Source organism: Myxocyprinus asiaticus, chromosome 13, assembly GCF_019703515.2.
Source record: "Myxocyprinus asiaticus isolate MX2 ecotype Aquarium Trade chromosome 13, UBuf_Myxa_2, whole genome shotgun sequence".
NCBI classification, from domain to species: domain Eukaryota; kingdom Metazoa; phylum Chordata; class Actinopteri; order Cypriniformes; family Catostomidae; genus Myxocyprinus; species Myxocyprinus asiaticus.
The window spans coordinates 28928952-29217309 of record NC_059356.1 but is presented as its reverse complement, the minus strand read 5'-3'; the positions used below and the strand labels follow the sequence as shown (position 1 = coordinate 29217309).

General features: G+C 39.3%; 10 protein-coding genes, 1 long non-coding RNA gene and 2 pseudogenes across 25 annotated transcripts; 7 read left to right on the top strand and 6 right to left on the bottom strand.

Moving 5' to 3' along the window:
• Positions 1-2371: 2371 nt before the first annotated feature.
• LOC127450163 (LIM domain-containing protein 2-like) lies at positions 2372-31485 on the bottom strand. Its single transcript, XM_051714014.1, has 4 exons — positions 31274-31485; positions 11658-11702; positions 9776-9912; positions 2372-5947 (listed from the first exon to the last, which is right to left on the bottom strand). Exons 1-4 carry the CDS (start codon positions 31274-31276, stop codon positions 5788-5790), a joined length of 345 nt encoding a protein of 114 aa, XP_051569974.1. The 5' UTR covers positions 31277-31485; the 3' UTR covers positions 2372-5787.
• A 6736-nt stretch (positions 31486-38221) lies between these two features.
• LOC127450961 (zona pellucida sperm-binding protein 3-like) lies at positions 38222-39961 on the bottom strand. The gene is made up of 8 exons (XM_051715452.1): positions 39548-39961; positions 39332-39453; positions 39139-39242; positions 38890-39067; positions 38703-38820; positions 38538-38623; positions 38362-38453; positions 38222-38283 (listed from the first exon to the last, which is right to left on the bottom strand). Exons 1-8 carry the CDS (start codon positions 39959-39961, stop codon positions 38222-38224), a joined length of 1176 nt encoding a protein of 391 aa, XP_051571412.1.
• An 8960-nt stretch (positions 39962-48921) lies between these two features.
• LOC127450960 (zona pellucida sperm-binding protein 3-like) lies at positions 48922-50785 on the bottom strand (annotated as a pseudogene).
• A 490-nt stretch (positions 50786-51275) lies between these two features.
• Positions 51276-65866, bottom strand: LOC127450700 (ATP-dependent RNA helicase DDX42-like). 3 transcript variants are annotated; one of them, XM_051714986.1, is made up of 18 exons: positions 65728-65866; positions 65101-65328; positions 64852-65005; positions 64702-64763; positions 60949-60985; positions 59514-59666; positions 59176-59280; positions 58468-58587; positions 58164-58340; positions 56537-56665; positions 56289-56388; positions 56050-56097; positions 55859-55956; positions 55483-55759; positions 55041-55267; positions 54801-54911; positions 53513-53611; positions 51276-53323 (listed from the first exon to the last, which is right to left on the bottom strand). In XM_051714986.1, exons 2-18 carry the CDS (start codon positions 65316-65318, stop codon positions 52730-52732), a joined length of 2709 nt encoding a protein of 902 aa, XP_051570946.1. In that variant the 5' UTR covers positions 65319-65328; positions 65728-65866; the 3' UTR covers positions 51276-52729. The 3 variants fall into 3 exon arrangements, with proteins under 3 accessions (XP_051570946.1, XP_051570944.1, XP_051570947.1); XM_051714984.1 differs by lacking the exon at positions 65728-65866 and adding an exon at positions 65414-65711; XM_051714987.1 differs by lacking the exons at positions 60949-60985; positions 65101-65328; positions 65728-65866 and having other exon boundaries at positions 64852-64937.
• Positions 65867-66013: 147 nt separating this feature from the next.
• Positions 66014-89633, top strand: LOC127450710 (STE20-related kinase adapter protein alpha-like). Of its 5 annotated transcripts, none has more exons than XM_051715002.1 (13): positions 66014-66132; positions 67295-67380; positions 67965-68022; positions 79014-79042; positions 83435-83537; positions 83624-83745; positions 85381-85489; positions 85590-85713; positions 85929-86100; positions 87065-87169; positions 87271-87524; positions 88179-88221; positions 88337-89633. In XM_051715002.1, exons 2-13 carry the CDS (start codon positions 67369-67371, stop codon positions 88490-88492), a joined length of 1287 nt encoding a protein of 428 aa, XP_051570962.1. In that variant the 5' UTR covers positions 66014-66132; positions 67295-67368; the 3' UTR covers positions 88493-89633. The 5 variants fall into 5 exon arrangements, with proteins under 5 accessions (XP_051570962.1, XP_051570961.1, XP_051570963.1 ...); XM_051715001.1 differs by having other exon boundaries at positions 66033-66238; XM_051715003.1 differs by having other exon boundaries at positions 66036-66062.
• Positions 89634-102988: 13355 nt separating this feature from the next.
• On the top strand, positions 102989-111157 carry LOC127449940 (U1 small nuclear ribonucleoprotein 70 kDa-like). The gene is made up of 10 exons (XM_051713581.1): positions 102989-103158; positions 103627-103780; positions 103982-104044; positions 104323-104377; positions 104467-104531; positions 104637-104699; positions 105127-105208; positions 109347-109448; positions 109632-109731; positions 109819-111157. The coding sequence occupies exons 2-10, from the start codon at positions 103634-103636 to the stop codon at positions 110621-110623; spliced, it is 1482 nt and encodes a 493-aa protein (XP_051569541.1). The 5' UTR covers positions 102989-103158; positions 103627-103633; the 3' UTR covers positions 110624-111157.
• Positions 111158-112169: 1012 nt separating this feature from the next.
• On the top strand, positions 112170-122859 carry LOC127449941 (protein lin-7 homolog B-like). Its single transcript, XM_051713582.1, has 6 exons — positions 112170-112422; positions 119583-119701; positions 120685-120756; positions 120868-121077; positions 121549-121712; positions 122099-122859. Exons 1-6 carry the CDS (start codon positions 112347-112349, stop codon positions 122118-122120), a joined length of 663 nt encoding a protein of 220 aa, XP_051569542.1. The 5' UTR covers positions 112170-112346; the 3' UTR covers positions 122121-122859.
• A 633-nt stretch (positions 122860-123492) lies between these two features.
• Positions 123493-132634, top strand: LOC127450958 (uncharacterized; annotated as a pseudogene).
• Positions 132635-136588: 3954 nt separating this feature from the next.
• On the top strand, positions 136589-236527 carry LOC127449939 (potassium voltage-gated channel subfamily C member 1-like). Of its 6 annotated transcripts, none has more exons than XM_051713577.1 (6): positions 136589-137391; positions 142957-143641; positions 201919-202813; positions 206857-207063; positions 225667-231412; positions 232279-236527. In XM_051713577.1, the coding sequence occupies exons 1-5, from the start codon at positions 137330-137332 to the stop codon at positions 225828-225830; spliced, it is 2013 nt and encodes a 670-aa protein (XP_051569537.1). In that variant the 5' UTR covers positions 136589-137329; the 3' UTR covers positions 225831-231412; positions 232279-236527. The 6 variants fall into 6 exon arrangements, with proteins under 6 accessions (XP_051569537.1, XP_051569538.1, XP_051569535.1 ...); XM_051713578.1 differs by having other exon boundaries at positions 201919-202903; positions 229878-231412; XM_051713575.1 differs by having other exon boundaries at positions 201919-202903.
• Positions 236528-238099: 1572 nt separating this feature from the next.
• LOC127449943 (uncharacterized) lies at positions 238100-241801 on the bottom strand. The gene is made up of 5 exons (XR_007898885.1): positions 241663-241801; positions 241266-241415; positions 241030-241162; positions 240773-240869; positions 238100-240656 (listed from the first exon to the last, which is right to left on the bottom strand). It is a non-coding gene; the product is annotated as an uncharacterized LOC127449943 (long non-coding RNA).
• Positions 241802-244045: 2244 nt separating this feature from the next.
• Positions 244046-254175, bottom strand: baxb (BCL2 associated X, apoptosis regulator b). Its single transcript, XM_051713583.1, has 6 exons — positions 254056-254175; positions 253952-253982; positions 250405-250575; positions 250173-250308; positions 249943-250047; positions 244046-249721 (listed from the first exon to the last, which is right to left on the bottom strand). Exons 1-6 carry the CDS (start codon positions 254075-254077, stop codon positions 249566-249568), a joined length of 621 nt encoding a protein of 206 aa, XP_051569543.1. The 5' UTR covers positions 254078-254175; the 3' UTR covers positions 244046-249565.
• A 3027-nt stretch (positions 254176-257202) lies between these two features.
• On the top strand, positions 257203-279352 carry LOC127449938 (aldehyde dehydrogenase family 16 member A1-like). 3 transcript variants are annotated; one of them, XM_051713572.1, is made up of 17 exons: positions 257203-257352; positions 257855-257934; positions 259826-259925; positions 260021-260147; positions 260275-260432; positions 262755-262832; positions 263868-264214; positions 267194-267352; positions 267482-267638; positions 267800-267875; positions 268034-268139; positions 268617-268747; positions 269942-270109; positions 270617-270821; positions 270913-271098; positions 278068-278193; positions 278586-279352. In XM_051713572.1, the coding sequence occupies exons 1-17, from the start codon at positions 257331-257333 to the stop codon at positions 278757-278759; spliced, it is 2400 nt and encodes a 799-aa protein (XP_051569532.1). In that variant the 5' UTR covers positions 257203-257330; the 3' UTR covers positions 278760-279352. The 3 variants fall into 3 exon arrangements, with proteins under 3 accessions (XP_051569532.1, XP_051569534.1, XP_051569533.1); XM_051713574.1 differs by having other exon boundaries at positions 270913-271036; positions 278586-278734; XM_051713573.1 differs by lacking the exon at positions 257203-257352 and adding an exon at positions 258014-258216 and having other exon boundaries at positions 257635-257934.
• Positions 279353-280258: 906 nt separating this feature from the next.
• LOC127450724 (ferritin, middle subunit-like) lies at positions 280259-284557 on the top strand. 2 transcript variants are annotated; one of them, XM_051715033.1, is made up of 4 exons: positions 280259-280500; positions 280705-280851; positions 281012-281137; positions 284402-284557. In XM_051715033.1, the coding sequence occupies exons 1-4, from the start codon at positions 280399-280401 to the stop codon at positions 284555-284557; spliced, it is 531 nt and encodes a 176-aa protein (XP_051570993.1). In that variant the 5' UTR covers positions 280259-280398. The 2 variants fall into 2 exon arrangements, with proteins under 2 accessions (XP_051570993.1, XP_051570991.1); XM_051715031.1 differs by lacking the exon at positions 284402-284557 and adding an exon at positions 281361-281759.
• Positions 284558-288358: the final 3801 nt, after the last annotated feature.

Below are 288358 nucleotides of genomic sequence, written 5' to 3'. Positions count from 1 at the left end.
TGTTTATTGGATGGATTAAGTTACTTTATAGACACCCGGTAGAGGCGGTACAAACAAAAGGATTAATTTCAGATTACTTTACTCTGGATAGAGGCACCCGTCAGGGTTGCCCTCTTTCCCCATTATTGTTGTGTCTTGCCCTGGAACCATTAGCAGCTGCGAAAAGAAAGGAGGATGATTTTCCAGGGGTGATGGCAGGAGGTGTGGTGCATAAGCTTTTACTGTACGCAGATGATATTTTATTATTCGTCTCCGACCCCACTAGATCTATGCCTTGCCTCCACAGAATTATTAATTCCTTTTCTAAATTCTCGGGATACAGAGTTAATTGGTCTAAATCTGAAGCTTTGGCTCTGACAGAGTACTGCCCGGTAACGGCTTTTCAGCCAGGCACCTTCCAGTGGCCCAAACAGGGCATTAAGTATTTGGGTATTTTATTCCCAGCAAATTTGTGTGATTTAGTTAGAGTTAATTTTGATCCTTTAATAAAAAGGTTTTCGTACGATGTGGGCAGGTGGGCTTCATTACATTTATCTGTGATTGGGAAGATTAATGTTATTAAAATGATTTTTATTCCAAAATTAATCTACCTGCTACAGTCTCTCCCTATAGATGCCCCCCTCTCTTATTTCAAGCAATTTGATAGCATAGCGAAGTCCTTCATTTGGAATGGTAAACGTCCCAGATTATATTTCAGTAAGCTGCATAGGCCGATTGACAAAGGTGGGCTAGGCCTACACAAGATTTTGTTTTATTATTATGCATTTTGTCTCAGACATTTGGCTCATTGGTCACATCCACCTGAGAGGGCCCCTCCCTGGTTTTGTATTGAACAGGAAGTTCTTGCCCCTATTTTGCCATTACAAAGCCTTTCTATCAAACTAACCGGAGAAGTTAAGTTACACCCCGTTATCTCGCATTTGCACTCGGTATGGACAAAAGAGTGTTTAATTCGGACATTTATTTAAGACATGTTGCCTTGAGCATATGGCTGAACCCAAAATTATGTATTAATAAGTCCCCTTTCTGCTGGTCAGAGTGGATTGTGAGGGGGGTTACTACACTCTGTGACCTATATGACAGTGAAGTGTTGAGATCCTTTGAAAATTTGGTTCAACATTTTGGGATTCCCAGTTCTCAAGTTTTTTAGGTATTTACAGCTGCGCCACCTGCTCTATATTATTTTTGGGACTAGCATACACCCACCTAGAGTGGCAGACACTCTGGGAGGGGTGATTACTGCTTTTGGAAAAGGTCATGAGGCATCAGTGTATTACTCCCTGCTAATTCAGAGTCTGGGGGACAGAGCTTTAACTTCTATCAAGAGATTATGGGAGAAAGATTTAAACTTGGTACTGGAGGAGGGAGTGTGGGCTAGGATTCTAAAAAAATGTCAAGTCTGCATCTAGAGATGCAAGGGTGCGCCTTTGCAAGATCAAGATTTTACATTGATTCTATTGGACCCCCTCTTGATTGTATAAGCTTGGTCTTAAAGACACACCCACCTGCTGGCGATGTCAAACAAAGGAAGGAGACACAACCCATGTCTTTTGGTGGTGTGTTAAGATCCAAGAATTTTGGTTGAAGGGTCAGAGTTTTGTGTGTGACGTGTTGGTCACTCGGGTTTCATTTTGCCCCAGATTCTGTATTTTGGGCAATGGGGCGGTCATCGATGTAGAGACCACTGGAATGTTGTTGGGGGCCAGGGTGGGGTTGGGGATTGGGAGGGGTAATAATGGGGGTTAATTGTTGATTCTGTTTATATATGTTTTGTTTTTCTGTGTTTAATATGTGAAACAATAAAAAAAATTGTTAATCAGAAAAAGAAAAAAAAATTTATTAACTCCCTTAAAATTAAATCAACATCAATGATGCAATAGTATGTATAACTAGGTCTATTGAATATATTATGGAAAGGACAATACATTATCATAAAGTAATGTAAGTCAAGCTTCTTCAAGATAAAGTTGAACTTCATGTGTGGTTCCAGTATGTGCCTTTGTTTTTCAAATAAATAAATAAAAACTAAAAACGAATGCAATTTTAGATTTTAAAAATGTATTATGTTAAAATTACTATTAACTAAAATTAATAAAGGTTTAACAAGTATTGTTCATTGTTAGTTCATGTTAACAAATGGAACCTTAATTTAAAGTGTTACCAATGGAGTTACTGGAGGAACAGTTGACAGCCTAGAGTTCTTGCAGGAACTAAGAGTAGGTTTCAAAAGAACTGAAAGGGTGTCTGAAGAATCTCCAGTTGGTTCTGCCATCTGAGGGATGCCAAGGTGCCTCAAATATCTTTTGATTTTTACAGTTCAAACTCAAAGTACCAGCTTTATTGTAAAAGAAAACACTCAAAAAGACAGAAACACCAGCATACCATTTATTCTTTTACTCCAAAAGCATGTAAAAAAATAAAAATAAACAAGGGGAGAAAAGGAGCAGACAAGACTGTGGGGAAATGAAAGGAGACATTGCATTTTATTATAGATTCTTGTAGCAGTTAAACTGGAGGGCTAATAAAAGTACAAAGACAAAAATAAACCAGTAACACTTCCTAATGAGGTTCTTTCTGTTAACATGAGCTAACATGAACTAACAATAACCAAAATTAATAAAGACTGTCAATGTTAAATTCAACATACTAATACATTGTTAAAATCTAAAATAGTATTCGTTACTATTAGTTAATGCACAATGAACAATGAAAATTGTATTTTTATTAACTAACATTAACAAAGATTTATAAATGCTGTAAAAAATATATATGATTTATTGTTTGTTCGTGATACCTAATGCATTATCTAATGTTAATGAATGTAACCTTACTGTAAAGTGTTACCAATAAAACCTGATGGGGATAAAAGAGACAAGAGCCAAGACCTCCTCCTGCTTTTAAGCCTCCTTGCTCTGCTGATCAAGTTTTGTATACAGCATAGAGTACTACACTTTGAGTATATTCATCTCTGCTCACTCAACCCATGTGGACAGTGTCAAGTGCATTTAAAAATAATCTTTTGCAACCTTAAATATCCATACATTTATAAAGACACACTCACACTTATTTTCAGTAACTACAAGTCCCTCAGAACAGAGCAAAGACAAGCATACCCTTTTCTCATTTAATCTATAGATTATAAAAGACAGTGAGCATTAGAAGTTTATTGTGTAATTTGTACCTTGGTGCACTGCGTGCAAACACATCTAAAAACTGGTGTAAACACAGTGATTTGTGTCGGAGGAAAATGTTGTTCCTAAAATAAAAGCACATATGGAACAGAAAAGAAAGCATTGTAAACAAGACCAAATCATTTACTGGTGCAACCGCTTGAAAGTATTGAGAGGGTGAGAAGAGTTTATTATGTAATTTTGAAGAGTTGCAGATTTTGAAACGAGAGAAAACCTCTCGTAGAAAAATAAATTGTGTTCTTATACAGGATTTGGAACAAAAATTAAACGAAAAGTCCAAGGCTTAATATGAAATAGTATTCCAGTTTATGCCAAGAGCTTTTGATAAATGATCTTATAATATATTCACAAAGGGACTTTTGTGGCATTCAAGTTGATTGAAAACATTTGGATGATTCTCAACGGCTTTGCGAGTCTAAATGTAGCATTTCCTCAAACATACAGACAAAAAGGCCATTGCACTGGAAGGCAGACAAGACACTGAAAATACACAAGCCACCAAAACTAATTATCTATACAGACCACTTCCTTATGGCATTTAACAAATACAGACAGGAAAACACCTGGCTTTACCATTTGTTCCACTACAAAACACAAAAAGAAATCGGATTAAAAAACAGGCATCTCATTAATTTCAAGAAACTGCATGAAGATGTCAATGATGTTTTTACACAAATACATGAACCACTGGAGAGGTCACAGCTTATAAAATGGCCACAGTGACAAATCACAAGACTCAAAGTCACAGTTTCACGTCGACATGTAAATGTGCATATCAAACCTGTGATGGAAGTGTTCATCTGAATGTAGATCTACCGAACACCCCTCCCCTTTCTGCTTACTAGCCTTCATAGATGAGCATGACAAAACCCCAACCACTGACTATTTGCCTATTTAAGAGTATGAAAATGATCTGCAATTTAGTGAACAAAGCTCAATTGAACAACAGCTTTTAACAATGAACAATAGGGGTTACATAGCTGGATCATTGAGACTCATCCATATTCCTGAGCAATGCTTAGGAGCCATACTGTTAAGTATGTACTCGCAAAGTCCCAACAATCCCGTCACAGAGAAGCATTGACGTGACACATCATAAATGTAATTTCCTCTGAGACCTAGTTCCCTGTGATTATCTTAATTTATAGTACAAGCATGGTCCCATGCAGCAAGGCGCAAGTACAGTACAGTGCATCACAGTACATTCACTCTACCTTGTGGTACCTATGTACATATGCCTTTGCAAGAAATCATTAAGCAACAATAAAAAAAAAAGTTAAGATGTGCAGTTTGCTGAAGGGCATTAACTAAAAATATGACTAAAACACTAAAATAAGACAACAGAGATACAGAAAGAGACATGTTGAACCCTGATATGATGAGCAAAGATATTATCACTAGATGACATCAATGCCGGATACTTGAGCTAAGAGAACAACATGACTTTAGGCAAAAAAGGATTATCATTCAAAACACTAGAGGGCGTCAGAAAAAGGGAGAGAAAAAAGTATATCACAGTTTTAGAATTCAGTCAAGTGTAAATATTAATTTGGAAAACTAAAAGATGTTAATCTTCAGTAATGGGCATTTGGATATTCAAATGCCTCATTTGAAAAGGAACCTCATGAATAAGACAACAACAGTATTTGATTGGTTTAAATCACAGTCTTACAGGATATGCAAAATGTTTCATCATTGATTATTATGCCAAAAGAAAGTAATGTGTGGAAAGAGCAGGTAAGTAAAAAGGGATGGGTTGAATTAAACTCTAGTGGAGTTATTTACAGTACAGCGTACCCTGTAGATTCACAGATAAAATACCCTGCGCTAACAAAGCAAAACAAAATATAAAGACAGTCTTACTGTTGAAAGGAACACTGGTAGGCCATGTAGTCTGAAAACAGTACTGATTGCTGCAACACAAGCGTGGGAAAAATATTAATCATAAAAACAAACATTAGGTCAACTATGGACATAAAAGATCGCCGATTAATTTTGATGCAATATCCCAAAATTGTTACCTGAGTGTTTAATCTAAGTCTTTATATTCATGCAGGCATTTCATCTTGAGACCACTCTTACGATAGAATAACAACAAAAACAAACCAATACTAGTACTGCCAAACAGGATCATGATGACACTAATAAGAGAATCATCCCGCTTATGAGGGATTCAAAAGATTTTGGTCACTATCAACTAACCTTTTACTGTGGATGAACTCCACAGCACTGGACATCAAATAAGAAATATAAAAATACAGTATAATGAACATAAAATGAGGTATGCTAAAGCTGAATAAATTTTGAAAATTAAAAATAAGAGCAAATGTAAAAAAAAAAAACCTTTAAGGGAAGGTTATCAACCACATCAGAGGTTTTTTTTGTGATTGTGTAATTGTCACATGAAGAGCACTGGCTTAGCCAGTTGTGTGCTAGAAATGAGTGTGTGTGTGTGTGTGTGTGTGTGTGTGTGTGTGTGTTGGGGGGGAGTGGTCACTGAGCAGAGTACAGTAAGGGTCATCATCATTGGTGAGCAAAAGGTAAAGGTTAGCTTTGGAGGGGGAAAAAACCAAACAAAACACAAAATTGCTAACAATTATGATGACTTGGTAATGCTCTCTGCATCCTTGGAGGACCAGAGCTCCTTGTGCTGCTTGCGACCGAAGCCCTCGTCGTAGTTCCCTTTACTCTTGAAGAGCTGCTGGAAGTGTGGCTTGCAGTAGAACTCTCCCTGCAGTGCTGCATAGGAACCCAAACTACAAAGCAGAGAAGACAAGTGAGAACACTAATAGCTAGACATGATCATAGGCAGTCTGATGTACAGTATATTGCACATCAGGCATGTGGCACAGTGGAAATGCCAAGCTAGGCATGCTCAGGGACTGTCTGATGCAGGGGCAGAGCAACCATTATAACTGGGGGGTAAGATCATATTTGACACTGAAATTAAGGAATATTTTTTTATGCTTTGATTCTGTGGTTCTTATGCTTTGAATGTTTGTCAGAATTCATTAAATTATATGATAATTCTTATACATATATATATATATATATGAAAATGTACATTCATACATGGATGCAACATTTTAGTTCTAATTATTTAAGTATCATAAAAAATGCTGATGTTTTTAGAAAGTTCAGTTGATAAGTTCTTTCAAATGATATCACATACTCTTAAAAATAAAACATTAAAAAAAAAAAAAAAAAATCACATATCACATATTCTCAAAAATTATATCAAACTGTTGTATTGTGAAGAGACGAGAGGCTGATGAGATATAGAATGTTTTTATGTTAGATTTTGTTTGACAAAGGCAATCGGAGTAAACACAAAATACAGTTTTTAAATTATAAATGTTACTTACTAAAGCAAAAAAGTTATCCAATACCAACTGGGCCTGTGTGAAAAAGTATATACCCCCTTAGTTACTAAATCCCCAAATCTATGAAACTTCATTCATAATGGGGTTCAGCTGGACTAGACACACACAGGCCTGATTACTGCCTGCCCTGTTCAATCAAATCAACACATAACTAGAACTTTTTCTCAAGAATATCTCACTCAGTAGCACACTATGCCAAGGTCGAAAGAATTTCCAGAAATAAGGAAAAAGGTAATTGAAATACATCAGTCTGGGAAGGTTACTAAGCTATTTCAAAGGCTTTGGGACTCCAAAGAACCATAGTGAGAGCCATTATCTCCAAATGGAGAAAACTTGGCACAGTAGTGAACCTTCCCAGAAGTGGCCGACCTTCCAAAATTCCTCCAAGAGCATAGCAATGACTCATCCAGGAAGTCACAAAAAAGCCAAGGACAACATCCAAGGAACTGTAGGCCTCTCTCGCATCTATAAATGTCACTGTTCATGACTCCACTATCAGAAAGACACTGACCAAAAATGCCATCCATGGAAGAGTGGTGAGGCGAAAACCATTGCTAACCCAGAAGAACATTAAGGCTCGTCCGAATTTTGCTAAAACACACCTTGATTATCATCAAACCATTTGGGAAAATGTTCTGTGGACTGATGAGTCAAAAGTGGAACTGTTTGGAAGACAGGGGTCCCGTTATATCTGGCGTAAATCAAATCAGAATTCCACAAAATGTACATCATACCTACGGTCAAGCATGGTGGTGGTAGTGTGATGGTGTGGGGGATGCTTTGCTGCTTCAGGGCCAGGACGACTTGCAAAAATTGAGGGAAACATGAATTCTGCTCTCTACCAGAAAATCCTAAAGATAAACATCTGGTCATCAGTCCGTGAGTTGAAGCTCAAGCACAACTGGATTATGCAGCAAGACAATGATCCAAAGCATAGGAGTAACTCCACCTCTGAGTGGCTCAAATGAAGCAAATTCAATTTTTGGAGTGGCCTAGTCAAAGTCCTGACTTGAACTTGATTGAGATGCTGTGGCAGAACCTTAAACAGGCAGTTCATGCTCAAAAATCCTCAAATGTGGCTGAACTAAAGCAGTTCTGCAAAGAAGAGTGGGCCCAAATTCCACCACAGCGTTGTGAAAGACTGATCTCCAGTTATCTGAAGCGTTTGGTTGCAGTTGTTGCTGCTAAATGTGGCACAACCAGCTATTAAGTTTAAGGGGGCAGATAGTTTTTTACATGGGTGATACAGGTGTTGGATAACTTTTAACTTTTGCTTCAATAATAAAAAATATATTTTATATATATATATATATATACACACACACACACACACACACACACACACATACATACATGCACACAGTTGAAAACTGCATTTTGTGTTTACTCAGGTTGCCTTTGTTTTATGTTATATCTCTTTTGAAGATCTAAAACAATTTAGTGTGAAAAATACACAAAAATAGAAGAAATCAGGAAGGGGTAAAATACTTTTTTCACAGAACTCTATATATACATCCATCCCGAGATCCCAAGCATTTATAATAAAAATAAAAATAAATGTTTTACACTTTGCATAATAACAGTTTGAATGAATGCACAGATAAATACAGATTCACTTTCATAGCATACTCTTAAATAATTGTATACTGTGCATCATATCAAGCATTCTTCCCTATCAGAAAATTTTAATTCTTACCTGCTCATCTGAAATGCCTGCCTGGCAGCTGTCCTCACCCTGTCCCTCTTTGTGATATATCCACATAAGCCAGACAAAAACAACTAATCATTTCTATTGCTAGCTTTAACATCTCCATCGAACATGTGACCTGTTACACATACTATATATATATATATATATATATATATATATATATATACACACACACACTACTATACACATAATATATAGACATAGTATATTTATTGTAAAGCCAGAGGAGGACGGACACCACAGCGTCTGGAGTCTGGTTCCTCTCAAGGTTTATTCTCTCCATTAACTACATCTTAGGGTTTTTTTTTTGCCCTTGCCACAGTTGATTTGGCTTGCTCACTGGGGGCTTAAAGACATCTAGGCATGATTTTCTATAAAACTGTTCACTGAGGGCTTTTAAATGCTGGTGAATTAAACACTGGCCACAATAGAGTTCCTATTAGAGAACTCGGAGGCATGCAGGTGTTTAAGGTTTTTGATGATTTCTTATTAAGTAGTGGACTTATGCAAGGTTTCTGAAATAGTAAATAATAAAAAATAATCAGCAACTGAATTATTGAAGTATCTCCATTGTATCCCATATTAAATGCAGAAAACATCACATAACACAGATTTCACTAAAGTAAACAGTTCTCTCATCTGACTGAAAGTTATCATTTAACCATTTCTCTTAGAATAGCCAAACAATTTACACTGTCTATCACAGCATGCTCAGATTCACAAACAAATATCAACACAAGCTTAATTAACATGATGAATTATTACATACATTCAAAGCATTAATAAAATCAAACAATGTAATCTATACCCCTGTTAAAATGGCAAGAGCCGACTGACATCACCAGTCATTCCAATCTAACTGGCTGGCTGCACTGCTTTAAATCAGTCTACTGGGAAACAAAATTGTGTGGGAAAGGCACAAAGCTATGAGCACTTTAGATGAAAAACTACACATTGGAAATTCCAGTTTGTGAGGTTTAGAGCATCAAATATATGTAAAAAGAGAACATGATATCTTTGAACACTGTATATTTGGCTTTGTTTTCAGTTATGCCAACAACATAATCGGTTCTTATTACTTTTGGACAGACAGAAATTCTGACCCTAAAGATCTACAAGTGTTCCACTAATTTCTTCTGTGTTGTCTTTTACCACCCATCATGGAGACTGCTGTGGCATTACTTGAATGCGCTACCAATTTCTTGCATGACGATCTATTGTTGTGTTATCATCAGTGTCATTTCAGATTTACCTATCCTCTAAACATAATTAAAAAAAAGGTTCTTCATTCTGGCTGGTTTGTGGTCTGAATCATCAGTATTGTATGCTGATAGTGAAAGTTCTGGCCATTTGAGTCTAGACTAGGTTTGATTGACAAACACAACACTCACAGATGAATGATCAGTCTAATAGTATGTATGCAACACACACATTTAACTGCTTGTGTTTGCTATACATTCCCAGCATGTGCTGGTGAGGAAGTGTCTAACCTGAGTTTGGTGTTGCAGTGCTTGCAGCAGAAGCATGTGGTGTGGAAGATGAGGTTGTTGGCCACAAGTCTCTCCATCGGATACACTGTCTTTTCACATGATGCACACGTCTCTTTCTCGGTCTTGAAACTGAAAGACTGGTACAAAACAGAAGGCACACACCAATTTACTTTCAGTCATTTAAGATGCTCCAAGAGTAATTCAACAGTAAGCTGACTAATACTGTTCGAATTAACAATGATGAAAAAATAAACGCTTAAACTATTGGAGAACGATTCTACTCAAAGTGCATTATGGGAGTGAGCGGTCACTGTAGAGCTAATTTGCAACAGTTAACACAGATTGATGGCTTCAATAGAAGCATAAACCATCGATTAAAAAGTTCAGAGCTAACGGTTGGTCTGTCTTTAAAGGTTTTTAAGTTATTGTTAAAATGTAACAATTTGTCTATGGAGAAAATTAATGGGATTTTTACATCCGGAACCCAACTTTTGCACTCTAAAATTCACAGCAAAAACCACTGTGGTTGGCAAAAACCTTCTAGTTGAAGGTGGACATGCATTTAAAGGTGCTGTAAGCAATTTTCACATGACTGAGCCATTGACTTAGCCGCACCCCCTCATTCCAAAACCCCGCCTTCCAAATTTAATTCAGAGACCAAATTCGAGCAAAAGAGCAGCATTGTTTGTTCCTGTGGCTGTCAAATTAAACAGTCGCGCAATAGCGCCCTCAACTGACAAACATTATGAATCTTAGCCTAAATGATCCACTTCAAATGAGAACGAGCAAAATGATTGACAGGTGAAAAGCGTAAATGTCCACTGACACTTTTGTTTACTGTTTACGAAGTCTACAGCTGTCACAGAGATGGTGAGATATATCTCAGGACAATTATTTCATTAATATCTTTAAGGGTGTAGTAAAGTTTTTTGCTTTTCCATGAAAAAAAAAAACATTTGCTTACAGCACCTTTAATGTAGTAGTACTTTTATCTTGCAGCCTGTCAATAACTATGTTCCCATCCAAGGATTTTTTGCGAAAAAAATTCTCTTTCAAGCATACATTTCGGTGTCTCACTATGGGATATGCCCCTTCCGTGTATTCCTAGAAACCCTATTACATTACATCACATCATTCAAAAACCTTTTCTTGCTTCACTTCAGAAGCCTGGATTGCCATTAAGATATAGTCATCAACTGGCCTCCACACTGGTTGTTTTTTGTGTCAATTTACAGGCCACCACGCCGTTTTTCAGTATATTACTACATTCTACACACCAGCTCATACAGGAATTTCTTAGCACTCCAGCTAAATGGCTGCAGCAATGCAGAGTACCTTGGCTAGCGTGGGGGACTCTTCGCGACTTTGCTCTTGCGGAAATAAGATCTCATGCAAAGACACACACCAGGTCTGCACTGCATGTCTTGTGTTGAAACATGCTCAAGTGGCGATCGACAAACCCGAATCGTGTGAGCACTCTGCATGCTTCACCATCAAGAGCCTTCAGCGCAGGCTAGCACGCCAAACTAGTCTGTCGGGCCAGGATCCCCTCGTGTCAGTTAGCCCTGCTTTGGCGGTCACCCCACAGGTATCCATTCCTGTAGAGCTGCCCGCCGCGGCAGCGTTGTCCTGGGATGAACAGCTCGATGCATGCATCTCTTTAACATTCGATTGGACGCACGGCCTTTGCCGTTAAAAACAAAATATATGGAGAGCTTTCTGTCCTCCCTTTTAAAAGTTTATAATGCTTTAATTTCAGTTTGTATTGCAGACCTACGGTTAATTTAAAGCACAATATGAAAAACCTAGAGACGGGGGCAGCATTAAATACGGTTTAACAGATGGAGAAGAGAGAAGGATGTGTAAAGAAATAAAAATGTACCTTAGAGCGCTGAACGGGCTTGTCATCAGACATGTTCCTGTTGTCCTAGAAACAAACAGGGAGAAAGAAAAAAAAAATTAAGCCAATGGTCCTAAGACAGGTTACCCGTGGCAACCCTATTTCAGGCATTGCCTTGAATACCAGAACATCATCAGTCCATCATTGCTATAGTTTGTTAGCAGAACAGCCCTCCTAAAGCTTCCCACTGTCCTTTTCCACAACGTATATTGTCACTCCTTTGTCCCTCCATCTGGTCATATCATTTTACAAGCATATTCTGTCTGCTCCCCTCAACCATACACACACACACCATGCTTTCAGTTGAAGCCTGTAACATGACATTTATTATACAAGCTTATGTCCTAAGGTCAGCTCTGTACTAAATATTCTGTAGCACTTCAGCATTTAAAAAATGTCAAAGCCAAGTGTGTAAACAGCTGCCAACCTTTATTAAACATCAAGATAATGTGTAAGGAAGAACGGGAACTTAAGAACCAAGAATTTAAGAAGGCCTTCAGTTCAGACAAAAGCCTAATCACCAGGTCCAGGTTTGAGCCCTGAGAGACAAACCTGCAAGATGACACTAAATAGGCGACAAAAGGCCATGACACAGAAAACAGACCCACTGCCAGTCCATAAAATGTTAAAGCAATGCCGTACATGAATCCTCTGCTTAATAGAGTTACTCTAAAGCACACACACACACACATAAAATGCTAAACTGACAGGTTTTTATATAAGCACTGCTCAAGTCAGTCAGAAAGCCAAGAGAAGCTATCCACCTCGACTACAGCATTTCTTTTTTTTTTTTCCTTTAATATAAAACGAGTTTGAATCTCAAAATGATCTGCTGGTGTAATAGCTCACACATGCAGACTGTTGATTTACCTCTGAGAAGAGTTTATTTGCTCACCTCAGCAAGAGTGTGTAGGTATCAGCGATGGCCATCACATGAAACCAAACATCCAACAACACATTTCATAGCCATTGAGAGCAATTTCACGCTCTCTCTCTCGCTCATATATACTGATCAGCCACAACAATAAAATCACTGACAGGTGAAGTGAATAACATGTATTATCTCATTACAATGGCACCTGTCAAGGGTGGGATATATTAGGCAGCAAGTGAACAGTCAGTTCTTGAATTTCATGTGTTGGAAGCAGGAAAAAAATCAGCAAGCGTAAGGATCTGAGTGACTTTGACAAGAGCCAAATGTGTAATGGCTAGACGACTGGGTCACATCATCTCCAAAACGACAGGTCTTGTAGGGTGTTCCTGGTATGCAGTGGTTAGTACCTACCAAAAGTGGTCCAAGGAAGGACAACCGGTGAACCGGCGACAGGGTCATGGGCGCCAAAGGCTCACTGTTGCACGTGGGGAGCGAAGGCTAGCTCGTCTGGTCCCATCCTACAGAAGAGCTCTTGTAGCACAAATTGATGAAAACGTAATACTGGCCATGAAAGAAAGGTGTCAGAACACACAGTGCATCGCAGCTTGCTGCGTATGGGGCTGCATAGCCGCAGACCAGTCAGAGTGCCCATGCTGACCCCAGTCCACCGCCGAAAGCGCCTACAATGGGCACGTGAGCATCAGAACTGGACCATGGAGCAAAGGAAGAAGGTGGCATGGTCTGATGAATCACATTTTCTTTTAGATCATGTAGATGGCCGGGTGCGTGTGCGTCGTTTACATGGGAAAGAGATGGCAGCAGGATGCACCATGGGAAGAAGGCAGGCCGGCGGAGGCAGTGTGATGCTCTGGGCAATGTTCTGCTGGGAAACCTTGGGTACTGGCATTCATGTGGATGTTACTTTCACACGTACCACCTTGCTAAAGATTGTTGCAGACCACAAACACCCCTTCATGGCAACAGTATTTCCTGATAGCAGTGGCCTCTTTCAGCAGGATGATGCGCTCTGCCACACTGCAAAAATTGTTCAGGAATAGTTTGAGGAACGTGACAGAGTTCAAGGTGTTGACCTGGCCTCTAAATTCCCCAGATCTCAATCCGATTGAGCATCTATGGGATGTGCTGGATCAACAAGTCCGATCCATGGTGGCCCCACCTCGCAACTTATGGGACATAAAGGATCTGCTCCTAACGTCTTGGTGCCAGATACCACAGGACACCTTCAGAGGTCTTGTGGAGTCCATGCCTTGACAGGTCAGAGCTGTTTTGGCCGCACGAGGGGGACCTACACAATATTAGGCAGGTGGTTTTAATGTTGTGGCTGATCGGTGTACACATACAACACATTCACAATCTTCCACCAATTATATATAATAAGCTGTAAATGTGTAAGGTCATGTAAACGTCTTAAACAATGTTCTTTAATAGGGGTATACAGTTCAAGTCAGAAGTTTACATACACTTAGGTTGAAGTCATTGAAACTCATTTTTTAACCACTCCACAGATTTCATATTAGCAAACTATAGTTTTAGCAAGTTGTTTAGGACATCTACTTTGTGCATACCACAAATAATGTTTCCAACAATTGTTTACAGAGAGACTGTTTCACTTTTAACTGACGATCACAATTCCAGTGGGTCAGAAGTTTACATATACTAACTGTGCCTTTAAGCAGCTTGGAAAATTCCAAAAAATGATGTCAAGCCTAATTTAGCTTCTGATTCGCTAATTGGAGTCAATTGGAGGTGTACCTGTAGAAGTATTTTAAGGCCTAACTTCAAACTCAGTGCATCTTTGCTTGACATCATGTGAAAATCTAAAGAAATAAGCCAAGAATCAGAATAAAATATAATTGTGGACCTCCACAAGTCTGGTTCATCCCTGGGATTTTCAAGTGCCTGAATGCACCACGTTCATCTGTACAAATAACAGTACGCGAGTATAAACACAATGGGACCACGCAGCCATCATACCACTCAGGAAGGAGACACGTTCTGTCTCCTAGAGATGAATGTAGTTTGGTGTGAAAAGTGCAAATCAATCCCAGAAAAATAGCAAAGGACCTTGTGAAGATGCTGGAGAAAACAGGTAGACAAGTATCTATATCCACAGTACAACGAGTCCAATATCAACATAACCTGAAAGGCTGCTCAGCAAGGAAGAAGCCACTGCTCCTAAACTGCCATAAAAAAGCCAGACTACAGTTTGCAAGTGCACATGGGGACAAAGATCTTACTTTCTGGAGAAATGTCCTCTGGTCTAATGAAACAAAAATCGATCTGTTTGGCCATAATGAACATCGTTATGTTTGGAGAAAAAAGGGTGAGGCTTGCAAGCTGAAGAACACCATCCCAACCGTGAAGCATGGGGGTGGCAGCATGTTGTGGGGGTGTTTTGCTGCAGGAGGGACTGGTGCACTTCACAAAATAGATGGCATCATGAGGAAGGAAAATCATGTGGATATTGAAACAACATCTCAAGACATCTCAGTCGCAAAGCTCAGTCGCAAATGGGTCTTCCAAAATGGACAATGACCCCAATCATACCTCCAAAGTTGTGGCAAAATGGCTTAAGGACAACAAAGTCAAGGTATTGGAGTGGCTATTACAAAGCTCTGACCTCAATCCAATAGAAAAATTGTGGGCAGAATTGAAACAGCTTGTGTGAGCAAGAAGGCCTACAATCCTGACTCAGTTACACCAGTTCTGTCTGGAGGAATGGGCCAAAATTCCAGCAACTTATTGTGAGAAGCTTGTGGAAGGCTACCCAAAACTCAAAATTTAAAGGCAATGCTTCCAAATACTAACAAAGTGGATGTAAACTACTCACCCACTGGGAATGTGACAAAAGAAATAAAAGCTAAAATAAATCATTCTCTACTATTATTCTGACATTTCACATTTTTTAATTTTTTTTATTATTTATCTATTTTTATCCCTTTTTCTCACAATTTGGAATGCCCAATTCCCAGTACTTAGTATGTCTTCGTGGTGGTGTGGTTACTCACCTCAATCCAGGTGGCGGAGGACAAGTCTCAGTTGCGTCCGCTTCGGAGACCATCAATCCACGCACCGTGGCTCATTGTACATGATACCGTGGAGACTCCGCATGTGGAGGCTCATGCTACTCTCCGCGATCCAAGCACACATTACCATGTACCCCACTGAGAGCAAGTACCACTAATCACGACCACAAGGAGGTTACCCCATGTGACTCTACCCTCCCTAGCAACCAGGCCAATTGGTTGCTTAGGAGACCTGGCTGGAGTCACTCAGCACACCCTGGATTTGAACTCGCGACTCCAGGGGTGGTAGTCAGCGTCAATAATCGCTGATCTACCCAGGCCCCCGACATTTCACATTCTTTTTTTTATTTATTTATCTATTTTTTATCCCCTTTTCTCCCAATTTGGAATGCCCAATTCCCAGTACTTAGTATGTCTTTGTGGTGGCGTGGTTACTCACCTCAATCCAGGTGGCGGAGGACAAGTCTCAGTTGCCTACTCTTCCGAGACCGTCAATCTGTGCATCTTATCACGTGGCTCGCTGTGCATGACACCGCGGAGACTCACAGCATGTGGAGGCTCATGCTACTCTCCACGCACAATTTACCATGTGCCCCATTGAGGAGCGAGAACCGCTTAATCGAGACCACGAGGAGGTTACCCCATGTGACTCTACCCTCCCTAGCAACCAGACCAATTTGGTTGCTTAGGAGTCCTGGCTGGATTCACTCAGTACGCCCTGGATTCGAACTCACGACTCCAGCGTCAATACTCGCTGAGCTACCAAGGGCCCCTCTGGCAATTATTTTTAATGATGACAAGTTGTAACATTACCGGAAAAGTTCCATTTTGATGCTATGTGTAAACAAAGTCGTAAGATTAAAAGTTTGAGCATGTACAAAGTCAGGGTGCGCTGGCGTAAGAAGCCTACTATGGGCCATTCACAAAGTTCTGATTAGGCACTGCAAAAATCACAATTCTTTAGGAAACACTGCACTAAGTGTAAACATGGGCAAAAATGGGTAATGTGTATTTAAGCCTGAAATTATGAATGTAATAACTTTACTCAATTTCTAGGAATATTATATTTTTATAATAATAATAATAATAATAATAATAATGTTAATTTTTTTCACCTCGTGTGGTCTTCCTATATGACACAATGATCCATTTACTATGTATTAGCCAATGTTCCAACGAAAAAATGAGAACCCAACCATGATTACACTTTATCTGATAAAGGCACAACACACCCCAGTGCAAGACAAACCTCAACCCACTTCCTGTTTCACAGAGTTTGAGTAGCACGGGTGTTTCAGTACCATTGCCACAGTCATTTACATGTACTTGATAAACACACACAAATACTGTATATCAAAACATAATTTCCATATAAAAGGAAGTCACTTTCCAAGATGGAAAACAGCACTGCAACAGGGAGTGATGACTAAACCAGTACATCACAGGAACCCACAAACAAACAAATCTACTACAAAAAACACCAACTAGGGCCATATGATTTCCGCAATGTGTGAAGTGCACAGAATTGTGAAAGAGATTTTGTGAATACATTTACTATTTGCATATGTGGAGCGCTTCAATGTGGATGTGGGAAGCCACTCGTGCACTGAAAACACTCACCAAGAGCATCAAGCCTAATTGAAGCATGCACCACATGTAGACTATATATTTATATAAATAAATTGCAGCCTTTTGCGGTTTAACAAGCACATTAGGCCATATAGAACGGTTGAACTGGCGGTGTGAAGCTGTCATCAAAATATGCAAAACTAAAAGGGCTTTTACCAGCCAAAAAAAAAAAAAGAAAAAAAAAAAAAAGATATAACTAAATGTGAAATTAAAGAAAATGCAGCAGAAAAATAACTACTTTAGTCAAATTTAACATTCAATGCAATAAAGATATCAATAATATGAACATTATATTTAAGTATAAGCAGTGCTGTTGAACTGAATAAAAGTTTATCAATGGATTAATACTGTGAAGCTCTGTTGTGCAGCATTGTATTTCACAAAATTTTTTAATTAATTATATTAATAACTCTAATGTTCTATTTCGGATTGTGCTGAGAGGATTTATTTAGAAGCACTTCATTTGATAAAAATAATACATGTTGGAAAGTAGACTGACTGTTACGTTAAAAAGTTTTATGAATTCAATTGAATAGACAGCCTTTTGATGATAACATTTAATTAAACTATTACACAGAATTTAGAACAAATAAAACCTTAAATATTACATTTGGGAAAAAAGTCAAATGGAATTTGAAAAAAATAAAATGGATTTCATAGGGTCCTACAAAACAAATTTGACTATATGGGAGAAATTACTTGAACAAGCTTCTTTGGGCATTTTCTGTGGTCTGTTTAACTGATGTGCCATAAAAACGATGCACAAACTATTTGAACCCAAAACAAAGATGCTCTATCGGTCACAGTTTAAACGGTGGCAAAAACGGGATTAGAAATGTGTGCATGTGTTAATACACACAATTCACGCACACATGAGTGAAGCACACGAAGCAATCGAGGAGGGCTCGATCTCAGCTGGTGCCATCTGTCCCTTTTTGCCTTATTTGTACATAAGATGGAGAAAAACATGCGCTCTAACCACACATAGACATGCACACTCATGCAGATAGCACTGCTGCCCAACCTTCTGCGCTGTGGCAGGAAGGACTGATGACACATCTACTTCCTGTGCTCTGCTCTGATGCACTTTATGATGCTGGGGTCCCAATCTGCCCTCCCTAGAGACCTTCAAAATCAGCCATCAGCTGACCTACACACTGAATCACGGTCTAAATGCTAGATGTAGGCTACACCATATGTAGAGGTAAGACCCTAATGTGTGCAGCCTGAGGAACAACAAAGAATTACAGATCAGATAACCAGCTTCTCTGTGTTTCTCGTAGCCCTTATCCACCGACATGGTTCGGGTGCATGTTCCTGGGCAGGTGCGAATTCTCGAACTGTTCCATGCATTTCCACCACAGAAAAGGCTGTTCCATGGTCGAAAAGCTGGTTCAACTCCGGGCCCAAAAGCTTGCTGGTTTTTACGATTACGTCAGGGGACGGCGGGCGGGATAATATTTCATCACCATGGTAAAGTTTTCCCAAACAACAACAGTAGCTCCCATCTGAAGTAAGGAGTATTTCTTCACTCTAAAACAATGATAAAAGACAAAATTATCAGACATCAAAAGCGTTCAGGTAACACGACAAAACGAGTGCTCTATTTGTGATATGGTATTAACGAAGATCCCAGATAAACTAGAGAGAGATCGCAAAGGAAAACAGTTTACAGAACTTAGCAAGTTAAGCCATAGTTCATATAATATAATGTAATTACATTACCTTTCGTCTTTAGCGTAGATGTTGTCTCTGGCAATCTTGTTGAGCAATGTAATAATGATGGATTGCATTAAACCGTATGTTTAAATATGTCCTCAAAAACAAGAGTAAAAGCTGTATACAACACACTGTGACGCGCCATGTTTGTTTATGTTTGAGGTAGTCACGTGAAACTACCATGTAGACATTAACCCGTTGTCACCGTTCAGCTCTCAGGTCAGTGGAAAAGCATGGTTGGTTTACGATAAGCTCCAGACTGCCCCGGCCGTGAACGAGCGGAGCACAGGTTTAACACGAGAACTAAAGTTTTGGTGGAAAAGGGCTAACATTGACACTCTTACAAAAACACCAAGTTCCCTAAATAATTTCAACTTCAAGCTTATATCCTTCCCTTAGCATGTGTAAAAAGCCATCTACAAGAGATGTAACCAGGCCATTACAGTGTGGAATTGAACATGCAGTCTGATATCACAATGTTTTAACAGTTTTTATTTCAGGTACTGTTTGGATTCCAAAAGGCAGATTGAGTTAATAATTTAAAGCAACATGTCTCAATAGAATCACACTGTAAATGAGTGCACAAGTCGTTACTAAAGCAATAAGCCAGGAGATGCTGTGCGTCACAGTGATTTTCCCAAAAGTGAGGTGTTTTTTAGGCACAACCTGAAGCAATATGTTAAAAGACATAGCCTAATAATAATTGCAATAATTCTCCCACCAAATAATACAGTTCATTAGCTTAATTGCACACTGTTTATGGTTGCCAAGCAATGTAGCAATTTGGTGCATTACTATAAATTGTATGAGCAGAAACATACTTTAAGCAAGGACGTGTACGCAGATGTGAGTGCTTGGCCAACGTATTACCAATGCACGGCCTGGTTAAACACGCTTTCCTGTGCGTTCCTGCATTACTGTGGCAGTAACAAACCTCTACTCAAGGAGGCGATAGAGTTACTTCAAATGTGTGCCATAAAACCGGATGTTAATTAGGTAGGTTGATATACAGGAATTATATCGACTTTAACTTACTTGCTCACCAGTATTCAATTTAAAACTGTAGAAGTGGACAGTTTTCACTAATGTTCGCTATATCGCTACTTCGGCAAAGCTGAGAATGCAATGGGTACTTGCGTTGTGTTACAAATTGCAGTCTGAAACATCAACGCACAAAATCAAGCTTGCACAGCTAGCAGTGTCTGCGTTCATGTATTTTCTTAAGAGTATGTTTCGGCCTTATAAATCACAGGTGTACGTTTATCTGCATTTTACAATAGCTTTGAACACGGCTCATCCAATCAGAATAAGAATCAGGTAGCCTTGTATCCATTTCAGATTTCCATGCTCCGACTACTGAACACTGACCGAAACAAACTGAGGTAGAGTCAGTCTGTATACAGTATATGAGAACAAGCCAAATATCTTACCCAAATTTTAAATGATAGCCATCCAAAATGGCTGTGGGCCACACTCTGACCCAAGGCAGTGTTTATACATATTTGAAACCTTGAACCCCCTCAGACACTGACTGACCAGTATGATGTGTTATGCCCTGCTGTTAGCAGAGGTCATGATATTACTCTCCCACAGTCAAACAGGCCACACCCCCCAATCACTCTCCATTACTCTTCCTCTCTGGTTGTAGACTACAGACACTCTTTTAATCTCATTAGCTGGACAGATCCCATCAGCTGCTCCCCATGGGTTCAGACAGCCAGGGCAATAAACAGGAAGGAGTTCAGTGGAGTAAGAGAAGTTGTGGTGTGGCAACTCTCTTGTGGCCACAGTCCACCCACACAGGCCCCAAGTCCACCTGCATGAACATCCTTCTTGGGTGATCTGATCACAAGTGGACAACACCAAATACAAGTATAAAAGGGGTCCACTGCACCTTGTAACTGGATCACTTCAACCATTTTAAGATTTAGTCAGAAATGCATTTGACTACATTACATTTGTAGTGTAAACACTAATGCATCCTGATGCTTCCCAAACATCAAAGGACCACCACCTCTAATAATATGCAATCATTGCAGCAAAACAAGGGGTTTAAACATTGCAGACTAGGTAGGTTTTTTAAAGAATCAGCTAAAAGAAAAATGGGTAAAGCCAAAGACTTCACGGAACATTTTGGTATGCCTGATGTTAAAATGCAGTAACACAGACATTGTAAGTGATAGTATACTTTGGCTTTCCGCTACGTCTCACACACCAAATTTTGTCATCAGCATAGTATGCACGGACTGTCCGCACACAGCCCAGTTTTTCCTAGACAAGTGGACAGTCCACATCTTAGTGCATCATCTATACATGCGTCTGCCAATGACTACACTAAAGCAACAGCAAGCACGTCCGCAAGCTCCCAGTCAAATTAGTACACTTGAAAAGTTGCGTGCGAGACAGAATGGCACACCAAAAAAAACGAAGTATACCCTAGCCTTTGGTATACATACAAAGTATGTGGTCAAAAAATAAATAAATAAATAAATAAAAAAGACCCTCAGAGAGCCTTCTAAACAATTATTAAGAGGACAAAACTTGCATACGTTTATAACGCACACAGATCATTATATAGCCAACAACACTGTGCTTTATATAACACACTGTTTGGGTTGGCATTACTTTTGCCACCATTTGCCAAGCCAATAATTCTTAATTAAAATAAACTACTACAAATCTCTACAAATGCCAGATTTAGAGGAGAAAAATCAATTGTACAAATTCCTTATAACACATATTATACATGAGGGAGTCTGGCTGGGCTCAAAACATAAGATAAATGTTTGGCAAGACGCTGGAGGAGCCATTTTTGCAAAAGTCAAGTTATGATTGATCTCCCTGTAAACTGGAAAAACAAAATGAGTCTTTGGGGCACCAAAAACTCAGGAGACATTAATCTAGCAAGTGATACATTAGGGATGGCCTGCCTCCACTGGTGCCGATCGGTAAACTGAGTCTATAGGATAATGCAACATTTGAGGAACATTCAGCCCTTTTTATTGCAACATCCATTGCAACACAGTGCTTTAAGTGCTCCAGCAGCTTTCAGCATAAAGTAGTAAACTTGAGACATTACAGACTACAGAGCACACAATACTCTTAACTTTTTGGCTGCAAATTACTCTTATTTGAAGCAGGCAAATTTTAGAGGAGTCTGACTGGTTTACATGTATGAATGGTTCAGGACATTAGCAAACAGCTTCTAATCCTGTAATATTCAAATTTCTATCTCAAATTGTGTTCCATAATATTTTCTTTGTGTTAACAACTTGCCAACCCATTACAGTGCTCATTTTCATACACGGGCAGCCAAAAGTTTTAAATAAATGTACAGATTTTGCTCTTATGAAAAGATATTGATACATTTATTCACCAAAGTGACATTCAGCTGATCACAATGTATAGTCAGGACATTAATAACTTGAAAAATTAATATTTCAATTTGAAAAAATCTACTTCAAAGAGTTCTCATCAAAAAATCCTCCACGTGCAGCAGTGACAGCTTTGCAGATCCTTGGCATTCTAGTTGTCAGTTTGTCAAGATACTCTGGTGACATTTCACCCCACCCTTCCTGTAGCACTTGCCATAGATGTGGCTGTCTTGTCGGGCACTTCTCACGCACCTTACAGTCTAGCTGATCCCACAAAAGCTCAATGGGTTAAGATCCATAACACTCTTTTCCAATTATCTGTTGTCCAATGTCTGTGTTTCTTTGCCCGCTCTAACCTTTTCTTTTTGTTTTTCTGTTACAAAAGTGGCTTTTTCTTTGCAATTCTTCCCATAAGGCCTGCACCCCTGAGTCTTCTCTTTACTGTTGTACATGAAACTGGTGTTGAGCGGGTAGAATTCAATGAAGCTGTCAGCTGAGGACATGTGAGGCGTCTATTTCTCAAACTAGAGACTCTGATGTACTTATCCTCTTGTTTAGTTGTACATCTGGCCTTCCACATCTCTTTCCGTCCTTGTTAGAGCCAGTTGTCCTTTGTCTTTGAAGACTGTAGTGTACACCTTTGTATGAAATCTTCAGGTTTTTGTCAATTTCAAGCATTGTATAGCCTTCATTTCTCAAAACAATGATTAACTGATGAGTTTCTAGAGAAAGCCGTTTCTTTTTTTTGCTGCCATTTTTGACCTAATATTGACCTTAAGATATGCCAGTCTATTGCATACTGTGGCAACTCAAACACAAGGACAATGTTAAGCTTCATTTAACAAACCAAATAGCTTTCAACTGTGTTTGAAATAATGGCAAGTGATTTTCTAGTACCAAATTAGCAATTTAGCATGATTACTCAAGGATAAGGTGTTGATGGCTGCTGGAAATGGGGCCGGTCTAGATTTGATCAAAAATGACTTTTCAAATAGTGATGGTGCTGTTTTTTACATCAGTAATGTCCTGACTATATTTTGTGATCAGCTGAATGTCACTTTGGTGAATTAAAGTACCAATTTCCTTCTGAAACAGCTAAATCTGTACATTATTCCAAACTTTGGCCGCCAGTATAAGCCAGATCTAATTTAACGTTAAAGAAAGTCTCTGTACCGAAGTGAAGGAGGAAGTGGTTGTGTGAAAGTAGTCAGGGGAAACTCATGTTACCAGCAGACTGATCTCACAATGAAATCGGAAACAGTAGGTTGACTTTTATCTAACATTAGGGCTGCAACAAACAATTATTTTGATAATCGATTAATCTTCGATTATTTCTACAATAATCGATTAATCTGATAAGTGTCATTTTATTTCCTGTATTTTATTAAAATATGATTTTTCAAAAACTGAAATGATAAAGGGCATAAGGATTTGGTTTGATTTACATGACTGAATTAACGATTCTTTACTCTCACAAAACTTTGAACAAAGCCTGAATCATAAAAAGTTACGTTTAAATGTATTATTATTATTACTTTCAGGACATATGCGAAACAGTTGCTTAACTTGTAAAACGTAACAAAAAAATGCTGATCATTAAAGAGTAAAATTATCCATAGGGCATCTAGTGGGACAAAAGATCAGCCCAGCAGAAGGCAATAGTGACACCAGAATAGAAATATTAATAATTCTACCCAACTGAAAAATACATAATTATGTTAGATACATACAGTATGCTTGTACACTGTCACTGATTATATACATTTAAGTATTTTAATATTAGTTTTTAAAACAGTATTTTCATGTTGTTATACAGTATGGATAATAGTATGTTATCCAGCAAAATAATGTTTGCCATAGTATAAATTTACTAGTGAAATCAGACATTACATGTGGCATTATCAGGAGGACTTTCAAATATCAGGACCCTTAGCATTATTATACATTATATTCAGCATTACAAACAAAGTACATTCATCTGTAAACCCTGTGCAAATTCACTCTCTCGCTGAAAAGACTCATCCCGGTGCTCACTGTATTACATGCCTTACATGGGCAGGAGAAAACACTTTAGAAACCAGCACACCTTGACTGCCAAGACTTCTGTCTGATATCCATGAAATCTGCACAATTGATTACACTGAAAGTGAACTCGTGGTATGATGTTGGACAGTTTAAATCAAAATGATTGCGCTCCCTTTCTCCATTGTGATCGGTTTGACGCGGATGCGCGCGCTCGCTTGCTCGTTAGAGTTTAACAGAGATTTGCTTGTGGTAAGAACAAACAGTTTAGGGAAATACGCGGCTGATTTTGAATTCATAAGATGTTTACATCATAAAACAGACAACAGCAGTAAAATGTAAGTGATGTGCTGGAGAAAAACAACTCTTGCGCTTCAAACAGCACAAGCACTCTGTAAACGCACCTGACGCAGCAACCGGTCCACATTAAACTGTATGCTTATTATGATCTTCTTGAAGTGTTTATTAAGTGCTCTCGTGCACTGGACAACTAGGGTCATGTTTTTCCGCTACAACTTGTCTCCGTTGTTTTTCAAACGAGTTTCATCATGCAACCCATTTTTCACTTGGCTGTGAAGTGATGTCACTGACGGGGCTAATATCCTACTAACTGATAATGAAATTCGTTGTTGATGATTTCCATTTTCGATAATTATCGATTAGTTGTTGCAGCCCTATAACATTGATTTGTGCATACCAAAATTCGAAACACAAAGCGGTAAGTGTTAAGCACGTGTGAGCTCCATTTGTAGGGTATAATGTCAACAGAGGGGCGCCAAAAGCCAGTTGTTTCCAGCTGTACAGGCTGTAATACAGTCAAGAGGAATGCTTATTTTATAAACTGTACCCCCAATCCAAACCCTAAACTGAAACCTAACCATCAGTGGAGTTAAAAAGGAAACCTCTGAATTGTGACTGTCACTGAACACAATTGCTTTACAGTTTCAAAATGGGATCCAAACCCGGGTCTTCCACGCTACTGATGTATCGCGCCATAATGTGGCCAATGCTGGAACTCTCCGAAAAAAACATGCTGACTTCCTGTGTGATCACGTTGTTGCCAGCAAGGTTCAAAGTTTGACAGAAGAATTTGAAAGTCTTTGCCACAACCATTAAGCCGCAGACAGAAGCTGACACTGGGGTGTGCACACAGATGTGAAACTTGAAATGTGTTGAATCTGAAAAAAGTGAAGATGTCTTTACAGTGTAAGAGAGAAGGGTTAAGGCCATGGGTGATGAGGAACAGTCTAATGTTTCATTTGACTCCAGAGTGTGTCTTTGACCAAGATAAATTGCATGGTGTAAAATTTCACCATCCACTGCTAAACAGAACATTCTCCAGGACTGTCTGTTGTCCTACAACTGCAGTTGTATACTCAGTTTACACTTTAAACTAGCATTCTACTGGTCAGAAAACTCAAACGAAAAAGAATAAAATTAATAGTTAAAAGTGGAATTCTAAAACCTTCTTTGCCATATTTTGCAAAGCAGACCAATGCTTTTGGGGTTTGTACATTACAAGAGCAGGAAAACTGTGAATAGATACTTAGAACGGTGAAGCCTGTACACATCCCTTTTTGAAGGCTTTTAAACATGTTCATACAGTTCGAAACTTGATGTAGACACTTTATGGTTGTTCACAAAACACAGCCGTAAGCATCTTTCTTATCACATGGAAGGGAGTGTGTTTTGCAATCAGAGATCATGAAACATAACCAACAGAATTTTTCCCTTTTGCCAAGATAAATTGCTCCTTTTAATGGAATTTGACAAACAATGACGAAACAGAGCCAAACTCTTCTCTTTTGCCCGTTAACATGACAGTACTCTACACACACTATCACACAGGAAAGCTCTGTTATATTCATTGCGCTCTATTTTTTTATTTATTTATTTTTAATGCAAAAGCTTGTTTTGGGTGAATGACAGATTACAGTACGTTCAAGGTATACATTTTTGTTGTATATGAAAATGCGGTATGACACTGTTTTGCTCGTCAAAAAACTAAACATCTACAGTACTCTACAGATCCTCTATACCAATTTCACTGATACCTGAAAGTGTCCAAGGTTGGGTTGTGTTTGATAGGAGGCAAGCTAAAATTGTATGCATGTATTGTATTGATTTGAAATTCTGTTTGTAGAATTTCAAACCAGATACTCAAACAAGCCCATCTGGCACCAACAATCATGCCACGGTCAAAATCACTGAGATCACATTTTTTCCCCATTCTGATGATTGATGTGAGCATTAACTGAAGCTCCTGACCCGTATCTGCATGATTATATGCACTGCAGCCACGCAACTGACTGATTAGAGAATCGCTTGGATGATTTTTGGTGCCAGATGGGCTGGTTTGAGTATTCCTGTAACTGCTGATCTCCTGGGATTTTCACACACAACAGTCTCTAGAATTTACTCTGAATGGTGTCAAAAACAAAAAACATCCAGTGAGTGGTAGTTCTGTGGACAGAAACTCCTTGTTGATGAGAGAGGTCAACAGAGAATGGCCAGACTGGTTCAAACTGACAAAGTCTACGGTAACGCATATAATCGCTCTGTACAATTGTGGTGAGAAGAATAGCATCTCAGAATGCTATTCTTAGATGTGGGTTGGTGCTGTTTTGGTGGCACGAGGGGGACCTACACAATATTAGGCAGGTGGTATTAATGTTGTGGCTGATCGGTGTACACTGACCAGCCACAACATTAAATCCACTGACAGGTGAAGTGAATAACATTTATTATCTCGTTTCAGTGGTACCTGTCAAGGGGTGGGATATATTAGGCAGCAAGTGAACAGTCAGTTTTTGAATTTCATGCGTTAATGAATTTCAGGACAAATGGGCAAGCGTAAGGATCTGAGCGACTTCGACAAGGGCCAAATTGTGATGGCTCGATGACTGGGTCAGAGCATCTCCAAAATGGCAGGTTTTGTGGGGTGTTCCCTGTATGCAGTGGTTAGTACCTACCAAAAGTGGTTCAAGGAAGGACAACCGGTGAACCGGTGACAAAGTCATGGGCGACCAAGGCTCATTGATGTGCATGGAAAGCGAAGGCTAGCCCGTCTGGTCCAATCCTACAGAAGAGCTACTGTAGCACAAATTGTTGAAAAATGTAATGATGGCCATGATAGAAAGGTGTCAGAACACACAGTGCATCGCAGCATGCTGCGTATGGGGCCGGTCAGAGTGCCCATGCTGACCCCTGTTCACCGCCGAAAGCGCCTACAATAGGTACATGAGCATCAGAATTGGACCATGGAGCAATGGAAGAAGGTGGCCTGGTCTGATGAATCATGTTTTCTTTTAGATCATGTGGATGGTCAGGTGTGTCATTTACCTGGGGAAGTGATGGCAGCAGGATGTACCATGTGAAGAATGCAGGCTGCCGTAGGCAGTGTGATGCTCTGGGCAATGTTCTGCTGGGAAACCTTGGGTCCTGGCATTCATGTGGATGTTACTTAAACATGCACCACCTACCTAAAGATTGTTGCAGACCACGTACACCCCTTCATGGCAACGGTATTCCCTGATGGCAGTGGCTTCTTTCAGCAGGGTAATGCGCTCTGCCACACTGCAAAAATTGTTCAGGAATGATTTGAGGAAAATGACAAAGAGTTCAAGATGTTGACTTGGCCTCCATATTCCCCAGATCTCAATCCGACTGAGCATCTATGGGACGTGCTGGACCAACAAGTCAGATCCATGAAGGCCCCACCTCTCAACTTACAGGACTTAAAGGATCTGCTGCTAATGTCTTGGTGTCAGATACCACAGGACACCTTCAGAGGTCTTGTGGAGTCCATGTCTCGATGGGTCAGAGCTGTTTTGGAGGGGACCTACACGATATTAGGCAGGTGGTTTTAATGTTGTCGCTGCTCAGTGTATATCCCTAAGAAATACGTCCAGTAACATGTTCAACTGTGATATGCTATGACTTTTTTTGCCTCAGTGCTGTTGCATCATAAGAAAATTGGCAAATAATCATTAAACCAGTTAACCACGATTTTTTTCTCAGATGGTAATCTAACTGTCAAAAACTCAACACTGCGGCATCCCTACAATACAGTACATATAATACAACATACAGCCTAAATGTATCGGTCTATATTCAACTTAAAAATCCTCAAGTCAAGGATGGGACACAACAGACAACTACCGCAAGTTGCAGCACTTACAGCTTGCCACTTGGTAGAAAGTGCTATATAGGCCTAGGAACTAAGATTAATTTCTTCTCTTCCTCCATATAAGGGCAATTTTTTGTAAAGAAAGAAAAGGTTCCATTATCACTCTGCACAGGCTGTCCCAGAGTCCTTGTTGGCATAATTTCTTTAGTATGGAGCTCTAAGAATAGTCAAGAGACATAGTAGACCATGCACTAGAACCTCTGTGTGTGACATTCACCTAACCACTCAAACTGGATCATCACAACTGCACAGCCTGTTAAAAAAAAAAAAACAACTCTGCTCAGGGGCAGTCTTGAACAGTCTGCTCTTAGTTAATCTGCATTATTTCTTACAACTTTAGGAAAATATGGAAAAGTAATCAGTAATATGCTGCTGAATAAATGAATGAACAAGTCTAGATGCTCATCATTTTAAAATATTTATCTGACATGCCTCTGATTGCCTGAACGAATGAGAACTTGAAAAGATATCTATTGGTAATGCATATCTAGAAGGGCATTACTCACTATAGACAGGTCTTTTAGAGTAAGAGTGTGCAGAGTTGGCTATGGATGTTTCCTGGGGGCCTCTCACAAAGACCTTCCTCATATTTTCACTTCCAACCAGTTCCAACATTCTGTAGGAACACCTGGATCAATGTGCCCCTTCATTCACTTCTGACAACTTGACAGTTGATGCCGCAGGCTGTCGTCTCCACATGAATAATCTGTGTACACAATCTTCAAGGCATAGTTTGAATGGAAAACACTGAAGACCTGACTCTGCTGTCTGCTCTTTGCTTCTCAGTACAGCAAAGACTGACACTACCAAAAGAAAAAAGCTCATTATACAAAAAGAAACATTTGTTGCTGGAATAACTTGCAAACTGAATGAGATTACATGCATGTTTGTTACCTCTGTGCATTTGCACCATTTCCCTGTGTGTGCAGCCATGCAAATCTACACATATTCACAATCTCTCAAGCACATCATTTGCAGAAACAGGCCTTTTCCTCATGCTGAAGATTACCCAATGGAGCCAATTTAACTCAAAAAGTACATATGTTTGATCAGACAATCCACTGCCAGATGGCCAGCCCTAACTGCCACAACAAAGAGCCACCTTCATTAGGAACAGAAATGAGCCAACTGGAAGAGATGGATCTGGAAGCTTATAAAACAAAAGTTTAACACAATTAAGAATAATTGTTTGTTTATTTGCTAAAAATTAATCATTAATCAAAATGGTTGATCTTACAATACTACATCTATGGTTGAGACACGTCTGTTCCCATGATTGGGAAGCTTATACTGGACAGGCGTTAAACAAACATGTTGCCATGACAACCTTAGGCTGAGATTCAGAGGTGTACATGTCAAAAACATTTACATAAATTTCCACATAAAAAGCTCAGCTTACGCCTTGTTGCAGTTTTTCCATGATACATTACTTTCCATTATTTCCATTCAAATTCTATGACAAAAAGAAAGGTTGTTTGTGAGGGGTCTATGAAGAGTCTATAGTTTAAATGTCATACCAATGTTTCAGTTTACAGTGTCATACCGCATTTTCATATACAACAAAAATGTATACCTTGAACGTACTGTAATGGGTCATTCACCCAAAACAAGCTTTTGCATTAAAAATAAATAAATAAAAAAATAGAGCGCAATGAATATAACAGAACGCAGGTTTCTCGAGATGTGTTTTTAAAAGTGTTAAATGTCTGCATAGGAAAACGACTGAAAAACAGCACGGACAGAAGCAAAAATGCGTTCGGTGTGAATGGCCCCAAGGTCGCTTCCCATACAAAAATCAAGAGTTCTTGTCACAAATTTGCCACTCGTTATTTTCACATGTAAATGATCTTGCGATTTGCCACAAATGTTTGCCAGAAGTTTGCAGCTAACACTTCTATGGCAAAACTGTGGCAACAATGAAGACTTTGCTGCAAGACTCATTTGAATGTGAAAATGAGTGCGGCAAGGTTGCCACAGGGGTTTGCCAAAACTCTTGATTTGTTTTTGTCATAAAAGTGACCATCAAATGAAAAGAGAGAGAAAGGAGACATGAGAGACTGGTCTATATAATTGTATGTAATCAGGCAGCTGTCAGGACCCTGTGTTACGCTGTATGAACCCGTATAAATACATTATATCACGGCAGAAAAGCACGACAGGAGCCCCAACACTGAAAGAGCACCGCCACAATCTGCTGCTAGCCTTACTTACAAGCATTTCTTACAAACACAGCGTCGGTGATGCTCAACAACAGTGAGAGGAAGTACAAAAGTGAGCTATTCGTCGCTCGAGCTGATGGTTTCGAATAAACCCGGTGTAAGTTTAAGCACTGCTTCAGCATGGCTGCAACTCTCCACCTTGCCCTGAGCTTAATTGGGTCGGCGGACGCTCTGCCCATGAGACGCAATGTGTCAAAACCTGAACGCTTTTTCAAGAGGGTTATGTCTTTTCTGTCTTCATTAAAATGAACAATGTATATCTCAAAAGGAAGATACATGACGGTCATTCATACACCCTATATTCCCACACTACAAAACTAGCTCTGACTGTACATGGGTTTCCACAAATGCATCTCTACTTCGAGAAAAGCATCTGATATGCAACAACACCATTGAGTTTTAGACCAGCATCCCACAGTAAGCTTTTGATAACACACAGGCTAGCATACTGCACCTCACCACCACAATAGAGGGGGTCGTTGGGTTCACTGGCGGCTGCTGCTGAATCAAAGCGTAGAAACTCACCATTTGCGTATCCTTTTCAGCCTGCTGAAGAGAAAGAGGATGAGAGATCTACTGTCCGGTCCGGTCTCTTTGCTCGAGTCAGTTAAAATCTCATTCGTTTCTCACCCTCCCCTAAATGATTAAATGCTCCGGTTCAGCTAAATGTTCCAGCACAGACTGTGAACATCCAAGCCGTCTAGAGCGCTTGACCTGCTTTCCCGCCCCCCACCTTTCTCTTTTCAACGGGCGTTTTTTTTCTTCATCACGCCTTTTTTTTTTTTTTTTTTTCCAGCAGGATGTCGCACGCGATTGGATGATGCTCGTGCCGCGTCCTCGCGCTCTCCTCCCACCTCAGATTTTCAAGATCTTTTCGGAAGAGGACACTTTTGCAAGAAATAGGCGTATATTGCCTCATTCCTCACTGTTTCTTTTTTTTTTCTCGTTCCCTTAGTATTTAAAGGTGCGCTCATTAATTTCTTTTTTTTTTCTCTTTAAAAATGTCTTACTTCTAAAAATTATAATTTGGAAACAAATGTATATAATCATGATGACCACTCACATGAGATCAAGACTTCACTTCAGTCATATCAGTAACCTTATAACAGCTTTTTTATTCTACATGGAGAGGGTCCCCTCCTGGGGGCTGCCATATTGGGATCACATGACCAGACAAATACTACTCACTTTCACTCATGGATTGAATTTATCGTGGCTCTCTGTGAATAGTGAATTTCTACAATGGCATCAGTAGCTGAAAACTATTGTGTCCCTAGATGTCAAAGTCCAAGACAACATATGCAAAAACTAATGAGTGTACCTTTATTTAATCATGAATTACTCATTTACGAGGTAAGTAAAGGGAAGTTTACAGAGAATAGTTTATTTTCTTTTATAATCGTAATTTAGCTACAAAAATGTATTTAGCTTTGACCGGTAGTTGCTCTAATGGGGGATAGGCCTAAACGTTAAAGGGATGATTTACCCAAAAATTAAAATTATGTTATCATTTACTCACCCTCATGTTGTTCCAAATCTGGAATATGACTTTATGGGTGTTTCTCACTGCAAAGAATGCAGAGAACAGACTTACGCTCTTATGAAGAGAAGTCTTGCCAAGCTACCTGACGGGGGGAAACTCTTGAGGGAAAACACAATGATAAATGTCCTTCTTCTGCCACCATAGTGCCAGGTTCTTGCCCACAAGAATCCATCCAATGCATCCTCAATATTCAGACTGATCAAGAACATCTGGGTCATTTTATGCATACTCGGTACTTGTGTTCTATGGGAAGATTATGATCTCAAAATAACATTCATAATAGATTCATAAATAAATAGAATGGCATCCACAAATATACAGTATGTAAGGAGCTTCACAAAAATAAAATGAATTCACAAATAAATACAATGAGATTTGCAAATAAAAAAAAAAAAATACAAATATGTTTTTAACTGTCTAAACAGAAGTCCAAGGAATTGTCTGTAGACCTCCGAGACAGGATTGTATCGAGGCACAGATCTGGGGAAGGGTACAGATACATTTCTGCAGCATTGAAGGTCCCAATGAGCACTGTGGCCTCCATCATCCGTAAATGGAAGAAGTTTGGAACCACCAGGACTCTTCCTAGAGCTGGAAGCCTGACCAAACTGAGCGATCGGGGGAGAAGGGCCTTAGTCAGTGAGGTGACCAAGAACCCGATGGTCACTCTGACAGAGCTCCAGCATTTCTCTGTGGAGAGAGGAGAACCTTCCAGAAGAACAACCATCTCTGCAGCACTCCACCAATCAGGCCTGTATGGTAGAGTGGCCAGACGGAAGCCACTCCTCAGTAAAAGGCACATGACAGCCCGCCTGGTGTTTGCAAAAAGGCACCTGAAGGACTGTCAGACCATGAGAAACAAAGATTGAACTCTTTGGCCTGAATGGCAAGCGTCATGTCTGGAGGAAACCAGGCACTGCTCATCACCTGGCCAATACCGTCCCTACAGTGAAGCATGGTGGTGGCAGCATCATGCTGTGGGGATGTTTTTCAGCGGCAGGAACTTGGAGACAAGTCAGGATCGAGGGAAAGATGAATGCAGCAATGTACAGAGACATCCTTGATGAAAACCTGCTCCAGAGCGCTCTGGACCTCAGACTGGGGTGAAGGTTCATCTTCCAACAGCACAACGACCCTAAGCACACAGCCAAGATAACAAAGGAGTGGCTACGGGACAACTCTGTGAATGTCCTTGAGTGGCCCAGCCAGAGCCCAGACTTTAACCCGATTTCATCTCTCTCAAGAGATGTTCAAATGGCTGTGCACCGACGCTCCCCATCCAACCTGATGGAGCCTCAGGTCCTGCAAAGAAGAATGGGAGAAACTGCCCAAAAATGGGTGTGCCAAGCTTGTAGCATCATACTCAAATAGACTTGAGGCTGTAATTGGTGCCAAAGGTGCTTCAACAAAGTATTGCGCAAAGGCTGTGAATACTTATGTACTTTTTTTTTTTTATTTGATAAATTTGCAAATATTTCAAACAAACTTCTTTCATGTTGTCGTTATGGGGTATTGTTTGTAGAAGTTTGAGGAAAATAATGAATTTAATCCATTTGAATAAGGCTGTAACATAACAAAATGTGGAAAAAGTGAAGCGCTGTGAATACTTTCCGGATGCACCGTATATAGGAATAATGATTAAATGGCAGTTTAGTGCATAATGTAGTGAACTTGTGTGTGTCGTGTGGTGTGCAATGCAATACATAGTGCAGTGTATTTACATGCAATGAAAGGAAAATGAAATCAATTTCTACTCTTGATCATATTCTAATTTTTATGTTGCATAAATCACTTTCACATTCAGTCACCTACTGGTTGGGGCTGGTCAAAGGTGGAGATTGATAGTAAAAAAGGACTTGAATATTAATCTGTTTCTCACCCACACTTATATCACTTCTGAAGATATGGATTTAACCACTGGAGTCGTATGGATTACTTATGCTGCCTTTATGTGCTTTTTGGATCTTTGTCACTTGCTTTGTATGGACCTAAAGAGCTGAGATATTCTTCTAAAAAACTTCATTTGTGTTCTGCAGAAGAAAGTCACACACATCTGGGATGGCATGAGGGTGAGTAAATGATGAGAAAATTTTAGATTTGATGTGAAAAATCCCTTCAAATACCTCAACCCTGTAACAGTCCCAAGTCCAATCCTGACTATCCCTCACTGAATTACAAGCAAATCCACAATTTTTCCAGCAGCCCAGGCAGTTTAAGCAGCAAATCCTTAGTAGACTGGCAAGACAAGTAAAAACAATCAACTATTAATAAAGAATTTGCTTAAGTCCACTAACCCATTTTAAAACCTTGGTACACATGCTACAGTCCACTACAAATGACACTATGCTAAAGCAATGTACTTTTCCAATATCCTAATCCACAGTCAAGGAGAGACAGTTAGGATAAATTTATTTAATATGCAGATATGTTATCACCTTACAGGGGCATCTGTGACTCTTTATTTCTGCTGGAGCACAATCAGTCACTTTCCTAACCTACCATGATGGCATGCACAGACGTCTGTAGTCATTTCAAATCAAGCAAAAAAGCACTGAAAACACATCCACATTGATTAGCCTAAAGCAGTTATTATCTCACAACTCATGAACAGAAGTATAACAGAACTAATCACAAACTAAACACACTGAACATTGTGCAATTTATTTTCAACTTTGCAAGGGCACTTGTTTAAAGAAAATAATTTTGAATAGAATAAAACTCTGCTTTTATCATGTGAAAGTAATGTTTAACAAACAGAAAAATTACACTGCATAAGTTGCACTCATTAACTTTTTGCTTGTCATCTTGGACTTACAATGACACCTAGTAGTGTGGATGCAGCATCATTCAAAATCAATAGTTTTCAGTGATTGATGCCATTGTAGAAAATCACTATTCACAATCAGCCATGATTAATTAAATCCAAGAGTGAAAGTGTCCAATAAAAAGATGGTTACTGAGATTCAGCTAATCATGCAAGTCTAAAATGGCAGCTCCCATGAGGGCACCCCTGCCCTATGTAGAATAAAACAGCTTTTATAAAGTGACTGATATGACTAGAGCCCTCATCTCAAGCGGTCATGATTTTATACATTTGTTTCAAAATTACAATTCATTTCTTTAGAAGTAAAACTTAAGGGGGAAAAAAAAAAAAATTACTGAGTGAACCTTTAAAATGAAAATGCAATCCATTTTGCACCACAGTGTCTATGTAGAGAGAGAGAGAGAGAGATCGCTGCTGCAGTAACATTGGTCTCCATAATGAAGATTTAACTATTTTTAGATTCCATATACATTCCATGAATCTCATTGCATTTTTCAGTTCCTCCCTAGTTACAAGAGAAAATTAACAGATCTTATGTTTATAAGGAGAATAGGGCTGAATTACAGGTACCTTTAGAGGAATAGGACGAAAAATGTCCATGGCACTCTTTAGTGACCACCATAAGCTGTCAGTCTCATTGGAAACATATGTTCAGGAGTCACCTTTCATTGAAAATGGAGGTGGTATGTAGATGTTTTAGTGTAGCACACACAATATTGCTCATAGTGTTTGTTTCTTAAGCTCTTGTTTACTATGTTTGTGTAGTGTGCCTTGTTTTGTCTGTAATTGTGCACTGTAGCCCTGGTAAATCGCCATTTCGTTCCACTGTATACTTGTATATTGGCTATAATGACAATAAAACTTTAAATCTGAACACAAGTAATGTGATGGATGGGAAAGAGCCAAGCATCCACCATCTGGTGGGAACATAGCAGAATTGCATCTAGGTAATCAAAAAAAGTTTTAGGTAAACACATGACACTTATCACTGTAAAAGGTAGCTTTAGATGGCTAAATAGATGTAAAGAAAGAAAAGACCAATCAAAATTCAGTATGCAAATTAATGCTTTAAGAACAATCGCAATTCGTTGTGCAAACAGTAAAACGTTGTCACTGCTGTTTGATTTCAAATAGTAAAGATTACATACATCAAATGCAAGATTAGCAAATTTTACTATTACATTTAAGTGCCTTCCATAGTCTTTTCCAAACTTCAGGAAAAACAATGACTTAGGATTTATTCACTTACCTCTCACACTGAAAGCAAGAAACATTCCTTAAGACTACATTTCATAATCGGAAAGGGAGAGGAAGTCTAAGGCTATACTATGTCACTTCAACTAGCGGTTGTAGAATAAAACTCCAAGTTACTTGGGAGGAACATTATTTTGGTAATTATGCGAGTTGGGTTTCGGCTCTGCTCTTCTGTGCGGATGAATCTGATGGTTCGAGGAGTACCAGTGTAACCATGGTTACAGGTGATCAACTTTTCAGAGCGAAAGTCACTAACAAAACTCACCCCTCCCCTCAAAATAAAAAGACATATCTTTAAAAAAAAAAAAAAAAAAAACACGCTTTGCGTCGTCGCAAAAATGTGCATCATAATGAAAGACTTCTGCTAGCTCTCCTATGTGTATTCCAGCATTATTCCAGCTTTTGAGATCGAGAAAGCCAGTGCAATAAAAGTGAAGCCCAAAAGACAATATTTAGTAATGCACAAATCATAATCTTCAATTTATGAAGTGAAAAAGACCAGTTAAAGTTACATTAAATGCGAGTGGTCTAATTGAAATGTGGCACACATTTGAATCGCATATTGTGATGGGGTTTCCCCTCTCCATTAAAAGAGAAAAAAGTGGTGACTGAAGGTTTTGGGCTTTAAAATAACTGCAATTCAGAACTCTTAAATCATTCGTGTTTGGAACAACCCTTTAGTTTAGCCACCATAATTGTTCTCCCTGTGGAGGCATCATTTATACAGTTTGGTAGGTCAGTAATGACCGACTCACAATTGTCACCATCTGCTGGCACATGATAAATGGCCACAAACAAAATAGTTGAGCATATGATATTCAAAATCACACTAGGCCTGCGGTTTGGTAAAATATGCTACATTAAATTAGTTTGTAGCATTTTTAAATGAACTTTTTGCATATGCCAGATTTATGACATAATGATGCAATACTGAAAAAGGAGTTACTATCTTTCACTCTTTACATGTGTACAAGATAAGTTTAACAAAGTCAGCACCAGCAATCTAAATTTCCTCAAATGCAATAGCCTGCGGAGCATTCAGGCACGGGAATGCATATAGGAGAGCACAAGTTTCACGAGAATGTGAAGACTTGCTAAAGGCAAAAACACTTTTCCCACCACCTTGGCTTTTTAAGGCCTCTGTACATATCTTCCGTTGTTTTGACTCAGTTTAACAATTGTTTCAAACAAGTAAAGCAACAATGACATAACGATTGCTAGTCATTTCGGAATCCTGCAAAAGCCACCCTGACAGCTCTAAACTTCCAGGCTTACTGTAGCAAATCAGGGAAAAACATGGTTGAAACCAAGTGTTGTGTACTTGATCATGGAATTATGCAGTTCTATGAATTTTTTTTTATTGCATAGTGTAGCTTTAAGACTAAAAGTCACCCCTGCAATTAATATTCCTTAATCAAATACTCTAATTGCTCCTGAAAAGCACATTGCAAGTTTCACTGTGTGAAAGTGTAGGTTTATAGACCTTGGGGACTATTAAATAGGCCTACCCCTGACAAAAGACTAAAAGAATCCTGGGTCATGTCTATCTTTGATAGGTCTTCACTACCAGCAGCAATGAAGTTGGACAACCAAAAACATGGAGGGCCCCCCCCCTGCCCAACCCTTGTATCCTATAAACATGACAGAATGTTGTGCATGGCATAAGTGTGCCATGGAGCATCTTGTAGGGGAGACACTGAAGCTCTTTGCAGGACTCAAAACAACCTTATACTACACTCTAGCATCTAAACCACACACACACACCACAGCCAGTAAGTTACAGGTAGAAACCAGTTCAACATACAATTTCAGCAAATGTTTATTTTGCAGTTATGTATCCAACAAGTTACAGTCAGCCAAAAGCATGATCCTTGACTCGGACTGGCCCAACAAATGTACTCTTCCACTGTATATCTGTGGAACAGAGAGTGATAAATGGAACCCTTGACCATAAACAGCTTATGCACACACAAAAGAAAATAAATATCATACCTTTAAGTACCACTTGATCACTTCCTGTCCGGATGCCACAGTTCGCATCACAGCAGCTGCACACCTGGTCGGATTCATCTGAAGACACCCACCTGCCAGGCAAAAAAAAAAAAAAAAAAAAAAAAATCCTTGCACACCCTTATTTATACTAGTGCACTAGTTCAGTGACAACATACCCATTAGCAGAAAACGAACAAGCTTTCCGCTCATCATTAGTAGGGGTGGATGCTGCAGCCACCTTCAGAACACAAGTAATGTAGACCTACAAAAGACATGCATACATATACAGTATGTAAAATCTGCAAACCTTGTCCACCAAAACTGCTAAGCCATGTACTTACATATTCACTGATCTCTTGCTGGAACCTGAAAGCCTCCAATTGAACCTGCAGCTTGTCAGCTTGAACTCGGGGCATGAAGTGAGATCTAGAACCAGTGATCTTGGCATCAACCATGCATCTGAAAAGAGATGCTAGTTAGATCTTATACTTTACCACATATTTGGATGGTACAGGAACTTCTTCTCACCCATTATTCTCAATAAAGGAATATCTGGGGACAGCATTGATGTCAGGAACTGCAGTAGCCACGCAGTGGTCCACAAACACACGAAAATGTACATGGTTGTATGAACTCACAGAGGCTTCAATGTTAATGATATCACCAAGGAAGTACTGGTTAGAAGGCCTCTCAAATCTCCAGTCATCTGCAAAGAAAGGATATTAGTCCAGATTTACAGAGACTGGCATGCTAGTAATAAGTGCATCTTGTACCAACCAGTCATGAGCCTGAGAGAGAAGACCAAAAGTTCCTCCGCAACCACAGTAGAAGCAAATGGCAGCCAAGTGGGCATCAGAGGATTGCTGCTCACATTTTGCATTCTGTAGATAGTTGATAAAAGGCAGTCAAAGCTCTCACTGCAGATATTATGGTACTAGCACATCCAACAATCATTAAATTCAATCCTCACCTTGGATAGTGACACTCAATACCAACCACCGCACCACTACTCCTGACAATAGGTCCACCACCTAAATAGTCTCGTGGAGTATAGATTAGAGAGAATGTATAGACAAGCTCATTTTCAGTCACCTAAATGGGAGATTAGCAGAGGTTACTCACAAGAATGGTCCAGAGAGAGAGAGAGAGAAAAAAAAGAACCACACATACAAAATAAAAGCCTTACTGTTGGTATGCTGCCACATCCATGCAGCTCAGACTCAAAGATAAGCACTTGAGCAGTATTGTCCTCCCCTACTGCAGTACATCCTCCCAGAGTAAAAGCAGAGGGCATTAGCAGCTGCCCTGTCCCAAAGAAGTCCTCCTTCACTTCCACATATATTGAATTCTCTCCACACTGAGCTGCTACACTGTTGGCAGGGACAGGGTAATGCAACTCAAAGGGAACAACTGGTTGTTCTGGTTCCTGTGGTGGTGTTGGAAAGGTCCATGTCAGTTTTGCAACTGGACCTTGTAACAGCTGTTTGGACTGAACACCCAAAGGTTCTTGAACAGGTGACTGCACAGGAATCTGAAAAGGAAGTCTCTGTGGTGTGAATACAGAATTACTGGACTCATATCTTTGGGGAACCGGAGACATCCTGGATTCACTCTGCTTAGGAGCTTGCAGTAGTGTCAGAGGCCTTAACATATCTGATTCCCAATTATGTGTTGATCTTCCTTGCCATTGTGCTACAGACAATTCAAACACAAGCGTAAACACCAGCCCAAATCCAGCTTGCCACAACCCCATTGTCAGAAACTCTTTGACCCTTGCTACCAAAGCTCCACTTTTTCTTTTTGTACTGCAGTTGGATCAGGATAGCTCCACCTCTCTAGCATTAAGCATAATGCTTCCCTGGACTTGTTAGCTCACTAACGCATCATGTCACAGCTGAAAATCATTGACTCTTCATCAATTTGAGGAAAATGTGGGAATGTTTTGTGCTCGAAATACAATTTATAAATTACTTGGATTAATTCAATGATATCAATAAGTCAAAAACTTCCGAAAGACTTTACCTACCTGAATTTTTTTTGGGGTTCTTTTGTGTTCTATGCAGTCATTCATTTACTTGATAAAAGCTGTTATTTAATTTATTGCCATCTTTCTACATGTACACACCATCAAAAACATTAATACAAACTTGACAAACCATCATGACAGAGATTAATAAGCAGGCAAGGAGAGTACACATTAAAATGCAGCAAAAGCATTATTCTTGCCTTTTATATTAGTTTGATCCCCACAAGGGGTGATTGTTTATTGGTTAAAGTAACTTACATTTTTATCCTTCTGGGGAGGATAACTTGGCAAAAAGAATGCTTTATTTTTTTTTATTGTGTAGTATGAGCTTTAACTATTTTCACTCTCCTTCCCTGCTTTGTCTGTCTTCTTTTACAAAAAATCTAAACTTGCCACTTATTATTTTCACATGCAAATGAGCTTGTGATTCGCCGTAAATGTTTGGCAGAAGTTTGCAGCTCTTCACCAGTGGTGGTGAACCTCCGGCAAACCTTTGGTAACAATGGACTGTTTGCCACAAAGCTCATTTGCACTTGAAAATTATCTGTGGCGAATTTGCAGTAAACTACATTTTTGTATGAGTTACTATAATGTATTGACTGGTTAATCATATGATAATGTGAAATTAAAAATATATGTATTCACCGTCTTGTTATAATGCCAGCCTAAAATTTGTTTTAAATGCTGAAATATTCTAAAACAGTGGTATCAGGCACAAATTCAAACAGTTCCCCATTAATAAATATATATATATATATATATATATATATACACACACACACGCACACACACATATATATATATATATATAAATAAAATAAAAACAAGGCTTAAACCTGCCTAAGTTGGTTTATTAACCGGCTTTAGAGGGACTTGTCAGTTGTCAGACTTAGACCAGTTTAAACTTCTTTTTCAGCGTGGGGGGGTACAAAGTGGTGTCCGGAGAATAGCATAGGATTTATAGACAATTGGAAAAGTTTTTGGGGTAGACCTGACTGGCTAAAGAGAGATGGACTCCATCCCTCCAGGGAAGGTGCCGCTTTCCTCTCTAGTAATTTGGCTCATAGTCCTAATAATGATAGTATCTGACTAACTGGGGCCCAGGTCAGGAAACAGACAAACTGGTTAATCTGAACGTATGCTAGCTGCCTTGAGATGTCATACAGGTCACATAAACACATAGAGACTGTATCACCTACAGTTGCAATCTAAATTATTCAGCCCCCCTGTCCAGCAATACATTCTGGTGATGTGAATTAAAACACATCAACTAAAACCTCAGTAAACAGTCAAAGTAAGTTTTCAATACACATTTGAGTGATTTTGAGAACAAAGAGTTCAGTTTACCCAAATCTTAAAATAAAAAATAACTAATTCTCTCCACAAATGTCATGTCAAAAATATTCAACCCCCAAAGTCAATCATTTGTGGAGCATCCTTTATCTTTAATAACAGCAAATAAATGTTTTAGGTAAGTGTTCTCAGGCTTCAGACACCTCTCTATTAAAATTTGTACACATTTCTCATGAGCAAAAGCTTCCAGCTCATTGACATTCTTTGGTTTCTGTGCTGCCACTGCTTCCTTGAAATCCAAACAAATGTTTGCAATGGGATTTTAATGATGGACTGAAAGGGCCATTTAAGGACATTCCATGACCTATCCCTGAACCAGATTTTGGACAACTTGGATGTATCCTTGGTGTTATTGTCTTGCTGGAAAGTCCAGTGATCACCGAGATTCAATTTACATACTGAAAGCATCACATTTTTCATGCCAAAATGGCCTGATACCTGAAAGAATCCATGGTGTCAGTCACATATTCAGGATAGCCGTTTCCTGCAGCCGCAGAACACCCCCATAACAGGACTGACTCACCTCCATGCTTGACTGTGGGGATGGTGTCATTCTTGTCATCTTATTCCAGACGTACTGCTGACAACATTTTCCTTGGTGAAGTTTTGCTTTCTTCCACACCCCAAGAAGGTTGCTGTTGTACCATATTTAAAAAATGTATGAATGGTGCTGCCAGCTATGTCTATTGGAAATTGAAGTGCCTAGGAAATGTACTTTTAGCCATGACCTTTCTTGTGTAATGAAATAATCTCCTATATTAGCTTTTGAGACAGCTTTTTTTTTATTGCATTTTTTGCATAGAAATACATTTTTGCTTACAACGCTAAACTTAAATTTTAAAACTTAAATAAGTGCCACTGCAGATTGATGACTTAATTTTGTTTTAAAACAATTACTTGTGTAGCCTTACATATTTAAGAAACAGCTACATGCAATAGGGGTTGGATAATTATAACATGGCTGTATTTTTAAAAACTCCTGCTATTTACAAATATTAGGTTATATATTCACACTATGACTTTGAATGTGTCACTCAACTGATATAGATGTAAAGTTTAAAAATTCTGGGTCATCAGAAAAGCTTACCTTTGTAAATCCTTAAGGGGGGGGGGTAATTTCGATTACAACTGTAGATATCTCAGAGACTGTGTCTGTTCCCCAAACTACCAAACACAAAACTCTCACTAAATCATTTAGAAAAAATTTGATGAAGGTCAAACTTGAAAAAACAATTTTTTTTAAAATAAACATCATATGAAGGTAGGGATACTAAACATTAGGATACTAAACATTAGATCTCTTTCTACCAAAGCACTAATTGTAAATTAAATTATTACAGATCGTAGTTTGGATGCGCTCTGTTTGACCGAAACCTGGCTTAAACCGGATGAATATATTAGTTTAAATGAATCTACTCCCTCAGGTTATTGTTATAAACATGAGCCTCATCTGAAGGGTCGAGGAGAAGATGTTGCTACAATTTACAATTAAGTTCTAGGTGTTACTCAGAGTACAGGATATATGTTTAAGTCTTTTGAACGAATAATGCTTAATGTGACACCGTCAGATATAAATAAAAAAAACTTGTCTTTTACCCTTGCTACAGTATATAGATCACCCGGGCATTATTCTGATTTCCTTGGTGAATTTGCTAATTTTTTTTATCAGATCTTGTAGTTACTGCAGATAGAGCTTTAATTGTTGGTGACTTCAACATTCTCATAGATAATGTAAATGAAACATTGGGATTAGCATTTATCGATATTCTCAACTCTCTTGGAGTCAGACAAAATGTGACAGGACCAACTCATCGCCATAATCATATGCTAGATTTAATTCTGTCATATGGAGCTGATGTTGATACTATAGAAATTCTTCCGCAGAGCAATGTGATCTCAGATCATTACATCGTCTCTTGTATGCTTCGATCAGCTAATGTTACTCTACACCAATCTACACCACGCTATCATTCAGGTAGAACAACTCTTTCGACCACTAAAGACAGCTTCATTAATAATCTTCCAGATCTATCTCATACACTCAATAAGCCCTAAAGTCTAGAAGAACTTAATGAAATAACAGAAAATATAAATAGTCTTCTCTAGCACACTTAGACAGTGTAGCCCCCCTTCGATTAAAGAAAATTAAAGAAAAAAGCCCCGCACCATGGTACAATGATCACACTCATGCTCTCAAGAGAGCAGCTCGGAAAATGGAGCTCAAGTGGAAGAATAAAAAAATTAGAGGTATTTCGCGGTGCATGGAAGGATAGTGTCTGTAGCTACAGACAGGCACTAAAAGCTGCCAGGTCAGCATATTTTAGCAAACTCATAGAAAATAACCATAACAATCCTAGATGTTTGTTCAGTACTGTGGCTAAATTGGTTAGGATTAAAGCCACATCTGAACCAGATATTCTGTCGCAGCACAATAGTAATGACTTCATGAATTTCTTTACTGATAAAATTGAAATAATCAGAAATAAAATTGGAATTTTGCAATCATCTGTCACAGTACCTCAGAAAACATTCTCATAATTTTCCTCACACGTGCAACTTCAATCCTTTGCTGTCATAGGTCATGAAGAGCAAACTAAATTATTGAAACATCAAAAGCCACAACATGTATGTTAGATCCAATACCAACTAAGCTCTTAAAAGAGGTATTCCTTGTAATCTCAGAACCTCTTCTTAATATAATAAACTCCTCACTATCCTTAGGACATGTCCCAAGAAACTTTAAAATGGCAGTTATCAAATCGCTTATTAAGAAGCCACAACTTGATCCTGGAAAACTGGCCAGTTATAGACTGATTTCAAATCTCCCATTTATGTAGAAAATACTAGAAAAGGTAGTGTCCTCCCAACTATGTTCATTTCTACAGAGAAATAGTATATATGAACAATTTTGGTTAGGATTTAGGCCCCATCACAGTACAGAGACTGCACTTAACAGAGTTACAAATGACTTGCTCTTATCATCTGATTGTGGCTGCATTTCTCTTCTAGTGCTTTTAGATCTTAGTGCTGCCTTTGACGCGATAGATCACGACATTCTCTTGAATAGGCTTGAGAATTATGTTGGCATTTGTGGACTTGCATTAGCATGGTTAGGTCCTATTTAGCAGACTGCTACCACTTTGTCTATGTAAATGAGGAATTGTCAAACCAAACAAAAGTATGGCGTGCCACAGGGATCAGTTTTAGGGCCTCTGCTTTTCTCCTTGTATATGCTTCCCCTGGGAGATATTATCAGGAATCGTGGAATTAATTTCCACTGTTATGCCAATGATACCAACTTTATATTTCTTCAAAACCTGATGAAATTTCACAATTCTCCAAATTAACAGTGTATCAATGAAATCAAAGATTGGATGGCCAGAAATTTCCTTCTACTCAATTCCGACAAAACAGAGGTACTAATTATTGGACCAAAAACCCTAATACAAGCTGCTAAAATATAATTTGACTCTCGAAAGATGTACTGTTACATCATCATCAACAACGAAGAACTTAGGTGTTATATTAGCCCCATTTTGTCATTGTTACATTGGCTACCTGTTAAATTTCATATTCTTTTTAAAATACTGTTAAATACGTACAAAGCTTTGAATGATCTAGCTCTGCAGTACTTAAGTGACCTTCTACCACACTATATTCCATCACATTCATTACGATCGCAAAATTCTGGCCTGTTAATAGTTCCTAGAATATCAAAATCCACAAAAGGAGGTAGATCCTTTTCATATTTGGCTCCTAAATTATGGAATAGTCTCCCTTACATTGTTCGGTATGCAGACACACTCACTGAGTTTAAGTCTAGACTAATGACTCCTCTATTTAGCCAGGTATACACCTAATTTATCCTTCAACTCACAATTAGGCTGCTTTAGTTAGGTCTGCCAGAACCAGAAACACTGATCATGATCTCATATAACTCTGCAATAAATTGAATGGCATCTATGCTAATATTATTCTATTTGTATCCCTGTCTTAACCTCAGTACTCCTATCCTGAGGTCACCAGAACCGGCTGGATCCAGCTCCATTCCTGCTTCGTGTTGGACTACACTGATATGCGTCTCTGAGTGATGACAACTAATGCAGCCGGTGCCAGCCAAACATCACTTCGATCTATTACGATGGACTTCAGAGGGTGAACTGATGCCGACTCCAACCATAAGAAATGGTATACATCATATGCCATTGCCTGAACCTTGGACTTAGGATAAACCTCACCGAAATTACTGGCCGGTTGAACTGCGATGCACCTCACTGATCTCTGCCTACATCATCTTGGTCTAATGATGGACTACACTCTTATAATGGAATACACAGACTATCAATTAATTGCCAACAAAACACCTCATCAGCCAACTAACAAAGGACAATGCATCTATGTGAACTTCTGCAGTTATTCCAGGATGAACTTCAAAGACATTAGTCATTAATCTTACAGTTCTTAAATCTTTAAGCACTGACCCTTAAAACTTTCATAATTTTAAACCATGACTTGCACTATATAGGTGCTGGTCATATAATTAGAATATCATCAAAAAGTTGATTTATTTCACTAATTCCATTCAAAAAGTGAAACTTGTATATTATATTCATTCATTACACACAGACTGATATATTTCAAATGAGTATTTCTTTTCATTTTGATGATTATAACTGACAACTAAGGAAAATCCCAAATTCAGTATCTCAGAAAATTAGAATATTACTCAAGACCAATACAAAGAAAGGATGTTTATAAATCTTGGCCAACTGAAAAGTATGAACATGAAAAGTATGAGCATGTACAGCACTCAATACTTAGTTGGGGCTCCTTTTGCCTGAATTACTGCAGCAATGCGGCGTGGCATGGAGTCAATCAGTCTGTGGCACTGCTCAGGTGTTATGAGAGCCCAGGTTGCTCTGATAGTGGCCTTCAGCTCTTCTGCATTGTTGGGTCTGGCATATCGCATCTTCCTGTTCACAATACCCCATAGATTTTCTATGGGGGTTAAGGTCAGGCGAGTTTGCTGGCCAATTAAGAACAGGGATACCATGGTCCTTAAACCAGATACTGGTTGCTTTGGCACTGTGTGCAGGTGCCAAGTCCTGTTGGAAAATGAAATCTGCATCTCCATAAAGTTGGTCAGCAGCAGGAAGCATGAAGTGCTCTAAAACTTCCTGGTATACGGCTGCGTTGACCTTGGACCTCAAAACACAGTGGACCAACACCAGCAGATGACATGGCACCCCAAACCATCACTGACTGTGGAAACTTTACACTGGACCTCAAGCAACGTGGATTGTGTGCCTCTCCTCTCTTCCTCCAGACTCTGGGACCCTGATTTCCAAAGGAAATGCAAAATTTACTTTCATCAGAGAACATAACTTTGGACCACTCAGCAGCAGTCCAGTCCTTTTTGTCTTTAGCCCAGGCGAGACGCTTCAGATGCTGTCTGTTGTTCAAGAGTGGCTTGACACAAGGAATGCGACAGCTGAAACCCATGTCTTGCATACGTCTGTGCGTAGTGGTTCTCCCCCACATTTTTGAATGTGTTTTGTTTCACAGTCCTCTCCAGGGTGCGGTTATCCCTATTGCTTGTACACTTTTTTTCTACCACATCTTTTCCTTCCCTTCGCCTCTCTATTAATGTGCTTGGACACAGAGCTCTGTGAACAGCCAGCCTCTTTTGCAATGACCTTTTGTGTCTTGCCCTCCTTGTACAACGTGTCAATGGTCATCTTTTGGACAACTGTCAAGTCAGCAGTCTTCCCCATGATTGTGTAGCATACAGAACTAGACTGAGAGAGCATTTAAAGGCCTTTGCAGGTGCTTTGAGTTAATTAGCTGATTAGAGTGTGGCACCAGGTGTCTTCAATATTGAACTTTTTCACAATATTCTAATTTTCTGAGATACTGAATTTGGGATTTTCCTTAGTTGTCAGTTATAATCATCAAAATGAAAAGAAATAAACATTTGAAATATATCAGTCTGTGTGTAATGAATGAATATAATATACAAGTTTCACTTTTTGAATGGAATTAGTGAAATAAATCAACTTTTTGATGATATTCTAATTATATGACCAGCACCTGTACATAATACTGGCATTATATTCATGATGTTAGCCAGAGGGGAACTGGCCCCACAGTGAGCCTGGTTTCTCCCAAGGTTATTTCTCCATTAACAAACATCTTATGGAGTAGTGCTCCTTGTCACAGTCGCCTTGCTCCCGGTTTCTAAATACGATTTGATTACTTATTTTTAAACAATTCACAATCATATTTTATCAAACTGCACAATGATCAATGACTTTGTTACAGTTTCATTTTCAGTTAATGCAGGATTTTCTGTAAAGCTGCTTTGCAATGATGTGTGTTGTGAAAGTTGCTATACAAATAAAAATTGACTGATATAATGTGGGCTGAAATAGATACGATGCCCACACACTGCCAGTCTCTGCAAACCTGGTAATACCGGCTCTCAACTGTTCTAGCGGATTGGGGAGAACCCACTTTCAGCCAACTGTGGGTTAACACTTCCGAATGACATGCACGATGTACAAAATTGTGCCAAGGTCGGACCTTCCGGTGGGCTAGTCACATCAAGCTGTCACACACTCAACACATGCATGCATGGTCAAAACACTTCATTGTTTTGCAATGAAACCATTTCCATAATGCACATTTTTAATTCATGCAAAACTCCTGAAAAACGCACCTCCAAGTGCATTAAATTAAGCAAATTTAGTTGCATAAAGCATTTCCATTCAGGATTTTTTCGGCACAACTTCAAAAAGTTGAAAGTTGTATGGAAACCTACCTATTGTCAATACTTTGAAATATACTGCACAGTCTTCTGCAACCATCAGAGAGAGATAATTCACAGTGACAAAGCATAAATACAGTTTAATGCAGATCCCAGTGGATCTTCTGCAACTGCAGTAGTTTGTGCTAGTACACAAGTTTAGATGACATCAGAACGATCAATATCAAGTGATCATTTAGCAGTTAAGTCACTTGGTTCTTATTGGAGCCAATAACTTCCTAGTTTTGTGGCTTTTTGTCTGGACCCCAGCAAGGGGAGACAATTTGATTCTGAATAAATCAGTTTGTGTAAAGGTAGATCATTTGGAAGCAAACCAAAGGTCATTAAGAAACTTTATTCTCACAGCTTCACAAAGTTACATTTGGCCAAAACCATCATTTTGAACATTGACGGGCCCAACAGATGCTCTCTGCCACTGTAGATCTGTGGAACAGACAAGTAGTGAGAACAAAGCACAGTGTACAAGAGCGCAAATGACCATTTGTCGAGTTGGTCCATACCTTGAAAAGACTGATCACTTCCAGTCCTGACGCTACAGTTCAGATCACAGCAACCACACACCTGGTCAGATTCATCTGCAGACACCCACCTGCAACCAAACAAAGCTAAAATTACAAAACATCCACATTTACCAGTGCATTTTAATCCAGGGACAACATACCCATTAGCAGAAAATGAACAAGCCTTCTGCTCAGGATTTGTTGGGTTAGATGCTGCAGCCACCTTCAAAACGCATGTGATATAGACCTGCAAAAACAGTCGTTTACACATTGTGTAGGGCGATTGCTATGGTGTACCTTAGCCATACAACGGTCTACACACCAAACCACTGTTCAGTTGCTGGAACCGAGAAGCCTCCAATTGAAACGGCAGCTTGTCACCTTGCATCCGGGGCATGAGATGAGAGCTGGAACCGGTGATCTTGGCATCAACCAGGCATCTAGGGGCAGAACACGGTTACGTCACACCCCGTAACAATTTTGGGAAGGTGGAGCGGGAACATTAACGACCCTTCACCCATTCAACGCACCCATTATTCTCAATAAAGGAGTATCTGGGGGTGGAGATCATGTCAGGGGCTACAGTAGCTAGACAGCGGTCCACAAACACACGCACAGGAACGTGGTTGTACGACCTCACGGAGGCTTCAATATTTATAAAACCACCCAGGAAATACTGGTTAGAAGGCCTCTCGAATCTCCAGTCATCTGCAGGGACAGGATGTTAGCCAAGGTTCAGAGAGAAAGTGAAATGCCAGGGATTTATTTGTATTATACAAACCAGTCATGAGCATGTGAGATGATCATAAGATCCTCTGCAAACTTAGTAGAGGCATATGGCATCCAGCTGGGCATCAGTGTATTGCTGCTCACATTTTGCATTCTGTAGAGGACATAGACATCACTACAAACTGATAATGAACACCTTTTACCATGCATATGGTCTCCGCACATAAAAGGAATGAATTCAACCCTCACCTTGGATAGTGGCACTCAATCAACCGTTGCACCACTACTCTTAACAGGAGAACCATATGAAGCCTCTGGAGGGGTGTAGATTAGCAAAAACGTATATACACAAGCGCATTTTCAGTCACCTAAATGGGAGATTAGAGGTTACTCACAGGAACGGTCCAGAAAACAAACAAAAGCCTTACTGTTGGTATGCTGCCACATCCATGCAGCTCAGACTCAAAGATAAGCACTTGAGCAGTATTGTCCTCCCCTACTGCAGTAGATCCTCCCAGAGTAAAAGCAGAGGGCATTAGTAGCTGCTCTGTCCCAAAGAAGTCCTGCTTCACTTCCACATATTGAATTCTCTCCACACTGAGCTGCTACACTGTTGGCAGGGACAGGGTAATGCAACTCAAAGGGAACAACTGGTTGTTCTGGTTCCTGTGGTGGTGTTGGAAAGGTCCATGTCAGTTTTGCAACTGGACCTTGTAACAGCTGTTTGGACTGAACACCCAAAGGTTCTTGAATGGGTGACTGCACAGGAATCTGAAAAGGAAATCTCTGTGGTCTGAATACAGGGTTGTTAAACTCATATCTTTGGGGAACCGGAGACATCCTGGATTCACTCTGCTTAGGAGCTTGCAGTAGTGTCTGAGATCTTAACACATCTGATTTCTGATTATATGATCTTCCTTTCCACTGTGCTTCAGACAAGACAAGTACAAGAACACACACCAATCCAAATTCAATGTGCCACAACCCCATTATTGCTAGATTCACCAAAACATTAAGGACCCACCATTCAAATTTATTCAGTTGTAAAGCGGGGATGGCTCCACCTCTCTAGCGACAAGCATAATGCTTCTCTGGACTTGCATATTCACTCACAATGTCACAGGCGAAAGTCGCTGATTCTTTATTGGTCCAAAAAAAAAAAAAAAAAATTTTAAATGAGGAAGTAACGTATAAAGGCATTTTGTATCGGAGGATAAATGAAACTATTTTGACTGACAAAATGTCACCAATCAATTCATAAAACACAACCTCTAAGCCTTTTTGAAGAAATATCTACACTTGTTTTTGAGTCTCATCCAGTACTTTCTTTTATTATTAGTAGTAATTCAGAAACATGGCCACTGACAAAATTAAACACTAAAGAAAATCCAAAAGAATAAAGGTTTATATAGTGTTCCTAAAGCCAGGTTTTGATAGTAAAAATGGTAACTATGGAAAAAAATAGGAATGTAAGATCATAGCATATTACATTGATTTTATTGCAGACTCATGGATATGTTCTCACCGCATTCAAATTCTTACTGTGATCAGAATGTGTGTGGATCTACGCTTAATGTAATTTTACATATAAGGCAACACAGAAAGATATAAATCCCAAATAATGGATAGTTTGCATCTTTTATGACAGACAGTTGATGAAAGCTTATACTGAACAATGTCAACCTACTGGTAAATGTTTGAATTGAAAATATAAAAAGGGTATGAACAAAATAAAAATCGGACAAGCTCGCTGCTGGACATTTAAGGAATGTTCCGGGTTCAATACAAGTTACGCTCAATTGATAGCATTTGTAACAATGTTGATTACCACAAAAATCTATTTCGACTAGTCCCTTTTCTTTAAAAAAAGAAGCCAAAATCGAGGTTAAAGTGAGGCACTTACAATGGAAGTGAATGTGGCCAATTTTTAGAGGGTTTCAAGGCAGAAACGTGAAACTTATAATTTCATAAAAGCACTTACATTAATTCTTCTGATAAAACTCATGTATTATTTGAGCTGTAAAGTTGTTTAAATCTTCATTTTAGGATTTGTTTACATCATCATAGTAACTAAGTTGTAAAATTGGTTATAACTTTACACCGAAAAGATTAGTAAGTGATTTTAGCAGACTAAAATCATGTTTACACGCATATTGTCTGTCTTGTGACTAAATTTTTGAAATAGTATTTTAGCCTTCAAAAATTGGCCACATTCACTTCCATTGTAAGTGCCTCACTGTAACTTTTTTTTTTTATTTTATTTTTTTTAAAGGAGGGATGAGTCAAAGTAAACTTTTGTGGCAATCAATATTATGCCACAAATGTTGTTGACTGAGCTTAACTTGTACTGAACCCAGAATATTCCTTTAAGAACTTAGAAAACAGGTGGTGTTTGAAACATGTTATAGGATGCATTTAAAATACACTGGATAACGTTGAAATCATAAAATAGATCATTCACAAATAGTTTATGAAATGGAGCACACATCAATCAAATAAAATCTGCAATTCTGAAGTTTTGAAATCTAAATCTGCATTTTCTTGTTACACAGTGTTAAACATTTTTCTCATCCTATTAATAAAAATTAAAAAAAAAAAAAAAAAATGTACAAAATAAAAATCACTGGTGTGCCACTAAACAGGTACATCTACATTTTAAGACAATGCTTGAATGGTTGGCTGTTGTTTCAAAATGCATTCTATTATATTTTGTCAATTCACAGACATATCTAAAGCAGCCTGCCTTAGATGCATTTATTAAATGACAAGGATGACGTTGTGACTGAGTGCCCAATGCACCCTTAATACAGCTTCACCTCACATATAGACAAAAAGACAAGCTGACAAGTAAAGACACTGCTGGGGAGACTGGTTCAGCTATGTATTCTTATCAAAGAACACTTGTCTGCTTCTATCCTGTACACTTAATTGGCCTTAATTGTCCCATCTGCTTTTCTTACGTTTGGGGGGATCAGGTACAGCAAAGCTGTCTTTATGAGTCCCTGACCGCTCCCCCCCATCTCTTTCTGACCATCCCTCTCTGTCCTTGTGACTTCCTTCACCGTTTCGGCTATCGCTATGACGATCTCGGTCACTACGGCGGTCTTTGTCTCCATGACGGTCCCTTTCTCCGTAGCGATCCCGGTCTCCCCCACTGTGCCTGTCACCATGACGATAATGATGATCTCCATGGCGACCCCTATCATCAGCATTCCTATCGCTACGGGAGCCCTCTTTTGAGGAAGAGCTGGAGTAAGAGTCTGATATAGAGCTCAGGGAGCCTGCGCTACTAAAGCCACTCATTTTAGTGCCAGAGCTGAGGGCAGGAGGCGGCATCATGGAAGAAAAGGAGGAAGAGGATGATGATGATGATGAGAAGGGCAGGTGGGGTCTGTCAGGCCCTTCAGGTGCTCCTGAGGGCAGAGAACTCAGACTCCCTGCACTGGTCCACCCAGAGGAGCTGCTGGACTTTGTGGTGAGTTTGGGGGCAACACCAGATGCTACCACAAAGTGGTTTTTATACTGAGCCTGAGGGAAAGCAAGAGAATGTTCAGTCCATAGACAGGTACGTTCACCTATCTATAGTGATTTAGGACTTGAGAGAGGAAAGCTAAGGGATACTTGAGAGGAACAGAGCCTGAGGAAAAAAGATGGTTAAAATGTAGGGAACAAAGTTAAGTAAAAATAGAGGGCAAGTTTTTCTTTTTTGACATTTACCTGAAAAGCTTGCTTTAGGGCAGACATGCGATCTCCCATGGCTCCAGTGGGAGGTTTGAAGGCTTCATAGTTACCAAGAGCACTACTACCACCGCGCTCCTGTTTGAAGAGTGAAATAATAAATGCCTTAGAATTAGCCTTGATCCCTGTCTACAATAACTACAAAGACTGGAACATCTGCTCACAGATGCTCAACGGGAAAAAGTATTAAATTGTGACCAAAATGAATTGTGATAAACTTTTACAAAATGTATAAATAATTTCGAGCTGGTATCAATACATATTTCCCAATTTTATTCCATTTTGATTTACAAGCTCACAATTTCATTCGATTCTGAATAATTTCGAGTATATTCCAGTTTTAGAAATTCTCTTTTGGCTAATGCCGTAAATTATAAAGGGAATCGTCTAACTTCGTACATTACGAAAATTTCCAAAACTATGCAGGTCAATTGTTCTTCATTTAACATATACATTATAATACATCAACACAACCAAAACTTGAAGGAATAGTTCATCCAAAAATAAAAGATTTCTCATCATTTACTCACCCTCATGCCATCCCAGATGAATGACTGACTTACTTCTGTTGAACACAAAAGATTTTTAAAAGAATATTTCAGCTCTGTAGGTCCATACAATAACAGTGAAGGTGGCCAGAACTTTGAAGCTCCAAAAAGCACATAAACGAAGCATAGATAATGCAGTGATTTAATCCATGTATTCTGAAGTGATCTAATCAGTTTTGGATGACAACAGACCAAAAAGTAACCCCTTTTTCCACTATAAATCTTGACATCAGCAGTCTCCTTGGCGATTATTATATTAAGCTCGATTACACTTCCTATAGCACCATCTAGCGCTCTACGCATGCGTCAAGCACTAGGAAGAGTAATCGAGCTTGAAATCATTATCATGTCTAGAGACTGCAATGGCAAGATGTACAGTGAAAATGGAGTTATATTTTGGCCTGTTCTCACCAAAAACCAACTAAATCACTTCACTTGCATTGTATGAACCTACAGAGCTGAGATATTCTTCTAAAAATCTTAATTTGTGTTCTGCAGAAGAAAGAAAGTCATACACATCTGGGATGGTATGAGGGTGAGTCAATGATGAGCAAATTTTCCTTTTTGGGTGAACTATCCCTTTAAGTAAACTTCAAAGTAAAAGTTCTTTGGATTTTAAGAATCGACTACAAGATCATTCAAATGAAAATTGTGATTAATTTGAAAATCAATATTTTTACCCAGCCCTAAATCAAATACAAAAACTATATCAAACTAACAGTGGTTTCAGATCCAAGACCAGGTCTCTCTCTGTAACCCAGGCCTCCACCTCCGATATTCAGCTTCTTCCCTTTCCCTGCTTTAAAGCGTGATTTCCTGAACCAGGGATTCTAGAAAACAGTTCATGGATAGCAGTTAGTACAGTATTCATACACTGATCATTCAAAAGAAAATCAATGAAACATGTTGTACTGTACACAGGAAGGCGCCAATTAGGAGTATATTTTTATGAGTTATACCTGCATTGCCAGATCCATCAGCTCCTTTGAAACACTCTGATTGGCCCCCTCTAGATTGCGAACCAGGTCACCAGCAAATGAAGTGTCTTTATTGGTGAGCAGAGTGTAAGCAACGCCCTTCTCTCCTGCACGACCTGTTCTACCAATTCGATGTGTATGTGTGTCGATGTCCCGTGCTACATCGTAGTTTACAACTGTACGGATAGATGGAATATCCAATCCACGAGCTGAGAAGTGCAAGAGAAAAAGAAAATGTGTTAAAGCAGGTTAAAAAGACTTCATTCAAATAAATTAAAAAGTGTAAAAACACAATAAAGTGACAGTGTCATTAAGAATAAGGAAGTGACACTAAAAAGAGAAGTGAGGCATGCAAACAATTCACCATACCATGAACAACATTTGTACACATGTAACTGAACAAACATAAGAAAGTCCCACTAACCAGCTACATCAGTAGCTACCAATACGGGCAGGTTCTTTTTCTTGAAGTCAGCAATGACCTTGTTCCTCTCGCTCTGATCCATGTCTCCATGGAGCAGCCCCAGGCTATAACCTTCCTGAGTCAAATTTGTAGCCAGCTCCTCACAGTTGGCCTTCTTAGTGACAAAAATCAGCACAGAGCCAGCTGAGGTGAACTCCACCAGCCTGCGTGTCAGCCAACCCCACTTCTCCTGCCCAACCGGCAACACCTCCACGATTTGTGTCACATCTTCATTAGCCTGGGAGGGGAGGATGAGAGAGAAATGAGGTTTACACACTATAAGGCAAGATTTTTCAAGACCTTGTAAATGCTTCCATTAAAGAAATAAGGGCTGCACCTCTCCTATGTCTCCCTGCACAACGCGGATTGGGTCGACCAAAATATCCCGTGCCAACTTTTCGATTTTCTTCCGAAATGTTGCACTGAATAGCAGAGCTGTAAAAGATCAGAGAACATATAGAGCTTACAAGAATTAAATATGTAGCCAGGTGGATGCAGTCAAGCTCTACGAATGCACAATATGCTTACTCTGTCTATCAGGTCTGACGTGGCTGGCAATGGACCTCACTTGGTACTCTATAAGACACAGATCAAGTTTAAATGTGAGACAAGAGCATCACAATTGTATTTGTTTCTCAATAACTGTGATCAAACATCAACTGGAAAATAAACTAGTAAATTGATCGATAGGACTAAAAAAGAAAAATGAGACACAGAAGTGAACCCATAAATTATTAGTTAAAAAAACAAAAAACATTTACACATACCAAAGCCCATGTCAAACATGCGATCAGCCTCGTCAAATATCAGGTAGGTCACTCGCTGCAGAGATGTAGCCTTCTTCTTCACGTGATCAATTAGACGACCCTATGAGGGCGAGTAGGAGGGTGTGTGAGAACAGCACAGATAAATGTAAAACCGATTTACATTCAGTCCCTTAATTGCACAAAATATTCTCTTCAAAAGAAAAAAAGCAACCAAGTTTGATGGGTATTAAAAGATAGGATGTTCTTACCGGGGTGCAGACAACTATTTCAGCTCCTTCTTGTAGAGCTTTGGCTTGTTCCCACATGCTGCCTCCTCCATAGACTGCCACCGAGCGTAGGCCATACACCTTCCCAAAGCGCTTGCACTCAGCATGGATCTACACCACAAAGAAAACCACTCAAAAGCTATTTAAAATCCAAGAGTAATGCATTGTGTTTCTTTATTCACTACAACTGTCTTCTCATCCTAAAACTACTTCAAATGCAGCAGCCACATTAATACATTTTACCTGTAATACTACCCATATTTTCCAGAAATAAATTTGCACCTGAATATAGGTCGCATCTGGTCAAAATCATGTTGTTGAAAAAAAAAAAACAGAGATAAGTCGCATCTCTGCGTACGTCGCACCAACTGAGTTTGCATGCGGCAGGCAACAGGACCTGAGGGCAGCCACCTGACTTTTCTTTAGCCGCTCAGTGGCATGTCAAGTAGCTCTGTGAAGATTACCTCAGGATCTACGCATCGTATCGCCAATATTTGGGCTTGTTTTAATCGGGAGCATTTGCTTTAAGTAACCGTGTGTAACAGTTTTTCATTTTCTGTTGATGTTTAATGAAAAAAATTTGACATTAGCCACATCTGTTTGTGACATGTGTAACTCTATGCTATGTATATACAAATAAACAGCTTTTAGTCTGTAAGAAAACAATATGCCGGTTGTATTCTATTAATTCATTAACGTTAGCAACTGGATATTTCTGATATTTGCAACCCTCTTTGTCATACACTACTTATCCTGTTCACTGACTGTATGTTTTTACTACAAGTGTAATGAAATGTCATTCTGTGGGCATGTGAGGAGCTATGTTTGACAGCGGACTAAAGTTTGTTAGAAACATTATGGAACAGAATATTTCAACTTTGCCAGTTTGCTTAATATTGTTGTTTGCTTTAAGTACTTTGTAAAGGCAAATTACTTTGAATAGACAACTTTAAAAAACTTCTACCATCTCTATGACAGATGTATGTTTTTTTTATTCCTCCCCCTTTTCTCCTCAATTTGGTGCCCAATTCCCAATGCGCTCTAAGTCCTCATGGTGGCGTAATGACTCACCTCAATCCGGGTGGCGGAGGATGAATCTCAGTTGCCTCCAGTCTGAGACTGTCAATCCGTACATCTTATCACGTGGCTATTCTCCTCTCTCCACGCGCAACTTACCACGCGCCCCACTAATTGCAACCACGGGGAGGTTACCCCATGTGACTCTACCGTCCCTAGCAACCGGGCCAATTTGGTTGCTTAGGAGACCTGGCTGGAGTCACTCAGCATGCCCTGGATTCGAATTGCGACTCCAGGGGTGGTAGTCAGTGTCTTTACTCGCTGAGATACCCAGGCCCCTATGACTGATGTTTTTATATATTTGTGTGTAAGAATAAGTGTTTGGGTGTGTAGTGTGTTTGACCATCTGAAATCAATAAAGTATAAATTACGTAAATAATATCTTTGGACTATAATTCGCAGGACCTTTCAGATGATGAAAAAAAAAACCATTATATTCTGGAAAATACAGTATTTAACCCCTTTAAATGATTCTGACCCCTATCACATTCTCTAACATGAGGTGGCAAAGCCCCTCCTCTAACTCTCTGACCTGTTGACAGAGCTCTCTGGTGGGGCAGACAATCACAGCAATGGGTCCCTCTCCCTGCTCCAGCTCCTTCTGGTCCATGATGTGCACCAGTATTGGCCAAATGAAAGCTGCAGTCTTTCCACTGCCAGTCTTGGCAATGCCAATCATGTCTCGGCCACTCAAAGCTATGGGAACACCCTGGTAAACAAACATAGCATTTATATAAAACAATCCAATACCTATAAATCCATAATATTCTGTATGCAAAGTAGGCAAATATTGTACTGTGTAGCCTGCACAGGTGTTGGAGGGCGTGGTGGCTCACCTGGCACTGGATGGGTGTGGGTTGAGTGTACTCTGATTTACGGATCTGGTGCATAAGCTGCTCATCAAAACCAAAGTGGGCAAAACTGGTGGCTGGTTTAGGAGGGGCTGCACCTGATACCTGTAAATCAGGAATATGGGACAACAGGAATATGAATCAAACATAGCGAGGTTCACATCAGTTAGGTGCATAAGCTTAAGAACAATCAAATTAAGGTTAGAAGAGAGCTTAAACACAATTGCCGCATTCCAGATGAAGTCAGAAGTGGGAATACCAAAGGTGAAATTCCCCACTTCCGACCTCAAAGTGTTCCAGTCAATCATACGGCACAGTTAAAAGTACACACTACGAAATGCCACCATGACTCAAATATATTGCGTGTTCCCATGCCAATTATGGCAAAAACATGCTTGTGTTTGCTTTAAAAATAGTCAATGGAAAGTAAAAAAATAAATATAACATATTACATTATACTTAAAATTGCATAAGCCGCCACCATATTGGAAATGACTTCAAATGACTCTTCTCACTTAAGATCTGATCAATCTGCCATAATGTCATAAGCCAGTTATCAAACTTTGAGGGTCGTTCCAATGGTTATTTTCAACTAGGAGGTAGATTCTACGTTGTCTGGAACACACCATATCGAGTGTGAGCTCTCTTCTTCCCTTTATTTATCTCAAAAGGAGAATGATCATTTGCACTGACTTTCAGGTTGAGTTTCTGCCTCAGTTCCACCACTTGTATACCAGTCAAGCTGCTGAGTTCTTCATGCTCTATATAAAAGTTCTTCTCAAAGGGAGGATAGTCAATCTACAGACAGGGGAGAGGTAAAGAGATGCTGTTATATTTGTGAAATGTCTTGCCAATACATGTGTATCTAACAATTCTACAGTTAATCATCATAAATCTAAAGATAAAATGTATTAATGCACCAGTAATCCCCTTGTTTTTATGTATATCCAGGGTTGCTGTAATATGACCAATAATTAATGACCTATGATGTACTTGCTCATCAGTTTATGAGGATGAGATGGCAACAGTACCTCAGAGTGATCTATGGGGGGTAGGGGCATGATGATCTTTTTGGAAGTGGGAGCAATGGGGTTCCCATCACTGTCATAGTCCACTTCTTCCTCCTCTTCCTCTTGGGTCAGCCCAGCTGTTGGGTTCTCTGCCATGTACCGAAAATATGCTTCCTGCAAAGAACACAAACCCTTGCTTTACACCAAGCCAAAAAGCGAGTAAGCATAATGGCAGCTATACACAAAGTGCAAGTTCTACCAATCATTTAGAGCAGCAGGTCTTTATATCAGAACATCGAATGGAGGATACAACATCATTGGGGAAGTGCAAAGAGATAACTAATCATCATTAGTAGCTCTTAAGCTGACTTTTTAAACATAACAAATTCTAAACTAACTTGTATGACAGCACAGGGGCATTGACTACAACATTACAGGGATAGTTCACCCAAAAATGAAAATTATCTCATCATTTACTCACCCTCATGCCATTCCAGATGTGTATGGCTTTCTTCTGCAGAACACAAATTAAGATTTTTAAAAGAATATCTCAGCCCTGTAGGTCCATGCAAGTGAATGGTGACCAGAATTTTGAAGCATCAAACAGCACATGAAGGCAGCATAAAAGTATTCTATAAGACTCCACTGGTTTAATCCTTGTCTTAAGCGATCTAATCAGTTTTGGGTGACCAGACACTTTTTCACTATAAATCTCAACATCAACAGTCTCCCAGGTGATCATAATTTCAAGCTCAATTAAAGCACTAGTAAGTGTAATTGAGACAGCAATGTCAAGATGTACAATGAAAAAGGAGTTACATTTTGGCCTGTTCTCAACCAGAATTGATTAGATCACTTCAGAAGACATGGATTACACCACAGGAGTCTTATGGATTACTTTTATGCTGCCTCTGTGTGCTTTTTGGAACTTCAGAGATCTGGCCAACATTTCCCTGCATTGTATGGACCTATAGAGCTGAAATATTCTTCTAAAAATCTTTGCGTTCTGCAGAAGAAAGTAAGTCATGGCATGAGTGTGTGTAAATAATGAGAGATTTATTTTTATTTATTTTTGGGTGAACTATTCCTTTAAATAACAATCTTACTTTATCACTGATATTTTAACAGATAGCACAGACTCAGATCACATGTTTTAACCATTATGCATTACTCTACTTGTAAACATGTGAGAAAAATTTATAAATATAAGGACTGAGGTCCTTCAGATCTGTTGAGAAAACAAATCTGAATTTCAAGCCATTTATAAGGCAAAATGCAGACTCTCGATTGCACATCCTCCATCTCCAAAAGCTCATTTGAATGGCTCAGTGTGTTAATGCAACTGAATTAGAGCTATATACAAAGAGGATAAGAAAGAAAGGAAGAAAGAAAGTACAGTGGCACAGTTATTTCTGTGGCTTATGATGACAGTAGTAACTTCAGGAGGGTCACTCACTTGGTCATCTTCCTCTTCAATGTCATCCCGTATACCCCTGGAAAAAACAAGCGGAGAAAAACAACTTCCCTGCGACTCGCTCAATCACCCATGGAAACCCATACTGCACCCATAAACCCCCTCTATTTCCATCCTCTCACCTATAAATATTATCTGGATGAACTGTCTTAAAGGAGTTCACCCAAAAATCAAAAATTCTCTCATTATTTACTCATTCTCGTGTCATCCCAGATGTGTATGACTTTCTTTCTACTGCAGAACACAAAGATATTTAGTGAATGGTGACCAGAACTTTGAAGGTCCAAAAGGGACATAAAGGCAGCATAAAGGTATTCACACAACTCCAGTGGTTAAATCCATATCTTCAGAAGCGATATAAAAGGTGTGGGTCAGAAACAGATCAATATATACATCCTTTTTTAATTAAAATCTACACTTACACTTTCATATTCTGGTGTGGAAGTGACTTTTACATTCAGCCACCTACTGGTTGGGGCTGATCAAAGGTGGAGATTGACAGAACAACCCCAATTCCAAAAAAGTTGGGACAGTATGAAAAATGCAAATAAAAACAAAAATGAGTGATTTGTAAAATATATTCACCCTTTGCTATATTGAAAACACTCCAACTACACATTATATGATGTTTTACCTTGTGAATTTCATTTTTTTTAATGTACAGTAATTTCAGGTCAGATGATTGCAACACAATCCAAAAAAGTTGAGACAGTCGAGTGTTTACCAATGTGAAACATCACCATTTCTTCTAATAACACTTAAGAATTTAGGCACTGAAGACACAAGTTTATTAAGTTTAAAAAGTGGAATTTTCCCCCATTCATCCATTATGTACATGAGGTCTTTAGCTGCACTATTGTGCGGGGTCTTCATTGCCGTATGGTTTGCTTCATAATGCACCACACATTCTCAATTGGAGACAGGTCAGGACTGCAGACTAGGGCTGGGAGTGTGACAATGTAATCAATATCGACGATGTCTTACAAAGATCCTGATGCCGATTGCGAACAGATGATGATCGACAATATCAGAAAATGGCAAAACCATGGATCTGGGAAGTCGCCAAATATATTAAACAGTGGCCAAGGGGGCCTGGGTAGCTCAGCGAGTAATGACGCTGACTACCACCCCTGGAGTTGCGAGTTCGAATACAGGGTGTGCTGAGTGACTCCAGCCAGGTCTCCTAAGCAACCAAATTGGCCCGGTTGCTAGGGAGGTTAGAGTCACATGGGGTAACCTCCTCGTGGTTACGATTAGTGGTTCTCACTCTCAATGGAGCGCGTGGTAATTATGTGTGGATAGCGGAGAATAGCATGAGCCTCCACATGCTGTGAGTCTTCGTGGTATCATGCGCTGTGAGTCTCAGAAGCGGAGGCAACTGAGACTTGTCCTCCGCCACCCGGATTGAGGCGAGTAACCACGCCACCACGAGGACCTACTAAGTAGTGGGAATTGGGCATGCCAAATTGGGAAAAATGGGGATTAAAATTTTTTTTTTAAATGCTCCTCATCCAAAAGTATTTCATGCGTGGGTAATTTTGCTCATCTACCCGCAACAGGCGGGCGACCTGTCTTGAAGTGACCCATGACAAGAAATGCTGTTAGTCACAAAGACATGCGCTTGAAGAAACACCCTTTATTAAATTTTAAGAACAGACAAAAGAAAAGCCATCAATGCTCGAGTCTGATTCACTGTTTGTACAGAGGCGTGCAGCACGAGCCCGTCTCGTGGAACAAGTGCATGTAAAGAGTTTCACTGTTTAATTCCTCTGAAAACTGTTTGCAAGAATAATGTCATCTGTGAGAAAAATTTTGTATAAAAGTGATTAAGACGAAAGTGATTAAATCAAAGAAATGCAAGATGTTCACCTTGAACCTAAAATTGAGTTTTATTTTCATTAGGCAGCATTAATTGTATTACCAAAATGCAATACAAACACATTCGATAAGAACACATTTGGCAGCATTATTTTGGGAACACAAGGGAATTTATTAGGCTTATTTATTTTGATTATTATTGTCTTTACATTTATAATTGTCTTAGTTCTTAATCTGTAGGCTATTAGTAATTTTCCCTCTGTGTTGACGGATGTTTGCGTGATGGCAAATGGAGCCGTTGGAGACGGTAAATGTTTAAATAAGATGGTTAAATAAGATTTTTTTGCTCACTTTGTTATTTTAATGCATTTTTTGTTTAGTTTAAAGTGCAATTTTAATTTATAATTTTTTTTGTTTATGTTTTTCATGATTCAATTAATTAATTACATTTTTAAACCAAAATCAATAAAGCTAAAAAATTCACCAACCCTCGGCAGGGGGGTTCACGATGTAATCGGATATCATGATATTTTTTAAGGCAATTATCGCAAAAATATATTTTACATATTGCCCATCCCTACTGCAGGCAGGCCAATCTAGCACCTGCACTCTCTGCTTACACAGCCATGCACTTGAAATCGGGGCAGTATGTGGTTTGAAGTTGTCCTTCTGGAAAATTCCGAGACGTCCCTGGAAAAGACGGTGCTGGATGGCAGTATATGCTGCTCCAACATTTTTACATATCTGTCTGCTTTCATGGTGTTCTCGCAGATGTGCGAGTTACCCATGCCATGGGCACTGACACACCCCTGGCCCATACAGACACTGGCTTTTGGACCTGACGCTGATAACAGCTTGGATGGTCCTTTTCCTCTTTGGCCCTGAGAACACGATGGCTTTGTTTTTAAAAACTTTTTTAAATGTGGACTCATCTGACCAAAAAACACAGTTCCACTGTTCTACTTTCCATCTAAGATGAGACCGAGCCCAGAGAAGTCGGCAGTGCTTCTGGACAGTGTTGATGTAGGGCTTCTGCTTTGCATAGTAAAGTCTTAACTTGCATCTGTGGATGCAGCGGCGAGTGGTGTTGACTAACAAAGGTTTACTAAAGTAATCCCAAACCCATGTTCATGATATCCATTACAGATGAATAATGTTTTTTAAGACAGTGATGTCTGAGGGATCAGAGATTACGCGCATTCAGAAGTGGTTGTCGTCTTGCCCTTTACGCACTGAGATTTGACCAGATTCCTTGAATCTTTTAACTGTATTGTACACTGTAGAGGGTGAAATGCCCAAAATCCTTCCAATTGGTCTTTGGGGAACATTGTTCTCAAAGTGCTGGATTATTTGCTGAAGCATCTGTTGGCAAATGGACAAGTCTCGAATGATCCCTGCTCTTGAAGGACTAGGCTGTTTTTGGAGGCTCCTTATATACTATGACACGATTGCCTCACCTGTTTAACATCTCCTGTTTCACATTACCAAATTGTTATTAGTCTTAAATTGCCCGTCTCAACTTTTTTGGAGCGTGTTGCAGTCATCCGATTTGAAATTGCTGTACATTAAAAAAAACAAACAATGAAATTCACAAGGAAAAACATCACATAATGTTTAGTTGTAGTGCTTTCAATTTAGCAAAGGGTAAATATAATTTACAAATCACTACTTTTTGTTTTTATTATCATTTTTCACACTGTCCCAACTTTTTCGGAATTGGGGTTGTAAAAAAGGCCTTAAATATTGATTCTCACCCACCCACTCAATTATTGTTTGTGTTCAGCAGAAGAGAGACAGTCATACACATCTGGGATGGCATGAGGGCAGGTAATTGATGAGAGAATTTTCATTTTTGGATGAACTACTTCTTTTAAAATGCTGAGCTATGTGTGGTTTTTTCTAAAGACAGAATCTTACTTGGCCAACTTTTTCTCTTTTTCCTTCTCCTCCAGTTTCTTCATGTCCTTTGCTGCTTGGTCCTGAATTAAGCCAAATACATTAATTCAGTTTAAAGCGAGTCAATATTTGCTGCAGGCTCTAATGTAGATGATCATTTCAGGATCTCACCTCCACCTCAGCCATAAATGCATCAAGCGGGTCATCCTCACTGTCTGAGCCTCCTCCTCCGCCAGACTTGAACTGCTGCCTTGTAGGAGAGTTCTCAGCAGGTATATAAGGCAGATCTGTACTGCTAGACTCCTCTTCATCATCCTCAAAATACCTATGGGAAAGAAATCCATCATACATTAAATGCATTCACTCTTTCATACCAAAAACGCCCGCTGAGCTTTACAATGGCGCTGTTTAAGTACTTACGCGTTTTCCTCGTCGAAGTTGGCGCGCTTTGTTCCAATTTTGTAAAATGACGAAAGCTGCTGATTCTTGCCATATCCACCCGATGATCCCGACGCTCCAAATGCGGAGTGGGCCTTCTGAGCTGGTTGAGGTTCCTCTTTCTTCCCACTCGAAGAAAGGGAGAACCCTCCAAATCCAAAGCCTCGCTTGCCACCCGAGCCCCCCTTGTTCCAGTTCATTGCTGTTAAACTGCAAAAAAAAAAAATAAATAAATAAATAAAAAAGCATAATATATAACACCAAATTAGGCTATAAATAGAGTTTTTAGTCTCACTGAACGTTAGCAGCTGTGGGACATTGTTGTTGTCATGGGCCGTTCTGTTGCATTCGTTGCGCCAGTCTAGCTTTTCAGGACAAGAACGCGTTCGGTCTGAACAGCCTCTAACTTATTCATTTTCAGTTTTGGCTTATTTAAAAGTCACCTCAATATTTCCATAGTCAAGCACCAAGCAAGCGGAATATTGCTGCTTTGATGAGTGAAAGGCCCCTGAAAGGCCCTAAGTGTTTAAACGTTTTGTGCTTCGATTTCTTCCACAATGCACGCGCCAAAGATAAACAGATCGATTTAGTTGCTTTCTGATTGTTTACCTGTCACTTGTAACGTGAAGAGCGCGATCGTCTAAATTAGGTGGACACCTTATTTATCCACGGCGTATTTCCCACTTCAGGCTATCTTGCACACTCCTCAGAGATTGAGTCTTACGTCACTGACAATGGACTATTTTTGTGTTGCGTAATATTTATGCGACGCGTTTGGTGTAGAACGCTTGTTTTATTTGTGCAAATTTTTTAGACCAATAGATGGACACCTGTGCAACCTTTGGTCCAATAGGAAAATGAGAACGCCAAGGCGTCAAAGACACGCGTCCAATCACTGAACGTTTCATAAGGCGACCCAGCCCATTACGAGCCGAAGAAATACGGTAGAATCTTTAATGTTGTTGATAACTAAAAACTGGGTTGAGTTGAGCTAACGCTATCTGTTATTAGAGGGTGAGTTAAACGATTATACTGTATTATTTAGACAAGCAAACTGGATCTTTGAGTTCGTTTTAGCATCACTGAAATATATTCTTGCAGCTGCTTGGCTAACTGAAAGGTACTTCTCAGCACGCTTGCATGCCACAATTGCCTATGAATAAATTTATACTTTCTTATTTAAAATATTTTATCAGTGCATGCAGATCACGTCGACTTCACAACAATTGAGAACACACAAATTCTTGTCTTTTTTCTTAAAGGAATATTCCGGGTTCAAGACAAATTAAGCTCAGTTGACAGCATTTGTAGCATAATGTTGATTACCACAAAAAACAATTAATATATGTTCCTCCTTTTCTTTAAAAAATAAATAAATAAATAATAATAATAATAATAATAATAATAATAATTGAGGTAACAGTGAGGCACTTACAATGGAAGTGAATGTGGCCAATATTTGGAGGGTTTAAAGGCACAAACGTGAAGCTTATAATTTTATAAAAGCACTTAAATAATAATAATAAAAAAATTCTGTGTAGTATTTAAGCTGTAACGTTGTTAAAAATGTTATTTTTACGGTTGTTTCAAGAGTTACGTCGTCATGGCAACGAAGTTTTAAAATTGGATATTACTTTACACAGAAAAGAATAGTAAGCGATTTTATCACACTAAAATCATGTTTACACACTTTGTTTTTTTTGCTACACTTTTGAAACAGTAAGTATTTTAATGTTCACGGATTGGACCCCATTCACTTCCATTGTACATACTGTATGTGCCAATTTGTAACCCAGATTTTTGCTTCTTTCTTTTTTTGTTTTTTAAAGAAAAGGTGCGACAGTTCAAAATATTTTTTTATTGTAATCAACATTATGCACAACATGCTGTCAATTGAGCTTAACTTGATTGAACCTGGACTATTCCTTTAAGTAGCCGATGCATTAATTGTGACAATAAATCCTGTTTGTTTTATTGGATTTGCTTAGATTTGTTTCTTAGCAGCTGTATTAGAATAAAGGTGTATTTTCTGAAGTGAAGGAGATCTGTTAATGTCAAAATACGGGAATAAGCTAAATCATAATTCAGAAATTTTCAGAGAAATAAATTATCTATTTGTCATGTTGTGTGGCAACTTTTGCAGTCGTGAATCTGAACAGTTTTTTGCAATTTCCAGTCCACCATCTTTCAGATTTGTACTGTTACTGTGATTCTGAAAGTATTGCTGGTCTGTCATCATCTTCAGGATCCATGTCTTTTTTGGTGAGTAAACTTATGTCTATGTTAAATACTTGGTTATCATAGTACTTAATGTAATCATTACATTAAACATGACTGAATTCAATTGTGTATAAAGTAGCCTGGACCAACTTTGACAGGTTTGACCTAAACTTTGTGTGTAAATACTTAAATACTTTAACACTTACTTAGTTTACTAATTTTAAACCACGACTTGCACTGCACACAAATAACTAATATTGGTATTATATTCCTGTTGTTTAGCCAGAGAACTGGCCACCACAGTGAGCCTGGTTTTTCCCAAGGTTATTATTCTCCATTAACCAACATCTTATGGAGTTTTGTGTTCCTTGCCACTGTCGCCTTCGGCTTGCTCACTGGGTTTCTAAATACAATTATAATTTAATTATTTAATTTCTGTACACAATTTACAATCATATTTAATCAAACGCCACAATGATCACTCTAAGACTTGATACATATTACAGTTTCATTTTCTGTTAATGCATGATTTTCTGTAACGCTGCTTTGAAACGATATGTGTTGTGAAAAGAGCTATACAAATAAAAATGACTTGACTGACATTCAACATACAATCTCTCTCTTAGCGTTGGGTGTCAGAGAAACTCAGTGTGGAAAGCCTGAGGGATCTGGAATTATTTGGAGGTGAGTTTAATCCAGCATCTCATGGCACTATGCTTCTTGTAGCTCTTTCAGCAAACCGCACCTGCCTGAGCTTAATTCACTAGGGTGAGTGTGAAGGGGAGACCTAAAACACATGTTTTCAAACAAACGTTTGGGACAAACATTTCGTTTCTTTAATACACTCATATTTCAAGACATGTCTGCACCATTCTGAGGGTAAATTGGTCAATCTTATCTAGAGGAGTAACAGATATTTTTGGACATGAATCCCCCTCATAGTCAGCTGTGAAGGTTCATAGCAAAAGAGAACCTCTATGCAGATTACAACCACTCAGACTCAGTTCATTTGCAGAAGCAATTATATGGCTTGCAGTAAAACTGCTTACTGTTTGTTTTGCTTAATTGCTTTATCAAAATAATTTGTGTTATAAACGTGTTATAACACAAACAATGTGGTGCAACAGCTCTTCGTGTAATGGAAGTGCAGTGTATCTGTCGTTATGACTAGTGTTGTCATGGTACCAACATTTCAGTAGTTGTTCTCGATACCAATTTTGGTACCAGAGCATAAATATGCTAATATGACAATGTGCTACTGAACACCTGTTTAGCCAATTTAAAAAGTTACATTTCAATGTAAATAATAAATGAAAAGAAATGCATGTTGTGTTTCTCAATCAAGGATGCATTGTTTAAGTGTTTTTAAGTAGTGCCCTAGTGACATCTTTTTTATTCTTTACCAAATCCTGTTTTCCTTTTTGTTATTATTATTATTATTATGTAAGGGAGTCACACAGTATGAGGGAAGGAGGACACTGGGATGGGATGTTTCAGGTCTCAGGTGAGCTTTTAATCACAAACTTCGGGGTAACACAGTCAGAACTGGCACAGTAACTTCTTCAGCTTCACAAACTCTTTAGCGTCATAAACTCAGTAGCTTCACCGTGAGACTCTCGTGCCAGCCTCTCTCTCTCCCTCTGCTGGTGGTGTGGCCACTTATATTCCGCTCTCCCCATGCTCACTGGAATTAGAGACAGGTTTTAGACATAATCTAGCTCAGGTGTAAGCGCCCTTACCGCTCTCTCTCTATCTGGACGGACGCTCGACCACGCCCCCGCTGCCACATATCCCCACCGCGCGACTCAGGCCTTGGAGCCATCCGGCCTGTCTACCACAACCCCCCACCCCCCATTTCTGGAAAGGAAGTCGGTGACAGCCATCTGCGCCCCCGGTCTGTGGACCACCTTGAATTTAAAGGGCTAGAGAGCCAGATTCCACCGGGTGATCCACGCGTTGGTATCCTTCATGCGGTGGAGCCATTGGAGTGGGGTGTGATCTGAGCAGAGGGTGAAGGCCCGCCCCAGCAGGTAGTAACGGAGAGTGAGGACCGCCCACTTGATGGCCAGACACCCCTTTTCCACGGTGCTATACTTTGTTTCCCTCAAGGAGAGCTTGCGGCTAATGTACAGCACCGGGCGCTCCTCCCCCTCCACCACCTGCGAGAGCATGGCCCCCAGCCCCCTGTCTGAAGCGTCCGTCTGCAATACAAAAGGGAGAAATTAGGTGCATGTAAAAGCAGCCCCCCGCAAAGTATGGCTTTAACCTGCGTAAACGCCTGTTGGCACTGCTCCGTCCACTGTACTGGGTTTGGAGCTCCCTTTTTAGTGAGTTCAGTCGGCGGGCTGGTGACGTCCGAATAGTTAGGAACAAATCTCCTATAATAGCCAGCCAGCCCCAAGAACTGTCTCACCACCTTTTTGGTCTTGGGCCTCCAGTGATTCTTTGGTCAATCACCGCTGTCTTGTCACTTTGGGGATGCACCTGCCCATGGCCCAAGTGGAACCCCAGATACTGTACCTCCACCTTCCCAATCGTGCACTTCTTTGGATTTGCTGTGAGCCCCGCCCGTCGCAGCGACTTCAGAACTGCCCTCAGATGCTGCATATGCTGCTGCCAATCATGATGATGCCATCCAAATAGGCAGCGGCGTAAGCCGAATGCGGTCTGAGGATTCGGTCCATGAGGCACTGAAACGTGGCCGGAGCCCCAAACAAACCGAACGGAGTGTCACAAATTGGTGTAATCCGAACGGTGTGGAGAAGGCCGTTTTTTCACGGGAAACTGGTGTCAAGGGGATCTGCCAATAACCCTTTGTCAAATTCAGTGTCAAGTAAAATCGAGCAATGCCTAACCAATTGAGCAACTCATCAATACAAGGCATTGGGTAGGCATCAAATTTAGACACCGCATTGACTTTTCTATAATTCACACAGATCCATACAGTCCCGTCGCTCTTAGGAACCAGAACAACTGGGCTGGACCAGTCGCTGTGGGATTCCTCTATTACTCCCATATCGAGCATTGCATCCAGTTCTTCCTGGACTATTTTTTTTTATGTTCGGGCAATCGGTAGGGACGGCAATGTACCACCACCCCTGGCTCGGTCTCGATGTGGTGCTGGATGAGGTTTGTGTGACCCGGTAGAGGGGAAAACACATCTGCGAATTCTTGTTGTAGTTTGGCAACCTCTGCGAGTTGGTACGATGAGATGTGGTCTCCGCAAGTGACCGGGGTGACGCGATTGTTTCGTATTTACCTCCAGCCTGAGCTCCGCCCTCTCTGGAACTACTGTAGCCAGCGTCACAGGGGCCGCCTCCCTCCACAATTTCAGGAGGTGCCCCCTCTATCGGTTCGCTTTACCTCATAATCAAGTTCCCCCACTCGTCGTGTGACCTCAAAGATTCCTTGCCACTTGGCAAGTAATTTGGAGCTCGATGAGGAGAGTATACGAGTGCCTTATCTCCTGGTGCAAATTCCCGCAGCCAAGTTCCCCTGTTATACAGTTGGCTCTGTCGTTCTTGAGCTTGGAGCAAATTCTTCTGTGTTAGTTGCCCCAAGGTGTGGAGTTTTGCTCTAAGATCAAGAAAGTTTTTGAAGTTCATTCTTACTGGCTGAAGGCCCCTCCTCCCAAGCTTCGCGTATGACATCAAGCACGCTGCGTGGGCGCTGCCCATACAGCAGCTTGAATGGGGAAAACCCCGTTGAGGCTTGCGGGACCTCTCGTACTGTGAATAACAGGGGATCGAGCCATTTGTCCCAATTTCTAGCATCCTCATGCACGAACTTACAAATCATATTTTTAAGGGTTTCATTAAATCGCTCCACCAGGCCATCTGTTTGTGGATGGTAAACGCTGATGTGAATTAATGCCCAATAATTCGTAAAGCTCGCGTAGTGTCCGTGACATAAAGGTTGTGCCCTGATCGGTGAGGATTTCTTTTGGAATCCAATGCCCGGCCAATAAAAATGGGCTATTAGTCGGTTCAGTGTTTTTCTTTCCCCTAGATGACCCATCATGGGATTATGATGAGCCGCCTGGAACACCATTTCCCGATGGCTCCGTGGTATTAATAGCTGGGTTGTATCTTCCTTTGTTTGAGCGTCCTGCGTCACTCTATACAACCAGTTGTTTATAATTGCAAAATAGGAATATGAAAGTGCGACAGTCGGCTGGAGTTGTTGACCATCGATCACTCTCACTTGGTCGAAGGCGTGCTTGAGGGATTCGTCTCGCGACTGCTCCAAAGGGAAATCCCCTGAGGATGGGAGGGGCTGCAGCCTCTCCCCCATCACGTCATCCTGACGTGGAGCTGAAGAAGACGGCCCCGGCACTGCCTCCCCTGCCAGAGCATCACACATTTCACATCTCGTCACTTTTGTGCAGGACCCATCCGCACGTATTCCCTTTAATACATTTCGGAATTCAGGCCAATTAGTCCCCAAAATCAGCGGATGGGTGAGGCAGGAACTAATGCTTTGTCCCCCGGAATTTAATTACGAGGGTCACCACGGGGTAGTTGTGAATATCCCCATGCACACACTTCACCCTCACCGTTTTAGTTGTACCCAAAGCCCCATGTTGAACCAGGCATTGGTGGATAGTGGTTTGATTACAACCCGTGTCCACCAATGCTTGGTGAGTACCCCCCTTGACACTTACCGGTATCCGGTACGCTCCGGCCTGGTCGGGGGCAGCCTGCGGAGTGTTGGGGACTGGACCACCATCCCCAGCTCCATCACAGGGCATTGATCCCGGAAGTGTCCCGGATCTCCGCGGCTCCAGCAGGTTGGCCCAGGCGCTACCCCCACACCTGCGTCGGCGGGTGCCTTTACCTGATGGGGAGAGCGGCGGGCACCGTAGATGCTGGGGGGGTACCAACCCCCGCGCATGGGGAACTGGCCTCGGTGGCGGGACTCCTCGCCTCCGCGGGGCAGGAACGGGCTCTGGGGAGAGAGCAGAGTGAGAGGGAAGAGGGGAGGGGAAAGACATAGGATGGGGGGAGAGAGTAGAAGGGCTCTTCTGCCCTCTGGGACGCTGCCATATGGTCCTCCACCAATTGGACAGCCTCCTCCAGCGATGCTGGGCATTGGCACTGGACCCATTCTGCCATTCCTCGCGGTAGCCGATGGACTAGCTGTTCCAGTACCACCTGATCAATCACTCCCTCGATGTCGCGATCCCCCGCCAGCAGCCATCACCGGCAGGTGTCTCGGAGCCGTTGGGCAAAGGTAAACGGGTGGCCAGTCCTCTCCAACTTCATGCCATGGAAGAGCTGGCAATTCTGCTCTGGACTACGGCCAACCCGCTGCAGGATGGATTTCTTCAAGTCCTCCTAAGCCAGGAGACTAGCCGCCGGCAGTTGCTGTGCTGCGAGCTGGGCTTCTGGCTGATTGGCCACGCGGCCAGCCCCAGATCTTGGTGGTACACTCAAAGAGGTCAAGGAACGCCTCTGGATCATCTGCCGCCCCCATCTTCAGGAGCGTGGGCAATGGCATGGGGGATGTGGTGTCCGGAGTCGCAGCCAGGGCTTTCTCCTGGCTAAGGAGGCTCCGAATCACGTGCCGGACCTCTGCTTTAGCTCATAGGATCTTGAAGAAACGACGATCTTGACCTTGTCTCAGCTCAAGCAGGGATTGTTGGTGGGACTGGTGTAGCCCGGCGAGGGACTTGAGGATTTCTGCCAACGGGGGGGACTCCATGGGGCGTACTTCCTCCAACTCGATTGTTCCCAAGTTTCGGCACCAGTGTAAGGGTGTCACACAGTATGAGGGAAGGAGGACACTGGGACGGGATGTTTCAGGTCTCAGGTGAGCTTTTAATCACATCTTCGGGGTAACACAGTCACAACTGGCACAGTAACTTCTTCAGCTTCACAAACTCTTTAGCATCACAAGCTTCTAGACACAGCCTCTAAATCATCACCAAGTCTTTATCACAACTCTTTTTAATGTCATAAATTCAGCAGCTTCACCGTGAGACTTGCGTGCCAGACTCTCTCTCTCCCTCTGCTGGTGGTGTGGCCACTTATATGCCGCTCTCCCCATGCTCACTGGAATTAGAGACAGGTGTTAGACATAATCTAGCTCAGGTGTAAGCGCCCTTACTGCTTTCTCTCTCTCCGGACGGATGCTCAACCACGCCCCCACTGCCACATATTATTTTCCAGAACTCCATGTTTTAGTTTAATTTAATTTCATCATCAAAATGGTGTCTAATCAATTAATTCTTAAAACTTTTAACAAGTGAAAACATAACTTTAAACATGTCATTGCATTTTTTTTTTTTTTTGCCAAAGTTTTATTCAACAGCAGTCTTGCTTGTGATATATTACTTTATGATTATTATTATTATTATTATTATTATTATTATCATCATCATTATAGTGAATATTACATTTTACTATACAGTTGTAATATATTTCTGTCACAGTATCCTCAATTTCAGGGCTCTTGTTTATATTTTGAAATGTGCTTTTATGACGTGTATTTTTTACCTGAATCTTCACTTTCCTGATAAACAGTTTGCAAAACTTTTAAATCACATCTGAAATCTCATCTCTTTACACTGGCCTTTGAGTCTGACAAATGAAATGTAGGACACATTTTTAAGCGTTTGTATTTTAGATTACTGGTGCTTATGTGGTAATTTTTAAATGTTATGTTTTAAATTGTATTACTCTGAAGCACTTTGGTCAACTCTGTTGTTTTAAATGCTTTACAAATAAAGAGTTGAGATTAAAGCGCAAATGCTGCGATTTAATTATATAAATATATAGTTTACATGTGCTGCGTGATTCACAGTAGATTAGTGCTCTGCTCTGTCATCTGATACAACATTCGTGAATGATCCTCAATATGTATGAGCGGTCGGATTTATACATTAATTCAAAGTACGCAGCTCTTCCAAACTAAGATTGCAGCCTTCAGCGGTTTAATAAATCACACTAAGACATGTCATGATTTTAATTTGATCAGTTGTCCTTTCAGTGTAAGGAGTAATAACACATGCTCAAAATGAGCATTTTAAAGCAGTCGTGGGTCATATTACATGCTGGTACAGGATTGAGTCAGTGCTCGGTACTACCGGTACTGCAGAAACACTGGTATCATTACATCATTTTATTTTAGTATCGACTTGGTACCGAAGTACCGGTACTTTTGACAACACTAGTTATGACTAATGATGGCGATAACAGCAGATTCTGTGTGTCCTCTTCGTGTCTGTGAGACGTTTTATCTTCTTCCTGTGATGTATCTCTATGTAAGTCTGCCTGTGATGTAGTGTAATTGCGAGATGCTGACAGATTGCTTCTGTGGTGCCACTGTAATCTAACCACTCTAGTGGTCGACCGATATGTCGCAGAGGCTGATAAATAAGCCGATATTCAGAATTTGTTAATTATTGGCATAGCCAGTTAAATTTTCCCGTTTGGCCGATTTGTTTCTTGAGGGCGCTGTGAATCACCTGCTTGCATGTAAATGACCAGTCACGGTTCGTTTTGTTGTTACATGCCATCATGTTACTACAGTGATAGACCGGTGTGCAACACCAGTCTCATTTAAAGGGTCCGCATATCAGAGCCGCGGCAGACGCGTTTGAGCTTATAATGTTAAAATGCTCGCCTGTTTCATTCTCCCTCTCTCTCCTCAACAGTTCCCTGTAATTTTAAACTGTTTTGTCTAATGACAAAAAGGCAAATATCAATAAACGAATATCATATACCGTCTGGAAATATGCACATATCTCGTTTAAACGAAAATACAGCGTTTTCTTCCCGTCGAGCCAGTAGTGTAGTCTAGAGCAGTGCTTCCCAACCTGGGCATCGCGACCCAGGTTAGGCACTAGGGGTCGCCAGAGCTTCACGGGGGTTGTGTAGCTCTCTATATTTTGTGGGTTACAAGAAGAAAAAAGTGGAATGTGTGAAAGTTATTTTTAAATTATTTTTGTAATAAAGCACAATCAAATAGGGCCATTTTTAGTATTTTAATAATATATTATTGCTTATGAGATATTTGAAAAGACAAGACACACAGTATGTCTAACATAGGTTTTTTTTTTTTAAGGTGTGCATCTCGCGATAGTGGTAAGGACAGAGGGGTTATTATATATATATATATATATATATATATATATATATATATATATATATATATATATATATATATATATATATATTTTTTTTTTTTTTTTTTTTTTTTTAAAGACGCGGCAAAACTTCTTGTTCTACTGGTACAGTACTGAGCAACGATCAAAACAACAGGTTATAGCCAAACCAAATGAGTGACTATGGCAAAGCGTCAAGGAGAAGAGAAAACGCGGTAAAAAGAAAACGAGGATGTATTTGGTTTTATGTATTTATTCATTATTTATTATTATTTATGTGGATTTATTATTATTTAATTATCTTAATTATCGTAAACCCAGTGAGTTTTTCCTTTGGAAAAATTGTTCTTACAAAATAGACACCAGAACTTCAGGGATCTTTTGACTAGTGCTCAAATTAAAATCACACTTTAAATATATGTTCAAAGTTTTTGTAGTAATACAAAAATTGTCTCTTCGCTGGAGAGGGGGGTCGTTCGGGATTTTGAAGGTTAAAATAGGGGTCCCTTCGAAAAAAGTTTGGGAGTCACTGGTCTAGAGCATACGCATTCATACGCTGTATGCCCACCTATATTTCTTAGGATTTTGCGTATGCCCACCTAAAATAAGGGATGATACGTATGGCAGCCAGTACAACGAGTAGGCTTTTGACCCGGAACATTTTCAATCTAATAATATGATGTTACATTAAGTGAATTGTTCGTTTTGTTTTTAATTATTATTATTTTAAAACGTGTACAGAGATTCTCTCTAAATGCGCATGGAGCTGCGGGAGGCGGGAGTGCAACTAATAGCACGAGCCAGACAGACAGTCCGATTAAGCTGATCCACCAATCAGAACGTTCATTTCAGACGCGATTGGATATTTGCTAACCAATCATATTTTCCGTTTCAGAAAGGGGCGGGAAATTTCCATCGTCTAACGCTGATGCACAAGTATTCCTGGAGTAACTATAATTTGCGCTGTAAATTTATAACCCTGCTAAAAGTAAATGTGTGTATATATATATATATATACATTTAAATTTAACTTATGCAATTCAACTTTGTGAAAATACTGCATGTTACTGCACCCGTGCTATTTTTTTATGCTCTTTGCAGATGCTGGACAACTGTCACGTAATTATATCAAATGTCTTTTTTGTGTGTGCCTTTTACTGCTGTCGGTGGTGCCTTTTTCTCGTGATATCAGATCATTTCAATTTATATTTAAAATAAGGAAAACCATTTAACTATACACAGAAAATCACATTATAGTACACGAATTAAACAAATATCCATTCTTACGTAGGCTTTATATGGTAATGCAAGACAACATGTTAACGTGAACACACTCATAAGCTACAGTGCTTAACAGTTTATTGCATATTATGTATGTATTAGTTTATTAATTAGAGTAATTTTCATAGTAGCTTAATGAATGGAACATAAATAAGACCTATAAATTTAAATATATATTTAACATCAAGTTACCATACCATGGTTCTTAGTTTTTTTTTTTTTTTTTTTTTTGCAATTTTATGTTTATGTTATTTACTATATTAAATTGTGTGATATATCGGCATTGTACCGCCCTATCTGCCACCCTGCTGTCTGGATGTTGACATCGGCCATTAAAAAACCCATATCGGTCGATCACTAAACTGCTCATTTATCAGGGGTGGGCTGATCATTAAGGGAGCTTCAGTTATAGTTAGATCTGATATAAGTTCTCAATTTTCTCTATATGGCATATACCTCCTTATTTCCTACAATTAGTTGCAGTAGATATTATTATGATGTATAGTAAACCTTCTTAAAAGAATCTGAGAAAATCTACAGCTTTTCATGGCGTGGGTGGTGCATAATGCTCCAAGGCTCGGCTCTTGCTGATAGAGTTTTGATGCTGTATAGCTTTGAAATTAAGGACTATATACAATACACTGTACAGCCAGTGTTATGATAGTCTGAATACTAGGTATTAACTAACATTTAATAGGTTTTCATTATGCCTAAGCTGATATTCTATAATCCATTGGGCAATGAAGGGGTTTTTAAGGCTTTGCTATTTGCTTTGCTGCTTTCACTCATTTTGCTGTGGTCTCATCACTGCTCCAGGGGTGCATGTTACTTCATATCTATTGTGAAGACACACATTTCTGTTTGCTTTTGGCTGCTATGTTCCTGTGGCTCTGCACAAATAAATGTAAAAAACAGATAAAAAAAGACTGTTTAATTTTCAAATGAAAAAAAAACAAAAAAAAAAAAAACAGAAATTTTAAAAAATGAGTTCTGCTGATTTCTGTCTGTCAATGAATGTTCAAGTAAGGATATTGAATTGCAGATACCACAGCTTGATTAAGAGATTTACAATATGTGATAATCAGTTTGTGCTTAATAACATGAATTATAATATTATCCATATTTTGACTAGACCATAAATACATTTGGCTAATATGGTGTTTTATGAGTAATATGTTATAGGCTGGATTATATTGGTGTTAGAGCCTTTCCGGAATTTTGTTTCATTGTTTGTTCAAGAAATAATCAGGGTTAAATAGGCTACAAGTTAAGCTTAATCAACAGCATTTGTAGCATAATGTCGATTACCACGAAAGTTTATTTTGAATCCCTCGTTCATTTCAACATAAAAGTAAAAATCAGAGTTACAGTGAGGCACTTACAAAGGAAGTGAATGGGGCCAGTCTATAAACACTAAAATACACAGTTTCAAAGTATAGTCACAAGACATGAAGATTATATGTGTTAACATGATTTCAGAGTAGGGATGCACTGATGTACCGGCCGCCGATATGTATAGGCCAATAATTTACCTTTTAATGTGGCTCTCTTTAAAATTGGCCTTTTTTTAACTCTTTGTACATTTTTAAAAGCATAATTCTTAAGTAAAACAGTGATCTCATGGCAAAATATGGTTATTGGCCTATAGTTTTTTTAAATATTTTTTTTGTATTGGGTATTGGGCAAAGAAAATGATATCGGTACATCCCTATTTTAGAGGGATAAAATGGTTTACTACCCTGTGTTAAATTATATCCAATTTGACAAATTTGTTATGATGATGTAACTCCAGTAAAAGCTGGGAAATCCCTGATTTAAATCACATTAACATGTATAATGTTTACGTTGTGTGGCTGTATTTTTAAAACAGGATATATTTTGTGGACTGGCCCAATTTACTTCCATTGTAAGTGGTTTACTGTAACCGCAATTCTTTTTTATTTTTTTTAAATGAACAGTGGATGAGTCCAAATTATTTTTATGTTAATCAATATTATGCCACAAATGCTGTCAATTGAGCTTAACCTGTTTTGAACCCAGAATATTCCTTCAAGTAATAGAAGGGGAAAATTATTTAATAAAAATTGTATTGACAATATAAGAATGGATTAAATCATGAGGGATTTAGACAAGGCCAATTGGAAAGAGTGCTAAAAATATGCCTGTCTCAGAAATATAAATATGTTGCAATGAGGTGTCTATAAAATGATTTGAACCCCTTTAAAGGCAGACTGTTTGTTTGTATGTGTGTGTCTTTTGCGTCATTTACATTGTTTCTCTACACCAGAGCAAACTCAGGCAAGCCCACTAAGGAAAGTAAGTGCGGTAACTCTTCCAGCTTTTCCATTCGCCTGTTGGTTTGGTTGTGCGACAGTTGTGCGTGTATGAGCATGTGAGATTGTGTGTGCTTGTGCAAATGTAAGTTTAATGGTGTGTGTGTGTGTGTGTGTGTGTACTTATAATGTGCTCTGTGTGCGTGTGCTCAACTGAATACATCCCCTGTGCTCCTGTGTTTGCGTGCATGCACTCAATGTGCTGCTGTGACACTCATTCCTCCCCACCTACCCAGATTTCACAAGTGCTTGTCCAGAGGGGCGAGCGTTTATGTGTAGATGGGGAAAATTAAGTTTGAAGTTTGTTGTTTATATAAGGTCCAAAGGAAACTCGCTGGGTAGAAAGTGGTTTTAATATTATAAAAGATTGCTTGCATAACTAAAGGGAAGAGAAGTGTCTGGGTTTAATTTCACTTAAATCCTAATTTAGTAAGATAATTTTTGGCGGAACAAACATATTGAAAGTGTGACTATGTAAAAGAAAGTTCACCCAAAAATGAAAAATCTGTTATTATCTACTCATCCTCATGTTGCTCGAAACATATATGAAAAGGGTTGGGAACCGAGAATACAGTGTGACCAGTGTAGTCTGATTCCCCAACAAATGACTCTCACGAGTCGGTTCTTTTGAATCTATCCTGCAAAACATACTGTGCCGGATCATGGTTGGTGATAAGATGTTGATATGGATGTGTAGTTTGATTCTACAGTCTACTGATAACTAACTTCAGGACTTAGTTGTCACAAAGAACGTGCCAACACCAGGAATGATGATGATGTCATTGGTCACCTAAGCATGTGAAGTGTGGAAGATGCTCATTGTGATGTTATGGCAACACATGGAGTCATCTCATCGAAAGCTTGGGCTTGCTGCACTGTTCACTTAAATAGTACTGCAAGCACACCAAAGGGCATACAATAATTTGTTTTATGAATTGCCATAGACTTGCATGATCTCCAATGACAGATCTTCTCGTCATATACAGTTGTGCTCAAAAGTTTGCGTACCCTTGGAGAATTGGTAATATATGTACCATTTTTAAAGAAAACATGAGTGAGCAGGCAAAACACATTTCTTTTATTTCTTATGGGATTCATATTCATCTGTAGGTTATAACAGAATGGCACAATCATAAAACAAAACATGGCAACAAAGAAAAAAATGAAATGACCCCTGTTCAAAAGTCTGCATACCCTTAGTACTTAATACTGTGTATTGCCTCCTTTAGCATCAATGACAGCATGCAGTCTTTTGTAATAGTTATCTATGAGGCCCCAAATTCTTGCAGGTGGTATAGCTGCCCATTCGTCTTGGCAAAATGCCTCCAGGTCATGCCAAGTCTTTGGTCGTCTTGCATGAACCATACGTTTGAGATCTCCCCAGAGTGGCTCGATGATATTAAGGTCAGGAAGCTGTGATGGCCACTCCAGAACCTTCACCTTTTTCTGCTGTAACCACTGGAGGGACAACTTGGCCTTGTGCTTAGGGTTATTGTCGTGCTGGAAAGTCCAAGAGCGTTCCATGCGCAGCTTTCGTGCAGAAGAATGCAAATTGTCTGCCAGTATTTTCTGATAACATGCTGCATTCATCATAGGCCTTGTTGACCCCTCTCCAAGCATAGCGCTTATGGTTGTGACCATAAAGCTCTATTTTGGTCTCGTCACTCCAAATTACAGTGTGCCAGAAGGTGCGAGACATGTCAAGGTGTTGTCGGGCATATTGTAACCGGGCTTTTTTGTGGCATTGGTGCAGTAAAGGCTTCTTTCTGGCAACTCGACCATGCAGCTCATTTTTGTTGAAGTATCGTCGTATTGTGCTCCTTGAAACAACCGCACCATCTTTTTCCAGAGCAGCCTGTATTTCTCCTGAGGTTACCTGTGGGTTTTTCTTTGTATCCCGGACAATTCTTCTGGCAGTTGTGGCTGAAATCTTTCTTGGTCTACCTGACCTTGGCTTGGTATCAAGAGATCCCTGAATTTTCCACTTCTTAATAAGTGATTGAACAGTACTGACTGGCATTTTCAAGGCTTTAGATGTCTTTTTATATCCTTTTCCATCTTTATTAAGTTCCATTACCTTGTTAAGCAGGTCTTTTGACAGTTCTTTTCTGCTCCCCATGGCTCAGTATCTAGCCTGCTCAGTGCATTCACGTGAGAGCTAACAAACTCATTGACTATTTATACACAGACACTAATTGCAATTTAAAAAGCCACAGCTGTGGGAAATTAACTTTTAATTGCCATTTAAACATGTGTGTGTCACCTTGTGTGTCTGTAACAAGGCCAAACATTCAAGGGTATGTAAACTTTTGATCAGGGCCATTTGGGTGATTTCTGTTATCATTATGATTTAAAAAGGAGCCAAACAACTATGTGATGATAAATGGCTTCATATGATCACTATCCTTAAATAAAAGACAGTTTTTTTTTTTTTGCATGTTCAGTCATATTTTCAAAATAAATGCCAAAATTTCACAATTTCTGCCAGGGTATGCAAACTTTTGAGCACAACTGTATGAGAATATGTTATTATTTTCATTGCAGATCTTGGTCTCAATGTTAGTAAAACCACTTGTAGAAATTACTTCTCTGATTTAATGGGATCATGTATGTCTATGACCAGGTGCAAGACAGTGGTGCGGTCTTGTAAAATTGATTTGGTGCTTATGACATGCTTGTGCAAATGTGCAGTTTTGTGAAGCTATTCCTTCTGCAGCTTTTTGACTCCGGTCTCAGAGTTTCAGATCATTTGTAATGAATCTTAAATGAGCACATAATCTGCCATTACTCAGTATTTGATCTGTATGACTCTCAGAAGACATTTGCAATGGCTGGGATTTATCAGTGTATGTACAATTAAAAACACTTCCCCTCTTCAAAACCAGGTTGGTTTGTGCTGTTATCTCAACAATGACATTGGTATACTCAGTGACTGTGTCTGTGATCGTGTATGTGTGTGTGTGTGTGTGATCTCAAAATGTTTCTCTAATACACTGAAACTGTCTGTGATTTACATTGATGCACATATATATTTGGTTGACATCAGGTCCCAAAATACTATGATGCATTTGAAGAAAAGCTGACCTGCATTTTAAAATGTGTATTAACCAAACACTGCTTGTACAGTGATGCCTCTCAACCACAGATCCTTTCAGAAACACCAAAGGTTACTGTTATGTCAAATTCAAAGGACAAAAGTATTTTGTTTATGTTTTACTGTAGTTTCCACCAAGCCCCCTTGCACATTGTTTGTATGACTGAGGACTCACAAATCACATTCACAAATGCACCTCATGTAATATGACAAGGCTTACTGGCCATACTCTCATATTACAAGGCTGTTGTTCTGTAGTCTGTTAAAATGGATTGAATTGTTTTGGATGGATGATAAAGCACTACAAAGTCACCAGATGTTGCTCCCAAAATGGCTAGAATTTGTTCTCTCCTCACAATGTGACATTTGAATTAAAAACAACTGCAAACTCACCAGGTCCCAGAGCATCCCTCTCGACCAGCCATTCAAATAATGTATGCAACACAGAACTGTCAGTCTGATTAAGAGTAGGGATGCACCGATGCAAAATGTGTGCCGATAGCAATATCCAATTATTTAGAACAAAATTTGCAGATAATGTTACTAATAGTTTGGTGGTTCTGCTTATGCTACCTTGTTTTAAATCACTGATTTAATTACACAGATTTGAAAGAAATTTCAATATAACTTTATTCTCTATGTCTCTACATGTTTTCTGGTCTCGGTTATAAACAAAACACTGAAACAAAAAGCACATTATTAACGCACGTTAACATTCTTAACTCACATTAACTAAATTCTGAATAATGAAGCCTGAATGATTGCAACTCTGCTGTCATTGTTACCCAGTAAAAAACAAAACATTTTCTTTCACACACAGGACAAGTTGAAGGCTAATTGTCCAATGCATTTTTCCACCCTCTTTTGATCGACAGGAAATAATCTACCCTCCTCATCGGCTGTTTTTAAACAATCAGCTGATGTCTGATAGCATAATCCTTTTTATCAGCCAATACTGATGATTGGCTGATACATCTGTACATTGCTAATCAAGAGATTTTTGTTTGAAACCTCCCTTGTCCTTGTGTGGACGCTGACTTTTTTATGCTTTTTCATTGTTATTTTGGTCGAGAATCTGTACGTTCTTTTCCTTGAATGTGTGTGCTATATATATTTTTTAATTAGATGAGTGAGAGAAATGTTCTGGAACCTGGTCAGTTTGCAGGTGTGTTTTTAGCCCCCTCTCCAGTGGCATACAGTAGAGGATGAGAGAATGGGGAAGTTGCTCTGTTGGCATTATGTGTTGCCTTTTTGGACTAATGACTTTGTTTATTGTCTCAGGCCCATGAGAACAGTGAAGAGTCTCTGAACCCTATCACACGCAGGGACACCATGGGAAGCTTTCTGCCAGACAGCAGCGCTTATGAGCTGCTCACTGTCATAGGTGAGTCCCAACACAAGCAGTAAAACGGACATCTCACAAGATTTTCAGTGCACATTAACTGAGTGTGCATGTGTCTGTGCATGTAGGTCGAAGTTTGGAGGACTTGATGACAGTTAATCTGGCCAGGTACAAACCTACAGGGGAGCATGTGGCTATTCGACGCATTGACCTGGATTTGTGTACCAATGACATGGTCAATTACTTACAGGTCTGTAGATGTATCTTAGTCTGCACCCATTTCTACTAAATATCTATTTAAGCAATATGGCATGATAGGTTATGCTAAATTGTAATTGACCCTTCACTAAACTCTGCCACCTTGGCTACCATTGCTCGCTCTGACAAACTTTGCAGAAGTTCCCATTGGAATGAATGGGAGATACATGGAATGAAGAGAGAAAACGCAAAAAGCGAATGCTTGTAAGTGAAATGGTGCAAGGCAACAGTTGCTAAAATAGGATTGGTCAGAAATGCTTTTATGGCGGGGATTAGCGAAGGGTAAATTATTGTCATGGCTAAAGGGCATTATTAGGCATGACAAGCAGCGGATATAGTCTCCTGAGAGTTGCTCTCAGTGGGTGCTGCACAGTGATATACACAGCAGCAAGTTGAACAGATGTTTCACATCATAGCATAGCAAAATTGTGTATATTAGCATGGTTGGAACTAGAGACTAAAAATGGTTCAAAAAACAAAAAACGAAAACGAACGAAATTTTTTGCAGAATGTAACTGAAAACGGGAACCAAGTAATTTTCAATTGTTCCGGAGTGAAAATTTTATTTTTAAATGCTGGTAACCAGTTATAACCGGTTAATTTTGTTCCAGTAATTTTTTGATGAAACAAAAGGCCAAAGGGTTTATCACAGTAACTTTTTGGAACTACACTACTTCATGTTGCCCTGTAAAAAATTAAACATGTGCTTGGAAACTGCTGCATCGTACATTTCTTTGCCTAATTGCCCATTGTGGATGTCGCATTCTGTGAATGAAGACCTTTTTAACAACAATACTGTAAGTGTATAATTACTACAAAATCATGCACGGTTAATCCAGATACAGTGAAAACATTATTAGAGGTAAAAAGCACATTTCTCAGTTGTTTCCAAGTCTTCAATGAATTATTGTTAGATATGATGCATTAATACAGATTTGATGCTGTCAGATTTTGACTGAAGCAGATCTGTAATAAAAATCGAACTTGAATTAACTGTATGCTTGTTATGATTTTTATGCTGATAAAGTCACCACACCGGAAACAATTTTATGGCTTATTTTCACTTATTTTGGTGAGGCAAGTGACTTGTTTTCCCAGACCACATTGCTTGTTTCTCTTGCGAGATCAGGCAACACTGCAACTGGTATTTCACCCACACATAGCTCAGAGTACTGTCATTTTAAAAAGACCGTTATTAACCTTTCTTTTATTTTGTTCTAACCGGTAACCATTTGGAAAGGAGGCTGCGGAACCTCTGAACTGGAACGAAAAAAAAAATACAGTTTTTGCTCAACGAAGCAAAATGAAAAACATTTTGTTTTTAGTCCCTAATTGGAACAGTAAGCATCCAGCACGGGAATAATCAGTTAACCAGTTTCAAAGCCTAATCAGTTTTTAAAAATATACACATTGCTCCACCTCTGTTGCCTTCCTGGCTGTGCTTAAACACAAACATACTGCATGAATATTGTTGCCAATTCACGAACATATGTCTCTATGAGCCAGTTCTTTTAATTAATTTCTCAAAAGGACTCGCAAATCTCCCTGCTGCATTAACAGAATACTGTAAAAACACTGTATACATATGCAATGTAATCACTTCTTCTCCTTGTTGTTTTTCCCTAAGGGAGAACTCCATGTCTCAAAGCTGTTTCACCACCCCTGTATCCTCCCATACAAGAGTGTCTTTATTGCTGAGAATGAACTATGGGTGATCACACCCTTCATGGCCTACGGTTAGCAGAGAAAGCACTACATCAATTCTGAACTCGATACCTGCCCAATGAAGCAAATATTTTTCGCTTACGATAACTTTGTTTTAATGTTCTGTATCAGGATCTGCACGTGACATAATCAGTACACATTTCGCTGACGGCTTAAGTGAGCAGACAATTGCCTACATATTGCTGGGTGTTTTAAGAGCCCTGGAGTACATACATCAGATGGGTTATGTTCACCGGTGAGCAATTCACATGTACACACACTTGTATTTATGACTTATTCTTAAGCCAGGCCAATACGCAACTGCCATACTGGATTGTCAGCTTTACGTCTGTGCTACAGGCAAGATTAACATCTCACTGATATGTTACATGGTCGTTGCAACAAAACGAATGAACAACAGTGAACAATAGTTTGTCTTTTTTTGTTAATCTTCTTATTTTGTGTTTATAGGAGTGTGAAAGCAAGCCATGTGCTGATTTCGGCAGATGGACAAGTGTATCTGTCTGGTCTCAGAAGTATCTTTAGTTTGATCCGTCATGGTCAGAGAGCACGTGTTGTCCATGATTTCCCTCAGTACAGTGTTAAAGTGCTACCTTGGCTTAGTCCAGAGGTTCTGCAGCAGGTGCATTTGATTTATACTGCACACTTTATGCAATCTCAATGTACAGTGACTGAAAGTGTTTGAACACTAAAGCCGCACTTAAACATGTATGAATATCATTGCATTAGGTAATAATTAGTTGGTTATGAGTAACTGCAAAAATGGCTCAGAAAAGTGTGGCTTAAGTGTCCAAATAGTTTTTGGGGCCACTGTAATTCTATTTCAGACTTACCGATTAAAGGGATAGTTCGCCCAAAAATGAAAATTCTCTCTTCATTAACTCTCCCCACATCCCAGATGTGTATGATTTTCTTTCTTCAGCAGAACACAAATAATGATTTTTAGAAGAATATTTCAGCTCTGTAGGTCCATACAATGCAAGTGAAGCAAGCTGACCAGAACTTTGAAGCTCCAAAAGTCACATAAAGTAAACATAAAAGCAATCCATAAGACTCCAGTGGTTAAATCCATATCTTCAGAAGCAATATGATAGGTGTGGGTGAGCAAACAGAACAATATACATGTCCACTTTCACTTTCAAATGTGAAAGTGAAACTTAAGAGGCACCACATTTGACTTTCAGATGTAAAAGTGAAAGTGGAGATTTAGAGTAAAAAAAAGGACTTTAGATTTTAAAAGATTTTAGATCTGTTTCTCACCCACACCTATTATATAACTTCTGAAGATATGGATTTAACCACTGGAGTCTTGTGGATTACCTCTATGTTTCTTTTTTTTTTTTTTTTTTTTTTTTTTTTAAGCTACAAATGTCTGATCACCATTCATTTGCATTGTATGGACCAACAGAGCTGAGATGTTTGTGTTCTGCTGAAGATATAAAGTCATACACATCTGGGATGGCATGAGGGTGAGTAAATTATGAGAGAATTTTCATTTTTAGGTGAACTATTCCTTTAAAGTTATTAAAAATGTTTTTTTATTTTTTGACAACATCTGTTTTCATTTGTGTATTTGCATATTACAGAACCTTCAGGGATATGACTTCCGCTCCGATATTTATAGTTTGGGCATCACTGCATGCGAGCTAGCTAATGGACACGTACCCTTTAAAGATATGCCTGCTACACAGGTAAGTTAAACACCTTACTCTTTATCTCTCTCTTTTTGCATTCTCACCTTATTGTCTTCCCATTCACACTCATTTATGAACCTTCTCTCTGTCTTTGTCAGATGTTGTTAGAAAAGTTGAATGGTACAGTCCCCTGCCTGCTGGACACCACCACCATTCCCCCTGAAGAACTTTGCATGAAGCCATCTCGCTCAGGGGCCGACTCTGGGATCTGCGAGGGCCCCTGCGCTGGTGGAGCTCGCCACACTAATGGAGAACCCTCATCCTTCTCTGGGGCAAACCCTTACAGCCGGACCTTCAGTCCTCACTTCCATGCCTTTGTGGAACTTTGTCTACAGAGAGACCCTGAGAAAAGGTTAACAATTTTTTCCTCATTAAAAAAGTTACACACAAAGTAATTTTTAGTACATTTGACAGATATGTTAAAAATGATGTACACTCACACGAAATGAAGATTTCAGTCGAAAAATGCAGATTTATTTTACATGGAGTGGGTCACCTTATGGTGGATGCCATGTTGACATCACATGACCAGCCGAATACATCTCAGTATGTCTATATGCATTTTAAAAATTGTCTTTTTAAAATGTCATGTGCACCCTTTAGTCAGACTTTTGTAAAGGCGGACTAACAGACCCAGATAATGCAATATCTCGGCTTGGTGCAGTGAATCCATGTTAACATGAGAACTGTTGGCCAACTACACAAAACCTGCTGTAGCTCAATTATTACTGCGCATGTAAAAGTACTAGCTGTATTTCAGTAACCCTATTGTATTATGGACACTTTTGGTTGAGGATTAAATTAATCATGAATGAATATGTTATTTTTACAATGGCATTGGTATCTATGATGATAGGTGTTAGTATTAAGTCCTAGACCACTGTCATATTGTCTATCACAACATGAACAAAACATTACAGAGTGTGTATTTTAATTAACAAGTAATTGCCCATCTCACACTTCAAGTTATGACCTGAACATACTTATTTATCATGTCTCACTACAGACCCTCTGCCAGCACTCTGATAGGCCATTCCTTCTTTAAACAGGTAACAACTTCTTTTGAGCAAATATCTGACATATTTGTACATGTTTAAAAAACATTATAGTGGTCATACATTTACTTTTCATTGATGTAATGGTCCATTCTGTCCTACATTTCAGATTAAACGCAGACCATCTGAGGCTCTTCCTGAGCTTCTGCGTCCAGTTTCCCCAATCAGCAGTCTAGAGTGCATTCAAACTCAGGATTCCCCTACTGGGCTGGCCAGTCTGGAGTCTGATCTCAGCCAGCTGGATGTTGATGACTGGGACTTCTAAGTAGATAAGAGATGGAGGGGATGATGGAATAGATATAAAGGGCTTATTAACCACAGGACTTGATGGGACCCTTATGAGAAAGCATGATTGGGAGTTGAGGATGATTTTGCTGTTATAAAAAAAAAGGAAAAAAAAAAAAGGGGAAGACTTTGTGATTTGAATGTGGAATAAATGTTATGAGGAGATTCTTTTCAAAGAATCTACAAGGGACTCTGGAATGTTTCTTGTTGTTGTATTTGTGTATGTCAAGTACAAGGAGAAGCAGTTTCTTACAAAGAAATGAAAAGCCAGCAGTCGCCATAGCCTTGCTAAAGCATTCAGACTAACTGAAAGATGCATGAACTGAAAGCCTGAGGCACCCACTCCTCAAGCCTACATTTTGATTACTCTTACAGACTTGTCATGTTACAATGGTGATCACTTGAGGCTACTGAAACTTGTTCTATGTGCTTTAACAGAACTAATAACACTCTATGAATGTCTGCTAGCATAGTGCAGCTGCCAGCAACACAGGAATTGCAAGAGCTTTGTTCATACATAAAGCAGGGCCAAAGGGCACATCAAATCGGTGAATTTTCATCTGTCCAAGTGGATTTGTTAAGTGAGGCATAAAGAGCTGTGAAGTCAACCCAGAATTAAATGGGTTGATTCAGATTACCTGAAGATAACACTGTCTAATCTATGGGTTGATTGTGGGGATCAAAGCCATCAACTTCCCTGCGAGTTGAAGTTCCCTGCAAATTAAATTTCCCTGTTGAAATTTCTTCCCCTTCTCATAAATAGTAATTCCATCAGAAAAAAACACAGAAATACACAGCATCAAGTGGTACCTTAAATGCTGGAAGACAAGAATCTGTTCTTTTCTTGCTATCTGTTACAACCATCCATTTAAAAAACTGAGTTCTGCTGTATTGTAGCAGATTAATTTCTGTTCTTGGCATGCGATACAGAAGAAAGTACTTCAATGGACATGTCTGTGTTTATTATCAGCTAATTTACCAATGTGTAAATGAAATAAATGTTGTAATTGCGCAAATGTCAGTTCTTGTTTTCATTGTAAAGAAAAATGACCAGTGCTGCTTGTTACATAAATTAATTCCACATCTACTTGCATTAAAGCTTATGGGCTCTATTTTCATGAGATCTCTAATCTTTAGTGCAATTTTCGTGCCAGTGCAAGTGTGTGTGGATGGGAGTGTTTGTGCAATCTATGGGTGTACTGTATGGTAATGAAGTGACGCAAAGTGCAATTGGCTATTTTCCTGAGAAATAGGTCATTGCGCTAAGTCGTTTCTTAACTCGGTACGAAGTTTAAACTCAGTTCCTGCATTTGCAGTTTGAAGATTCCACCAACAAGTGGTAATAAATTGTATGAAATGAAAATGTATGAGATTTGTGTTAAACTATCTATAGGTCATGTTTTATGTTTCAGTTATTATTGTTAGTTTTATCATTACAATTGTATTCATAATCTAATTTGTATTGGTATTTTTCCACCTGTTGTCATAGAGTGGTTTTTAAGTCACTGCAAAACAGGCTGGTGGATGAAGTTGGAGAAGGTAAAAAGTTTGGATTTGGTATGATTTTTTTTTTTACCCTTTATATATATTTTACCCTTTGTTTATATCGCTTGTGCTTGAGGGAATGGACTATATAATAGGATGCAGATGCTGCAATAACTGGCGAAAAACCTCCCAATTAAAATGCACATGATCCAGCCCAATTGCGGGTTGCATGCACTATTTTGCCAAATCAAAACTTTGCTGTTTGTTTGAGTGACTCCTTCAGCCACAGCAACATTGACTCAACATATGGCATGAGTTTAGAGTGGGACAGTCTATTTGGCTGACCAAAGACAGACAGAGGGAGCATTCAGGAAAGCTGTTTAAAAACAATATTTCTCCCATTCAGCAGTGGTACAGAAATTACATACTTGAACTTTAATAATTGCTCTACAAATTGTACAGTCTATGGCATGGCAGGTAAAGATCTTTCTGAGTAGAGGGGGGAAAAAGGGTCATAAATGCATTTCTACAAAAGAGAAACCCACATGTTTATTTCAAAGTTTGGGAAATGTAAAAATCGGAAGGAAATTATAAACAACTATGGTAAAAGTGTAATGCAGAAGGGAGGCGGTGCGGCGCTAGTCATCCTCGTCTGAGGGAGGCTGGTCAGCAGCTGCCTGGTGTTTCTGAATCTTAGCCATCAGCTCTAAGAGAGGAAAAAGAGAAATACAAGGTTTGATAGGTTACACCACAATAACACTCCAACATCAACAGTTACATTTCATCTACACTAAAAATATGTTCCTTCTAATCTTTTCAGACCATGTAATGAGCAAATTTATCAAATTTACATGACCAGTAGGGTTGTACAACATTCATCTCAAAGTACATTGTTTAGTCTAATGCAAACTAATTAAGGTTTGTGGGCAGTTGATTACCATTATCTGTTGGTCTGCTGGTTACAAACACAGCATCGCTTAGACTTGGACCTACGGAGCTGAGATATTCTTCTAAAAACCTTCATTTGTGTTCTGCTGAAGAAAGAAAATCATACACATCAGGGATGGCATGAGGATGAGTAAATGATGAGAGAACTTACATTTTTAGGAGAAATATCACTTCAATGTTATTTACATAATATAGCTAAGATTCATAATCTGAAACCACATACATTTCCAACTTCAGTACAATATAAAAAGTGTAAACAGCACTTTCAAAATAGTAAGTGAAACATTAAAGGACATAAAAGCTCACCCCAGTATGAAGATTAATCGTACTCACCCATGCCTTTCCAAACCCGTATTACTTTCTTAGTGGTATACAAAAGATGTTAGGCAGAGTTTCAGCCTTTGTCACCATTTACATTTATTGTGTGGCCCCTAACATTCTGCCTCATCTGAAACATATTTTGTGTTCCACAAAAGAAAGGCCTACAGGTTTGGAATGATGTGTGTGAGTAAACAATGACAGGTTTTTAATTTTTTAGTGAATTATCCCTTTAAGAAAATACTGAAAATGATCACCCACCAGAAGAAAGGTGTTTGACATGAAAGGAAACCAGCTCCTCTCTCTATTTACTTTTCCCTGCTCACCTCCAAACGTACAGAAGCCAGTCTCCTTATAGTCTTTACATATGTCAGACTGGTAATCCCATGTCACGGTGGCCCTGAGGTGCTCAGGCGCTCTGATTGGTCCTTTCCTATTGGATACAAAAGGAAGACATAAAGGATAAAGCATCAGTTACAATCAGCTTCCTCAGAAAAAGACTTTAGATTTAGAAACAGACTCCCAGCAAAAATAACAGATGTTTCTGGACCAGTATAAATACTGACTCACCTAACCATTCCAGACTGGCATTGCCCATGGTAGAATCTTTTGGTTTAATAAATTTGTGGTAGTTGTTGATGCCACGATAAATCTTATCTTCTTTACCAGACAGCTCCTACAAATAAAATAAATGCATGCCAATGAAACAAGACTGTGGCTTTCTCATCAATATCAATAATCATATATCTTAAGGAGATTTATTATAAAAATCTGTTTAATTACAGGGACACTGATTCCAATTGTTATAAGCCATACTGGCTGTTTTTCAACACATGTAAGGTATATATTAGTTCCAGCTATTGCATTATCCCTCCACTCACCTCCTGAATTTTCTGGCTGTGCTCAAAGATGGCCTGAGCATCTTTGTCCCTCTCAGTATCCAACTGATAAAGAGCAGTGGCTCCCATATCATCTGCTCCCTCTGATTTCTGCAACACACATGATTACACTGAATTACTGGAATTATATTCTGATTCAGTGCATCATGGCCCCTAACCACATCCTCCACAATTTTAGCAATAAATGTGTTAATATTCGTTATTAATAAAAATTGTATATCCTTTCTTATATGCTAAAATGATAAATTTCCTGACCCATGACTTATAAAAAAAAAAAAAAAAAAAAAAATACATCATTTACATGTTAAAAATATATTTATTTTAATTTTTTCAATTATTTGTCTTTATCTTATTTATGTATACATTTTGGATGGTTTATACATATTTTGTAAAAAATTTTTTAGAAGTTTGATTTATTTTATTTGTTTATTTTTTTTCCAAAAATATTTTTTCCTTGTCTTTATGATTGTATTCATACATTGTTTGATCTCATTGAACATTTATATAGAAAAAACTCCACAGTTTTACCATCATTTGTGGACTTTTCAGACCGTCCCTTACCACACCATACACAGTATTTAGCACAATGTGTGGACTTCTCAGACGGTCCATTACCCACCGTAGGCAAATTTTCCAGCTTATATCAATGTTAAATTGGCGATCTGAAACGATTTCACCGTGACGCCATCTGACGGGCTTAAATACGGTACAAATCGATTGATTCAATAAGGGACGCATCATTTTATCTTTAAATACGGGACGATCCCGTATTTTACGAAACGGGTGACAACCCTACCACAATAAAATAAAATTAGTCCTCCTTTAAAAAAAAAAGAAAAAGGGAACAGTCGTGCTTACAGTTATGCACTTACAATGCCCATGTTTTGTGGGTTTAAAGGCAGAAATGTGAAAGAGTCGAAGTTCATTTTTGTGGTAATAATCAACATTATGACACAAATTTTACAGTTATCCTTTGTACTGTGTAAATCGTGTTTGAAGTCTTTTTTTTTTTTTTTTTTTTTTTTTTTTTGTTTTGTTTGTTTGTTTAACAATGTCATGTGCACACAGTTTAAATTAAATTCTTATTTTCATAATCATCAGCTTTCATCAGAGGTAAATCCCGCTAAGTCTCTTGCGAGAATTGAATCGCGTTCTCTCACACATTGGTTGTGCGCTGCAAACGTCACACATTCAAGCGCACGAGCGTGTAATGTAATCTTAAAGTCAGGATCGAAGCCTGAGTTGACAGAGAAAGTTGATCATGGTACCAATTAAGCCTGATTGGATTGATGTGAATGTGTCAACTTGAAACCAATCCTGAAACTCTGAGTTCCCTTACGGCTCAGTACACTTGACATTGCGTTTATTAACGCATATGGGGAGTGCCTTCTTACACCAACTAGTTGAAACCTCTCTACAATAACACCAATATTCTAATATTGGCTATGGTGTTTGAGCCTCGCCTGTTTTGGCACGAAGCTGTCCGCTATAAAAGCAGGTGCACAAACACCCTGCAGTGCTCCGGCGAACATCACTCCACCTCGCCGCTTGATGCTTTGCATGTGAATGGGCCTCAGCATCCTGATTCCCTGCCGCGCTTCGGCATGTTTTGTGTATCCTTACAAAGCAATTGCATATTGTGTGAAATATAAATATTTATTTATATATCTAAAAGAGTCGCTTACGATGCTGCCGCTCATCCCCCCCAGTGAGGGCGAGGAGCGTGCACGTCCACAGACAGGGAGATGCTCCGCGTCCTTACAAGGGCGATTGAAGAGCTAAACCTCGAGAATCTCCCCGAGAGGAACCTGAACAGTCTCGCCTCAATGAATGGTTCCTGCAGTCCGGATGCCGTCAAGCAGACGCGTTCTGCAAATCTGCTACATTCTTCCCCGATGTTCATAACGAACTGTTTTAAGTCCTGGTGTGCACCCTTCTAAAACTGAGCGGCATGCGCATCTTGAACTACCTCGACGATTGACTGTTATTGGCACAATCAGAGGCTCTGTTATGCCAGCACAGAGACTTACTGCTTCATCATCTAAACAGCTTGGGCCTCAATGTGAACTGGGCAAAGAGCACGTTCTCCCCCAGCCAACAAATCTCCTTTTTGGGAGTCTGCCTCGACTCCACGAGCGGGCGAGCGCACCTCACGAGCGAGTGTGTTCAGGCCAGTCTACAGTGTCTGTCTCAGTTCAAACTTTGGAGAACACTTCCACTGAAGCTGTTTCAAAAAGCATTGGGGTTTATGGTGGTGGCATCCATCATTCCATTAGGTCTCTTACACATGAGACCTCTTCAGTGCTAGCTCAAGTGCCATGTGCCACGACATGCTTGGTGCCATGGGCACATCCCTATATCCCGCCGCTGTATAGCTGCTTTAGCACCTTGGACAGCTTCTGCCTATTACCAGCGAGGTGTCGTGCTGGGGCAGATTGTCAGGTGGAAAGTGGTGATTACAGATGCTTCCAACACAGGTTGGGGGGCGGTGTGCGATGGACGCCTGACTTTCGGCAGCTGAACAGGTGTGAAGAAAGTGTGGCACATCAACCACCTAGAGCTAATGGCTGTATTCCTAGTCTTAAAGGCTTTTTAGTCAGAAATAGCGAACTGTCATGTCCTGGTTCGCTCCGACAACATGACAGTTGTGGCATATATAAACTGCCAAGGCAGAATTCATTCACCGCCACTGTTGAGACTGACGCATCACCTCTTCATATGGAGCGAGCATTATCTCCTCTCCCTGAGAGCGACATATGTCCCAGGCCGCCTGAATTACAGCACAGATCTATTGTCACACCAAGGGGTGATACCGGGCAAATGGAGACTTCATCCTCAAACTGTACTGAGGATTTGGGAAATATTCTGCAAAGCAGAAATCTATCTATTTGCCTCATTGGGGAATACCCACTGTCGCCTCTGGTACTCGAAGTACCAAGCCCTGCTGGGAGCGGACACAATCGCCCACAAATAGCCGGTGAAATGCAAATATGCATTTCCCCCAGTGTGCCTGATTCATTCTGTCACATGCAAAGTCCGAGAGGACAAGGAAATTATTATATTAGTTGTGCCGAAATGGCCCAACCAGCCATGGTTTCCGGAAATTATGGAGATGCTGTACAGCTCATCATGGGAAATTCTGCTGAGGAGGGATCTCCTATCTCAGGCACAAGGCAGAATCTGGCATCCCCAGCCCAAGCTGTGGAACCTGCATATGTGGCCCCTGAACGGAGTGCACTAAATGCATCAGAACTGATGCATTCAGTCATGAACACCATTTTACAGGCCAGAGCACCATCCACGAGACGCCTCTATGCGCTAAAATAGAATGTGTTCACTGATTGGTGTCTCTCACATGGCAAAGACACAGTAAACTGCCCCATTCATGAAATTCTCGTATTTCTTCAAGAGCGATTAGATGCAAGACTCACTCCGTCAATGCTCATAGTGTATGTGGCAACTATATCTGCATATCACGCACATGAAACTGGCGCCACTATAGGCAAGCATGATTTTCCAACACAATTCCATTGTGAAATAGGCCAAGCAGAGGTTGTACTTCCTTCGCCAGTTGAGGAAGTTCAACCTGCCACAGGCGCTGCTGATACAGTTCTACTCAGCAGTCATTGAGTCTGTCCTCTGCACTTCAATAACTGTCTGGTTTGGTTCAGCTACGAAATCAGATATCAGAAGACTACAAAGGACAGTTCGGACTGCTGAGAGGATTATTGGTTGCCCCCTGCCCTCCATTCAAAAACTATACACTTCCAGAATGAGGAAAAAGGCTGGAAAAATCACTCTGGACCCCACTCACCCTGCCCACTACCTTTTTGGACTGTTGCCTTCTGGCCGACACTTCAAAGCTCTGAGTACCAGAACCGTCAGGCACAGGAACAGTTTTTTCCCTCAGGCTGTCCATCTCATGAACAGTTAAAACTGCCCCATTGAGCAATAATTATGTGCCATTCACAGTCTAGTCTATTTATATTTATCCAACACATCCAACCTCTTCTGCCATTACATTCCCTTTCACTGTATATAACAGATTTGTATTTAGATTTGCACTACGTATGTGTATGTATATGTATGTATGTATATACCTGTATATATAAACTCAGCAAAAAAGAAATGTCCCATTTTCAGGACACTGTATTTTAAAGTAATCCAAATAACTTTACAGATCTTTATTATAAAGGGTTTAAACAATGTTTTCCATGCTTGTTCACTGAACCATAAACAATTAAGGAACATGCACCTGTGGAACGGTCGTTAAGGCACTAACAGCTTAATGACGGTAGGCAATTAAGGTCACAGTTATAAAAACTTAGGACACTAAAGAGACCTTTCTACTGACTCTGAAAAACACCAAAAGAAAAATGCCCAGGGTCCCTGCTCATCTGCGTGAACATGCCTTATGCATGCTGCATGGAGGCATGAGGACTGCAGATGTGGCCAGGGCAATATATTGCAATGTCCGTACTGTGAGACGCCTAAGACAGCACTACAGGGAGACAGGAAGGACAGCTGATCATCCTCGCAGTGGTAGACCACATGTAGCAACACCTGCACAGGATCGGTACATCCGAATATTACATCTGCGGGACAGGTACAGGATGGCAACAACAACTGCCCGAGTTACACCAGGAACGCACGATCCCTCCATCAGTGCTCAGACTTTCCGCAGTAGGCTGAGAGAGGCTGGACTGAGGGCTTGTAGGCCTGTTGTAAGGCAGGTCCTTACCAGACATCACCGGCAACAACATCGCCTATGGGCACAAACCCACCTTCGTTGGACCAGACAGGACTGGCAAAAAGTGCTCTTCACTGACAAGTCGCGGTTTTGTCTCACCAGGGGTGATGGTCGGACTCGTGTTTATTGTTGAAGGAATGAGCATTACACCAAGGCCTGTACTCTGCAGCAGGATTGATTTGGAGGTGGAGGGTCAGTCATGGTTTGGGGCGGTGTGTCACAGCATCATCGGACTGAGCTTGTTGTCATTGCAGGCAATCTCAACTCTGTGCATTACAAGGAAGACATCCTCCTCCCTCATGTGGTACCCTTCCTGCAGACTCATCCTGACATGACCCTCCAGCATGACAGTGCCACCAGCCATACTGCTCGTTCTGATTTCCTGCAAGACAGGAATGTCAGTGTTCTGCCATGGCCAGCGAAGAGCCCGGATCTCAATCCCATTAAGCACATCTGGGACCTGTTGGATTGGAGGGTGAGGGCTACGGCCATTCCCCCCAGAACTTGCAAGTGCCTTGGTGAAAGAGTGGGGTAACATCTCACAGCAAGAACTGGCAAATCTGGTGCAGTCCATGAGGAGGAGATGCACTGTGGTACTTAATGCAGCTGGTGGCCACACCAGATACTGACTGATACTGACCCCCCCTTTGTTCAGGGACATATTATTCCATTTCTGTTAGTCACATGTCTATGAAACTTGTTCAGTTTATGTCTTAGCTGTTGAATCTTTTTATGTTCATACAAATATTTACACGTTACATTTTCTAAAAATAAAAGCAGTTGAAAGTGAGAGGATGTTTATTTTTTTTTGCTGAGTGTATATATATATATATATATATATATATATGTCTTATTGTGTATTCGATATATACTTTTTTCTTTTTAGTTTTTATTTTATTTTTATTTTTTTATTCAATTTTTAATTCTTTTTTATTATTATCTATGTCTTGTTGCTGTTTTGTATTGTTGTGCACTGGAAGCTCCTGTCACCAAGACAAATTCCTTGTATGTGTAAGCATGCTTGGCAATAAAGCTGATTCTGATTCTGATTTAATCATAAAGTTCCTTAAAGGAGCAAGACGATTAAACCCACCTCGGCCGGCTACAGTCCCGACTTGGACTTAACTGTAGTCCTAAAAGCTCTTGCAGGGCCCAACTTCGAGCCTTTGGACTCTGTTGATTTGCGCATGCTCTCCGTTAAGTCCGCACTACTGCTGGCTCGGGATCTGCATGCACTATCAATCGACAATTCATGTCTGGAGTTTGGCCCTGGTCTTTTAAAAGCCACTGTCAAACCCAGAAATGGCTATGTGCCTAAGGTCCTAACCACACCCTTCAGAGCGCAGGTGGTTCACCTACAGGCCTTCTTCCATCCTCCATTTAATTCAGATGAGGAACATTCATTGCAATTGTTATGCCCTGTGCAGGAGCTACATGCATATGTTGAGCATTCACACAATTCAAACTGTCTGATCATCACTTTGTATGCTATAGAGGACGCAAGAAAGGAATGTCCGTCTCCAAACAAAGACTTTCTCCTTGGATGGTCGATGCAATTGCCCTGGCTTATGAGTCGCAGTGTAAGACTTGCCCAATTGGTGTTAAAGCACACTCAACTAGAGGCATGGCCTGCTCATGGGCATGGTCGAATGGTGTGTCCTTACAAGACATATGTTTTGCAGCAGGATGGTTTTCTCAAAACACATTCGCAAGGTTTTACAACCTAGATGTAACGTCTCTCACTTCACAAATCCTCTCTGTTTAGACCGCTTGCTATTTCATTGGCCAAATATATATCCTTATGCTCCTCCCTTTAAGGAGGAGCTCCCCATCTTTTTACACAACCGCCTGCATTCAGGCCAATGTAATTTACAATAAGTCACAAGCACTTACATTATAAATAAACTCCCTTCCCGACTGGGAGCGTGAAGGAGTAAATTCATACTATATGGCTATAGTTCATATATTCATTCTGAGTGCTCCCCTCCTGCCCCAGCACGACGGTCACTCACTGTGGCAAACTCATGTCGGTCGTCATCCCACGAGACCGCCGTCATGCGCCGTCATGTTTCCTTTCTAGGAGTTTATGTTGTGTATTGTGGTGTGATGGGATTCTGTTCCTCATATGCATTAATAAATGCAATGTCACGTACATAACCTCGGTTCCCTGAGATGAAGGGAACGAGACATGCGAACACTAGCTGCACTACAAGACTCAGAGTTCTTTGTTCTCAGTCAGAAATTCTGAGGAAATGGTGTTTGTGCACTTGCTTTTATAGCGGACAGCTTCGCATCAAAACAGGCGCGGCTCAAACACCATAGCCAATATTAGAATATTGGCGTTATTTTAGAGAGGTTTCAGCTAGGTCATGTAAGTAGGCATAATAAATGCAATGTCTCATTCCATTCGTCTCAGGAAACCGAGGTTACGTACGTAACTGAGACATTCGTTCAGCGAACTTCATGGTACAGGCCTCAGTGCACGTCCATGAGGGGAATCAGTTCACGCTGACTCTTGCGTGACGCAAGCGTGCTGGTATGTTCAAATAAAAGCAAAACCAATGAAGCTTGTAAACAGCATTCTCTTGTAAACATATCGAGCTGCATTTTCGGTTGCATCGCGGTTGTATGTGATGCGAGAGGCAGAGTGAACTGATTTCCCTCATGGAAGCGCAATGGAGAGCGACCCGAAGTAAACTATTAAAGAATCAGTTTGAGCTTTATTCCCAAATATGCTAACACATACAAGGAAATTGTCTTGGTGACAGAAGCTTCCAGTGCCCAAACAATACAACAACAACAAGATAATTAAAATAAAAAGCGAATAGAAAATATATAGAGAGAGAGAAATACACAATATATACAGTTGTGCTCAAAAGTTTGCATACCCTGGCAGAAATTGTGAAATTTTGGCATTTATTTTGAAAATATGACTGATCATGCAAAAAAAAAAACTGTCTTTTATTTAAGGATAGTGATCATATGAAGCCATTTATTATCACATAGTTGTCTGGCTCCTTTTTAAATCATAATGGTAACAGAAATCACCCAAATGGGCCTGATCAAAAGTTTACATACCCTTGAATGTTTGGCCTTGTTACAGACACACAAGGTGACACACACAGGTTTAAATGGCAATTAAATGTTAATTTCCCACACCTATGGCTTTTTAAATTGCAATTAGTGTCTGTGTATAAATAGTCAATGAGTTTGTTAGCTCTCATGTGGATGCACTGTGCAGGCTAGATACTGAGCCATGGGGAGCAGAAAATAACTGTCAAAAGACCTGCGTAACAAAGTAATGGAACTTTATAAAGATGGAAAAGGATATAAAAAGATATCCAAAGCCTTGAAAATGCCAGCCAGTACTGTTCAGTCACTTATTAAGAAGTGGAAAATTCGGGGATCTTTTGATACAAAGCCAAGGTCAGGTAGACCAAGAAAGATTTCAGCCACAACTGCCAGAAGAATTGTTCAGGATACAAAGAAAAACCTACAGGTAACCTCAGGAGAAATACAGGCTACTCTGGAAAAAGTCGGTGTGGCTGTTTCAAGGAGCACAATACGACGATACTTGAACAAAAATTAGCTGCATGGTCGAGTTGCCAGAAAGAAGCCAATGTCACAAAAAGCCCGGTTACAATATGCCCGACAACACCTTGACACGCCTCACAGCTTCTGGCACACTGTAATTTGGAGTAACGAGACCAAAATAGAGCTTTATGGTCACAACCATAAGCGCTATGTTTGGAGAGGGGTCTAGAAGTATTGTGCTCAAATAAAAACTAAAATAAATCAAAACTATGTTATATTTTAGCATCTTCAAAGTAGTCATCCTTTGCCTAGAATTTGCAGACATGTACTGTTGACATTTTCTCAACCAACTTCTTGAGGTATCCTGGGATGCTTTTTAAACAGTATTGAAGGAGTTCCCATCTATATGCTGGGCACTTAGTGGCTGCTTTTCTTAATTATTCAGTTCAAGTCATCCATTTCAAAAACATTTTTTTTATTTTATTTTTATATATATATATATAAAATTAGTTTTATAATTAAATAAATTAATATGTTGGCACAATTATATTTTTGCCTACAAACTTTCAAACATTTAAGCATACACCTTCAGATCAAAAGGTTTTTAAGATCATGAGAAACATTTCAGGCAAGTGACCCCAAACTTTTGAACGGTAGTGTGTATATATATATATATATATATATATATATATATATGTACACTGGCGGCCAAAAATTTTAAATAATGTACAGATTTAGCTGTTTCGGAAGGAAATTGGTACTTTAATTCACCAAAGTGGCATTCAGTTGATCACAAAGTATAGTCAGGACATTACTGATGTAAAAAACAGCACCATCAATATTTGAAAAAAGTCATTTTTGATCAAATCTAGACAGGCCCCATTTCCAGCATCCATCACTCCAACACCTTATCCTTGAGAAATCATGCTAAATTGCTAATTTGGTACTAGAAAATAGTTGAAAGCTATGTGATTCATTAAATGAAGCTTAACATTGTCTTTGTGTTTGTTTTTTAGTTGCCACATTATGCAACAGACTGGCATGTCTTAAGGTCAATATTAGGTCAAAAATGGCAAAAAAGAAACAGCTTTCCCTAGAAACTCGTCAGTCAGTCATTGTTTTGAGGAATGAAGGCTATGCTTGAAATTGCCAAAAAACTGAAGATTTCATACAAAGGTGTACACTACAGTCTTCAAAGACAAAGGACAACTGGCTCTAACAAAGACAGAAAGAGATGTGGAAGGCCAGATGTACAACTAAACAAGAGGATAAGTACATCAGAGTCTCTAGTTTGAGAAATAGATGCCTCACATGTCCTCAGCTGACAGCTTCATTGAATTCTACCTGCTCAACACCAGTTTCATGTACAACAGTAAAGAGAAGACTCGGGGGTGCAGGCCTTATGGGAAGAATTGCAAAGAAAAAGCCACTTTGAAACAGAGAAACAAAAAGAAAAGGTTAGAGTGGGCAAAGAAACACAGACATTGGACAATTGGAAAAGAGTGTTATGGATCTTAACCCCATTGATCTTTTGTGGGATCAGCTAGACTGTAAGGTTGGTGAGAAGTGCCCGACAAGACAACAGGAAGCGTGGGGTGAAATGATACCTGAGCATCTGGACAAACCGACAACTAGAATGCCAAGGAACTGCTAAGCTGTCATTGCTGCACGTGGAGGATTTTTTGATGAGAACTCTTTGTAGTTTAAGAAGTTCTGAATCCTGAGGGGAAAAAACTGTTCCTGTGCCTGACGGTTCTGGTGCTCACAGCTCTGAAGCGTCGGCCAGAAGGCAACAGTTCAAAAAGGTAGTGGGCTGGGTGAGTGGGGTCTAGAGTGAGTTTTCCAGCCCTTTTCCTCAATCTGGAAGTGTACAGTTCTTGAAGGGTTGGCAGGGGGCAACCAATAATCCGCTCAGCAGTCCGAACTGTCCTTTGTAGTCTTCTGAGTGAAAAAGACTTTCTAAAATATTGATCTGTTTCTCACTCAAAGCGAACGTATCACTTTAGAAGACATTCATTTAACCACTGGAGTCGTATGGATTACTTTTACTGCGATTGTCTGTACTTTAAAGTTCTGATCACCATCCACTTGCATTGTATGGACCTATAGAGCTGAAATATTTTTCTAAAAAGTCTTTGTTTGTGTTCTACAGAAAAAAGTAATACACATCTGGGATGCAATGAGGGTGAGTCAATTATTAGAGAATTTTCATTTTTGGGTGAACTAACCCTTTAATAATCCAGGCTTGATGTAGATTAAATCAGAACCAACTGGAATGCATCCCCATGTCTTTCCCACAGGCCTGAAACAATAGCAGGGGTTTTGAGTGTGACCTTAATTTATCTATGTCTAATGTATTATATAAAATAGATACAATATTACATTGATCATTACATAATCATTCATTTTATAGCATGCCCTCTTATCCGAGACACTGCTATATGGTGAGAGCCTTTATTTTGTATTAATTAACCACACCCCTTTCGTGAAGTGCCACTAGTCGCGTAAAAGCGTCGTAAAATGCCATTGTGGTTTACGGCCTCGCGCCATTTTAAGAAAGAAACAACTCGTTCTGCGCGAGGAGAAGACACGTCGGGTATTGTGTGGACCAAAATACACACAAACTACTACGAGGATATACGAAATTCATGCACGAAGATTTCCACAGACACACACAGAGGGTTTTTGGGTTAAATTGAATGCGAAGCTGAGGTAATTTGGGACTTGATGCCGCGCAGTATCGCAGTGAACTGTTGGCTATCACTGATCTGATCAAATGTTCTTCGGCTGATCCTAACAAGGATTGAGATTTGGTTTATACGCATGTGACGGAGCTTATTTGATTTGTGTGTTATGTTTCAAATAGTTTACCAAACAAGATGATGTGTAATATTAAGAGATTAGATTGTCTAATGCTTTGGTAATATCGAGTGATCCAGTTTGTTTGCATACAGTTAGACGTATTAGCTAGCATTGCTAGACGGACTTTCCAAAAACTCGTTGTTTTGTTTTTACTTGTACCACGATTTCAAGATCTATTTACAGGAATCGATTTGCACACGGTGTGCTTTGACCTCGTTATTTTCTTGATATTGAAGAAGCTTAAAATCTATTAATCATTTAGCTATCGCAAATGTCTAGATCTTTTATGAATTATATTATTATTATTTTCACTTATAGGTGAACAATGACTCAGTTTCTTCCCCCAAACCTGTTGGCATTGTTTGCTCCGCGGGATCCGATACCGTTCCTGCCCCAGCTTGAGAAGCTTCCCCATGAGAAACACCACAATCAGCCGTACTGCGGAATTGCCCCTTTCATTCGGCATTTTGAGGTGCTTTAAAGATTTTTGACATGTTTTATCTAACATATTTAATTTGAGACCACCTGTACATGTTGCAGGTCAAGTATTAGGGTCAGGTGGTTGTTGCATTATGCAAGTTCCATAAAAATTAAGAGTATTCTAATCATGAATAATTAACTGTCTTATCTTGGGTTGTTAATGTTGTTTTGTTGGTACTCACTGTTGATCCAGGACCCCAGAGATGCCCCACCACCGACAAGAGCAGAGACACGGGAGGAGAGGTTGGAAAGAAAGGTGAGGGTCATTATTAAATTAAGTTTCTGTGGAAAGGATTGCTGTTATTTTATCATGCTGATGAAATTTTAGAATGGCCTTCAATGGCCAAAAGATTTAACCAGAGTGAAGTGTTTGCTATACCCAAGGTCTTTTTTTTTTTTCAGTTTGTTTTTCAGTATTATTATTATTATTAGTCCTTGCTTTGGTTAGTGAAGTAAAATTGCGAACAATATTTATGTATTCCTGGAAAATGAAAACTGCTGTGATAACATGGGCAACTCTAATTTGAATTCCAGAGAAGAGAGAAGATGGAAAGGAGGCAAGTAATGGTGGAAACAGAGCTAAAGCAATGTAAGTAACATGACCCACTATCATTTTAACAGCAAGACCATTGTCAAATCTTTTGACCCAGTCTTTTTTTTTTTTTTTTTTTTTTGCAGGGGACCCACACAACGATCCTAATGCTCAGGGAGATGCATTTAAGACCTTGTTTGTGGCTCGAGTTGTATGTATTAATGTTCTATTTACAAGGCCACTGTCAAGAGCTACAATATTAGAAATCTATCCTAAAAAAACCCGAACCTCACAAGTCTTTACATTTTGAATGCAGAATTATGACACCACAGAATCCAAGCTGCGTCGTGAGTTTGAAGTCTATGGTCCTATCAAGCGGGTAAGTTGTTGAATATTAAGGCGGTGCAATATGGATAAAAAAAAAAATAATTATCACTATTTTTTGCGATTTTTGGCTTTCATTTATTAAATTCAAAAGGATTTTATGTTTTATTTTTTTACCCAAGTTATAGATGATGGCATCAGATATTTCTTTTTTGTTTTACTTTATTCACCTTCCCGGTTTCTGTTGTGATCTCTTTGTTCACACTGCTTTCTGATTAGCGAGATCTCATCAGTGTGCAAAATATGTGCACCAATCAAAATAGCCAACTAAATATTTAATTGCAGCTTGCTGCGGTATCTTCATATCCTGATTTTATTGTGATTTTAATTTCACAGCCCCACTGAATATGTATTATTACTGTTTCCTCACTATTCAGTTCTAGTGTCAAAGTCTCAAACCTGTTCTTATCTGCATTTATTAGATCTACATTGTGTACAACAAGAAAACTGGAAAACCAAGAGGCTATGCATTTATCGAGTATGAACACGAGAGAGACATGCACTGTGAGTAACCAAGATGTCTCATTCTTCTTTAAACATTTTTAATAAGTAATCAAATCACTCCAAAAGCAAGGTTTGGAAAAAAGGCTACACCTTATTTTACTCAACTAACAAAGAGGATTCTGTCTTTCTCTCTAATACAAACTGTTTAGTTTGTTTTGAAGCTGTAGCGGTTTCTGAAAGTGACTTTGATGGACATTGTCCATCTATTTGTTTTGTTTTTCCTTCAATGATCACAAATTGAACTTGGTGCCCATTAAACCGTGATGCTAAACACTGTAGATGAGAATATGTAACGTTCTGTACAAGTCAAGTTACAAAACTCAATTTGTGCTTGTGTGTGTGTTCTTGTGTGACAGCCCGTGTCAACCCTATCATGTCTGTGTGTTCATAGTATATTCCTGTTTCTTACCCCTGTGTGTGTGTGTTGCATCTGGTATGAGTGTTTTGGTGCAGCACATGTGTAAAGAAGGGGAGGAGTGGATTGTGGCTGTGCGTTAGCCCAACACACATTCTGATGAATGTTGCCACTCTGGCATCTCTGTAATGTTTAGGCAGTGTGACATACTGTAGCAGAGTGTTTCCGGCTGGAGCGGTGATGGTAAGCTAAAGGCCCACTGTAGTCAAAAGGTGACCCATATACTATACACCTGGTTAAGTCTGGTGCAAAAACAGCAGTTAATGTAAAGGCTATTATACCTCAGTTATATACAGGGGCTATCATGACTGATGTGTTGAGGAGCGAGTCAATGATATATATTAATTGTATGTTGTTCTCATTGCTACTGCAGCCGCCTATCTCTGATGGCTTTTGGCCAGAGCTGGCTTGCAGATCATGATGGTTTTGATACATCTACACCCTACTACCACAGCTCAGTATATGGTTGGTATGATGGGTTTGTATGATGGGTAAGATTTCTTTACACCCTCATCTAATTCTAGGTTGATAGGTGTACAATCTTTGGACCAAATCTCTTTTCATTTGCCCCATTTTGTAGGTAAATATAGGGCTGCCAGTTGTCATTAAATGTGGCTTTGGCCAGTTTTAGTGAGTGTGAGCCCATAATTAATCTCTTCTATTAAAGCCATAGTACTAATGGTGTTGTACTCTGCAAGAAGACTTAAAGTGCAAGGTGCATGTTTCTTAACAAGTATGGAAGCATATCAATGGTTGTAAAGAAAGAGAACTTCTGATAAACCTGTTGGAAGTATTGCAGCCCATGTTGCACACAATCACCGAGTTAGTTATGTCACAATGGACAAAAGTGATTTAGATTTGTAGTCAAAGCACCCACAATTACAAATTTGCTTCAGTAAATTTGAACGTGGTCTTGCATGCATCTTCAGTTACTGATTATTGGAATGGAATTTACTCGGTTAAACAGAAGTTGTCTAAAGTTTTGTAGAATACATGTAAAACATGGCACAGAAGATTGTTTTAGCACTGCCAATGTAATTTTGTTCAGTGATTAGTTAATACACTGCTCTCTGGAATACTCAATTCTGATTGGTCAATCATGCCATTGCCTGATAATTTTTTGAATATTGACCGTACATTAGGGGATAAAGTAATTTCACCGGTCATCTGGTATTGCAAGTAATTTTTCCTGCTTGTGACTCTGTGATCTTCACAAGCAAGATAAAATATATTCAACTCCAATAAACATTTTGCAGTTTAAACACTTTCTAGAACTCTTACATGAACCGGAGGAAAATTTCAGCTGTTTTTGGAAACTCAGCTGTATTTTTCTTTTTGCATAACAATAATTTTCTCATCAATATATGATCTCCATGTAATTATTTGATAAGAAGCTGTAGGATAATCTACAGTCAGCTGTCGTTATCACAAAATAAAGTTAACTGTTGATTGTCCCGTATCTATTAGCTAGAAGTAAATTTATATCCGTGTAACCATTGTACTAAAATGTAGCTAATTGGCTTTAATAGAATAGGTTAACCAAGGGCATTGAATTTTAAGAATACTACGTAGAACATTTCCATCAGTAAAAATTCTTGTTGCCAAGGATTTACCTTGTACACCTTCAACGGTAATTTTCAGACTGAGTTCCTCTGTTAGGCACTTGATCCGCAGTTGTAATAATTATATACTATATGTCCATGTAGCTATATTTCAGATATTTAAAGCTGGTTGTGGAGCTGTGTGGAGAGCAACCTTTCCATGTCCCACATTACCATATTTTAGTTCCTTCTTACAAAACTTGCTATTTGCGTCCTGTCAAAGGCTTTTATGATTTGTAAAGGACCAAATGGACAAACACAGAAGTTTTAATTAACTTGAATGTTAAAGGTTGGGTTAAACCGTTTAATTTCATGACACAGTTTTTATTAATCAAGCAATGTCCGAGATCTTTATTAAAGGGTCTCTAGAAAGACCCTGCTGCATTGTAAAAAAAAGTGAAAGGGGACTGAATATTGTGAAACCGAAATGAAAGATTTTGTTCTTGATTAGAGGGTGACTGGTAAGGCCCTCTTAATGGTTAGGTTGGTGAGGGTTGTGGTAAGGCCCTCTTTTAAAGACAGAAGTTGAATTAAAAAATGAGGGTGGATGGTAAGGCCCTCTTGTTGGATAAGTATGCTGAGGGTGGTTGGTAAGCCCCTCTAGTTGCATATGGTAGTCTGAGGGTTGTTGGTAAGGCCCTCTAGTTGAGATGTCAGGACAGGTGTGTGAACGGACTTGAGGGTTCGATGGTAAGGCCCTCATAATAGGTTTCAACTGAACTACTTCATCGGCAGTGCAGACCAGAGTAGCTTCGCGGATTTCATCATATCCCTTGTTGAAGGGTTGGATCCCTGATCACTTGATTCAAGGTTGTCCAATTTTGGTTTCTATATATTTTTTTTTGTGAGTATAAAATTGATTCGAGGCAGCTGGAATCGTCATGCTACATTTCCGTGGGGCTTTCCATCAAGGAAGTCCATCCTTGGCCAGGTGTTATGGTAAGGTGGGATCTCCAGGTAATATGGTAAGATGAGATGATGATTAAATATGTAAGGGCTTAGGTCCTGATTCTTTAAGTAGCAGAAGGAGAAAGACCCAAGAATATTTGGTCATAGTCAAGTGTGTGCACGTGTGCGAATTGTGTAACTTTTACTAAAAACTGTACTTTAAGCATATACTTAAGTATAATAGATCATTTTTAAAACAGATAATGCTAAAAGCTCTCAAGTTATTCTTTTTGTGTATGGCATATGTGTGTCAATGTGTGTGTGAATGGCCCTCAATTATTTCTTGTAGAAATTCTGTATGGGGGGGGGGTGCTTTGGAGAATGGCAAGAGTGGCGCTTGGCTTATCTGTATTCACTAAGTGCCTTTTTTTGTGCTTTTCTATAAAGATTTGAGGATAAAAATTGTTAAAGGTCAATTTCTCAATATGGTTCACCCTTAAAATTTGGTGACCTAAGTGGAATGAGGAGTTGTAACTATTTTTTCCCCCATGTTGTTAATTCTTACTTTTGTGATCCTCTTCACACTTAGTTGTACCTGCCTTCATTTTTATTTCCATCACAACAGTGCTGTTTGAAGGAAATAAAAATATATTTTTCCTTTCTGAATGCCTGAGAGATCCTGAATATTTATTAAGGATTCTCAAAGCGCTAGGTCATTTTATCCTCTACTAGTTAAATTAAATTGTTTTAAATTAAATAGTTGGTTGTTTAAACTGTGTGATGTAGTGCCTATTCAAAATTTAGATTTTATTGTAAATGGTGAAATTACATACAAACAAATATTGTGCTTCAGAAACATGCATCTGCAGTCTGGACAAGGTATGCTAACATTTTAAAGAGGAAATGTATTTTGAAAGTTGTTTGTATTGCACCTCAATCCAAGAGTAGAACCAATAAGGAAAATGATAATGGAAAATTGTTGGAATAATGTAGTTTAAACTGATGGCAACATTGTGGGTTATCTCAATCCTGGTGTCTTATCCATTTTGAGGTAAGCGTGTGCCTGCAAAAGCTTCAAATGTTTTGAGTGAAATCCGTCCAAATTCAAGGTATGAAATACTGTTGGGTGTATCCCCTTTATTCATTGTCCACCTTTTCTCTCTCTGTCTTCTCCCTACTCCCTTCATCCCTCTATCTCTGCTTTTCTATTGCTTGTCTATCATCTGTCCTCTAGCTGCCTACAAGCATGCAGATGGTAAAAAGATTGATGGACGTCGAGTCCTTGTAGATGTTGAAAGAGGACGAACAGTCAAAGGATGGCACCCTCGTAGACTTGGTAAGTTTTACTTTTAACTACTCACCTTTCAGCTAACGTCACCTTTTTTGCCCAAATTGTTTGGTAAAAAAAAAAGAACACCTGCTATGACATTCTCACAAGTAGTAAATGAATAAAATGGCAGGGTTAATGGTAAAAAAAAAAAAACCTCTGACTTTCTTTAATATTCATTTTGGTGTCCAGGTGGAGGTCTTGGTGGTACAAGGAGAGGCGGGGCAGATGTTAACATCAAACACTCAGGCAGAGATGACACCTCCCGATATGATGACCGACCAATTGGAGGGTAAGTTTGGGACTTTTTTTATTTTTTTAGGCAGTTGCATTTAGGCTTCAAATCACAACTTAACCACTGTTGTCTGTTGCCCTGCAGTGACCGGGATCGTGGTGAGCGCAGGGATCGCAGTCGTGAACGAGACCGAGACAAGGAGCGTGGAGAGCGTCGGCGCACTCGTTCCCGAGAAAGGCGCAGACGCACCAGGTCTCGTGAGCGAGAAAGGGGCATTGGTGGTCCAGCGGAGGAGACTGCAGGCAGCAATCGACGTCGAGACCGGGAAAGAGAGCGAGGTGTTACTGGAGGGAGCAGAGAAAGAAGTAAAGACAGAGATAGAGAGAGAGACCGCAAGAGGAGAAGCAGAAGCAGGGACAGAAAGAGAGACCGGGAAAGAGGGAAGGGTGCAGATGGAGGCGAAGAGGGTGTGGGCGGGCTAGCTGATGGTATGATGCCAGAAGGAGGAGAAAGGGGTATGGAGGACTCCTTGGCTGGTGAACCAGGACGGGGAGAGGAGGGAGGGCCAGAAGGAGAGGAGAGGGGTAGGGAGAGAGACAAAGAGAGGGACAGAGACCGGGACAGGAAGCGCAGCCACAGAGATAAGGACAGGGACAGGGATCGCGACAGAAGGCGAGACAGGGATAGAGATCGTGAGCATAAGCGTGACAGGGGTGATCGGGACCGTGGAGACCGAAGGGAAGACAGGCATGTATCCTCCTCGGGCGATCAGGAAGGTGTGGGTAATGGAGGTGAGGAGGGTGAAGAGCCAGTACCACCACAATCAGAGGAAGGCTCACAGGATGGGATGAGGATGATGATGATGGATCAGGATTCCATGCAGTCAGGAGAGGGCTATGCCTCCAATGAGAATGGATACAGGATGGAGGCCCAGGGGGATGAGTACTGAAAGTTCCAGATATTGCGAATGATCCAAGGTCATCCAGTTGTAATGTTTATTTGATTCACAAATGTTCTCCCCCTCACCCATTATTTAATGTCTCCACTCTTGCTTGCACTATATCCACATTGGTGTGTGAGTATTTTACTGTACTACAAACAGCTATAACTGAGAGAGCTTGGTGTCTCTCTGGTAAGAAGCGTCCTTTTTGTTAAAAGATTGCTTAGCTGGACTGTGATTTTTATTTTAACCCAGTTGACTTTTGGGTGACTTGGCTTTCATGCATCATTAAATAACTGGCTTTATGACTCATTTCAGTTCCCTGTCTAAAATAAACTTTAAAGATCACTTGACTGAGGCACTCTGTATTTTACTACAGTGTAGAATATTCAATAGGGGATAAGTAATTGTCAAATAATTTTGGGTTGTTTAGTACCATTATATCAAAGCTGTTTAATTGTTGACTACAAGAGTAATTTCTTGATGGTTGGTTTAAACGCAGTCTGAACAATGTTTCTTTTGTTGGTCATTTTTTTCCCTGTTGCAACTACACATTTTTTTTGTCATGTACTTTTGTTTTATATTTGGTACAATCTGTGGATCTCATATGAATTGAACAGTGATACAAATTTTACTGAAGAGAAAAGGAAAGAAAGGAACAGTTCACCCAGAAATTAAAATTCTCATTTACTCGCCCTCATGCCATCCCAGATGTGTATAGCTTTCTTCTGCTCACCACAAACAGATTTTAAAAAGAGTATTTCAGCTCTGTAGGTTCTCACAATGCAAGTGAATTGTGACCAGAATTTTGAAAGTCCAAAAAGCACATAAAGTCAGCATACCTGTGGTTAAATACATATTTTCTGATGCATGTGATAAGTGTGGGTGAGAAACAGATAAATACTAAAAAAAAAAATAATTTTTTTTACTGAAAATCTACACTTACACATTCTGGTGTGGAAGTAACTTTAACATTCAGCCATCTGCTGGTTGGGGCTGGTCAAAGGTGGAGACTGATCTATTTCTCACCCACCTGTCCAAAGCATAAGAAGATAAGGGTTTAACCATTGGAGTCTTATGGATTGTCTTTGTTTTTTTTAAACCACCTGAGTTTTTGTTCACCATTCATTTGCATTGTATCGACCAACAGAGCTGAAATTTTCTAAAAGTCTTGTGTTCTGCAGAAGAAAGTCATACACATTTTGGATATAGTTAGGGTGAGTTAATGATGAGAGAATTTTCATTTTTGGGTGAACTATCCCTTTAAAGTGTGATTTAAAATTGTTTGTCATGAGTTCACAAAGAATTGCTCTTATATAGTATTTTCTTCATTTGAGCCTATTCCTCTGGTCTTATTAGTTCTGCTTCTCATTCTTTAATAAAAAAAATTTTTTTATTGGCAAATATAAGTTTGAATGCTTGTCATTTCTAACGTCTTGCGTGATAGACGATCTTTTCAGATCGTCCACAGGGTTGATTCGAAGCTTGTAGGAGAAAATGAAGTCGTGAGTCAAATGAATCAGTTAAACCCACGCCTCTGACGTAGAGTATTGCGTCATTCAACAAGCTGCTGCCCGACCTCACCAGTGTAGCAGCAGGAGCATCTGCGCTTTTACTGTGAAGCTGTGTTCGGATTTTATTTTATTTTTAAAAATCCTTCCCTTCCTCTCCAAAAAGACAACGATCATAGCGCTGAAAACGGTTAAGTCCTACGGTGCAGCAGACGATCGTAATGATGTCATCGTATTACCATACAGGGAAAGAGGTGGACATGGCGTCGATGACAGAACCGCTCTGTTTGGAAAGAGGTGTGTTCAGTACATCCAAACAAAGGTGTGCAGCGTTTTGAAAATATAGTGGAATATGGCTGTTATTATTGAAGTGAGCAGATAAACTGATTGGTTCTTGAGCCTGTCAAGCAAATGGATTAGTGACCAGCGCACTAGTGCGTTTAAATGAATGGACTGGTCTGTAGGGAGTGTAAGTGCTTAATTGCTATGCTTGAATTGAATTGAAATATAAAGTGAACTGCCTAACTCATTCAACTTAATCTAATTAATTGTAATTAGTTTTGACTGCAGAAAGCCGTCAAACTGCTGCTTCATAAAGTCTGAATACAAGAGCATATATAGGATGTCCGTGTCGAAGACTCTTAAGTAGCATTACATAGAGGCATGAGTGCAACAATCAAAGCATTTAAGTCTGAAATAGAATGTCAAATAGTTAAACATTTGCACCATAAATAATAACTTCTCTTTCTCGCCTCCGTTTGACCTGTACTCTTTCTGTTTTCTTAAATGCCTCTATTACAAAAGCACATTTGCCTTCTTTACATCCATACACTGTACATCAGTGGTGGTGGACTTTTGAAATGAGGCAGACTGTCCAATATAAATTCCCATTTCAGTTCCAGGGTTTATCCTTAAGCTTTCAGATTAAACCCGTACAAATCTGAAATCTGATTTATCACAACATATGATATAAAAAAGTTGACCTGCATACAAATATATTATATCATCAAAGTTGTATGCCCCCCAACATCTAAGAAGGACTTAGATATATATAAAAAAATCTATTCTAGAATAAATCTATGGACTGATGAAAAAAATGAGTAGTCCCTACCAGATGGATTCAAAAGTCTCCAAATGTCTGTAAGACCAAGATTTTTACACATCCTGTGAAGCGTCAGTGTTGCTCTAGGGGGCTTACACACTTTTGCTTCACTATGATCAAGCATTAAGTCCATCAAAAGATTAAAGTATCCTCCCAGTATTATATCATGAGGGGTGCCAGCGGCTTGCAACATCCCTTCAGGATCTATAAAAAAGCCCTGATCATCCATTTAGGTGCATAAATATTAGCCAAAATCAACCTTTGCCCCTGAATTTCTGCTAAAACAATAATGACTCTAATTTATCTTTAATCTGTTTGAGACATTTAATTGTAGATGTTTGCTTATCAATATAATGACTCCCCTGCACTTTTAATTAATAATTTTTATAATTATATTTATTTATCACACATTTGCACATATACAGTGAAATTCTTTTTTTCACATATCCCAGCTAAGCTGGGGTCAGAGTGCAGGGTCAGCCATGATATGGCGCCCCTGGAGCAGATAGGGTCAAGGGCCTTGCTCAAGGGCCCAACAGTGGCATCTTAGCAGTGCTGGGGCTTGAACCCCCAACCTTCTGATCAGTAACCCAGAGCCTTAACTGCTGAGACACCACTGACTTACTTGAGCCAGCACTAAAGAAAACATGTCCACCCCATATCTTCCCAAATTTATCAGCTTCCTGTGGGGAAAGATGCATTTCTTGAAACACTATATCAAATTTATTTTGTTTAAGAAAAGGGATAACCTTCCTTCTTTTTATGGGGTGTCCCAACTCATTCACATTCCACGTGGAGAGAGGTAATCCACTCATATTAACTTTTGACATTTTGTCATATGAGAAAAAATAGATTGTGTGTCAAAAATAAAATGATAAAGACCACATTCCAGCATTAGTGCAACAGTCAAACCCTGAACTTTCCCCAGAACAAAAAAACAGAAAAAAGAAAAACGTGTGCATTAACCCCGCACACGACAGCGCCAACCGGCATCCATCCCTCTAAACTCAAACAGTCCATGCACGCCTACGAGAGTCCCCGCAACAACTTTGCCGTCGGATTGCTCAAGTCCGGTGTTTTAATACAAATTTTGTGAGAGAGAATAACATAGCAGAAAATAATCTGTAAAAGAAACTCCAGCCACTAGCGGAGCCAGCACAAAAAAAAAAATAATAATAATAACAAAGAAAAATTAAACAAATTAAATAATTTTTAATAAAAAAAAAAAAATGTTTTATTACAAATTAAAAATAAATACATTAAAAAAAAATCTTTCAGTTTCCATTTCAAACGAATGTTTAGTGAGCCGGCTGTTTCATAAGCAGATGACCTAATCCTTCCAATGTCCTGCAAAAAATACTCCACAAAACAAACTCCAGCCAATGGGAGGCATAAACACAAGGCACGTGCAGATCCATCCACAACTGTCCCGAAGGAGTGTTATTCCACAAACTCCAGCCGCTAGGCGGAACCAACACAAAAAGGTGCTCAGCTTCCTCAGACAGTCAAGTGTATGTTCAACGAGTCAAGCTCACTTGGGAGCAACATGAAAATCACCAAATGGCTTACTCACCCCATTGTTTCTATGAAGGACAATGCTTGCTGTGGGCATGTAAATATTTTGCGGCCATCCTTAGTATGTATTCTCAATTTTGCTGGGAACATCAGTGCAAAACGACCCTCCGTTGATGTAAGAGTTTCTTGCATTCCGTCGATGCAAAAATTTCTTGAAGGAGTGTTATTCCACAAAACAAACTCCAGCCGCTAGGCGGAACCAACACAAAAAGAAACAAAAAGGCGCCCAGCTTCCTCAGGCAGTCAAGTGTATGTTCAACGAGTCAAGCTCACTTGGGAGCAACATGAAAATCACTAAATGGCTTACTCACCCCATTGTCTCTATGAAAGACATCGCTTGCTGTGGGCATGTAAATATTTTGCGGCCATTCTTAGTATCTATTCTCAATTTGGCCAGAAACATCAGTGCAAAAGCGACCTTCCGTTGATGTAAGCGTTTCATTCATTCCTTGAATCGATCACATTTCTCTCTTGTCGAATTCGCAAAGTCTGGGAAAAAGAAAATGTTGTGGTTCTTCCAAGAAAGCCTTCCTTTACTCTTCACCTCACGTAACATGAGATCTCTATTGGATGATCTCAGAAATTTGGCTAGAATTGATTGGGGCCTGTCTCCCTCTGCGGATCTCAAATCAAATCACTTTATTAAATCACTTTATTGTCACTCAACCATATACACAAGTGCAACAGTGGGTGAAAGTCTTGGGTGCAGTTTCAAGCAACATAGCAGTCATGACAGTGATGAGACATAGATGAGACATATACCAATTTACACTAAACATCAGAGTTACACAACACAATTTACGAAACTAATATACACATAATTACAACACAATATACAAATAGTAATATACAATGTATAGTATACAATACACACAATATAGAATACACAGTATACAATAAAATAATATAAATAAATGTGCAGTAAGGTTGTATAGTGTTGTATTGACATTCAGGCTGTCAGTTGATAGTCAGTTGCCAGTGTGTTGTTAAGAGAAATATATTTATGACAGTCCAGTGTGAGATTAATAAAGTGCAGTGCTGATATATGTTGATCGTGAATGATCAAGAGTTCAAAAGTCTGATTGCTTGGGGGAAGAAGCTGCGTGAAGTCGGCTGGTGCGGGTCCTGATGCTGCGATACAGCCTGCCTGATGGTAGCAGTGAGAGCAGCCCATGGATAGGGTGGCTGGAGTCTCTGATGATCCTCCGAGCTTTTTTCACACACCGCCTGGTATATATGTCCTGGAGGGAGGGAAGCTCACCTCCGATGATGTGTCTGGCAGTTAGCACCACCCTTTGCAGGGCTTTGCGGTTGAGGGCGGTGCTGTTGCCGTACCAGGCAGTGATACAGCCAATCAGGATGCTCTCTACAGTGCTGGTGTAGAACCATGTGAGGATGCAGTGGTTCATTCCAAACTTCCTCAGCCATCTCAGGAAGAAGAGGCGCTGATGAGCCTTCTTCACAATGGCTTCAGTGTGGATGGACCATGTGAGTTCCACAGTGATATGGACACCAAGGAACTTGAAGCTGCTGACTCTCTCCACTGGTGCTCCATTGATGGTGATGGGGCTGTGTTCTCTGTCTTTTCTCCTGAAGTCCAACACAAGCTCCTTGGTCTTACTGATGTTGAGGGAGAGGTTGTGCTCCTGGCACATGTCAGAGTGTGCACCTCCTCTCTATAGGCTGTTTCATCATTGTCAGTGATCAGACCTATCACCGTCGTATCATCAGCAAACTTGATGGCATTGGAGCTATGTGTTGCCACACAGTTATGTGTGTACAGGGAATACAGGAGTGGGCTGAGAACACAGCCCTGCGGGGCTCCAGTGTTAAGGGTCAGTGGTGAGGAGATGTTACTGCCCATTCTGACCACCTGGCGTCTACCTGAGAGGAAGTCCAGGATCCAGCTGTACGGTGAGCTGTTTAAGCCCAGAGCCTGGAGTTTCACTTCAAGCTTGGAGGGCACTATGGTGTTGAATGCTGAGCTGTAGTCTACAAACAGCATTCTCACATATGTGTCCTTTTTTCCAAATGGGAAAGAGCAGTATGTATTGTGACTGCAATGGCATCATCAGTGGAGCGGTTGCTTCTATAAGCAAACTGTAGTGGGTCCAGTGAAGCAGGCAGCACAGAGCAGATGTGATCTCTGATAAGCTTTTCAAAGCACTTGCTGATGATGGGAGTTAAGGCAACAGGACGGCAGTCATTTAGGCAAGTTATCTTTGACTGTTTTGGTATGGGCACAATGGTGGATGTCTTAAAGCATGTAGGAACCACAGACAGGGAGAGGGAGAGATTGAAAATGTCCGTTAAAACACCGCTAGTTGATCCGCGCATGCTCTGATAGCGCGGTCTGGAATGCCGTCTGGACCCGCAGCTTTGCGAATATTCACCCATTTGAGAGATCGGGTTACATCCGCAACACAGACATTAAGTGAACTAACCTCTGCTGTGTCAGGCACGGGAGTTCTCTCCGTGGAGGAGATGTTGTTTTCCTCAAAATGAGTGTAAAATGTGTCTAGCTCATCCGGAAGAGAGGCGGTGGTGTTCACAGCGGAGTGATTAGTTGCTTTGAAGTCTGTGATTATGTTAATTCCCTGCCACATACTTCTCACATCGGTGGTGTTGGACTGTGCTTCCATTTTGTTTTTGCATTGTTGTTTGGCTGCTTTGATTGTTTTGCGGAGAGTATAACTGGCATGTTTATATTCCTCAGTGTTCCCAGAATTAAAAGCGGAGGTCCGCGCATTAAGTGCCGCACGAACATCGCTATTAATCCACAGTTACTGTTTAGGGTTGATCCGTATTGTTTTGGTCGGCAGTATATCATCTACGCACTTCCTGATGAATCACATTATGGTATCAGCGTAGACCTCGATGTCGTCATCAGAGGCGGACCAGAACATCTCCCAGTCCACGTGATCAAAACTGTCCTGTAGCGTAGAATCTGATTGGTCCGACCAGCACTGGATCGTTCTGAGGGTGGGAGCTTCCTGTTTCAGTTTCTGTCTGTAAGCAGGCAGAAGGAGAATGGAAGAGTGGTCTGATTTGCCAAAAGGTGGGCGGAGGAGGGATTTGTAAGCATCCCAGAAGGGAGAGTAGCAGTGATCTAAAACCCGGTCCCCTTGTGTGTTGCATCTGATGTTTTGGTAGTATTTAAGCGAGATTGTCCTGAGATTGGCTTTGTTAAAGTCCCCTGTAACAATGAACATGGCCTCAGGGTGCGCGGATTCCTGCTCAATTATACTTCCATACATTTCCCTTAGCGTTTGCTCTGTGTCGGCTTGTGGAGGAATGTACATGGCTGTGATGATGACCGCCTTGAATTCCCTCGGTAACCAGAATGGTCAACACAGTAGCGTGAGGTATTCCAGATCAGGGTAGCAAAAAGACTTGATAGAGTGTACGTTCCTTCGATCACACCATGAATCGCTGATCATAAAATATACGCCCCCTCCTCTGCCTTTAGTTCTGTCTGCGCGATGCACGGAGAACCCCGTAGGCTCGATTGCTGAGTCTGGGACCTCAGTAGACATCCAAGTTTCTGTAAGGTAGATAATGCAACAGTCTTGTGTCTCTCGTTGGTAGGAGATTCATGTCCTAAGTTCGCAGAGCTTGTTGTTCAGAGACTGGACATTCGCCAGAAGAATGCTGGGTAGTGGATGTCGGTTGGTGCGGCGTCTGACCCTGACGAGGAAACCGGCTCTCCTTCCCCTTTTTTGGCTGCACTTTCGTGGTTGTGGCCGTACGTTCCAAACAAAGGGCTCCACTGCTGTGTTTGTAAACAGAGCGTCATCGGCATTGTGGGACTCAAAGCTTGGTTTCCGATGTGTTAATGAAAATTAAATGTCCAGAATAGTTTGTCTGTCATATTCAATAACACTGACGACATCTAACACAAAAATAACATGAACTAAGAACATCAAAAAACAAGAAACTGCTAAGTTGTGTTGGAGCTCGCAACACTGCTGTCATCCTCGGCGCCATCTTGGACTCGAGCTGGATCTCCGAGCCTGGACCCTGTGAACTCGCTCGATTTTCAGCTTATGGCCTGTTATGTCGAGCAGACTCGGAAAGAGTCCGTCTAGGAATTTCACCATATCTCAGCCTTCCTCATGCTCAGGAATTCCAACAATTCGGACATTGTTTCGCCGATTACGATTTTCAAGGTCTTTCCACTTTTCCCAAACATGTTCTAAATCTACTTTGGTCGCTTGCGGATTAGCAGCTAATTCCCTCTCCGATGACTCCAGATAATCAATCTGTTTCTCGACGTCCCCAATTCTTGTTACTCAGAGAATTTCGCCTCCAACAATGTAATCGATCAACGTATTACAGCCAGATCCTCCAGGTCTGCTGCGACCTTCGCCAGCATTACAGACATGCTGGACAGTTGCCGTTGAGTTTCTCCCGCCGCACCATCCAAACTGAGTCCCTGGTCCCTGTCAGAGGTATCAGCTTGAGCACGTAAGTGTCTTTTAATGTCTCCAGAGCCCGAGGATTTTGAATTCTTTGACATGTTGACTTCTTAGAACAGTTATGTAGCAGGGTGTATCGAATCTCACCAGTTTAAAACACAAAATGTATTAAAAACTAGTAAAGTGCGCAGAGCTCGCCGTTCACACGTCCGACCCCCAAATGGAGCCACGTGACCCTCAATGCCTTTTCTTTGTTAATCTTATTGAAATTTTACCATTATTTACTCATCTCCTCCCCTTTTCTTCTCATGATTTGCTCTCTGCTGTTTTTGCAATGTATTTAATATTTTACTTTCCTCCAGATGTTTGCAGAGTCATAGAATTGTTGGACAGACTGCAAAGGAGTGGTGAGCTACCTCCTCCTAAACTCCAGGCTCTGCAGAGAGTACTTCAGAGCAAATTCTGTGCTGCCATCAGAGAGGTAAAGGCTACTTTGGTCCTTCACACACAAGGATGCTCGGCTCCGTGCCTTTTTTTTTTTCTTACATTAATGGGCTAACTGTTTGCTGGATTCTATTGTCTTCATTTTGGAGCTATGTGGAAAAATGAAGCAATGTGTCAAAATATTACTAAACTTGAATGATATTAAACTCTGTAATATTTGTGGTGTTTTTATTATTTTAAGCTATTTGCAATTAGTTTGATAACAGCCTTTTTTCTTGTGATGATTTCACAGAATACTGAAGGAAAATAGCTAGGTATATAAAGAGGTTTGGAATGCAGAAATGATGTCCTCTTCCTTCTTCACACATGTAGTCTTTTCTTAAAGACAGAGCTGTGCTGTGCTGCACTGTTCCTTCCTCTGAATGACTCACTTCCCTGTCTCTTTGAGACAGCATCTCACTTTAGCCCACATATCTCACTCCTTAACTTGAGACTGAGAAGATCCGATGGCAGGAATCGGGACTGTTCACCACTGCTTAGATATTACTTATGCACAAGTATCAAAAAGATATGATGAAATTACACTCTTGTAAAAGTTGAAATATAGAAGTGTTTGGCAGAAAATGTTTTGTTAAGTTTATGTAAATAAGTTGTGACTCCTTTCCCTTCTCCTTCACAATCCTTTCCCCTTTTAAGACTTACTGGTAACACATCACAATAACTTGGATTATTGCATGGCTCTCTGGCTCACGGCAGACTGGTCAATCATGGCATTCTGCTGCAAATATTATTAACAAACATAATTGAATGCTTAACAAATCCATAGTTTGTGTATATTTCAATATATACATCAAAGTTAAATGGTATTTCTGATATTTGAATGTGCATTAATATTCTGTTAAGCATTATATAATGTAATGTTTGTTAATGCTATTAATGCAAGTTATTATAAAGTGTTACAAACTCACTGTACACTGCAAATATTTTATCTTTGCTTTCCTTTTTTTTTTTTTTTTTTAGGTGTATGAGCAGCTTTATAACACATTGGACATTGTTGGTGGGCCAGATGTGCGAGCACATGCCACTGCCAAGGTAACTTTTTCCCGCAACCTGCCACTATGCTGAACAATGCATGCAGGGCAGCAAACACACATGCTCTCATTTTCTTTTTACCACCTGTTTTCTTTCACCTCTTTTTTCCAGGCCACAGTAGCAGCATTTGCAGCCAGTGAAGGCCATGCACACCCAAGAGTGGTGGAACTCCCTAAGACAGATGAGGGGCTTGGTTTCAACATCATGGGGGGAAAAGAACAAAACTCTCCCATCTACATCTCCAGGGTCATCCCAGGGGGTGTTGCTGACAGTCAGGGGGGGCTGAAGAGAGGAGATCAACTCCTCTCTGTTAATGGAGTGGTATGTTGGGGCAGTTTTGAGATGACTCACCGCTTTTCCACCATCGGGTCGAACGGTTCTCGTTGCGGAACCAATTTCTTTTTCCACTGTGGTGTTTCGAAATTAGAATAGACTGACTGAGTAAAGCGTCAGTTGTGAGATGCCACGTCACTACAGGCGTTCCATCAGAATGGTTCTCTGCCCTGAGTGTGGATAGCCAACCGTGCTGAGATATCCAAGCAAGGAACGGTTTGTAATCGTACCTAACCATGCTTAAGTGGAAATGCTCCTAGAACTGTTACTCGCCATGCATTGAACTTTTCGGCCCGATGGTGGAAAAGCACTTATTGTCTTAAAGGTGACCATTGGCTGTGGTGATTTTAAGAGCTGTAAGTTCTATGAAAAAATCAGAAGTACAAAATGTTTGCTACTTAATAACACCTTTGTATTCCTTGCATTTAAACATTTTCTTTATTTCTTCATTGTGTGTAGAGTGTAGAGGGAGAGCACCATGAGAAAGCCGTAGAGCTGCTAAAGGCAGCACAGGGTTCAGTGAAGCTGGTCGTGCGTTACACGCCTAAAGTCCTAGAAGAGATGGAAGCCAGGTTTGAGAAGATGAGAAGTGCCAGGAGACACCAGCAACATACTAGCTACTCGTGAGGATGACTTGGTTTCTTTCTTCTCCTTCCTGCTGCTGCTTTTCTCTTGTTCTGTACTTTTTCTCATCTTTCACAATTATTCACTCACTCATTCTCAAGTAATCAGAAGACATTTTTGTTTCTTCAAGGTACGGTGTCACAACATCAATTTAGAGTTGTCCCCTTTCGTTTTCTCTTGAGCTTAAGTTTTGATTGGACATCAGCCCTACTTGTAATAATTGTTTGGGGGTGAATTTTTTTACAGTTGTAAAATGACAAAATGAATAACGTGACAGCCATGCTAAATTCGTTTTAAAAATGAAATATGGGATATTTGATTGAATGTACTTGTAGCCTACTTGTATTTTGACATTTCCCCCTTCAACTTCTTTTCATCTACACAGGTCTTTGGAGTCCAGGGGTTAACTAATCTTAACTTTAGACTGGCCTGCTGATCCATTCTCCCACCCTTTCTGCTCACACTGGATGACAGAAGACCCATAGGAGATCAGTGTAGACTACCCTTAGATATGTTATTTATATGTTAGTGGAACGATCTAAAAAATGACCTCAAATATACTATTTTCCCTGGCCATGTGCAGGAAGAGACTGAATAGTGCATCTGTTCTGTCTGAGACTAATTTTCTATTTTATTCTTATGTGGAACTTGCACCAACTAGGGAGTTTTGTGTGTGTTAGCACAGAAGAGAGCTTTAAAATGTGCTGGACAGTGCAATTAGTACATGTATGTATACATGTAGGACTGTTGTTTACAGTTGGAGGTTACTAATGAACTGAATGGCATGATGGTTCCTACTTAGCCCATTATTCATTACTTACCTATTGAGTCAGTTTAAAACAAATGCATGTGACGATAGAGTTAAAGCCATGCATCCCATTATACAAGAGTTCTTGTATAATGTGTTCTGCTCTGTGAGAAATACATCAGGTGTACACAAACACTGTTATTGCAAAAAACACCACCTCATGTCCTGAACAGATTGCTCTGTAAACACGCCATGCCCAAATAGGTTGTATGAATAATACTGTCATGAAAGTGTGCGAGTGGCTTTGTGCTGTCATAGTGCCTGTTTTCAATGCTTTTATTTGTAAGTTTATTTATTCATTTATTCATACATTAAAGCCAATAAAGTAATTTAATAGTCTGGTAATAGTCTGAGTTTTTTGGCCACTATTGATTACAGGAAATTTTATGAATCATCAAAATTCTAATTTAAAAATGAGCCATGGTAGCCAGAATACCATAGTACCTGTTGTTAGTAAAATAAAATTATGATAAATGACTTAATATTAGTGGTCACATTCACATACAAAAATAAAAAAAATATCTGAAAGCTTCATACACTGCTTGAAGGAGATCCTATATTGATTTATTTAAATTTTTCAGTAGTAATAGTTACACTAAGGAATAAGAATTGTATTCCATCAAAAACAATGTTCACAATTTTTATAAAGGATTTTTTATTGTTAAAATTTGTTTAAGCCTTTTAAGTGTTTAAGCGGTTTCTTTTAAAGATTTTAAGTTCCCATATGAATGAGGACTGTTTTATTTGACCCAGTTGTATTTTGTGGGTGATGTTGTTCAGGCTGTTTCTTTTTGAACGGAGATGCGTTCTCATTTCCGTAGCAGCGGATAATCATAAACTTTGGACGACTCCATTCCTATGAATGGAGGCCGCATTATCTATCACTAACACAAAAAGGGTCTTATTAACATATTTTTTTGTCTAATTTTTTGTGTTTATGAATTTACAGTTTTGCGCATGAGTGCATGAAGATGTATAACCAGAGACGTAAGGTCGGCCAAACCAGCACAAACATTGGACACGTGTATTTATCTCTGCCATTTAATTTTAACAATACTAAGGTAGGTAGGTTGAACATCAAATTGGGTTTACCAACTCGATATTTATATGGTTTGTTTCTTGAATAAGGGCCTTTTCAAACCAAATGCGTTCTAGTGCTAAGAAAAGGAACGAAAAAGATAGCTGCATGTAACGACAACGGGCACAAGCACCATGGGTCCATTTCCACTCAGTGACTTTTGGAGAACAATGCAAGGTGGACTATTTTAGTCTTGTTGTAAGAGCCACACTTCCTGCTGCCAGTTGGTGGCGCTATGACCGTGACCCAAAATAGTCTAATCTATGTGATTAGCCCCCAAGACTTTAACATCTCAATTGTGATCTAAATCACACATTGCACACAGAAGATATGAGACACTTCCTGTTTCACATTTTTTTGCCATTAATTGAATGCCTTGCCATGTCAACACCATTGGAAATATCAAAAATCTGTTCACAATTTATAGCATCTTCAATGTCTTGGCATAATGTTGTCTAACTGTGGTGACAGTCTAATGAATCCCCTACTTTCCCACACTTTTTACAGTGGTGTACCCCTCCAAACGTTCAACATCCTTTTGCGTACCCCCTTTCTTATGCATAGATAACATTCACACAAGGTATTTTGAAAATATGTATATTTAGCACAATTATCTTTGTAAAACAACTCCCTTATATTAAACATGTTATATTTGTACATGCTTTGTACATGTTATATTAATCATATAAATATTGAATAAATGGCTTACCGATTGAGATGGGTATGCTAGATATGATATAACTGCATAACTTGAAAACTCTCCCCTCATCACGTCACGGTATGCAAGAATAGCGTTCAGTTCTATGCCTGGAATTGCGCATCATTGCAGGTATGACATTACCGGCAGACTTTGAGCATTGCGGTTAAGTATCTGTGCAATTGTGCGGTCAGCTTAAGGTGCTTTTTTATGTCACATTTGACACTGTTAGCAAGGTTGAGCTCATTTGCTGAAAAAACATCAAGCAACAATGTAAAAACAGGGCGTGCGGGCAAATGTGAGTGAAAATTACAGCGTGTGAATGTGGAAAATTATTTGGCCGCACCGGATGTCTGACACCTGTCATTAAAGCTTATGAATACCATCAGAATCAAAACTCCCTATGCATCTAACCTTAAATAGAAATTACGTTTTAAACGCGAAAAACAAAACAAAACAAAAAAAAACAAAAAAAAAAACAGACACACTAAAATCATGGACGACTGACATGTGCGAGTCTGGTAAAACAGTGAAGGATCAATTTTACTTGCTAGCATTAAGCTACGTCACCTAGCAGTGTGCTGTGCTGGCGAAAAAGATACTTGTGTAACACACGACGCATGAGTAGATGCATTTTTTTTTAAACGCAAAAGATTGGGTTATTTCATTGCATATTTATCTGACCTTTATGACACAACCATTTTGGTGTGTCTACACTAGAGGGCACACAAAATAATTTTTGCCAGGTGAGAAATACATGGACTGGGTTTGAATGTTATTTTAGACTGATAAAATTAAAAGAACGGTAAATCTCAGAATTTTATTCGCGTACCCCTATTGCCACCTCACGTACCCCCAGGGGTATGCGTATCCCAGTTTGGGAGACACTGCCCCAGGAGAACTATTTAAAAGTTCAGAGACTGCAATATTCAAAAAATACAAAATGGCCAACTTCCTGTGGGACAGACCTAGTAACTACAACTATGAAAGTTGTCCGGCTTGATGAGAACTATATATGTACCAATTTTGGTGACTGTAGGTGAAAATGGGAGTGCTACAGAGCCCCCCCTACACGCCCATGCGCAAACTTTTGCCTAGACCAAATGGCCAATGACTCTAATGTGTGTGCAAAATCTCATGAAATTGTAAGCATGCCAAGTGCCTCAAAAATAGCCAAATATAGGTAGAAAGGAATAATAACAATTAATGCATTGCCATGTCAACATTAAGAAATCACATATCCCTTAACAAATTTATATCAACAGTGTCTTGACATTATTCTAAAGAATTTTGAAACAATTAATTTAAAAATAAAAGGGCTATTTCAAAGTCTGTTAAAAGTGCCATACTTCCTGCTGCCAGTTGGTGGCGCTATGACCGTGACCCATAATAGCTGCATAAATGTGATCAGCCCCCAATAAAAACATACAGCGGAATTTTCATCAAAATCATACAATGCACACAGAAGGTATAAGGAACTTCCTGTTTCACATTTTTAGCCAAAAATGTATTGCTTCGCCATGGCGACACCATTCAAAATAAAAAATCTGTTTGCAATTTAGCATCTACAATGTCTTGGCATGATGCTGCACAAATTTGGTGCCAGTCACATAAATCCCCTAGGAGGAGTATTAAAAGTTCAGAGCTTGCGATTTTCAGAAAATCCAAAATGGCCGAATTCCTGTTAGGCACAGCTAATGACTATAATTATGAAAATTGTCCAGCTTGGTGAGAACTATATATGTACCCATTTTGGTGACTGTAGGTGAAAATGGGGGGGGTGCTGCAGAGGCCGCCTTACACCCATTTTAAATGAGGCACTACAGAGCCCCTCCTACACACCCACGCGTGAACTTTTGCCCAGACCTAATGGCCAACAACTCTGTGTGTGCAAAATTTTATGAAATTTTAAGCATGCCAAGTGCCTCAAAAACACCCAAATATAGGAAGAAAGGAATAATAACAGGTAATGTGTTGCCATGGCAACAGTATTTAAGATATCAAATATCCCTTTACAAATTTACATCAGCAGTGTCTTGACATTATTGTAAAGAATTTTGAAGCAATTCATGTAAACATAAGAGGGCTATTTCAAAGTCTGTTAAAAGTGCCATACTTCCTGCTGTTGGTGGTGCTGTTGAATACCGTATTGTGAGCCAAAACAAATCTTACATAGAGCTGCTTTAAATATTGATCGGTTTCTCACCCACACTTATCATATTTCCTCTAAAGACATGGATTTAAAGGGTTAGTTCACCCAAAAATGAAAATTCTCTCATAATTTACTCACCCTCATGCCATCCCAGATGTATGTGACTTTCTTTCTTCAGCATAATATAAATGAAGAAAAACTGAAAAATATCTCAGCTCAGTAGGTCCACAAAATGCATGAATGGTGACCTCTGAAACTCCAAAAAGCAGAGACAGTCAGCATAAACGTCATCCATACGACTCCAGTGGTTATTTTAATGTCTTATACAGTGACACGATCGCTTTTGATGTGAAAAAGATGAATATTTAAGTCCTTTTTAAACTATAAATCATCGTAATCGCGTTGGCATGTTCACGCAAGAACTGACACACGTGTGACACACCCAGAAGAGCAGCACTGTTTACAACTGAATAAGAGAAACCCTGTACAGAAGCTTTGTTGGTTTTGGTTTAGATCTGTATTTGTATCTATATGTTTTTCACCATGGTGTTTTTGTGCTTATCCTGGATGTCTAAACTGAGAGAAAAATGTGAGATTATGTCCGTAACATGCCATCGTGAATACTCCACAATCACCACGTGAACTGAGCCCTCTAGTGACATGAATGCGCATACTGCTGCTGACAGGAAGCGATGATTTACAGTTAAAAAAGGACTTAAATATTTATCTTTTTCACATCAAAAGCCATCGTGTCACTTTAGAAGACACTGTCGTATGGATAACGTTTATGCTGACTGTCGGTGATTTTTGGAGCTTCAAAGGTCTGATCACCATCAACAATCATTTTAAGGACCTACTGAGCAGAGATATTTTTCTATTTTTCTTCAAATGTGTTCTGCTGAAGTAAGAGTCATACACACCTGGGATATCATGAGGGTGAGAATTTTCATTTTTGGGTGAACTAACCCTTTAAGCACTGGAGTCATATTGATTACTTTTTTGCTGCCTTTATGTGCATTTTGGAGCTTTACATTTTTGGTCACCATTCAATTATATTGTGAGGACCTACAGAGCTGAGATATTCTTCTAAAACTCTTTGTTTGGGAGTCATACACATCTGGAATGGCATGAGGGTGAGTACTATCCCTTTAAGCCATCTTTACACTGCAAAGGTGGCACAGAAGCTGCATTTCAATCTGACTTTTGTGAGGCATTATGTGTTAATGCAGAATTTTTGAGCAGGCACAGAGAAGGCTTAACTTGCCTGTGTGAAGAAACCTTTAAATAATCTGTTAGTGTTTATGCTGTAATACATTTTCCAATGCCACAACAGTACAAGTGGAAGTGATATACAGATACCTTCAACTACCCTCTTGTCACCGCCCCAGAGTGCCCCTCTTCCACCAGTCCTCCGTCGTCAGAACAGATTGCCTGCCTCTGCTCACTTCTCTCTCACCTCACACACAGAACATGATAGAAAGCCACTAAATGGACCACTGAACAAAGAAATCCACTCGAAAGCCCCTGCGCATTGGACCACACACTTCCTCAATGAGCTGGCCCTCAGGGTGAGATGAGTGTGTGTGTAGGAGTTTTGTTTTTCTTTGGAGAATGACCTGTTTTAATATAAAGATCTGCCTTCTTGTTTGCTCCTGGATGTTACGTTTTACATGTGTTTCTCTGCAGCTCAGAGACCGCCTAACAGATAGGGTTGTCTCTAAACACATCAGTGAAATGCAGGACCACTACAGAGGTCAATCAGCAACACAAGAACCTTTGGTTGAACACTGTAGCACGATGCAGGTGAGATAAAGGGGCTACACATTTAGTGTGGTTCTGTTGTGTTTAAAATATATATATATGGTAATGTGCAAAAGTCACATAAGATGTTTCACAAAAACATTTATCTTAAGATAGTTATGTATATCTTCAGCTTTAGTGTGTCAATAGGAAATATAAATTTTAGACTCCCAAACATTACTTTTGCAAATAGAAAAGATTAGAATAGAAGAACAGGGAGCCCTGCAATAGATATCATGTCCCCCACAGACCCCCTACTAAACATCAAGTCAGTCTGAGATTACATAAAGAGACAGAAGCAACTGAGACAGCCTAAATAGATAGAAGAACTGTGGTGAATTCTCCAAGAAGCTTGAAACATCCTATCTGCCAACAACCAAGAAAAACTGTGTCCAGGAGTAACTAGGAGAATTGGTGCTGTTTTGAAGGCAAAGGTGGTCATCGCAAATATTGATTTAGATTTTTTATGTTTACTGGACTTTGCATGACATAAATTGATAAATGAAAACTATTTATGGCATTAATTTTGAAGACATCCTCACTATGCAACATTTTTCACAAGTGCCTAAAACTTTTGCACAATACTGTATATATAGATTAAGCACACATGTAAAGGGTCATAAAATTAGAATATAGAGTGAATAGAATATAATAGAGTGACATAAAATTAAACTAAATATATGTTAAGGGACAACTGTACACTATAAGTGGGCTTAGGGAGGAACATGAAGGTTTTTGAGGGTGCTGGAAAAAGATATGTATTTTTAAAAATGGTGGGGAGAGGGGAATTTAAAACATCAATGTTAAAAAATGCTAATTCATGCAAAGTTTCTAAATGGATAGCTCTCAAAGCCATAAGGATTCAGCAGCTCTCAGCAGACAGCAGCTTTATCTCCACCGAAGCTTCTGATACCTCTCTTGATTTTAATCAGGAACTATACAGACAGCTGGATGCGGCGCAGACCATAGTACAACCAAGACCGACTTTAAGCACTTTAGCAGGTAACCTCTACACCACCAGAGGGCAGTGTGAATGCGTGGGTGGATTAAGTGCCAGTTTTAGTCTTAGACTAGACTGCTGATCTGAAGTCAGCAGTGATGGCTTCTGAAAAGTTTTGGCTGAGTTCAAAGGGTTTACAGATGTGATCCAGTCTCTAGATATAAGTGGAGGGTAATGCACTAATTTGGGTAATCTGTTCTCTGGATCCCATTAGAGTGAAGCATCCACTGGAAGAATTTCAGGGGCAATGTAAATCATAGTGAGTAATTTATTGTTAAAGCTGTTAATGCTGACTTTGATAAGCATTTTTTGACTGTGCAGCTGCAGACCAGATATCCTGCATTTGTTTGATCTTTAAGTTAGCACTGGGTGCCATTTGTGATAGGGCCTTTAAGTGCAGTCAATGGCAAGCGCATGTGCAGACGATGCGCACAGAGGAGGACCGTATCCGCCTGTCGAAAATTTCGCTAATGACGAAATTTGCGTCACGCATACTGTGCACGGAGCAATCCGCAACGCGGTGGCGGACAGCCGAAGTATACTTTAGCCTTGAATGTGCATTATCAGATGTTCTAAGACAGAGGGTTTCAAACTGTCATCTAGGAACCCCGAGGAGGTGCTAGGGGGTCCGCAGAGAATTTCAGAGGGGGAAAAAAGTGTTGAAATGTTACCCTTTTATTCTGCTTTCTAATTATGAGGGTGGAAGTCATGTGGTTGATATTGTTTTATTCTAATGACACCCATAGTTTTTCCTTGCCACTGTCACATTTAGCTTGTTTATAGGGGTTTGTAAGACAATATTCTCTGTTATGCTTTTTTTGAAAAAATATATATTGTGAAAGCTAGGGGTGTGCCATTATCTGTATTTAGGGGTCAAGCCCTGAAAGGGCGAAGACCCCTATTGTAATCGTTAGAGTTTTTATTATTATTATTATTTTTTTTTTTCTGCCATGTGAGTCTGAGCTAGAGGACAGTCTAGACTGATACCACAGCAAATTTGGAGTCTGTAACTCAAACCCTTTAGCGCCACCAACAGGTCAAAATTTCACTCATGTTTACGCTAATAACTTTTGAACTGTAAGTCCTAGAGACAAAATTATTTTTTCCCTGATTCCTGAGCTCACGCCGAGTCGAATGCATACTTTTTGATTTCCGCCCGACTAGATTTTCCGGCATTTTAAATTTTAAGGAAACACATGTTTTCGCTGCTACTCCTACAATTTTTGTCCGATTTCCACCAAAAGTGTTTTAAAGCGATCGTGAGAAAGATCTACACAAAAAAATCTTTTGAAATCGTTCCTGAGAAATGGCTTCAAGAAGTTGATGGCGAGCATGCCAAAATGGATTTCTCCGCAACACTTTGACGGACTGTGACAAAACTTGGTATGTGTCATCGCCATCATGCAGCCATTGGCCAATCATCAACAAATTTGACACTGAGCACACCAAAATGGACTTGAGGCTGTATGTTTGCATTTTTGTGAGACTGGTCTTGTTAGATTGTGTGGGTCATGCAGAGAACAATGATACCATGGTTGGCCATGATTTGATTTTATGAAACGTTGCTATTGTTGCTATTACTCCTATAACATTTGTCCAATCAACATGAAATTAAAACCTGCTGATTATTTGCAGACCATGCCTGAAAATATTAGCAAATAGATTTTTGTTGTATAGAATTGATTCACAAACAAATTTGAAAGCACCAAATTTATAAAAAATACCAAAGAGGAATTAAGGCTGTTGCATTTGCTTATGAAAATATTTTAGGACCTTACCCTGGGGGGTCATTATGAATTCTGGATGCCCTGTAGTAAACAATGGCTAAATGTGCTTGCTTGAAATATTTAAATCAATTAGACAAATTGATTTCAATAATCAAATTGTTATCAATGTACTAATGTATTGCTGCTTGCAGCTATATTTATATCTGTATCTGTTCATATGGCAAAATTGTCTGTATCTGTCACCGGTTGCGGTCAAAACTAAATAAAACGCCCATTTTTAAGTGTTACTCTTACATTTATAGTTTCTAATAATAAAATATGCCATTTCAAAGATAAGAACGATAATAATAATCATAATTATTATTATGATTATTATTATTATTATACAATTATTATTGAAAAACGTTATTTAATAATTACATAATTTATTAAAATAAATCAAAACTGTGTTATATTTTAGCATCTTCAAAGTAGTCACCCTTGAGTACAGAAATGTACTCTTGACATTTTCTCAACCAAATTCTTGAGGTATCACCTTGGGATGCTTTTTAAACAGTATTGAAGGAGTTCCCATCTATGTTGGGCACTTATTGGCTGCTTTTCTTTATTATTTGGTCCAAGTCATCAATTTCAAAAACTTTTTTTAATTTTTTTATTAAATTTTAGTTTTATAATGAAATAAATTAATATTGTGGCACAGTTATATTTTTGTCTACAAAACTAATTTCAAACATTTAGGCATACGCAGAATTTAGGCAGAAACGTGAAGATGATAATTTTTCTGTTAAAACTAGTGTATTACTTGAGCTATAAAGTTTAAATTGCCCTCCTCCTCTTCACACTCCTCTCTTCATAACATATTTATGTATGGCAGTGCATAACATAGGGAATGTCTCTCTTTGTGCATATTGTTTTAATAGGTAAGCCTGCCTTTGCCAAATTCATAGTTGAGGTGAACACAGTGTCATCTTTGAGAACAATTTGTTTAAGAGCACTTAAACGTTCTTCCTGTGCTATAGCTGGTAAGAGGACATTCTTTTATTGAGAGAGCAATGGTATTGCATGAGTGAAGAAGTTTCCTCTGCTTAGGAATGAAGAGCTGTATTCTCAGAGGACCCACAATATCCTAAATGTGTTTCTATTGACAAAGTAATATGTGAGCTAAGTGAATGGCTAGCACAGTGATAAGCCAAGAAGATAATGGACCCCAAAGCACAAGTACATGCCGGCAGCATTTTCTTTTGCTTTTATTCCCCATTTGCCTCCTTTCCCAGTATCTTTCTTGCCAATGATATTTCTCTTTTTCAGGTCAAATTTGACTCCTTACTCTGTCACAGATGCAGCTAGCTTTAATGGAACCCTTACCAAGAGTGGAGCTCACAGCCGACTTCCTGCTCACAAAGCTCCATCCACTTTATCATATCAACCTTGGCTGCATTGCTTACCTCTGCCTTTGCCCCACAGGGGTAGAAGAAGTCTGTATATGGTTTTACTGTACCTGTGCCTGCACCAAAACGTCCTGCCTCTGATACTGCACAAATTGGGGTGAAACAACAAAAAGATAATGGTAGAGGTGTGTTACTGTACATTTTAGGGGTGCCCAAAATGTATTGTACAGAAAATCAGGTATATGGAAGAAACAAAATGTCTATGGCGTAGGAAAATAGACAAAATATGAGGATTGTTTGATTTTAAGGCCTGCTATAATAATAATAATAAATAAAATGTTTTCATCAGTATTGTTTGAAAGTCATTCTTTCCTTTGTCACTCAAGGGATCAGTAATACTGTTAATAGAAAACAAAAACACGTTAAGAGTGATTGGTTGAGATATTATTGACATATTGATATGGAGTGTGTTTTTTGTGTGTGTGTGTGTGGGGGGGGGGGGGGGGACAGGGTTTGTTTAGCTTTAATCGGAGCGTGGGTGCCTGTTTTTTCCCATTGTGCATTACTTAACATGCAATGCTTGAGTGCATCTGATGTGAAAACTAAATGCTCTTGAATATTACAGGGAGCATACTAAAAAAGAGGGAAGCCCAGTGCAAGAGTGAGACAGAAATATTGCTGATGTGCCAGTTGGCTGCACACCGAGACAACCCAAGAGGTTTACATAAACTCTACCGTACGCAACTTGTGAAAGAAGAGAGCCCGAAAGAAAACAGAGAGGGTAATAGTGGAAAACATGAAGATGATTTGGCAGAATATTGCAGATTAGTCAGATTTTTGTTCAGTTTTTCCACCCACTTGCTCTCCCAACATCTCACTCTCCTCCCCCAGCTCTGCCTTCGGCAATATGCCTGAGATAGAGTGAGAGCATGACTGATTTAAAGCCATATTTCGATATTGGGTGGATTGAGCAATAAGCAACAGGTGAAGGCAATGAGTATGAAAGGGAGGAGGTCTCTGCACTGCTCTCAGTGCTCTGTTTTGAACTAGGGTTGTTGAACAAATCTTTTAAGTGAACAAATCATTCTCGTTCACTTCCATTGTTTCGGTGGTGAATGGCTGTGTTTTTTAACAAATCAGTTAATGATTGAATGACTCACTTATCACATAAAAGACACTCGTTTGTTGCCACCTACTGGAGTAAGTATGCAATCTCCAGAAATGGTCACTGAACGAATCAGTAAATGAATTCAAACGGAATGATGAATCAAAATCGCCACCACTATTTGGAAAGCCACGAACACTGAACTCATTGCTTTTGGACTGTATCCACAGTTTTCCTGACTAACGCGATCTACTTCATGTCATCTCCCGACTTGGATGAGGCACTGTCAAAAGATCTCATCCCGATTCTGTTTAATATGCTAAATATATGTAATTTAAAGGAATATTATGGGGTTAATAAAAGTTAAGCTCAATTGACAGCATTTGTGGCATAATGTTGATTACCTCAAAGATTTATTTTGACTCATTCCTCCTTTTCTATAAAAAAAGCAAAAACGGAGGTTACAGTGAGGCACTTACAATGGAAGTGAATGGGGACAATTTTTAGAGGGTTTAAAAGGCAGAAATGTGAAGCTTATAATTTTATAAAAGCACCTACATTAATTCTTGTTAAAAATCATGTTTTATTTGAGCTGTAAAGTCGTTTAAATGAACAATTTTACAGTCATTTTAGAGTTTTAGAGTTTGTTGACATTACATCACCATGGCTACGAAGTTGTAAAATTGGCTTTAACTTTAACACAGAAAAGGTTAGTAAGTGATTTTGTCAGGCTAAAATCATGTTTACATGCATATTATGTCTTGTGGCTATACTTTTGAAAAATTTAGTATTTTAACGTGTATGGATTGGCCCCCTTTCACTTCCATTGTACCACTGTAAGTGCCCCAGAAATATATATATATATATATATACAGGTGCATCTCAATAAATTAGAATGTCGTGGAAAAGTTCATTTATTTCAGTAATTCAACTCAAATTGTGAAACTCGTGTATTAAATAAATTCAATGCACACAAATTGAAGTAGTTTAAGTCTTTGGTTCTTTTAATTGTGATGATTTTGGCTCACATTTAACAAAAACCCACCAATTCACTATCTCAAAAAATTAGAATATGGTGACATGCCAATCAGCTAATCAACTCAAAACACCTGCAAAGGTTTCCTGAGCCTTCAAAATGGTCTGTCAGTTTGGTTCACTAGGCTACACAATCATGGGGAAGACTGCTGATCTGACAGTTGTCCAGAAGACAATCATTGACACCCTTCACAAGGAGGGTAAGCCACAAACATTCATTGCCAAAGAAGCTGGCTGTTCACAGAGTGCTGTATCCAAGCATGTTAACAGAAAGTTGAGTGGAAGGAAAAAGTGTGGAAGAAAAAGATGCACAACCAACCGAGAGAACCGCAGCCTTGTGAGGATTGTTAAGCATAATCGATTCAAGAATTTGGGTGAAATTCACAAGGAATGGACTGAGGCTGGGGTCAAGGCATCAAGAGCCACCACACACAGACATGTCAAGGAATTTGGTTACAGTTGTTGTATTCCTCTTGTTAAGACACTCCTGAACCACAGACAACGTCAGAGGCGTCTTACCTGGGCTAAGGAGAAGAAGAACTGGACTGTTGCCCAGTGGTCCAAAGTCCTCTTTTCAGATGAGAGCAAGTTTTGTATTTCATTTGGAAACCAAGGTCCTAGAGTCTGGAGGAAGGGTGGAGAAGCTCATAGCCCAATTTGCTTGAAGTCCAGTGTTAAGTTTCCACAGTCTGTGATGATTTGGAGTGCAATGTCATCTGCTGGTGTTGGTCCATTGTGTTTTTTGAAAACCAAAGTCACTGCACCTGTTTACCAAGAAATTTTGGAGCACTTCATGCTTCCTTCTGCTGACCAGCTTTTTAAAGATGCTGATTTCATTTTCCAGCAGGATTTGGCACCTGCCCACACTGCCAAAAGCACCAAAAGTTGGTTAAATGACCATGGTGTTGGTGTGCTTGACTGGCCAGCAAACTCACCAGACCTGAACCCCATAGAGAATCTATGGGGTATTGTCAAGAGGAAAATGAGAAACAAGAGACCAAAAAATGCAGATGAGCTGAAGGCCACTGTTAAAGAAACCTGGGCTTCCATACCACCTCAGCAGTGCCACAAACTGATCACCTCCATGCCACGCTGAATTGAGGCAGTAATTAAAGCAAAAGGAGCCCCTATCAAGTATTGGGTACATATACAGTAAATGAACATACTTTCCAGAAGGCCAACAATTCACTAAAAATGTTTTTTTTATTGGTCTTATGATGTATTCTAATTTTTTGAGATAGTGAATTGGTGGGTTTTTGTTAAATGTGAGCCAAAATCATCACAATTAAAAGAACCAAAGACTTAAACTACTTCAGTCTGTGTGCATTGAATTTATTTAATACACAAGTTTCACAGTTTGAGTTGAATTACTGAAATAAATGAACTTTTCCACGACATTCTAATTTATTGAGATGCACCTGTATATATATATGTATATATATATAAAGAAAAGGAGGGGCAAGTATTTTTTTGTGGTGATCAGCATCATGTCACAAATGTTGTCGATTGATCTTAACTTGTATTGAACCCGGAATATTCATTTAATATGCTAAAATATTAGTTTAGTGGCATTAGCCACTAAAAACGCCGATGACAGCGAAAACACTTGAGACCGGAAAACGAAAACAGGCTTACGATGTGATTCGTGGAACATTTCCGCATTTAGGAAAAAAGGTGTATAGCAGCACTCGAGGAACACTGCTCAGATTCGAGGACGGAAACTAACTGTTGTGTTATAGACGAACATAGACATTCACAGTGGATTTCAAACGGATTTTTTCAGCGTTCCTTAATTAGCTAATAACATGTGTTTTGATCATTATTATTATTAACTCTGCATTATAATACAAATAATAATTATATACAAAAAACGTGTTAATATGCCTGTATAGCGAAATGTCCTTGGCGTGTAGATGGTTAAATGACACAGGGTGGGGTTTGGGGAGGGGGCACCAGCTGCCACCTTCCCCTTTAAAGAGCTGAAGGGAGGGAAAAACACAGAGGGATCCCATGTCACCATTCCATTAAGGACTAAATTGCATGGAAATACTGATTTGCCTAAACAAAAACATCGACAGAAAATAAAGAGGGATGAAATAATAGAGACAGTTTCAGCAATTCGATTTCGTGGTCGACATGGTGCTTGTTCGGCATAAATAATTTGACTCAGGCATCTCAATCTGCAACTAAAGACCGGGTTACGTTCATTTTAACACCGGACAACGGAAACAGGTGAAGATACGGAAGAAAGGATGCTAAAACTGAGAAGAAAGGGGCAGTAGACTGCTAATTGAGTGAGTGCATGAAGATAAAATAGAGAGAGAGAGAGAGAGAGAGAGAGAGGTGTTTCCCCGATGCTCGTGTCGCTTGGTTGATTAGACTGTTTTGTTTAGGGAATAAAAGTAAGTGATCAACACAAGCCTTATTAAATCACAGACGTGCAAATAGTCTATACAAGAAAAAACATGTTTGATAAGAAAACAAGGATGACAGTAACACCCATGTATATAGCAGGAATAATTTATTAGAGGGACAAGGGCAGAGGAGGAATATAGGCGATAAATAAAATAAATATATATTTTTTCTGATGCTATTTTTATATCACTGAAGGAGCGGACCTACGCACCATCATAGCACAGTGAAGTTGCGCTGTCTTGAGCTGGCAGGTGTTGTAGCACGGACATATTACATTATTCATAAACTAGCCATTTTTACAGAAAAATCTTAGGGTTAGGCATTCAGCACAGTCGATCGGGCCACACGCTGTGAGGATCACTCCAAAACATACTCAATTCCATCTCACATTTTTGTGCAGTTTGTGCGTCCATGTGTGTGTGTTCAAGAACACGCACACTGCACGCACGCGAACCGAGCCAGACCGAAAGCGAGTAAGTATTTAACATAGGTGTTTGTGGTGTGTGTCTGTGTCGTGACCTTGTGTACAAGTGACAAAATATCACTTCTATTCAAAATGTTTCTGTCTGTTTGTCCGGTGTGCTGAGGCAAAGCAGGCCTGCACGCTCTGTCAGTCAATGGACTCAACAAGTAGTCAGGTCTACTTTGTTTTTGCCACTTAAATATTCTACCCCTTCTAAATGTGTGTTTGAAGGTATTTCCTCACTGCATGGAATTGTAATCCGTTACATACCGATTTTTTTTTATTATTTTCAAATATATGAACGTTTCATGCCTCACAATCTTTGGTGTCTGATTCCCCCCCACCCCACCCCCCCACACCTCAACTTAATGGGTAAAGGCATAGGTGTGTTAGTCCTCTTTATACCTGTCTGGCCACTAGACAACTCCCTCTTTCTCCTCTGAACCAGTTCGAAAGCTTAATGCCCTTCTGTATTTTAAATGTGCACTCAGTATTTTTTGCTCTTTAAAAACTTTTACTCCTAAAGAAATTAATTGTAATTGTAAAACATATGTTTAAAATCAAGACCACTCACAAGAGATGGAGACTCTAGTCATATTGGTAACCTTATAAAAACTGTTTTATTCTACATGGAGAGGGTCCCCTCATGAGGGCTGCCATGTTAGGATCACGTGACCAGCCAAATACTACTTGCTTAATCTCCTTAATCACCTTGTTATTGGATACATTAACTCATGGGTTAAATTAATCATAGCTAACTGTAAATGGTGAATTTCTACACTGACATCTGTAATTGAAAACTTCTGTTTGAATGATGCTACATCCAGGCCCCTAGGTGTCAGCGTAAGTACGTATGACATATAAAAAAATAAAAAAATAAAAATACTGAGTGCACCTTTAAGGGATTTTTTTTTTTAAACTGTATTTTGTTCTTTTTTCTTTCTTTTTTTTTTTTCTTTTTTTTGCATGATCTCTTCCTTCCTCATACCACATTTTTCTGTAATCAAGTACAAACAAAACTCTACAAAGTAAACCGCTGTTGAACGTGGACGGAGATGTTGTTTCCTCTCCTTTGTCTCCCATTTCTTCAGTGCCATGTCTCGTGATTACTTCTTTCCCATTTAACATCACACACCACCTCTTTTAGTTTGTTCCTCTCATGTTGCCTCATGTTTTGATCTCTCCCATTCTCCCCACCTCCATCACTCACTCACACCCCATCAGCACTAGCTGAAATGATGACGATTTCTCTCCCTCCTTAAAACTGATGCTGTGATCTTGCTTCCCCAAAACATACAACCCTGCCAACCAGTCACCTGAAATGACATCCCCATTTCACTCTTTTTCCTTCCTCTGTTTTTATTTATTTATTTATTTATTACTTTTTTTGGTTACCCTACTCCATTCTTTCCCACTGCTAAGAATAGTTTCCATCAAGTTCATGTGTGATTTGGCTTAACACAATTATATCCCATCTCTCTGGCTTCATTCCCTGAGTACTTAATGGGAGACTATAAAGGGATGGTAATTAACCGGAGAGGGCACTTTTATTAATTAGGTTTTAACGATAGCTGAAGTTGGGATGGAGGGAGTGTGGTTATAACTATCTTAAGACTACTGTTAGTGCTAGTCTCAGTGCTGTCACTGTAAGATGAGTCCTCTAAGTCCCTTTATTTCTCTCTCTCTCTATTTCACCTGAAAATAAAGACTTAGCCTTTTGAAATAGGCTTCTGTTCGCAACAGTCAGAGTTGTAATTCGTTTCAAAGCAGAGGTCAAAACCTGACAGATGACCTTCAGAGTAAAATGTAGTATGTGTGCATGTGTGCAACTGTGTTTGTGAAGAAACAGCGTCTCTCTCTAGCACAGAATAATTTCATTTTTAAAGTAATGAATTGTGCTGTTGTGTCAATGTGAATGTCTATGTTTTCTGTGTGCAAGCGTCCTTGCACTGTTAATTTGTTCTGTCTTTCATTTTCTCTCTCCTTACTATTATTCCACAAGAGACACCAATATGAGCAGCCCCGCTAAGTGTAGCTTAGTGCTCACAAATAAAAGACAGAGAGAAAGAAGGAGGGATTGCAAAAGCCTTACCAATCATTGGCTCAGGCGCCCTGTTTGAGACTGAGATAATACCTTTTTTAATTCATCCAAATCAGTGACTGATTTTAACTCATGAAGTGATTTCAGCTCATTTAAATGCTGTTAGACCTAAAAAGGGACACACACCCATGTACAATATATCAGCTAAAGAACAGATGGTTTGCATAAGGCACCCATACTTCAGACAGAAGTGGGGGAGGGGGGGTGTGGGGGGTGGTACTGCAGTATTTTGTGGTGTGCAGTTCCACCTTGAATCCTCTTGGTGGCCTTTGAGCACCACTGAGCTTCAACTGCAGTGGGATACCGAGTAGAAATATCCAAGGCACCTACACTGCACCAGACAGAGAGAAAGGAAGATAGAGTGAGGGTATAATGCAGACACACTACAGCATACAGTATGAGAAAAATAACATAGATCTTTCTATATCTGGTTCAGTTTAACTTCTTCCTGATTATAGTGCATGCATTTATCAACTCTTTATTACATTGTTTCTATCAATTGAATATTTCATCAATGTAAGTGCTTCATTTACCTTTACTGCAGTCATTCCTGTATCCTCGGTCACATTCCCCACAGTGGCCGTAACCTGTTCTCTCCCTTTTTCCTTTCTCTTCGCTATCTGTCGTCTATAGTGCTGTTGTCTTTTATAGGCGTATCTGTCCTTACAAACAACCACCATCCCATCGGACATACACACTTAATGTACTCCCCCCTACACACACACAGTGATTTCCCTTTTTAGCGGGAGCCATTTTTGCTTTGTCAGCACACCTTGTACACAATTTTCCAGGTTTATCTCAGTTTTCCTATTCATAATTTCTTTATCCTTTTTGCGGCCTTATATTATTTATTTCACAACAGGCTTATCATACTGTATTTAAACACATGACCAAAATCTGAACTCATGCCAATGGATGAGCCAGTGTTGCTATTTTGGGCTGCTCAAACAAATAGGGCAATATTTTTGTAGTGCATGAAAGCCACAATGTTTACACTTTTCAGAGAAATCAACCCACAAATGGCTTTAGTAATACAGTATGTAAGTACCTACAATGAGATTCGATAAAAGTAACTTAAATGTCAGCTTCATTTTTGTGTTTAGTTTATCTCCATTTTTGGCCCAAAGTGTTTGCTTTAGGACATCCAGTATACAATATTGTCTTCACTCTTGCATTTAATAAAATGCCTGCAAATTTAGCCCCTGGACATCTTTTTCGCTCCACTTTCTCGCTTAAATTTCTGGTGGATATAGAAACAGTTTAACGTGTCAGTTCTTAGCTTTTAATGATGAGCTGAAACATGTGCACTGTCCATGGTGCTGATAGGAGAAGTCTTAGTGTTCTCACACTCCCGTGTTGTTTCAACAGTTAATTATATAAACAGGAGGACAAAAGGGAAAGCTAAAGAAAGCATGAACTGAGGCGTATAGACAAGGCTTACTTAGTGAGGAGAGAAGTTATAAGATATGTACAATATAGAGAAACTATGTAGTACAGGTAAGCAACTTAAGATATAGGAGAGTTAATGTGAGCGTCCTGAAAAGAAATGCAAAAGACAGCACAGCAGAATATGGGAGTACTGCTGATTTGTCAGTGAAATCTGACCCATGTATGATGACACCACGAGTGATAGAACAAGGAAGAAAATGACAAAACAGAAAAGACAGATGGAGATTATACATTCCCACACTGTAAAGAAAAATCCTGTTAAATTTACGGTAAAAAACTGGCAGCTGTGGTTGCCAGAAATTCACTGTAAAAATAAGGTAACTACGCTTCAGGCTGCATCACCGTTTATATTATTAAATGATATAAACTTAATACTTGAACCTTCTGAAACTCTGCTTTTCTCTTTATAATGTATTGTTACTCACCGTAGTATTTCATGAAGTTCATCAGTAGTAGCCTTTCCAAGAGCAATGACCAATAAACATGTAGAGACAGTGCTCAGTGTCACTCACACAAACACTAAAACACCATCAGGGTAACACATGTGAAATTAAAATAATGCAACAAACTTTAACTAAGCTACATCCAATATAAAACATAGAACACCTCAATGTAGATAAGTGATATTAAAAATAAGAAGAAACAACTATTCCCATAAAATATAATGAAATGTGATGGGTAACGCAGGGAATTCTGGGAACGCCGATTATTGTTTTTTGGGGGTTTTTTACCGTAATTTTAACAATAATTTACCATAAAAAGTACATGTACTCTCTTGTTAAACATAATATATATATTTTTTTACCATTAATTATACTGTAAAATCATACTTTTTACATGTAGAAAATGTTTTTTACATCATTGCACTGTAAAATTACATGCATTGTCTTTTTAAATATATTATAATTTTTTACCGTATATTTTAAGGTAACTTCCAATTTACCAATTAACGTTTTTTTACTGTAGAATTTTTTACAGTCTTTTACCATTAAAATTATGGACATTTTCTACAATGCAGCTCCTTATTTCCAAAATGGGCATTTCAATTGTAAGGAGGAAAATTAGTACCAGGAGTCATTTGTTTCACTGCAGCTAAAAAGTACCATTCAGTTTTTCCAGCACTGCTCACTTTCAAGTTCATAATGCAGGTAAAAATGCAAGGTGCTACTTGTAAATGGTTGTTTAGATGAATACAAACATTCTTAATGTAATATTTTCATTTTGAAGGTTGCAAACATACAATTAGAATTTACTTTCTTTGACGCCAGCAACACGGAGGATAATACTGTACATACACTGTACTGAATGGTCTGCATAACATTAGCACTGCTCAGAGATAGATAGATGGAGAGAGAGATAGTGTAAGAGTTAATGCTCTGCAGTCTTTTCTCCCTATTTTGTGTAGCTCAGCAAATAATCATTCTGCCTTTAGCTTTTCTCGCTCTTCCTCCCACCATACCTCTCTTTCTCGCTCTCTTCCTTTCGCTCTCTCTCTCTTTCCATTGGATAAGCTGAGAGCATGGTGCGGGGAGGGGATGACTGTGAAGCATTCAGTCATTTTCATCTCCCCTTTGCTGTAATTGAGAAGAGTGCTTTAGTGAATTGAGGGACATGGGAACAAAATGATGGTAAAAGAAGGAAAATGAAAGATGGGTGGGCATTACAGAGGAGGAGGAGCCTTTTTTTTGCTGAAAAAAAAAGATGAACCCCCTCATTAAAGATGAACATACTTGACTCCATGTTCCTGTGAATGTATGCTTATCCCATATAGTTGTATCAACGTTCTTCTGACTTTGTAGATTTGCACATTGTTTTACCGTAGAGTTCAAAAGAGTAAAAGTTTCGAAAATATTCAAGTTGCAGTCAAACCTATTTGTCATGTAGTCTTCTTAAGACCACTTACAGAACCGTATTAGTGACTGCAATTTAATGTGATAAGTTGAATGCATCTTACCTTTACCAGCTAGTTGATGTATTAAAATGTGAAAATCACTAAATCTTCAGTCTTCTCTTCTCTCATTGCAGGCTCCTCCTACCCCCCTCCCCTCTCCGTTCTCTGACCAGCTCTCCCTCCCCCTGCTCCCCAATGCTCAGTTCGGTGTGTGTCTCCTCTTTCAAAGGGCGCAAGGGTGGGAACAAGTCGTCCAACAAAGCATGTTACAGCGCAGACATGACTTGTCCGTCAGAAAGCGAGAAAATAGTGATAAACTGTGGGGGGATTCGGCATGAGACGTACCGCAGCACGCTGAAGACCCTGCCCGGGACCCGCTTGTCTTGGCTCACCGAGCCAGATGCGTTCAGTAACTTTGACTATGACCCCAAATCTGACGAGTTCTTCTTTGACCGCCACCCCAACACTTTTGCGTTCATCCTAAACTATTACCGCACAGGGAAGTTGCATTGTCCCAACGATGTCTGCGGTCCTCTCTTTGAGGAGGAGCTCGCTTTTTGGGGGATCGATGAGACGGACGTGGAGGCTTGCTGCTGGATGAACTACCGACAGCATCGGGATGCCGAGGAAGCGCTGGACAGCTTCGAGACGCCCGAGCCGGACCTGCCAGAGGACGACCCAGCACTTACGGGTGGTGCGGATGGGGACTTGAAGAGGTTGTGTCTACAGGAGGACGGGCGGAACGCCAGCTGGTGGAGTACATGGCGGCCCCGAATCTGGGCGCTGTTTGAGGATCCCTACTCTTCAAAATACGCCAGGGTGAGTCAGTGTGGCATCTGTCTCCTATTAAACTGTATTCAGTGTCAGCTGTAGTCCTGTGATACCTCTTCATCTAACTAGCTACTTACAGTGTGGAACTTGTTATAAACTTCAGGAAAGTTTGTTGTAGGTACGTTCGGAGAGAAAAACACTCCGGTCCTTAATGTTATGTGGTCTCTCTCTCTCTCTCTCTCTCTCTCTCTCTCTCTCTCTCTCTCTCTCCTTTTCCACTATCTCTCCCTTTCTCTCTGTCTCCCCCCCTCTCTCTCTCTCTCTCTCTCTCTCTCTCTCTCTCTCTCTCTCTCTCTCTCTCTCTCCTCTTCTCTCTCTCTCTCTCTCTCTCTCTCTCTCTCTCTCTCTCTGTCTCTCTGCCTCCCCACTCTCTCCTAAATGCAGTATTGTGTCGCTGTCCCTCTCTCCTCCAGATCACCCACTCGCGCATTATTTGACGCGCCTCGAGTCTCCTCAGCACTTTCTCGCGCTTGGTTGAAACATTTGTCTGACTCTCGTCGTTCGATTCTGTCGTTTTCAGCACTAACAGCATTCAGTCTCGATTAACGCATTCTCGCACTCTCCTCTCTCTTCAAGTCCTGGTTATCCTCTCCGCATCTCTGTTTCCCCCCTTTTTCACTTCGCCGCCGCGGCAAACGCACGCATCGTTTTCTTTATGGTCATGCTGTGAATGTTTTTTTATTTTTTATTTTATTATTATTATTATTATTATTATTATTATTTTATCAAGAACGTAGTTATACTGACCATTTGGAATTGTGGCCACAGAAGAGGATACGCCAAATACAAGCCTCTCTGAACAGAAATTGTCGTTCTGTTTTTATTTAAAAAGTTACTTTCACATTTTAAAAACTTTGCTATTCAGTACTTCTATAGAAAGCTACTTTAATACCGGGCCAGTCATTGCACAGGCGCATTGTGTTTGTCCGTTTAGCGGTTACCCATACTGCAGAACGGTACCTGGCAGACACCTACGAACGTCATCAGGGCATTTACTCAGGGGAGTACACTATTGAGTTTTGGGTTTGAACTTAATATAACCTTCCTGACAGGGCACTATGAATTGCAATGCAAATCTTGAATGGTTTGGTGAATTGGTGAATGTTTTTCCCTTTCCCGCATATAAAACATTTGCTGTCACGCTCACAAATTATTTGGTGGCCCTTGGAAATGCATATACAATTAACCAGGCATGTATTCAAAAATAATATACAGTAGTTTATCATTGAAAAGCAAGTCACTGTTGGTATCCCCTTTTTGCCCGTACAGGATCTCCACGGTATCCCAGGAATGAGTTTCCCAAGGGTCTTTTCTTTAACTGAATCACTTTCATGCTTACTCAGCGCAAGCCCCATATGTCACCGCCACCACAATCACATGATAATCACTGCACAGTACCTCTCTTTCACATCCAGACCTGAAGCTTGATTTAGAAAGGTTTTCTCTGGGTACCACACTCCTTCAACATAGCCTACCAAAATCATTTACCTTAGCTCCATTTCTGCATTTATATTTCACTTAAGGTTACTTAACACAGACTGCAGCCCAGTTAGTGCACCACACTTTTTCTCCTTTCATTTCAAGCTAATTGACTACTTAGGCATGATCATATCTATTTTTCCTGTCAAAAAATAATCTCTGTCATTGAATAAATCATGCAGCCCTTTTTAGAAGGCATAGTCGCTCTGTGAACCTTGTGTGTAAAGTGGAGTTGCAGCCTGGGCGCATTGAAAGTTACTTCACCTGTCAGGCTAGTTATTTAAGATATTTATCTCCCTCAGAACATCTGGGTCAATAGATCACAGGAATGATCAGTGGATACAGACTTGTCCAGTATTCCTTTTAACTGTTCAGTTTTGTGTTGCATCTTGAGTGTATTTGATTACAGAATTGCTCATGATGCATTTGAAGGGTCTGCAAGTGTAAGTTACCCAGCTATTCTCACAGAGGAGGCAGAGATGCTGTCATCATTTTGCTGCGTCGTCACTGAATGGAGGTCTTTTATCAACTGTGACATGCGTAGTGTTTTATTAGTGGGCTGCTGTATGGGTGCAGAGCCTCGTGCCGGATTGCTGATCATCACTTACAACCTCTGTGTCCCTTTCTCTCGCTGTGCTATAGCGTAACACTGCGGCGTCTCATACTAGCTGACTGCGCGCTCATTTCTGCTGCAGAGCAACCGAACAACTGGGCAACAGAGGCAGTGCCTCGAGAAGTGTGCATTTACATGTGTGCCTGCGCACCTTGGTGTTGGTACAGGAAAATTTGCAGATTTATGCGAGCTCCGTATAATCTAGATGTTTGGCTTAAACTGGTTAAAACTGATTAAACTGATTTAATTTCCATTTTGAGTACCTTGATTAGACTAACTGGTAAAAGCACTGATAAAAATAGCACGATTGAGTATCTATTTTGATTTATTGAGGCAGGAATGAGAGCTGAATCTATCTTCCTATGATCTCTGGATAAATCTCTGGTATGCATCAGATGATCCCATACTATACATAGTTGGACTGATGCAGCATTACAGAAATTTGTCTGATAAGTTAAGGTTAATGTGAAATACTGTCAAAAGCAAAAGGGATATGTTGTTAGTACCCTAATAATAATAATATGTAAACATCATGACTTTAATATGAAATACTAGCCTATGTAGCTACTTTATATGCCTTATGTAGATATCCTAGAGAATATCCAAACATTGCCTCTTTATTGGCTAAATGAAAGAATATGGATAACACTTAAAGACACAAAGTCTATCTACGTTTAACAACCAACATTGTTCACATGTATCCTTATAATAGAGAATTGTCTCTACTGTAATTCATTAAACAGAGAGAGGATTGTAACAGCTACAACAAACTCACACTCTACGCATTGACCGTTGCATTGTGTTATCCTAAAAAGTAATAGAAAACTCAAAATAAAACGTCTTCAATGACTGTTGTGTGACGAGCAATTGCACGATATGCAGGATGATCGGACTGGCTTTACTGTTGTTCAGCATCTCGAGCACATGTGCGGATGGATAACAACCTGCGGGTGCATAGTCATTCACATGCAAAATCCCATTCGATAGGGATGAACAAATATTAAATGAACTACGGAGCTCTAGCAGCGTTTCTTAGCAACAGCCTGTAGTCAAAATAATCCCGCTTTGCACTGCTCTCTGTATTTTATTCCCACGCTTAAATATATTTGCAGAAAAAGTATTTACTTAAAGTCACAATTCACTTCGCTTCAAGTAGACAATCCAGAATGTAGGCTATTTAAAAATGTGGCTTTGTGTTTGTCTTGAAACTTGTGTCATTAATTAACTGATTTTACCTGCTGTATGTTTTAGTGTCACCAATGGCCGTGTCTCAAGTCTATCTAGATAGCATTTTTGGGCAGCACAAAGTGGCATACGCCTGTAATGAATGGTTGTGTTGTTGCCAGGACAGGTGCAATGTTACTGCTGCAATGTCGGAGCTGTCCAGTGCTGAAAGGCATAATACGTGGTTATTGCGGCCACTTAAGGGAGTGTGATTTCCCGAAGGTTAACATAGCTTTTGCAATAACTAAAAGGGAAGGTGCATTGACAGTCTGCATTGCCAGTACTTCTTTTCTAATTAAAGTAAATTACCTTACAATAACTGCCCTTGTGACGAGTTCATCTTACCAATATTAATGTTCCAGAATGTGAGCTAAATCACTTTTTTAGGTGTAGCACATGCAAATTTCAACTGTAACACTTTACAATAAGTTCCATTCGTTGCATTGTGTCATGAACAAACAATTAACAATATAACTAAGATTCATAAATGCTGTAAAAGTATTATTCATTGTTAGTTCATGTTAACTAATTTTGTTTACTTATGTTAACAAAAATAACCTTATTGTAAAGTGTTACTATATGCAAATAGTTACAGATTTCTTGGAAATAAAGCGCAACAGTACTCGCCCACTTTTCCAGCTGTCTTGGTTCCAGAAGTATTTTTCCCATTCATGTTTTCCATGGGGATTTCATAAAATCTTTCATAAAACATTTCTAAGTATGGTGGCCGTGAAGTGCAAAACAAAACAACAAATTTGAAAACACAATGGCAAATCCAAAAATAAACGTACAATTCAGAGACTCAACAACAAATCATAAAACACAACGGCAAATGCAAAAGCAAAAGAACAAATCAGAAAACACAACGCCAAATCCTGAAACACAACACCAAGTCAGAAAACACAACGACATGTCAGTTAAAATGGAAAGGGAAGTTGCCATAGCTTCTCACCTGATTGACTGAGTGGATGATACCTACTGTAGCCCTTTCTTTACGATTGGTTCACTGATTATTTCAAAATCCATGCCAAAAGCTCACTGACTAAAAAAACTGAATCATTTGGAGTGGTTTCTCACTCAGTAAAACAGTAAACGGACACTGTTTAAAACAGAGCAAAAAGAGCAAGCATGATAAAGTTAGTTTTAGTTAGGATTTTCACCTATGGTGAAGACAGTGTGTAAGGGACTGTCTAAAAATCCACGAACTGTGCTAAAATGCTGGTGATTTTTAAGCGTTAATTCTGTTGAGTTGCATGTTCTTACTTAATATGCACTGTGAAAAAAAAAAAAAAAAAAAAGAAAAATCCAAATTAATAAGGTTCCGGTTGCTGTAAATGAATAGATTGACTTACATTAGGTGAGATTTTCCCAGTTAGTCCAATTATATGGATACAGTATTCGATTATTTTAGAAAATCATCACTAAAATTCATGATGTTATTTTTACATTCCAAAGGTTGTAGTAGGCTTCCAGTGGTGTGAATGACTGACTTACTTTATGAATTTTAGTGAGTTATTTAAAAAATATTGATTGCACATACTGTGAAATCTCACATAAAGTAATTTGGCCTATATCCATTAGCAGCCTACTACAAACTTTAGAATAAAAAATAATATCTTGGTGAATTACAGTTATATTTTTTTTCTCTAAAATAATTGAGCACTGTGTACATATAATTAGACATATTGGCAAAACGTCTTATGTAGTAAATCAGCCTTTTGAATGTGAAAATGCTTTTTTAATAACATCGTTTTTTATGTTAGAACGTGCAAGTCAATTGAATGAATGCTTGGACACCACCAACATTTTAATGCAGTTTGTGGACTTTTTAGACAGTCCCTTACAGACCTTAGAAGGATATCATACCTTTAACAAATTTTATACCTCTCACTGTTTTTGCTCTTTGTGTTCGAAAGTCCTGTTACTGTTTTACTGAGTCAGAAACCACTCCAAATGATTCAGTTTTTTAGTCAGTGAGCTTTTGGCATGGATTTTGAAATAATCGGTGAAACAATCATGAAGAAAGGGATAGGTATCATCGACGCAGCCAATCAGGCGAGAGGTTATAGTACCTACCCTTTCCGTTTCGACTGACTTGTCATTCTGTTTTCTGACTTGTTGTTGTGTTTTATGATTTGCCGTTGTGTTTTATGATTTGTTGTTGTGTCTCTGAATTGTTATTTTGTTTTAAGATGTGCTGCTGTGTTTTTACAGTAGATTTATTTATTTATCTATTTATTTATTTATTTATTTGCACTTCATGGATATGGTATCTAAGCCATGAATTAAATCAACCAGCTCCTAGGGGATTTTCTCCCCTTTTCTCCCCAATTTAGAATCCCCAATCCCCAATGCGCTCTTAAGTCCTCGTGGTGGTGTAGTGACTCGCCTCAGTACGGGTAGCGGAGGATGAATCCTAGTTGCCTCCACGTCTGAGACCGTCAGTCCGCGCATCTTATCACGTGGCTTGTTGAGTGCGTTACTGTGGAGACCTAGCGCGTGTGGAGGCTTCACACTATTCTCTGCGGCACCCACGCACAACCCACCACACACCCCACCGAGGGCGAACCACATTATAGCAACCACGAGGAGGTTACCCCATGTGACTTTACCCACCCTAGCAATGAGGCCAATTGGTTGCTTAGGAAGCCTGACTGGAGTCACTCAGCACAACATTACAAACTTATGTTTTAAGCCAAAATGTATTTGAAAAAAAAAAAAAAACAGTTCTAGACTGTGTACGTAATGTCTTTTAAAAGAGGGAATTAACTATAATTAAAAAAAAATTAAAAACTATGAAAAATATATTGAGGTATAAATAAAAAAATATTGAGGTAACACTTTACAATAACATTATATTCATTACCATTAGTTAACAACATTAGTTAACATGAACTAACAATGAGCAATGCTTTTACAGCATTTATTAATCTTGGTTAATGCTAATTTAAACACATATTAATAGATTTTTTTTAGATGTTAGTAGAAATGTTGTACTTTATATTAACATTAATAATGCATTATGAACCACCATGAACTCACGTTGAACAACTGTACTTTTTTTTCATAAATTAAAATGAGATTAAGAAATGTTGTAAAAAACATTGTTCATTGTTAGTTCATGATACCGTATGCATTTACTAATGTTAAAAAATACAACCTTGTTGTAAAGTGTAACCACCATTGATTAAAGTTGATTTTGAGTATAGAATCAATACATTTGAAGTTTTTTGCTAAATATTCAGATATGTACAAATATAAAAGTAGTTAATAATGGCATTCAGAATGTTTCATGGTGGTGGGCAGTCGCTGCAGAGCTCTTTAGTCGCATTTTATTAGCTGCGTTTCTCTGATTAGTGGATCTTTTGGATTTCTCAGCAGCAAAAATGACTTGTATTGTGCTGTCTTCCCACCCAGTATTTGTAAGCAGTTAGCGACACTGAATGGTGAATAGTGGTGCCAAAAATAACCTTGGATGTCAGAACCCTAGGGACCTCTGAAACAACTTGAAAAGTGTGTCGCTCACAACGCTTGCGTGCATTGGCAAATGAATATTACTTCTTGCTTCCTTCGCAACTTTTGATTTATTCATTACAAACACATTTAAAGCACACCCTCAAGGGATGCGTATATGACCATGGCAGCCTTCTGTGTTACACACATTGATTGACTCTTATTGGTTTTCTCTGGATACTTTCCTTTTAACCGCATGTTAGGTTTTTTCCTAAAATGGGCTTGTGTGTGGATCAGGTATCAATTACCTTTGTGTTCCCTGTAATGATAACGTTCATTTGTATCCAGAATTTATTTGGCAGTCAGTGGAAATGCTTCTTTTCACATGAGACCTGACCTCTTTTGGCACCCATGATATTGAGATTGGATAATACCTCCAATCTGTCCCCTCCATTTTCCTCCCTCTACTTACTACAGCTCTAAATATAGTATAAAGGAAATGAGGAGATATGTGGGACAAGATCTCGCTTCCTCCTCTCTATAACGATCAGGCCTCCTCTGCTGCTCCTGTAATACAGCCGTTCTTCCACTAACCCTGCCTGTATCTAATTAAACAGGTAATTCACCATTTGCTTAATTTATATAATATTGGTCACAAAACCTCAAAGGGATAGTGCACCCAAAAATTAAACTTCTGTCATCATTTATTCAACCCCATGTTGTTCCGAACTCGTTTAACTTTCTTTCTTCTGTGGAACACAAAAGGAGATGTTAAGCTGAATGACAGCCTCAGTCACCATTCACTTTGCAACCCTGTTAATATGCCTAACAGGGTTTGGAACAACATGAGGGTTAGTAAATAATGACAGAAGTTTCATGTTTTAGTTGAAATATCCCTTAACCGAGGCATCTTGGTTTTATGCAGTCTCTCTACAGCACATATTTTCAGGGCGCACATTGCAGCAGAGAGGATGATAATAAAGCTTACTGAACCAGTCACACCAAGACCAAATACATCTGCGAATGAGAGGTACAGTGCTGGATGTGCTTGAATCTACAGTCACAGTTTTTTCTCACTGGCCTCTGTCCTGCTCGCCGGTGAATGAGTCCGTTAAAATTGCAGCGTATTTGTTTTTACAAGGCTCAGGAGATTTTGTTTCCTTCAGTCTTATCTGAACACCAGCTAGTCTATATCAACATCCCAGTCAGCTTGTCACCTACTCAAAGGTCAAGTCAGCCAGTGAGCTTGTACTGTATATATGGCCCCACATGCAGTCTGGCACTCCTACTTTGAAATTTAAATAAGCATTGACCCTAAACAGGCCAGGGAAGACCAGCCGATGCCAGGGCCATTAAGTTGTGAAACTGACTGCAAAGCACAACAATTACGGCAAACAGAAATCCTCATTCCCTCAAGCACTCATTGGCCACAAGGGGACAGCCTGCTATGAACAGAAAAGAACAGCCTTGTGTTTCACCCCTTCCCTCCCATTACATACCTCCCAGTGGTCCGCGTGGACCCAACGGGACTTAAACTCCTCTGACACACAGACGTGATTTTAAGTGTGTTAAGAAGAAATGTTGGAAATAAACTTTTTTTATTAAAGCAAATATTTGCTCCTGGATTTGATTTTCTAGGGCATTTTTTTTACTTTTATGAGACCCTATTTTTTCGAAGTATTTAAAACAAGCTTATACATGTCTCATCTGTTAATCAATTCATTAATGCAAATTTTCAAGATTGAGAATGTATTACCTCTTACCCTAAAATTTCAAACAACATCAACTAATATTTTGTGTTATAATGTGTATAAATAGGACTATAATACAATGTAAAGAACTATATCAGATGTTAAAAATAAAAAACTAAATCATTTATTATGTGGGCATTTTTTGCACCCACATTTTTGAATTTCTGCCCTGAACCACCCTTCATTTCTGACCCTGTTTAGAGAGCTGCTTCAGTTTAGCTTACCTTTACATTTGATTTTTTACAGTACTTAATTTACATTTATGCATTTTGGCAGACACTTTTATCCAAAGGGACTTGCAGTGTATTTAAGGTATACATTTTTTATCAGTATGTGTGTTCCCTGGAAACCAGACCCATGACTTTGGCGTTTCTAGCACCACATTTTACCATCTACTGGAGTTTACTGTATTCTGTAAAAATAATTTCATCGTGTCTCATATCACAAGAGAGAAAGTACCTATTTTTGAATCATGGCTCTTACAAAACAAGACATCTAAATTAACTGGTTTTATTTAAGTCAAAAATATTATTTAACATGACTGAATCAAGCTCAATAGATTAGTTTAGACCAGCAAAACTAATTTTAATAAGTGTTAGATCAAGTAGGAATATCTCCTTAAGGTAACAGTTGCAGGTTACAATTTTATACTGTGTAGAATGATAATATCTATTGGGATGTCTGTGCTAATCGCACTTGAAAATATATTCATAACAGTCACAAATGGGACTTTGTTGTCTCTAATGGAAATGGTATATATGATACACACATATACATTCTCACTTTCTCCGATCTTTATCTTTCTACCCCCACACCTCATTTTAACACCAAATCAGGACTCCAGACAAAAAAAAGAAAAAGACAAAAAAAAAAAATAAGACTTAGGAGCCATTGGCTCCTTAACTGAAACATTAAGGAGCCAAATGGCTGTTTTTAGTCACCAATCATATAATTGCTTGATTTAGACTGTTGTTCAGAAACAAGATATAAAGCAGAAGAAAAGGAAGACAGCTGATAACCCATTAATCAGAGGTTTAATAAACAGTATATATAGTTGAGAAGATAAGTACGTTTGCATTCCCTTTTGTCTCATCAATGTTCACACCCCTTTCATAATTTATACAAATACATCGTTCAGCCACAACATTAAATCCACCTGCCTAATATTGTGTAGGTTCCCCTCGTGCCGCCAAAACAGCGCCAACCCGCATCTCAGAATAGCATTCTGAGATGATAATCTTCTCACCACAATTGTACAGAGCGGTTATCTGAATTACCATAGACTTTGTCAGTTCGAACCAATCTGGCCATTCTCTGTTGACCTCTCTCATCAACAAGGCATTTCCGTCCACAGAACTACCACTCACTGGATATATATATATCCACACACACACACCAGACCAGGGCCATAACCACAATATACTTTGAGGGGCAATAATCAAATATGGCCAGATTGTCCCCCACCCAATGATTGATATCTTTGTTGCTGTTCTGCTGCTCTGCTCGTCAGTGTCATTTGAGATAGCCAGTCAAATCGATGAAGGTGGGACTCAAGTTTCAGAAAATGAGCGGAAACCTCACGGATTATTCCAATGCCGCGCATCAGCAAGCAGTTTAGGTTAAGAGTGTTAGTGTCATGTAAGATGTCATTATTGAACTAAACATGCAATATTTGACCACTGTTTTATGATTAAAATGATGTACCGACCGACATTAATTTCCAAGGGTGCAAACTATTTACCGTTTGTCAAAATTTGCCGTTTTGAATTTAAAATATGTCACGTAGAGTACGTGATTTGTATGTGAATCATAATTGTGAATGTGAAAACATTAACGGAGCAGTTTAAAGCGTGAATGTGTGTATATTGTAAAGGAACTGAATGAGTGTGGTAATCTGGCAGGCGTTTGAAGTAGCTTATTAGAAAATTCTCCTGACATTGTAGAAAATTATCTATAAAAACACAAACTAGAGTGTTATCACCCAGATCAGAACTAGAACATGGTAAGACCTGTGACTTGTGACTTCTATTATGCTTTTAGGTTTTGGCAAGGACAGTGTCATATATTCTTAATGCAAATATTATTAGGTAATAATTTAAAATCAATTTAAGATTTTCTAAATAACTTTTATGTCTTTAATTAATTCTGAATTTTGTACAGCATCTCCTAAGACTCTACTTTTAAAAGAGACCATTTTATTTTGAGGATGTCTTGTCAGGTTTGTGCTAAAAAAAAAGCCACCGGTTAAAGGAGTAGTTCACCTAAAAATGGAAAATGTACTTTTACTCACTCATTTACTCACCCTTATGTTGTTCAAAACCCAAATGTGTTTACTTTTTCTTGGGACATAAAAATAGATATTTTATAGAATAACAGTTTATAGTGAGCAGGAACGGTAAAGTTTCATAAAGGACAAATACTATGAAGCACTATTAAAGGTTCAGTATAAAGACATCATAACAGTAGTCCAAATGATTTGTGCACTATGTTCCAAGCTTTCTGGGGCCATAGAAAAGCTTAGTGTTGTATGGACTACTTTTATGGTATTTTAATCATGATTTTTCCCCCCTCTTTGGACCTTGACAGCAGTGGTCAATATGTTTTGTATGGAAAAGAGCAGCGTTTGGATTCTTGAAGAAAAGATTGCGTTAAGATTCTACTAGGAGGAAAAACAATGAGGGACAACTTGAGGGCAGTAAATAATTTTGTGTATTTTCTTTTTGCTAGCCAGCTGATGTAATGTCATTTTACAGATACTAAAATCTAATTATATTCATATTTTCTTTGATACAGCACAAAAAAGAAAGAAAAAATGACAGAAACAGGCAAATTGCTAGCAATGCAGACACAGTGTTTGTCTTGTACTGGGTGAACTTTAAAAATATATTTATCTTTTAAAACCAAGAATTATGCAATTTTGGACCTTTATCGCATTTCAAGTCTTTATTCAGAAAATTATTGCATTCAGTGCCTTTACTATATTAAAGGACCAAAGAGGACCATTATATTTGTGACCTCAACACTTGTGACCCCCCAACCCCAAAATGGCTCGGTCCCCCCCAATGTTCAAGACATGGTTACGGCCTTGCACCAGACTATTAAAATGAAACAAGTTTTTTTTGCCTGCCAGTTTCAGATATGCTTTTGCCCATGGATGTGGCTGTATTGCATGTTCGTGTGTCTGTGTGCGCGTGCTGGAAAAGAGGAGAGAAAGAGCAGTGCTCATAAGATGCTGATGGTGATAATACTGCAGCATGCTGGATGGAGAAGCAAAAGAGTGGAATTGCAAATGAGAAAAGAGGGAGGAAGACTGCAAAAACATGGGCCAATAGGGGAGTGAATGGGAGCGAAGATAAGGTGGTGATAAATGGAGAGACGAAGCTCTCGTTGGAGATTCAGAGAGGAAGAACCAGTGATAGAAGGAAAAGATAGAAAAGAAGGAAAAGGGATCAGCTAATTTGGCAATGAAAGAGTAAAGATGGCTGACGATCTGTCAGCTTAGTGGCTTTAAAGATCTGCCTTAAGACAGCTTGCTAACACTTGAAGAGAGTGAGGAGCGATGATCAGAGTGAATGAATGATAAAGTTACATGCTTTGAATAATCATTAGAATAGAATCTTTTACAGACTGTGATGATGGGTTTCTGCCTAATTTAGCAGTGTAAATCTAGCTAAAATTTTTATATTTTGCTATTTTTTATTATTATTAAGTGTAAATTTATAACGTAATTTTGTCATATTACCCTGGCATTAATAATAATTAAAAAAAAAGACAAAAAAACATTGGTCACCACTGATGAAGGGTGACAGTAAATTTGGCATCTTTTTTTCTTCTGACTACCATAATCCATCTCTTTAAGATTTTTTTTCCTCTTTTGGAAAATAGTAGAAACATAATAGTGGATATTTTCTTTTGCTGATTGAGCAAATGGAAATGCAACAATATTTGCAGTGGTCTCCCAGTCACTGCTATAAAAGTCAAAGTTCGGAAACGTTAAAGGGGTTCGTTGAAGGTTATAGCATTTTTTTTTTTCTGTGAATCATGTGTCGGTCAGGTTACAAATCCATGCATACACACACAAGTAGTTGACAACTTCTATGGACTTTTTTTTAATGAACAGACAGATGTTAATTTATATGAATATATAAGCCAAATTGCATATCTAAAGTCCTGTAACTGGTCACCATTTCTTTAGTTTTTTTTTTACAATTTTAACCATTTCACCTTTTATCTTTCACTAGTTCATTTTAAATGGTCCTGCAGCATGACAGATGTAAAGTTTTAAAGTACAAATATTTAATGTAGTCTTTCAATCAATATTACCATTAAGCTGCTTGTATAAAAATTATTCAGTGATGTGCAAAATGCTGATTAAAAGTCTAGCATGTCACACCACAGGATGTTAAACTCCCAAAAGTATTTAATGAAAACTATTCACAACAAATTATCTCTCCTTCAAAAAGTGCAGGTGTAAATGTGAAAGAGTTATAATTGTCTCTTTATTGAGGTTGCAGTTGAGAATGTGTCATATTTGGGCACATTAGATATTTGTCTGAAGATGATTATTTCTTATCTTCTGCTTTAAGGCCTTGATATACTTCCGGCGAAGTTCCTTTTCATTCTTTGTTCAGGGGTAAAAAGAAATTCTAAACAGCCGAGCAACGGTATACTGTTTCTGAACATTCAGACACCCGCCACACTGATGTGGGAGGAGTTTAGGAGTACATTTAAATATGAGGATCCTACATGCAAAACCTTAAAAATGTGTTATCAATGATTGTATGCCTCATTCTGATTAGAATTCACATGAGTTAAGTAATAGAAGCTGTTTTAACCACTCGATGAAGATTTAAAGTAATATATATGCAGTAGAACATTTTTTATTTGTCTTGTTTATATTCTGAATTCATGACGCCAATGCGCTAACAAGCTATACGCGGCTATTATATGCACCAGTTCCACACTATTATTGTGATTTATAATGACACTGATACTATTGCAAAGACAAGTGTTTAAAAGTGATAATATTCAGAATAAAGACAGAAGAATGATCATGGGCATAGCTTTAGACAGATATGTGAACGGCTTTCGCTGCAGATGGCACATGGGTGAATGGGCACTTGAGAGTATTTGAGAAGATTTGATTCCTTTAGTAGTCTAATTAAACAAAAATAAATCGCATGACATGGTCTTGGAAAATGTCTCTAAGCGAACGATCAAACCTGCCAAATAGATTGGTGGACGGTGGCCGTGATGACGGCTGTGCACACCAGATATGTGACCCAGGGAACAAGGAAACCGCTCTTGCTGAACTCTTGGGTACTGCAGCCACTTGGGCATGCAGTGCAATTAAATGCAAAGTTAACAAAAAGATTCTCCTCCCGGCCCTCGACCGGGAGATGGAGTGGTCTGCTTACCAGCTCCAGAGCAGCGGGTTTCGTTGTCCCTGGGTCACCTGTCTCAGGGGCGCTTTGAAGCCGTTCACGGGTTCTTGGCGGCCGCGAGACGGGTGGCATCTGCTTCCTGAGTGGGCTCCATGCCGGGGCCGGGCTGAAGGGGCGGACTGCGGTGGAGCCGGTGCAGTCACCGCAGGGGGATGCCCTTGGCGACGAGCAGACGGGGTGCGGGATCTTGAGCCGCGCCGGGGCAGGATATGCCGGATAGCCTCCGTCTGCTGCTTGGAGATGGGGCAGTAAGGAACCGTGTCCTGTTGGCCTCACCCATCTCGACCAGGTTGAGCCAAAGGTGGAGCTCCTGGACCACTAATGTGGACATCGTCTGCCCGAGAGACCGCGCCGTGACCTTCGTCGCTCGGAGAGCGAGGTCGGTTGCCGACGCAGTTCCTGCATCAATCCCGGGGTGGAACTACCCTCGTGCAGTTCCTTTAGCGCCTTGGCAGACTTGCAGGAGAGCCATGGCGTGCAGGGCGGAGGTGGCTTGTCCAGCGGCACCATAGGCCTTGGCCGTCAGAGACGACGTAAACCTACAGGCCTTGGACGGGAGCTTTGAGCAACTGCGCCAGGTGGCGGCGCTCTGCGGGCATAGGTGCACCGCGAGTGCCTTTATCCACCGGGGGGATTGCCGAATAGCCCTTGGCCGCCCCACCATCAAGGGTAGTTAGGGCAGGGAAGCTGAAAGTCCAGGACCGGGCAGTAAAAAGTGCCTCCCACGACCTTGTCAGCTCTTCATGCACTACTGGGAAGAAAGGAACGGGGGCGGGGCGTGGCTTTGAGCTAGCACAGGAACAATCATCGAGCCGCGAGGGTTCAGGGGAGAGCGGAGTTCCACTCTAGCCTGACGCTCGCGGCTGCCCGGGAAAGCATGTCGTCATCTCCACGTCAGCCTGTGGCTGGGCAACTGCACCCGAAGGGAGGAGCCCAGCTGAGGCTTCTGCGTCCGACTGGACGAGCCCGCTCTCCGATGCTGCACTCGGGAGCTCATCACTTTTGCGGAATAAGAGGTCGAACTTGCCGTGAGACGAGCCGGCAGACTCATCCAGAAGCCCGATTGGGGCAGACGAGCGTGCTGGGGAATGGGAGGTCCACGGGGGGATACCCGGCGGAGGTGGTCCCATTGGGGTCCCCAAATTGCCCCCAGTGCTAGCCGCGCTGGCCTCATACCCATGGGAAGAAGGACAGAGGCGGGGAGCCTCTGGGGTGGCTTGCTTTCTTACGAAGGTAAGTCGTGACCGCATCGTTGCCATGGACATGTTCTCGCAATGAGTACATGACCCATCCACGAACGCTGTCTCCGCGTGAGCAGTGCCCAGACACGAAAGGCAGTGATCGTGACCGTCAGAAGGTGAGAGATAACGAGGGCAACCAGGAATAACACACAAAGGAAAGGCATCTTTAAAAAGACGCGTCTTTAAAAAGATGTTCCGTGTGTGCCGCTCTTTTAGAGAAATATACTCTTTTAGAGAAATATACTCTTATTTCTGCCGAAGCGCCCAGGGGCATTCTCTGCAGTGCACCAGTGCAGAGGAGGGAGAAGCCGCTGAAATACGCCGTCAGATCCAGCAGAGCTGAATGAACAGTCGTGGGATTTCAGCTCAGTGAGCATGACCATTCGGCTCCGAAGAGAAAATCTGAATGAGTGGCTGCATACCAGCTCCTTTTATACCCGTATGTCCGGGGGAGTGGCATGCAAATACCACTCACCTATTTTCATTGGCCTTTTATCAAAGACCAGAGGTGTCTCGGGCTCCCAAGAGTGACCTCTATTGTCACTACATCGACACAACGTCGAGTGAGTGACAGATAGGGAAATCAATTTTAGATTTCCAAACTTTTTTTTTTTTTTTTTTTACAAATAGAATAGAAGGAGAACAAGGAGCCCTACAACAGATGGTATGGCCCCCACAGAGCCCGGGTCTCAACATCGTTGAGTCAGTCTGAGATAACATGAAGAGAAGCAATTGAGACTGCCTAAATACATAGAAGAACTGTGGCAAGTTCTCCAAGAAGCTTAGAACATCCTATCTGCCAACAACCTTGAAAAACTGGACAATTGGTGCAGTTTTAAAGGCATAGGGTGGTCACACCAAATATAATATATTTTTTTTATGTTTACTGCACTTTGTACAAAATTAGTTGATAAATACAATTATTACATCATTTTGAAAACATCCTCACTATTCATATTTATATTTTACAACTACCTAAAACTTTTGCGCAGTACTGTATATGTCTCTGTGTGCGTGCGTGCGTGTGTGTGTGTGTGTGTGTTCTACCACTTCAGTGTATAGCCATGTGAGTACATCTAGATTTGTGCATCTCTGAGCAGCATGTTTGGCACTAACCACTTTTAGCAGTTTTCAGAGTAGGCTCTCACTTCGATTAAGGACAAAGGGAAAGGCACTCTGTCATCCCAGCTAATGGCATTGTGCACAGACTGAAGGAGAACACTGCCAAGCTATGGCTCAAAAAGGGAGAGAGAAAGTGAGATGCAAGGAGGAGAGAGCACTAGAAAGACAGGGCGAGATCAGGAAGGAGTGATTACAAGGAACAGAATGATGAAGAGAGGGAGACCGAAATTTGCAAGGACAAATGTAGGTAGTGTGCTGCAGTTATCAGGATTGAATACTAAGCAGAAAAAAATGCTGTGCTACCTATTTCCTCTGTTTCACCTCGCTGGAGTGTGTGTGTTTTTGTTTATGTCAGGGGGATAGAGGGCTTCTGCGTGTGATGATTTACTTTGTCAATACTTCCAATGTGCTGCATAAGTGCAGTTTTAAAACGTTCATGGTTTGTTCCTGATTAATTTAACATTGCTAACAGATTTAACTGGAACAGCATTAACATCCAGATCCATTGTAAACACGTCTCTCTCTTGGTATCATTCACCTCCACCCCATCTTGCGTGTGTGAGGGGGGCTTGATTTAGATTAGTTGTCTTATCAAACCTGCCTTGGTACCTTTTACTTATTGAGGATGATAAGGTAGAAAAATAAATAAAGTAAACATTTGAATGTTGATTTCCCTGAAATGTGTGAAAACTGTGGGCCAAAACATTGCTCTGTTTCTTTGACTATCCTGATGAGCCCAACAAAGCAACACTAGCTCGACCAATGGCATGAGGTATGGGTAGGGTTATCTGTTTGACAACCAATGGTGACGAGGGGAGTGTCTAAGAAACCTTTTTGAAAACAGTCATTATTTCTGAAATTCCATTTAGTGATGTTAGTGGCGCAGAAATTGCACACTTTGGCTTTAAATGAACAGGCTATGTGAATTATTTTCTCTGCATTGTTATTATTGTTTTAGGTTCAACACAGAGAAATGTATATGTGGATATGAGACAGAGAGTGATTGAATCTGAATCTGAGACAGAGGTAGATGAATCCTGTGGGAGGTTGAGTCACTCTTTGGTCTTCTATTAGGCAGAGACCCACTCAGTGTTTTTATCAATGAGAACTGATGCATCATTCAGAAACAAAACACTTAAACTCAACAATGGAATTTCTCTCTCTTTCGATCTCTTTTTTGTCTATATCCCCAAGCTACCTCAATCATACTACATCAACTACTGTTATGCAATGTGGTTAATCTTTTTCTCTCCCTGAGCTGTCAATCACAACACCCCAATCCACACTTAGAGGTTTGTTCTGTCTCTCTCTCACTCTCTCTCACACACACACACATATTGCACGAATGCTTATAGATGCACCCAGTGATTTTTTGTTTATGTTTCGCTTGTTAATATGGCAGTCATCTTGGAATTATACTGACACCTAGTGGTGTGGATGTAGCATAAAGCAAGAGCAGAAGTTGACGGCTAATGTTATTCTGAACCAGTCATGATTATTGCTAAGCGAAAGTGTCCAATAACAGAGGGGTTACCAATATAAAGTGAGTAGATTTGGCTGTTCAAATAATCTCTATGTAAAATAAAATAACTTTTATTTGGCTACAATGACTTAATCTCAAGTGAGTGTATATGATTTTAAACATATTTTTCTAAAGTATGGTAAAACGAGCTAAAGGCCCCGTGGGGTAAAAGGCTCCTTTGATTTTATTTTCTCCCAAAACACTAAATAGCGACAAAAACTACCACAGCACTTTCCTAAACACCTGTTTGCCAATATACACTGGAAAATTTTCCTGATCCATGATATCTTTGCGTGTGATGTCTAAAGGCTGGTTTTGAGGCAATTTTTTTTATATTTTTCAAAATGTTGTACATTTATGTAGCTAATGAAAATCCCTGAAATTAACACATTTCTTTTGAGTTTTGTTTAAGGTCATTAACTGTCCAATAAGTGAAAAGATAGTATTTGGGGTAAAAAGCCCCCATTGTAGTGGCTAAATGCCCCTATTAAACACTGTAACGTATACTCAGACTCGAGGATGAAGTTTGAAGCTAAGCAGGTATTTGACACACAAACAAAGACAGCAGGTAAGTGATGGCGTGACAGTACTGGGTTGCAGTGGTGATAGTTTACGTGATGAAGACTAATGCTGATAGAGATGGTGACTTTCCTTGAGGTGGAGGGTTTGCAACAATGAAGCTTGCATTGAGGAGAAGGACACTGGAGTCGCTAGAGAGGAAACGTTTGGAGTAGAAGAGTCGCTGGTGAGGAGAGGAATCATTATGGTGTTTAACGCTGGAGATACAGGTAAGTGAGTCTGTACACGAAGTTGAGACCAGACACAGAATGGAAGGGGAGTGAGGTTTAAATAGAGGGGTTGATTGATGCAATGATTGGAAGCAGGTGTGGGTGATCAGTACTCAGGAGAGTGAGAGGGTTGAATGAAATTGGTAGGTGGGTCAGAAGGATCCGTGACATTACCCCCCCTCCACGGACCGCTCCAGAGGGATGTGCTTCCCGATGCCGTGGCCTACCACGTCCACGCAGAGCTGGACGATCAGGATGTGCGTCGTGGAAGTTGGAGAGTAGGGTCTGGTCCAGGATGTCGTCTCAAGGAAACCAAGATCTCTCTTCTGGACCATAACCTTCCCAATCTATGAAGTATTCAAGACGACCCCTGTGGCGTCGGGAGCCAGAATGACTCAGACTGCGTAAATTGGTCCGTCCTCCAAGGCAAGCGGCTGGGGGGGTCGTCAACAGGATCAGGTTCTGAGGAGTGAGGAGAGAGAGAAGGGTGGTAAGGTTTTAACAGTGAGACGTGGAAGGTGGGATGTATGCGATATTGGGGAGGGAGTTGGAGCTGGTGAGTGACTGGGTTGATCTGTCTGGTGATTGTGAAGGGACCAATGTAACGGGCGTTTAGCTTTTTGCAGGGGAGATGTAGCCTGATGTCCCTTGTGGAGAGCCACACCTTCTGCCCAGGTTGTTAGGTGGGAGGATAAGATCTTCGGGCATCGGCGTGGAATCTCTGGCGGGGCACCGCCTGTTGCAGGTGGTGGTGAGCTAAGTCCCAGACCCTCTCGCTTTCTCTGAACCAATGGTCGACTGCTGGGACGTCAGATGGATTGTCGGACCAGGGGAAGAGAGGCGGTTGGTAACCGAGTATGCACTGGAAGGGTGTGAGGTTGGTGGAGGGTTGACGAAGGGAGGTCTGTGCATACTCGGCCCAGGACAGGAAGCGACTCCAGCGGTTCTGGCGGTGATGACAGAAGATTCTAATGAAACGGCTTACCTCCTGAACCTTCCTCTCTGTCTGCCCATTACTCTGCATGTGGTAACCAGATGAGAGGCTGATGGACACTCCCAAGAGAGAGAAGAAGGCTCTCCAGACTCTGGAGATGAATTGGGGACCACGGTCGGAAACGATGTCTTTAGGAATCCCATAGTTCCGAAACACATAGTTGAAGAGGTACCTGCGGTCTCCAGAACGGTGGGCAGACCCTTCAGGGGGATCAGTTTGCAGGCTTTGGAGAAATGGTCTATAGCTACCAGCACGCAGGTATAACCCTCAGAGGGAGGAAGATCAGTGATATAGTCGACCCCTAGATGTGACCAGGGTCGGCAAGGTATGGGCAGCGGAAGGAGTTTTCCAGCCGGTAGTTGTCGTGGTGTTCTGGATAAAGCACATTCTGATCATCCTTGGACGAACCTTCTGACATCTTGAACCATGTGGGGCCACCAGAACCGGTCCTGGATAAGGGAGAGGGTCCAATTGGTCCCAGGGTGGCGAGTGCCCAAGGAGGAGTGTACGGAGTTGAGTGTGAGACGTTGAGAGGAGGGTACGTAGGTCTTGTTGGTATGGCATCCCAACGGAGCTGGTTCAGTGGTGGAGGCTTTGCGGATGCTATCATCCAGGGACCATTGAATGGGACTTACTATGACATGTGGGGGTAAAATGGTATGTGGTTCCATGGAGCCTTCCTCGGAGCCTTCCTCTGGAGCGTAAAGGCGGGAAAGGGCATCTGCCTTGGAGTTCTTGTCACCTGGACGATAGGAGATGGTAAAGTTAAAGCGAGTGAAAAAGAGGGCCCATCTCGCCTGGCGGGGATTTAAGCAATGAACCTCAATAAGATACTCAAGGTTCTTGTGGTCTGTGAGCACCAGGAATGGATGTTGCGCTCCCTCCAGCCAATGCCGCCACTCCTCCAAGGCCAGTTTAATTGCCAACAGCTCTTGGTTCCCGATGTCATAGTTCTGCTCCGTCGGGGAGAGTTTCCTGGAGAAGAAGGCACATGGATGAAGTAGCGGTGGTTTCACCTGCTGCTGAGACAAGACTGCTCCTATGCTGTTGGTGGAGGCATCTACCTCAACGATAAATGGTTTATTTGGATCAGGGTGTAAAAGGAGTGGAGCGGAGGTGAAGGCATCCTTCAGGAGTTGGAAGGCGTGTGAAGCTTTGGAGGTCCAGGAGAGAGATTTGGGTTTGGATTGGAGAAGAGAGGTCAGCGGGGATGTGAGGGTACTGTAGTTCATGATGAAGCGGCGGTAGAAGTTGGCAAATCCTAGAAATCGCTGGAGCTCCTTGATGGTGGTTGGAGTGGGCCAGGATTGCACCGCTGTCACCTTCCCCTTATCCATCCGAATGCCTTCCAGGCTGATGATGTAGCCAAGGAACTGGAGGGATGTCTGGTAGAACGAACACTTCTCAGCCTTGAGGTACAGGTGGTATTCCCTCAGCTTTTCCAACACGAGTGCTACATGATGACGATGGTTGTTCATGTTCCGAGAGTACACCAGTATGTCATCAATGTAGACGAGGATGAATCATTGGAGATATTCACGGAACACCTCATTCATGAAGCCTTGGAACACAGAGTTGCTGCTGACCAGGCCATACGGCATCACCGGTACTTGTAGTGGCCTGTAGGATTCACAAAGGCTGTCTTCCACTCGTCTCACCTCCATATTCGAATGAGGTTGTAAGCGCTGTGAAGGTCCAGCTTGGTGAAAACAGTGGCTCCTCTCAACAGTTCCAAGGCAGCTGGGACGAAGGGAATGGATACTGGAACGTAACTGTAATCCTGTTGAGGGAGCAGTAATCAATACAAGGGCGTAGGCCTCCGTCCTTCTTAGCCACGAAGAAGAAACTCGAAGCAGCAGGGGAAGTGGAAGGTCGGATTTAACCTTGGCTGAGAGCTTCCTTTGTATAATCCTCCATGGCCTTCTGCTCAGGAATGGAAAGTGGGTAGACTTTGCCACGGGGCACTGGCTCACCAGGGAGGAGGTCTATCGCACAGTCCCATGGTCGATGAGGTGGTAGTTGTGAGGCACTTAAAGGACAGTAGATGTCCTGGAAGAGTGAATAACAGGAAGGGATCTCCAGAGGGGTTGTACTGGCAGGGCTCTCAATGGTGGTGGTGTTGACATTGAGAGGGTAAGAGTTTCTGATGGGCATGCAGGGTCTGTGAGTGAGTCGGTTTGGGAAGCAGGCAGGGAAACACTGAAGCCCCCATTTCAGGACGTCGCTGGAAACCCAGGAGATGACTGGAGAATGTTGTATAAGCCAGGGATGCCCTAATACGATGTCTGCGGTGGAATTCTCCAGAACCAGTAGGGTGAAGTCTTCATTATGCAGCCATCCCACTTGGAGTTTTACAGGACCCATGCAGTGACGAATAAAACCGCTTCCTAAGGGCTTGCCAATTATGGAGTGGATTTGAAGCTTGTGTTTGCAGGGTCATTTGTGAAGCTGGAGTTGGTGACAGAGCGCGTCCGAGATGAAGTTGCCGGCTGAGCCTGAGTCAAGTAGTGCGGGTACTGAAAGAGAGATATCAGGAGTTGTAAGCATTACACAGGTTACTAAAGGAGAAGTACTGACCATAGTTGTGGTCAGGTGGCTCACCTGAGGACAGGGAGGTCGAGTGGGACACGCAGAGATTACGTGTCCCTTACCACCACAGTACAGGCACTGACCCTGGTTCAGCTGGTGTTGGCACTCAACAGTGGAAAGACGAAAAGCATCCATCTGCATGGGCTCGGTGCTAGGTTCTGGAGAGTGGAGAGGGGACATCAGTGAAGGGAAAGGCGGGGACTGCAAGGTGGGTAATTCATTGAGGCAGCTCTTCATCCGGTTGGCTACTCTGATGGAGAATTGAATGAAGCGCTCCAGCCCCATGGTATTGTCATATGATGAGAGATGCAGCCACAGCTTGGGATCGAGTCCATGGTGATAAGTGGTCAGTAGAGCGGACTCATTCCAGCCACTAGATGCTGCCAGAATACGGAATTTTAGAGCATAGTCATTAATAGAGGACTGACCTTGACGAAGTTTGAGAAGCTGTTCAGCAGCTGATGTGTCACCCTCAGAACTTCCAAACACCTCCTTAAAGTGCTGAATGAAGCTATCAAGAGACTGTATTACTGGACTTTTCTGTTCCCAGAGTGAATGGGCACACTGAAGTGCTCTTCCAGACCGCAAGGAGGTGATGTAGGCCACCTTCGACCGCTCAGTGGGGAATCGATGCGGCTGCATCTCAAGGGCGAGCGAACATTGGAGTAGGAAACCACCGCAGTCCTCCTCCGATCCTGAGAAGGGCGCTGGATTGACCACTGGACTGGCGGAGTAGACCGGTGAAGAAATTGGGGAAGTGCTGGGAGCGGGTGAAGCCGAGGGATTAGCGGGTTGAGTGAGTGCACGCCGTAGTGTATCAACCAGCTCCTGGATGGGATCCGGACCTGCTGGGTTCATGATTCTTGTCGGTCTAGTCTTCTGTAACGTATATTCAGACTCGAGGATGATGTTTGAACCCAAGCTGGTATTTATTGACACACAAACAAAGACAGCAGGTAAGTGATGGCATGACAGTACTGGGTTGCAGTGGTGATGAGGACTAATGCTGATAGAGATGGTGACTTTCCTTGAGGTGGAGGGTTTGCAACAACGAAGCTTACGTTGAGGAGAAGGACACTGGAGTCACTGGAGAGGAAACGTTTGGAGTAGAAGAGTCGCTGGAGAGGAATCCTTATGGTGTTTAACACTGGAGATACAGGGAAGTGAGTCTGTACACGAAGTTGAGACCAGACACAGAATGGAAGGGGAGTGAGGTTTATATAGAGGGGTTGCTTGATGCAATGATTGGAGGCAGGTGTGGGTGATCAGTACTCAGGAGAGTGAGAGGGTTGAGTGAAATTGGTAGGTGGGTCAGAAGGATCCGTGACAAACACAATGTTTTTTTATTTTTTTAAAATAGGACAAATAGATTTGTTATGAAAAATATTCAAAGTGGTCTCATATTGACTCATCCAATCAAAATAGAAATTAGTCTGTTTATAGAGTACTTAAGATGTAATAAAATGCCAAATGTGTTTGAAATTACCAGGGAATGGTTGACTTTTTCTGAAGTGGTTATTTTGGGTAAGCATCATCTTAATTTGTTACTCAAAAAAGCATCTTACTGTCTCAAAATAATTTGCATTAGTTGACAAATTGTGCCCTATAACTATTGCCCCGGTATCTACACGATACCACTTTAAATCCCCTAGGGGCCTTTTACCCCAAGTGAGGGAGCCTTTTACACAATGTGGGGGGTAAAAGGCTTTCTCACCACTTTTTTTAAAAATGGAATTTTAATCAAAACAAACTTCCTTTATTATTTCTTTTCACACACATTATGTTGGTCCATCAATATTAAAAATAAATAAATAAAATGTTTTGAACTTGATATATTTTGTGACCAGAAAAAAGCTAAATTTCCTTAAGGGGTGCCTTTAGCCCTGTTGTACCCTACTATGAATTTCTTTGTGTAAAACTTTTAATAAGGGAAAAAAAAAAAAAAAGACTGAGTGCATCTTAAAAGTCACACAAAGGAAACAAGTAATCAAGCTGATTATGTGCGTATGTCTGCGTATGCTTGAAAGAGGCATTGCGTCTGCTGCTTTGCTCATGCGCTGATTTGAAGGGGTTCATTCTGTCATGTCAGTCAGTAACTGTAATTAACCTGTTAAAGGTCTGAGCTGTGTGTGAGAGAGAGAGAGAGAGAATGAGCTCTGCCACAGCAGCAGAACTGACCACTGCCTGTGTGTGTGGGTGGGTTTGGGTGGTTTACGAGGACATTTATTTAGATTACAAACCCGTAATTACAAGGGTATTATGCTGTAAATGTGATTTATGAGGACATTTCTAGTGTCCCCATAATTCAAATTGCTTAAAAAAACATACTAAACAATGTTTTATTGAAAATGTAAAAATGCAGAATGTTTTTTGTGAGGGTTAGATTTAGGGGTAGGGTTAGGGGATATAATCTATAGTTTATACAGTATAAAAATAATTATGTCTATGGAGAGTCCTCATAAGGATAGCCGCACCAACATGTGTGTGTGTGTGTGTTAGACATAATAGCATAGACTGGTTGGAATATTGTTCCATGCCTCTGCTGAATGAGGCATGTTTTATGTGATACATATTGATGTAACATGAGCAGTATTTCTCCTGGGTTAGATGAACAGCAAATTGGTTTTGCTATGAAAATAGTTTGAACTTTGATTCAGCTTGATTTAATTGATACCACAAGAATTTAACTTGTTTTAAATAAGAAACGTACAACAAATTGTTATCATATTGTGAAGTATACTATGAAAGCCTGTATACGAGCCTGTTGTTGGAGCTGTGGGCTAGCGTTTAGCATATGTGTTCTGACACACAGTGGCGGTCCTGAAACACATGGTGGCCTAGGCGAGATCAGACATGAACCACACCACACACACGCACACACATAAAAGACTAACAAATGAAACGAAGGGACAATGCATAACATGTAATATAACTAAAGCATGTTTGTTTACATGTTAGCATAGCATGTTAAATTAACTACTAAATGAAAAATAACATCAGCTGTGTGAGCTTTAATGTAATGTCCTATGATTATTAACAGTTAACATATACTGTAGGTGTGCGACAGAGCAGCCAGACTGCTCCTGTCTGTACCTTTAACTCAGTGGTTCTCAACTGGTTTTGCTTCAGGATGCAGATTTTACATTGGAAATTAAGTGGTGACCCATCATAGTAAAAACATAACCTGTATTTAATGTATCCTGGGTCGCATTTCCTTTTATGTTGCATAGTTTTGTTCATGGTTTTCAAGAACAAGGGCATGCAACGTGACATTATTTTTGTTGTTGACATCAACAACAGAAGCGACAGGAAGTTTTCTCTCCCCCTTTTAAAAATTGAAGAGCATATTTACTTATAAGAGCCCATCATTATCCCGTTTGTTTCTAATTTCAAACATAATTCAAACAGAACATATTACACAGGAGGAAAGGCTCCTTATTACCATGGTTAGGTCAGTGTAGCCAGTCTTAAATAATAGAAATAATAATAACAAATTGTAGTATTTATGAAAAAATAAATACTAGCTGAAACACATCTTGAAACTGCTACTGTTGATATAAATGAGGTCTAATAGATTCTACCTTTAGATTATTTCATAAGAAACTATAACATTTTGTCAAAATATAACAGTTACTTTTCCTCATGTAAAATCGTGGAACAATATTGTAAAGGTGATGATGTGTAATGATTTTATTTTATTTTTTGGCAGTCCTATAGGCTATCACTTGGACGGCTGCTGAAATATCTTCAATGGGAGAACCATGGCATTGTTCTTTCCCTGCTGTCCGTGACCCAGTCCGAATAGACCTGCGACCCACTTTTGGGTCGCGACCCACCAGTTGAGAAACACTGCTTTAACTCACACACACACTCACTTATGACAGACCCCCTCGCCTCGCTTCTCTCTGATATTTTCTGCGCTACATGTGTGTGTGTGGCTCAAGTTGACGAGTCTGACAGGCAGTCGAGGAGGAAAGGAGATGCACACGCGCAGGTGAGAATCTCCATCCGGTTGCATTTTTTTCTCAATACTGTAGATAAGCAAATGTACATGGCATGAAAATCGTCAATTTTCATACCGTGGTATACCATGAAACCGGTATACCGCTGCAACCCTATTGACAATAAGACATCCCTTTTTCAGTTTATTTTTTAACTTTTACTGTGCAGCAAGTCAAAAATATGTATCCTGGCCATAGGATCCAAATCTTATTGCCAAAGTTTGTTTGTTTTTAAGTTTGCTTGGACAATGGGTTCTCTTTTCACCTTTATTCATTTTAAATAATATGTATTTACCAAGTCACTGTATGCTGCCATTAATGTCTTGCTAAATTTCCATTTGCCCCTCTCCCCTGTATCATTATTTGTGTCCATATGGTGCGTATCCAAAGGGGGATCCAGTGCAGATGCCGCCTGACCTCAGTGTTTGTGTTTGCTTCGACTGTTCAGCTTCTGTCACTGGATTCCTCTGGCCATTATACACCTATAGCTTTGGACAACCACTATATTTTACTCAGAGGGCTTGTAATATTTAAGTTTTTTGTTCATTATTCTTTGTGCTCAAGTGCATTATGATTTTGAGTCTTTTTTTGGAGTGTTATGCATGTTTTTAATGACAGAGACTGTAGATAGAGGACAAGAATTTAGTAGCGAGGAGGAATGAGATTGGGACAGAATACAGGCCATAATCAAAGCTGCATCAAAAGGTTGCTACTTTACGCTATGCAAATATGGGGCGCTTGAGCATTTTGATCACTTCAAAATGGGACATTTCAACAATAGAACGGTGGCTCCCCCTTGAACATTTCGCCACTTCAATACAGAGCATAATGACTTCAATACGGGATGTTACTGTATGCTGTCGGACCAGGGGGTTGCTTAAAGATGAAAAAATAGCCTTCTTCATTTCGGCCAAAATATGGGAAATCCCGGCTAATACGGGACAGTTTATATGGGGCTAATTGTCTCCCGTTTGCTTACCACTGAGCCACAGCTACAACAAGCTTTTCTTTTCAGATAGATTTAAATTAAATATAGAAAATGTATTTGGTACATAACACCCCTGCTGAAAGCAAAACAGCTAGTTTTGGAGTGGTGGTGGCGTAGTGGGCTAAAGCACATAACTGGTAATCAGAAGGTTGCTGGTTCAATCCCCACAGCCACCACCATTGTGTCCTTGAGCAAGGCACTTAACTCCAGGTTGCTCCAGAGGGATTGTCCCTGTAATGTGCACTGTAAGTCGCTTTGGATAAAAGCGTCTACCAAATGCATAAATGTAAATGTAAATGTAGTTTGCTGGTCTGCTGGTCTGGTTTGCTGAATTTTAGAGAGGTTTTGGGCACTTGTAATCTAGTCAGTTTGGGAGACCAGCTGAACACCAGCTTGATCAAGGTAAGAGATCAGCTAGACCAGTGTTTCTCAACTGGTGGGTCGCGACTGATGAATTAATTTAAATTCTAGTGAGATTTTTCTAGTTTAAAGCGTTACAGAGAAACTCAAGTCAAACCTCTCAAACATTAGGCAGCCCGGACATGCCAAACAGCATTGAGGAGGAAAAGAGCAACACTGTGCTATGCACTACATTTTTTTTTTTTCATTACACATCACCTTCACAAAACAGTTTTATGATTTTACATGAGAAAAAGTAACTGATATATTTTTACAAAATGTTATAGCTTCATTAGAAATAAATGTATAGGTAGAATCTATTACACATCATTTTTATATCAACAGTGGCAGTTGTAGTTAAAGTTTCAATGTGTTCAGGCTAGTATTTTTTTCATATATACTATAGATTATTATTATTATATATTATTATAGACTAGCAATACTGACTTAACCATGGTAATGAGGAGCTTTTCCTCCTGTGTAATATGTATGTTCTGTTTGAATGATTTTTGAAATTAGGAAACAAACGGCATAATGATGGGATCATTTAAATAAATATGCTCTTTATTTTTTAAAAGGGGGGAAAGAAAACTTCATGTAGCTTCTGTCAACAACAAAAATAATGTCATTGATGCATGCCCTTATACTTGAAACCATGAATAATACTATGCAAGATAAAGGAAATGCGAGGATACATTAAATACAAGTTATGTTTTTACTATGGTGGGTCGCCACTTGATTTCCAATGTAAAATCTGGGTCCTGAAGCAAAACCAGTTGAGAACCACTGAGCTAGACTATCTTATACCAGCTAAAACCAGCAAACTATCTTAGTTTAAAGGGACAGTTCACCCTCATGCCATCCCAGATGTGTGACTTTCTATTTTCTACAGAACACAAACAAAGATTTTCAGAAGAATATTTCAGCTCTGTAGGTCCATACAATGCAAGTTAATGGTTACCAGAACTTTGAAGCTCAAAAAAGCACATAAAGTCAGCATAAAAGTTATCTATAAGACTCCAGTGGTTAAATCCATATCTTCTGAAGCAATATGATAGGTGTGGGTGAGAAACAGATCAATAGTTAAGTCCTTTTGGTGTCCAAAAGGTCTCCACCTTTGACCAGCACCGACCAGTAGGTGGCGATATGCATGAAGAATGCGAATCACCAAAAAAAAAAAAAAAAAAAAGAATGTGGAAGTGAAAGTGGAGATTTTTTTGGAGATTAATAGTTCTGGCAGTGGTGAATTCTCAGGGCCAGCAAAGCCTTCTCTGCTGGCCTAACATGCAAAATAAATACATATTTTTCATCGTTTCATTCTCAATCACCTTTTTGCCTATGTATTTTTAATCGCTTTCCACTCTTAATTAATCTACAAACAAATAGAGAAAAACAAAACATTTATCCAGTCAGAATTGATTCCTTGATGCTTACAAGCGAAGCATGACAACTTTTTCACAAATCACATGCCCAAAGCAGCGCATGAGTCTGAGCTCCACCCCCTCAGGCCTTCAGAATTTCTACAGAATCCCTCAACAGTGCAAATGAATGAGCAACTAAAGTCAGATTGTCAGATTCATCAGCCAATCAGATTAATTCATTTGTTCTTAATGGGTGTGATCTTTAGGATATGTCCTGGTCGAGGCCTTCTAGCTGGCCTTGAGTGACGCAATCACGCTTTAAGTGACGTAATTTGAAAGCGAAGAGCGCCAGATCTTGCTGATGAGTCAACTGTCATCACTGCCGCTATCGCCACTGAGAAAGAGATCCTTATGGATTTACAAACCTGAGGTGTTCTGCATGACTGTGTGATTGCTTAATTTATTAAACAGGAAAGGAGGACTGATTTTCACTTCAAGCAAATTGGTGCTTTTTGCATTGTTATAGCAACATCAGGAGTTTTCTAAGTGTAAATTAGGCTGCTTGAGCATTCAGTGTTGAATCAAGTTTTGAAAAGTAGTGCTGCGTTCCAAATCCAAAGTCGGATTTTACAACTTCCTACTAGGAAAAGTGCAATGAAATGCATCTTTAAGTCAGAATTATAACTTGTAGGCTTGAGCAGAAATTCTCAACTCCGATTTCGCCGAGATGCAGGGGCATGATGTCACACAAACATGTGGACACTCAGGGAGATACACTACCGTTCAAATGTTTGGGGTCACTTGCCTGAAATGTTTCTCATGATCTTAAAAACCTTTTGATATGAAGGCGTATGTTTAAATGTTTGAAATTAGTTTTGTAGACAAAAATATAATTGTGCCAACATATTAATTTATTTAATTACAAAACAAAAATTGTATATAACATTTTTTTTTTTTTTTAAATGGATAACTTGGACCGAATAATTAAGAAAAGCAGCCAGTAAGTGCCCAGCATATAGATGGGAACTCCTTCAATACTGTTTAAAAAGCATCCCAGGGTGATACCTCAAGAAGTTGGTTGAGAAAATGTCGAGTATGTATTCTAGGCAAAGGGTAACTACTTTGAAGATGCTAAAATATAACACAGTTTTGATTTATTTTTGATTATTTTTAGTCACAACATAACTCCCATATTTTTATTCCTATTATTCCATAGTTGTGATGACTTTACTATTATTCTAAAATGTGAAAAAAAATTAAATAAAAATAAATAAAGAATGAGTAAGTGACCCTAAACTTTTTAACGGTAGTGTATACAAAGTAAGTGATAAACATTCACTTTATTAAGTAATATCGATAAATGAGTTTGTTTCCACATTACATGATATTAAAGCTTGTTTAACAAACACCTGCAGAAACAGGTGTATAAAACACTATAATCTCTTTTGATAATCGTACACCTGAAGCACAAATGCTAGCGCTGCAGCATTGTTTATCAGTTGGGTTGCTAGGAGACATCTCTAATGAGAGTCAAACCCCTGCTAAGCTAACAGGAGCGCTGCAGTTTTGTTTCCTTAAACGTCATCTTTCGAATATCGGGGAATGGAATGCATTTATGGTCGGAGATGCGACCACAGGGATGTATGTATTCATAGATCAGTATGAATATCCCACATCCAACTTGAATGGAACGCAGCATAACCGTGTACCCTGACGAAACAAAATTTATTGCAAGCAACATTTACGTCGCAAATATCATTAGATAGATTTTTCCAGGTATTATAGACCTTCTTGGTAGATTCATATGAAAAATTATGATTTTTTAATGTCTGTTCGGGAGACGTTCATTTCACAAAACAGTCATGCTGCAGTTAAAATTAGGCTTGTTTGAGCATTAAGTGTCGTTTCAAGTTCTGGCTTTCGTGAGTGGATGTGTTTTTAAAATGTCAATTGGTATTACTAGTTAGCTGCGACATAATGTATGATGCCCAAAGGCATACAGTGTCTTATTCATTGTGAAACTGTGTTTTCTTAATGGCATGAATCACACTGAAGGCCTAGACTTTTAATGCACGGCCTGCCACTGAGTTCTAGTCACCATTCACTTGTATGTATGGGCCTACAAAGCTGAAATACTCTTCTAAAAATATTTGTTTGTGTTCAGCAGAAGAAATAAAGTCATACACATCTAGGTTGGCTTGAGGGTGAGAAAATAATGAGAACATTTTAATTTTGGGGGGAACTATTCCTTTAAGCTTTTTTCTTTTTCTGCTGGGATTGTTTTAGACCAGGGGTCGGCAACCTTTTTGACATGGAGTGCCATTTTTTATTTTCCTGGCCAATGGCTGGCATGCATTCCATAGGTTTCTGACCCCTGTTTTAGACAAAGACATAACAATTATAAATTCCATAGCTTGTTTGTTGACCTTTTTCTTCCTTCTCTCTCTCTTATTTTCAACACACTGTCCCTTACTGTTTCTCTCGTTCTCTGGCTGATGGAGGTACCAGATGCTGGTCCCTTGGGGTTCTCGAGCTCTGGCCCTTTCCAGCCTGGTGTTCTGCCAGATCTTGAGAGAGGGACGTATAGATAGGTTAAGGGTGGAGCACAGCTTGTCCTGCTCTCCTCCCAGATGGCTCTACTGTTGTGGCAGTACTTTCTCTCTCTCTCTGTTCACTTTTGCTCTTATCTTTTCTCATTTAGGGTTTTTTCATATTCAATCATATTAACCATCTAATCAGACACTATCACACATGCACACTCTCTCATAACCACATTTATGTAGACTCAGCAGTTCAGCTGACAGAAAGAGATCAATGTGAAAAGTGTACGAGAATGAGAATGGCTTCCGTAGAGGATGACATCACACCTATGCACCTCACAGAGATAGGCAATGTTTCCAAAAAAGAATCCTACATGTTTTACACTAATAAGAGATGTTCTAATACCTTTTTTCCCTAAACCTGTATATGTATTATACTTTCTACTTGTTATTACTTTTGACGTTTGCTGAAACAGCATAAGGCGCTTTTCCATCATTGGGTCTCATGATCTGATTAATTTAAATGTTCTTCAAGGGTGTATTGCAGATATAAAAAATCTATTTTTGTCTATTTTGATACTATTGTAATGTCCCAGTGAAGACAAGTGCTATGGTTTAATCACACACAAGAGCTTTTATTTCAGCACACAACACAGAACAAGCTTGGAAACACACAGCTTACCCAAGCACCTAACTAATGGTGCTACACTTCTGCCAGAGGGTGAGAGAAAATCACAAGTACCCATAATGCACTGCAACTTGAGCAGCCAGTCAGAACTGGCAACAGTTAGATTGTGACGCTACACTGCTCCCCACTAACAGACAGCCGTCCCGGCATCTACAAACCCTTTTGGGTACAGAATAACACACATTAAAAAGTTACACTCTGAGGTTACCAATTCAATACCAACTGTATCACAAACATAGTCCTGGAGGGCTTCCGGATGCCTCCGCTGCCACGGAGGACATCCGTTGTCGGCATCAGGCTGTTAGGTGACAAGCAGGGAGGTTACTGGTAGACTTGAGGTATTCCCGGCTTCCCCAATCACCAGCAGAGGGTCCCCCTGCCTGCTCTCACCAGAATGTTCCACTGCCAACGGTTGGTACGGGTCAAGTCGGTGCCGATGAAGCACCACTGTCTGTTGCCTCTGCCCTTCCATCCGAATCCATAGACGACATCAGAAACTTTAGACAATACCTCACAAGGACCTCGCCAGTGACTGCAGAGCTTTGGAGAGTGGCCCTTTTTCCGTTCTGGGCAGTAAACCCAAACTTTGTCCCCAGTAGCAAAGTCCTTGTCATTGCCGTGGACATCATATGCCTGCTTCTGTCTGGCCACTGCACACCCCTGCTGATCTCTTGCCTTTTGGTGGACCACCCATATTCTGTCTCGCAGATGCCGCAAGTAGTCCATACTTGGCTCCCCAGAATTTCTGGCTCAGGAGGGGGCCCAAACACTAAATCCACTGGTGTCTGGAGCTCCTGGCCAAACATGAGAACAGCCGGGGTGCAACCTGTGGATTCCTGGACTGCTGTCCAGTAGGACCACAGTACATGGGGTAGGTGACGGTCCCAGTCACGCTGATGATCACTGGTCAGGATGGCCAATTGGCTGGACGGGGTGCAGTTAAGTCCCCAGGAGCAGACAAACTTCTCCAAAGATCTCCGCATCGAAGTTGTGTCCCTGGTCGCTGTGGACTTCCCTCAGTGCCACGAACTGGCAGAACATTTCCTTCACCAACTTCTCTGCTGTCGTTGCAGTGCTCTGGTCAGTACCGCATAAACCTCGGGCCACTTTGTGAAGTAGTCCATGGCTACTAGGATGTAGTGGTTCCCAGCCTCTGAGATTGGAAAATGTCGAGGCCCAGGTCAACCCCTACCCACTCCATAGGCGCCCCCACCAGGTACTGCTGCAGAGGGGCATGTGGACATCATGTGGGACCCTTCTGGGCTGCACAGGCATCACAGCAGTGGATGTAAAGATCCACATCCTGACGACATCCTGCATAGTGAAACCGACTCCTCAGCCGTTTCAGGGTCTTTGCCCTCCAAATTTTCAGGCCCCCACTGAGCCATGGACCATTCGCAGGACCTGGGGTCTAAGGGAGTGGGACCTCCAGCCACCAGGCCACCTGACCCTCTGGATTTTGGAAACTCCGCAGCCAGGTAATAGAAGCGTGGTCAGTCCGCAACCATAACCTTTGGCCATAGAGGTATGGCCAGAAATGGCAGAGCACCCGCACCACTGCCAACAACTCTCGATGGGTGACGCAATAGTTCCTCTCAGCTTTACTCAAGGCTTGGCTGTAGTAAGCAAAAATGATGCCCCTTTGTTGCCCACCTGAAACAACACTGCTCCAACCCCCATGTTGCTTGCATCAGTGTCAATGATGAGTGGATGCCCTGGGTCAGGATATTTCAGCACTGGAGCCCGAGCCTCCTGCAGCCGATGGAAGGCTTCCTCGCAGACATCATACCAATTAAAGGGGTGGCCTTTTTCTGTCAGCTGGTGCAACGGACTTGCGATGGTGGTGAATTTCTGCACAAATCGCCGGTAGTAAGATGCCAGACCCAAGAACCTGCGCAGTTTGGTAGTCCCGTACTGCTGACACCTTAGCCGGGTCAGTGGCTACTCGTGCTGTGCTTATTACGTGCCCCAGAAAAACTGTGTCTCTGCATAGCAAATGCATTTCTTGGGGTTAAGGCTCAGACCGGCTCAGCGGATGGCAGCAAAAATTTCCTGGAGGTGTAACAGAGCCCCTCCAAAGTCTGGGGCATATAGTAGCAAGTCATCCGAGTATACCACACAGCAGCGATGAGAGACACCCATCAGCACCTGCTCCATCAAGCACTCAATGCTGGCAGGGGCGTTGCAAAGTCCAAACGGCATCATCCGGACTGCCAAAGCCCTTGACCAATGGTAAAAGCAGTCTTGGGCTTTGCCTTCGGGGCCAGTTCCACCTGCCAATAACCGCTTCGGAGGTCAAGTGAGCTGAACCAACTAGACCCGGAAATGTAATTCAGGGTGTCATCAATGCAGGGCAGTGGATAGGAGTCTTTTCTTGTGACTGCATTGAGGCATCGGTAGTCTACATAGAATCGCCAGGAGGAGTCCTTTTTCCTAACAAGCACAGCAGTTTGACGGCTCAATGACTCCTGCCTTTTCCATCTCCAGGGTTTTCTGCTCTGCCGGCGACTGCTTGGCCAAAGCCAGTTGGTTGGGCTGCAGGCATATGGGTGGAGCAGTGCAGGTGTCAATTTCATGCTTTACCAGCCCCGTCCACCCACATTCCTCATCACGTGCCAGCTGTTCTCTGACCCCTCTACAAAGGCACAGTGTCCGTGCTTAATCAGAGATGAGTCCCTGCTACATCTACACATGCTCCACAGTGTGTCAGGAAGTCCAGCCCCATAATGCAGGCATCCTCAACGTCGGAAAGAACTCATGGGTGATATTATCAGTGCCCACAGTCACTTGCAGGAGCTTTCTTACCCTTATGGCTGCCCGCTCCCCAGTCACTGTACTGATCTATATTGAGGTAGCTGACCAGCCAGTAGTTCTCTGCACTCAGCCCACGGGGAAGCTGCCTCCACCCGACACACCTCCTCTGTGTCTCCGCCATCAGCACATTCAGCCTGCCGTACTCTTGCATGAGGGATGTGGAAGGCTGCTGGCGCTTGTGCCGTAAGAAACACAGCCTCCGCCCATTCCACCTCTGCCAATGCTTGCGCCAGAGACTTTGGGACAGCGAGGCGAACATGCTGCCATAGTTTCTCAGGGAGGAGAGCTTGCAGAAATGCGTAGATGGACAGTTCTTCTTGAGCAGCTCCATCACATTGGGGTACCCACTCCTCACATAAAACTGCACATCTGCAGCTAAGGATCCCAAACTCTCACCCTCCTTTCTCCGCCTGCCAGCCAGCTGATCCCGTCGCTGCTCTGTTGTCCGTCATTCTCCGAACCATTATACGAGCGCAGAAACGAGAGTCATATAGTCTTGCTACTTTGTCGGCGTGAGGTTGAGCAGAACTTGCAATGCTGGGCCTTCTTGCGCCATAGCCAAATGAACTGCAGAGTCCTCTAGGCTCCATCCAGCATGACACGCTGCCAGTTGGACCTGTGCGAAATAGGGCTCCGGGGGTACTGATCCGTCATACCACTGCAGGTTCACGTGGACCCTTGTACTGTCATGACGGTCACCAGGCTTGGTCGTGGTAGCCGTCGCACCACCGTCGCCTGAGGGTAGCCGCCCATGTCTCTATGGAATGCTGAAACCCACGCGCTCACTTCAGCCATCGACAGGAGATCCTCCTCCTGGTCCGGTTCCCAGTAACTAGCTACCGTTTCTTTCCAACACAGATGCGGGGGCTTGGTGTATCTTGTCGGGGCATCCCAGAGAATGCTTCCGCCCTAGGTGACTGCCTATATTGCCAATACCAAGATTAGCCACTGTCACACATGTGATGCAAGTTTAAATTTATTTTGCAACATTTCCCGATCCTGCTACGCCCACTATTTCCAGTATTTTCACCATTGTACTAAGAATAAAAATGTTAAAACAACCAAAAGGATTGTAAAATACTCGCTTTTAAGGAATTTGACTATAGCTACCAATTTCTTTCCAAAACTGTGGGGTGCGGTTCATCTCCTTGGGGCGCCCGAAGAATGCTGCCACCCTTTTTGTCGAAGTGATGCAAGTTTAGATCCATTTGTGACATTTCCCGATCCTGTTACCCCCACCATTTCCAGTCTTTTGTACTAACAATAGGAATGTCAAAACAGCCAAAGGTATTGCAAAAATACTAGCTTTTAAGAAATGTGACATTTCCAGTCATTGACAATAAGACATTCATTTTTCAGTTTATTTTTACTCCTTGCTGTGCAGCAAGTGAAAGATTTGGATCCTGGCCATGGTTTGTTTGTTTCTAAGTTAGCATGGACCATGGGGTCCTCTTTTGCCTTCAATCATTCCAAACAATATGTACTTACCAAGTCACTGTGTACTGCCATTAATGTTATAATGTCGTCACTAAAGCCGTTCCACCAGCATGGTTGTCTGTCTTGAGTAAGGTAAACTACAATGTAAAAAATTTAAATAGCATTTTATCCAGCTTATGGGGGTTTTTGAGTCACAGATACTACAAATTTGTATAACTTTGCATCTATTTCCCCAAATGTTGCTGCAACTAGTCTAACAGAGTTGTATGAATAAACAATTTCATATTAAACAATGTTGCTCATTTTTAAGTTCCCAGCATGCATTGCAACATGAATAAATAATGCGGTTAGTGTTATAAGCTTATTTTTTGCTGTCTGCTGACTTTATTTTTGCTGTTATTGTTGTTTTTTGTTGCCACGATTAGTCAGTTGTTGTGTGGTGATGTTAGGAGCTCATCTTTTAACTTAATGAGGTTTGTTGATTTTCACCATATTAAGGTTTGTGTGTTAACAAGGGTTGAGGTCTTTTGTGTCTTTGTTAAACAAATGTACAGTACATACTGCCTTGCCTTGCAAGACATACTTCTCTTCAGAGGCAAAGATTGCAGTTATCTTAAATGTAAAAAATAATTGAAATGGTGACAAAATGAAAGTTCTCGATTGTGAATTTATAGTTGCTGAACCAATTAGTAGTTCTCTCAACAATATTTTTTGCATTTAGTGAACAAACAAATTCACATTGTCTAAACAATCAATGTTACTGAAGACAATTATTAAGACAGTTGTTGAGAGTCCTTAAAAATCTTACTGCATCATGTTGCCTAGATTTGTTAAGTTTGCTCAACAATTATTTCTGGCCATGGTTTGTTTGTTTTTAAGTTAGCATGGACCATGGGTTTCTCTTTTGCCTTCACAAACTAACTGGCAAAATTTTGCCTGAATTTTATTACTCGATATTAACTTCGTTTATCTAATTATTGTACTGGAAATGAGCACGGTTGTGATTACCGGCAGACAGTACAGTTGCTCTACTCTTTTTATATTTTATTTAATTTTTTACATTTTTTTATCCCCTTTTCTCCCAATTTGGAAGGTCCTCGTGGTGGTGTGGTTACTCACCTCAATCTGGGTGGCCTCTTAGTTGCCTCCGCTTCTGTCAATCCGCACATCTTATTACGTGGCTCGTTGTGCATGACACTGCGGAGACTCCACATGTGGAGGCTCATGCTACTCTTTGCGATCCACGCACAACTTACCACGTGCCCCAATGAGAGCGAGAATCACTGATCGTGACCACGAGGAGGTTACCCCATGTGACTCTACCCTCCCTAGCAACCAGGCCAATTTGGTTGCTTAAGAGACCTGGCTGTAGTCACTCAGCACACCCTGGATTCTAACTCCCGACTCCATGGGTGGTAGTCAGCGTCAATACTCGCTGAGCTACCCAGGCCCCCCTGTTGCTCTACTCTTGATATGGCTTAAAAATAACCTTGTGCTTGCCAGTTATTTCCCTAAACCCTTTTTCTCAGACTCTTGATCGTTTTGCAGTGTAGGTGTGTATGTGTGTTTTTAGTGAGAGATGGTGCTCCCTACTGTTCCAGCTTCCCCTGCACCATAGCTTCTCACTGATGATATGGGGGATCTCAGTTTGGCAACCTAGCATTGTGGCCTTGGCTGTGTGCTGCAGGAAAGAGTAGGAGGAGTATCTGACAGGTGTCTGTGTCATTTTCACAAAGCCCCGCACCAGCCATTGCACATAATACTGAACCAATCACTGTTGAGAGCACAGAGCTGCACCTTATACAGCAGAAAGTGCCACTAAGAACTCTCACTTCTCCCCCTCCTCACGTATCTCCATTCCCTCTTCTGCATTTTCATTTTCACATCCCTCATTCACATCCCTCTGCATTTTCACATCCCTCCCTCTGCATTTACACACACCCTCTCTAATTCCCTCTACATTCTTTTTATGTCGTTTCATTAGGATTGCACTATTCTTTTGTTAACAATTTCCATCACACCCCCTAACCCTTAATACCTCTCCACTGACACTCATAGTAGGTAGCTTTTCGCATTTTACATTCTATATGCTGCACTGCATGGGGGGATTCTCTTTACCAAACAACTGTTACGGCATCTCTCTCTCTCTCTCTCTCTCTCTCTCTTATTTTCTCCCACCCATTTCTTTTCTCTGCCTCTCCTCCATTGGTTTTCCACCTTGTGTATTTGTTGGTTCTTGTCATTATGGTGCAGTAAGGCAAAAAAGGGAGAGGGGTTGAAAGAGAGAGAGGGCTTCAGGCAAAACATTAATGTGGCATATCAGAGTGCTTCACCCCCAACCCGCCCCCTTTCTTTTTTACTAACACGCTTGCTTAGCAGATTTACATTAGTGGTCAAATATGACATTTCCTCCCGTGAGCCCCCTGCACATCCTCCAGAATGCATACAGCAGAAGCCTGCTCATTTTTGATAGATTCAGTAAGATGCTTTCAGTCAATGGATTTGATCAATTGATTTATAATTAAATCCTCTCTACCACTCTTTGTTTTTCATTTAAATGATCCTATTGATTTTTGTCGTGCTGATTCAGTGCAGTGATCTGCCGCAAGCACTGAGTGGTACCAATTACCCCTGAGAGGTGTGTGTGTGAATGTGTACTCGTTTAGCGTATACATTTTTTTGTGTGTTTGTATTAAATTTGAGTGTATTCGGTTGTTCTGGCATGTTAGCATGGTTAGGTAGGCTATATGATCATCTAGTGAAGAGTGAAGGGATCACTCTGATGCTGAGATGGGGTGAATGAAATGCTGTGTGTCTCTCACCTCTTTTTACTTGAATGGAGTGTATGTTGGTGTTTGAATGGACAATGTAGGTGAACAAAGATCTTTTTCGATATAGACAAGTCTGTTAAATCTGAAATGTTTTTATAGGTCCTTTGATACACAGTTTTGATTCCTTTAAAGTGGTGTAATGGATTTCAAATGCTGTTTGTGATGTTTTTAAAGGAATATTCTGGAATTAATACAAGTTAAGCTCAATTGACAGCATTTGTGACATAATGTTGATTACCACAAAAATAAATTTTTACTTGCCCCTCCTTTTTTAAAAAAAAAAAAAAAAAGCATAAATCTAGGTAACTGTGATGTACTTACAATGGAAGTGAATTGGGGCCAATTTTTTAACATTAAAATACTCACTTTTTCAAAAGCATAGCCACAAGACAAACAATATGCGTGTAAACATGATTTTAGCGTGGCAAAATCACTTAGTAACCTTTTCTATGTAAATTTAAAGCCAATTTTGCAATTTCATTACCATGTAATATCAACAAACCCTAAAACCCTAAAACTACTGTAAAAATGTTAATTTAAACAACTTTACAGCTCAAATAAAACACGAGTTGTAACAGAAAAATAAATATAAGTACTTTTATAAAATTATAAGCTTTACTTTTCTACCTTTAAACCCTCCAAAAATTGGCCCCATTCACTTCCATTGTAAGTGCCTCACTGGAACCTCGATGAAATAATTTTTGTGGTAATCAACATTATGCCACAAATGCTGTCGATTGAACTTAACTTGTATTGAACCCGGAATATTCCTTTAATGATAAATCATTGTTTTGATATTTTGTCTGATCTGTTGCTGATCTGGAAATATTGCTGTTACCTTAATAGAGTATTCTGTAATAAAATCTTATAAGATTTTAAAATTCACAAGCTTTCCTGTTACGATTGTGTAATAATGATACTTACTATTGCTTGGGCCCAGATCTAGACTGTTAAGAATAGGGGGGCAGCCAGTGACATAAAAGAAGGTGGCACATAAAAAAAGGTTAATTATTATTATTTTTCATTACATTTTCTTTTATTAAATCATAAATAAAGATGACAATTAGAATGTGAAGTAAAAATGTCCTTTCAAACTAACATATTATTTCCAATTGCAGAGCCAGCATCTGAAGTGAATTATTGTAACAACTCCTTTTGCAGTTTGACATCAATATCATGTTTGACAAAACATAACCTTACCTACATTTCTGAGTAGCTTGCCCAACACTATCACTGCACAGAGCACACTAATCAGTGCTGTTTTACATCATTCAGATCAATAAAAATAGAGCCTACTAGTGTCTATTCAGTATTGGGCAAGCTAAATCTAAGGCACCAACAACTCTACAGAAAGAAATAGCTGTGTTGGTTGAAATGCCTTTACCTGCAGTACAGAGTTTGTCAAAAGCTGCATATGCAGCAGTTGAGTTTAATAAAGTCTTTCTTCTTCACTGGCAAAAAAAAAAAAAAAAAAAAAAAAAAAAAAAAAGAAATAGTTGGTTTCAGTTGTTTGGAAGTACATATTCCACTTTATACAGCACTAATTTTGTTCTCTAAAATAGCATATCATCTTGTCACTATCACTAAGAACTGTTTAGATTATATAGCATGTTAGTCAGCTTTCTGAATGATTCAAACTGAACAGCGAGCGAATCAATTCAGGTCATTTTTCTAACCAGTTTGAATAATTAATAGAAAAGAACTGACTCAAACGAGAGATTCAAATGAATCAGATATCTCTACTTCTGATTCTGAACAGATGACAGAGTATACCGGATAGACTACGTGCTGGAAGTTTACTGACTTGTGAGTGATATTTACAATGAATATTTTTATTGTTGTTTCTGTTTTTGACAACTTCTTTCTCTTTTCAACTTTTTGTTGCCATATTTATGAGTTATGGTTTTGTTAGCTGACCAAAAAACAAAACAAAAACAAGTATCAGATCAAGAATTGAACCTGGGTTTCTGACACACTGAATGAAAGTTCTGCCTCTGGACCATATAGCCGCAGTTACAGGTACCGGTAACTCACTTATGCATTCAGTTAGGCATAACCCACTTATGCATTGTCTTTGTAGTATAACAGTAATTTTAAACTGCGGTTCAGAATTATGTGTGGAAATTATGCGGGCCAAAGTAAAAAATTAATTCCTTGGCTTGTACTTGGCAGGATAGAGGGATTATAGATCCGGTCCTGCTATTACTTGATGTAGCCATAATAGTTTTGAATGGATAATGCTTGTAAGTGAACAATAATTTTCTAAAAGTAAGTACAGTACCTTTGTTACCTAAGGTTAAGGACATTGATATACAGTAAATAGATATGATGACCAGTTTTGAATTACATTATGGTGGTGTAATGCATTTTAAATGCTATTAGTGGTTTTGCCAATGCCAATCTAAATAATTCATGCATTAAAAATCACCATTGTTTTGATATTCTGTGTAATACTTCATGTTGTGATGTGTGCTTTGCTTTGCAAATACGCTGATAGCGTATTTTAGGTCTGACATTTTTGCTGTCCTGCGATGGGAATGTTGCACAGCCGCTGGCATTGTTGTATCTGCCACCTGGCAAAGGTGTTGTCATGGTGGCGGACATGACCCTCTAAGCCACTGGTGACTGCTCTTCTGTGTTCTCTCTCGCTGTGTTCTACACGCCATAATGATTCCTAAACGCTCTTCTCGTGTTTGTGTGTCAGTAAATATTGAGTACCAAATGTCCCCACAAGGACAGTAAAACCTGAAATCACCTTCATGGTCCAAATAAAGAAAATGACTTAATAAACATACAAAATAATGTACAAATTCAAAAAGATTTCTGTGAGGGTTAAGTAAAGGGGGTAGGTGTGATGTTAGGGGATAGAAATGTCTGTGGCTCAGTAATACAAACAATAAAAGTCCCCACCATGATAGAAAAACAAATGTGCCCCACAGCATTCTTGCACCAGGTGCATGTAACAGGCAGATGCTGCAGTGCACAACATGACATTAGCAGATTGGGTTAGTGCAAGTTTTCTCTCTTTTTGTCTCTCCCTCTCTTTCACACACACACAGAGACATGCTGCTGGATATGAAAAGAACAGACCTGGGGTGTATGGAGCAAAATCAGGCAGTAATGTTAGAGCTGTATATGGAGAACAGCAGCGCCTCAGTTTTCTCACGCCAGACCTCAGAGACCTGCACAGACACCGGACTCTCTCTCTCTCTCTCTCTCTCACTCTCTCTCTCTCTCTCACACACACAAATACATATTTTTAGAAGAATATTTCAGTTCTGTAGGTCCATACAATGCAAGTGAATGTGTGCCAAAATTTTGAAGCTCAGAAAATTCATAAAGGCAGTATAAAAGTAATCCATAAGACTCCAGTGGTTAAATCCATATTTTCTGAAGCAATATGAAAGTGAAAAACAGATCAACATTTAAGTCAATTTTTGAAAGAAATTCTTCTTCCTGCCCAGTAGGGGGCGTATGCATGAAGAATGTGAATCACCAAAAACAAGAAGAATGTGAAAGTAAAAGTGGAGATTGACTGAGCAGGGAAACATTTTTATAGTAAAATTGGACTTATATATTGATCTGTTTCTCACTCACACCTATCAAATCGCTTCTGGAGACATTGATTTAACCACTTTCATATGGATTACTTTTATGCTGACTTGTGTGATTTTTGGAACTTCAAAATTTGGGCACCCATCACTTGCATTGTATGGACCAAAAGAGCTGAGAAATGCTTCTAAAAATCTTCATTTGTGTTTTGCTGAAGAAAGAAAGTCACACACATCTGGGAAGGCATAAGGGTGAGTAAATGATAAGAATTTTCTTTTTTGGGAGAACTATTCCTTTAAAGGGGAGGCTTGCAGCAACATGTGCATGAATGCTGGACACTCACATCACATTTCTCAGCCACTGCTGTAAAGGAGCAGAAAGAGACAACTGTTCTTTGACCTGAGAGAACTTACACACCATTACACACTGTGATTACATTCACACTCACATGGTCTTTACTGTATGCTGTACATGAGTTTGCAGAAAACTGACTCAAGATAATCTTTGTTTTTGGCCCATTCCTCCAGACAGAACTGGTGTAACTGAGTCAAGTTTGTAGGCCTCCTTGCACGCACATGCTTTTTCAGTTCTGCCCACAAATTTTGGATTGAGGTCAGGGATGGCCACTCCAATACCTTGAATTTGTTGTCCTTAAGCCATTTTGCCACAACTTTGGAGGTATGCTTGGGGTCATTGTTCATTTGGAAGATCCATTTGCGAACAATCTTTAACTTCCTGGCTGATGTCTTGAGATGTTGCTTCAATATATCCACATAATTTTCCTTCCTCATGATGCCATCTATTTTGTGAAGTGCACCAGTCCCTCCTGCAGCAAAGCACCCCCACAACATGATGCTGCCACCCCCATGCTTCACGGTTGGAATGGTGTTCTTCGGCTTGCAAGCCTCACCCTTTTTCCTCCAAACATAACAATGTTCATTATGGCAAAACAGTTCAATTATTGTTTCATCAGACCAGAGGACATTTCTCTAAATAGTAAGACTGTGGCAGCGGGGGCATGGTCGGACGTTTGTCCGGAGAGAGAGAAAGCGGTAAGGGTGCACACACCTGAGTGCTATAATGTCTAACACCTGTTTCTGATTGCAGTAAGCACTGGGGAGAATGATAAAAAGGAACCACGCCAGAGACGAGGAGAGGGACCAGTCAGAAAGAGACTGTTGAATTATGATCTAAGAGTGTTATGCTTAAAAGCTATTTTTAGTTTGTTTATTAAAGTCATACCTTTGAGTTGAAGTCCTGAGTTTCCTGTGTCCTTCTTCCTCTCCCAACCTTGAACTGTTACACTGGTGCCAAAACCTGGAAGAATTGGAGGAAATACGCCGGTATGGAGTCTTCGCAGTTGGCGGAAGTCATCAAGTCCCTCGCCAGTATGCACCATGTGCAACATCAGGCCCAGCTTGAGCTATGCCAGGACCAGGATCGCCGATTCCAGGAGGTGCTCCAAGTTCAAGCAGTGGACAGGCACACGATCCGGAGCCTACTGCAACAGGAGAAAGCCACGACCCCGGACCCAGCAGCCCCCATGCCTCCGGTTGCCCTCATGAAGATGGGGGAAGAAGATGATTCCGAGGCCTTCTTGGGTCTGTTTGAGTGGATGGCTGGCCGCGAGCTCAGTGGGCAGCCAGACTCATCCCACTGTTGTCCGGGGAAGCTCAACTCGCGGCGCAACAACTACAGGCAGCCAGTCTCCTGGGGTATGACGATCTGAGGAAGACCATCCTGCAGCGGGTCGGTTGCAGCCCTGAGCAATATAATTGTTCTGCTCGCAAATTGGATTGATCAGATTGAGGTCAGGGCTTTGTGATGGCCAATCCAGTACCTTGACTTTGTTGTCCTTAAGCCATTTTGCTACTGCTTTGGAGGTATGCTTGAGGTCATTGACCATTTGGAAGACTCATTTGCGACTGAGCTTTAACTTCATGGCTGATATCTAGAGATTTTGCTTCAATATATCCACATAATTTTCCTTCCACATGATGCCATCTATTTTGTGAAGTGCTCCAGTCCCTCCTGCAGCAAAGCACTCCCACAACATGATTCTGCCACCCCCATGCTTCATGGTTGGGATGGTGTTCTTTGGCTTGCAAGCCTCACCCTTTTTCCTCCAAACATAATGATGGTCATTATGGCCAAAAAGTTTAATTTTATTTTTCATCAGACCAGAGGAAAATTATCCAAAAAAGTAAGGTCTTTGTCCCCATGTGCACTTTGGGGACTGTAGTCTGGCTTTTTTATGGTGGTTTTGGAGCATTGGCTTCTTCCTTGCTGAACAGCCTTTCAGGTTATGATGATATAGGACTCATTTTACTGTGGATATAGATACTTGTCTACTTGTTTCCTCCAGCATCTTCACAAGGTCCTTTGCTGTTGTTCTGGGATTAATTTGCACTTTTCGCACCAAACTACATTAATCTCTAGGAGACAGAATATGTCCCCTTCTTGAGCTGTATGATGGCCATGTGGTCCCATGGTGTTTATACTTCCATACTATTGTTTTTACAGATGAACGTGGTACCTTCAGGCATTTGGAAATTGCTCCCAAGGATGAACCAGACTTGTGGAGGTCCACAATTTATTTTTCTGAGGTCTTGGGTGATTTCTTTTGATTTTCCCATGATGTCAAGCAAAGAGGCACTGAGTTTAAAGGTAGGCCTTAAAATACATCCATGGGTACACCTCCAGTTGACTCCAATTAGCCAATTAGCCTATCAGTAGCTAATTGGCTAATTGCCTAAAGGCTTGACATCATTTTCTGGAATTTTCCAAGCTTCTTAAAGGCACAGTTAACGTGAATGTAAACTTCTGACCCACTGGAATTGTGATATAGTCAATTAAAAGTGAAACAATCTGTATGTAAACAATTGTTGTAAAAATTACTCCTGTCATGCATAAAATAGATGTCCTAAGCGACATGCCAAAACTATAGTTTGCTAATATGAAAACTGTGGAGTGGTTAAAAAATGAGTTTTAATGACTTCAACCTAAGTGTATGTAAACTTCTGACTTCAACTGTATGTAGCCTTTCATAATCTGCTGTCGGAAACACTATTCCTCTACCAATTAATTAATGCATAGACTTCCCTTTTTGACTTTTTTTTTTTTTTGCATCCTTGTTTAGGTCCAAATCATTGACTGACCAGCACTCAATATTTTTGTTAACAATTCTACATTCTAAAGTCACTTTGACAATATAAGTCAAATTAATTGTAGTTCTGTTTCTGGTTAGTTGACATTATATACTTTTGGAAAGTTGACAAGTCCTATGGTATGACATGCTATTTCAAACAGCATTTTGCTAATGTTAACATAAACATAAATAAACATTAACCAGCATTAATAAATGCTGTAAAAAAATAAAAATAAAAATAAAACTTAAAAATATGAAAGTATTGTTCATTGTTAGTTCATGTTAACTAATGTTAACAATTTGAACCTTATTGTAAAGTATTACCAAATCATTTGTCACACCACAGGACTAAAAATAAATGGTCACCATTTAGAGGACCTAATACACTCTCCCTTATTCATTCATTTTAATTTTAACCTAAAATCCTGATGTTAATAACTCCATGGACATATTATGTGTCCATTCCCCTTCTGCATGTGCCCTTTTAAGAGCCAGAACACTTGCAATTACAAAACATTAGTTTAGGGAATTTTGCTGAGTGATATTTTGCTTAAGAGGTCAGGTAATTGACATATGATAAGTGTATTTAATCAGATATGACATATTTGTATCCATTATTCATGTGAGAGAAAAAAGAAAGGAACAGACCAATGAACAGAGGAGAGAAATAATAAAGCGGAGCAAGAGGACAAGGAGGGAATGACAACAGGATTAAGGGAAAAGCACAGTGGAAATCCTGTGAACTATGATGCGTGTAAGACGGCCTGAACTGTAATATTTATGGTATACTGCACAGTGCTAATGAAAATTAGGTCACTCCATGTCCATGAAAGTAAAAAGGAGAAAAATGAAGAAGGAGGGTGAAGAGAATGAGAATACCGAAATATTATTTGCTGGTGAAATGGTCAGACACGATGAGAACCAATGAGGTTTAATTTTATTGACGTTTCCACCATATTTGAAATATGCACTTAATTAATATGATTTGATTTGAGAGTGAATAACGACCTACAATTCATTCTGTTCATACAAAGTGATCGTATTGCTTAAGAAGACTTGGAATATAGTGCATTATTCGTATCAGTTACTTTAACTGTAGTTTTATGTTTGTTTTTTACCCTTTTCGAGCTTGACAGACCATAGTCACGATTCACTGACATTACGACAAATTAAACCCTGTGAATTGTTTTTTAACATTCACATTTATGTTCCATAGAAGAAAGCAAGTCTTACGGGTTTTGGAGCGACATTCGGGTGAGTATGTAATGACAGAATTTTCTGTTTTAGATGAACTATTTCTTTCAGATTAAAATAAGTTGCAGAGTGTTGTGAGGGATGGTATGAAGTTTGGGTTGTATAAACTACAACATCTGCATCCACTTCCCATCTCCTCTCCTGTCATCTGCTCACTAAACTTGCCTGCCTGTCTGAGGCCAGATTGCTCCCTTTACTAGAGTCTCTGCCTTCTGTTTTCAATACTCCAGACAAATCTACACTTCTATTTTTAGCCCACAGTCTATGTATATTCATAAACACCATCAGTAGATGACTTATTAATGATGCAATCATTTATTCAGCAGTGGTTTTAGCTTTGCATACTATGGAGAGGACCATCCCCATTCATCTCAATGATGACTCTCTCTTTGTCCCTTAACTGTGGTGCAGTATCAGAACTGGTAGTACAGCAACGCACTGGCAGAGAGAAGGTGCAAAATGCTGCATTGTTTTTGAAAAAATGCTGTGTGTTTGAGTATTTGTGAATGCATGAGGTTAACGTCACAGCAGGGCTTGTTATAACAAGATATGTGTGGTGGTGCAGCAGTGTTCAGAGGTGTAAACTGATGCTGTGAGCTCTGTGTGACTGAAAGTAATGCTGTGGGCTTTTCTCAGCCAGATTTAAAGTCCCTTTTATTCAACATGTTACGGAACTGGTATCAGCTACAGTATGTGCAGTTGAGATGCAAGAAATTGACCTTAATTCAAGATGTGAGCTGTTTCTCAAAGTGTTAGCTGGTCCTGAAGGACCCCCGACACTGCACATTTTGGATGTGTTCCTTAACTAACAAACCTGATTCTACTTAGCTCATTAGTAGAGTGCTCCATGACCTGAATTGGCTGTGTAAAATAAGGGATACATCCAAAATGTGCAGTGTTCTCCGGGGATCCTCCACGACCAGGATGGAGAAACACTGCTATGCAGCACACACACACCACTGGTCTGAGATCAATGTCCAGAGGGATCTAAGACCAAAGCTTTGACCTTTCTTGCTTCAAAGAATGTGCAGTTCTGTGTTCTGTGCAGTGTTCTGCACGATACAACAAAATATTGTTTTGTAAGACATGATGCATTGGTTTTTGATCTCATCAGGCCACCGGAGCTGCTAGAGCATGTCTTTTTCAGACTTGCTCTGCAGGCAGTTCTTGCAGAAATCTAGCAGGAGTGTTCCACGGAGCTGACATAGTGTCCCTGGGAAAAGTAGCACTTAAATGCTCCTCTTGGAATAGCTCAGTTTGCTTGCTAACTCTATCGCTCTTCGGCCAAGTAATGGCGTAGGTTCTCTTCAGCTTTCTTGAACAGTTTCTGGAATATTCTGTGGAAAGGTGATGATAGTTCTAATCCTAACTGGGACATCCCCAGTGTTCAATGGCTTCAATGACTTACATAGTGTAAACTTCAAAATATCAATATTGAACAATATAGCCACAGCAACGACAGCATAAATCCAATATTATACAGACAATAAAACAAATTCATGTACAGGTGAACACAAACAGAGCACATACTAGTAAGAATGCGTAAGTTACATTTTGAATATGCTGTTAATGCGCTAAATGCAATGCAATTACCCTAAATTGGCTAAAACATGTAAATGAATAACAGTCTCTGAAGCATGAAGAATTCAGAATACAGTAACATGAAAAGTTTAAAACCTCTGTAGATTCATTTTATGCTATTAATTCAGGAGCTTAGTTTTTCACAAAAATAACCATCTTTTATATGTTTAATATACTGTATGTTTAAAGTAAAATTATACATTTTTAAATGTTTGAATATTTTGAAAATTAATGAATATGACATGACGAAATATTGACTGAATTTAAAGGACTTATTCGTCAAAAGACTAAAACAAAAAATCTGTGTAAAAATTAACACTGGACATCCCATTTGAAATGAACAGCATTGCTGGTCACCAGCACACGTACAGTACTTTGGATACTGGTATGCTGGTGTCCCTAACAGTTTTCTAAACTAGTTTAAAGTGATAGTTCACACAAAAATAATAATTCTGTCATCATTTACACACCCTCATGTTCTTGTATGACATTCATTCTGCCGTGGAACACAAACGGAGATAGGCAGAAGGTTTGCCTCAGTCACCATTTACTTTCACTGTATTGATAAAAGATGCAATGAAAGTGAATAGTGTCTAGGGTCAGAAATTAAGGGGGTCTTGTAGCAAAAATGCCACCAAAGTGACAGAAATGCACCCAAAATTCAAAATGTGATTAAATTTTCTTTTTATTATTATTATTATTTATCGTATTTTATATAGTTCTTATATTCTAAGCCTAGAACTGCACATTATCACAGAAAGTATGATTTGATTTCATTTTATTTGTAGGAGGTAATATATTCTCAATCTAAATATTCAAATTGAGAACGTTAATGAATTCATTAAAATTAAATTAAAATGAATGAACTAAATTAATTAATTAAATTAAGTATTTGAATGAAAGGATGACAGTGTATTTTTATGTTTAGAAAAAATGCCCACATAAACATCAAAATTGCCCCTGAAAATCAAATCCAGGGAAATTATTGCCCCTTTATGGAATAGTTAATTTCGTACACTAATGGTGACTGGTGTCATTCTGCCTAACATCTCCTTTTGTGTTCCATGTAAGAAAGACAGTCATAGGGGTTTGGAGCAATATGAGGGTGTATAAATGAGGACAAAATTTGTATTTTTGGTGAACCATCTATTAACTAGTTTCATCAGAAAGTATTTTTTTATTTTTTATTTTTTATTATTATTATTATTTGCTGGTGAACAACATTGCTATGCTGTTCCATCAGCTAAACCAGCTGTAAAAAAATTACCTACTTGCCTCTCAATAACACAAAAGTGAAAAGATGTCATATTATATCATAGGTCATGAATATAATATTAGCTCTTGAAATGACTGGAAATCTTGTGTTTGATTTCATGCTCACTGAAGGTACATTTTAAAAAGAAAAAGTTCTTACGTGTGATTGTCCCTTAAAGAGCTGTTTTTACCTGATCTGACCCTTAATATTGGTGTAACCTTGTGTTCAGGTGGATTCAGTGATGTTATATAATATTTTTTTTAAACTTTTGTTTATTTTTTACAATAAGCACATTTTAGGCTAATGTTTTTTTTTTTTTTTTTTTTTTTCAGGGTGTGAAGAGAAGATTAAAGTAGTTATTTGCTGGTGGCCCTTTTTAGATAGACAAAGTAGAGAGATGATAGGAAATAATTACTACTAAAATGCTGATAACTATGTGTAGAAGATGCAGAAGCTTGTGGGAATTTCAATAGTTCAGTCCTCAACACTAGGATCTAGTTTGTGTTTAGCAGTAGACATATTTTATGATAGAAACATGCACTCATGGACTATGACTATGGTTATGAGCTTATGTTCATGTTGGCAGCTTCTAGTAGCCTATATTGATTGTATGACAGGGCACTGAACTCTTTGCAAATCCCCAGACTGAGCCTTTTCTTTAAAGGTTCCCATATAAACATCATTCAGAGAATCTGGACATTTTCACCCACACTCGTACTGTATATAGGGATGGAGGACCCAAAAGAGTGTGAAATTCAGTGTTAAACCTAGATGATCATCATGATTGGTGTGCTATAAGGATGCCATGCTTAGCCTATACACTCCCTCCATGCTGTAAAATCCATTCTCATTCTCCTATGTTTCTGATGTTGGCATCTCACACTCCATTAACTCCCAGCAGGCTGAATTTAAATAACGGCATCACAAATACACAGATTCATGAACACACACTCAAATTTCTGCTCTTTGTTGTATTGTGCAAGTCACATACTGCATAGTGATGGGCGGATCAATCCTGAAGTATCGATACTTCTGATACTGATGTTATATCAAAAATATCAATCCTCACACGAAAATATCGATCTATTTTTTAAATTTGGGATATTATTATTTGGTTACCATGAACATGAACAAAAATCATAAGCTTCGAAGTGAAATAAAAAGGATTAGGCTATATTAGCAAATACTTATGCAGGATGGGGACTATTTCTTCTTCCGCTCATCTTAACATGCAGCTGAAAGACACAAGCAGACAAGCGCTTGTGGCATCAGAAGACTCGTTCAAACAGTGGCGAATTCTCAGGGCCAGCAAAGCCTTCTCTGCTGGCCTAACATGCCAAATAAATAAATATTTTTCATCCTTTCATTCTCAGTCATCTTTTTGCCTATGTATTTTGAATTGCTTTCCACCATTAATCTACAAACAAATAGAGAAAAACGAAAAGTTTATCCAGTCAGAATTTATTCCTTGATGCTTACAAGTGAAGTGTGACAACGGTTTCACAAATCACATGCCCAAAGCAGCGCGTGAGTCTGAGCTCCACCCCCTCAGGCCTTCAGAATTTCCACAGGATCCCTCAACAGTGCAAATGAATGAGCAACTAAAGTCAGATTCATCAGCCAATCAGATTGATTTATTTATTTGTTTATCAGTTGGGTTGCTAGAAGACATCTCTAATGAGAGTCAAACCCCTGCTAAACTAACGGGAGCGCTGCAGTTTTGTTTCCTTAACGTCATCTTCTGAATATCGGGGAATGGAATACATTTATGGTCAGAGATATCAAGTATGAATATCCCACGTCCAACTTGAATGGAACGCAGCATAACTGTGTACTCTGACAAAACGAAATTTATTGCAAGCAACGTTTAAATCGCAAATATTATTAGATAGATTTTTCCAGGTATTATTAGACCTCCTTGCTAGATTCATATGAAAAATTATGATTTTTGAATGTCAGTTCGGGAGACGTTCATTTCACAAAACAGTCATGCTGCAGTTAAAATTAGGCTTGTTTGAGCATTAAGTGTCGTTTCAAGTTCTGGCTTTCGTGCGTGGATGTGTTTTTAAAATGTCAATTGGTATTACTAGTTAGCTGCGACATAATGTATGATGCCCAAAGGCATACAGTGTCTTATTCATTGTGAAACTGTGTTTTCTTAATGGCATGAATCACAGTGAAGGCCTAGACTTTAAATGCACGGCCTGCCACTGCGTTCAAACAGTGTAGTCTATATGCCCACCTATCTTTCTTAGGATTTTGCGGATGCCCACCTAAAATAAGTGATGATACGTATGGCCGTCAGAACAACAAGTAGTCTTTTACCCGGAACTTTGTCTGCTTACGTGATGCCGCAGCACCATCGAGTGAATTGTGTGTGTGTTTTTAATACGTTTACAGTGAATCTCTCTAACCACGCACGGAGCTGCGGGAGCACAACTGATGGCACTGGCAAGACAGACAGTCCGACTAAACTGATCCACCAATCAGAATGTTCATTTCAGACACGATTGGATATTTGTTAACCGATAATATTTTCCATTTCAGTAGGGGTGGGACATTTCCAGCATCTAATGCACAAGGAGTGACCATAATTTGCACTGTAAATTTATTTCCCTGCTAAATATATGTTTATACATTTAAATTTAACTTATGCAATTAAACTTTGTGAAAATACTACATGCTATTGTACCCCTGCTAGTTTTTGATGCTTTTTTCCCCTTTTACTGCTGTCTGTGGTGCCTTTTTCTTGTCATAGGATGTAGGAAAACAATTTCACTATACATAATAATACACAAATAAAACAAATAACCAATAATTTTTATGTAAACTAGATATGGTAATACAAGATAACATGTTAACGTGAACATTACTACACTCATATTAGCTACAATGCTTAACAGTTTATTGCATATTATGAATTAGTTTATTAGTTAGAGTTATAATAAAGTATTAACAATTTTCATATTAGCCTAATAAAAGGAACATTAATGACACCTATTAATTTAAAAACATATTTAACATCAAGTTACCATACCAGCATACCATACCATTAGCAGTGTACTCTACACCATGCCAGCAAGAAACATCCCATGATATACATTTTGTAAGTTCATGTGGGACTATAATTACAAGTCATTTTTTTAATGGAAACATTTATTTCTTACACATTTTACATATGTACTGTATATAAATGTAAATTAATTTTAGAAATCAGGTGCATATGTTCTTTTTTTCATAAATTCACAGTATGCCCACCTCTTCAGACATTACTACACCACTACTTCTGAAGTAAATCCACGCTAAAATAACAACATATCTAAAGATGACATTTCTTATTTCTTATAATTGTGTGTAATTTTTTGTTAATAAGTAATTAAATAAAAAAAGTGTGAAACCATGGTTTTACTACAGTAATATTGCAGTAGTAACCATGGTTAATTTTTGTAAGGTAAACAAAACAGAAGTCTAATAATTTATTGTTTAGGCTCACAAATGTAAAAAATACATAAAAAAAAAGACTTGAATTAAGACTAAAAATAATATATTAAATTGCCCATTTTATCCCAAGAAATCGCAAAAAATGTAATGTAATAGAAGTATCGGTATTGGTATCGGTATCGGTATCGGCGATATTGGACTTGAAATTATTGGTATTGAAAAGAAAATAAGTGGTATCTCCCATCCCTATTACTGCACAAACTTGTGATATTTTGGTTCAGACTTAAGTATGTTTCAACATGTTCTTCGAATGTTGGATTGTATCTATTGCGATTGCTTCAGTCTCAAAGGGTCATATTTCATAAAATGATGGGTATGAACATGTCCATAGCGGTAGTCTATTTTGTAATAAGATCCAGGAATGAGAGCAGAAATGTGGGCAGCAAACAGGCATTAGAAGCATGTCCACACTCCCAGGAGTGGCGTTACGGCATTATGGTGAAGAGTTACTTCATTCCAGGAGAGTCTCTCCTGCTGTAGTCCGCATTCATCCTCTAAATCTTTAAACAGCTATGCTCTCAGAGTTCATTCCACAACTGTGGAGCCAGACTGCCAAGATACAGGAAAAACTCAAGGTTCTTTCTGCTTAAGCTTTAATGTTTTGTGTCCTTCAAGAATCAAATGGCATGCACACATGCAAAGATGTGCAGCGACAAAGCAATTGGATGTCATTCATTTTCAATGAAAATGTCAGTGATGTCCAGTTATATGAGCGACAGCGGCCATTAGCAATATGATATGGGCATGTCCAATGATGCAACAAAGTTGAGATAAATGTAACTTTATGCCAGTAAGCAGTGATTCTGCGACTACCAGTGGGAGTGACAACATTGGTGCTAAAGTGATCTGTCTCCTCTGAGATCCTGAAGTGTTGATGTTACTGTGAGCAGTTTTAACAATTATATTGTAAATGTCTGTAAAACAGGTATTTAAAAATGATGCATTGAAAAACCATGTCAGAAAATTTCAGCATTCCAAATGAGTTTGATTCATGCATTAATAATGGTCCCTTTTCACATTTCTGGGTTTGGAAACTACAGCGGTATAAACTTCTGGTGAATGGGAGACCATAGCAAATATATATATTTTTTTAAATTCCCATTTGTTCCAACAGCCAACAGGGGAGAGAGACAGTATGGTTTACGAGAGAGATGGAAAAAGATGCCAAATTTACTGTCACATGCTGGGCAGCTATATTTTAAACCCCATCGCAGAAGTGGTAACTAGTATTTATTTATTTATTTATTTCAGGGTAATATACTAGAAATAATAAACATTTAAATTAAATAATTACAAAATTAAAAATATAAAATAAGTTTGCTAGATTTACGTAAGTGGGAAATGTATCATCACAGTGAAAAGGATCCATTTTTCAACTTCATGGTTTGATGCATTATTTACTGATGCAATTTGTATACAAATGTTCTCCCCTCCATAATGTTACCATAATTGGTTCCTTGTTGAAATAGAATGCAATCTTATTTTTTTATTTTTTTATTTTTCACCAGCAATACATCTCATTTGTGATTTAATTTTCAAAAGCCATGGCTAGTGATGCAGCTCATTAAAAATGTTAGGTTGACCAACAGTAGCAACCTCCGGCGATAAAATTGCAAACGCAAAATTTAAGTTTCACTCGTCTCCAGCACACTCACATGGCCCTGTCGAGGGTTGTGAGATAGAAGCTCTCTTGTATCTGGAGCAGAGCGTGTGGAGCACTGGTGATGTCGTGAGTGGTAGCGTGCATGCTTGACACACAAACGGGTCCCTCATCAGGATTTTGAGGGCACGATAAGATGGGCTCGTTAAATTAGTTCATGTTAATCGTGTTGGGGAATTAGTTTATTCTCCCAGGATGCCTTAGTCCTTCATTTGACAGCTCTACGTTCGTCATGGGAGGATTGACCTGACTGCAGATATTTGAGCAATGTCCTTAACACTGTTTTTTAGGTGTCTTTTATAAAACGATTAAGTAACTGTTATTGTGTGCAATGCATGTATGTCTGTGGTCTTCATGTGTCTTTTATATTACAGCAACTAATCATGGTATAGCTGTGCACCAAAATGTCAGCATGCCATAATGTAATGTGTAGGATGTCTAGGCAGCTTGTAACACTGCTGATAAGACCATCTTAAATGAATTTTCATTCTGGTCCTGTCTGGTTTATGGTGGATTGGTGCTGGTCTAGCTGGTGGATCATCATAGCCAAGATGTTCATCAGCAAATCTGATTGACCAGCATGGTCTTTGATTTGCTGGTCAAACTAGTTAAGAATTCTGATGAACACACCAGCACATCAGCACCTAAAACACAACATAAGCTATGCTGGAATTTTCTCCAGAAAGGAAAGCCACAGAGAAAAAAAGGGAAGAGAAACAGAGGTCTGTCCGTACAGGGGAATCAGAAGACGGTAGGCAGAAATGGAGGTGGAGAGACATTCCACTGCAAAAGAAATGGCTTACCCCAGTAATGGGGGGAGGAGGGGTGTGGGGTGACAGAGAGGATGGGGGAAGAAATGAGGAGTGGGGAGAATCAACACAAGCACTGCTGAGGGGGACTGGCAGCAGCAGCATTTTACACACACACACACACACACACACACACACACACACACACACACACACACACACACACACACACTGCCAAATGACTGTAATGATGAGCTACATAACAAAATTCATGGTATGGGCACTGCGATAAACAGATTATATTGATTGCAGCTGATAGGAGAAGAGGCTGTGGGCTTTAACAAGGGAAATGCTTGCACTAGCCAATCAATGTTCATCTATCTGCACAAGAGGAAACATGACATCTCTGTTTTCAGAATGGTGACCACGCACAGCTCAACCGGCTATAACTCACAGGCTCCTGCCTTCCTCCATTTTTCTCCCTCCTCCATTTCCTTATACTCTGTCTCTTTTTCTAAATATAAATGTATCTCTCTCCTTCTCTTTCTACCATTAGAGCTGTTTATATATATATAGCCATCTCTTGAGTTTCTTTCCGCTTTTATCATCCCTTCTTACTTATTTCAAATCTGCTTTTCTCCTTTTCTGCTTTTCCTCTCTGCCTTCTCCCTTTGTGGTGTATCCTTACCTCAGTGCTGTGTGTCAATGAGACTGCTGCATTCACACCATTTCCACTGTTTTCAGTGCCTTAAGCATTTTTGTTCTTTTTCTCTCCTTGTTTTTTGTTGTATTTGGCGCCTCCTGTCTGTGGTATGTTGTCTCACTCGGATTGAGAAGGTCCTCTGCAGTGGTCCAAACTGCATCACAGCAATCTTAGATGCAAACGTGTAATTCTGTGACGTAGACTGTAGAAGAAAAACACAGGACAATGAGTCATTGGTGTGTCTTATTAACAAGGGCTGTATTATTATACCTGAAGTCCAATAGCATTATGATGTTAATCGTAAAATGAGCTTGTTTGTTCTCTTGATTTGTCATTATCGAAACAAAGTCAGGTAAAGATGAGTCTAGCTTGAGCTTAGGTTCAAGAAATGGTATGACAACTCCATGTTTCAACACTTAACAATGAATGGCATTTTCCATGAAAGGGTACTAAATAGGGCTTAAAACTCTTAAAAAAATTAAGTCATTTAACCTTCAAATATTGTTCCACCTCATGAGGACAAACTAAATATTATATGAGCTGTTTTAATCTCTTTTATTGTTTATGACGTTTGCCATTTTTGCAACACTGTAACTAAAATTTGGAACAGTTTAAAACCTTAATTTGTGTGATTCCACTGTTTCTAGATGTAAACATTAAACAAACATAGAATCAATAGATAGTATTTATGTAAAAAAAAAAAATGGGTCAGAATAGGCTTGCAGTCCACACTAATTTGTTTTATTTGAAACTTCAGCATTTTCCAAAGTATGCGGTACTAGAGAGCGTTTTTCAATGCTGTTCCAGTGTGAATGAGAGGCGCAAACGTGGCAAAATCAATGTGTTTCCAAACAAAAAATGGATTAGTGTGGACGTGGCCTTAGCCTTAATTAAGCCATGTCCCTTTGTTTTGTAGTTATCAAACATTTATTCCACAAAATGTGTTTGTATATGCTAAGTTAAAGGTGCACTCAGTATCTTTTTGTTTGTCATCTTGGACTTACAATGACACCTAGTAGTGTGGATGCAGCATCATTCAAAATCAATAGTTTTCAGTGACTGATGCCATTGTAGAAAATCACTATTCACAATCAGCCATGATTAATTTAATCCAAGAGTGAAAGTGTACAATAAAAAGACGCTTACTGAGATTCAGCTAATCATGTGAGTCTAAAATGGCAGCCCCCATGAGAGCACCCCTCCCCTGTGTAGAATTAAACAGCTTTAATAAGGTTACTGATATGACTAGAGTCCTCATCTCATGTAAGTGGTCATGATTTTATACATATGTTTCAAAATTACAATTCATTTCTAAGGGGAAAAAGTTACTCAGTGCACCTTTAATTTTATATTCAATAAGAGTTATTATTCAGAGTTAGTAATCTAACATATAGTTAATTCTCAATTCAAAGAACATGTGATTTGTGCCTTTAGGCTTTAAAAATGAAATGGGACACCTAATTTGTACTCACTTCAATTTTACTTTATATTGTCAATGTACTCATCTTCTCATCTCTCTTTGTGTCTCCCTCCCTCTCTTTCTGTCTCGCTATCTCTTCTCTCTGTCTTCTCTCTGTTTTTAGTATGTGGCGTTCGGCTCGCTCCTGTTCATCCTCATCTCCATCTCAACATTTTGCTTGGAGACACACGAGGCCTTCAACACCATCATCAATAAGACAGAGAATGTGACAGTGGGGAACGTCACGCGGGAGGAGATTGTGTTTGAGGTAGTGACTGACAGATGGCTTACCTATGTAGAAGGAATGTGTGTCATCTGGTTCACCATCGAGGTGTTTGCCCGTGTCATCTTCTGCCCAGACAAGGCCGAGTTCTTCAAGAGCACGTTGAACATCATCGACTTTGTAGCCATCCTACCCTTTTACCTGGAGGTGGCGCTGAGCGGCCTCTCTTCTAAAGCCGCCAAAGATGTGCTGGGCTTTTTGCGCGTGGTGCGATTCGTCCGAATCCTTCGAATCTTCAAGCTCACGCGCCATTTTGTGGGGCTAAGAGTGCTGGGCCATACGCTTCGCGCCAGTACCAATGAATTCTTGCTTCTCATCATCTTCCTTGCTCTTGGAGTGCTCATCTTCGCAACTATGATTTACTACGCCGAGCGCATCGGCGCAGACCCGGACGACATCACAGCAAGCAAACACACCACCTTCAAAAACATCCCCATAGGCTTCTGGTGGGCAGTGGTGACCATGACGACGCTGGGCTACGGTGACATGTATCCAGAGACGTGGTCTGGTATGTTAGTGGGTGCCCTTTGCGCCTTGGCGGGTGTGCTGACCATCGCCATGCCAGTGCCCGTCATTGTTAACAACTTCGGCATGTACTACTCTCTGGCCATGGCCAAGCAGAAGCTGCCCAAGAAAAAGAATAAGCACATCCCACGGGCTCCACAGCCTGGATCGCCAAACTACTGTAAACCAGACGCCTTGGCCATGGCGACTGCCTCGCCACACAGGATCATGGGTAATGTGCTGGGCAGTATGGTGGGCTCTGGAAGCATGGCAGGAGACTGTCCTCTTGCGCAGGAGGAAATCATAGAGATTAACAGAGCAGGTGTGTGTGAGTGTGTATGTACACATGTGTTTACATGTCTTTGTGTGTGTGTGTCAAGCAGAAGTGTCTATGCACTAGCAGGATGTATTACCAAAAATAATCAAAATATTGTTGATCTTATGTGTTGTTGCTGTTGACGCTCAACACTTGTCCTGCACTTAGAAGTGAGTGTGATTTTGTGTCCATCTCACCCATCATAAAATAATTTAAGAGCAATGAAAGGCTAAAAAGCTATGAGTGATTGCACTTATAGGTAGGCCCAGACGAAATCTGAAAAAATATATAAATAAAATAAAATAAAATAAAATAAAATAAAACAGACTTTTCCAGAATGGACTTAAACATGGTAAAATTTGTTAAAGGGATAGTTCACCCAAAAATGAAAATTATCTCATCATTTACTCACCCTCATGCCATCCCAGATGTGTATGACTTTCTTTGTTCTGCTAAACACAAATGAATATTTTTAGAAGAATATTTAAACTCTGAACTTTGAAGTTCAAAAAGCACTTAAAGGCAGCATAAAAGTAATCCATATGACTCCAGTGGTTAAATCCATATCTTCAGAAGTGATATGATAGGTTTGGGTGAGAAACAGAAACATATTTTTTTAAAAATCACCAAAATCTCCACTTTCACTTTCACATTCTTCTTTTGTTTTTGGCGATTCACATTCTTTGTCCATCTACTGGGTAGGGAGGATCATTTATATTAACAAAGGACTTAAGTATTGTTCTGTTTCTCACTTACACCTATCATATCTCTTCTGAAGATAGGGATTAAACCACTGGAGTCATATGGATTACTTTTATTCTGCCTTTATGTGCTTTTTGGAGCTTCAAATTTCTGGCTACCATTCACGTGTACTGAATGGACCTACAGAGCTGAGACATTCTTCTAAAAACCTTTGTGTTCAGCAGAAAAAAGAAAATCATACACATCTGGGATGGCACGAGGGTGAATAAATTATGAGAGAATTTTTATTTTGGGGTGAACTATCCCTTTAAACAGAGCTGAGATTACACTATTATTAGTAACTATAACCAATATACCAAATTACACCAAAATAATGAACACTCAAAGTGTTGCTGTGATGTGTACAACTTTGTTTATACTGTATAATGACAACTTTGTACAATGGCGGGCATTCCAATTCAGCCTAAATCATTTTGAATAATTATTCCATGAGTTTATATTATATAATTTTTGTGTAAATCTGTCTACACATATATACTGTATATACACAAATATTTGAGAGTATTTACATGCAAAATTGATGGTCATGGCCATGCTTGACAGAAATGTTATTAAATTTATAGCAGGATTATGCTTATACATGCACCAGTATTTTAGATTACATCCCAGAAAACATCCCAGCCAATCCCACTCCCTCTCTTCCCTGCCCTTATCAACACTTCCAAAGTAAAATAAATATAAGCATGAACACAGCAACCAGCTCTCAGGTCTGACAGCAAGTGGATGATGGACTTGGAGCTCACAGTCCTATTTGTGTGTGTGACTGTGTGTGTGTGTGTGTGTGTGTGTGTGTCTTTCTGCATGTGACAGTGCCAGTCAAGATCAGCCAGCGAGTTCACACAGCCGAAAGAGCTCCTTCTGTCATTACTGTACAGAACACAGAAATACACACACCCCATGCTAAGAGTAACATGAGGCAGATTAGTCACAACCCTCTTAGATTAACATATGCTATATTTGCTCTATACAAAAAGCCTAGAAATGATCCAAATCTAGCACTTACCAAGCACCATTTGTGAGTTAAAAAAAAAAAGAGTTACTTGCCATTTGACTGGTAACTTTATGAGAAATTGCACATAATACATGGTTAAAATTGAATTGTAAATACGATATTCTGATCCTCACGGATGTGACACAATCTATTAAAATCAAACCTTCTACTTCATTGGATACGACTTGTGCGTCTTCTAACACCTCAGTGGAAAATGTACTTACATTAATTTTAAATTTAGGATATAGTTTTTTTTTTTCATCCAGAACTCCATGTAACAACACATAAGTGGAATATTCCTTACATTAAGCTACCAATACGAAAATATGAGGAACATAATCATGATGTGCCTTCATGTTTTGTGTCCAGCACAGTTTCACTGAGAGACGATGACTGGCTTATCTTGTATTTGATGCTGCAGGTGACACAGAGACCTCCGCTGGTCTTTAAAATGCGAATAAAAAGAGAGCTAAAATTAATATTAGCCTTAATATAAACCTTATCCAAAATACAGTTTCATGGCCAGTAAGAAATTTTGGATTAGACATTTTAAATCATCAGCACACTGCTGACATCTACTCTCTGCTGTACCTCTCTGCTGATTTTCAACTTTCAACACTAAAGATACAGATTACAATACACAATTTTGAACACCAATGATACAGATGACTGTATTAGATCTGACATTGCATTGCATTGCATAAAATAACTGGACAATAAAATAAAAAAAAAGTAACATCATTAAGCATCTTCTGAAGTGGACAAAAGCTGAGTAGTTTAAAGTCCTCTTTATTTATTTATTTATTTATTTATTTATTTATATATATTTGCTCTTTCTAGGAGTTCTGACTGCTGAAAGTTCCCAAGAAATAAAAGACAACATAAACATCACGAGCACATGTGCCCTCCTCTATCTTAGACTCCGACGTGTAATGGACATGTACATGTAATGAACCTCTATAAAGTAGTATAAAACTAAATAAAGTATAAAACTTAAAGGTGACAATAAAAGTGTAATTTTAATATTAAATTATTTTCTCGTTTCTCAGCTTAATATAAACTTAATATAAGTAAGCCATTCATTGGCATATTTTACTAAAATGTGTAAACTCTGTGGCACTTTTAAAACTTTGCTTTTTGTTTAAGCATCCCGACCATCCTGACACAGCAACATTGGCTGAACCAATGACGTGAATTTTAGGCCCTAGGAGAGTGTTCAGGAGACTCGTTTGAAAATAATCAGCATTTTTGCAATTTCATTTAGTGATGCTAATGGTGCAGAAATTCCACACTTCACCTTTAAATGAAGTCATTTGTTTTGTCTCCTGTCCCCATGCATGTGTGAGTGTGTTTGTATTATTTGGTGGGTGGGGGAGGTGTTCAGGTTCTGTAGCTGTTTTATGCAGAGGTTTTTAAAGGTTAATGACTTAGCTGTCAGGGAAGTGTGTTATCTCTAGTCTAGTGAACCTTATGTCATGACCTTTGCTATGGACCTTTGTTTCAAACATTACACATCCATTCATCACCTTTTGTCACCTGTCCAGTGTGTTTGTGTGTGTAAGCAGATTTCCTGGCTATTTACACTGCTTCTTTCTCAGATAAAGATGTGTAATTTCTTCAAATGAGGTCCAATTGCAGAACAGGTCTCTATGCCATTTTTTCCCCCTTCCTCCCTCCTCGTGTTTCTATCTCTTTCCATGTCTTTAGCAGCGTTGCCCCATGGCTTATTTCTGTAAATTGTTGAGCAGTAACTCATGTCAGATTAGATTTGACAGCTGTGTCAAAAGCTATAAGAACAAGTGCCCCTGTAGCTTCTTTGTTTAATGTGTGCATCTCACTATCCTTTTCCCGCTCTCCGAAACACTTATTCATTTTGTGTATGATGTTGTGTGTGTGTGTGTGTAATGTTCTGAGCCTGCTCCCCTGCACTATTTTAATCAAGTGAGGCTGATGCTCTTTTGTCCTGCTCCCTCTCTCTCTTCCCCTCTCTTTCTTTTCCTCCAACTTTTTGTTGCACATCTCTATTTTTGCTTCTTTTTATTCATCCCTTTTCATACAGATTTTTCTCTTCCCTCCACCCAATGTGTTTTCATGATATTATGACTCTCTAATATCATCAAATATGACATATATGTGTCTCTAATTTGTCTTTCTTTCTTTCCTTCTTTTCTTCTTTTCTTTCTTCTTTCCTTCCTTCCTCTGTCAGACTCAAAGCAGAATGGTGATGCTGCAAATGCAGCCCTGGCTAATGAGGACTGTCCCACCATAGACCAGGTGCTGGGGCCAGATGACAGGAGTCCAGCCACTGGTGGAATGGGAACAGGCACGGGGCGTGAGCGTTACCCCCATGATCGGGCCTGCTTCCTCCTCAGTACTGGAGAGTTCCGCACCACAGACAGCAATGTCAGGAAAGGTACGCAGCACCCACACACAAACAAATCTGATTATACTCACACTTTCAATATTCATTGCAAAGAACCATATCAAGAAAGGTAAGTTATTCATGCTCAGGTGACTAAGTAGCTGGTAAACATCACAAAAAACTTCTGTAGTGATATTGAACTTTTACAAGCGTATATACATGCACACCTCAATATGCGTTAAAACAGACACACTCGCATCCATATAAAGAATAGCAGAGCTCCCAACCTTCTCCTTAAGCATTTCTCCTCATAATCACCACATTAATCATACTGAAGAGCCATCATCATTAATACACGCAGTAATAATTCAATTCATATCCTCAATAATAGCTTAAAATCTTTGATAATGTCAGGATTTTTCAGCAAAAATCATCATAGCACAATTTAAATAATTTACACTATACCAATTTATCAAACATATTCACTGCATCTGGCCAACAAGCTCTTAAAATGCTCTTCTATCTATCTATCTATCTATCTATCTATCTATCTATCTATCTACAGTATCTGTCTGTCTGTCTCTCTCTCTCTGTTTGTCTGTCTGTCTATCTGTATTTCTGTCTGTCTGTCTGGCTTGCTCTTGCTCTCTCTTGCTCTCATTCATTGATTTATTATTTCATTCTCTCTCCTTCCCTGGATTCCCACCCTGCCTTGACTCCTTTTTTTTTTCCTTTTTTTTTTTTTTTGGCCCTTTCTCTCCATTCCTTCATCTTGCCTTCTTTCCTCCTGATCTTCTGTTCCTCACACCCTCTCTATGTCACATCCTCTTATATCTGTCCACGTTTTGTTCTACTTACTGCTAATGTCCTCATTTCTATACCACACTATCCTGCTGCTGCCCCTTTCACCAACCTCCACTGATCCCAAACACACCCCTTTACACAACCAAATCCTACAACCCCTCCACAAAAACACTAGAAGCTGCAGTCGCCAACCCAGTCTCCCCACCAGGAGAGGAGTGGTTCAAACCAGAAGGCCCACTGCTACAGCAGGACCTCAATGCGAATTCTGCCTCTTCCTGGATCAAACCATAATGAAACAGAGGTAACACTCAAAAATGCCACATGTGCTGCAGCATAGGGACTAGCTGATTCCACACTGTCAAAATGTAATTCAGTGTCTACATCGTCAATATTTTATTATTGCATTCTACATTAATACCAATATGCTGTCTTTGAACACAAAATCCCACTAGTCCACATACACACACACTATCAATTGTATGTATATTGCAAACACACTCATACTTAAAGCAACAACAAATATGAAACACCAACATTAATACTCACACTCTTGCACCCACAATGCTAAACTGTAGTTCACACTGACACAACTCTTACTATGAACTTTAAGAGAGACTGATGCCTGTATAAAAATGCATGATGCTTAATTTTTTGTTAAGGGGGTTAGTAGTTTGGGGTGTAGGATATTACATTATACTGTATGTTTTTTTTAGTTTTTTTTTTAGAAATGTGTACATTTAATCTAATCTTCCATGCATATTGACACACCATCACTCACACTGGAGTCGTTGTCTCCTCTTTCTCTTTGAGTCACAAGTGAATAATTGTTTGCTTGGACTGACATTACAAGTTCCACTGGATGTTTCCAGGATTAAGTGATGTTAAATTATATGAATGATTTCATTTTAGTGCTCACCTTTTCATAGTTCTCATAAAAGTCACCTCACTTTCTCTCTCACACTCTTTCTCTCAATGTCTCTGTCTTTTTCTTCCCTTTCAAGTAAACCTCTTTCATTCTAATTGTATTTGACTTTTCAGCTTGTTTTCGCTCAAGTCTTTGATTCTTTCATCCATATTTCTTATTTTCTTCCTCCCTGTTTAATCAACTTCCACACTCTTTTCTCTTGACTGAGCACTAGACTTTAAGGATTCCACATTTGTTAACGCTGTTCCCAATACTAATGTTAAATCAGAACATCATCCTTCAGGCCAGAATAGTTCATAACACTCAAGTTCAAACACCTAGCCTAATGATACAAATGACACACCTTTGATTAATTTAAAATATGTTAAATATGTTTCTTTCATGAGGGTTATTTGTTTGTATGTGTGTGTGTTTGGGGATGTTGTATTTTCTGATGTGTGTTTTGAGGTGCGCCTGTCTGATGAGCTGTTGTTGTGTTATCTCCTTCCTCAGGTTGTGTCGTGTCATGCGTTTGTATGTCAGCTCTTGTTGCTACACTGTTACACTGTCTTCCCTTGTTTGTGTGTTGTCGTGTGTCTGCACTGTGTTCCATTTGGTGTTGCTGTGACTTCTTCCTCCTCCTTTTTCTCCCTAACAGTGACCTTTCACCTTAGTAAAGTGCCCCTCATTTGCAGAGAATGTGCAAGATTTCAGTGCTCACTATGATTTGTCACATTTCACACTCACACTGTTGACCAGGCAGAGGTAAAAGAAAAGGGCAATGCTGACGTCTCCCACCTCTGACTTCATGCCTAGGGGTTTTGGTGAACGGTCACTGAGAGGGGTTGTGTTTTATTTGCTTTTTATTTGTATAAAGCTGGTTTCTTCTCTCTCCTGGAACTGCTCTCCACTCTGGGGTCAACTGACCAGTGTTTCATCACAGCCAATGGATGAGCCACTAGGAACAGTGAGCTCCAATGTTCCAGCTGTGAATATCGTTGTATATTACTGTGTCAGAAATGAACTTTTCAATATTTGCTCCCAAAAGTATTCAGTTGCTTTTCAGAGGGCATTTTTTTTTTCGAATACAGATATCTGACAGCTACAGGTTACTCCATAACTAGTTAGAATATTATGAAAGATACACTACAAGGCCAAATGTATGTGGACATTTGTGCTGATATTTGGCACTGATGCATTTAAAACTGATTTTAAATTTCTCCCAAGAAAATGTTTTTTTTTTTCTCCCCTTTTTCTCCCCAATTTGGAATGCCCAATTCCCAATGCACTCTAAGTCCTCGTGGTGGCGTAGTGACTCACCTCAATCCAGGTGGCGGAGGACGAATCTCAGTTGCCTCCGCATTTGAGACCGTCAATCCGCGCATTTCATCACATGACTTGTTGAGCGCATTACCACGGAGACATAGCGCGTGTGGAGGCTTTTCGCTATTCTCCACGGCATCCATGCACCCCACAGAGAATGAACCACATTATAGCGACCACGAGGAGGTTACCCCATGTGACTCTACCCTCCCTAGCAACCGGGCCAATTTGGTTGCTTAGGAGACCTGGCTGGAGTCACTCAGCATGCCCTGGATTCGAACTCGCGACTCCAGGGGTGTAGTCAGCATCTATGAAAATGAGGTTTTTAAGGTTAATGCCTATCAAGTTTTAAATCAACAAAACCTACCTCCCCATCCTAAATCTTAAACATAAACCAAATTAATAGCATCATGAAAAGTAAATGTGGGAGGAAAAACAGATGAGGTTTTGAAGGTCATTATTCTGAGTTTTAAATAGGGCTCTCATTCAATTACATTTTTTGATCAAATTAATTACACGAGATGTCGATTAATTAATCGAAATAATCGCATATATAAATATTTGTTGAGAAAAGCCCTCAAATAACAATAATTCATTATATAATGATTAAATAATTATAAAAAGTTATATTTAAATAATTATATATAATAATAATACTACTGCAAATATAGATGCATAAAAGAGTGTTAATGTGCAAAATACAGGCAAAAGAATTATATTAGGCATATCTTACTTTGGGCAGATGTGTGAATGGCTTTCGGATGCAGATGGAACATGAGTAAATGGGCAATTAAGAGTATTTGAGTAGATTTAATTCCTTTTGTAGACTTATTAAACAAAAACATTGCATGACATGTTCTTGGAAATTGTCTCTACGTGAACGATCGAACAGATGTAGGTACATTTGCACCAGCTTGCTAATAACTCTGCACACTCTGTGTTCATGTTGACTGATCTTAACTGACTGAATGGGAATTAGCTGTCGGCCTCAAAGTAGGTGGAGCTCCAGGTCACACCTACCGATGACGTAGACCAGTGTCAGTAAGAAGGTGTTTAGCAGCCAGTAAAAAGTTTTCCTGAAAGTTCACCCTTGTGAGCTGTTACAAACCACTGAAGCGAACTCAAAAACACTTTTTTTTCTTTTTTTTTTTTCTAAATGACGTCACACTTGTTCATTCTTCGATTTCTTTGGAAGTGTGCAGGGGCCTTTAATAATCAATTTCTTCATGGACCTCGATTTGTGCACAGGAGTATGTGCACAGTGTAGAGGTCATTCTGGAACAGAAAAGGCCTTGCCCAAGCTGTTGCAACAAAGTTGGAAGTATACAATTCTCTAGATTCTAGAATGTCACTGTATGGTGTAGCATTAAGATTTGTTTTCACTGAACTAGCCAAACCCTGTTAATTAGAAGGGAGTGAACCCATACTTTTGGCCAAATAGTGTATCAAACATTAGAAAGCAGAAAAATATAGGAATTTACTATGGTGGCATTTTTTCCCTTAAATTTTTAATATATGTCATTTTTTGTCACTATCACTAACATTTTTGCCAAGAGCTTTGGTTCATTTCTGACCCTGGTATCTCGTAACATGGGGCGCAACACTGATCCCAGGTCAAAGCTTAGGGCCACTTCTGCCCCCTGCAAAAACATATTCGAATTGCTCTCTAGAGCTGTGCTGAAACAGTGGCCTCTGATGCTGTTAGGTTGTGTGCTACAGTCCTGTAGTCTAACTGATCAGGGACACACTTCTGTCTCACATACACATAATGCACATAATGAGGTGTGCAGTCCGGTTGGCAAATAGTCTAGAAAGTGACACATGAACATGGGAGAGAGGCTGACTAAGAGATAAACAGCTGGGGTTGTATAACAGAAACATCCTAATACTAGAATCCTATCTCATCTCTTATATGTCAGTTTCAGTCAGGATCTCATTTGGAACTTATCAGATATTTAACTTAAGAAGTTTCTGTAGTACAGCCCCTGGATAGACATACACAGACCAGACAGACCAGAGAGTTAGGATTAAAAAAACACACATACATACAGGTAAGTTCATGAAGGGCTGTAATGACATAACTGGGCTGTTGCCATGGTAACAGGACACAATATGCTCTGATGAAGTTGTTACCAATGGACACTGCAAAGTTTTCTATAAACTATGTTTAGAGCCAAATGGAAAGTCAGGGCAAAATGGCCACATATAACCATATAACCCCTTGTGAGGCCTTTCGTCCTTAAAGAAATAGTTCACCAAAAAATGAAAATTCTCTCATCATTTACTCACCCTCATGCCATCCCAGATGTGTATGACTTTCATTTCTTCTTATTTTTAGTAGAATATCTCAACTCTTTAGGTCCATACAATGCAAGTGAATGGTGACCAGAACTCCGAAGGTCCAAAAATACGATTCCAGTGGTTTAATCCATATCTTCTGAAGCGATATGATAGGTGTGGGTGAGAAACAGATCAATATTTAAGTCCTTTTTCTACTAACAATCTCCACCTTTGACCAGCCTCAACCAGTAGGTGGCTGAATGTGAATGTGAAAGTTACTTCCACACCAGAATGTGCAAGTGAAAGTGGAGATTTACAGTTAAAAGTGGACTTAAATATTTATCTGTTTCTCACCCACACCTATCATATTGTTTCAGAAGACATGGATTTAAACACTGGAGTTCTATGGATTACTTTGATACTGCTTTTTGGGCCTTCGAAGTTCTGGTCACCATTCACTTGCACTGTATGGACATACAGAGCTGAAACATTCTTTTAAAAATCTTTGTTTGAAGAAAGAAAGTCATACACATCTGGGATGGCATGAGGGTGAGTAAATGATGAGATAATTTTCATTTTTGGGTGAACTATACATTTAATATGACTGTCTCTAATGTGTCCAATCATTTGCATTCTCCTTCACTGTCTTTTTCTCTCTCACTCTCACTCTTTTCCTGTGTACCCACAGTCTGTGTTTTACTGTGGTTACACTCCCTCATCAAATACACTTTGAAATCTGTTGACCAATGCAACAGAGCACCGGTCAGGAAAGGTCAAAAGTTTGGAGAGGTTGTACACAGTGAAGTTTTTGCACTCTTTTTTTTAGATTCCATAATATTGACCTGTAGGTGTGTTTATAGGGTTGTCAGGAGGTGTATATGTTTATATACAAAATATACAGTATACACAGTATATATTGTTTCAGTTTAAGTTTGTGCTATTGCTTTTCTGTGTGTTCTTTTAAAACATGTTTTAAGTTTACTTCTCTCCCTCTCTTCCTAAATCACCACAGCATGCATTCTTTTTCTCTTTTCTCCCCACTCTTTCCTCTGTCTTTCTGTTTCTACCTTCTGCCCTCTCACTCCTTCCTGCCCACTGTTGCTAAGGAAACAGTGGAAGAGAGCATTCTGGGACTAAGCAAAACATAATGGAATATACAACAAAAGGGTTGAAGATTGTTCAAGCTATGACATTCCGTGCACAGACATTTGGCCTTCCAAAAACTGTGCAAATTGATTAACCTGGTTTTAACTTTAATATTCAGACACCCATTTGCTCCCAAGATGCACTAAGGTGATTATTATTATTATTTTATTGCTGTTGTGCTTTGAAAAATCATCCCATATTTTTCTTTCCCCCTTTTATCAATGATTTATTCCTTGTAAAGTGTTATTTTGAAGTGGTGCTGTTTTTGTTGTTGTTGTTGTTGTTGTTGTTGCTGTTGCTTGTGTTTTATATCTTCTGAGAGGACTTCAGCATATTGAGAGGTTTGACAGACACCCTTTGGCCTGGCCATTGACTGACTCTGGCGGTGAAGCTGAATTTGTGCAGAACTGCAGTCTGGATGCTGGCGACAGCACGTTGACTGGCGGCACTGTGGTCATCTTCCTCTCTAGCCATTGTCTTAAAGCATAGAAATAATGCTGCACTGCAGGGCTGCAGTCCCCCCCCCCCCCATCCCCCACCCTCTCTCTCTGTCTGTCTGTCTCTCCCTCCCTCTCTCTCCCTCTGCAGACTGATTGATTTTCCCCTGTACTCTCATTTAACCTCACTTCTCACTGTAACACAAAAGCATCAGGATTCTCTCTCCAGGGGTCCTTATAAGCTAGACAATTCATTAGCAATTAACCATATCATGTATCACCATATACATAAATGGTGCTCCATGTCCTTTCCAGTTTATTTTTGAAGTTGTCGCAAAAGCCTAACTGCTTGCTACAGTTTGAGCTGTGCATAAACTTTTAAATATCAGAGGATATGCATATACTTTCTTTAAATATTAACATGACTGCTCAAATGAATTAAATTATAGATTAGTTATAAAGATATGCTGTAGTATATCACCTAAATTAATAAACAAACTGGCATAATTGCTGAATCACGAATCCAGTCCAGTTTCCTAGTCATTCAGCAGTTCCCATAGACATTAAAGCCAACTGTCAGAGTTCCAGATTGCATCAGTGTGAGATTTTGACTGCAGTGCAGTAAAAATTGAATAGAGAGTGGCGACTGACCTGGCCGATAACGCTTCTAGAGGGGTCAATACTCTCATTCTGTTCAGGTCACTGGCCTTCGGGGGGAACCTCACTTGAGGTATTGTGCTTACACTGGCCCTTTTAGAACACATCCCCCACAAAGACTCTAAATGAATTCATTTTAATGTTTCTGTTATATTTTCTTTATAAGGAGCCCTGGTTCTATTGTGAAGTGCTGCATTATGTGGGGGGCAGTGTTTGGTACTGTGGGCCAGTCTGAGCCAACTATGGCTTCTGTGATTGGTTGACCAGAATTTACTGATGATGTCACAGGTACAATGGAGATTTTAGAGGCATGACACTTTTTATTTGAGAATCAATAATATATTTACAAAGCTTTTTTATGATTTTGGTAATTCCACTTAAATTTTATGGTATGCTAAATCAGGTTTACTTTTAGTTAGAGGTTACTGAAATGTTGCTTTCTATGAAAGGTGAGGGAAAGGAACTACAGCAAGTGTTTGAGAAGCAAAGTAATTTATCGTCTCTTAAATCGAACTGTTCAAAGTGAATGGGATGTGTATGAATGTGCCACTTTTTGACCATCACTAACTGTGTCCTGCATGTATGACACTATCATACATGATCTGAATATTCTTTCACAGCGTGTGTTGTTTTGTTGTGTGCTATACTGTCTGAGACTAAATGTCAACACCACACACAATATTTCTGTCTGTTATGTATTTGGCTGCATATTTTTAAAATACGACATGTAAAACTCCCTCATTGGGTACTGTTCTATATGTACATGGGATTTATTTGTTTAATTCCTTACAATGTTGAATGTTCTGTACCGCTCTGTGCATCTATATTCTGCATATAAAGGTGATTTTTTCTGAATGTACATTATCAATCATAACATACAGAGCTCCAGTACCTCATCACATATTTCTGATCACTGTTCCCTGTATTATTTTTGGTCATTTATTCTTAGTGTTTTGTTTTTCTTTATTGTGTAATGTTTGTGGACTGTTATTTGTTGTGTTGTGCTGTGTCTTTATGTTATGCTGTGTCTAAATCATACATGCAGATGTAATGTAACATGTATGTATGAGACTACCAGTGTTTGTGTTGTATGTCTAAAGGAAGAACAAATATCCACTGGTGGATATTGCAAATATTAACCTGGATATAACCATACAAATGTCATGATATACTGTGCATGAACTCAAACACACTACTGATGATTAGCTAGATTATAGTCTGTAATGCATATGTCTAAAACTATTTTTTTCTAGATATTAATTGGATCTGAGTCTCTTAAAAGGTGAAGTGTGTAATTTCTGCTCTATTACAAAAATATTACTTTCAAACAGGTTCCTAAACACCCTTGCTCTGGCATTATTACAACAAACAGACAGCTATAGTCATATATATAGTATATATTCTGTAGTTGTCTCTTAATATTAAGATGGGATACAAGAAAGTATTTTAACATTGAAATTAACATTTGAAATTTAACCCACTTCACCTTTAAGTCAAGCAATGCTAGTTACTGCAGTCAGACCAAAATTTGACCAAAGCTTTCAACACAGTATATTAAACTTTGTTTAATTACTTCACAAAAGTGAAACCATAATGTGGTTAATATTTTTGCCACATACTAATGCTCACCTTCCATCCCACCCCTAGGCCACTTGTACAGTCCTCGTAGTGTTACTAAAGTTTGACATGAGGTACGTACACAGCAGAAAGGGATTTCCATCCATGTCAGGACAAGGGCTTACCCTCTGTGGGCTTATTAGCATGATGAAGCCATCAAAAACCATGCTAAGCTATGAAGCTATAATGTTAAGGCTCAGTGCTCTGCGCTTTATGCATTCTGAGAACTTGATTATCACTCTTTGACAATTTTGACAAGTTGTCAGAGGTCTACCATACTGCACAGCCTAGCATAGGGTACTGCTCTTAAAATTACAGAGATGAACTAAAAGCCACATTTAATTATAAAGTCAACATACAACATTACTCCCCATCTCTAACACAGATATTAAATGAATTCAGGAGCACAGAGTCTGTCTAGCTAAGGACTTGAAATGCACCAGTACAAAACGCTATAGTAATTCATCACACTCAACATCTCACCAAAGCCCTTCAGTGTTGCATGTTTGAGGCTTGTGAGTGTAAGTTGTGTTTTTGTGTGTATGATGTAGATAATTAGATTTATTGACAGATCAGTGATTATGCGGGTATAATTGTGCTGTAGTGAATAGGGAAAGGGCGGTGTTTTCAGGCAGTGTTATTAGACTTTGTCTCTTAAATAAATATTCAGTTTTCTTTTCACTTTGTTTTGAGATTGATGGGGGTTGATGTACAAGTTACATTTCCTTCTGCTGTGCTTAATGTTTCAGTTTCTATTTTTTGAATTCTTTTTTACATGCACAGTAATGCACTGATAATTATCAAAAGTAATCTTACTCCAAAAATGTACCAGTCAGTGTACATGCTCAATGCCCTAACGAGAGCAGAGTGTATGCAGTAGGGATGTGCCCAAAGCCGAATACCGGTTTTGGAAAGGCACGAATAATGCTTTCAAAATGAATAACAAATTCATCCGAATAATAGAAGAAAAACATCAGTTTGACTGATTATCCAAGAAGTACAAGGATAAAGTTACATTTTAAATAAACATATCCAAAATTACAATGAATTTGTGAGTCTTTGAAGCCAGTTTAACAAAAGTATAAACCGTATGAATGAAAATGTGCACGGTGTGATTTCAAATTGGTTAACTGCAGAGACTGTAAACAGAGTCGAGACTGTGGAGCTTGTCGAGAGTAACATTAACTAAGATGCTACATAATATGAATTTTTCACTTCTTGAAATGTCTATTGTAATGTATCATGATTCACAAGTAATGATTTCCATGTATTCTTTTATAACCAACTTGAGCGTGATGTTAAATGACCTGAAGTGATGATTTCACAGCAGAGTTTGTCTGTCCGTCTCTTAAAGTTGGCCACATTTATATCCACATCAGCGATTAAGGTGATTAAATCTGGTTAAGACTTTATTCCAAAAAAAGGGTTAAATGCTCCATAGAGTGTACATCTATTCTGAATATACCTGCACACGTCAAACTACGAAAGGGAAAGATGCTAGTCATACATCTGGTTCTATCAGAATACAGATACAGATAATTTTGCAATAGAACAGATACAGATAAAAATAATGGCTTCGCTGCACACCCCTAGTATGCAGTCTCTTAGCCTAGCCCGATTCGAAGGGAGGAGGAGAGAACACCTGCAGGGTAACAATCTTAATCCTAAAGGGGGTTGCCAGTACTTTGGGCACATAACCCTCTCTGGGCTTGAGAATATCCTTTGACAGGCCTGGTCCAAACTCTAAGCAAGAGTTTTTGACCGAAAGGACCTGATGGTCCCCAACACGTTTTACTGATGCCATAGCGAGTATGACCCTTAATGTGGTCATGAGTAGCCGTATGGCAGGGACATATACTTTGAGCATGGATGGAGTGAGACCTGCATCCAAACAGCAACCTCGTTGAGGGGTCCCTGGCCTCTAGTGTGGTGTTTAACACTGGCTGCGACAACCCTGTTGTGTCGGAGGAGCCCTGTTCAGAGGCCAAACATGCAGTCTTCATAACTCTCGCTGAGGATGCCAGATCATGCCCCAAGCCTGTGAGAGCAGATCTGTCCTAAAAGGAATTTCCCATGGGGGAGCATCTAACAGCTCTACCATTACTGGGAACCAGTGGCTGTTGGGCCATTTCGGTACAACTAGTAACATGGCTTTTTTGTCTTGTATCTTGCACAATACTTGATGTAAAAAGCGGACAGGGGGAAATGCATATTTGCATCCCACTGGCCATTTGTGAGCTAAAACACCCAAGCCTAGTGGAGCTTGCATTGTTATGGAGTACCAGAGACAACAGTGCATGGTCTCCGGGAAGACAAACAGGTTCTTGGCTAACCTGGTTACCTCCAAATCCTCTGAACTGACTGAGGGTGGAGTTCTCATCCCCCCGTCCTGACACTACGTTGCATGTATGGATAGGAGACATATGAGGAGAATTTGGTTCGCCATTAGGCGTGACCTCACTCCTCCTTGGCGATTTACTGTATGTACACCACGACAGCTGTGTTATCCCCTATACCCTCCATTCTGTAGCACACATTAGGGAACAACAATAATATAAACTGAAAAAAAAAAAAACCCTTAGAGATACACCATTACATCGCAATAGTATCAATAATCATGATAATTATGCTAAATGCACCTCAGCTCCTCCATTGACTGGACAGGACGTGGGGTAGAGAACATTCTTTTTAATATGTCATGCCTCAAAGGGGTCAGTGAATTTGTTTAGGGATTTAAAGCTTTAAGTAATGAGCATTTTCAATAACTTTACATATACTTCAGGCAATATTTCAGACAGGCAACTAAAAACAATTATATGCTGTAACTTCAGCGAATCATGCCTTATTATCAAAGAAAAAAAAAGCACTTGAGTTATAGACCGAAAGGGCCTGATGGTCCCCAACACGTTTTACTGATGCCATAGCGAGTAGAAGCCTTCAGTGAGAGTATCCCTGCTAAACAATCCAGCTTAACCAGCATGCAGTTCCCATGCTGGTCTAAGATGGTTAATGCTGGTTAGTGCTGATTTGGTGCTGGTCTAGCTAGTGGACCAGCATAGCCATGCTTTCCACCAGCAAAACCCAACTGGTGAAGTTGGTTGACCTGCATGGTCTTTCAGGTGAAGATGGTTTAGCTAATTAAAAAGCCCGGTAGGGCCACCAGCACATCAGCATGCTATGCTGGGGGACCAGCACACAAAACACAACTTAAACTGGTGACTAGCAATGCTGGATTTACTGACAAGCCCTTAATGAGGTCATGAGTAGCCACTATGGCAGGGACATATACTTTGAGCGTGGATGGAGTGAGTCCTGCATCCAAACAGCAACCTCGTGAGGGGTCCCTGGCCACTAGTGTGGTGTTTAACACTGGCTGCGACAACCCTATTGTGTCGGAGGAGCCCTGTTCAGAGGCCAGAGGTCTTCTTGTATCTTGCACAATACTTGATGTAAAAAGCGGACGGGTGGGAAATGCATATTTGCGTCCCACTGGCCATTTGTGAGCTAAGACACCCAAGCCTAGTGGAGCTTGCATTGTAATGGAGTACCAGAGACAACAATGCGTGGTCTCCGGGGAGACAAACAGGTCCTTGGCTAACCTGGATACCTCCAAATCCTCTGAACTGACTGAGGGTGGAGTTTCCATTCCCCCATCCTGACACTACGTTGCACGTATGGATAGGAGACATAAGAGCAGAATTTGGTTCGCCATTAGGCGTGACCTCACTCCTCCTTGGCGATTTACTGGATGCACACCACGACTGCTGTGTTATCTGAGTGGATCAGGACATGAGACTTTCAGAGCAAAGAGGACTGCTAGCAGTTCCAGGCGATTTATGTGCCACCCAGTTTGTACACCTGTCCAGGTGCCAAATGCTGGACGTCCGTTGCACAGGGCTCCCCAGCCTTCGCTGGATGTGTCCTTGGTGACAACTTTGTGTCTGCCTATCTTGGTGAGCGTCACACCTTTCCAAAAAAATTAGGCCCTCCTCCAAATAGCTATCATGGACAAACAGTGACATATCACTAGGAGGTGGTGGTAACCATGTCACCAGGCATGATGAGGGACCCTTGAGCTGAGCCAGCACTGGAGAGGTCTCATTTGTAGTAAGCCTAGCGGGGTTACGGCGGCTTCAGAGGCCATACCCAGCGCTCGCTGAAAATTAGGCAATGGCAGGGTTTTTCCAAGCTTGAAATTCTGAATTTATAAAAGAATGGACTAAAAGCCTTCATTGTTCAAATGAGCCAACATGGCAACCAATTTGAGTTTCATTCCTAGTAAGGAAACTTGCTGACTGGGCGATAATGTGCTCTTTGTCCAGTTTACCCTGAGTGCTAACTGCTCCAGTTGCATCAGCAACCGATCGCTGTACTTGCACAGCTGTGCCTCTGCTTGAGCCAGTAACAGCCAATCCTCTAAGTAATTCAATATGCGTATGCCGTTCAGCTTCAGCGGAGCCAGCGCTGCATTGACACATTTTGTGAATGTGTGAGGTGCCAGGGACAACCTGAAAGGTAAGACCTTGAACTGGTTTGCAGTCCCCTCAAAGGCATATCTGCCTGTGATGAGGAGCAATCTGCACAAAGAAATTTGCATCTTTCAGGTCGATGGATACAAACCAGTCCAGAGAGCTGACATAACACAACATCTGTCTCTGAGTTACCATCTTGAAGAAAGACTTCTTGAGTGTTGATTCAAGGGTCTCAGGTCCAGTATAGGCTTATTTTTGGTGATCAGGAAATAATGGCTGTAGAAGACTTTCTGTTCTTCTCCTGTTGGTATACACACTATTTCATCTTTAGTGAGGAGAATCTGTACCTCTGGTTATAGAATTTTAGTGTCCCACACCTGTATGGTGGGGGAGAGACCGCCATTGAAGTATGACGGCCGCTATTTAAACTGAAGCACATTTCCCATTTGGATCGTGCTCAAAACCCTGTTGGAAATTCCAAGAAGACTCCGCCATGCATCCAGAAAGCAGGTCAAAGGACACAGAGGCTTGTCTGTGACCAGTGGGATCTGAGTGCCACCTACCCTCTGGAGTTTAGAATAACTGGCATGGTTAAAGCTGAAATTGGTTTGTGCCTCGCAACTGCAGCGAGGTTGGCAAGCTTTATTTGGTCGCGACACACATTGTCACAAAGCCACGTTTACGCCAGCTTGGTAAGAACCGTTCGTCCAGTCGAGAGCACTTAGGTGCATTAGGGATGGACCTTTGAGCTGAAGACTCTCGACTGCCTGGCCGAGAACCTCATTCAGCTCAGTTTCAGAAGCAGAAATAGTGCTGTTTTCCATCACACAAGGGGAAATACAGAGACCCTATTCGTCCACTGCACGTGACCATGTCTCGGAATCAAAGGGCTCCAGCAATATAGCTCCTCCCCCCCCCCCCCCCTTCGTCTGCACCACCAAGCGTGATTGCACCATGCGCATCACTCTCAGGGTGCAGGTCATCACGGGTGAAACATATGGGAGAAGACGCTATATACTGAGCATTGGAGGTTCGCAAGGCTTGTGTCAGTGACAAATCCTCCTGAAAATCTCCATACTCTGTATTCAGCCCTCGCGCCTCTCCTTTGTGTGGTCCCTCGAAAGAAACAGGAGCGAAGCAATCAGACCCCACGAGCGCTACTTTAGTGTGAGCTCTGCCCAATCATAAAAGACAGAGCTTGTGCCCATTAGATATGGGGATGTACCGCTGACCGGGTGCAGATCAACAGCAAAGCTTAGTTTAGGGTTTCAGAGCACGAGAGGTGTTTACACTGCCCTGGAAAAGATAAATTCTTAAGGTGTGGTGCTGGGCTCTGGCTTATATGCTTGCAGTGGTGACAGCATAGGTAGTATGCCAAGCTTCACAAGCCAGTCAAACTGGCATGATGTTATAGGGTTTCAAAGTAAAAGGGTGTTTCACAGCGATGCCATATGAGAACCATTTTTGGTTCCCCAAAGGAACAAAACAACCAGTGAACCACTGATAGATTCTAAAAAGAAAATGTTTTAAAGAAAAAATTTTATTGTCTAAAGAACCTTTTTCCAATACAAAGAAACTTTTGTGCAGTAGGAAGGTTCAATGGATGATAAAGTTTCATAATTGAACCATACCTGCTAAAAAAGAGCCTTTACGCCTATTTTTAAGATGATTTTCCATGTAAACACACTCACTGATTTGTTCACTAAAGCAGCCCTTGCATTCTGGGAGATTTGTTTATGTAGGTATCATTGCAATGGATTAGTTGTGTCCAAACACAGTTATATTACTGTAATTTAGACATCCTTACACTGGCAGAAAGCAGTTATTTATGTTAGAATGGGCTAGTAGTGTTTTCTTAATCATCATTACATTCACATTGTAATTGGTCAGAGAGAGAGAGAGGGAGGGAGGGAGAGAGAGAAAAGAAAGAAATAGAGACAGATTACAAATGACAAAGGTGTACTTATTACTGCTGGACACATACTGCCTAGCTATATTGATCCTAATTAATCCTGTTAAAAGAAATAAAAAAGAAAGAAAGAAAGCAGCACACAAATACACACATATTATTTATTTTCTCTCTGTATATGAGCACTCTAGTATATTTTTAGCAGTAAAGAACAAATAATCTAGCTGCATAGGTATACTCCCTCAGATCCACCATGGCACACAGTCATCCTCTGGCTTGTACCAGTGGTCTGGTGTGAGGAACACGGTGACCTAGATCTGTCTACTATTGCTTTCCTTTGCAGCTCCTATAGGCAATGCTTTGGTATATACAGTATTTTGAATGACATGTGGCTGTGCAGCACCCAGAGTGTCCCAGCAGCCCTCTGAGGCAGACTCACACAAACTCACAGGCATAAACACACAGAGACCTACATCAAGCAAGGACCGGAGATAGGATTGCCGACTATACGACAGTAGGACCTTCTTAACACCCCATGTTTTTCCTTCCTTGTGAGCTTTCCTCTCTCTTTTTAGTTTTGTTCAGAATTCCAACTCACTGTGTTTGTGTCCGTGTGGGAAGTTCCTCTGTGTCAGGAGGGGGTTGTTTACTATGTATTGTGCCAGCTCTTCCTTCCATATCCATTCACATCAGCTTTTTCGAAAATTGAAATACCGGATCTGACTTGCAGATATCAGACGGGTGACCATATAAACACAGGTGGTATATGTAATATTGCATATTTTAATATGCTGTTAAGTCTTAATGATGAAGTCAACTCACTTGTATAGCTTCGGAATTGTTTTAGACTTTTATTATGTTGATCCAGTTTCCATGTCAATTATCTTATAAGTCTGAATTGTTAAATATTGAATTTAAGGCACTTCTCACTCTGTATTCACCCCCTATTCTCTCCATACCCAACCAAAATTCTGTTATTTTTAACTCACCCTCATATTCCAAACCCGTATTACATTCTTTCTTCCCTGGAACACAAAACGTGAATCTTTGAAGAACATCCTGGCCACTCTTTTCCATATAATCTTAGCGAATATGTGAGTAACAGATCAAAATGTCATTACTCACTGACCATACCATAAGTCATTACTCACTGAAACTCTTGACATCAGTATCAGATGTCCTTGGCATATTCACGATAGAAGTATGGATGTCCGATTAGTGAACAAATCACTATTTTGAGTCAGATATTTTTCATAGAATCAATTGATCCAGTTAATAAAATCAGTTTGAATGATTCAATCATGAATTAGACTCAGTGTCAGAAATTAACTTTTCCATAAAGGGGCAAAAATGCCCCCTGAATTTGAGCATTTTAACATTTATGAGTAATTTTTTTCTAAACATGTAAAAATATATACTGTCATCCTTTTATTTAAATACTTAAGTTTAATCAATTCATCAACATACATTCTCAATTTGAATATTTAGATCTGGAATATTTAACCTCCTACCCATAAAATTAAATCAATATCAAATAATTTTATTTCATTTCATTTTATATTTAATTGTATGTGTTAATGTGTATAATCAGGCTTAGAATAGAATATTAAGAACTATATCAGATGTTACAAATAAATACATTTAAAAAAATAATAATTACAAAGGCATTTTCTGCCCTGACATTTTGAATTTCAGGGGTATTTTTGTCACTTTTGGTGGCATCTTTTGCCCCAAGCACCCCTTAATTTCTGACCCTGATTGGACTGATCCGGTTTTCAAGTTCTACTCACTAATTCAATGATCCAATCACAGCAGTTAACAGCTCCCTGAAAGGAAAAGTTATTAGTGAATAACAACCTAAATTTGGATCTGTTCCTCACACAATCGATATTGTATGACATCAGAAGACTTCAAATATACAGCACAAGTCGCATGGTGCTTTTCCTCATTCACTTTCATTATATGGAAAAGAGTGGCCAAGGTATTCTTCATAAATTCACCTTTTGTGTTCTACGGAAGAAAGAAAGTCATACAGGTTTGTTTGGACCAACATGAGGGTGAGTAAATGATTGTAAACTACTATATGATTTAACTATAAAGATCAACACTGAGACCTGTAAAGTGTATTTTTAGCTTAATTAAAACAATTGACAAATTGCTGGACTTGGTGAATGAGAAGTGAAAAATCAACTCTTAAAGATAAACTACTGAAAGTTTAGCCCGACATAAGGAACCAGATGTTTAACAATGCCAGAAATGGATGTGGAAGGAAAGTTTTCAGGCACTTAAGGGTCACGTGAAGCTGTTTTAAGTCCCTATTAAGCTACAGAAGCACATATTTTAACTCAGTCATGTGGAAAAGATGAATGTGCCATTAATATTGGAAAGAAATTTGGTCTGAAATGCCTGAGCTTCACCTGGCCCATAGTGCTGAGTGAGGCTGTGTGAGCCTCAGCGCTTTGACTAGACGGAGCTCCTCTGCTACTCCTCTGTTGGACTCCTGTGCTAGTATCAGAACGTCTGAGACTGGGTCAAACACCTGGATGCTAAACTCTTTACCTCACTATTGGTCTGAGTCAGCCATCAGGTGCTTCATCCACCTGCTCTTTTACACATCTGCTCTATCTCTCCCTGAAAGTGTATGTGGCTGCGACCAGAGTTTTTTTTAAAATACTGCTGTGCCATAAAAGCAAATTTGACAAGAAAACTTGATGACATTTCATAACTCTCATTTTCCTGTTTTGTCCTTGTCTCTGTCTGTGTCTGTCCCTGTCTTTCTGTGTTTCTGTCTGTCTGCTTCTGTGTGTCATTTACATAAATTTAATTTTGTCATACTTTTCTCTTGATTTGTTTACTCTTTGCCCCCCCCCCCCCTTTTTTTTTTTTTTTTTTTTTTTGCTTATTACTACATCATGAATATATTAAATCTCCTTAAAATATATTATTTTTGTCATTTACCATGAATTAATCCAACTGTTTTCTTTTGTAAATCTAACCTGATCCATAATTCCATTTATTCATCTTTCTCAAATACGTCTATCCTCCATCAATCCACTCTAAAACAATGTCCATGGATTTTCGACTTGGGTTTTTCACTCAATATAGCTGGTGGTTACGAGAAGTCCCGCAGCCTCAATAACATCTCGGGGATGATGGGGGCCCCTCTGCGCCTGACCCCCATCACCCCCATCAATAACACGCCCTATGAACCCTACGAGTCCCCTGGCCCCCTGCGCCGCTGCCGATCCCCCATACCATCCATTCTGTAGCACACCTTAGGGAACAACAATAATATAAACTGAAAAAAAAAAAAACGTAGAGATACACTATTACATCGCAATAGTATCAATAATCATGATAATTATGCTAAATGCACCTCAGCTCCTCCATTGACTGGACAGGACGTGGGGTAGAGAACATTCTTTTTAATATGTCATGCCTCAAAGGGGTCAGTGAATTTGTTTAGGGATTTAAAGCTTTAAGTAATGAGCATTTTCAATAACTTTACATATACTTGAGGCAATATTTCAGACAGGCAACTAAAAACAATTATACGCTGTAACTTCAGCGAATCATGCCTTTTTATCAAAGAAAAAAAGAAGCACTGGATATTATTATGGTAAAACCCTCACTGGTCCATAGGCAGTGATGAGCACCCTGTAGGAACTCTTCCCTTGTAGCTGAATGTCAGTAGTTGGCTTTCCTGATTGTAGGCTGTAAAAAACAAGGAGACCGTGATCCAGCAGGCATATTCTGCGGCTGTGCTCTCCTTTATACACCATAATAGGCCTTGAAGAATTAATTTCATATCAAAGCTTGGAATGGTAAAGGACATTGATCACAGACAACATGCAAGTAGTTCAAGTGCATACAAGAAAAGACTTGAGGTAGGCAAGTAGAACATAACTAAACTACCAAACCCCAATTCCCTTTAACTGCTACATGGATATGATTGACTGATTTTAACACAACTAAGCCCTGCAGCACAGAATCATTGTTGGAATAAGACAGCTAATGAAGTTAGAGATGGATGAGTTTGCCTGATTTGACACTTATGAAAGAGTTTTTTTTTATTCTGGCCATAAAACATAAGAACAATTAGTTGCCATCATTTAATCACATCCCTACAAAATATTTCCAACAACATAATTTGTTGTCATTCAGTATTTCAAAATTTAATTTGCAGGTGACACCGTTATTATCATTATGCTCTTTATCAACCTCTGAAGTCTTAAATTAAGAACTTAACTAAGAACAAAGAAAATGCTTACACCATTCTTGTGCAATATCAACTATTATGAAGACCTCAGAGGAGCTGCCAATGAACCCTACAAGCATTACTATGAACTATGAAATTTGCCAACTGTTGTAAACTAACAGTGAGACTAAAACTGAACATTACAAAAAAGGCTATTTTTGTACTATGCATTTGGACATTGGGAATAGGAGTTGTGTGGGCAACTTTGAGTTGAAATTTGCGTTGACATTTTGGGAGGACAGAATATTGTGCTGTTGCATGGAGATCAACTATTCACTTTTTGTTTTTTTGTATTTTGGTGATAACATACCTTTCTGCAAATTTGTCACAAAAACCACGAAATGAAAAGAGCGCTGGCAAAAAAAGGAGAACCCATCCTATTAAGGGCCTATAACCTTCTGCACTTCAACGGGACCCTTTCCAATTTGTATTCTAGTGGATGGAGGAACTGCCTTTAAAATATCTCCTTTCCTTACTATGGTACTTCCTCATAAATATGAAGACATCAAGCTGAACTGCACTCCTTACTGCATATTGCATTTACTGGGGCTGTGGAGAATCTAACAGTGACCTCCTGGTGTCCCTGTTAAAGGGCAAGACATTTTTGGACCTTCATTATCATCATCATTTGCATTATCCTTCCTCATAAAGATCATTTTCTGAATACTGTTATTCCTATACTTTGAATGCAGTAAAAAAAAAATCAGTTCTGTTTGTTTGTTCTCTTCGGTCCCCCTTCTTTTCTTTTTCCATTTTTTACTTATTTTATTTATTTATTTACCTGCTCTGTCTCTTGGATGCTGACCTTCGTTCCGATAAAAAGGAGGGAACATTGAATGGATGCTGGATTGACAGCGGTCAGTAAGAGAAGAAACCGAAAAGATGACAAAATGAACTCTCTCAAATGCAGATATATGAGCCATATATTTCACAGATTGTGTCAATCTGTTGCAACTTTGGATGCACAGATTCTATACACACCTCTGGTGAAAATATCTCTGCAATGGCAGCTCACAAAGCTTCTTGTTGTCTTTCTCTCCATGTGAAACAACAGAAAATCTGGGGTGTAAATGACTTAACTTTATTCATTTGAATAGTTTAACAGTTCATCAGAAACCAAAGCATTATGTATTTATCTTTGTATGAATTTTATTGTCTTGGAACTGATATATTTTACATACCCATAACTAATCAATAATTATGTTTCATCTGTAATAATTCAATTCTTCTAAATTAAGCAATGGAAACATTTTTGCATTTAGAGTTGTTATGTTTTCATGTATTTTTATTATTACTGCCACGTTAGCTACTACACTCATATTCACCTCTTCTCTTTCTCTTCCTCTCTCCTGTCCTCCTTAAAGAATCTACTTCTACACTATAAAAATGTAAAGATTCTCGATACATCATTTGGTGTTCCTCAGCTGCCACATTCATGGAACCCTCTGGAGATCCTTCAGACCCTTATAGTTCTTGAGAAACATACTCCTAACTCATGCAAGAACTCTAAAGACTGTGAATGGATCCTTCAGCAACCCAATCATAAGGGAGAGGTTCCGAGACACTTAAAATTAATATATCGAAGTTCCTTAAGTACATAAATAGGGTTTTTCAGACTCTTTTAAAGGGTGGCTAGAGGTTCTCCAGAGGGTTCCGCCAGTGTGACATCTGAGGAACCTCAGTGTTGCCTAAAGAATAATTTTTACAGTGTGTGAAGTAATGGAGGTTGTTGATTACATGGAGCATCTGCATGGGGGCCGGAAACTCTGTGTGACACTGTGCTTTTTTGAGTAAAACATCGATCATCAGTCGTTTGCATGTGCACTACACTGTTTATATGTACATGCTCTATTTAAGGCCTCAGTATTGTGGCACACAAAAGGAGATGTTAGGCAGAATGTAAACCTCAGTCTCCATTTACTTTCATAGTAAGGAAAAAAGATGGAACTGAGGACAGTATTCTGCCTAACATCTCGTTTTATCTTTGGGGAAGAAAGAAAGTCTTGTTGGTTTGGAACAACATAAGGGTGAGTAAAAGATGACATAATCTTTATTTGTGGGTGAACCATCCCTTTAAGGGAGGTGTGTATATTGAAGATTAAGGATACTCAGGTCAGAGTGATCAGCAATATGAGAGAATATTCAGCATGAACATTGTTGCTGCTGAGCTGAATAGAGATCTCTTTAGATCTGTAAACTGTCTTACAGGTTTTTGCAGTTAGGTAATTTTTTGCTGTTTTTTTAAAGGGTGTTTCTCAAAAGTGTATATCAAAAGGTATTGTATCTTGCAAAAACAAGAATGCAAGTGTACATTAGATATTTTTCTTCAATTCAAAAAAGAGGAGATAAACATACAGTATCACTTGATATTTTTCGAGGGAGAGAAAGAGGTTGGCATAGGGGTTAGTCACTAAAATCCCTGCATGGTTCAGGTCCAGTCAACACACTTTATTCTTACCTTTTATCTGTTTCACATCCCTCTCCTCCTCTGCTCCATTTCTCTTTGCCATTCAGTGTTTTTATGCTCTTTATGAGCATGTTTAGTTCAGGTCTTAATGCTATGTACAGTTTTGAAAATTGACTTGTAATTTCCACATGCATGTATTTCTATTCCGAACAATAAGGAAATTATAAGTCTATATATGACAATTACGGGGGGTGTTTTGATAAGAAAATGTATTTTACGAAAAGCTTTATGTACATGTATGTTCATATGAGTGTGTACATATGGATGTGTGTATTCATATGCACATGCATATTAATGATTTGCATGATACAAATGTACAAAAGTTTATTTTATTTTATTTGATTGCTGTTAACAATCTTTATATAATTCCTGACTTGACTGCTGTGGGGGTTGGGGTTTAGTTTTGCATGCTAAGATACTATTTAATTGCAGAGACCATAACAACTGTTTTATATTTATTATTTGTATTGAATGAGATTTTGAATGTGCTTTATGTACCTGTTTTCTTTATTTTTATTTTCTCTGTTAGACATTGCACAAAAGCATTGCAAATTGTCATTTTATGATTTATTCTTTTTCATCTTTTCACAGAGAACTATTCTGAAAGCCCAGTGCTTATCAGATATATGCAAAAAGAAGCAGTAACTGTGAACTAAGACTAGAACAGAAAATCCACTTCTTCCTTCACAAACACATTCCCAAATGAACGCCTGGCCCCTGGCCCCTGTCTCCCAAAACCAGTATCAACTCCTGTCCATTCCATTTGAGTTCAGTATCCTCATCACTCATTCCCAAAACATGACATTATCCATCTTTTTAACTCATTCTTTTGTAGTTTTGAAGACCAGAGCATTATTAATGAGGAGATTGGTAGTTACATTACCCTTCTGAGTTCTGTTAACCTCTGCTCTTACACCTTCTGCTGGTTTTACGGGGGATGAACTGATGTAGCATTCAGTAATGTTGATCACTAGCGCTCTTTGGTCACATTAGAGGCTAAGAATACAGACTTTAGCCCTTTACTTGTTATACATTAGATTAAAAAGATAATTGTAGGCATTTGTTTCAATGGACTCGTGATTTCCTGTTCTCTCATGTGCAGTGAGTAAAATCAGTCCATATAATGCTGATCGGGGGAGAGTGAAAGATAACAATGAAAATAATTGTGCTCACTACAGTAATGCATGTTCAAGATAGCAAAATTCTGCATCCTCGTGCATCTTGTGGTTTTCCTGTGTGTAGTCTGTTGAGGCAGAGTCGGGGTGAGCAGGGTTGGAGGGGACATGACAAATGAGAAAGGCCCGTCCCTAGTTAGCTTAGTAAGTGAACGCCTTGGTGAACAGATAAAAGGCTGCATGCGATCAGGGAGGTCACTGTAAATAATTATCTTGTACTCAGATTGCATGTTGAGGCAACAGCACAGAAACTATTGTTTGATTTAAGTGTTTTTAAAAAGTGTGGCATTTCAAATAGGGAGAGCAGGTCCGTTCACGTGCTTTGACTACATTACCCAGACTCCTCTCTGTCTCGGTCATACTTATGCTCCCCTGTCACTACTCAGGTATTTCTCTTTTGTTTGTCTAAACCAGTGCTTCCAAAATGATGTCATTTTAAAACAAAGAGAGAGAAAGAGATTGATGAATTATATGCATCCTGTCTACGCATGCACATTTGTAAATACGAAATAGCCTAATTTGTTTAAACTTATCACTCATTACAAGCCTTCCTTTTCCACATTGTCCTTGTGCTCTTTATTTCCTTTCCCATCTGCATTTGTCATTTCATGTGCCACTTTCATTTATTTTCATCTGCAAACTCTACTGCTTCCAAATAACCAAACAAAAAGCCTGGATGACATAATGAGAAATCAAGGAAAAATACTCAGTCATTTGTTAACTAACATGGTCTGCTATTAGTGGATTACAAAAACTGTAAATGGAATCAGGACTCAATCAAATCAGGAGCTGAAAGCATTCAGGGTCAGATGGACAGATTGTGTGTTTGGGGAAACGAGTGGGAGAGTATTATGAGGATTTTCAACAAATGAAGAAAGGCATCGGGAAATGGAGGACAGTTTGGGGAAGAAAGAAAAAAGAGAGGAGGAAGGGAGCTGAACGCTTCGCAGTGTAAGAATGTGCATATGGTGTTCAGTATGGTGTGTTCTCATGTGATGTGCCTGACTGTGCTTTGTGTTTTTTTTTTTTTTTTTTTGTGTGACACTTTGTTTTCCTGTCCTTCTCATGTTTGGCGCTGTGCTCAAATGGTGCACTTGCTCTCTATTCCCTATGCTATACACAATACACTCCAATACACTCCATGTTTGGTGAAAATGGACAAAATAAGGGCACTGCATAGGGAATAGGGAGTCGTTTTGGGACGCACCCTTTGTGTTTCTAGTTTGAAAGGGATTCACTGATATACACTGAGCTTTTGCTTTGTTCTGGTCAGTCCTAGAGGGCTGACAAAATCAAAGGTGATCAATTGATTATATTCATTTTCTTTAAATCGATCAATAACTGACCAGGGGAACGTAAAACTTCACTTTAAGCAATTTTGTGGCCCTCAGTGACTCAAAATTTTTATTTAGCTTGATGTGAGTGTGGTTCTGTTGCATAACATTTGTGCAAGGGTTCTTGGTTTTGCATTTCTGTGTTTCATTTTTGAGCGCATGTTACGATGGGCTTTGCTATGAGTACAGACTTTTGTTTTTCTTTACATAGTGTTTAGGATACATAACTTCAAGAAAACAGTGTTCAAAGGATTGTTATGGACATCAATCCAAAAAAACTAATTGTGTGTTTGGCTTTATTTCAGTTTTGGCTCTCACAGTTGTGCAGTCAAAAATTACTGTCATCTGTGATAGCCTCCAGCAGTGTGTAGCTTTTAATGCGTCAGTATTGAGTTAATGCAACATGTGATCCAATACTGATTTATCTGTCTCCCGTTTTCCTATTTCTCCTCTTTCTTTCTTTTTCTCTTGTCCTCCTTACAGTGCTGAGCTTCTGAACTGCCTCTTTTTTTGCTAAAGAACATGGTCTGTCCAGAGGCAAACCCCAGGGTCACCACAGGACTAGAGATGGCTCAGAGGAAGTGAAAGAGAGAAAACGAGAGATGAACGGAGCGCTGCGTGAAACCCACTTGAAGAAAACATGCTATCACTCTTCTCTCCATTACTAATTCTGCTATTTCAACCTAACATTGGTGCAATAAACTGATGAAGATTCCACGTCCTGGGATTATGTGGAACTCTACTAATTCTTCCAACAGGGCCGGGTTACAAACTGTAGTATGTCCTTGCACGACCCTTCAAAAACTTTTTTTAGACTATCTGACGAGCATTGTGGAAAATACACCTGCAATCCTGCAAAACAAGTGGAAAGCCCCTCAGATCCTAATCAGTTTGAATCCAGTCTTAGAAACAAGTAATGTGTGGAAAAATGCCCATTATGCACTTCAACGCTATGCAATTCATCCACACATTCGAGTTCATCAAATGCTTAAATCGAAAGATTGTTCTCAGCCAAACCTTTTTCACTCCTTAACATTTTTGGAGTTCTTGCACGTGCTTTAAATAAAAATAGACAACAGCGTCATCGTTCCTACATTGTACAGACGGTTCCCCATCTATTTAATTGGAAATCTTGTTTTGAGTGTCCTTCTCAGGGCTCGAAGAAACGTGACTTTGTCTACTATCAAGAAACGAAAGTCAGCCTCTCTCTTTTCTCTCTCTCTCTTAGTTCAGCTCTCTGCATTTCATCATTTCTGTTCCACTGTAGATGAACTGCATGGCATGAATGAAATGAAAAAACAAACAAAAAAACAACAACATTGAGGAGGATGGTAGAGATCAAATAGAGAAGAACAAGAGACTTAAAGAGCAAATCATAATCAGGACTGGTCTGTTTGCACAGTAAAATGGCAATATGGGGTTAATCAAACACGGTGACTCTGGATCAGTTGAATGAGGGATTGGGTCATGGATTAAAAAAATGCATGTCTTTCACCTTCATGCGGAGAACAGAAAATACAGCATAAGTGCATGAAATCTGTTGAAGGACAGAGGGGTTTTTAAGTGGACTGAGTGAACTTTGAACAAAAATCCAAAAAAGAAAGAAAGAGAAAATAAAAAATGCATTTTTCTCACTTTTTACCAGCATGACTAAACTGCATGACTTCTGCAAGCCCTGAACCCCAAATTAGAGGGCTTGGAATCACTAAACAACAAAATCAAATGGAAACAATAAAAATTTATGCTAAATGTTACTAAATTCAGAAAAAAATATTCTATTTAAAAAAGAGAGGCTCTATATTTTGTTTTTGAATAAAAAAAAGAATAATGTAAAAATACATGTGATTGCAAGGTTTACACAGTTTTGTTGGATAAAAGTTAACAAACTCCACCACGTCTGAATGATGAGATGAACTCATACAACCACTACTGCTCCTCCCATGGCTTCAAGTTTTACCCTTTACTTGAACTCTCCTGGCTCTCTGCTCTGCCCGTCACAGACTGTGCTGTGCATTGCATATCCTCTCTTTACATGGCAGCCTCCAGCAGTGGCACAACAGCTCCTCTGGAGACCTCCGACACCTACAGGGCTCTTTTCTTTGAATGCTTGTGGGTCTGAAGTGCAAGGTGACTGCTTCGCCGAAGGGGATTTTTAGGCTGTGGGTGTGGGTGAATTTTTATTTTTATTTTTTGTATCATTTTCATGTGTTGATTTGTTTTCTTTATTTCATCCCACATCTGTTCTGTGGGTAAATCAAAGCTTTATCCATCAAAGTGAGTTGTGAGACCACCAAATATTAATCTAATTAATATTAGCTTTGTGTGAACAGAAAATGTGATCGGAAATGCCATTTCAGCATTAAGACTCTGAGCACTTATATTGCAAAGCACTATTGTCCAATCAGGAAGCCATAATATAATAGCAGCACCACCATTTGCGTTCAGAGGTGCTCATGAGAACATGCTGGTACATTTAAAACCTGAAGATGGTTTTGTAATTCTTACGTCATTCTGTTTGGTTTAGGATGTTGTCATAAGCCTTTATTTGACAATGTTTTTTTTGTTTGTTTTTTTCACTGAATTGTTTGGGTGGTGCAGAATGTGCCTCAGTGCTTGTTTGAGAAGATTTTGACAAGATATTTTATTTTCTGGAAAATTTTACTGGATTTTGTTACAAAAGTGTGCCATTCCATATATCAAAATGGTCTTCCTGGTTAACTCGGCAACAGGTTTCTGATGAGCATAATTCAGTGTGGGAAGACGGCTTGATTCCATCATTACCACCTTTATGTCTTCGATTACTCGTGTGATCAAAACTCTTGACTATTTGTTTATTTGTTTTACCAGCAAGAGAAGAACCGCTGATTGATTCTCTCAAGTTGGAATTCATGTTTATGTTAAATGAGTCTATTTGGGGGTTTCATTATCTTTACATTGATTTATGTCCCTTGCCTTGTAAATTTTTTTAAACTATGTTCTGTTAACCATCTTAATATTTATTTATTTTCATAATTATGCTATCAGAATATAATGTAAGCTTAGTTTAGTAACTACCTATGCAACACCTAAACAAGACTTTAGCAGCTCACACACACACACACACACACACACACATGCTTTGTCTTCAGGCCAGCTGGCTTGTGTCTGTTGTGTCCAGGGAGAATAAATAACGACACAAATGTAGCTCTATCACAGTTAGGTCCAGAGCCAGCATTATCTGGTGACTGTGCAGTGTAGAGAAGCTGTTACTTCAACCACTTCAAATGTTAGCAGCTGGTCCACGTAGCTTGAAGGTGCAACAGATGTGTGCAGCTGTAGTAGCCATGTTATTGTTTTTTTTTTAGCGGTGCACTGAATTCACTCTCCTATAGATACTTTCTCACTTACTTAAAGTGTCAGGCCTGTTTTATGTCTCTTTCGGCAATGTCTCTCCTGTTTGTTTCAGGGTGGAAGAAATACGCAATGCAGGAAGATGCTCATGCACTTTTCAAGTTAAAAATGACCATCTATATGTGTGAATATATTAATCTCAGAGCATATTTGTAGGATATACTGTATTTGTTACCAAAACTTTCATCTTACATCCTTATTTAATGTGTGGTACTCAGTTAGGAAACGTTTATTTGCATCTTACAAGCGTTTTCTGACTAGTTATGACAACGTGTATCACTCTAGTCATTTATAAAGTGCTACGGATGCAGATATTACTGAGCAGTATGGAGCAATAATGATGGAACACCACCTTTTTCTCATTGTTGAGTGTTGTTGTCATTAGGAATTAGGGGGCATGTTCATCTCATCCCTAATAATAAATCCAGTGTGCCTGAAACTGTTACCTGAATGTTTCTGTATGTAAATCGGCCACATCAGTTGAAGACAGCTCTGTCTGTGAATGGTTCTTGTGTGTAATGAGATTTTGTGTGTTTCAAATGTGAACTTGCTGAGTGAGACCACATCCCCTTGAGATGACTAACGGCTCAACACTTGCATACATTTACTTGAAACTCTAATACGAAACATATCAGAGAGGAGCAGAACATAGCCAGAATCAGTCTTCACTCTCTCTATTTCCTGTCTGCATCCCCCTCTCATCCCTGTTCCCTCTCCTTCTCTATTTTTGAGAAAGAAGCTTTTTTGCATCCCTTGTTCTTGTGTTGAATTATAATGCATGCATGGAATAAAATGAGGACATAACTTGTGAATAATTTGTGAATGGCCAGAATGAAGTAACCATCTCTTTCACCTGGACTCTCTGCTCTGCTGCTCCTCTCTCTGAGACAGAAAAGGACTAGAAAGAAAGAATATATCTAGCTGGACAACTGTTAAAGGATTCATTTGTCTATTTTTCTTAAAAATGTAGCCATACAAAAAAAAAAAAAAAAAAAAAAAAAAGGTATGGCTATATACTAGCCAATCCAAAACAGTCTTTAAAGTTTAATTTACTTGTTTATAATTTTTTTTTTTTTTAAATATACACGTTATTTGTGAGTTTGGTGTCTGATATATCCATAGAAAATATCTGGAAGCCTCCACTGTATCTAATGCTATTCAGCACTTCCTCAGACTCGGAGCTGAAAGAACATAGATGCAGCAGTTGTGATGGAACACATTTAATGTAAATGTCAACATTTGGAATTCATTTCATTTAGAATGTGTCTGGACACTAGTTATTATTATAGTATATGTATGTATATATATATATATATATATACAGTGGTGTGAAAAAGTGTTTGCCCCCTTCCTGATTTCTTATTTTTTTACATGTTTGTCACACTTAAATGTTTCAGATCATCAAACAAGTTTAAATATTAGTCAAAGATAACACAAGTAAACACAAAATGCAGTTTTTAAATGAAGGTTGTTATTATTAAGGGAAAACAAAATCCAAACCTACATGGCCCTGTGTGAAAAAGTGATTGCCCCCTAAACCTAATAACTGGTTGGGCCACCCTTAGCAGCAACAACTGCAATCAAGCATTTGTGATAACTTGCAATGAGTCTTTTACAGCACTGTGGAGGAATTTTGGCCCACTCATCTTTGCAGAATTGTTGTAATTCAGCCACATTGGAGGGTTTTCGAGTATGAACTGCCTTTTTAAGGTCATGCCACAGCATCTCAATAGGATTCAGGTCAGGACTTTGACTAGGCCACTCCAAAGTCTTCATTTTGTTTTTCTTCAGCCATTCAGAGGTGGACTTGCTGATGTGTTTTGGATCATTGTCCTGCTGCAGAACCCAAGTTTGCTTCAGCTTGAGGTCACGAACAGATGGCCGGACATTCTCCTTCAGGATTTTTTGGTAGACAGCAGAATTCATGGTTCCATTTATCACAGCAAGTCTTCCAGGTCCTGAAGCAGCAAAACAGCCCCAGACCATCACACTACCACCACCATATTTTACTGTTGGTATGATGTTCTTTTTCTGAAATGCGGTGTTACTTTTACGCCAGATGTAATGGGACACACACCTTCCAAAAAGTTCAACTTTTGTCTCGTCAGTCCACAGAGTATTTTCCCAAAAGTCTTGGGGATCATCAAGATGTTTTCTGGCAAAAATGAGACGAGCCTTAATGTTCTCTTTGCTCAGCAGTGGTTTTCATCTTGGAACTCTGCCATGCAGGCCATTTTTGCCCAGTCTCTTTCTTATGGTGGAGTCATGAACACTGACCTTAACTGAGGCAAGTGAGGCCTGCAGTTCTTTGGATGTTGTTGTGGGGTCTTTTGTGACCTCTTGGATGAGTCGTCACTGCGCTCTTGGGGTAATTTTGGTCGGCCGGCCACTCCTGGGAAGGTTCACCACTGTTCCATGTTTTCGTCATTTGTGGATAATGGCTCTCACTGTGGTTCTCTGGAGTCCCAAAGCTTTAGAAATGGCTTTATAACCTTTTCCAGACTGATAGATTCTCAATTACTTTCTTTCTCATTTGTTCCTGAATTTCTTTGGATCTCGGCATGATGTCTAGCTTTTGAAGATCTTTTGGTCTACTTCAAACCTGACTTTGTCAGGCAGGTCCTATTTAAGTGATTTCTTGATTGAGAACAGGTGTGGCGGTAATCAGGCCTGGGTGTGGCTAGAGAAATTGAACTCAGGAGTGATAAACCACAGTTAAGTTATGTTTTAACAGGTGGGGCAAACACTTTTTCACACGGGGCCATGTAGGTTTGGATTTTGTTTTCCCTTAATAATAACAACCTTCATTTAAAAACTGCATTTTGTGTTTACTTGTGCTATCTTTGACTAATATTTAAACTTGTTTGATGATCTGAAACATTTAAGTGTGACAAACATGCAAAAAAATAAGAAATCAGGAAGGGGGCAAACACTTTTTCACACCACTGTATATATATATATATATATACATACATACTATATATATATATATATATATATATATATATATATATATATATATATATATATATTGTCTTTATGTTTAGCTTGTTTAAATGGGGGAATTCATTGCACTATCACAGATAATGGAGCTGCTGTGTCTACTGCTAAGCGCAATCCTAACCATAAATCCCCCCTAAAACAGAGAGAAAGACTGAGAAAGAGAGGCCAGTGGGAAAGAGAAGGTTTCTAAAACAATGGATGAGTTCTATGCTAGATTGATGCTGGATACAATTTTGTTGTCATAACATGAAGAAAGGGAAAAATATCAAGAAATGTATAAAATATATTTCAATGGAATGTTTATTATTTACCTTTTATATTTTTTAAATGTATAAAGAAAAAAATTAATAAACTGTCAAATTTAACAGAGATTGTGAAAACTGAGACTTAAAAAAATCGTTATATTACTAAAAGTATGAAAGTTTGAACGTGAATGCTAACCTAAATGATCAAATCTTCATTACAGATAGGAAAAAAAATGAAAACTATTAGAAAAATTAAATCCAATTTAAAAAGAAAAGGTTATTAAAAAGTCAATAAAAATGTTAAAAGCTCATGCCAAAATTTTCAGCATGTGTCCTGTGTGATTCTTCTCATGTTTATTGTTTTTAGTTTCCACCAGGTTATGTCATGGATACCCTTTAGTAAGAGTCCTAACAAGGCTTTTATTGTTTATTAATGTGTTAATAGTGTTTTTACAAGACATTTTTATTTTTTGCTTGTTTGATAATGTATTTTTCAATGTTTCCTTCACATGCAACTTGAGAAATGTCTAAAGATTTTCTGTACAGCTTTAAAATAGTGTTTCATTTGTTTAGGGGAGAAAGATTACATTTTAAATGCAAGCATTTGGCATTTTTTGCTTAAAACACTGAGGAACGTATTATTGATTCAATTAAATTTCAAACCTGAAGTCCTCTAACAAAATTTACTTAATCACAGCTCACTGATGTGTAGTTAAGTTACAGTGCCATTTTTTATGCATATTCTTTACACACTAATCAAATCAGGTTTGGTATTGCCTCATATCACTAATTAAAATTGAATCACAACCAATCTACTTTAAATTTACTTTAGGCTCATATGATACTGTGTCTCCCATATTTGTTTTTCACTTCACTTAATACTGTGAAAGTGCAGAGAGAAAAATTACAATCAGGCTTTGATTTCTAGCTATTTCATGCAAAGTACAACACTGCAATTACTGTATGTGCCACTTTCAATTATACTGCTGCAGTTGGATGGTTATAAATAAAAGCAGCACATTATGTGCTTCTTTGTGCATTCAAAATGTTTAGTAGATTTGGCCAAGATGAAGCCGTTACCATCCATCTCTCTATGGAAATTAATTTGTTTGCTCTTACTACATTATAAATGGACATCCATGCAAACACAGGCTAAACGGAAGTGTTCATTTATATGTAATGTATGTATTTGATGTTCAGTATGTAGTATTTGTTAGAGGATTCTGTATCCTCTAAACAACTCTTTTTAACCTGTTTGTCAATGTCCATATATAATGCAGAGCAAAAAGCAAACATATTTAATATATACAGGCTGAATGCAAGATAATTTTTTTTTCTGCTATATGTTCTATATTTGTGTGCTTTCCTAAGAAAAAAGTTAAAGTTAGCAATTGTTCCTGTAAATAAAATGAACAGTGATGGCACTTAAAACTATTTATTATTATTATAATAATTGCAGGGATGAAACAGTTTCAAGAAAATTCATGAATTTAAAATAATGGCACTAGTGAACACACAAGTGAAAATGAGGTAGAGGTTTACAGCTGCCACCACAAAATACAGTATTCTTGGTATTGCACTCTTCAAGTCATGCTGGTTATCATGATACTTCCCCTTTTGGATATGCTTTTGTTTGAAAATGTGAGAAAAGTTCCTTATGCCTAATCATTCTTTTATCTCTCTCACGAGGACTGATGCAAACAATAAATTTCAGTTGTCTGATCAAAGTTTTCCTTGAGCAATAATAATAATAATAATAATAATAATAATAAATATCTAAATCAATATATTACTTGGATTTGTTTTTGCCTTGTTTCACATTATTATTATTATTTTATTTATTTTTGCAAATATCGCAGATCACATGTAATTATTTGCTCTTCCATTAATATAAAGGTACATATTACACTTTCTTACTGTGCATGCCATTTCCAAACAGCCTTCTCTTCTCCTATCTTTCTTTTTGGTCACCAAACCATTTTTGCTTTGTTTTGGTCCATTACATCTGTAAATCCCTGCATCCATCCTTTTGCTTTCCTTTTCACATTTCAAACACACCTCCCTTGACCCCACTCAGGCACATCGGTTTAGTCTCCAGACAATGAAGCCACCAAGCAGTAGTCCACTGATGAAGATGACTCCAGAGGAAGGTGAGATCAGGCTGGTTGAGGAACCAGAATCTTGCTCAAAGGAGTAATGAGCCAAGCAAGAGATACTATTTATCTGCAGTTAAAATAAAAAATAAATAAATAAATAATAATAATAATAATAATTCAGTGAAGTGCTAAAATGTCTCAGCCATACAGTTAAAGCCAGCAATTGTGAATATTAAATCTTACCAATCCTACCATATTGCAGATCCAGTTCAATAACTTATCCCTAAAGTAATCCAGTGTCCAAGACACAATTACACAAGACTCCTAACTCAGCAACCATCTATCAATGACAAAAAAATTACTAATAGATCTTTATTACATAAAAATGTAAACATGGAAGCATACATTAAGTGACATCTCACTACAACTGGTCATAGTATAAACAAGGTTGGGGAATTGAAACCAACAAATATACAAAGTGTGGAAATATAAATACATACCTCAGCAAGTAATTTTCCAACAACACAGATCAGTGTAACAATTTTGCCCAAGGAGATGTCATCAACAAAAACTTTTTCTACAAGCCTCTGAAAAGTCTGTCTGTCCACCACACCTGAAAACTTATTGACCATGCTGAAATGAAACAATTTATGAATGATAAAAGCAGTCCTTTCATTTTTGCATAACATACTCAAATTTGGTGAATGGATTACTAAAAAGACCCATCGACACTAACTCTAAATTTTGGGTCCAGATCAAGACCGTCCACAATGAATCTGATGATTTCGGCCATCTGCCCCTGTAACTTCTGCTCATCATTCATTGGCTACAGTTCTGGAAGCAAGTGTGCATTGAACGCATCCTCTGTACGTGATCCTGCAGTACTCTAGAAAATGCAAACAAATAAGGCCATGCTTACGAAAGCATCATACTTCATTTGAAAATAATGGTGAGCCAAGCCACTGAATACGAAAGAGGATCCAAAATGCCACAAATGACTATTAAATGTGATGACATCAAAACCTGTTTTTTCTTTAGCCTATGTATTAAATAGTACTTAGAAACATACAAAGTTCTCACAGACACTTAATGTGAGACATGAAGAAGACATCAAATAGAAAAGGGAAACTTACCTAAGTACAAGATTCTGTGAAAATTGGTCATCTATAAGATATATAAGAAAGTAAATGTCACTCTACTAAATTTCATGATTGCTCATGTAAAGAAAAATCTAAAGAAAGTTTTGTAAAGTCTTAATAGCCTACCTGATGCCATGATCACTCTAAATTGTGAGGAAGCTGCACAAACTAGAGTGATAACACTATGTAACACAATTTTTATTCCTGGGTAGAAAGTGTTATTTCTTAATTGCTATATGCCTCAAAAGTATAGAAAATGGCTATTATTCCCCACAAACTTTGCTTTTGTGACCAGGACAGTGATATTTTGAAATTTACCTATTTCCAATGAGAAATTTGTGTCTTTTTGTTCACATAAAGTCTAAAAAACAACAACATATCAATCCAAATTAACATGTATTTATACTAAAGTAATACAAAAATGACTACAAAAGATTTAGAAGTGAGTAGTTTTTTGAGATTTACGATTATACTGTGAATCACTTTCACGAATTAGCCCCCAAATGTACTCATCATACTTCAAGGCATCCAGCAAGGTCTTGATGCTGTTGTAATCCTCTTTTGAGGTGCACCGAGTGAGCCAGGGGAAGAGACGTGTACTTGTTACCATTATGTAGCAGCACGGCTTTGAGGCTCCTGGATGAGCTGTCAATTAAGAGGTGCCACTCATTCTGGTTACAGGCGATTCCGATTGCCTCGAATAGACTGGTCACATTGTGGCAGAAGCAGAGCCCATCTTGACGCGTGAAGAAGCTGGAAAAAGGTTGGTGACGCTTCCTCTGATCTGCGACTTGCACACTTTCATCCAACAAGTTCCACTGCTTGAGCCTAGACGTCAAAAGCACGGCACTGGACTTGGTGAGACCAAGATCTCTAATCAAGTCGTTGAGGTCTTTTTGGTTGGGGTAGTATGGGTTTCTCTCCTCAGCTCCACCTCTGAAATTGTCATCTGGATCTACAACGTCTTCCTCGCTCTCTGACTTGCTGCTCTCTTCTAAAGATGGCTGCTCTCTCTCCGGAGGAGTGGGTACGGGGAGCTCATGGCAGTGTGGCACTGGGCCGATGGATGAAGGAAAGGTCTGGATATGTGATAGCTGGTGCATTCTTGCCAGTCCAACATTTGGAAGGGTCCACCATGCAGAAGTAGCAGTTGCTTGAGTGGTCAGTGGGTTCCCGCAAAATTCTTGGGATAGCAAACTTCATGGCTCTCTTTTCCCCTCTATACCATCCTACATAAAATTCCGAGCAACAATTGTCCATCTTACCTTCCAGAGTTTTTTTTTTTTTTGCAGTGCTCGCTGGTGAAATGAGGCACCCTTGTAGGCCTCACACATCTTAGCAGATGCTTCCACAGAGTACTTTTTCACTCTTGTCTTGATAATTTGGCCGCAGACATAGCAAAATGCGTCTGCCGGATGCTTGCAGCCTCTCGATGCCATCTCAGAAAAATGCAGATATGTATCCACTTAGGCAGCTGGAACTAAACTGAACTGGTGGGCTTAAGGCCCCTGTATTTATACTATTATTTATATTACTGAAAAGTTCTAGAAGTTACTCCAAGTTTACTCAGCACTGAATCTATCTGGAATGTTCTGGAAAATAGGTAAATTTCAAAATATCACTGTCCTGATCACAAAAGCAAAGTTTGTGGGGAATAATAGCCATTTTCTATACTTTTGAGGCATAAGCAATTAGGAAATAACACTTACTACCCAGGAACCAAAAAAATAAAAATAATTCTTACATGGTGTAATGTACAGTATGTATACCCATACAATTACTTAAATAAGTACTCATCACTGCAAGTGTCACTGAAATAAAAGCAAAACAAATAAACCTAGTTTCGAAGTGACTCTTCGCTTCGTGCAAGAGGGCTATTTTCTGTTATGTGTTTCCTTATTACCTCCACCAAAACAATAAATTGACATTTACACATCCACATTTATTCCACCAATCATCAAACAATTAGGCCTACTTTAGTCACAAGACAATGACACTGATTTTAACAATAATGTTTTTATTGCAAAAACTTGAGGTTTTGCACTCAGATACTATGATAAAGAACCTTAAGGTCAAGTTTCAGAACTGGGAAGAATTTAATTTTACAAATAGAGATTCATGAATACTAAATTTACTAAAATCTCAAACAACTTTTGCAGATGTTCATGGATAATGAGCTGCTTTTTTATTTTTACAAAATAGGGCAGGACCGGACAGCACCTGCCTCACAAATGAGGTAGATCACATCCATAAGACAACAAGGTAAAGACATTACAAAGTCCAATATGTGTACCAGTCGACTAGAAAATTCCTGTCAAAAGGGCTTTAACTGTAGGGGTATTTTAGGATGACTAAATAGAGAGAAATAAGAAGGAAGTCAAGCCAAGTCAACCTTTATTTATAGAGCACATTTAAAAACAGCAGAAGTCCCAAAGTGCTTTACAGATCAAACAAACAAAATGACAGAGTGATGTATAAACAGATTGATTTAAAGTTAAATATAAAACATAATAAAATAAATAAAAACATTTAAATGCAACATCATTTATTTATCCATTTCAAACTACTCAATGATCTATTCAAAAGCTACAGAATAAAAACATGTTTTTAAGAAGATTTAAAAATGGCTAATGATGAAGCTGACCTCACATGGAAAGGGAGACTATTCCATAGATTAGGACTTATCACAGAAAAGGCACGGGACACCCTTAGATCTATAGCGGCAACGAGGAACCCTCAATAGAAGTTGATCAGAAGACCTGAGCACTCTGGTGGGTGTGTAAGGGTGTAGAAGGTCACTGATATATTGGGGTGCGAGACCAGATAGTGCCTTGTAGACAAAAATTTGAATTTTAAAACTGACCCTGAATTTCACAGGAAGCCAGTGTAGAGATGCTAAAACCGGGGAAATTTAATCTCTCTGTCTTGATCCTGTTAAAAGCCCAGCTGCCGCGTTTTGAACTAGCTGTAGGCGGGATAACGCAGTTTGGGGCAGACCAATGTACGAGTTACAATAGTCTAACCTTGATGTAATAAGTGAGTGGGTCACAATTTCCAAGTCTTTATGGGAAAGAAAATGTTTATTTTAGCAATAGATCTCAGGTGGAAAAAGCAACCCTTGACAACAGCACTGATCTGCTTATTGAAAAATATAGAGGAGTCTAAAATCACTCCAAGTCTCCTCACATGATCTTGTACATTTGAAGACAGAGGACCTAACTGGGCAACCAGGCCAGGTAAGGAGGACATGGAGGAACTTAAAATCAGAACTTTGGTTCTGCTTTCATTTAATTGTAAGAAATTGTTTGCCATTCAATGTTTAATATCTCTGAAGCAATTTAGGGTATTCTCAGATGAACAATTCTTGTCTACACTCACTAGGAAATAAAACTGGGAATCGTCAGCATAACAGTGATATGAAATGCTGTGCTTCTGAGAGCTCAGAGGAAGCATATACAGGGAAAATAATAAGGGTCCTAAAATCGACCCTTAAGGGACACCACACTGTAATTGAGCCGACGTAAAGAAAAATTACCTAAATTTACAGAGAACGTCTTTTAGATAGGAAGAAAACTACTGGAGGGCCATACCCTGGATGCCAACCATACATTCTAAACAATTGAGAAGAATATTATGGTCGATAGTTTATTAGATCTCAGTGCCACGTTCGACACTAAGACGACAGGTGAACCTAAGTCCATGGAGAGAAAAAATATAATTGGTGACCTTCAACAATGCAGATTCAGTGCTGTGCAAGGGTCTGAAACCACACTGAAATATATCTAAAATGTTAAATGTATTTAGATAGGAGTAGAACTCTCTCTAAAATCTTGGAAATAAAAGGCAGTTTGGAGATTGTTCTGTAATTGTTGTGTATTGCCAGATCAAAAAGTTTTTTTTTTAACAAAGGATGTAGAATTGCATGTTTAAAACTACTTGGAACAACTCCACTTGCTAATGAGCTGTTAATTATAGCTGTCACACTGGAACTGATAGTCATGAAAACTTCTTTAACAAGGCGCGGAGAGAGAATATCCAGCTTGTAACTGGAACACTTCATCATAGAGACTACATCTGCTAACTGTGCTGATGTAACTGGTTCAAAGTGAGTCAGGGAGCTGGACAGGGAAGGAATTAGTGGTTGATCAAATTGTGAAGGTACAATCGCACCTTTAATCTGCCCAATTTTTTGAGTAAAGAAGTTTACAAATGTTTCACAGGTCTCTTGGGTGGCGTCCAGAAAATCATTTCTAGTTGGGTTTAGAGGTGGGCGATTTGACGATTTTATATCGTGATCGATCTTGAAGACGTCAAGATCAGCTGACACGATGGGGGTCCCGACTCAAGATGTTTGAAAGAGTCCTTGAACAGGAAGCTGCCATTTCACAGGTTTTGAAAGCTGACAAGAAAGCAAGACACTTTGCGCAAACATGGCAGGATATTGATGTTTTGGAGTCGGTGAAGAAGGCCCTCAGCCCACTCAAAGATTTCACAGATGCACTGTCAGGTGAGGACTACGTGAGTGTTTCTTACTTAAAGCCTGTGTTGCATCTTCTGAAAATGTATATCTTGAGTGTGGATGCTGAGGACACTAACTTAACAAAGAGGATAAAAGGAAACCATCACCCAGTACCTCAGTGAAAAGTACAGTGACCCGACAACAGATGACCTCCTGGACATGGCATCTCTTCTTGACCCAAGATTTAAGCTGCACTACGTGAATGAAGAAAGAAAAAAAAAAAAAAAAGAGCACATGAAATCTCTAGCTATTACTGAGCTGGAAGTCCTTCTGTCGGCAACATCTCAACCAATAGTGTCTGTTGCATCACAAAGCACAGAATCTGAGGGGCCAGCCACAAAAAAAAAAAAAAAAAGACCCAAACTCTAGGTAGCCTTCTCGAAGTACCCAGTACCTCAGCAGCCACGGGCCCAACTTTGGCACCTGCTTTGAAAGAGTTAATTGAGGCAGAACTAGCATCATACCTCTCAATACCTGAAGCTGACAGCGAGTTGGATCCTTTGGAATGGTGGAAAACGCACCAGACAAACTTTCCACGGGTTGCACACCTGGCAAAAAAAGTATCTTCGTATCCCAGCAACCAGTGCACCATCAGAAAGACTATTTAGCACAGGTGGCAACATTGTCACGTGCCAAAGAGCTACTCTGAAACTCCATAAAGTGGATCAATTGATTTTCCTTGCAAAAAATCTGTAATTCTGTCCAACCAGAATATCACAAAGAGGGGTCAACCTAATCTTCCATGTTTAGGAAATGTAACAAAATTGCTGCAAAAATTTTAGTTGTGATAGCATAGTGAAGTTGTTTGTACCTTTTGAATTTATATTCAGAATGAAAGGTATTGATATCTGACATTTGATTCTACACCCTTTTCTACCTCATCATTCCTGTTAAGTCTTTGTTAAACTCTTCCAGTTTTATTATATTTCTGTTAATTTCAATAGCAGTGCAGTGGTGTTAAAATGTAACTGTGAAACAGTCTGAATATTTTTTTACATACATTTTTTACATTTGAGTTCTGAGTACTTGAAAAATCTGTTATTTTATGTCATATTATCTATTGGCTGCTGATTGCCACTTGAAGTAACAGAATGTTTATTTTTCAGAATTTGAAACGTGCACATCTTTGTGTTGTTTATATTTTATTACTGCAATTTCCGAGTACTTTAAGATCTTGTGTTATTTAATATTTATCTATTGACTGCTGATTACAACTTTAATATTTAAAATAAAGTTAAACTCAGGCCATTTAATGACCATTTTGACAACTGATTCTTTAATTCAATGTTGTGTTTTAAATTGTACAAATAGATAAATCCATAGGCTTGTTCCAGTCTGGATATTCTCTATAGTACATCTCAAAATTGGGAAGATCGTGATTCAGACCGTGGATCGTGATTATGTGTTATAAGATCGTGATATGATTCTTTGGGAAAATCGCCCACCCCTAGTTGGGTTTAAAACAGAATGGATTGTTTTGAACAATAGTTTTGGTCGATTTGCATTATCAGAGATTAATGTAAAGAAAAACATAGCTTTTGCTTCCTTTACAGCTCCCTGATAGTTAGTTAAACATTCCTTTAAAATATCATAAGAGACCTGAAGCATGTCTCTTTTCCAATTGTGCTCAGCTTTTCTGCAGTCTTGTCTGAGAGCACGGGTGACGTCATTTAGTCAAGGCTGTGAAACACCCATAATTCTCCTTGGCTTGAGCGGAGCACGATTATCAAGTGTAAAAGTACAAGATTTATTAAAAGCTTCAACCAATGATTCAGTGTCAAGTGCAGCCAGGACATCATCTGTGAAATACATTAGATAAAATTCTGAAAAAAGATTGGCAGTAGACGAGTGAATGGACCGGGAGTGACGTAAGAGCTGAGAAAAAGTAGGGAGAGGACAAGTAGAGACAGACTCAAACATTATTGAATAATGGTCAGTAATGCCAATATCTAAGACCTCTAAGTTGGATACAGAAAGACCATAAGATAACACAAGAGCTAATGTATGACACATATTGTTAGTAGGACCAGTGACATGTTGTACAAAATTTAAAGACTTAGTGAGGGAGATAAATTCATTTTCCAGAGGTTTTGATGGACAGCATACATTCATTTTAAAATATCCAAGAATCAGGAGTCTGTCACCAGAGAGAAATTCAGAAAATTGTTGGATGAATTCCTTATTAAATCTGGGAGGCCTGTATACAAGTGCACAGAAAGCAGGACCCAAGATGTCAGTCTTTAATAATTGGACCTCAAAACTGGAATACATGTCCATAGGTAGTGTTCTGCATTTAAAAGAGCTTCTATAAACAGTGGCAACACCACCTCCTTGCCCTGAATTCCGTGGGGAATTTAAAAAGTCACAGCCTGGTGGTGTTAGATCCCCCAGGGCCATTTGTTCGCCGGGATTCAGCCAGGTCTCAGTGATGAATAAAAGATCCAATGATCGTGATATAAAAAAGTAATTCAGAATAAAGGATTTGTTTGATACTGATCACGCATTAATGAGGGCCATCTTAATAGTGGCGACATCTGTGTTTTGCGGTGAAATAAAAGATTCACGTTTCAGCAAGCTGAGATTATCAAAACTGACATCCTGCTTCACATCACTTTCACCAGTCGGAGGGCGACGGCACAAAGACCATATGGCCGGTATGTGGTGGTTGTCAGAGAAATCAGTCGGTAATCTGCAGGGATGTCGGCGTGACTCTCGATGGACATACCAGGGGCGACGCGCAATTCCAAGAGCAGCGCAATAGTTATAAACTCCATCTGACAGGAGGGCTGAGGAATTCAAATGCCGTAAATCCAGAGATGAGTAGAACAAAAACATATTGGAAGAAAGATGATTGCATGAACTTGCAAACAAGCAGGGAGCTCTCTGCTGAAACTGGCGAGGCCCAATAGCAAAACTCCAACAGCCCAAGATGGGCAACAGAAAGCAGAACATCCTCAATGAATCCACCAACACAACTCGAATTCAAAGTCCACGTGCTCCAGCCCCATTGGACGTCGACAATGGACAGGGAATCAAACAGCCTATTTAAGACTACACGTAGCAGTCCTGGCAAAGACCATCAGTGAGTGCAGCGGTGTTCATTTCCTTTGAGGCAATCCAGTCTGAAAGTGAGGTGTAGGGTAGATTTCAAACAAACTAAAAAGTCAATAGTCCATAAGATTGTCCATAAAAAATAAGCATAAAACTCAATTTCATGAGGTCGCTCATACAAAAGGCCACTAAAACAAAAGCATATAAAATAAAGGTATATTATGATAAATAGAGGCATGCTGCAGACCAGCTTATGTCCACATCATGAAAGATCCATGTTATAGTCTTAAAGTCTTGTTAACTTGTGTTTGCTCAATTCTCTTTCCCTCAACTGCTTTTTTTAAATCTCCAAACAAACAGTCCTCCTAACAGTACACCACCGGTGAAGGTCAGCATGGCTCTAAAAAAGGAAGAATAAGTGCTCCATGAAGAACTAGAAAATCGCTCTATGGTGAAACGGGCCAATCCAGGGATACTGGTTATCTGTATTTGGGTGTAAATCAAAAGGCAATGTTATAGAAATCTGGCCTAGTCATGTACAATCTTCTAGTAAAGCTCTCCCTTACAAGATAAAAAACAACAGTCAAGAAGCTTGCAAAGAAGAATATGACATTTTATCATTTATATCTCACTAAATCTTTGTAAGTTTCTTCATATTACAGTATTTGAGACAATATGCATGGAGTGTCTTCATTGTTTCTTACCCATCCTCCCATTTGGCGAATCCATTTCAACAGATGCCTCCTAAAGAAATCCAGACTTAAGTTCAGAATTTCTAAAACAATACTGGGTAAGCGTGCAAGGACCATCTATTAAGGAGAAAAAAGGGTTAAGAGATTTCAGATTAATTCCACAGATACTGTACATGAAACAGTACATCTGTAAACAAAAGAAAAGTAAGCAGAAATATGCTCCAAACAATATAATCCAATACCTTTGCAGCCAGTTTCCCAACCGAGTAAAACAGCACTATAATTCTTCCCCAGTTGATCTGGTCATCTCTGAAAACTTTTTCCACAAGATTCCAGAAACTGCTTTTATCAGCCACTTTAACTAAACCATCAATCATGCTATGAGATAAGAAGAAGAGAGAGAGAAAACAGGTGTAATATAGACAACAAAACTGATTTTCAGTGAAGAAAGACAAAGATCCACATCTGACTGACTCATTGAATCCTGTGTCCTGATCAAGCCTGTCACCAATCACTCTGATGGTCTCTGCCAACTGTTCAACAAGTTTCTGGTCCTGGCGGTTGCTTATTGGCTGAGCTTCGGGAAGGGACAGAGGGGCTGCATTTCCCTCTACTGCCATGTTCATCACCTCCTGTTTTACCACCCTGAAATAAAGACAGATTAATTTAGCTAAACAATGCACTGTGTTGACTCCTTTAGTGCAAAAGAGTCAAATGTTGAGGTATTATCATAGATCACCTTCAGTAAATTTCATGACATTATAAAAGTTTAATTTAACATAAGTGACATCACTTTTAGTTTCCTCACAGGGCATCATGATGGAATGTAATGGCATATAACTCATATTCAGACTAAAGGGATTGTTATGTTAAAGTGGTATATTTTCAAAAGTTGCCCTAGAGAAGTTTTTAGAGTTCATCGGTTTAGCCAGTGGCGTGCAGCCAGCCCCTTCAAACCCTTCAGAGAAGGGGTGACATAAACTGAGATGGGAACGTTATTTAAATTATGAAATGTTCTACCGCCTCCCCTTTATTTAACAATGTCTGTGACTTAAATAAATAGATGCATTAAAAATATATAAATATACAACTTAAAAAACAACTTAAATGTAATGTAGACCATAAATATCTTCGCATTGTTCCTGTTTGACGGAGTGTAAGTAGTTCGTGGCAGCCAATCAAAACTGCTCACTATCGTGCTGTTGTTCTTCTTACTGTGTGTCCCTTCACATGAGATTCTGAAGGGTCTTTAATTCATTTGTATTAGCAGAATGATAGAAAATCTGACCAATGATATATATCATTTTCTCCTTGGGGGTTGGGCGTCAGCTATCTGCCCCTTCACAGCTCTGATGAGAAGGTGTTATGCATTGAACAAAGGTAAACTTTTCTGATTTTCCTTCCTGCATGCGCATTTGCATCTCTGCCTGAGGCTACGATGAACAGCGGGACATGTTTCAGCTACAGACAGAGCAAGCAGTCTTGAAATCAGAAGGATTTTACAGGGATAAATCCAAATAAAAAGTTTAGAAAGTTTACTTTGACGTGTCCAGTGTAGACATCCTCATGTCACTGTGGCACATCGGGGACTGTGAGGTAACATTACAGGCCCTCACACACAAATACACCCCATATTACAGGGTGCATTTGTGTGTGTGTGTGTGTGTGCGGGGTGGGGTGTAGGATTGAAGGATTACTGCACCGCTCGCCACCGAGTTTAGCATATAGATATAAGACCCTTGAAATATACGACCCTTGAAGTATTCAAGTGTGCCTAATCAGGGTTTCTGCAGCTTTTATGAAGCTAACTTCAAGACTTTTTAAAGACCTTTTTAAGTCAAACTAAAGAAAATTTAAAGGTGCACTCAGTAACTTTTTGTTTGTGTCATCTTGGACACAGTCCTAGTGGTGTGGAAGCAGCATCATTCAAAATCAATAGTTTTCAGTTACAGACGCCATTGTAGGAATTCACTATTCACAATCAGCCATGATTCATGTAATCCAAGAGTGAAAGTGTCAAATAACAAGACAGTTACTGAGATTAAGCTGGTTGTGTGATTCTAAAATGAGGGCGCCCCTGCCCCATATGTAGAATAAAACAGCTTTTATATGGTTACCTTATCTCATGTGAGTGGTAATTATTTTATATATATGTTTTAAAATTACAATTCATTTCTTTAGGAGTAAAACTTTTTTCATGGGGAAAAAATTACTGAGTGCACCTTTAAGTAATAATTTCAAGGGAGCACAATATCTCATTGCATCATTCTCTAAATGTAGCATAGAGCAATTATGATTTTATTTTATTTTGTTATAAGAACCTCCCTTTGATCCTGCAATCTAAATCCCTTGTCCTGTAGTGGCCAGCGTTTTACTCCGAGTGGTCCATTTGTATCATCAGGAGGAGTATAATTAAATGCAAAAAGAATTTTGTTTCTAGGACAGATGGTTCAAAAGATACACGCAAATGAAACGTGAACTTTTGACTGATGGTGGTGCTATAGAGTGTGTCCTAGAGGCCACAAATTTGTTATGGGGGCTATTCATGTCTAGAAATTACTCTTCACTTTAAAACAACTCAAACGCAACAAAAACCAATCCGTCATGCAACATTTAATACCATGACCTTATGAATTTAAGGCCTTTTTAGGGCCTTAATTTGCAAAAGGGCAATTTAAGACTTTTTGAGACTTTTTTCAGACCTGCAGAAACCCTGCTAATGGTCTTGTGGATTAGTTTACTGCTAAATGAATGTATTCTTTTATGAGCATCAAATACTTTTATGCAAGCCAAATATAAAAACGGTCTCAAAAGCTTAAACAAAAAAGGGACTTTTTCGATAAATATTTGAATTTCTCCAGTAAGGCTAGATTCAGCTTTGCAATGGCATTTGCTCTGTTTATTTTACACTTTATTCTGCCATGGATATCTTAAATTTGATAACAACAAACAGAACACACTCTCACAGCGAAAGAGTAAGGATTCTTACGACTATTCTAAATTTGGCTAATTCATATGATATTGTACAACTGCACTTGTATGAATTCGTACGACCTTCACTACAGCCAATGACGTTGATGGACATCATTTTCATCTAATACGCGACAATTACTTGCTTCTGTCCCACACAACAGCTTCCTATCATGTTTACACACTCCACTGATCAGTTAAGTTTAGATAAGGGGTTTGGGTAAGGGTATAATATTAATAAGCATGACTTTAACACTTTGCGCGCGGAACTCGCCCTTACTTCCACATTACATATCCGAGCATTTGCACATGATGAAAGAGTACGAATTCATACAAATGAAATCGTACGAAATCATATGAAATAGCCAACTCGTAAAATATGTATGAATTTTTGTGAGATCAGGTTGAACAGAAAGTCAAGCGATTCTTCATTTTTTAACAATGCAATTCATGACGACACAAGGTCATTTATCGACTGCCTTTATTAACCTCTCTGTGGTTATTATTAGTAATGACTGTCATGTAACAAAAAGACTGTTGGACCCTCAAAGGCATCTCTAAGTCTCAAATTAACTCTCCAAAAAATTGTGGACACTGATTTCTTCTGGGTAATTTTCTTTGTACATTGCAAGCTTTTAAATATCTCATTTTAACCTGTGATACAAAAATCTGATGGATATATTTCGCATTGTTATAGTTGCATACAGTATGTACATGTGTACACACACACACACACACACACACACACACACACACACACACACACACACACACACACCCATCAGTTTATATGAACACAGTTTATATGTGTTTTGCATTTATATGTTTGCATATATCAGATTTGTTTATGTGCCACTTTCATTATACTGTAGCATTATTGAAGCTCATATAAGCTTAAAAACACACACACACACACACACACACACACACACACACACACACACACACACACACACACACACAAAAACAAACAAACAAAAAACAAAAAAAACAAAAAACTAAATGTTGTGTAGGCTACCTATCAGATTAGAAGCTTAAAAGTGAAACTCACCCGATTAAGAGTACTTCTCCAATTTGATCATCTGTTGATCAAAAAGAAACGTCAGTAACCGAACATCAAACCTCGTATGAAGATCTTTAACAAAGATCACTTACCCTGCGATGCTTCACAAGCCATATTAAACGCAAATAATACTTTGTTTTCGATGTCACAGAGGCGGAATAAAGTTTCTCATAGGAAGTTGCCAGAGTACGGAAGCCCTGAACCGTAAGGTGATTTAAAAAAAAAAAAAAAAAAAAAACGTGTCTCAGTTCCTTTCTGAGCCTGTCTTTTTCTCTCTCTTCAAAAAAAAAAAAAAAAAATAAAAATGTCTCTTCAAAAGTTGAATAATACATTTATTATTTATTTAAGGGTTTGCAAACCTTAATCAAGACAAAATCAGGTTACATATGTTTGATATGGCATTTGTTGTCGTGTAACCACTGGAGTTTGAAATTGTCAGTCTTTCTAAACCATCTATGCAGTTTACTCAGTGTTACATGTTGGAAGCGAAGGAATGTATTGAGGAAAACGGGAAACATGGGGAAATTATTATTATGTCTGTTCTTTTGAAGTGTTAGGGGTACATCTGGTAATGTTAAGGCCGCGGGTGTCGTGACCATTTATATGTCTATGGTCGTTACATCGTGTACAAAAGAAGTCCGATTTCATTGGAAAAAAAAATTTTGAAGAGAGAAAAAAAAAATTTGAAGAGAGAAAAAAATTTGGAAGAGAGAAAACATTTTTTTGAAGAGAGAAAAAACAATTTTAGGAAGAGAGAAAAACATTTAAGACAGGCTCAGTAAGGAACCGAGACACAATTTTATTTATATTCACTTGCAGTTCAGGGCTTCCGTACTAAAGTCTTCCTGAAATGTGTCTTGTTTTCATTGGTTTATTGTTAACTCATTATCAGTCTTGTCATGTCACTGGTTCATGTTTTAGTATCTAGATATCTTGTTATTAGTTCAGTCTTGTCAATGATTGTTTATGTCATGTGGTTACCCATGTCCTTGTATTTAAACCCTCATGTTTGCCCTGGTCCTTTGTAGGGATGGGCGATACCACTTACTTTCTTTTTGAACTGATGCCAAGTACTTTTAGGCCAATATCGCTGATACCGATATTAAATTACATTTTTACGAATTCTTTGGATAAAATTACTAATTTTATTATTACTTACATTTTTTAATATATTTATAGGCCTAAACAGAAAATTATTAGGCTGCTTTTTTTACCTTTTCTAAATGAGTTAGTATAAGCCACATAAAACCTCAATTAACCATAGATATTAATATATGGTTACTATTAATAAAACGCCAAAAGTTACCATGGATCCTACAGTAATGCTATAGTAAAAACATGGTTACTACAGTCATGGTTAATACAATATTACAGTAAATCCATAAGTTCTCATAAGGGTATCATTTATTAATGAGGGTTACAGATCATTATCAATGTTTTAACAACTCTGAATTTAAATAAACCTGTAAAAATTGTCAAAAAAAAAAAAAAAAGCCCATTGTAATACGTCACGTCTTGGTGTTTTTTTTCTGCCATTACTGTTTTTATGAAACCATGGTTTTACTACAGTAAACTATGTGTGGTAGCTATGGTTTAACTAAATACTATGGTTAAACTATAGTTACTGTAGTGAAACCATGGTTGATTTTTGTAGGGGTAAACAATTTCTGTTTAGGCTCACAAATGTAAAAAATATTAATGACTTGAAATATGACTACAAATAATATTTTAAATTATCCATTTTATCCCAAGAAATCGCAAAACAAATAAGTTTAATAGAAGTATCGGTATCGATACCGACGATATTGGACTTAAATTATTGATCTAAAAGAAAATAAGTGGTATCCCCATCTCTACTAAAAGTAGCTCAATCACGTGACGATGTCATGTATTACGTCAAATTTACATATGTAAATGATTGTCGTAAAGAGCTAGGACAATTCTTTAAAGGTGTAGAACCATATGTTTTTATTTATTTTTTTTTTGTATTGAACTAATGATTTAACAATTAGTATAGACTACTAATCATTTAGCTATCACTAATCAAACTTGTCAAACATTCAGACAGTGGGGGACTTCTATTTATTTTTTTATTTTTTGTTTTGTAATTATGCTGCATTATTGAACAATGACAAAGTCCAAAATTATCCTAGCAATAGCAACCAGAGGTAGGCAGCAGTGTAGTGATGGGGATGTTTTTTATTATGATTTATTTTTAAAAATGGATCTATATTCAGGGTTGGGATGGTTACTTTTGAAATGTATTCCTCTACAGATTACAGAATAATGCTGTAATATGTAATTTGTAACGTATTCCGTTAGATTACTCAAGGTCAGTAACGTATTCTAAATACTTTGGATTACTTCTTCAGCACTGGTAGATTTTTCAACTTGTTCTGACTATAAAAACTCTGCCAGTACAGTAAGACAAAATACACATGTTAAAAATACATTCTCTGAAAAACCTAAATATCTTATGCAGTGTTGTTTCTAAAACAAGATAAATCAAATTGATTTTGTTTTAAGGATTTTTAGATATTTTTACAGGAAAACAATACAAAAATTATTATCAAGAATATGATTTTTGCCCTAATATCAAAGGTCTTACAAGAAAAAAGAAATTATGTTCCAACATTAATTTTCTTGATAAAAAAATATGATCGTGTCTGGTAATGTGCATGTTAAATGGCTAGAAATAGCATTTTAGCTTAGCGTAAAGCTGACAATTTACACAAGGTTTATTTCTATTTCTTCTGCTCCAAACTTACTTCAAACTTACTTCTCTGTCTGCTCGTATGAATGTAAAACTTCATAAAGTGTTTCACTGCTGTTCAAAATGCTTTTGGATCGCATCATTTATATGTATAAATGTTTTCTATCTGAAAGGACTAAATATTAAATGAAACAAATGACAATAAAATGCAAAGTAATCTCTTCAGTAATCAAAATACTGTTTGAATGTAACTGTATTATAATTACCAATGATTGTAACTGTAGTGGAATACAGTTACTAATATTTTGTATTTTAAATACGTAATCCCGTTACATGTATTCCGTTACTCCCCAACACTGGTTATATGACAGAAGTAGGAAGAGTAGTATGAATAGTATGCCATTTGAACTCAACCATGACTATGGACACCTCACTGAATTATATGCTGCTACATTATTGATTATTTACAACTGTTTTGTCAGATCAGCAGCGCAGCCAGATAACTCCGCCCCTTCCGCATTGTACGGCAAGGCGCGTGCGATCAGTGCATGAGGTGTCCAACATTCCACACTCCGTTTTGACGGTTGAAAAAGTGCGTCATCAGGACAGACACCTAAATTTCTTCCTGGTATATTCCCACCAGATGCCTATGCCATGAGGCGCACACTGTTGACTGGCAAGTCTTGAGCATTTTTGACGCAATGCTGATTAGTGTGCATGCTACACTGTCAACGTCTCAGTCTTTTACATTAGAAATCCTACCTGCCACATAATGATTTACTCGATTAATAACACCAAGTTTAAAAGACGAATTCTGACACTTTTAATACTTTGAGTTTATACCTTTATTCAATGAAATGCACTAATTTTATGAATGATGAGCGTCGCTGCTGTGTTTGTCCAATCGTAAGAGAGGAGAGTTTAGAGGAGGAGTTTATCGCACTGACGTAGGCTTCAATGCAGGAAGAAATAACTGCATGGGCATCTCACGTTGAGTGTTCCTTTGAAATAGTGGTAGTTGTATAAAATTACCGTAGTTTATTCGACTGATCCGTCTTGTTTGAACTGGGCAGTTTTTCCACATTTAATTGCTGTTACTAAGGAAAAAAAATCGAATTTGGCATATTATTGAGATCTAAGATTTCTTTTAATAATTTTAGCTTTAATTGTTATGGCAGGTATTTCTAAAAAAACTGTGAACGAGATCTTTCAGACTATGGAATATGGAGCATCCAGCACGAGCACTGCAGTTGCACAGGTAAAGCATTTTCTCCCTTAGCACTTTGGAGTCATGCAAATTTTGGATATATCTTTTAGGCTACTGTTTATCATTTCAGGTTTTGTCATTCCAACCACAACATGCAGCCCCCTTTTGCCCAAAGGGATGTTTTACATCAAAATGAATCGCATGTGACACAGGATGCATGTGACAGACTATTAAAAGCATGTGATAGGATGCTGGCGGTCGTCTTACAGTTAATTTGTGTGTAACAAAACAACACATCTGGACAGTTCGGCTTAATGCATGAGTTGCTTGCATGTAAGTCCTGTGAGCAAAGTTTAGAAATGTAGCAAGGTACAGTTAGCTGGTTCATGTATTTTGTAAGACATGCTCTGTGAATAATCAACTGTCTGTAACCTTCACCCTGTCTTTGCAAAATCATTCTATTGGCTCTCTCAGAGAGGTGAAACAGACCAACCGGCTTATATTTACACAAATCAAACATGGTCGTAGTTTAAAGGTGCATTCAGTATTTTTTTTTCCCCATTAAAAAAGTTTTACTTCTAAAGAAATGAATTGAATTTTGAAACATGTATAAAATCATGACCGCTCGCATGAGATGAGGGCTCTAGTCATATCAGTAACCTTATTAAAGCTGTTTAATTCTACATGGGTTAGGGGTGCCCTCATGGGTGCTGCCATTTTAGACTCACATGATTAGCTGAATCTCAGTCTTGTTATTGGACACTTTCACTCTTGGATTAAATTAATCATGGCTGATTGTGAATAGTGATTTTCTACAATGGCATCAGTCACTGAAAACTATTGATTTTGAATGATGCTGCATCCACACCTCTAGTTGTTCACGGTAAGTCCAAGATGACACGAACAAAAAGTTACTGAGTGCAACTTTAAAGCCCAAGTTATTGTCATGTAGCATGAGTAATGTTTCTTCTAGTTGCCTTCATCCATGACAGGGAAGAAAAATTAATTATTATTTCCAACACAGTTTGAAGCAAATGTGAAGATTTATACTACGGAATCCAATGTTATATTTGATAATTATTGAATGTATTGTCCTCATGTTTTTCCTGGTTGTGAGAAATATGTATTTGAGTGAAATAGAGGTCGACTGATATATTGGTTTTACCGATTAATTGGTACTGATAGTTGCTTTTTGTTTCAAGCATTGTAACAGAGCCAAGTCTCCGTCACCATCATTGTTTATGGACTAGGTGTAATTCATGATTATTATTACAAAATGTTATAAAAATAAAAAAAAGATACGTATGAAGCATAGATATTGCTGAGCGTTTATTTAAATAACCTTGATTGTTGAGTTTGTTGATTCTGGTTGAGAGTGTCCCTACTAAAAGAAAAAAGTCTGTTTTTATAATACTGGAATACTGGACAATTGACGAGCGTTCGCTGATGATCTACTATTGGTGAATGTTGATCTTATGTTGAAGAATTACTGCTCATACAGTATTTATTAGCCCATATGACAATGTTTACTTTAGAATGTTTCTATTGCAATACATTGTAGATGATTGTGTGCACGATTTTGTTTCCCTTCAAAATAAGAGTCCCCAGTGTATTTTGGGCTTGTTTATAGTTAAAAGTCCCTCGTTATGATCTAAATCTTAATTTGTTTTGGTTATTATTGGGATTTTGGCTACACAAAGTAAACGCACATCTGAGATTATACTAATGTTGGACTCTTGTAGGCATTACGTCTGTGTCCGTCACAGTAATAAAAAATAAAATAACTATTTAAATAGATTTCAAAAAACTATTGGCCGATTAATCTGTTATCGGCCTCTTCCACCACATTTAGTTATCTGTATCAGCAAAATCCACCATCAGTTGACCTCTAGAGTAAAACACAAACTCTTGAATCTTCTTACATCTCATTCTCCCTCCTCAGTCATGGCTGGAGAAGCATTTCCGCACTCTTGGCTTCTTCACTGAAGGGAGATTTTCCTGCCCTGCAGATAGGCAGACACTGAATGTGACTGATTCCAAAGGTGAGCAATAATTTTCTCCTGAAACTTTTATCTGTTGTTCAATCTTCCATACAGCAATAAGATAACTTCTGCCCTTCCTGCCTCTCTTTTGACAGCTGAGGTGGTCTGCAGCATTGTTTGTGCTAAAGATGAGGATGTGGCATCTGCTGCCGCCTCTGCAGCTGGAGGATTCAAAACCTGGAGTGAACTGAGCTGTTACAAACGGGCCAAAGTCTTACTCCAGTACTAAATCAGCAATGAATCAAAAATAGAGCTTTACTTAAAATATTGCAACCTGTCAGAGTCAGGTTTGCGTAAATGTACTCTATGTTAAGTCTTTGAGTCACGTGCAGAAATGTTTGTACTCCAGGTTGGCAAGTGTGCTGCAAAGACACAGTCAGTGTGTATCTGAGCTTTGTGAGCTCTCTCAGTCTTCCATCTCTCCTGCGGGGCTGATTAGACTGGCCCAGTATTATGCCAGCTGGGCTCAACTACGAGTATCACTTATGCCTGAATGGACCCCACAAGGTGTGTGTCGATTTGTTTGTGTTGGAGTGTGAGAGACAGAAATGTTTTATTTACTTGTAAAGCCCTGTACACATGCAGCAACTTCCAGCTACAAAGCAACCTCATTCATGAGCGACCACGACCTCTGGCGATTAGATGTGGGCGTTGGCGAGCGACACGACAAATTTGAGAAAAAGTTTAACTTGATGCAAATGAGGAGCGAATTTCAGGAGCGACAACCAATAGGAGCGAAGACTGTGTCAGCGGAGCTCACTTCATCAATCTCCTTTGAGATAATGGAGTTGAGTGCAGAAAAGGAAGAGAAGTTTCTGTGAGCGATTTCACTGTTCTATACGATTCGTCTGTAACTAAATACATGGATATAATAAATGGTGCGTGGAAAAGAAATTGTCGGCTGTCTGAGTGAGTTTGATTCGTACATTGATAGTTCGTTCGTCTTATTAATGTAATAATGCAGTGAGCACTGCTGCAGTTCATATAAAAACACTCTGATTCCTTATTAAATTAGAATGAAATTGTATTTTTACTAGCAAAATGCCTAATCTATGATCATGTTTTCAAAAGACATGGCCAGACGTGCAGTCCACCAATAATGTTAGAGTGACAGCAATAGGAACGCCCACTAGCGACTTCATAGTACAGAGACTAGCGACATCAATCGATAAAGTCGCTGCATGTACAGGTGCATCTCAATAAATTAGAATGTCGTGGAAAAGTTCATTTATTTCAGTAATTCAACTCAAATTGTGAAACTCGTGTATTAAATAAATTCAATGCACACAGACTGAAGTAGTTTAAGTCTTTGGTTCTTTTAATTGTGATGATTTTGGCTCACATTTAACAAAAAACCACCAATTCACTATCTCAAAAAATTAGAATACATCATAAGACCAATAAAAAAAGAACATTTTTAGTGAATTGTTGGCCTTCTGGAAAATATGTTCATTTACTGTATATGTACTCAATACTTGGTAGGGGCTCCTTTTACTTTAATTACTGCCTCAATTCAGCGTGGCATGGAGGTTTGTGGCACTGCTGAGGTGGTATGGAAGCCCAGGTTTCTTTGACAGTGGCCTTCAGCTCATCTGCATTTTTTTGGTTTCTTGTTTCTCATTTTCCTCTTGACAATACCCCATAGATTCTCTATGGGGTTCAGGTCTGGTGAGTTTGCTGGCCAGTCAAGCACACCAACACCATGGTCATTTAACCAACTTTTGGTGCTTTTGGCAGTGTGGGCAGGTGCCAAATCCTGCTGGAAAATGAAATCAGCATCTTTAAAAAGCTGGTCAGCAGAAGGAAGCATGAAGTGCTCCAAAATTTCTTGGTAAACGGGTGCAGTGACTTTGGTTTTCAAAAAACACAATGGACCAACACCAGCAGATGACATTGCACCCCAAATCATCACAGACTGTGGAAACTTAACACTGGACTTCAAGCAACTTGGGCTATGAGCTTCTCCACCCTTCCTCCAGACTCTAGGACCTTGGTTTCCAAATGAAATACAAAACTTGCTCTCATCTGAAAAGAGGACTTTGGACCACTGGGCAACAGTCCAGTTCTTCTTCTCCTTAGCCCAGGTAAGACACCTCTGACATTGTCTGTGGTTCAGGAGTGGCTTAACAAGAGGAATACAACAACTGTAGCCAAATTCCTTGATACGTCTGTGTGTGGTGGCTCTTGATGCCTTGACCCCAGCCTCAGTCCATTCCTTGTGAAGTTCACCCAAATTCTTGAATCGATTATGCTTGACAATCCTCACAAGGCTGCGGTTCTTTCGGTTGGTTGTGCATCTTTTTCTTCCACACTTTTTCCTTCCACTCAACTTTCTGTTAACATGCTTGGATACAGCACTCTGTGAACAGCCAGCTTCTTTGGCAATGAATGTTTGTGGCTTACCCTCCTTGTGAAGGGTGTCAGTGATTGTCTTCTGGACAACTGTCAGATCAGCAGTCTTCCCCATGATTGTGTATCCTAGTGAACCAAACTGAGAGACCATTTTGAAGGCTCAGGAAACCTTTGCAGGTGTTTTGAGTTGATTAGCTGATTGGCATGTCACCATATTCTAATTTTTTGAGATAGTGAATTGGTGGGTTTTTGTTAAATATGAGCCAAAATCATCACAATTAAAACAACCAAAGACTTAAACTACTTCAATTTGTGTGCATTGAATTTATTTAATACACGAGTTTCACAATTTGAGTTGAATTACTGAAATAAATGAACTTTTCCACAACATTCTAATTTATTGAGATGCACCTGTATGTATGGGGCTTGAGAGGAATTCTTTGTAAGTCTCATGCTATGTTTTGTCCTCTCCACTAGGTGTTGTGGCAGTGGCTGTTTCAGATGACTGCTCTGTCTACTCTCTTTTGTTAAAGGTTTTACCAGCTATAGCTATGGGTGAGTCTCTCTGTCCAGCTTAAAAATCTTGTGAATATAATAATTTCATAAGATTTTTGTATGCTCTCCAAAGCAACAAAGAATGAATGGAGTGTCAAACATTTTCTAGATACAGAATAGATACAGCAGATCATGACATGACAAAGCATGAACATTTTCTACCCTCATTCTGACCCTCTGACAGAAACTCGGTTTTGGTGCCGCTTCTCTGATAAGGTAAAGTAAGCTTTGATGTGTTGTTGTGGAGGTTGTCAGATGCAAATGTCTGCCCCAGTATGACATCACAATGTGGAGGGAAAGAGAACGAGTTGTTTTGGCAGCTTGGTTTCAACAAATGCCCTTTTTGCAGTGAGAAGGAAGTTTTGAGTTCTGAAACTTAGTGTTTTTATAGTACAATTACCTTATGTCAAAAGATCAAAGAAATCCGATTCCTCATGTCATGACCCTTTTAAACAATCATATTAGAATTCTGGTATTTTCATAGACTTAAGGTGGTCGCACACCGGATGAGAAGCGCCACGCCGCATCGCGGCTAGGACACATCACAGGTATCAAACACTGGGCACGTCGATGCGGTTCAGGTGGCAGATAGTACACACAAAAGTTACCAAGGTTTTTCCCTTCTTTAAGAACGAACAAGGCTAGAGTAAATAATCTACATCCTTTGATAATGATTTTGGTTGAATTTAATGGAAAATATGCAAGTTGCGCTCCGTGGTGTGACAGAAATTTGAGCAGCCCATTGGAGTCGTAGCTTGGTGCCACCGACAGACACCGAGAAGCGGTGAGCGTACCTTCATTGAAAACAGTTGTTCCAGATGCATCCGGTGTACGACCCCCCTTTACCTTTAACTGGTTTAGAAATTTAGAATGGTAAATTTATTATATTACGTTACTTAAAAATAGGCCATAACATGGCTAATTTCTCAAAACATTAAGAGCCATTATTAATCCTTTTAAGTGAGGGCACAAATATATTTCTACCAGCCTGTATGGGCAACCAAACTTTACACTACATATATATTTATTTCCTAGGCAATGCTGTTATTGTTGTACCTGGCAAGACAACCACTCTTCCTGCCCTTCTGTTGGCTCAGTTGTTTATGGAGGCAGGATTTCCTGCTGGAGTGTTGAATGTGGTGACAGGCAGTGAAGCATCACTAGGTGCCAGAGTGGCTCAAAATCCACATGTGAACTATCTGACCTACAGTGGATGTAAACAAACTGGAGAGACACTGGCTAAAGCAATGGCTGGCTGGGGAGTCCCCATGTCTTTCTCTCTTTCACTCAGCTCGGTGTGCCCTTTAATTATCTTTGAATCGGCAGACCTCGACAGTGCCGTGGATGGAGTGATCGAGGTGGCCTTCAAAAAAAAGAGAGATGTGAGGAAATATCATATATAAACACACACACACACACACACACACACGCGGCCAAAAGTTTGGAATAATGTACAGATTTTGCTGTTTCGTAAGGAAATTGGTACTTTAATTCACCAAAGTGGCATTCAACTGATCACAAAGTATAGTCAGGACATTACTGATGTAAAAAAACAGCACCATTACTATTTGAAAAAAGTCATTTTTATCAAATCTAGACAGGCCCCATTTCCAGCAGCCATCACTCAAACACCTTATCCTTGAGTAATCATGCTAAATTGCTAATTTGGTACTAGAAAATCACTTGCCATTATTTCAAACACAGTTGAAAGCTATTTGATTTGTTAAATGAAGCTTAACATTGTCTTTGTTTTTGAGTTGCCACAGTATGCAATAGACTGGCATGTCTTAAGGTCAATATTAGGTAAAAATGGCAAAAAACAAACAGCTTTCTCTAGAAACTCAGTCAATCATTGTTTTGAGGAATGAAGGCTATGCAATGCTTGAAATTGCCAAAAAAACTGAAGATTTCATACAAAGGTGTACATTACAAGGACGGAAAGAGATGTGGAAGGCCAGATGTACAACTAAACAAGAGGATAAGTACATCAGAGTCTCTAGTTAGAGAAATAGATGCCTCACATGTCCTCAGCTGACAGCTTCATTGAATTCTACCCGCTCAACACCAGTTTCATGTACAACAGTAAAGAGAAGACTCAGGGGTGCAGGCCTTATGGGAAGAATTGCAAAGAAAAAGCCACTTTTGAAACTCAAAGAAAAATTGAAAGAAAGAAAAGGAAAAAGGTTAGAGTGGGCAAAGAAACTTGGACAACAGATAATTGGAAAAGAGTGTTATGGATCTTAACCCCATTGAGCTTTTGTGGGATCAGCTAGACTGTAAGGTGCGTGAGAAGTGCCAGACAAGACAGCCACATCTATGACAAGTGCTACAGGAAGCGTGGGGTGAAATGTCACCTGAGTATTTGGACAAACTGACAGCTCGAATGCCAAGGATCTGCAAAGCTGTCACTGCTACACGTGGAGGATTTTTTGATGAGAACTCTTTGAAGTAGTTTTTCTTCAAATTGTAATTTTTCATGTTGTTAATGTCCTGACTATACATTGTGATCAGTTGAATGCCACTTTGTTGAATAAAAGTACCAATTTATTTCCATAAGAGCAAAATATGTACATTATTCCAAACTTTTGGCTTCCAGTGTGTGTGTATAATAAAATATATATATATATTATTATACACACACACAGTTGTGCTCAAAAGTTTGCATACCCTGGCAGAAATTGTGAAATTTTGGCATTGATTTTGAAAATATGACAGATCATGCAAAAAAAAAAAACACAGTCTTTTTCCAGACTAGCCTGTATTTGTCCTGAGGTCACCTGTGGGTTTTTCCTTTGCATTCCGAACAATTCTTCTGGCAGTTGTGGCTGAAATCTTTCTTGGTCTACCTGACCTTGGCTTGGTATAAAGAAATCCCCAAATTTTCCACTTCTTAATAAGTGATTGAACAGTACTGACTGGCATTTTCAAGGCTTTGGATATCTTTTTATATCCTTTTCCATCTTTATAAAGTTCCATTACCTTGTTACGCAGGTCTTTTGACAGTTCCTTTCTGCTCCCCATGGCTCAGTATCTAGCCTGCTCAGTGCATCCACATGAGAGCTAACAAACTCATTGACTATTTATACACAGACACTAATTGCAATTTAAAAAGCCACAGGTGTGGGAAATTAACCTTTAATTGCCATTTAAACCTGTGTGTGTCACCTTGTGTGTCTGTAACAAGGCCAAACATTCAAGGGTATGTAAACTTTTGATCAGGGCCATTTGGGTGATTTCTGTTATCATTATGATTTAAAAAGGAGCCAAACAACTATGTGATGATAAATGGCTTCATATGATCACTATCCTTAAAGAAAAGTTTTTTTGCATGATCTGTCATATTTTCAAAATCAATGCCAAAATTTCACAATTTCTGCCAGGGTATGCAAACTTTTGAGCACAACTGTGTGTGTGTGTGTGTATATATATATATATATATATACACACACACACACACACACACACACACACACACACACACACTATGTCATTGTTTACTCCCCCTCATGCCATCCCAGATGTGTGATGACTTACTTTCTTCTGCAGAACACAAGAGTTTTTCAGCTCTGTTGGTCCATACAATGCAAGTGAATGGTGACCAAAACTTTGAAGCTCCAAAAAGTACAAAGGCAGCATAAAAGTAATCCTAAAACTCCAGTGCTTTAATTCATGTCTTGTGAAGTGATCTATTCAGTTTAAGGTGAGAACAGAAAGTGTAACTAATTTTTCACTACGAATCTTGACATCAGCAGTCTCCTTGCTGATCATTTAAAGCTTGAATTTAAAGCTCATGCTGTTATCGTGTATCGAGCCTGAAACCATGATCGCCAAGGAGACTGCTGATGTCAAGATTCGCAGTGAAAAATTAGTTAGATTTTGGTCTGTTCTCACCCAAAACCGATTAGATCGCATCACACGACATAGATTAAACCACTGGATTACTTTTATTCTGCCTTCATTCACTTGCATTGTGTGGACCTACAGAGCTGAAATATTCTTCTAAAAATATTTTTGTTCTGCAGAAGAAAGTCATACACATCTGAGTGAATTTTAATTTTTGGGTGAACTATTCCTTTAACCATTAACTCTTAAAAATTGCAATTATATTAATTTAACACAGGTTGGATAATCAGGAGAAAATAGGAAATTATATTTAAATATATAAAATGTACTATTCTAGATTTAAATATACTGTTAAATATACTATCTTACTGATTATTTGCAGACATAAAGTTTAATTGACAACTCTCCTGCAGTACCTCCATAGTCCATAAGGGGAGCATGGCCCACAGATAATTAAAGATTTAATTCATTTTGTAGAAAAGATATAATGTGCCTGTTTCTCTCTTTCTCCTCTCCAGTTTCAGTGGGTGTTGTGTGTACAAGAATCGGTGTGGGATTGTGTTGTAGCCAAGCTGAAGATGAGAATGGCTGGAATGAAGTATGTATCTCTTGCAACCGAGAATGTCAGGAACCTTATAGATGTTGCAGTTCAAGAGGCTCAACAGCAGGGGGCAACAGTGAGTTGTAAAGTTTTACTACTTTTACACCAAATACAGTAGACAGTGTAGAATTGAACTGTTCTTTCAGCACTGAATAATGCAGAATTTATTAGGGACATTTATCTTTTTTGTTATCTTGCATTGCAGCTGATCCAGTCGTGTGCACCTCCCTCTACCGATGGTCTCTACCCCCCTACTGTACTATGTGGTCTGGCTCCCTCATGTGCCTCTGTGATTTCACCTCCTCCAGGCCCTTTGCTGCCCCTCATATCCTTCAGGAGTTCTGCTGAAGGAGTTACTCTTGGTGAGGCTGAACAGATAGAAGAACGGAATTAACTGAAAGCTATAAATGAGTGTGTAATTCCTGCTATAAATGCAGGCTCTTTGATCAGACATGCATGTGTTTAGCAGTGATAGTGGTGACTGTATTGTTTTGCTCTTTATGTGATCTATGATTATGTGTAGGAAACCACAGCCCTCATGGTCAAGCTGCTTCTATCTGGACTGAAGACTTGACTCTGGCTTTGGAGTCTGCAAAGAGGTACATGCATGCTTGGATCTAAAGATCATGCCTAGATTTAATGTCATTTTGCATACTGTCATCACACCTGCACACATTTCTATCCCTTCTCTTCTCTTATGCTCTTAATTTCTCTGTGTATTGCACCCTCCCTTTTTCTTTCTTTTTTTTTTTTATAGTCTGTGTGTAGGCTCAGTGTGGGTGAACTGTCATTCTGTCATGGATCCTGCACTACCTCTTTGTGGACGGAGGGAGAGTGGGAACTGCACTGATGGAGGCAGAGAGGTATAATATAAACAAATACTGCCTGACCGGTCACTTGTTTATGGGTAGTTGACATTTAACATGTCAAAATACAGTGTGTGTGTGTGTGTATATATATATATACATACTGTATATGTTAAATATGTGTGTCTGTGTATAAGGGACACTTACACTGTGTTTAGGCTTTTATGATAGGTCATGTAACAGGTCAATATTTCTTAAGTTGTACACAGTTCACAAATTTTCATAAACTGTATTTATAAAAAAAAAAAAGTTTAGATGAATTATAGCATGCCACACTGCAGGACACTGCTGAAACCGCTCAAAATTTCATGCCAACTACCCTTACACTAATGGGTTTCAGTGGTGTGTAGGCTTCCATTTCTGCTTTTTGGGTTTCCATGCTATTTGTCTGATTGGTTGATGGTTTGGTTTGTGTGTAATTCAGCATGTTTGACTGGATGTCTTTGTCCAACGATGCTTTCTGTTCCTCTGTAGGGGCTCTATCAGTTCCTGCGGCCCTCTCTGTCACCCTCCCTCCCAAGCTCTTCTCCCAGCTCTATCAACTATGCTGATTTTGGCTCTGTTGCATCCAAATTCTTGATACCTGAAGGATTCGATCCTTCCAGGTGAGTGTGTTGTCTGTCATGTCACATTCCCAGGCAATAGTTTAGTGTTGATCTTGAACTTACATTTATATCCAAGGGCATGGATGCAGCAACATTCAAAATATTTTTGTCAGAGTTTTCAGTTACAGATGCCATTGTAGAAATTTACTATTCACAGTCAGCCATGATTAATTTAATCCAAGAGTGAAAATTTGGAATAATTATGTGAGTAGTATTCAGCTTGTCATGTGATTTAAACATGGCAGCCCCCATGAGGGGACCCCCCTTTATGTAGGAAAAAAACAGCTTTTATAAGGTAACTGATATGACTGGAGTCTTCATCTGAAGTATGTGCTCATGATTTTAAACATACATTTTAAAATGACAATTTATTTCTTTAGAAGTAAGACTTTTTTTTTTTTTTTTACTTCGGAACAAAATACTGCATGCACCTTAGTATTCTTAATGAGTTTGGCTTATTTTAAGAAAATTTAGCTGATAACCAAGACTGCATTAGATATTAAGGCTTGTTTTCAGAGAATATATGTTGAATATGAGTATATTTTGTTTGTGGTGCTGGCAAATGTTTTGAAGCCTTAATCTTAGGTACTTTTGCTATCAGATAAATGTATCTTTTTTATCGATATTGTTACTGAAAAACAAGATTAACGTGATCTAAGATCAAATTGTTTTTTTTTGTTTTTTTTTTACAAATTTTTGCAGTGTAGACAAGGTCACAAACTAAACAGACTTGTTTCATAGTGTATGAATGTCTAAGTATCATCAAATATCTTTTAGTACAGTATTTAGATTTGCTATAATTTAGATTTCAGCTTCACAATATTATCTCCCTACCAAATGAATCATATTCCCTTACAAAAATTATTATTTTCACATGTAAATTAACTTGTGATTCACTGCAAATGTTTGCCAGATGTTTGCAGCTCTTCACCAGTAGTGGTGAACCTGCAGCAAACCTTTGGCAACAATGAACAATTTGCTGCAAGTTTTCCGCAAAGCTCATTTGCATGTGCAAATGATCAGTGGCAAATTTGCGACAACTTTGCAGCAAATTTGCCATGAACTCTTGATTTTTGTATGGGTTGGGCTCAATTTTCTTGGTTCTCCAGTAGTTTTGCATAAAATGGCATTTACAATTGCTGTCAGCTGCTTAACAGATCCTTGCATTTTATGACCCTCTTCTCTCTCTCTCAGTGTCCCTCGCTTTTACTCCCAGTTAGTGGGTGGTCAGTTGCGTAAAGCTGACTTTGGCTGCAGTAGGTCAGTGTTGGCTCCTGGGGGTGCTGTACTGGCTCACTGCCCAGATGGAGGCAGGAAGGATGTCCGTAATGCAGTAGAGGCAGCCATTAAGGTTCAGCCAGGGTAAGCTTGTATAGAAAATTTGATGTTAGCTTGAAAATAAAACAAATAGACCATTTATGGTAGCCAACCTGTTTTGACAGTACAGTAATTAATGATTGCCATTGCTAACTACTCTGCCCTACAAAGGCAAAACACAATAATTACTCTAACACTAAAACTGAGGAAAAAACAGCTTAAAAGCTTTTTGATTTTCCAGCCAAATGTGCATCATCACATATTCACACTCCGTTTTCTGTTAATCTGATTATTGTTCAACCAAACCTGTCTGCCACAGGACAGATCATAGTTTAAGAGACTCAATTACAGTCATAACTGAATTTTTACAAAATGTGTAATGACTTCATTTTACTTTTGTAGAGCAGAACTGTGATTACACTTAGTCTGGAATCCTGTTTGCAGTATATGTTGCCCTTGTCTGTACAAAATGCCATTATTTTGTCTATTCTGCACCCCTGATCCACACTGTGCTTACTGATGTGTGCTGTTGTCCTCTCATCTGTTTCACAGGTGGATGAAGAAGAGCCCTGCTTCACGCTCTCAGTCCCTTTACTCACTTGCTGACAGTCTTGAGAAAAGGAGACGGGACATGGCTATATCAATCCAGACTCAAACAGGCATCTCATTTGAAGCAGCAGACAGAGAGGTGGAGCTGAGCATCTCAAAGCTCTCTGATTGGGCTGCACAATGTGATAAAGAGCACGGAGGAATTCCAGTAAGTTCATAAAGAACTTGATTTGTGTTTAGACGTTTAAACTTTTGATTTTATTTGCCTGTTTTCTAATTATGTGTCTATCCCTTTAAAGTTTCTGCCCCAGTCTGGCTCTGCCCTGTTGACTCCTGAGGCCTTAGGAGTGGTGGGTGTGATTCTCCCCAGCTCCAAACTGCTCCTCTCTTTGGTGTCTCTGCTGGGGGCAGCTGTTGCCATGGGTAATGCTGTTGTCATGGTACCAAGTGAAAAATACCCTCTTCCATCTCTTGAGTTCATTCAGGTTTGCTACTTTTCAAATGAACACATTTATTTATAGTGTTTGTTTGTGGTGAGAGAAGAAACTTCACAGTACTGTAATGTTCACTTTGCCTCAATGTTGTTCAGTTTTGCCAACGAATTTCCCTATTCAATTCTAAAATTCAATTTCAGTTCATCCAAAAATGAAAATTGTCATCATTTACTCACTCTCATGTTGTTCCAAACCTGTATGACTTTCTGTCCTCTGTTGATCATAAAAGGACATTTTAGGCAGAATGTAAGCCTCAGTCACCATTCACTTTCACTGAGTGGAAAAAAGATGCAATGAAAGTGAATGGTGACTGAGGATGTCAATCTCCTTTAGTGTTCCACAGAGGAAAGACAGTTATATGGTTTGGAATGATATGAGTGGAGTAAATTAATTTTCTTTTCTGAGTGAAATATCCCTTATTTCAGTGGTTTTCAGCTGGTTTTGCTTCAGGACCCAGATTTTATATTGGCCATCTAGTGATGACCTCACACAGTAACAAACCTGTAACCCATATATAATGTATTCTGTCATGTTGTCATATTTTTACCTGTAAATGGCATCCAGTAGCCATTGAGAGGCTAGGTGGTGGGAGAATTTCCTTGACTCGTTTTTTTTTTTTACCGCTTTTCCTTGTCAACGAAATGCAAAGCTGTAGCCTTTCTTGAGTTACGTTTTATTGTGATGAGGTATATGAAACATGCAATGCAAATACATAACACGGTCAAATACAGTCAACAGAAAGTTAGCTTTCCCACTACTCACCCCCTCCCTCCATACCAAACAACCAACAAACGGGTCATGATGCCCACGTGATGGTAAATAACCACTAATTGCTGCTCCTACATTCCGGCCCCATGATTATTACAAAAATATAAATACGAAAAATAGTAATGATCATCAATACACATTATTTTAACATCAACAGTAAAATACATACATTACTAATTTGTACAATATTACATTTCATACTTTTTTTTTCTTTTACAGACATATCAAAAATATGTACGTGCGTATGCAAGCATGTGTATTGAAATGTCCATGTATATAAAAAAATGTCTATGTATCCTTAAGCCGAAGTCTTAGTCACAATTGTCAAAAAAGTCCAACAAAAAATCCAATTAATCTGTCCATAAATCGGTCATTAATTCCATGATGTCAATATGTCATTGCGTCAACAATCAATTGTAGGTCTCTTTGGCTTCAAGAAGTAGACAAACCTTGGTAATTGGTCTGTCCAAGCAATTGTACTTCGTTTTAATTCTTACTTGACAAATTAATCCCTTTTTTTCTGGTACTGTATGAATAATTTTACATAATTTACCCATAAAGCACGACATCTCCAATTTGAAAGTTTCTTTTCTGCACAAGCCATTTCTACCGTACCTGTAACTGAGGTAGGTATTCCCGTATCCATCTCCTCCAAAACAGGTCGGCCATATATTGTACTTGTCGCAACCTGCGACGCATATATTAGTCTTCCCTTTGAAACAGACCAGGGGGTAAGGACAGTTGAGTTTTTAAAAGGAGCAGATGATTGGTTCTTAGAGCCTCTAAATTGTTGGAAACAATGGATGACTTAGTTATAGCACAGCCATTGATAACTGACTCTACTTCAAACAAAAATGTGTGAAGACCCTCTTCATCTAAACTTTGCCCTGTTTAGATGGAATTCATAATCTTCCTCACCGATCTGATCGTTCTCTCCCAAAAACCTCCGTAATGGGATCCAGTAGGAGGATTAAAAATCAATTTAATGCCCTTCTGGATTAGAATGTCATGCATCTTATCGTCGTTCCAGTTTTTTTATGGCTTCTTTTAGCTCCCGTGCAGCTCGAACAAAGTTGGTTCCGTTATCCGAACGTAATTCTGATACTTGACCTCATTGTGCAATGAACCGTTGCAAAGCATGGATAAATGAGTCTGTATCCAATGATGCAGCAACTTCAATATGAACTGTTCTTATGGGGGAAAATAACTCCATATCCATAGTTTCACTGTGCTTCGTCCTCATTTTATCTCAAACGGACCGCAACAATCTACTCCAACTCGAGTGAATAGTGGTTCATCTGGTGAAACTCTATGTAAAGGTAAATTTGCCATCTGCTGGCATCCTGCTGTTCCTTGCCAGCGTCTGCAGATCACACATCTGGATAAAATTCCCCGTATGGCAGAACTGGCTCTTTTTCTTTTATTCTTCTTCCCTTTTCTCCCCAATTTTGGAATGCCCAATTCCCAATGTGCTCCAAGTCCTCATGGTGGCGTAGTGACTCACCTTAATCCGGGTGGCGGAGGATGAATCTCCGTTGCCTCCATGTCTGAGACAGTCAATCCGCGCATTTTATCATTTGGCTTGAGCGCATTACCACAATCCACGCACAACTCACCACGCGCCCCACCGAGAGCGAGAACCACATTATAGCGACCACAAGGAGGTTACCCCATGTGACTCTACCTTCCCTAGCAACCGGGCCAATTTGGTTGCTTATGAGACCTAGCTGGAGTCACTCAGCATGCCCTGGATTCGAACTCGGGACTCCAGGGGTGGTAGTAAGCGTCAATACTCGCTAAGCAACCCAGGCCCCCAATACAAAATATACTTAACTTTTTTCTTAAGTTACAAATTAAGAAGAAAATGGTAGTTAGAAGAAATTTCTTAAAAACATTTTGTGAATCCGGCCCCAGGTCCTTTACCTCTTTCACTCTGTCTTCTTCTGGTATGACACTCAACACTCCATGACTGTTGCTCATCCATTTGGTCAAATGGAATCCACCTTTAGCACACATTGCAAGGAGTTCTTTACATAACTGTACAGCATCTGATTCTGTGGGCACTGAAGTAAGGCAATCATCTACATAGAAGTGATTCAGGATGATCCTTCTATGTGATCCTGTGATCCTCTGCACATTTCCCAAGCACATAATTAGAACAACTAGGAGATGAGGAAGCTCCGAACAAATGTACAACCATTCTGAATTCTTCCAAGTTCTTACTGATGTTGCTTTTTGGCCACCACAGAAACCTGGTAGAACATCGATTCGATGTCAGCCATTAGAGTGACAGATTACATTCTCAATCCTGTAAGAACACTTATTAAGGTGCTTGTTAGGTCAGGTCCTTGTAGAAGTTGTCCATTCAATGATACTCCCTGCAATGAGGCACTACAGTCAAAAACAACCCTGATATTCTTTTTTGGATGATAAACCCCATGATGAGGTATATACCACAAGTGTCCATCATACCTCTCAAGTTCTTCTGCGGGTACCTTTTCAGTGTATCCTTTAGAAATAACATCTTCCATGAAAGCAGTATATTCTGCCTGAAATGAAATTTCCTTTTGTAGGTTCAGAGCCCGCTGTTCTGCAACTCCTTTGTTATTTGGCAGGACCACATCTGTATCCCTGAGTGGCAAGCCAATGCAAAAATGACCATCTACCAGTTTTACAGACTGAGACACAAGATTCATAAACTGATTATCTTCTTTAGACATTCCTACCAGTTCATTTAGAGCATTCTCAGGGAAATCGGTCTTAAACTGCTGTTTCCAAAGCTCATCCAATTTCAGAAACAAGATTCTGTTTACAGTCATGTGAGGTTGGTCATTACAGAATTTTTCACTCCTTTCCATTCCTTTGAGTGGTCCATTCACTGTCCATCCAAGCATGGTTTTTACTGCATATGGTCCATTTTTCTGGCTGTGAATAATTTGCCATGGCTCCAGAGCCTCTGGCACATTGGCTCCAATTAAGAGCTCAACTCCTGCTTCAATGGAGGGCAAGTGTATAAGATTTCAATAAAGCCATCGGAAAAGATCGCTCTGCACGGGAATATTAGATTTAGATACTGGTATACTTTTCTGTGTATACATTTCAGGAAGTGCATGATAATGAGTCTGATCCAATCCAGCAACTTCTAAATCCATGAGAACATAGCTGCAAACCGACTTATCTTGATTCATGGTTTTAAGGAGGATATTCAGTTTTTTGCCCAATAGATGAAGCGTATTCATGAGGCTTTCAGTACAGAAAGATGCTGAGCTGCCAGGATCCAAAAAGGGCATAAGTCTCCAGTCTTGTTTCCATTCTTAGATTTGCACTAATGCACTACCCACTGCTTGTTTTGGTTCCTCTGGCCTTTCTTTTTTTTTTTCATTGGAAAACATGAAGAACGCTTGGGTGCTTAAAACCACACACTTTACAGACATTCCACTTCCTACAATCTTTGCTGATATGGCCTACACACAAACAGCCATAACAAATTTCTTCTTCAAAAAATAAATTTTTTCTCAGTGAGTTTTCTTAGAAAGTGTGGTACAAGAATCCAAAATATGTTTTTCACCACAGCAAAGACAGGTTGTATTAATTCCTTATTAGTTTTCCAAACATCTGTGCCACTGTGATGATGGTGGCGAAACTACTTCCCCTAGTCTTAGAATGAATCTTATTAATTGTGTTTCGACCTCCACTAAGAGGTGCTTCTTGGATGTTTCCAAACACAGGATCTGTAGCAATTTTCACTTGCTTCTCAGTACAATTCACAATATCTTTAAATACTGCTTGGTCATAATGTTTTTTCCTTCAAATCACATGCCACCACTCTCCATTTATCTCTGAGCTTAAAGGGTAACTTTGAAAAAAGAATTTGCATGTTAGTAGCCAAGTTTAACTCATTCATATAACGGACGTCTTCCATGGCATTGCAACTAACTCTAAGAAAAAGACAATAATCAAGTAATGCCTTTGTGTCCTCAGATTTTATGGCTTTCCAAGAGAGTGCCTCGTCCATGTATGCTGAAGATATTTTCAGCTCATTCCCAAAATGTTCCTTAAGCAGAGCCTTGGCTTTCAAATAACCCTGCGTGAGGGACATACGTTGACAGCTTCTGACGAGCTCTTTAGGTTGACCTTGGGTATATTGATCAAGAAAATAGAAACAGTCACCATAACTGTTTGCCTTTTTTCCACAACCTCCTCAAATGAGCATATGAAGTATTGATTCTGCAAAGGATCTCCATCAAATGATGGAATTTCTCTATGAGGAAGTGTTGAGGTACTATGTTGTTGTACTAACATGGTCGCAATTACATTTTGTTTTTCCATGAATTCCATGTTTCCTTGTTCCCTATTAGTTGATGATTGTCTTGAAACAGGTACATTTTCACTGCTGCAGTTGCCAGGTGGCTGTACATTTATTGGTGCAGTTGACTGTCATGATGTCATTATTGAACTCATTGGTTGTAATAAAGAGTGAAGCTGAGAATTACTTATGATCCTTTCATTCCTTCTCGCAGCTTGTGTCAAATGGTTAACAGGCAGAGACTGTGACACAGCATGTGTGTCATCTTGAACCGAAGCCACTGCTATTTCTGCAGTAGGATTAGAGGAAATTATTCCAGTGTTCTCTGTTTTTGATTCCCTTACTTTAAACTGTACACTTTGTTCTGATGCAGCAGACCTGTACACATTATCTCTAGCCCTGGATACAGCTATTTAAGTTTGAAGCTCAATTTGTTCCTTTTTCTTCCTTAAACATTCTTCTTCCACCGCATGCTTCCGTTTGTAACATATGCTGACTGACCAGTAAAGCCACCGTTTCAGCCTCGGCTTGAAGACGAGCAGATGATGTAGATGACCTACTAGACCATGAACCATAAGAAGAGGTCCTTTTGCTTGATTTCTTGCTGCATACGTTTGAAATACTAATCAGTTGGTTTTCTCATCCGCAAGATACTCAAAATTCACCATATTACATTCCTCACTTAAACATATGTTGTACCATGGAACTGAGTCAAACCATTCATTTTTCTTCATTTGCTCCTCAACAGGAAGTAAAGTAATTACACTCTCATACAACACAGTAGCATCATCTTTCAAAAGCATCAGTGTTTCCAACAGTAAATAAACCTTGGATGAATTTTCATCATTCTTCATCAGTTCTTTCATTGATTCAATCACATTTTTCATTTTATTCACTTTGGATTTACATTGCTTTTGCAGCAATTTAACTTTTGCCTCCCTGGCCTTTTGCTGTGAGCTTATGCTCCCTTTTGCTTTCCATAACTGCAGCAGCCTCATCTTTCTCCATTTTTGCCTCATAAAACGCAATTCAACATCACATACAGCTTCCAACAGCAATCCATCTAATCAAATGCACGACACATTGTGCGAATCTCAGCGATGCGTGTCACCTCACAGCGCACCTCATAAACACTGAATTTCCTGTCCACCGCAATTCATCCAAACATCATCAGATCAACGGTACACATATATCATGGCAAATTATATCATCTCCAATAGACAAGCAGCAAACAGATAAAAATAATAATCTGGTTCACATACTGCTTCTAATGCTGTGCATCTTGTGTCTGCTTTTCCTCTCACAATCCACGACTGCGTTCCAGTGCGGCGCATGAATGGAATTCCATTGAAGATGAAGCGATTTTCTGTTGACTAATATTAATGGCATACAGTAGCCGTTGAGAGGCTAGGAAGTGGGAGAACTTCCTTGACTCGTTTGCGAGTCCTTGTTAACGAAATGCAAAGCTGTTGCCTTTCTTGAGTTACGTTTTATTGTGATGAGGCATCTGAAACATGCAATGCAAATACATACGTAACATGGTCAAATACGTTCAACAGAAAGTTAGCTGCCTAAATTAGTTAGTTATCGGCCTAAATTGGCAAGCTTCTACCAAGTGATACATTTGCTCAAATACTGTTTAGTTTGATTTGACACTAGGCTTTTGATGTCTCCGCCCTTTTAAAGTTGATAAGCCTATTTATTTTGCTACTCTAACTATATGCAATTATATGGTCAGTTGCATTGCATTATTTGCCTTCAGCTTTGTTTTTCCCTTTTGTCTGTGACCTGTTCAGAATAGACCTGTGACCCACAAGTTGGGAACCACTGCCTTATAATGTTGGTAACATACCCTCACAACCTCGACTTCTGCTTTTTGCTCAAAGGTCCTGCAGGCCTCAGATATTCCAGGTGGTCTGGTCAGTATAATAACAGGAGGCAGGGAGCAGCTGACCCAGGCACTTGCTAACCACAGTGTGATTCATAGCATTTGGTATTGGGGAAGTAAGGAGGTGAGGAATTATTTTTCTCTCTGAAAATAGGCAAAGTAGGTGGAGTTACAATAAGAAATGAAGTGCAATTTATTTGTTTCATGGTGCAATTAGATTTTTACACACTTAAGTGCAAATTACTGTTGAGCTTAAATTAGTTCTCTTAATGCACACTTTTTTGTTTTGTTAAAAAGATGTCTGAAAAGGAGAGGAATTGGACTACTATGCACAATTTTGTAAAGATACTGAGTTAAAACATATTGTTTTATGTAGCAGCATAAATATACAGATATTTTGCCTATTTTTGCATATGACTGTATGCCTTTTTGCATTTTCACAAAGAACCGCATGCTATGTCAGCACTAATGCAAGCATGACCCGTAATGCATAGTTCTTTCACTTCTCTCTATCAGGGCTGTCAGTTCCTTCAATACTCCTGTGTCAGTCCTCTTAAACGTCTGTGGCTGCACTGTGAAGAGGAGGAGGGTGAAGGAGGCAGAGACTGGACTTGCTCAAATCCCTCTCTTCAAGAAGAGCTTTGGAGGAAGGCTGTGGTCTGGAAGATTGTGTGGATCCCCACTGCATAAAAGCACTTATTCAGTTAAAGGAGAAAAGATGTAATTTCCCAAGTGTTGGAGGGGGTGGTTGTAGATTCTGGAAAAGTTTTGCATAAGGCACTTAGCCAATAGTGAATGACTGGGAGGAATGTTTGGAGAGTGTGTAACATTTGTTTCACTTTTACATGGTCACATGTAAAATAAAGAAGATGAGGTTTCTTTTGTTGTTCACCATGACTGAGACTGGTTTAGATGTGGTTGTTATCTGAAAAAATAAAGTATTAGTATTACCCAGGTCTTTTATTTTTTTTTCCAATATAGCAATCAGGATTGATCAAAATTATTAATAGTATTTGTTTAATTCACTGTGCGCTGAAATATTGCTGGGAATTTTGTTCATAGGTATTTGTTAACATTGATATGCCCAATGAATAAATGTGATATGGATATTTAAATGACTTTAGGTCTTAAAGTGATTCATTGTAATGAAATTATTATATTGCTTTATTTCTGTTAATTGATACAGTCTTATATTTTTTATGGTATGACCACTGTCTGTTATTTGGAGAAAATAAAGTAGAAGATATTCTAATTAAATAATAAAATAAAAACTGTAGGCAATAGCTGGTGTTAGCTGGTGTTACTAAACTGAAGGGTAGCATAGTCACTTCATTCTGTAACTGACATTCAAAGACATCTATTCTCAGAACCACACAAAAAACAAAAGCATTTTATATTGTGAAAATACTGATAACTTCATTTATGTCACATTGAAATATTTAGGAAAGAGCATATGAATTGTAGTGACACTAAGGAATGCAGTTTACAATAAGTTGAAATGAGGATTCCACAACCTGGCGAGTTCAAGCTTCAAGCTATAGAGCTGAAATGTACTCATGTCTTACATAACAGGAAATAAATGTGAGAATGCTGAGTCACAGTGACACTTCTTCACGTCAGCTCTTGTAAATGTATACTTACTGTGGCTGATACAGGCCGAGGTTTCATGTGCAATTTTAGGTACAAAAATGATTAGTCACTATCACCTGACCAGTAACCTTTGTATCCATGGTTACCAAGTAGAAAACTGAGCCATGTTTTTGCTGAATTGTCCCAGACAAATGATTATAATATAGTGTTACATATGAAACCCTGAAAATTAATGTAAAAAATAGTTTTATATATATATATATATATATATATATATATATATATATTGTGATTTTTTGTTTGTTTTCATATTATTGGCTTTATAGCAGGGTCAGAAATTAAAAGGGGCTCAGGGCAAAAAATGCCACTGAATGTTCAAATATAGAGATAATTAATTCTTCTATTTAGGCTTAATTATAAATATTATTGTATAAAGTATGTTGATTAAATGTTATGCTCTTTGATCTTTGTTGTCATAAGAAACTGACTCTCAGCTGACTTTCTTGTCACGTCCTCATTCAGCTCAAGTTTCTGATTGGCCGGTTTTTTGTTCCACTGACTCGTCATGTTTTGAGCGTATATAAGACACACGAGCCTGTGATTTCACACTTAGCTTCGGGAAAACATCAGGAGGTTCTTGCTTCAACAGTGATTGAACGGAACTTCGGTCTCGTCGGAATTTCGCTTTGAATACAACACATCTATTTATTACGTTTTGATAATAAAAAAATCCGCCGAAATGGATTCTCAGATTCGCCAGAACTACGACCGCGACTGTGAGGCTTTGATCAACAAGATGATGAATTTGGAGCTGCACGCTTCCTACACCTACACCTCAATGGCAAGTATCTCTTGTTTTACATTACAACTCTAAATCGTGTGTCTTTTGACGAATGGGCATCAGAAGATTTGATGGGTCTTTTGATGGGTCTTTTGCCTCTCCCATTCCAGCGTTTAATTGCAGTTTGCGCTACACCACGAATTTGGGATCGAAGACCTCATGCCTCGATAATGTTTAATCGCATTATCCTTTTGTTCCCATCAGGCTCACTACTTCAAAAGGGATGATGTCGCACTTCCTGGTTTTGCCAAGTTCTTCAAGGAAAACAGCGAGGAGGAGCGCGAGCATGCCGAGAAATTCATGGAGTTCCAGAACAAGAGGGGTGGACGCATTGTTCTTCAGGATGTAAAGGTGTGTTTAGAGTATTTTGAACTCAGCCTTTTGTTCTTTAACGTTATTATACGGTGTAAGCAAAGCTGACTCTACACCAATTGTTATGTAATGACCTTATGACTTTTTGTAAGAGCGAGTTTAATTAAATTCTCACTGTTATGTTCATCTCTTACTGCAGAAGCCTGAGCGTGATGAATGGGACAATGGGCTGGTTGCTATGCAGTGCGCTCTGCAGCTGGAGAAGAAAGTCAACCAGGCACTGCTGGATCTGCATAAGGTTGCCTCTGAGAGGGTTGACCCCCATGTGAGTGGCTCATTTAATCTCTGAAGCAAGAAGTAGGGCATACCTGTGTGCCCTTCAGAACTGGCTAGCATTCTGTGTGTGATTTACTTGAGGTTATGATACTATTTGGGGTAATTGGTTTTGATGTGTTTATTAATCCATGCCTTCCTATACATTGCTGCAGCTTCCTCTTCTACTTGATTGAACTAAATATCGTACGTTTTTCTGATTTATTGTCCAACAGCTGTGTGACTTTCTGGAGACTCACTACCTGAATGAGCAGGTTGAGGCAATTAAGAAGCTTGGTGATCACATCATCAACCTGTCCAAGATGGACGCTGGCAACAACAGGATGGCAGAGTACCTGTTTGACAAGCACACCCTGGGTGGAGACAGCTAAACGCAGCCCTTAGATCAACTGCATGCCGCAAAGCTTCCATCTATATTGTACGCTTAAATCATCAAGCAATGTGTTATCACCGTTCCCATGCAAAGTCTGAGATCTTAAGGTTAACTTGAAGTACAATTTTAATATCACTTGTTAAATGTGCCAGTCTTGTTCTTAATTTGTCATCTTGTGATAGTCACCAAGCCACTAATTAGTTTTAACATTGTGAAATTTGAATAAACATTTTGAGCTGGATGGACTTGTCTTTTTATTTAAACTGCTGCATTCAGTTTGTGCTGAACGAAATGGCAGTCATCTTGACTTTACAATGGCAAAAAGGATGTAACAAAAGCAATAGCTGGTTTATGGTTGCCAATACCATTGTCAAAACACTTATTTCATGAGCGACGTGTCCTTTTAAGGAGACTAGTGATATAAAACAATAGTATTTTGCTGGTCATGTGATCTCAACACGGCGGCAGCATTACATTATGTAGAATATTATTCCGTCACATCTATGACTAGATTGTCACGTAAATGATTTTAAGCATTCCTTAAAAGTAGGCCTTTTCTTTAGGGGTTGAACTATTTATTGAGGGTAAAATTTATGGTGACCAGACGTGCTTATTTACTCGCGAACGTCTCTGCTTCGCAAGGGGTGCCACCGTGTTCAGCGTTTTCTAAAATGTAATTGTCCTGTTTTAGCTGCTAGTGCATCTTTGATTTAAGAATAATGAACCTTAGTAATTTGATATGCATGTTGTCTATGTCTTAGACTGGCCTCTTGTGGGATGCAGCATCATTCAAATGCAGTAGTTTTCAGTTACCAAGGCCACTGGCAGTCTGCCATGATTAAATTAATCCATGAGTGAAAGTGTCCAAACAATGTTTACTGAGAAAAAGCCAGTAGTATTCAGCTGGTCATGTGATTCTAACATGGCAGCCCCCAATGAGGTTGTGGAATTTATTTACATTACCTCAATTAGTAAACAAACCATTAATTAGCATATAAAATAAGGAATTCTTATGTTACATTTACTTAAATGATCTAATTTCCTCAATTATATTTTTTGAGATTATGCCGTCTCCTAGGAAGAAAAAGTAAAATTAAGTGAAATTTACAATATATAAACCTCAGGTGGCTGCAGAGGTCCATTCATATTTCTGGTTGTGGCAAACTGATTTGTTTTTAGTTCTTAAGTTTTGCATTTGGATATATATTTAGACATTATCAAAGACATTAAAAATAGTATTTTTATCAAAATTTAGCTTTTTTTTTTTAGGTGTTTTTGAAGTGCAAGTTTTTGCAATGATGCCCCATAAATGATTACGTACCATGGTACTACAAAGACAAAACTTAAGAGTAAGATTTGTCACTTATTTATTTCAAACATCCCAATTTAATAATTAAATTAATAAGAAATAAAACGTCAATAAATGGAAATTAACAACTGAACAGGAGTGAACAATGAACATAGTACTAGACTAATATATATTGCAACGGCAAACTTGGCATTTTTGCAGGCATCAAAATTCTGAACATCCAGTGAACTGAATAGCAATAAAGAGCAACAACAAATTATATAAACATGGTAAAAATGTAAAAAAAAACAAGAACAGTACAGAACAGTGAGAATGATACTAAGTATCAGAAATTATAGTCTTTTTTCATGAATCCACGCACATCTGGCACGAAAAGTTTTTTTTTTTTTTTTTTTTTTTTTTTTTGCAGTTTGTGCATATGCTGCCTTTCAAATCATTGTTACGGAGACACACCTGACACCTTTTACTTTTGTGAAATGGAGTTGCTGTTGAAGGGCCTGCAGCTTTGTCATCTTCTGAAGAAGATATATATCAGCCTTTGATCTAGAGCCCGACCGATATGGGATTTTTGAGACCGGTACCGATTTTAGAGGGGGAAAATTCACCGATTACCGATATGGTGGCCGATATAGTTGATTTTTGAGAAACATTTTTAAACAGACCTTTTCTATGTGGATTTTTCAACGATTTTGCACCGATATGACTATGCAAATGTACTCAGAAGGCTTTCTTAAACAAATATTTTTATCAAAGAATATTTGACATTATTATTATACATTGTCAACAAATTCTAGAATTGAACACTGAGAAAATAAAGAATAAATAAAAATACAATAAATAGCTTAAACATCAGTACTGTATGTTTAGTATCAGTCAGTTGCTGACCATTAAAATAAAGAATAAATTCAAATAAAATAAATAGTTTAAAAAACATCAGTACTGTTTAGTATCAGTCAAATGCTGACTATATTAATACTGCCGAGTCAAGATAAACAGCGGCAGCGGTATTACACCTTATTCTACTATACAAGTTCAGGGGGAACATTCAAAGGTGGAAAACCAAACTTTTAAATATTACATTTTGTAAATGCAACAACTGGAATTGTTCGGTTGAAGGGGGTACCAAACTGTGAATCCTGAACAAAACAGTTTGGTGAATACATGTTTACACATTAGCTTCCACTCAGCTGACAAGCAATGAAAGTAGCTACGTGGTTAGCTAGTTAGCTATAAGCTCGTTGTCATGGAGTAAAAGATGGTTGCTATGCAGTGCGCTCTGCAGCTGGAGAAGAAAGTCAACCAGGCACTGCTGGATCTGCATAAGGTTGCCTCTGAGAGGGTTGACCCCCATGTGAGTGGCTCATTTAATCTCTGAAGCAAGAAGTAGGGCATACCTGTGTGCCCTTCAGAACTGGCTAGCATTCTGTGTGTGATTTACTTGAGGTTATGATACTATTTGGGGTAATTGGTTTTGATGTGTTTATTAATCCATGCCTTCCTATACATTGCTGCAGTTTCCTCTTCTACTTGATTGAACTAAATATCATACATTTTTCTGATTTATTGTCCAACAGCTGTGTGACTTTCTGGAGACTCACTACCTGAATGAGCAGGTTGAGGCAATTAAGAAGCTTGGTGATCACATCATCAACCTGTCCAAGATGGACGTTGGCAACAACAGGATGGCGGAGTACCTGTTTGACAAGCACACCCTGGGCAGAGACCGCTAAACGCTGCCCTTAGAGCAACTAAATGCCGCAAAGCTTCCATTTATATTGTACACTTAATCAACAAGCAATGTGTTATTACCGTTCCCATGCAAAGTCTGAGATCTTAAAAGGTTAAAGTACAATTTAAAAGGCACTATTGTTAAATGTGCCAGTCTTGTTCTTAATTTGTCATCTTGTGATAGTCACCAAGCCATTGCTTTCCTGTTGAATGTACAATCAACAATGTACTTGTAAGAAAGCTACAAAATTAAAACTTACCACTGTGAAACATCCTGCTCAAATCATGCTTGCGAAGTTGGTTTGGGTCGATCAGCTTGTTCTTCCAAACTTTCATTATCGGACTCAAACTGGTGCAGCAAAAACCAATGCCATTGTTACCATAGTTACAACAGTGTTTACAGCTGCTCAGGAAGCCTGAAACTCATTAAGGGGTGTTTACATTTCCAACATGTGGTTGACCAATCACAACAGACTGGGCTTTTCGGAATTTTTTATTTTCTTTTTTTAAAGAGACAGGAGCTAATTCGGAGTGTTTGAGTAGAGAATGAAAATGGGTTTAGTAGAAAGTACAGTATGATAAAAATGTGTTTTTGAACATTTAAAGCATGTAAACCTATTCTAGTAGACCCCCAAAATAAAATCATGAACCTGTAAATTAGCATAATATGGATTCTTTAAAGTGGTTTTATCCATTTCTTGGTGCTAAATTATTTTTTTATTAATTAATTTATTTATTTTTTTTGTCCTACAGCTGTGTGATTTCCTGGAGACTCACTACCTGAATGAGCAGGTTAAGGCCATCAAAAAAAAAAAAAAAAAAACATCAACATGTCCAAGATGGACGCTGGCAACAACAGAATGGCAGAGTAACTGTTTGACAAGCACATCCAGGATAGACTGAGCTAAATGTGGCCCTGAGATCATCTGCATGCTGCACATTTTCCAATCTAAACTATACTCTTAAATCATCATGCGATATGTTATCACACAGCTCTTACACAAAATTATGTTTGAAAGGTTAACATCAAGTAAAAGTTCCATGTCACAGTGTCAAAATAATGCAAAATAATAAAAGTGTCATTAATTTGGATAATCAAGTGTTAGTCACCAACTAACAGTTTCCTGTTGAATGTACTGTACACTAATTGGAGAATTTGATTAACATTTTGAGCTGGATTAACTTGCTTTTATTTAAAATTGTGGGATTGGATTGTGGGCTGTTTTCATAATTCAACTAGCAGAAGGTGCTTTAGTGTACAATGTTCAGAGTTCCATACAAAAGTAATAAGTACAGACTATTTTGCGGGTATAACTGAAATAGAGCAGACCCATTTAGTTGTGAAACCCACTAGATTGTGCAGCACAGAACAACTTGTAAACCACAAAACTTGCATGACCCAGTGGAAAGCATAAGATCCAGAATTTTCTTCTTCAAAGAACAATGGGAAGTCAGATACCTTAAATGGCTAAGCACTTAGTTTAGACCAAATTAAACAGCCCTGGTAGCACTGAAAAAGCTCAGAAAAATGAGCTATGCTCAATAAATAAAATAAATATCAAATGCTCTCAAGTACAAGGCAAAATCAAAGGCTTTAAATCCTGGTCCTCCATTAAATATCGACCAAGCTACTTCTGTTGCACCATAGTCAGGAGGAATGTTTTACCATTCTTTACCATTCTCTTTACAAAACTGTTTGAGCAATGTTCTTGAGATGGTGTGAATCACTCTCTTGGTCATTAACATTTTCTCAAGCCCTGTAAGGAGAAGGGTCCCAATAAAGTCCTCTATGGTATAGCCTGCTCCAACATGACACGGAAATTCAGCATGTTGTTTCTAAATGTTCCAGTACCCTGACATTGGCTACTGACAAGCACCATCTTCCATCATACATTACTGCATCAGTTTAAGAGTGTTTACCTACTCCTGCGATGCCCCATATAGTGGGTTGTGTCAGCTGTGTGGGAGACCTGGGGTGCATTTCATCTCACTCCTTAGCTTTCCAAATTGTGAATCAGTATATTGTGAACACGAATTCAAGAGTGTTGATTCACAGAACATTGGGTCACTTATGACTCAATTACCTGTGACATGATTACGAGGTCGGGCATTTAAACGCAGCTGGTTTTAATCAACAATATCGCTGTAGAAGTGACACATTTGTGCATTTTCTTGGTAGATATTAAAATGTACAGTGTTATTATGAAAGATAAATGACTTAAGTGTAGGAGGAGGGAACAAAGTGTGCAACAATGCCCCCTGGTTTTTACGATGCATTGTGGGAATTTTTAGGGAGCGAACATTTAAGTGCACTGGACCGATTTAGCGAATGGAACACCACTAGAAATGTCTGACTCCCTGGCCAGTGCTCTGACTACTGAACTAGACAGCTTATGGAGCACAACAGTGTCCCGCCCACATATTCAGGTCTAGGTTCTGGAAGAATTTTTCCAATTCAGTTTTTGCATAGGCTTTTCATAAAATCCTCCATAAAAGTGTTATAAGCCATGAGCCAAACCAACCAGTTCCGAGGTGAATTACAGCATATCAAACTTTGAGGCAAAAAAGTATTTGGAAATCAGACAAAAAGACAAAGGTACAAGGCTGCGCACTTACTGTCTTACACGAGGGTACAAACAACAATCACATGAAGCATTGCGAATGATGTAATAGAATAAATAACTATGGGAATATATCAAACTATTGATTTTAGTTTGTTTATTATAAGCATAGAAACAATATATTTTACGATTATTGCAAAATATTCCGATATGTACAATTAGATAAGTAGTTTAAGGGTACTGACTACCACACTCACAGTGCATCATGGGAGTGGGCGGTCACGCCAAGGCAAATTTCACGGGCTTTGTTGGCTGCAGTTCTCTGATTGGTAAAGCGTTCTCTGCTATACCATTTGTTATACTTGTTTACCAGGAATTCAGCTATCAAACACGCTATTTAAACAATGAAATAATGCAGACTGATGGCTTCAATAGAAGCATCGATAAACAACCTCGGAGCTCAAGGTAGGTCTATCTTGAAATGTTTATAAGTTATCATTGAAAATCAGTTAATCTATGGAAAAACTAAATGGGATTTTTACTTCCTGAACAAGACTGTTGTGCTCTGTTGAGACACACCCCCAGGTTCTCATCTCACATTGAAATCAGGAAGTTATCGCTTTTGCATAATCTGTGACGAACACAATTTGAAGGTTCCATCTTCCCTCATGCCTTATATTTTTACTCCACTTATGGTTAGATTTAGGGTTGGGGTTTGGGGTTAAAGTTCATAAAATATGTATTCTTCATTGTATTACATCATTTACAGCTAAAAATAACATGATTAAAGGGATAGTTCGCCCAAAAATGAAAATTCTCTCATCATTTACTCACCCTTATGCCATCCCAAATGTGCATGACTTTCTTCTACTGAACACAAGCCAAGATTTTTAGAAGAATATTTCAGCTCTGTAGGTCTATACAATGCAAGTGAATCGGTGCCAACATTTTGATGCTCAAAAAAAGCACATAAAGCATCATAAAAGTAATCCATACAACTCCAGTGGTTTAATACTTATCTTCAGAAGTGATATGATAGGTGTGTTTGAGAAAAGATTAATATTTAAGTCCTTTTTTACCCAATAGGGGCGGTATGCATGAAGAATATGAATCACCAAAAACACAAGAACAACAATGTGAAAGTAATCTTTTTCTCACCCACACCTATCATTTTGCTTCTGAAGATATTGATTTAACCACTGGGGTCCTATGGATTACCTTTATGCTGACTCTAAAATTTTT

Bases quoted from the DNA above. Each gene is read 5' to 3' on its own strand.
- LOC127450163 (XM_051714014.1), bottom strand. The intron at 9,913-11,657 runs GTACATTTTTAT...GTTTTGTACCAG, and splicing joins AGCCCGTTCAGCGCTCTAAG to TCTTTCAGTTTCAAGACCGA. The intron at 5,948-9,775 runs GTTAGACACTTC...TCTGCTTTGTAG, and splicing joins CACTGCAACACCAAACTCAG to TTTGGGTTCCTATGCAGCAC.
- LOC127450961 (XM_051715452.1), bottom strand. From the start codon at position 39,961: ATGTCTCCGGTTCCCCAAAGATATGAGTCCAGTAATTCTGTATTCACA. The intron at 39,454-39,547 runs GTAAGGCTTTTA...TCTCCCATTTAG, and splicing joins GATGTGGCAGCATACCAACA to GTGACTGAAAATGAGCTTGT. The intron at 39,068-39,138 runs GTTGGTACAAGA...CTTTCTTTGCAG, and splicing joins CTCTCTCAGGCTCATGACTG to ATGACTGGAGATTTGAGAGG.
- LOC127450700 (XM_051714986.1), bottom strand. From the start codon at position 65,318: ATGAACTGGAACAAGGGGGGCTCGGGTGGCAAGCGAGGCTTTGGATTT. The intron at 60,986-64,701 runs GTAAGATTCTGT...TGTTTTTTCCAG, and splicing joins AAAGAGAAAAAGTTGGCCAA to GGGTATACGGGATGACATTG. The intron at 56,389-56,536 runs GTAAGAACATCC...TCGCCCTCATAG, and splicing joins AAATAGTTGTCTGCACCCCG to GGTCGTCTAATTGATCACGT.
- LOC127450710 (XM_051715002.1), top strand. The intron at 85,714-85,928 runs GTGAGCAATTCA...TTGTGTTTATAG, and splicing joins CAGATGGGTTATGTTCACCG to GAGTGTGAAAGCAAGCCATG. The intron at 87,170-87,270 runs GTAAGTTAAACA...TGTCTTTGTCAG, and splicing joins AAGATATGCCTGCTACACAG to ATGTTGTTAGAAAAGTTGAA.
- LOC127449940 (XM_051713581.1), top strand. From the start codon at position 103,634: ATGACTCAGTTTCTTCCCCCAAACCTGTTGGCATTGTTTGCTCCGCGG. The intron at 104,532-104,636 runs GTATGTATTAAT...TTTTGAATGCAG, and splicing joins CCTTGTTTGTGGCTCGAGTT to AATTATGACACCACAGAATC. The intron at 109,449-109,631 runs GTAAGTTTTACT...TTTGGTGTCCAG, and splicing joins ATGGCACCCTCGTAGACTTG to GTGGAGGTCTTGGTGGTACA.
- LOC127449941 (XM_051713582.1), top strand. From the start codon at position 112,347: ATGATGTCATCGTATTACCATACAGGGAAAGAGGTGGACATGGCGTCG. The intron at 112,423-119,582 runs GTGTGTTCAGTA...ACTTTCCTCCAG, and splicing joins ACCGCTCTGTTTGGAAAGAG to ATGTTTGCAGAGTCATAGAA. The intron at 121,078-121,548 runs GTATGTTGGGGC...CATTGTGTGTAG, and splicing joins TCCTCTCTGTTAATGGAGTG to AGTGTAGAGGGAGAGCACCA.
- LOC127449939 (XM_051713575.1), top strand. From the start codon at position 137,330: ATGTGTGTGTGTTCAAGAACACGCACACTGCACGCACGCGAACCGAGC. The intron at 137,392-142,956 runs GTAAGTATTTAA...CTCTCATTGCAG, and splicing joins CCGAGCCAGACCGAAAGCGA to GCTCCTCCTACCCCCCTCCC. The intron at 202,904-206,856 runs GTGTGTGTGAGT...TTCCTCTGTCAG, and splicing joins CATAGAGATTAACAGAGCAG to ACTCAAAGCAGAATGGTGAT.
- baxb (XM_051713583.1), bottom strand. From the start codon at position 254,077: ATGGCTTGTGAAGCATCGCAGG. The intron at 253,983-254,055 runs GTAAGTGATCTT...TTTGATCAACAG, and splicing joins GGCTTGTGAAGCATCGCAGG to ATGATCAAATTGGAGAAGTA. The intron at 250,309-250,404 runs GTCAGTCAGATG...CTTATCTCATAG, and splicing joins CAGGACACAGGATTCAATGA to CATGATTGATGGTTTAGTTA.
- LOC127449938 (XM_051713572.1), top strand. From the start codon at position 257,331: ATGAGGCGCACACTGTTGACTG. The intron at 267,353-267,481 runs GTGAGTTGTAAA...CTTGCATTGCAG, and splicing joins CTCAACAGCAGGGGGCAACA to CTGATCCAGTCGTGTGCACC. The intron at 270,822-270,912 runs GTAAGTTCATAA...ATCCCTTTAAAG, and splicing joins AAGAGCACGGAGGAATTCCA to TTTCTGCCCCAGTCTGGCTC.
- LOC127450724 (XM_051715033.1), top strand. From the start codon at position 280,399: ATGGATTCTCAGATTCGCCAGAACTACGACCGCGACTGTGAGGCTTTG. The intron at 280,501-280,704 runs GCAAGTATCTCT...TGTTCCCATCAG, and splicing joins CCTACACCTACACCTCAATG to GCTCACTACTTCAAAAGGGA. The intron at 281,138-284,401 runs GTGAGTGGCTCA...ATTGTCCAACAG, and splicing joins CTGAGAGGGTTGACCCCCAT to CTGTGTGACTTTCTGGAGAC.